The 262,558-nt window shown below is 40.0% G+C and overlaps 3 protein-coding genes across 4 annotated transcripts; all 3 read left to right on the forward strand.

The window, feature by feature from the left end:
* Nucleotides 1–31,754: 31,754 nt before the first annotated feature.
* ATP5MC3 (ATP synthase membrane subunit c locus 3) lies at nt 31,755–40,519 on the forward strand. The gene is made up of 5 exons (XM_058190161.1): nt 31,755–31,914; nt 32,046–32,175; nt 34,924–35,001; nt 35,743–35,939; nt 40,270–40,519. Exons 2-5 carry the CDS (start codon nt 32,134–32,136, stop codon nt 40,382–40,384), a joined length of 432 nt encoding a protein of 143 aa, XP_058046144.1. The 5' UTR covers nt 31,755–31,914; nt 32,046–32,133; the 3' UTR covers nt 40,385–40,519.
* A 2,882-nt stretch (nt 40,520–43,401) lies between these two features.
* Nucleotides 43,402–98,280, forward strand: ATF2 (activating transcription factor 2). The gene is made up of 13 exons (XM_058190173.1): nt 43,402–43,661; nt 46,684–46,786; nt 52,367–52,436; nt 56,071–56,167; nt 58,386–58,504; nt 58,898–59,026; nt 60,148–60,326; nt 61,282–61,396; nt 62,882–62,968; nt 78,317–78,466; nt 79,194–79,400; nt 93,304–93,409; nt 95,435–98,280. The coding sequence occupies exons 3-13, from the start codon at nt 52,389–52,391 to the stop codon at nt 95,659–95,661; spliced, it is 1,464 nt and encodes a 487-aa protein (XP_058046156.1). The 5' UTR covers nt 43,402–43,661; nt 46,684–46,786; nt 52,367–52,388; the 3' UTR covers nt 95,662–98,280.
* Nucleotides 98,281–116,860: 18,580 nt separating this feature from the next.
* On the forward strand, nt 116,861–240,754 carry CHN1 (chimerin 1). Of its 2 annotated transcripts, XM_058190187.1 has the most exons (13): nt 116,861–117,286; nt 153,320–153,358; nt 161,022–161,077; nt 170,585–170,616; nt 173,620–173,733; nt 195,731–196,019; nt 208,641–208,718; nt 221,576–221,660; nt 230,258–230,431; nt 231,931–232,008; nt 233,391–233,528; nt 234,257–234,362; nt 239,883–240,754. In XM_058190187.1, exons 1-13 carry the CDS (start codon nt 117,268–117,270, stop codon nt 240,052–240,054), a joined length of 1,380 nt encoding a protein of 459 aa, XP_058046170.1. In that variant the 5' UTR covers nt 116,861–117,267; the 3' UTR covers nt 240,055–240,754. The 2 variants fall into 2 exon arrangements, with proteins under 2 accessions (XP_058046170.1, XP_058046179.1); XM_058190196.1 differs by lacking the exons at nt 116,861–117,286; nt 153,320–153,358; nt 161,022–161,077; nt 170,585–170,616 and adding an exon at nt 172,289–172,602.
* The last annotated feature ends 21,804 nt before the right edge of the window (nt 240,755–262,558 follow it).

A 262,558-nucleotide genomic window follows, 5' to 3' on the forward strand; every position in this document is an offset into this window, starting at 1 on the left:
AAAAGCCAAATTATCATAAAGCTTGTAGCATTGATATCTGAAATTGTAATTAAAGTTGATAGAGTATCTACTTATCTATATACATTATCCTGAAGCACTTGAACTATGGAATATTAAAAATCTATAATATAAATACCATTGTACGGAAATAATATATTGTATTAAAACTGAGCAGATGGCGTAATACAGTAGATGGCCCATATGGCTAGATTTAATAATGCTAAAAGTTAAAAGTTGAGCTTTATCTATCTATCTAGCCATCCATCCCAGGCAAAGTTATCAATATATACATTTAAGGGCATCTGTTCTTTTTCAAATGGCCTTCAATTTAGAACAGTGGAAGGAGCTATGTTTCCCATAAAAAGCATGCATTGAAACCTGGTTGTGAAGTCTTTCTTCAGGTCCCTCTAGAGCTGTGATGGTGAACCTATGGCACACGTGCCAGAGGTGGCATGCAGCACCCTCTCTGTGAGCATGCGAGCCGTCACCCCAGTTCAGCTCCACCGCACATGCACGCGCACCTCCTGCTGACTAGCTGGTCTTCGGTTCTCTGCAGTGCAGGGCATCTGGTGGCTCAGGCTGCTAAGACAGTCTGTTATTAACACAGCTGCTTGCAATTAGTGCAGGTTCAAGTCCCACCAGGCCCAAGGTTGACTCAGCCTTCCATCCTTTATAAGGTAGGTAAAATGAGGACCCAGATTGTTGGGGGCAATAAGTTGACTTTGTATATAATATACAAATGGATGAAGACTATTGCTTGACATAGTGTAAGCCGCCCTGAGTCTTCGGAGAAGGGCGGGATATAAATGCAAATAAAAAAAAAAACAAGGGGCGTGCGAGGGGCATGTACGGGAGGCCACACACGCATGCACAAAGGCCAGGGCAGGGGCGCATGCGGGGGACTACGTGTGCACACACGGGGGGCTGGGGCGTGGGGGGACATGTGCGTATTGGCGGGGTCAGGGCTCATGTGCAGAGGCCACATGCACATTGCATTTGGGGGGCTCAGGCACACGTGCATGCGTGCACACATGCGCACGTGCGCTTTCGACACAATCCGGAAAACGTTAGCCATCACTGCTCTAGAATCTGAAGTGCAGCGGGCTGCATATCAGGGGAGAAAATGCAATGTTTATTTATTTTATTTATTTATTTTATTTGATTTTTATACCGCCCTTCTCCCGAAGGACTCAGGGCGGTGTACAGGCATAATAAAAACCGACAATACAATATACAGGTTTAAAATACGATTTAAAAAACTTATTAAATTAGCCCAGCAATTAAAATTTACCATACTAAAAAACCCCGTTTAAAATTAATAAATTCAACATTTAAAAACCCAATTTAAGCCAGCCCCGCGCGAATAAAAAGATGAGTCTTGAGTTCGCGACGAAATGTCCGAAGGTCAGGTATTTGGCGTAGGCCCGGGGGAAGCTCGTTCCAGAGTGTGGGGGCCCCCACAGAGAAGGCCCTTCCCCTGGGGGCCGCCAGCCGACATTGTTTGGCGGACGGCACCCTGAGAAGTCCCTCTCTATGGGAGCGTACGGGTCGGTGGGAGGCGTGTGGTAACAGCAGGCGGTCCCGTAAGTACCCAGGTCCTAAGCCATGGAGCGCTTTAAAGGTCATAACCAACACCTTAAAGTGCACCCGGAAGGCCACAGGCAGCCAGTGCAGTCTGCGCAGGAGGCGGTGTTACATGGGAGCTACGCGTAGCTCCTCTATAACCAGCGCAGCTGCATTCTGGACTAACTGAAGCCTCCGGCGCACTTCAAGGGAGCCCCATGTAGAGAGCATTACAGTAATCCAAGCGAGAGGTAGCAGGCGCGCGAGTGACTGTGCATAAGGCATCCCGATCAAGGAAGGGGCGCAACTGCCGAACCAGGCGAACCTGGTGGAAGGCCCTCCTGGAGGCGGCCGTCAAATGGTCTTCAAACGACAGCCGGTCATCCAGGAGGACACCCAAGTTGCGCACCCTATCCTTTGGGGCCAGTAACTCGCCTCCAACAGCCAGCCGCAGCTGCAGCTGACTGAATCGGGGTGCCGGCATCCACAGCCACTCCGTCTTGGAGGGATTAAGCTTGAGCCTGTTTCTCCCCATCCAGACCCGTACAGCTTCCAAACACCGGGACAGCACTTCAACAACTTCATTGGGGTGGTCCGGGGTGGAAAAGTACAGCTGAGTATCGTCAGCGTACTGCTGGTATCTCACCCCGAAACCACTGATGATCTCACCCAACGGCTTCATGTAGATGTTGAACAGCAGGGCGAGAGAATCGACCCTGTGGGACCCCACAAGTGAGGCCCTCGCGGTCGACCTCTGCCCCCTGTCAACACCGTCTGCGACCGGTCGGAGAGATAGGAGGAGAACCACCGATATACGGTGCCTCCACTCCCAATCCTCCAACCGCGCAGCAGGATACCATGATCGATGGTATCGAGCCGCTGAGAGGTCTAATAGGACCAGGGCAGAGGAATATCCCCTGTCCCTGGCCCTCCAGAGATCATCCACCAATGCGACCAAAGCTGTCTCCGTGCTGTATCCGGGTCGGAAACCGGACTGGAACGGGTCTAGATAGACGTCTTCATCCAGGTGTTGGGGCAGCTGTCGCGCCACGGCACTCTCTACAACCTTCGCAACAAAGCGAAGGTTGGAGACTGGACGATAATTACCCAAAATAGCTGGGTCCAATGAGGGCTTCTTAAGGAGGGGTCTCACCACCGCCTCTTTCAAGGCGGCAGGGAAAACCCCTTCCAACAAAGAAGCGTTGATAATCCTCTGGAGCCAGCCTCGTGTCACCGCCTGAGTGGCCAGTACCAGCCAGGAAGGGCACGGGTCCAGTAAACATGTCGTGCCGTGAAGCCTCCCCAACAACCTGTCCACGTCCTCGGGAGCCACAGGGTCAAACTCATCCCAAACGTGTTCAACAAGACGTGCCTCCTCTCCCTCGCTTGGATCATCCCACATTCGGTCCAGACCGTCCCTCAGCTGAGCGATTTTATCGTATAGATAACCACTAAACTCCTCGGCTCGTCCCTGCAAAGGGTCATCCCGCACCTCCTGATGTAGGAGAGAGCGGGTCACCCGAAACAGGGCGGCCGGGCGGTTATCTGCCGATGCAATGAGGGTGGGCGTGGGCGCCTCGCTTCCCTCATTGCCACTAGGTAGGTCCTAGAATAGGTCCTAACTAGTGTCCGATCAACCGGGCGACTGGACCTCCAGGTGCTCTCTAGGCGTCTTCTCCGGCGTTTCATCTCCCTCAGCCCCTCGGAGAACCAAGGGGCCGGACGAGATCTGCGCCGGGTCAGAGGCCGCAAAGGCGCGACACGGTCCAGGGCCCCGGCCGCGGCCTGCTCCCAGGCCACGACCAGTTCCTCAGTCGTGCCGTGGGCCAGATCCTCAGGGAATGGCCCAAGCTTCGTCTGGAACCTCTCAGGGTCCATCAGGCGCCTGGGGCGGGACCACCGTATAGGGTCCGTCTCCCTGCGGTGGTGAATGGCGGTTCGGAAGTCTAGGCGAAGGAGAAAATGATCCGACCATGACATTGGTTCTGTTACTAAATCATCTAATACCAGATCATTTAACCACTGTCCAGAGATATAAATCAGATCCAGCATGCCTCCCCCCATGTGCGTAGGGCCATCATTTACTCGAATCAGGTTCAAGGCCGCCATGGAAGCCTGGACCCCCCGAGCTGCCGTCGATGACAAGCCAACTGATGGCAAGTTGAAATCCCCCATGACTATAAGTTTGGGGGTCTCAACCGCCATAGCAGCCAGTACCTCCAACAGCTCGGGCAGGGCTGTGGTCACGCAGCAAGGAGCCAGGTATGCGATCACCAAGCCCAACTGATTCCTATAGCCCCACGCACACAGAGGGATTCAGCCGGCAATCTGAGGAACAGTGGTCTCCTCGGCTCTAGATCTTCCTTAATAACAACCGCCACCCCCACCCCTACCTTGGACCTCGGCTGATGAAATGCTCGGAAGCCTGGAGGCACATCTCCACCAGGGGACCCCCTCAGGGCCCAACCAGGTCTCCGTAATGCCCATGAGGTCCATGGACCCCCTGAATAAGATCACAAATCAGGGGCCTTATTAACCACGGACCGGGCATTACATAACATCAGCCAAGATCCAAGCTCTGAGGATCATGGCCACCGAGGCAGGTGGGGACTGAGGCGGAGCACGTGATCGCTCTCAGACATCGAACACGTGCCCCATAACTCGATACGGCCCCTCCCCGCCATATCTGCCTCTCCCACTTACCGCACAGATCGAACAACCCTCTAAACCTGAACGCCTCCCCTGCCTTCAGACAGGATGGCGAAAGTCGCGAACTAGCACAGGGCTGGATCCCTCCCGACGAGTCCTCCCCCACCCGTCGAATCCCTCCCCTTAAAAACCCTTATTTAAAAAACTATTTAAAAAACCCCACAAATTCTTCTTGGCCGCATGCCACCTCTCTGGGTCCCAAGACCCTTCGTTAAGGTAAGCCCTCGATAGCTTGGAGGGCCATTCCTGCGAGGCGGGGGAACCTCGCAGTCGTAATAGTTCGGCGAATGAATATCTCATGGAGAAGTTGTCCATACAATTGCGGAAAAGTGCAATGTTTTGGATGAAGGCACAAAGGAAGTGATTATTCTGCTTGGATAATGGAAACACTCTTGTAAGCAAAGAAGTACAAATCCCAGCATCAAAGTGACAGAATATAAAATTTTTGGTTATGGATGTGACCTCAGGTTTTACTTAGCTTTTCTCTTCCTTTCTCTTCCCGATGGATAGGTGGGATAGCCATCTATTCTGTAGATGTTTGCTTTTCAGTAAAAAATCTGAATTGCCATTTTCTTCAGAAGCTGCTCTTTAGGATGACAGCAGCTTCATTTAGAGTTTTATAATGTGAATTCCTGATGTCTCCTATCAGCTGTATGCCTGTGAATATAAAAAGCTCTCTTTTTCCCTGAGCATCAGCCAATTTTAGTCTGAAATGTGACAAATGATACCTCCTGATTTTTCTCTCCCCTTTTAAGAAAACAAGAGGAAAACATTTTGAAAAAAATGTATCTTGGCAAAACAATCATATATATCATAGTTGCATGGGTAATTTCATATGTATGACAGACTATTCCCAGAAACAGTTTAACTTTGGCTGTATAGCACAGTATTATGAATATAAATTTCACAGCTAAAACCGGCAGCTCTTAGTGTTTCATTAAACTTTAAAACCAAAAGTGATCAGGAATATTGTAAATGACATACTTAGCATTACTTTCATTCTCAGAGATTTTACCTTAATTCCTAAAGTTGTTTTGCTAATATCTCTCTGAGTCTGTAGAAAATTGTAAGCATGGAAACCAAAAAAGCAACAGCAGAGGGTACCACATGTTGAGCATAGTGTTTCTCAAAATATCTGGAGAATATCAAGTTGGAGAAAGTGATCAAGATCCTCCAGGTCAAAACCTCCAGGATTTTCTCAATTCTTTATATTTAAGTGGGGGGTTGCCCTTTTAACATTTTTATGAGCATGTCTTGCAAAGAATTAATAAATATTATGGATAAATTATTGCTTCTCTTCCTGCCTGTGACTTTGCTATGCTTAATCAATAAGTGTCAGTTGAGTCATAATTTAAAGAAAAATAGCTGAGATGAGTCCAACTGTTGGTAGAAGGCATTCCAGGAAGAAAAATTCCAGGAATTTTCAAGGATTATATTCAGTGGTGAAATGCAAATTTTTTTGCTACCGATTCTGTGGGCGTGGCTTGGTGGGCATGGCTTGGTGGGGGTCATGTGACTGGGTGGGCATGGCCAGCTTAAAAAAAAACTTTTTAAAGCATTTTTAGTACCTATTCGCCCGAACCTGTAGTACAAAAAAATGCTTTTAAAAAGTTTAAAAAAGGTTCCAATGATCGCGCGACACAGCTGATTGACAATGTAAGTGTTAAGCCTGTAAGTGTTAAGAAACATAAGTGTGCCCAAATAAAACACATTCCATTATGGCTGACTATAATAGCCTGACGATTCAGTAAGATGAACTACAAATTACCTATTCCTATTTTAAGCAGGATTAAAATGAGTAAACCCGGCCACTGATGTTCAAAGTCCTATTCAGTTAGGAAATTTGCTGGAAGTTCCAGACTTGTGGTTAGCAGGGATTCAGACATTCATGTATGCTATTATTTAGCACAATGCAAGCAAGACTTAGCAGTTTCATGGTTTACTCAACCTAATTTTCTGGGTTCACATGGCACTGGCTGATAAACTACATGGGCTGTATTCACACTGGAAGCTACGTTAAGCCATGTTTGGCTTGTTTCTTGATAAGTGGGTGGTAAAAGTCAATTTACTGCTGTCTCATGTCTTTCATAGCAAAGCTGTTTATTAATTGGTTTGAAGCTATCAATCCAAAATCCTAATCTCACTTTGCTTAGGTTTTCAAGATATTTGAAACCACAAACTACTTGATCCTAGTTTAGTCAACTATATTGTGTGATTTCATCCCTGTGGTTAGTTAATGGATGTGTGCGAAAGTAGACACAGAAAATACATTAACCATGGGGAGGCTTGTGATCGCAGACTTCTCCCGTTGCTTTTATACGTGCGATTGGGTTTGGGCAGTGGAGTATCTTTTAAGTTTGAGACCAAGTAGTTTGCAATGGAAGGAACGCAAAGAAATGCATTTTTTTTACCACACAGTGTTTTAGCCTTCTCTGGATAACTTTTTATTTATTTATAATAATAACAACAGAGTTGGAAGGGACCTTGAAGGCCTTCTAGTCCAACCCCCTGCTCAGGCAGGAAACCCTACACCATCTCAGACAGATGGTTATCCAACATTTTCTTAAAAATTTCCAGTGTTGGAGCATTCACAACTTCTGCAGGCAAGTCGTTCCACTGATTAATTGTTCTAACTGTCAGGAAATTTCTCCTTAGTTCTAAGTTGTTTCTTTCCTTGATCAGTTTCCACCCATTGCTTCTTGTTCTACCCTCAGGTGCTTTGGAGAACAGCCCGACTCCCTCTTCTTTGTGGCAACCCCTGAGATATTGGAACACTGCTATCATGTCTCCCCTAGTCCTTCTTTTTATTAAACTAGGCATACCCAGTTCCTGCAACTGTTCTTCATATGTTCTAGCCTCCAGTCCCCTAATCATCTTTGTTGCTCTTCTCTGCACTCTTTCTAGAGTTTTTCTAGAGAACAAATAAATTTATTTATTTATTTGTCACAACAGTATATATAAGCATGAAATAACTATACTATATAAAGCATATATATAATCATAAGTATGTAATAACTATATGAAATTGGATACTATCAAAGGGAACATTAGGATAGGAACGGTAGGCACGCTGGTGCTCTTATGCACGCCCCTTACAGACCTCTTAGGAATGGGGTGAGGTCAACAGAAAAACAAAGAGAAAAAGTTCAGCATGTTTTAGTAGAAAAGTGGGGAAATGCGTCACTACACAGCAAAATGTATCGGATGTTACAGGCTTCAAAATGGAGCAAATCCCTGTTCCTGCATAGACCTCTAAGTGCCTCCACGAACCAATGTCACCCGTCTGCATTATCTTCTCTCCTGACAGATGGAGCCATGACAGACCATCCAGTTTTTTGTTCAGCTGACTGGGCTGTCACCTTCGGTCGCCAAAAACGGCGGCCTTCAGCCTCCTCCTGCCCATGGTCCACCTCCAGGAAGTGGGCAGTGATAGAAATTGTCGCCTCCCCGCACCACCTTTACCCTGTCACCTCTCACCTGGGGGCCGCCCTGATTGGCAAGCACTTTAGCATCTGCGGCTGATGGCCTGGAGTAGCACGTGAAGGAGTCACATCTGCGGCCACATTTGCTCACCCACGCAGCAGGCGAGAGAAGCGGGCAGCAGCTGGCGGGAGCCATCGCCGGGCGGCCAGGTGGCATGAAAACGAAGTCTCGCACCGAGGGTGAGAACTGCTGGTGGGAATCCTATCGCTCCCAGCGCATGGCAACGGTCTCTGAGCACAGGCAAAGTGCGCCTTGGTTGAGCAAGGACTGCATGGTGGAGGAGTTCCTTCTTGGGTGCAAGTTGAGAGGAATGCACAGTTTTCTGTGGAGAATTAGATAAGTCTCTCAAGCGGGCTTCTTCCTGCTGGGAAAAGAAAAAGTCTGAATTGCCTCTGAGATGGCAGCATTCTCCTGTGCACACACACCCCAAAATACCTGTCAGTGCGTCCTGAGGGTGCTGGAGCCTCTCATTTCCCCTTTTGTCCCAAACGGGCTGCTTGCAGGCCTGAGGGAAACACTACCAAGAGGCTATTGAGCTGGTGAGGTGACATCCCCAAGTCCTCTTTAGGACCCTCTCTGGGACCACCCCCACTGTGCCCTTCTCACGCGCCTGTTGGCACCATTATCCTTGGGGAGTTTTCTTTTGCAGGCAGGCAAGACAAGGAAGGGGGAAGTCAATGGACAATCAGCTGTGCCACAGGATCGTCAGAACCTTTTTTTTTTACTTTTTAAAGCATTTTTTTTACTACCAGTTCGCCGAACCGGTAGTTTTTATCATTACCAGTTCGCCCGAATCGGAGCAAACTGGTAGCATTTCACCCCTGATTATATTCCATGCAATGCAATGAACTTCCATCAGAAAGAGAAAGGAGAACTGTCGATATACAGTCCCTTCTCATACATGTCCAAATTAATTTGGCAGTTTTAGCTCCTGCAAAGCAAAATAAGACCTGGTTAGTACTTGGATGGACTCCATCTGACAATCCTAAACTTTAGAGTAGATTAGGAAATTGAAAAACATCCTGGACGAAGGAAATGCAAGCATCATTGCCAAAAGCAAAAAGAAAGCCCAGCAGGAGTCAAGCTCAAGCTGAAAAAGAAATTACCTTTAATTTGCTAATTCAATATAACAGAAGAATTACGTTTATCATTCATAATAGAGACAATTTATACAGGATGGATCTCACCTGTACATACTGTATATTTCTATTTGATATTTTATTGTTAAAATAATGACATGCAAAAGAGAACAGGAAAAAGAGAGAGACTTCTCAGGGTGCCGTCCGCCAAACAATGTCGGCTGGCGGCCCCCAGGGGAAGGGCCTTCTCTGTGGGGGCTCCCACACTCTGGAACGAACTTCCCCCGGGTTTACGCCAAATACCTGACCTTCGGACATTTCGTCGCGAACTCAAGACTCATCTTTTTATCCGCGCGGGGCTGGCTTAAATTGGGATTTTAATGTTAAATTTATTAATTTTAAACGGGGTTTTTTAGTATGGTAAATTTTAATCACTGGGCTAATTTAAATAAGTTTTTTAAATCGTATTTTAAACATGTATATTGTATTGTCGGTTTTATTATGCCTGTACACCGCCCTGAGTCCTTCGGGAGAAGGGCGGTATAAAAATCAAATAAAATAAATAAATAAATAAATAAAAAGAATAAGATAAAAATGAAAGAATAACTACTACGTAACAGCTAACAGCATTGTGAAAAGACTTTCTAGTAACACATCTCCCCTTCCCTTCGGTTTGCGTCCCTAACCGCAAACCACAATTTAGATATCTGACTTTTTATTAAACATTAGACATTATTACTGGTTTTTTTAAAATCCTAGAAGCCATATTCCAGATGTCTGAATTTGCCTTGCTCTGTAATGTGTCATATATACATGAGCTATTTCTGCTTGAATTTGGTTAAACTTCTATTATGAATAGGCACACTGTCAATTTTGCTACTGCAGCATATTCTCCAATTTTAGTCTCTTAATCTGATACCATCAACAAGGTTTCTCTTGTCTAGATTTATTCATGCAGCTGCCAGCATGTATCTTAGTAAATTGTGGTATTTTTTATTTATGTTTTCTGGAATTATGTCCAATTAAAGCATCTGTGGTTTCAGTTCAAATTTTATTTTTAAGGCTTTTTGAATATTTTGATGCATTTCTTTCCAGCACTTTTGAGCTTTTTACATAACCCCACATGTGGTAGGGTGTCTTTTCTTTGTTGTGGCATTTTCAACATTTGCTGTATGTTTTATCTATCTTGGCAATCATTGACAGAGTTATGTACCATCTGTAAAACATTTTATACCAATTTTTCCTTTAATTATAACTTTGGGTAAATTTTATTGATGTTTTTCCATAATTCTTCCTATTGCACAACTGTGATAGCATCTTTAAAATGGATCTCACATTATAATGTGCCATCTCAGTTGCTACCCACTCAAACCTTACGATATTTATTCCTGTAACATCTTGCCCAATAAATTTTCCAATGCACAAATTTGTATCAGGCAGTGAATTTATGGTGGGGGTATCTGGCAATAGGACAGCATGCAATTATTCAAAGTCTCATGAGGCATGGGATTTAACCGCACTGCACAAAGTCAGTTTAAAATTTTGTCTTATAATAGTGTGAAGCATTTTGCAGGCTCATCACATACATTAGAGTTTCCCAACCTTTCTGGCTTTTCAGACCAGTTGGGGTGGGGAGAGGGGATGGCTCTGCGGGAGCAGCAGACAAGGCTGCTTATGCACGTTGCTCCATTTGCACAAGCAACAGGCAAGCACACACGCCGCTTGTGCAAATGGAGCGTGCACACACATCCTTGCCTGCTGCTAACGCAAGTAGGGAGCCACACATGCTCACCTACAACTTCTGCAGGGCCCAATTCCAAAGGGCTCAAGGCCTGGTAGTGGCTGCGGCCCAGGGTTGGTGTTGTGCCTGCGCCCCTCCGAGCCGGGCCCCCTGCCAGAAAGTGACTCGGAAAGTGAGGGGGAAGGGCCATCAGGACTTACCTCTGGAGCACCGGTTTCCCTGGCTCAGCTCCAGGAACCAGAGGCAGGCCAGGTGGAGGAGATAACGAGGCCTCCATCCCCTGACTCTTACCCCCCAGGCCACGCCTCCAGACCCGGCTGATGGCAATCAGGCCTGGCTGGACCCTAGGTTTCGTAGGCAGGAGAGGTGGGAAAAACAGAAGCAGGGGTGGGGCAGGCCTAGGGAGTGCTGAGTCACGGAGCCACACCCCACAGAGTATAAAAGCAGTCCTGGCTGCTCTTCTGCTCTGTGACGAGCAAAAATTGAGCTGAACTCTTTGACTCAGAGAAGTGAGCTGAATGCTCGGCCTGGACTGCTGACTTCCTGGTTGCCTGGCAACCCCAAGATAAAAGGGAGACTTTGGCAGGAAGCTGCAGATTCCCTGCCAGGACTGATAGCAGCTATGAACTCAGTTACTGGCTCATTTAGCCAGCTCGCATGGCTGAGGCCGGGAGGGAACAGAACAGTTGGGGACCCCTGACATATATGATCCTGGCAACAATCTCTAAGATAAATTAGTATTATTTTGGTATTACAAATTAAATATGTGAATAGTTAAGGCTAAGCAATCACTTTTTCAAGACACTGGACACTAAGATAGAGGTTGAAAAAAGGAATATCTAGATCTCTGAGGGAAGAGCAGTAGATCAGCCTAGAGTTGTGGCACGGGTGAAATGCTCCCGGTTCTGAACGGATCTCGCGATCTGGTAGCCATTGTGGCCAATGGTTCGGCGATATGGTAGCAATGGCAGAGCAAAACTCCACCCACCCATCCAGGCATCATTATTTCCTGGTTTTAACCAGGAAGTAATGTGTTTTTTACCTTCTGCGAATGTGCAGAAGGTTTTGCAGCGTATGCACTTCCGAACCGGTAAGGAAAGTAGATTTCACCCAAGTTGTGGTACTCATTATTTTAACATCAGCAACAAAATGCTTAACAACGTTTACACAAGGCCTCAAAACAGGTTTTGAATTGAAAGTTTCTAAGCTTTGTTTCTGTTCTGACCTAGGCTCCCTTAAAAAGCAGGAAGCAGGAATTGATCCTGTAAAAGCCTCTTTTATTTACACGACTGTGAATTACTTTCATTCACAGTCAACAAGGTTTGTCCAAATAGTTTTTCAAAGGAATATTTCTAAACACACCTTATCTCGCTTGGTAAGCTGCCACGTAACTTGTTTCCAAACGCAGAGTAAGGCAAAACTTGGCACAGAGTCTCTTAGTCACAAATAGAACTTTTCACTCTTGAAACTAACGAATGAACGAATTGTTTCCTGCAAAAGCCCCCTCCCCGTTCGCTCCTCTTTTGTTTCCTATGGGAGGGGCCAATCATCTCCAAAGTGTAGCTTTACTCCCAAGTCGACCCTGCTTTCTGAGTTGTTCTTGTCTTCTGGCAGCTCTGAGCATGCACACACTGGGAACGGGCTCCAGCTGTTCCTCTGCTTCACTGCTGCCTATCTCCCTCTCTGCCTCTGAGGCAGAGCCCTCATCCGAGCTTTCCCCAGCCCCCAGGACTGGCCCATGTTTTTGTTTTTATTTTATTTGAATTTATATCCCGCCCTTCTCCAAAGACTCAGGGCGGCTTACATTGTGTAAGGCAATAGTCTCATTCATTTGTATATTATATACAAAGTCAACTTGTATTGCCCCCCCAACAATCTGGGTCCTCATTTTACCTACCTTATAAAGGATGAAAGGCTGAGTCAAGCTTGGGCCTGGTGGGATTTGAACCTGCAGTAATTGCAAGCAGCTGTGTTAATAACAGACAGACTTAGTCCGTTGAGCCACCACATGTAAAAACTTTACATGTGAGATGGAATTTTTCCTTAAAAAAATAATCAAGCTTATGGATTATCTCATAATCAGATCAACCTTGGGCCTGGTGGGACTTGAGCCTGCAGCAATTGTAATTGCAGGCAGCTATGTGTTAATAACAGACTGCATTAGCCTGTTGAGCCACTTCCCAGCCCAGCCATGTTCCTCCCCAACCTCCTCACTGTCTGACTCTGTTGCCAGTTTCACTGGCCACCAGCGGGCCACAACAGTTTCATTCATAAAACACATCTGCACTCTTCAAGTTTTAATTTTAAGTGTATGTCTTCTGCCCAAGGATGTAGTTTCAGGATCTTGGAAAAACTAATAAAAGAAAACAAGTAAACACTGTGAGGCAAGAGCCCACTTAGCCTTGCTTTGTAAAGGAAACTTTTCAACTAAGAATATGAAAAGGTTCTAGCTTATTTTCTAATCATGGTTCCAACCAGTTTTCCTGCCTCTAATTAATGTGGCTCAGACTGGTAAGACAGTCTGTTATTAACACAGCTGCCTGCAATTAACAGCAGCTGCTTGCAATTACTGCAGGTTCAAGTCCCAGCAGGCCCAAGGTTGACTCAGCCTTCCATCCTTTATAAGGTAGGTAAAATGAGGACCCAGATTGTTGGGGGGGCAATAAGTTGACTTTGTAATATAATATACAAATGGATGAAGACTATTGCTTAACACAGTGTAAGCCGCCCTGAGTCTTCGGAGAAGGGCGCGATATAAATGCAAATAAAAAAGAAAAAGATTGTGCCCATTAGGCAAAAAAAAAAAGATATGGAGAATCTGGATTTGGAAACCGAGAGTTGGGTGACAGTGGTCCAAATCAACAGGAGGTCACTGGGATGCCACTCTTTCAAGTTATACTTTCCCCAATTGTTTTATCAATTCTCCTACTTGCTTCAAAGAGCAAAAAAAAACAGCAAAGAAGCACAAAGCACACATTGTGATGTTTGCTTTCGTCCCATCACAGATCTTGTCTGATTACTGGAGTCACTATAGAAATTCTCCGCTCCCTTGAAACATTTCACTCATGGGTTCATATATGACATTGACAATGTTTATTAAATTTCCTGTTGACTCTTTTTTTTTTCATAAAAAAGTTTTATTTTTACAATCATATCAAACAGCTCATCCAATGTACAGTTATATACAATTAGTCGGGCTTGCCCAGTCACCACCCCCTTTTTAACACTCTTCCCTCTTCTACCTTCTTCTACTTTCCAGACCTTCCTCTCCTTCTCTTATCTACATCCTCTCCTCCCTCCACCCTCCACCTTCCTTCTCCCTCTTCTACCCCTCTTCCTTCCTCTTCTCCTCTTTCCTACCTCCTACTTTCTCCTCTTTTCTCCCTCCCCACCATTCTAAAATGGTAACTGGGCAGACCCGACCCTACATTAATTATATTTATACATCTTCAATAATCCCTGTACATTAACCATCACTCCATCCTCTACCCTCAACCCCCCAATTCCCCTCCCCCTTACCCCCCACCCCGACTTCCCAGAACAAAATGCAGGGTATCAAAACTAACAATCATAATCCAAAATAATTCCTAAATTATAATCTCTAGTCACTCCACACATAATCACACTCTCAATTCCCCTCTCCTTCAGAAATAAATCTAATACAAAATATTTCCTAAATTTACTCATATGCTATTCGATATTTTTTTATCTGATACTTATTTTGAATATAATCAATCCACATTTTCCATTCTAAAATATATTTTTCTTGTGTATAGTCTTTCAAGTAAGCAGAAATTTTTGCCATTTCTGCCAAATTTGATACTTCTTTCTTCCAATATTGAGCAATCAAAAGCCTTGCGGCTGTTATTAAGTTCAAAATCAATTTAGTCTCTATAGCTGTACAATCCATAATTATTCCTTATTTTCTGTTGACTCTTGTCTCTTCGCAAGCACAGGAAGGAATGTAGAAATTTGCTTCTAGATTTCATTAACCACACTTACGTCTTAACAGACGCAGTTAAATGTGGTTAATTTTTAAGGTAAGTTTTAAATAAACAAACTTAATATGTTACCGAGCCAATTTGTTTCCTCTAAGAAAGAAATCCATAACTGACAAGAATCATCCACAATATCTTGCAGCATTTTGAATCTTCTACTCAGACGTTACCAAAATTCAATAGCTATTTTGTTTAGATTAACAATTCTTTAATTAACTCTTTGGAAACACTAGAGTTTACTTACATTTAAATTTTGATAAAGTTAGAACACACTAAAAAATAAACAGCATATTGCTTATTTGTTGACTTAAAGTTGTTGGTTTCTGGTTTCAACTATTCATAGGAGTAAAATTAACTTCAGTTTAAGTTTCAGATGGCACAACAAGATACGCTATTAATCAGAATAGCTTTCCAACTCCTGTTTCTGGGCAAGTAGGAGAAGGCTAGGATTTGCTAAATCAGAATTTAATAAAACATTCAATCGTAGCCCAGGTTTGTGAAATCAAATGAGTTTTAAAATCAACTGTCAGCCACACATTGCTGGATCACTTGATAAATTGATTTTGCAGTCTTGATCTTAACCATGGGGATGCTAAATTTTTATATCTGTGTGCATGGAGTCCTTCATTAGAATAAGATACTATGGGTAACATTAGCAAAAAAATGAAGGTTATATACATACAGTATAAAATTAGAATATGGAGGGAAGGAAAAACATTGTGGAAGTAATATAGGCCCATAAGATCATCAGCAATATAAGCACTTAGACTTATATCCCACTTCACAGTGCTTTTCAGCCCTCTCTAAGTAGTTTAGAGTCAGCACATTGCTCCCAACAATCTGGGTCCTCATTTTACCGACCTTGGAAGGAGGGAAGGCTGAGTCAACCTGGAAAGACTCGAACTGTCAAATTGCTGGTAATTGGGTCAACAGGATTAGCCTGCAATACTGAATTCTAACCACTGAGCTATCATGGCAACAATGCCATTAGGGGAAGGTAAAAGAAGAATACAATGTTTTCTCTTTTTTACAGTGGAAAAAGCATCCAGAGAAGATTGCCTAATAATAAATAACAACTTTGGTAAGGACTGTGTCTTCCTAGTACTTTATTTGCACTGTTATTGTGTTGAACCATCTAGCATGCTTACTACATTCATTCCTCATATCTGATTTTTTTTTAATTTGCATTTATATCCCGCCCTTCTCCGAAGTCTTTGATTGCGTGAAATAACTTGCAATTTAATTTTCTCATACAGTTTATGTTTTCTGTAAAAAATGTATTATGAGGGACACAGGCACATTATCTCTAATTTTTTTTTAATTTGCATTTATATCCCGCCCTTCTCCGAAGACTCAGGGCGGCTTACACTGTGTTAAGCAATAGTCTTCATCCATTTGTATATTATATACAAAGTCAACTTATTGCCCCCAACAATCTGGGTCCACATTTTACTTACCTTATAAAGGATGGAAGGCTGAGTCAACCTTGGGCCTGCTGGGACTTGAATAATTATGGATTGTACAGCTATAGAGACTAAATTGATTTTGAACTTAATAACAGCCGCAAGGCTTTTGATTGCTCAATATTGGATTGCTCAAATTTGGCAGAAATGGCAAAAATTTCTGCTTACTTGAAAGTATACACAAGAAAAATGTGTTAATAACAGACTACATTAGTCTGTTGAGCCATCATGTTTGACTACTCCTGTCAACGCCTCAATGCCTCAAACAATAATTTATCTGGGTATTCTTTACTCTGGAATGAACAAATTCAAAATATCATATACTGAATGAAAGTTCATTTTTAAAGTTGGGACACAAACTATGTACAAAATATTGGGATTTTTTTTTACACGCAGCAAAAACAAAATCACCAATCTCAGCAAAATGACTGGTCAACCAGCTACAAGTTTTCTAACCCACTTTTGTTTGCTGTCATGTTTTATCTCCTCTCTGCAGTCACTTTTCTCATGCTTGGCTCATTGAATCAACAGTTACCTTTAAAAACAGTATTAATAAACCATGCACTAAAGGATAAGATAGTTGCCTTGAAGGAGACTTCAGGAACACTACCTTACACATTCCTTTTACTGAAATAGCCCTATACACCTTACATTATGTTAGGCCCTCTATTCAAAACAGCTGATAATGTTCAACACTGTTCCATATGAATAGAGCCTACTCTGATGGAGTAACATAGATGTAACAAACAAAATGGAGTTAGCACAGTGCACACCCTTCCTCCCTGTCTTTTGATGAACCAGGGTCCAACCTATCTCCTCTCTTTGCTTAATCTTGTCAATTCTTCTGAATTTTCCATGATATACCCTACAAAAGCTGGTGCCAAAACCAAAGGTGCAAAGTATTTCAAAATGTTTCTTAGTAGTATCAGGAAAATGTGAGCCAGGCCTCTATGAGTGACTTGGAAAAATAAAGGACAAGTCTAAGAAAAGGGGTATCTAAAAGAGGTTCATAAGGATAAGGAATAATTGTTTATAACTTTGCTTTACAAAAGAAAATTCAAGAGCAAAACAAAGATCTTTTTGCAAAAACGCATACAGTATTCTACTACAGGACAGCTTTTGAAATAAAAAAACTATCCTTTATAATAAAGGATATATAGTCACTGCACATATAGTATTAAAACTGAAACCTATATTTAAAATAAGGTTTGAGTCCACCTGTTATGGGATACTATTATGCAAGAACCAGGTTTTCTGTGAGTTATTCATGATTGAATGTGACTCTGTCTCCAACCAAACTTGGCTTGAAATACCAGTGCAATATTTGGTGATGGAGGGAGCGTTATTTCTAAACCCATAACAGCTTATGAGGCTTAACAAAGTCTTTATAGCTTATATGTACAACTATTAAACTTAATTTCCAATCTGCTGGCTTTCTGAAGTACCAATAGAAATAGGAATAAATTTAAACTGAGAGTTTCTTAATTATAAAATCTGTATGTTATGACTATACTCCTAACACTTATCCTGTTTTAAATATTTACTTTTTGTAGTTGGATTACTCTTCCATTTAATTTTGTTTTTAATATAAAATTATTATTACTTTTTGCTTTCCTCTGCAATAAAAAAGGGGAAAAACAACATCAGTGAAATAAGACATCATTGGACTTAAAATGCGGAACCTGTGGAAAATTCTTAACATCAAAGTTTGTAAGACATAAATTTTAAATAAATGTCACAGCTATATAGAAACCAATCAACCCCCACCCCCACCCCAATACTGCAATCAGAATCAGGCTAATATCGCTAGGATGAAATGAATATCACTGGAGATAGCACTTTGGAGCATTACAAGAATATCATTTTCCACATATTCTTTGAAAAAATCCTAACTATGACAAGTCAGTGCACCTAATAAGCTAGCACACATATGAATTTTCTCTATGTCATACTTTAAGCCATACTCAATTCAATCACTTGCTTTAGCTATCATTATGAGCCATAAAGAATTGTAAATCATATGTGTTGAATTTAAAGAAAACGTTACGAGAACCAAATAAGATGGTCAGCTTAATGTATGAACCCAGGGAATTTTGCTTGCTAGTGTAATATCACCTAAATTTATTAATCTTCATATACCTAAATCAAAAGCAGACAAGCCCTAACCCCATTCACACATTTGCAGCACTGCATTTAAAGGGATACGTGTCCAACATGTAGTTAGCAATAGCATACTTCACACGAACAGAAACCGAAGCTGACTTTTCTCCTAAAACCACCTCATTCATTCATCACATGCCACTGAAATCAAAAATATGCAGGTGAACTTTGAAATAATTATTTTAGGTAGTCCTTTCATGATATGTGAGTAGTTAACACTTCTAAACAAATGCACATGATAGTTTAAAAGAAAAAGAAAGAAGGGGTTTATTTTTACAGGGAACAATAAACTTTAACTGCCATCTGGCAAGGAATGATTAGAGGAGATGAAAATTAAGGTAGTCAACACAAATACTTGAATGCATTCCTCCAGGAATTGAAGATAATTAGCTTGGTGCTCTGTTAAGAGTGAAGTCTATGAGAAACCAGGGAACACCTTCATTATGGCTCCTGCCCACCTTAATGGTCAGACTCATAGCTGAAAGAGCAGGAGGGAGCAGAAACATCTGGGAATCATCAGATACTTGCCCTGGCATTAAAATATTAATAAAAATAAGGAAAGTTACAGCACTCTAAAGAGCATATCTCTGTTTCTTCTATATAGTTGTAGTGTGTTAATCATGGACTGCAGCTAATGTTAAATCAACTTACTATTCTTGGAGGTTGGAAGGTCTTTAAACAGGAACTTTTTTTTTATTTGTCACACAGTATATATAAGCATAAGTATGAAATTACTATACAATATATAAGCATATATATAAGTATGAGTATGTAATAACTATATTAATTGGATATAACAAAAGGAAACAATAGGACAGGAACGGTAGGCATGCTTGTGCTCTTATGCATGCCCCTTACAGACCTCTTAGAAATGGGTTAAGGTCAGTGGTGGGATTAAAATAATTTAATAACCGGTTCTCTGCCCTACTGATTTCTTCCAACAACCAGTTCACCAAACTGCTCAGAAAGTTAACAACCGGTTCTCCCGAAGTGGTGCGAACTGGCTGAATCCCACCACTGGTTAAGGTCAATAGTAGACAGTTTTTGGTTGAAGCTTTGGGGATTTTGGGAAGAGACCACAGAATCAGGTAGTGTATTCCAAGCATTAACAACTCTGTTACTGAAGTCATATTTTCTGCAATCAAGATTGGAGGGTTAACATTAAGCTTAAATCTATTGTGTGCTCGTGTATTGTTGCAATTGAAGCTGAAGTAGTCTTCGACAGGAAGGACATTGCAATAGATAATTTTATGAGTTAAACTCAGATCATTTCAAAGGCAGCATAGTTCTAAATTTTCTAATCCCAGGATTTCAAGTCTGGTGGTATAAGATATCTTGTTGTATTCAGAGAAGTGGAGAACTCTTCTTGTAAAATATTTCTGGACATGTTCAATTATCAGAATTCAATTGAATTGAATTGAATTGAATTCAATTCAATTCTATTCAATATTCAATTGTCAGAAATGTGGTATGGGTTCCAGAGAGTCGAGCTGTATTCAAGAATTGGTCTAGCAAATGTTTTATATGCTCTGGTTAGTAGTAACACACAAAGCTGGAATTAATTGAATACCACCCAAACATGATTCTAGGAAAAGCAAGGTGAAGACAACCTAAATCTATTTTCTTTCTGAACTAAAACAGATGTGATTCTGTATAATCCATCCTTTTTTCCTCCTTTTCCAAACAGAAGTTCTTAGGGATTATTTCCTGTCATACTGTAGCTCATTTTGTGACCCAATTTTCTGATTTCCCCTTATCTTGCAACATTTGCTACTCTGATAAAGTGGATCTTGCCTTTAATTATAACTTTAAAAAATAAGCTAATCAAAGTTGAAGGATAAGATTTGAGACATGGTTGGCTTTAACTAAATTCTTATTTAATCATTTTTACCTGCAGTTTATTTTTCTAGCCATCCTTTTTAATCTAATTTTTTTCCCATAAATATAAGCAAATTTTATAGGATAAAAACTATGAAAGAACACAGGCTTGACAAGCTTCTACCCTACTGAATAATTGCAGCATATAATAATAGTAATAATCAGCACTAAGTGCAAGGGCCTCTGTGGCTCAGACTGGTAAGACAGTCTGTTATTAACAGCAGCTGCTTGCAATTACTGCAGGTCCAAGCCCCAAGGTTGACTCAGCCTTCCATCCTTTATAAGGTAGGTAAAATGAGGAACCAGATTGTTGGGGGCAATAAGTTGACTTTGTATATAATATATAAATGGATGAAGACTATTGCTTGACATAGTGTAAGCCGCCCTGAGTCTTTGGAGAAGGGCGAGATATAAATGCAAATTTAAAAAAAATTAGAGATAATGTGCCTGTGTAAGGTCCCTCATAATACATTTTTTACAGAAAACATAAACTGTATGAGAAAATTAAATTGCAAGTTATTTCATGCAATCAAAGACAAAACATAAGATTTTTCATCATTGCTTAAAGCCTAACAAGTGTCTTTGTAAATAATGCCTCTGATCCAGCTTTCATTAGGATGGAGGCAATTCTAAGCTTTTCATATACGCAAGGCACACTGCTCTAACAGAAGCTTAGACTCAGCAAGACAGGTGGCCTACACATGGGCTCAGTTAGTCTTGGTTTGGCCCTGGTCCCAGACAGCATTTTATATTGTGGCCTGGAGTCATTTTTATAGTAAAAAAACTTGTTTTCAAATTCCAGGAAATTATAGCTTTAACAAGGTATGCTGTACACACTGGTATTTAAAAATAGATGTGTGCTACAATATTCTTTCTTTACATGTTCTTGGTTGAAAGCAATTTTTTTCCACATTAGACATATGCTAATCTGAGGTATTGAGTAACAAAGTAATAAAGAATCTAAGCCAGCAGTGTAGGACTGCCCTCAGAAATTTGACCAGAATATATTTTCCTGTTACACTACTATATGAAGACAGACATATTTTTTTCCTGCAATCATTATGCAAAACTTGTATAAGAACTATATAATGCTACCATATACTTCCCTACTATACATTATGAAAGTTTTTTATAAGAATAAAGTACTCGGGATGACCTTTAAAGGAAAATAGATCATTTAAGTTTGGTCCTTGGTAATCATATCTATACAATCTTACTTATGTTACTGAAATAATTGCCAGTGCCTTCTAAATAGTTTTTTCTTTTTCAATTCTCTATCCAGCCAATAGCCCTAAGATTTTCAGGTAGATCCCATCCAACTACGACACAAGGGCTACCCTACTTATCTTTCCAGATCAGTCAAGCCTCTCCTAAACATCACTAGCTGAAATTCTTTAGCCAGCAGGGTCCCTAATATGCTCTACTTGCCAGACTGGGAGGGATGGGTCAACTTAATAAAGACAAGATGGTTTCTCAGATAACCTGGACCCATGCCTTGAAGGACTTTCAAGATCATAACCAACACCTTGAATTGGACCCAGAAGGAAACTGGCCACCCAATGCAGGTCATGTGGCAGAAGTGTTACATTGGCAGCCCCAGAGATGCCAGTAATTGCCCACACTGCTATATTCAGCACCAACTGCAGCTTCCAGATACTTTTCAAGGGTAGCCCCAAGTAGAGCAGGTTGCAACCGTCTATAATACAGATGCATGCTTAACTCCTGTATGAGAAATAAAACCATGAGATGGGAGGCAAATAAATTTGTTATAAATAAATGCCAATAAATAAATAAATAAGCTTTTTTTTCTTAAGCAGATATTCACAAAGTTACCATTCTCACTGTTCTCCAAACAGCCTAATCTTTTGTTCTGTATTCTGTTCCCACACTTCCATGAATATCACTTAGGAAAATATTTTTCCTCCTTAATTGCACACATTTAGATAGTTGCACAATTCTTAAAACTCCTATGTGGTTCTTCAGTAATCACCATTACCTGGAGCATAATATGTATTTCTCAGTTCTCTATGGGTTTCTACTTTTGTATGTACTCATAACAACCTTAATAACAGCAATTTATAACTTCTGGCATATATTTTAGACCTTTCATACCTAATTAAATCTACATTTTCCCTTTATTTCATGTATTCATCCACTCTATTCCACAAGATCAAGACTCTTTCATTTAGATCTATTTCATCATTCTGCTTCTTATTCTGATACAGATAATGTACCTATTTTTTCTATTGCCAGCATCATTTTGGATATAGCAAATGCTATTTACAATATATTTATTTTAGCTTCCACTCAGTTTAATAATCAACTCAAATAATTATCAAACTTCCTAAATGCACCATTTTTTTTTGTTTGAACTCAAGATCCAAACTGAATTTTGATATTACGATGATTCTTTTTGTTCTTTGAAAACTCAGTGTACTACAGATACTACAAATATTGTCAGTTTATAAATATAGACAATCAAGAGAAATAACGTCTAGGTCATACATGTGTTATTACTTGGTGCCAGTTCTGCTCAAAGGTTATATTAGTTCTACCTCTTGAGTCAAGATGCAGCATTAGGAATATGTCATATATTTCCCTTCTTTCCAACAGTTTATAAGGCTACATGGCCAATTAAAATCCACTGAGCCATGTTGATTCCAAGGGTTTCCCAAGTTGAAGGAGGAATCTTTCAGAATGTTTGAATGTATAAAAACCTCCTGCCTCCGGGACATTTTCCCACACAACATTCCAAATGTTCAGGCTAGAATGAAAGAGTTCTCCAGTACATGTGTATGGCTTTTATGATGCCTACAGGCATCTACAAATGGGATCTCCTGCCATGAAGCATGTGGCCCTAAGCTGGAGCTATTTGCACACAGCAGGATCTGCTGGCAGTAGAACTGGTGCTTGCTGTGTTATAAAGGCCCCCCTCTAAAATCATGTTTAGTTAACACCTATGCCCTGCTGAAGGGGCACTACACATTTTCAGTGGGAACCATGCCAAACAAACAGATGGAAATGAATCTAGCCATGCCAGAGAACACGAATGTTCATCAAATGTGAACGTTAGGGACAAGTTCCTTTCCAGGAAAGTAAAAATTGCAGGCAGACATGAAGCTTTAAAATAAATTGTGGGTTAAACGATTGTGTTAGATCTTTGAATGAAAAATTTGTATGTTGTGTGGGGGGATGCTATCATTCACATTATGAATCTTATGATGGAAATATTTGGCTGGAGCCTGAAGGTATGCCACTGCAAAAGATTGTGCTTTCATGATTTTTAAAGTGATATTAAAAATACCTGTGCAAAGTATCTTCAATCTAACTGATTTTCAGACACCTCAATGTCAGAAGTTTTTAATTATTAATTTATGTTACCTTTCCCATCAAAAAAGAAATCACTCAGAGTGCAGCACAAAAAGCATAAGAAGTAATTATTTAACACATTTAAGATAAACTAAAAGGAACAACAAAACAGAAATTGTCAGACTGATCACCAAAATAATACAATAAACAATATGCAAAAAGAAATATTTTATTGTCACTAAAGAGCACAGATGGAGGAAGATAATTTAAATCATCTTTCCTCAGCCTGATGTCCTACAGACATTTATTTGTCAAACGTACATGATAACAAGTGTAGATATGAACATAAACATAAACAAAGGAAGTAAATACAAGTAAATGGGGATAGTAAGACAGGGACCATAGGCACACTGGTGATGCACGCCCCCTTTACAGACCTCTTAAGAAGGGAGTGAGGTCCACGTAAACAGTTTGAAGTTGAAACCATGAGGGTTTGAGACTGTAACAATGGAATCGGGTAGAGCATTCCAGGCATTGACCACTCTGCTGTTGAAACCGTTACTTCCTGCAATCGAGTTTGAACCGGTTTACCTTGAGTTTGTCTCGATTGCTTTCCCATGTACTATTGTGGTTAAAACTGAAGAAGTCATTGACAGGCAAGATGTTGTAGCAGACAATTTTGTGTACCATACTTAAATTGGACTGCAGGCAGTGCAATTCCAGATTGTCCAAACCCAAAACTTTAAGTCTGGTGGTAAAGGAATTCTATTGCGAGTAGAGGAGTGGAGTACCGTTCTCGTGAAATACCTCTGAACCCCCTCAATCATGTTAATATCTGAAATACAGTGTGGGTTCCAGGTGGATGAGCTGTATTCAAGAACTGGTCTGGCAAAAGTTTTATATGCCTTAGTTAGTAACACAATATTACCAGAGAAGAAACTTCACAAAATTAGGTTAACAACTCTTACTGCCTTTTTGGTAATGCTGTTACAGTTAGCTCTGGGGCTTAGATCGTTTGAGATGAGTACTCCTAAGTCGTTGACAGAGTGAGGGTCATCTACAAGATCGTTTCCACCCAACTTGTAATTGGTGTTCTGATTTTTATTGTCAATGTGTAGGACAGAACATTTATTAGTAGAAATTTGGAGTTGCCAATTGCGCGACCATTCTGACACGTAGTCAAGGTCACTTTGTAGGGCAGCAGCATTGTCAGTGGTGTTAAATTTTACATCGGTGATTAAAAGGATGCAGCTGCTTATGATTGCATAGATCGTTGATGTAAAGCAGAAAGAGTGTGGGTCCTAAAACACTGCCTTGGGGGGACTCTGCTGTTAATTGATGCTGGATTTGATAGGGCCCTCCCTGTTTTGACTATTCGTTGCCCATTTGACAGGAAAAAGGCTATCCACTTGCGCAGGGATTCGGAGATGCCATAAGAATTTAATTTCAACAGTAGTTTGTCGTGCACCTCTGAATCAAAGGCTTTACAAAAATCTATGTAAATTGTGTCAATTGCTTTACCTTGGTCAAGATGTGTGGTCCAAATGTTTCTGCAGTGTAGGAGTTGCAGATTGCAGGACAATTTTCTGAAATCAAACTGCTTCTTGGAAAGCAGGTTGTTTATTTCTAAGTGGAGGGTAATGGATTGATTTAGAATAGAATAGAATAGAATAGAATAGAATAGAATAGAATAGAATAGAATAGAATAGAATAGAATAGAATAGAATAGAATAGAATAGAATTTTTTATTGGCCAAGTGTGACTGGACACAAGGAATTTGTCTTGGTACATATGCTCTCAGTGTACATAAAAAAAAAGTTACCTTCATCAAGGTGCAATATTTACAACACTTAATGATAGTCATAGGCTACAAATAAGCAATCAGGAAACAATATCATAAGGATACAAGCAACAGTCATAAGTGGAAGGAGATGGGTGATGGGAACGATGAGAAGATTTAATAGTAGTGCAGATTTAGTAAATAGTTTGACAGTGTTGGGGGGATTATTTGTTTAGCAGAGTGATGGCATTCGGGAAAAAACTGTTCTTGTGTCTACTTGTTCTGGTGTGCAATGCTCTATAGCATCGTTTTGAGGGTAGGAGCTGAAACAGTTTATGTCCAGGATGTGAGGGGTCTGTAAGTATTTTCGCAGCCCTCTTTTTGACTCATGCAGTGTACAGGTCCTCAATGGAAGGCAGGTTGGTAGCAATTATTATTATTATTATTATTATTATTATTATTTATTATATTTGTATACTGCCCATCTCCCGAAGGACTCAGGGCGGTTCACAGCCAAAAAACAATAGAAAAACATATAATACATATAAACAGCTAAAAGAATAGACAGTTAAATTCAATTGATGCTCTAAAACTATAAGTATAAATTTTAAAACCTCATTTAAACCCCTTTTTTTAAAAATCCCAATTTAAAAACTACGTTCAAGCTAGTCCTGCTCTTCAAAATAGTAACGTCTTCAGCTCGCGGCGGAAGGACCTGAGATCGGGGAGTTGACGAAGCCCCAGAGGGAGCTCGTTCCAGAGGGTAGGGGCCCCCAGAGAAGGCCCTCCCCCTAGAGGTCGCTAGCCGACATTGTTTAGCTGACGGTATCCGGAGGAGGCCCTCTCTCTGAGAGCGCACTGGTCGGTGAGAGGCTAATGGTGGCAGTAGGCGGTCCCGTAAATATCCCGGCCCTAGGCCATGGAGCGTTTTAAAGGTGATAACAAGTACCTTGAAGTGAATCCGGAAGACCACCGGGAGCCAGTGCAGACTACGCAGGAGGGGTGTTACATGGGAGCCACAAGGTGCTCCCTCTATCACCCGCGCAGTCGCATTCTGGACCAGTTGGAATCTCCGGGTACTCTTCAAGGGGAGCCCCATGTAGAGAGCATTACAGTAGTCCAGACGGGATGTAACAAGGGCATGAGCGACCGTGCATAAGGAAGCCCGATCCAGAAAGGGGCGTAACTGGCGTATCAGGCGAACCTGATGAAAAGCTCCCCTGGTGACGGCTATCATATGATCTTCTAAAGACAGCCGTGCATCCAGGAGGACGCCCAGATTACGAGCCCTCTCCGTGGGGCCAATAGTTCGCCCCCAATGGTCAGTGATGGAATTAGCTGACTGTACCGGGCCGCCGGCATCCACAGCCACTCGGTCTTGGTGGGATTGAGTCTCAGTCTGTTCCTCCCCATCCAGACCCGTACGGCCCCCAGGCACTGGGACATCACTTCAACAGTCTCGTTGGAGTGGTTAGGGGTGGAAATATAGAGCTGAGTATCATCAGCGTATAGATGACAACTCACCCCAAAACCACGGATGATCTCACCCAGCGGCTTCATATAGATGTTGAACAGAAGGGGCGAGAGAACCGACCCCTGCGGCACCCCACATAAGAGGCGCCTTGGGGTCGAACTCTGTCCCCCCGTCAACACCGTCTGCGACTGGTCGGAGAGGTAGGAGGAGAACCACCATGAACAGTGCCCCTCACTCCAAGTCCCTCAAGTCGGCGCAGCAGGATACCATGATCGATGGTATCAAAAGCCGCTGAGAGATCTAATAGGACCAAGACAGAGGAACAACCTCTGTCCCGAGCCCTCAAGAGATCATCAACCAGCGCGACCAAGGCTGTTTCCGTGCTGTGACCAGGCCGGAAACCTGACTGGAATGGATCAAGATAGACAGGTACTGGGGCAACTGTCGTGCAACCACGCTCTCGACAACCTTTGCCACAAAGCGAAGGTTGGAGACCGGACGATAATTTGCTAAACTAGCTGGGTCAAGGGAAGGCTTCTTGAGGAGGGGCCTCACCACCGCCTCTTTCAAGGTGGCAGGGAAAACATCCTCCATCAAAGAAGCGTTCACAATTTTCTGGAGCCAGCCTTGTGTCACCTCCCGGGTGGCCAATACCAACCAGGAGGGACACAGGTCCAATAAACATGTGGTCGCATTCAATCTCCCCATTAACCTGTCCATGTCCTCAGGAGCCACAGGATCAAACTCATCCCAGATAATAACATCAAGACCTGCCTCCCCCACCCCGTCCGGATCCACCCAGTCTGTGTCCAACCCTTCCCGAATTTGAGCGATTTTATTGTTTTTTCTGCAGTTCTAATTATCCTCTGAAGTCTGTGTCTGTCTTGTTGGGTTGCAGAATCAAACCAGTTAGTTATAGAGGTGCAGATGACAGACTCAATAATTCCTCTGTAGAACTGGATCAGCAGGTCCTTGGGCAGTTTGAGCTTTCTGAGTTGATGCAAAAAGAATATTCTTTGTTGTCCTTTTTTGATGATGTTTTTGATGTTAGCTGTCCATTTTAGATCTTGCGTAATGGTAGAATCTAGAAATTTGAAGGTTTCTACTGTTGATACTGTGTTGTCTAGTATTGTGAGAGGGTTTCTCCTAAAGTCTACCACCATTTATACGGTTTTGAGTGTGTTGTTCTAGATTGTTCCGGTCGCATCACGAGGCTAGTCGTTCAACCTCCCGTCTGTATGCGGATTCATCATTGTCTCAAATGAGACAGATCACTGTTGTGTCATCTGAGAATTTCAGTAGTTTAACAGATAGATCGTTAGAGATGCAGTCATTGGTATACAGAGAGAAGTGGGGAGAGCACACAGCCTTGGAGGGGCCCTGTGCTAATTGTACAGGTATCTGATGTGATTTTGCTTAGCTTCACCTGTTGCTTCCTGTTTGTTAGGAAGCTTGTGATCAACTTACAAGTCTGTTCAGGTACCTGTAGCTGGTTTAGCTTAGTTAGAAGATTGTCTGGAATGATGGTATTGAATGCTGAACTAAAATCTACAAAGAGGACCCTTGCATATGTCTTTGGAGATTCAAGATGTTGTAAGATGCCATATTAACAGCATCAACTGTTGATCTATTTGCTTAGTATGCAAATTTCAAGGGGTCTAATAGCAGATCTGTGATGGTTTTCAAGTGGGACAGCACTAGCCTTTCAAAGATTTTTATGTCTTCAGATGTTAGAGCAACTGGTCTGTAGTCATTCAGTTCCTTCTTCGGCATTGGGATGACAGTAGAGCGTTTGAAGCAAGAAGGAACATAGCACATCTCTAGTGATTTATTGAAGATATGAGTGAAGATGGGGGCTAATTGGTCAGCACAGACTTTTAAGCAAGGAGGAGCTATCTTGTCTGGGCCTGGAACTTTTCCTGGCTTTTGTCTGTGAAATAGGTCTTGCACTTCCTTTTCTGTGATCACTAGGGGTTGTGAACCCAATGGGATGGGGTCAGTTGTAGGAGGCTTGGCTGTTGTTTGTGTGTCTGAGATGGGGGTTGGGAGATAGGTGGCTGTAGTTTCCTTTCAAACCTGCAGTAAAGCATGTTCAGGTCATCTGACAGTTGTTGATTTATAACTGATTCCATAACTTTACAGGTGATGCAACACAGTGAGATTGGTCTATAATTTTCTACTAGACTAGGTCTCCCTTTTTAGATTAATTTTATAATTTATAACTCATACTTATGTCCAACAGTTTAGTGACTATCTCTGCTAGCTAAAAGTGATGGGAACTGTGGTTCAACACAAAAGGATACCTCATTATGGAAGGCTATTCTAATTGCTTAAGGCAGAGTTTAACACTACATACAAGCAAAATACTGGTATTTGGTCCTTGTTTAGTGACAATTGAGACCAGCAGCTCCATCACTAAGCAAAATGGTTGCTAAGAGGTAATCCTGTAACTGCAACTATGTTTTTCTTTCCCTACTCCGGTATCTTTTGGACTGCTCACCCAGCAGCACTTAGGATAGCCAGCTTGAAACTAACAAAACTACTCAGTTTCACATCTTTGGCTTTTGTTTGCCTTCTAATCATTCCCCCAACCTAAGGAATGCTCACCTTGGTTTTGAGATAATTAAAAATGGAATTGTTATTTGTATTTACATTCACTGGAAATATTTCAAGAGAGCAAATAGACACCCAATGGGGAATACACATTGAAAGTAATGTACTGGTGCCAGCACCTCAGAGCACACTACATAAACAACCCAGCATATTTCCCATTGTGCCTGATTACTCTGTAAACCCTTCCTCTCTAATTTTTCAGGGGGGTAAGGGGATAATAGAAGCAATTTTTGTAAGCAATCTTTTCTGTCTGATCCATCCCCACCTCCCCAGCAGAGCAGAAAGATTGGAAAGGAATTACAAGATGCAGGCTAACACACAATGATAACATGCCATGCTGTTTGCATAGCATGTTTCGACTCTGATGCCATTGCGTTACTTTCAATATTTATTCCCAATTGTGTACCTACTTACTTTCCTGTTAATTCCTTCCTTTCCAACCTGTTGTGCCTTGCTTGCCCGCCCCCCCCCCCCCGCCGCCGCCGCAGCCGAGCCCCTCTCATCTCCTGCTATCTCAGCCAGAGACTGATAGTACAGAAGAATGTCCTGGCATGCCTCCAGCCCCCAGCCCTGGCACCATGCCCGGACAAACCGAGCAAACAAACCTCCCTCCGATAGCATGTGCGCCCCGGCAGCTGGGGACGAAAAGATGCAATGGATAGATCCACGCTTCCAGAGAATGGAGAGGCGACGTCAGCAAAAGGAAGGGAGAGGGGCAGGCCTGGATAAGTGCTGAGTCATGGAACCACACCCCATGGCCTATATAAAGGATCTGCTTTCTGGCATTCTTTGAGTCAGGCAAAATCTAATTTGGATTGCTGAAGTCACATCCTGGTCTCCTGCCTGCCCTGAGAACTCTGACAGAACTTTGGCAAAGCTGCAGAGGCTTTGCAGCCACGCTTGATACGGACTTCCCCGACCCGGCCATCAGAGGAGGAGTGGGACACGACACAACCTCTCTGATCCACAAGGAAGGGAACAGGTCAGGCACAGGACAGTCAGTCCCATACTGACTGTAATGTAATTAGGGACTGAGGCAGTGGTGAAATGTAAAATTTGTTGCTACCAGTTTTGTGGGCTTGGCTTGGTGGGGGTGGGGGGTAATGTGACTGGGTGGGTGTGGCCAACTTTTTTTTTACTTTTAAAAGCATTTTTTCTACAACCTCTTCGGCTGAAGAGGTTGTAGAAAAAATGCTTTTAAAAGGTTCTGACGATCCCAGCTGAGCCATATGATCATCAGACGCTTTTTTTTTTTACTTTTAAAAGCATTTTTTCGGCTGAAGTAAAAAAAAACCTCTGATGATCGCGCAGCTCAGCTGGTCATGGGCAGGGGGGACAAGGATTTTTGCTACTGGTTCTCCGAACCACCCGTTGCCACCGCTATTGGATTGGGCAATCCAGTCCAAACCGGGAGCATTTCAACCCTGGACTGAGGGACACTGCGAATATCTTAAATTTAGTCATTGTTCGTATTTTCTCAGCACTGTCATTACTTTGATTCCTAAATGAGGCTGGTAATTTCAAAAGGTGGCCTGTTTTGTTTTGTTTTTCTTTTGGGTCTCAGAGATGTATACTTACAATTTTGGCCACCTAACACTTTTTTTTTTCATTTTTTATAAATTTTCACTCCATTTACACAGTAATTATTTTTACTTTCATCAACACCCATTGTCCTCATATGGCAACAATTGAAGTTTTGGGCGGACATGCCAAACAGAGTGCGCCATGACTGCTTTTCACTGTTTTCTCGTGTTTCCTCTGAAGTCGTTTCAATTTTGGTGCCTCCTTCCCCAAAACAGTCAAAACCCTTGGGTTGGTGCCTTAATCTGCCTTAGCCTTAGATCCAGCCCAAGACATCACTAGCTTCCTAACACTTTGCCCTGTCAGCATTAATTGCGCCTTTAAAAAGAGCCTGTTTTGAGGAGCAACTATCCAGGAATAGCCAACTGTGCCAACTGTGCCGGTCAGCATTAAGAGAAGAGAGTTTCCTCTGCCAAATTATCACTCCAGTAAACTCTGGGATTTACTTAATTTTTGCCTTTCCTACCAGAATCCCAGAAAAGGGAGAAAGCAGTTGTAAGTGAACCTTTCGCCTCCAAATAGCAAGCAGTCTCTCCTTAGCAGCTGAAATAAACCAAAGGTCAAGTATGCCCACTGACAGCTTTCAGAGGCAGTTAACTGAAAAGCAATCAGGGAAAACTGGTTCTTGCAGCGTCTCCCCCTCCCGGCCCCCACCCCGAAGACCTTGAGCTAGTCCCACTAGGCCCCACGGACTTGCTTCTCTCTCTCGCTCTCTCTCTGCCTTCTCCCTCACGGTCAAAATGGACGTCGTCTTATTTACAGCCATTCCCCAGTTCCCTTTCCACCCGTCACGGCAGCTCCCGAGCCGCCCTTCCGCCCCACGCCCCAATATTAACGGCGACGCGCGTGCCGCAAAGTGACCTTCCTCAGCTGTGCACGCGCTTCTCCTCCTCCTCCTCCTCCTCCCTCCCTCCCTCCCTTCCTCGCCCCCGCGGTTTTTTTTTTTTTTAATGTTTCTCCTCCCCACAACCCCGTCCTCCGGCTACTGCGGCTGCGCAAAGAGCTTGCGGTCCTTTCGACCTCTACCAGCCGTACTTCGCTTAGGCGGAAAGCAGCCGGCGCCGCTGCTGCTGCTACCATCCCGTGAGTGATCCGGAGGAGAAGGGAGGAGTCCGCGGATCCGTCTCCATCGGGGGCGCCATCGTCCCCAGCCCGCCGTGGAAGCGCTCTCTACCGGCTCCTAAAGTTCTCTTTTCTTCTCCTTCCCTTCCTAGCGAGCTACCAGGCCCCCCGGATCCTTAAGAGCTGCAGAGCCCCCGTGGCCCCCCCGGCTCTCCCAGCAGCGCAGCGTTAGCAGCAACCATGTTCGCGTGCATCAAGCTCGCCGCCGGCTCCCCCGCCTTGGTGAGTTGCAGCAGGGCGAGGCTGAAGCCTTGCAGCCTGCGTGGCCCTCCTCGGGTGGCTGAGGGTCGTTGCCCTTCGGACCCGGCCCCCCGGAAACGGGGACGCCTTGAAAGGGTTTTTGCGGGCGAGGATCGGAGAAGGGAGGCAAGGGCGGGTTAGAGGCCCAGCCGCCGCTTTTGCCCCTTTCCACCTCCCCACTGCCATGCATGCACCCAGCCACCCACCCACCCGGCGCCTATTGCGGGGGACGGATCCAAGGCCGTGCGGGGATAAATCCCGTCTTGCGAGATCCCCGAACTGATTTTGGGAAGAAGCCGACGTGGAAATCCGCCTGACCTTAAGAGGCCCAAGGACACCAAGCAGGCCGAGGCGGCCGGGCCCGCTTGGTTCCCATTCATTCATTCATTGTTAGGCCTTCCCTCAAATTGACAGGCCGCTTGTCGGAAGGGAACTTGGGGGCTGTTATGGGAAATCGGGGGGGTGGGTGGGAGGGGGCGAAAACCTGCCTGGGGAGAGAAAACGTGTGGGGGGTGTTTGCCCTGCAAGGATGGGGCTGGTTTTTTTTTAAATAATCGGAATGTCTTTGCTTGGATCCAAGTGTGACAGAGCTCCAGAAAGAGGAGACCCGGAGCTGTCTTTTATGCAAATTGTTTTAGGATTGGGTAATCCGAAGAACGTTTGAAGGTCATCCCCTGTAGTAATCTTGTAGTAGTCTTCCTACAGAAGGTTTCTCCAATTTGGGTGCCTTTTCGATGGATTAGTTAACCGGTTTTTTTTTTTGTTTTTTTAATTCTCAGCCAGTAGTGAGGTGACAATGTAGGGGATAGATTATTTGTAAACCAACACACCTCAAGGGCGCCATATGGGGAAGACTGTTCAGATTGAATATTAGACAGGAGGAGGCAGTCGGCAATCCAGAAATAATGGATTTTGGTGTTTTTTCAAACCTGATCAACTGAAAGCCTAAACACACACAACTTGCTCTGACATTTTAGAGAGGAAGTTAAGATGAACGAAACCCTTCAAGGAAGGCACAGAGCATTCTGGCACAGGGAACAAACATTTTTGTGGGGTTCATTTATGAACTTATCTAGGCAGAAGTGGTCTGAGAGGAGAGAATGGGGGAAAAAACAAGCAGCTGAACAAGTAAGGAAAGGAAGGCACAAAGGTCATTGCAAGGGTTTAAGGCAACAGACACTAGCTGTGTTCTACTTGCTCTGTTAGACACTGCAATTTGTTTCAGGCAAAACCTAGAATAACCAAAGTATTTTGGAGTTTAGTCTGCTTGAAATTCTGGTAGAGCTTTTGAAGCACGAAGCATATTTTGACACACAGCTCAAATTGTTTCTCATTCTGTTCTGACTAAAATCTATATTTTCCCAAGGGTGATTTTTTTTTTTAAAGAGATAAGTTATGCAGAAAGATACTTCAACAAGCAATTAGACGTCTCACACACTGGAGAGAAGTCAGTGCTAATGTATCTTCAAAGACAAACAATAGTTCAGGTTGCTGATCTTGGTTGAAAAAGTTGAGTGGAGTCCAACAGGTTTAGTATGTGGATGGGAGACCAACAGGAAATCATAGGGATGGGGTGTCATCTAGAAAGAGAAGTTAAATGTTCCTTAAAGTGTAAATTACTTTTCTGCTGCTAAGAAAATTATATGAACCCATATAATTGTGTGTGTGTGCATAAAACATTAAGATAAAAACTATCCCAAACTAATATAAAGAAGAAAAGAAAAAGGTCGTAGAAAAATAAATGCAAGAAGAGGAATTGAAGACAAGTAGAAAAGTTATAAAAATGGGTTCTGCTATTCTTCATAGAAGTCATAAATATAAATATATTTTAATCTCTCCATAAAATTACATCGTATTGTATAAGCCAATCTGTCTTATCAAAACCATAAATCACAAGTTCATTTTTTTCAAGTCCATAAGTTGCTTCCAATTACCAACAAATTTAGATAATGTCTTATAGAAGAAGTCAATTTATCCATTTCAGCAAAATCTGTCAACTTCCAGTAACAATTCCTCCATGGTGGATAAAGTTGAATCTTTCCATCTCTGTGTATGTAATAATCTCATTACAGTAATTGTATATTTAAATAACCTTCCATTGTTTTTCCCTAACTTTATTCAATAATCCTAAAAAGAAAAATTCTGGCTTCAGCTGAATATTAATCTTTAAAATCCTCTCAAAGTATAAATCCATATTTTTTTAGCTTTTTTGTAGGTCCATCAAAGTATGAAGAAAAATATCCTGAAATGTTCACATTTTCAACATACATTTGAAATTCCTTTATACATTCTATACATTTTCTCTGGTGTCATGTACCAATGATACATTATTTTATAAAAAATTCTTTTGAGATCATAACAATGTAAATTTCAATCCTTTTCACCATATAGTTTCCCATTCATCCATCTGAATATTATAAACGGGACATGTCCATGTGATCAACAATTGTACTTTATGGACAGAGTGGCAATATTTCTTGAATAAAACCCTTTTTTATATATTTATTGTAACATCTTTTGGCAATTAGCTCCTTTTTCAGCAATTAAAACACGTTAGGAATTGGTTAAAGGTTAAATATGTTACAAGATTTGGTGCTAGAATGAATTTTTCCTTATAGATACTCTGAAGTCCCAAATAGAATTAATTCTAAAAGTCCTGAAGACTTTTGAGTGTAAGATGTTTGAGATTTGTTGTGATGCTTGATTATGTTAATCTTCTCTGATTTTTAGATGCGTACTGGATCAAGGATCCTATACAGACCAATTTCTGCATCGATGTTGTCTAGGCCGGAAGTCAGGACTGGAGAGGTACCTTAAACAATTCTGTAGCTTCCTAAGTTATCTGGTGAGCCCATGTGTTCTTGTGCTAGTAATCATAATTCACAGTAAAGTACCAATCTGTAAATTTGACCTTGCCTTTACATGCCACCTTCTCTGCCCACCTCAGTTTCTTCCCTTAAACAGTACATTTTATTTGCTTTGAGCAAGTTAGTTTCATTAATGAACATGGAATAGAATATAAATGAAGCAGCACTAACCAATTTATGTTTTATGTTAAGATTGGTACCGTATTTCTCTCTTAATAGCCCTGCTGGTCTCCATGTCACCACTATTCTGAGCCATATTCTTCAAACTTTATGGATGCTTTCTGGTTGCTCAGCATTGTATCTACTTCTAAAACTGCACATTGAGTAGCAGAATCTGATTTATTGGTTCCCAATAGCAAAAGGGAAAATAGAAGACAAATGCTGAAATACAGCGTTCTCTTACTAGTTATCCATTCTAGATACCTTGCTATCAATATACTAATCTGGGCAGAAATAATGGTCATCAGAGGTGTGATGGTGACTGTTTTTAATAATACCAATTGTACTTTAAGTAGGGCTTTGGGGCTAAATACAGAAAGAGTAAAAACACTTCCTAAATTGGATTACCTCAAAAAAACATTGCTGCCTTCCTTCTAGAATGCTTTTTTAAAAATTTTATAATACAAATATTGGGCTACTATGCTGAAATTAATCCTTGGAGTTTCTCTTTGTTTTTTTGTAGGGCAATACTACTTTCCTTACAGGTTTTCAGAATGCTGGCAATCAACTAGCACTAAGGGAGTTCCAAACTAGTGCTCTCAACAGGGACATTGACACCGCTGCCAAATTTATTGGTGCAGGTGCGGCCACAGTAGGAGTGGCTGGTTCTGGTGCTGGTATTGGAACTGTCTTTGGGAGTCTAATCATTGGTTATGCCAGGTAACCTACCCTTTATCTGATATTCAAGTAATTCTGGGCTATATGTTGGGGAGCAATAGCGAATGATGAAATGTGTGGATGAAATGTCCCATACATACTCTTCCCCTTTGCAGTTGCACTGCTGCTTCACAAATGTGTGTGGAGCTAAGCTTGCATCCCAACATCTTAATGCACACTTTGTCAATTTGATGAAATTATGGCTTGCTGTAGAAGCTACTATTTTACATTAACCTGCATGCAGAAATGGAAGATACAGGTAGTCCTCGACTTAAAACAATTCATTTAGTGACCGTTCGAAGTTAACAATAGTACTAAAAGCAACAGTTTTTTTTTACAGTTATGACCTTTACAGCATCCCCATGATCATATGATCAAAATTCAGATGCTTAACAGCTGGTTCATACTTACCACAGTTGCTATGTCCCAAGGTCATGTGTTCACCTTTTGTGACCTGACAAAGCCAACAGAGAAGCCAGATTCTCTTAAGAAATGGGTTACTAACTTATCAACTGAAGTGATTCACTTAACAACTCTGGCAAGAAAGGTTGTAAAATGGGGCAAAACTGACTTAAATATTTCACTTAACAACAGAAATCTTGGATTCAATTATGGTTGTAAGTCGAGGACTACCTGTAATGTAATATCTTTCAGGCATTCATATATATCACACTTTTTAAAAAGCCTACATGGCCTACATAGCTTGGCCTTGTTTGAATCATAACGGAGCAAGCTGAAAATAAAACACCTATGCAAGGATCTAGCAGTTCTGGTTCCTTGCATTTTCTGGTTATTTTTTAAACTGAATGTTTTAGGCAATGTGTGGAAGGTGAAAATTTCCTTTTTATTATCTGTTTGTGCCAGGCATATGGGAGGTAGCAAATGATTATCGTCAGTGTCAAAATCTTGCATAAAATAATAGATCATCACCATATCATTTATCAATTTACATATATTTCTGTATCTGTGGTTTTACTTTGATTTTTAAAAAGGAAAGCATGAAAATGACAAGCAAAATCATAATTAGCTCTGAAACTAAACTAAACTAGCTCCCATATTTGGCACTAAGGCCTTTTTAAATTAACATTTTTATTAGCCTTGTGAAGAAGGCTATTGGCCTGATTTCCTTTTTCAGAGAGTTCCAAAGGGTATAAACATTTTGGTCACGTTTATGAAACATACCTCTGAAGTAAAAAGAAAAATCTACACCAAGGACAAGGAAAGCTTGTAAAGAAGAACATGATATCTCAGCTAAGACTCAAATAAGTATTTAAATTTTAATGTACTTGACTGAAAAAGAGTGACCCTTAAAATTCAGAAAAAGCTCCATACTTTCATACAGAGTATAGGATATCTTAATCAGGAAATGTAAGTATTCGTAGCATACTAATGTAAACTACAATGGAAGATAAAAATGGATAGTTAACAAACATACATTTTCTTAAGTTGTAAAGTTAGAATTCAGTTAACTGAAAAAAATCAGTTTGCAATTATTTAGAGATAATTCCTAAATTAAATAATTCCTAAATGAAAATTCCTATATAATTGATTAATTTGTCATCCATGTCCCTTCTTTTTACTTACCGGTAGATCCAATAATCACTAAAATACGTTGTTTCTCCCTTTCCCATAAAAACAGATATGAAGGAATAACGTCTCCTAAATGCCAACCAAAAGTTTTTCATGTTTAAATACTATTGTGATAACATGGCTACGATTTAGAAAATAAAGTAGTAAATTAACCATAAAACCCATGTCAGAGGATTTTGAAATAATGAGAAATACAGCTAGTCCTTATTAACTGACCATAATTGGGACTAGCATCTCCAACATCAAGCAACACCATCATAAAGTGAAATGTCATATGACCATCCTGGCATCATATGGTATATAACATCAGTTCCAGCTGCCATTGTTAAGAAGATCACTGTTATTACATTATCACCTAATAGATTATGAGATTATGATGTTACTTGTGACTTCCTGCTGACTTCCCCCTTAACTTCGCATGTCAGAAGCCGACTGTGAAGATCAAATGGTGATCATGTGACTGCAGGAACTGCAACTATTGTAAATGCACGTAGTACCCAAATCATGATCATAACACCATAGGAATGTTGTGATGGCCGTAACTTTAAAGACCGGTCACCTTAAGTCATCTTTTTTAACACCAGGGTAATTTGGGCCATGGTCACTGAAAAGTGATCAGAAAGTTAGAGCTACCTATAATATTCAGTAACTGGAGAAATAGAGGACTCCCATCTTCTTTGCAGCTAAGAATAAGTTTTTCACCATAAGATTTATGGGCCTCAAGGATATTAACAGACTGCTTGAGAAAAAGCAGCTGTGTCAGGTCCAAAAACCAAGTGGCATGTGGTGATTGTTTCACACATATAGACAAACCTTATCCGATTGAAAACTACTATCTGCATCTACAATATACTCTGAACTATTAGTGAGGGGCTATTTATTTATTATTATTTGTTTATTTATTATTTCAATTTTTATACTGCCCTTCTCCCAAAGGACTCAGGGCGGTTTACAGCCAAGTAAAAAGTAATACAAAAATTAAGAACAATTTTAAAAAACTAATTTAAATTGGCCGAAATGCTAAAACCCCATTAAAAACTAATTAAAGCTGTTAAAAAACTATTAGGCCAGTCCTGCCCGGTGAAATAAAAGAGTCTTCAGCTCACGCCGGAAGGCCCAGAGGTCAGGGAGTTGGCGCAACGTTGGAGGTAGTTCGTTCCAGAGGGCTGGGGCCCCCACAGAGGGCTATCTTCTCCCTCTTCCTCTCATGCATAATATTTGGACTGAGTTTCCTCTCCTTCTTCTAGAATCTACACCCTCCTTCCTACTATATTACATCCAGTTACAGAATCAATGTCATGGTCCTTTCAGCAAGTCAAGGGTGCTTTTGAAGTCGTGCATTGATAGCCAACCTTTAAAACATACATTACGGAAAAGTATAATACCAAACTGGATCTTCAGGACTGGGACAAGTCTATTCTTAGTATTTTAATTCCATAATCTCAACCAATGTGCCAATATTCAGAGATGTTGGAAGGCATCAGGTTGCCTAGCCCTACTTAGCAGAAGGGTATGAAATTGGTGCCGTTATGAGACTGATTCTTACACTTAAGAATAGAAAGCAATCTCTTAAAAATGGTTGATTTCACTAAACTAGGATTAGGATTCTTTTCATCATAATATGTAGATTTTGAGAAACTGATTTCTTAATCAGAAATATAAGCCTTAAAGAAATTCCCAAGTTTTCCAGTTTCCTGAACTATGTAATGCAGTGGCTCACCACCTCCAGTAGAGCTAAGATCTCAAATTGACTGATGTGTCTTGAAATACGGGTGGCTGTAATTGCATGTGGAAGGGTAGCCATACCTACAGCAAGCAAATCCCACCATCTGTTTTTAAGATGTGAATGAGTTTAATGGTAATCAGCTGTACTAGAAAAAGTGCACTATCTCCTTCAACAGTAGGCAGCAATCAAACACTACCCTTTGGGCTGCCAATGGCGCTCATTTCCAGAGGTATCATATCAGAAGACTCTTGAAGGCTGGAAAAAGAGTTTCAATGTTGTGGGCCCGTGATGGCGAACCTGTGGCGCGCAGAGCCATGTTACCTGGCATGCGTGGCATTGCCTGTTCCTGTTCTGGGTTTCTGCCATGCATGCGCGCATGACAGCTGATAGGCACGTGCACATGCACACCAGAAAACCAGAAGAGTAGCTGGCTGAAACCGGAAGTTCATTTTCGGGGGGGGGGAGGGCGCATGTGCCCTGGGCAGCTCCACTTCCTGTTTGTGGCCCAGACGTGCACGCGCTCCCTTTTTGACACTCGGTGCCGAAAAGGTTCACCATCACTGTTGTAGGCTATATTGTTACCCAGATTTGTGTTGGTTAGCACATGCATGTGTCACCCCCTCATTAAATGAACTGCATCTTTTTTATTAGCTTTAAGGTGTCATTAGCATTGGCTATGTGATCACCCCACAACTATCCTCTCTTTGGCCTGCCAGAGCCCCACCCATGTTATACCCTGATCAGCTAATAGGCAAGGAAGAGATTGTTACTTCTTCCATTACTTTTCTAGGAACTTGAAATGAAAATTAAATGAAATATCCTCCTTTGTGGCCATCCCTAACAATTTGGGAGACAGGTGTTGAAATACATTATTGATGTTCCTATTACTCTTGATTACCTATGAGGTCTCTAAAGATCAGAAGGGGCATATGTCCTAAAAGGATGCCTGCCCTGCAAGATTAAAATTGCTTTCTACTATTTGTACAAATGTGACTTTTATCTTGTATTTCTGTTTAGGAATCCTTCTCTGAAACAGCAGCTATTCTCCTATGCTATTCTGGGATTTGCCCTGTCCGAAGCTATGGGTCTCTTCTGTCTCATGGTTGCATTCTTAATTCTGTTTGCCATGTGAAGAGATTTGTTTCCAGTGTTGGCACTAATGAACTACAAAGTGATTCTGTGAACGTGAGCTTGGAAAATGTTTATCATGGAAATGTATGCTACTTCCAAAGCAGCTTAATTAAAGATGGTAACAAGTTTAAACTTACCATTGTTTGTTCTTTAATTACCTGACTTTTTCAAAGTCTATTGAGAGACCAGAGGTTGACATTTATCTTTTGGGAGCTCATGCCAAGAAAATTGGTATTAAACCTCAGTGGAATAATATTGTGAATGTGATCTGTTCAGATTACGTATATGACTTTGCTTTCTTTTACATGGGCATAAATTATATCCACAATAGGAAATAATGCCCTTTGGCGAACGGCTGTCAGCTGTGTGGGTAGCACCAGTAGAGTCATCATCATTTGGGGGAGGATTAATTAAATCTGTGTGACACTTTAAAGAAATACAAAAATGGACCACTGGGAATTCGTATTCATATGGAAATTGCTTTTCAGATTATAAATGAATCTACCTGAAATATTTAATAAAGGTGTAACCTAACACATGTCTTTTATACAACATTTGGTAGATTTATCTTACCATAGCTCTTGAATAATGAAATAGAAAATCAGAGTGTTATTTAAAGGAGAACGTACTGGAGTAAAAAATATCAGTTCATACATTACTTACAAGCCAGACAAATGCATACTTGCAACAAACAAAATATCTCATATTCAAAATAAAGTATCAGTATATTGCCAAGCAAATCCAATTGCATATATGTTAAAACAAGACTAGTGAAATAAATTTTAAATGGGAAAGTTGGGAGGATCATGCATGCAAATTACATTTGTTGCATGCTCAAAAAGCTTCTTGAAGTTGGATTAGTCAAAACAGATGTAAACATGAAGGACTACTATCTTTTTTGTTTGTTGAAAAAAAAAATTTAAAATAAAAAATAATTTACATTCTTGCATGGATCAAAAAAAAATAAAAATAGAATGACATGTCCTGTGGTTTCAGCTGCTCACTTCTGATCTTATTTCCTTAGATATTGATATATGGCAGATAATTCTCAATTCGCATAACATGCTGGGTTAGAACGCTTGAACATTACTGAAAACCACAACTGGAACATGGGTGGGATTTTTTTTTTTAATTCGCATTTATATCCCACCCTTCTCCTAAGACTCAGGGCGGCTTACACTATGTCAAGCAATAGTCTTCATCCATTTGTATATTATATACAAAGTCAACTTATTGCCCCCAACAATCTGGGTCCTCATTTTACCTACCTTATAAAGGATGGAAGGCTGAGTCAACCTTGGGCCTGGTGGGGCTTGAACCTGCAGTAATTGCAGGCAGCTGCTGTTAATAACAGACTGTCTTACCAGTCTGAGCCACAGAGGCCTAATTTGCAGTTGCCTAATTTGTCTGCACTCTTTAACTAACTGGTTTTATAATTGGGAAAAAAAGCAAGAATTGACTATGACAATGCTAATAAAATTAAATTGATAGAAGACTTGCAGATTATATCCAAAAATATTAAAAGTTTGTGCAATCTACAAAATGGGCATCAATATTTAAGACTCATGTTATATCACAAGCATTAATTTAGCTTTCCTCAAAGCAGTACAGGTAGCCCTTGGGCATTGCCTACTCAGTTCAAGTGTATAAATTGCTGAACAAGGAAGGCTTATGACTGGTCCTTGGAGTCCTAGCCACTGCAGCATCCTCAGTCACACAATGGTAGTTGCCAATATTCCTTGCTGCTTTTCCGCAAAATCAGTGGGGAAGCTGGCAAGAAGATGGAAGTCATGCTCATGTGAAGTCCTTACTTAATACAATTGTTTAATGATAACAACTAGGACTGCCACAATAGCCATAACCAGGTCTGCCATCTGCAGTCATGTGATAACATGCTTTGTGATTATGACATTTAACAATGGCAATTACTGTTCCAAGTACCATTGTTAATTGCCTGTATTCTGGAACTGCTGAATTTCTAACATCCATAATTCCTATCAGAGAAAGGAGTATTTCATGTAAGTCCTTGACTTACAACAATTCATTTAATGACTTCAAAGTTACATCACTGAAAAATATAACTTACATCCATTTTTCATTCTTGCGACCATTGCAGCATCCCCCATAGCCAAGTGATCAAAATTTGAAAGCTCAGCAATTGACCCATCATGGTTGCAGTGTTTTTTTGCGACCTGCCAGGGTCAAAGGGGAAGCAAGATTCACTTAGCAACCACATTACTAACTTAACTGCAATGATTTACCAGTACTAAACAACTGTGGCAAGAAATATCAAAAAGGGGCCAAATTTACTGTCTCACTTAAGCAACAGAAAATGTTGGGCTCAATTGTCATAAGTTGAGGATTGCCTGTACATATTTATTCAGAAGTTAAAATTGTATTGCTTTCCACTTTAGGTAAATATGCAGAAATTAGAGGCTCAACATACCCTTTCCTGTGTAATTGATTTAGCAGTTAAACCTCCATGTGCAGAAATCCATTTTATCCTAAATACATAGTTGTGTGTATGTATATACGTGTGTGTGTGTGTTTTTATTTATTTATTTTTATTTGCATTTATATTCTGCCCTTCTCCGAAGACTCAGGGCGGCTTACACTACACACACACACATCTAAACGGTTCATAAGGATATTATTTTTAATTATTTATAGCTTTGCTTTACCAAAAAAAAAATTCAGGAGGAAAATCAAGAAAAACGTTATTCCACTGCCCTGTGGCTGGCGAGACTATCAACATCCAGTGATTTTTGCGTCCAGCTAACACGCCTCCGTGAACTTCAAATCCAACAGTCCTGCCCCGCCCCTCCCCTCCAGCACTTGGGAAAACCCAGGCTCCCCTCGAAAGGCCAGCTTCCTCTTCTGCGCGCAGGCGCGAAAAGGAGGAGCGCAGGAAGGAAGGACGGGGCTGCTTCCGGCCACCCAGGCACCGGCGGAATGGCACTGGCCCCGCCTCCGCGGAGCCCACAACCACGCGGTCTCTCCCTTCTGCGGTTGTGCGTGCCACCTTCCTTCCTCTTCCGTTCCGTTTGTGCTGCACCCGCCTCCCCACGTCTCCAAGCGGCACGTGACCCCGTTTTCTCCTGACCCAGCTACCCTCCCCAGAGAGGGGAGGGTGGGGGGGGGAAAGGGAAGGAAGGCAACGCGAAAGAGAGAGGGAAACCGCTATGTCGCGGAGTTCCCGCGAGATGTGACGAGAACCGGGTGGGAGGGGGGAAGAAAACCCCGGGCTTTAATGTGCGGCTCGGCCGGCGGTCTGAGGGGTGAGTTAGCTCTGTGTGTGTGTGTGTGTATATATGCATGCGCGCGCGGCGGTCTTGTTTTGTTTTAATGGAGGCGCAGAGGAAGGCCCTGCCTCGCCTTGACGTTGTAGGTTAGGATAACGGCTCGGGGTGTGGCTGTAGCCCTAGCCGGGGGTAAATTGAGGGGAAAGAGCCGGGCCCTGGTGCCTCAGGATAGGAGAAGGGAGCCTGGGGGAAAGTATAACATGGCGCCGCCGCTCCGTGGTTCCCCCCCCCTCCTTCGACTCGTCCTTTGCTCCCGGCTGCCGGTTTTGGCCGCCCCCGACGCCAGTCCGGCTTCTCCTGTCGTTCCCGGTTGGCCTTGGCCCGGACGCCTCCGTCTTCTCCCGTTTTTCCTGGAGTCCTGGAGGAGGAAAGAAGGGGGCTGGAGCCACGGAAGGCCCGGGCCTCCTTCTCTTGTGCAGATATTATATATATATATATATATCTGGATCCTGTAGCTTTCGCATCTTCCCTCCCCGCGGTCCCTGATGGAGAAGGCCAAAAAACGTTGGCTTTTGATGGTCAAGTGTCGCTTTTGAGGAGCAATGGGCAGGTATCTTCTCCACCCTGTTTCCTGCAAGGAAAGGGATCTACACAGCTGGAGTTGAATGAAATCGAAAACAAAATAAAGCTCTCGGCCCAGAAGGCTTTTCCTTTTTTCAGTTGTTAAAAGGAGGTGTGAGTTAAGTGTAGCAGAGGCTGTTGGTGTTTTATTGTCACTATTAATTCTTATTGTAGGACAGTCTGTCCAATCAACATTTTCTCATTTGACTCCAATCGTGGCAGTCAACCTTTTCCTTTTGACATTGCCTTCACCCGATCTCTACCTTATACCTGCAGCAAGTGTTAGTTGTCCTTGGCCATTTCATTTCTTAAGCACTTTTTTCTCTTTTCTGCTGGCATAATTCTGGTTAATAGGAACTGGCACATTTCACTGGCCGTTTGGTTACCATTACAATGAGGCAGTGACCATTTTGATTTGGGGTGTAGAAAATATTGGACCTTCAACAAAGGTTATCTGCCCAAATCTTTGTTTTGTAAAATGCATTTTTAGATCTTGCACCCAGGCTTTTTTACATTCAGTTTTAGCGCTTAAAAAAAAATACAAGCGCTAACCCTGTGTTCTAAACATAAATTTAGGATAGTTTTGAGAGACCAGTAATCCTATGCTGCACAGAGGGTTGGTTTTAACAGGGAAAGTGAACAGTTTGTTTGCTCAGTAATGATTGAGACCTGCCAGTTATTTCATCAGACAGCCTAACTGGAGTAATTTAATATTCTAAACTCTGTTTGTACCAACTCTACTTTGATTGCCTTTGGAAACCAGAGTAGCCACCAATCTGATTTCCGTGGGGAAGTGCTTACCATTTATTATTAGAACAATTGTCAGGTAGCTAAATCTATCATGCTAAGCATCTTAATCATGATGGAGTCAAGTGTCCTACAAATCCAATAAATCTGTCTAGATGTCTTCCTCTCCACAGTAAGAAGAATTTTTTTCCTGCTTGGAGTTGATGCTGTGTCGGAGAAGAAACAAATCCGGAGGAGTTTACCAACTACAATTTTTAAACTTGACCTGTAATAACTAAGTTTGCCTAGCACCATTCTAAGGCCTTGTTACAGTATGAGATTAAGGATCAGCAATCAGGGCAGCACAGTTTATGTGACATGCTTTTCTGCTGGCTGAAATACTCATGGATAGCACTTTTAATTTGGCCATCTGAAAGAAGCCTAAATTTTACTTCGGTAATGTTTGAGCTGGAATGAAATGTCCTGTTTAAAGTTATTCTTCATAGAGGACCTTTAGTGGAAGGTGAAGAATCTGTCTGCTTAATTATTTATTTATAAAGAATATGTTTATATATGCTTATGAAATTTATCTCATCAGTCATGTCAAGTTTTAAGCTTGTAATTTAGTCTGAAGTGAATCAAGATGTTTAGTGCATAGACTCTTACTGTATACAGATAGTTCTCAATTTATGACAATTGTGATCAGAATTTCTGTTGCTGAGCAAGATGGTTAAGTACGTCACACCTGATTTTATGACCTTTTTGCCACAATTATTAGGTAAATTACTGCAGTTTTAAGGGGAATTGCATCATTAAGCAAATCCAGTTTCCCCCATTAACTTTGGCCTGTCAGAAGCTGGTTGGGAAGGTTGCAAAATGATAATCGCATGACCTTGGGATGCTGCAACTGTTGTAAATACATGCCAGTTGCTAAGATTCTGAATTTTGATCATGACCGTGAGGTTGCTGTAATACTCATAAGCATGAAGACTACCTGTATTCCATTGTTACCATGGTTTTGTTCATTTCCTATTTTAGAATGATTACAGGTAGTCAGTCCATGGGTGATGGTAGTTGGGTCTGGGATTGGCATCACTAAGTAATATCATAAAATGCAATGTCCATATTGTTCAACAATAGCAATCCAGACACTCATGGTTACCATTGTAACTCCAAGACGTGTGGGTCATTAAGCAGAAAGCAGCAGAAGCCCCATGTAGGGAGAGCAGGGGTATATGATAAGCACAGGCCATAGACAAATTGGGGAGGGAGATGCTGTGGTGTAGTGCAAGTATAGGGAAGCTGAGGGAAGGAGGGAATGGGTCACCAGCAGGGAGCCAGTGGAGGGGGTGCAGTGCAAAAAGGGGGGCAGGTTTGCCAGAGCCACTTTTGACCTTTGCCATCTTCCCCATTGATTTTGCTTGCTGGTAGGGAAAGTTGCAAATGGCAAGCTCATGATCACAGGATGCTGCAACTGTCATAAATGTGAGTGGTTGCCAAGCACCAGAATCACAATCACATGACCATGAGAGCAGCGTGATAGCTGCAACTTTGAGGACTGTTGCAACTTCAAATGGTCGCTGAATGAGTGGTCAGTAAGGTTGACTACATGTGTGTATTTTACTAAGTTACTATTGTGACACTTTTCTCTCAAGATGTATTGCGGCTTGCGAAACTTTTTTTTATTTTAAAATTTTTTCATCTATTTCAGATAATTTCTAAAGCCGACCTTGAGTAGTTTCGGGATGTTTGTAAACTAAGATTGCCAAGTCAAGAAGAAAGATTTTGATACGTTCTTTTGAAATGATGTTCAGGTAATCCTCACTCATTAAGCAACCATTTGAAGTTCCAGGGGTGCTGAAAATAGCTTTACAATTGGTTGTTGCATTTATAACCTTTGCAGTGTTCCATAATCACTTGATCTCCATTTTTATACTTCATAGCCAGCTTCCAACCAGCAGAGTGAGTGAATTAAACTGCAGTAAAATTCCTAAGTCTTGCCAATGTGATGTCTCACTTAATGACTGTGTTGCTTAATGGTAAAGTTGCAAGTCTCAATTGTGGTTAAGTGAGAACTACCTGTAGTTTAAAATACTTACTTTAAAAAGAATTATGTTACTCTGTACACATAATTTTGAAATATGGAAATACATTCTTCTAGTTCAGCTCAGTTTTCAATTTTTCTATTAAAAGAATTTTGAATGTGTTCCTATTGATCCCATGGATATATATATGGTCATAGGAATTTGGATTAAAACTTTGGAAATAGACTATTAAATAGGCTATTAAATATCATAAAATTAACATTTCCCCTCTGTACATGTTTATCAACACCTTGTTTAGATAATTCCATAATTATTGAATGTCCTTGTGTTGTAAATCTGCTTATTCATGAAATACCATATATTTGGCAGAATATCTAGTTTTGCAGGTTGGAGTTGTTGCCCAAAAAACAATGAAAATGTATGTGTTCTAAGGAAGAATTCTAAAATCCTGAAACAAGCACATATTAATGCATTTACCTCTGTCTTCAAAGAATAAATAAAATCTATTTCTCATCATCTCAGAAATACTTGTTTCCAGGCTATGTATATAATAATATATTCTCCAAGTTTTTGTTTTTTTTAGGTTTTTTTTGTTTATACCCCGCCCTTCTCCGAAGACTCAGGGCGGCTTACAGTGTGTAAGGCAATAGTCTCATTCTATTTGTATATTTTTTACAAAGTCAACTTATTGCCCCCCCAACAATCTGGGTCCTCATTTTACCTACCTTATAAAGGATGGAAGGCTGAGTCAACCTTGGGCCGGGCTCGAACCTGCAGTAATTGCAGGCTTTGTGTTCTTAATAACAGGCTGTTCTTAATAACAGGCCTTACCAGCCTGCGCCATTCACCGGCCATGGTCATGTGTCATGTGACAATAAAAGTTTCTATTCGCATTCATTTCTCAAATGGACCAATTAGGGCAGTGGATGCAATTAATTTTCCCAAGGGGCCACATGAGAAACTGAAACTGTTGCAGAGGGCTGAACCAATAGGCTGAACTTAATTCCGCTGAACATTTATTTTACCACTTTATAAAAAGCAGTAAATTTCATGGTTTTGATTAGTTGCTACTAGTAAAAATACAAATTACATCTTATTTACATTTGATTTTTAATTTCCAATTGACTTCACATGGGCTGGATAGGGACAGCCAAAGGGCTGGATGTGGCTTGGGCACCATAAAATGCCCAAGTCTAAATTAGGATGTGATAGCAACAATTTGAAATTACCCACATGCTGAATGAATGGACTTAACGACCTGTAGTCAAAATTATAAACATGCAAAGCTACGCAGTCACATGATGAAAATTCAAACACTTGGCATTCAGTTCGTTCTTACGACGGACTTCAGGCTGCTGTAATTGCCCCCCCACACACACCTATATCTATCCCAGTCTCAGCCGCCCTTTGGCCCACCAATGTGCACAATGCTGCCATGGCTGTGGAGGCCCAGGCCTATTCTCCACCCTCCATGCCCCAGGAGTTCATGTAACTGGCAGTAGTAATCTGCCAGTTACAGAGTCCAGCAGCACACACACATTTCTCCACTTGTCTTTGCCTTTTTTGCAGCTGCTGACAAGCGTGCTCAGCCAATGCAAGGCATGACCTTATAGAGGCTACCTTGGGATGTTCTACAAACAGGAGCCATTCTCATGATCATTTGGAAGGCTCCTTTTCCAAATTGTCCCAATTTCAGACACTTGCAAGAAAAGTTCTACCTGTCATGATTGTTTAGAAGCCTAGAAAGCTAATGAATGTGATCATTCAGTTGTTCGTTGCATTTATTGCAACAATGGGTGACAGTATTTTATTGTATACTATTGGACCAAAAAGAAGACTCTCGAGATGTCTTTTAAATTATTATATGCCTTGTCTTGAGATATAATTTGTTTCAATAAAAAGAGCACGATATATGTTTTCATTAACAAACATAGCTTTAAAAAAATCACATAATCTCTTGCTGAGGAAGCAGTGGTTTATAAAAAATACTTTTTAGGATTTTGTGTCTGAATCCAAATACATATTGATTTGATGAAACAAGTAGCAGCATGGGATTCTTTTCCCTTGTGCACTTCAATTATTCTATCTGGTGGAAGCAGAAAACAACTACATTTATGTGGAAGTAGTGATCTAGTGATGCTGACTTGTCTTCAGGCCAGAAGTTTTCTCAGCTACCCTGATGGATGGTTGCAGAGAAAAAGGAAATTGGGACTTAATGGGTTCTTGATTTTTTGGCAGCTTAATGATAGCACTGATTGCATGAAAGTAGTAATTGTCTGGATGAAAGCTCATAAAGCTCTTCAACCATTTCTAGATGGGATTAGACTTTTTCTTAATAAATTGGAGGGAGTTGAGGTGTGCTCACTAGCTCAGAAGGCATGAAACCAATTATGGTTGGTTCATAAACTCTGGCACTTTTCGATATTGTTATTTAGCTATGTTGTGGTCAGTGTTCCAATAATGAAATTGGATTGCCCCTTACTTTTATTTTTAAGGGCCTCATATAACGGTAGCATGTTGAGAAGGATAAATTCATACACTGATTATCCCCATATCATCTTGGTATACAAGGGTCCAGATTTTTCTTCCTTGTGTATAATGTCCATCTGGGCAATACTGTTTGGAGGACCAGAGTGCAATTTTGATGGAAATTGTGGGTAATCCTCAACTTACAACTGGTCCCTAGGGCTATTTACATCCTGGATTCAAAGTTCCAACAGCTATTGCCCCACCCCATCCCCACTGTGGTTATAGGATTCCATTTTGGGTGCTCAGCCTGCATTTACAGCCATTTGCAGTATCCCACAATCATGTGAACATGTTTTACTATATTTTTTGCTGGAAACTTCTGGTTTCCAGCAAAAAACCACCCACTGATAGTTTTTAATGACTACCACAAAAGTCATAAAACCAGATGCAGTCATACATTGAACCACTTACCAACCAGGACAATTTACAGCTGTAATTCTGAGCTGAATTGCAGTTGTAGGTCAAGGACTACCTGTAATATTCTCTGACATTGTTCACATTGTATGTGTGTACATGTGTGTATACAAGTGCTACCTACACAGAAGGCCACTTTGAATTACCAATATCTGGACTTCTGTGTGTTTTATGTGGAATTGCCATCAAAAACTCCAAGGCAGTTCAGTTTGGCTAGTTAGCTTAATTTGAATCATAATATCAGTTAGAAGAACTTAGTCTTACCCATCTAGAGCTTTGGTTTGGTTTCAAGTCATGACATGGTTTAATTTTGGAAAGAAAACAGCTAAAGATATAAATGTGATGTTGAACTATATTCCTAAAATATGGAAGTTAACATTTCATGAAAAGAATTGACTCCACCAAGTCAGAGTAAAAAGAGTATCTTTCATAAATGGAAATAAGCTTACCCACCTGAAATTAAACAGAGATTCACTTCACTGAATCTAAACACTTTTCATTGGAATCCATTAGAATTTAAAATTGGTTAGAACATTTTAAAATTTAAACTTATTTAAAAAGCGTCCCATTTGTATGCATTAATATATAAATTTAGTCTACTGGTTGTCAGACTTAATTATAATAAACCTGTTTTAGTAGAGTAAAAATTACTCAAGACCCATCTTATCTAATTAAAGATTCCACTGACACATTTTGTGATAATATTTTATACATTCCTCATTTCCATTGTTAAGTTTAAGAACCTCTGAATTAATGGTATCTAATCCACTCTGAGTTTATTTTTCCATTAAGCTTTATAACTTTCCATAGCAATTAGGTTTCACTACTGTTAGACACCACTTAGTAATGTCTTTGTTTATATATTTATCTTGCTTCCATCACAAGTGATTCTGAACACCTTATACACCTGAGCATAGTAATGGAAGTAAAAATACGAATAACAGAATATTACTACAATCATATATTCTAAGCACCAAGGAACAAATGTAAACTCCTCAAGGAACAAACTCCTCAGGTCCCAGAAGGTTATTGTCAAGGCCAGTTCTGGATCATTTTTTGAAAGGCCAAGAGATTCAAGCCAAATCTGACCTCCAGGTTCCAGAGAAGGGAGAATAGATTATACTTTCTAGCAGTAGAGTTCCAAAAGGTACCAACTGTTCAATATTGTAATGAACTAGAAGGAACCACTTTTAAGTAGAATATTACAAAGATGCTCAGGTTCTGGATCATATAGAATTTTAAAGATGACAACTAGCACCTTGAATTGCCTCTGAAGCAAACTCATATCCCACGAACTGGCTTAAATAGCAATGTTACGTGTGCAGATAGACTAGTACCCATAAACTCAAGCTGCTGATAACACACAGGCTGTGTGGACCATCCGAAGTTTCTCAGTAACTTTCCAAGTCAGTCCCATGCCTACATCCCACAAATAAGTTATCAAGATATGAGTGATTTGAGCAAGGTTTTTTTATCCAGGAAAGGCCATGCAGCTGTGAAAGGCTCTTCTACCTACAGGTAGCACCCGTTCTTCAGGGACTCCCAGATTACAAATTAACTCTAAATGGGAAAAAGCAACTCATTCAAAACCAGAAAAAGAATATAGCAACTCTGGAATAAGAGATCTTTCTCACTCAGTAAATTGTTCACCTTACCCCTTTGGCATACAGGTAGTCCTTGATTTACGACCACAATTGAGCCCAACATTTCTGTTGCTAAGCAAGACTATAGTCTTGTTAACTCAATTTTGCCCCATTTATAAAAATTAAAATATATTATTATTATTTATTTATTTATTTATTTATTATTATATTATTATTTTACAATCTTTCTTGCCACAGTTGTTACTGCAGTTGATAAATTAGTAAGACGGTTATTAAGTGAATCTGGCTTCCCTATTGACTTTGCTTATCAGAAGGTTGCAAAACCTGACCCTGGAACACTGCAACCATCATAAATATGAGTCAGTTGCCAAGCTGATCACATGACCATGGGGATGCTGCAATGGTGGTAAGTGTGAAAAATGGTCATAAGTCACTTTTTTCAGTGTCGTAACTTTAAACAGTCACTGAACAAACTCTTATAAGTCAAGGACTACCTGTATAGGTGTGGAATCTACCAAAGGGAGACGTAGTGACACATTTATGTCCTGTTAAAAACTAGTTTCTGTACTTCATAAAAATGTTTCCAAGCTTGACTGATAATTGTGTGTTTAAGTTTCAATTACATTTTGACAAATAATGTCCCAGATTATTTGGGATTTTTTTATTACTTTTTTTAGAAATATACTTGAAATAATTAAGTGTATTGAGATACTGTTTTTTATTTGAGGCTTTGTCATGTAAATCAATGCAAGATAAATTCTTGGCACAATCTTAACTAATTATGTTTGCTATTCCAATGTAGGTAACATAAGAACCTGTAGAATATGAGTGATGACAAACCCTTTCTATGTACTGCCCCTGGATGTGGACAGGTAATATATGTATTTTTGATTTGTTCATCTAAGTCAACAGAGAAACATCTGTTACATCAGAAGTTGTTTATTTCTGATCCTAATAACATCTGTATCCTTCTTTTAAACAAGAAGCAATTGTCCCAGTCTAATAATGCACTTCTTGCTGCATGTTCAGTTTCTGGTTCTTGGACTGGGATGAGCAGCAGGTTTAGCTTCCCTTCACTTTCAAGATACATTATGAGCCTTAGTACTGCTATCTTGAACGGCAATATAAGGTCTGCAGTGGATCTGCATGAAGCCTCAATCCAAGTGCATTTGTTTGTTTGTTTGTTCATTGGTAATTGTTCCTGATCAGTGGGTAATTTAGGAGTGGAAAGTTAAATAGATTAGAAAAAACATATTAAAATTATTTCTGTTAACAGTTGTTTCATTTTTCAAATTATTTTTTGAATTACTTCATAATCAGAAAACAGTGTTATTAAATTGTTTATCTTAATTTTGAAAGATATTCTATAGCCATGCTGATTATTACAAAGGAGGGGGGGAAAGAAATTAACGTTGAGTTTCTTTTAATATAAAGAATATTTTAATGTTTTCCCATATCGAGTGATGTTTTCAATTATATGAAGTCATGATTTCACCATTCTTGTATTCTTTTTGAGTATGTATAAATACTTTTACAATATGCTTGAGGAGTTAATTTTGCGGTACATGTGTGTTCTGAAAAGGAGTAGTTTTCTTAAAGAATTATTTTGAAAATAATCATAAATAATAAATAGGCCTAAGCAAAATGATGGCTTGGAATAGGGTTAATAACTGTCACTCAGTACAGAAAAAGCAAACTTCCTGTAAATGGGCTATCTGTTTGATTAATTGTGTTCATCTAATTGAGGAAAGACTTGTATTTCCACTAGAGTTCAAAGGTATGGTTTTGGTAATATTTTTGGACCCAGCATTATCATTTGAAAGCCTGAGTGACTTCAGGAACTTAGGATACCTTTTATCATCCTGGGCTGATAACAACAGCTATGACCTTGCCAGGAGAAAAATAGCCTAACAGCATCATCATTTCACTCCAGGTAGGATTATGGATTATATATGTCCCTTTGAAAATAGTCCAGAAAGTTTGATTTGAAAATAGAGCAGCTAGGGCCTGTTACCTGAGAATGGCTGACACAACTACGTTATATCAGCGCTTTCTAATCTGTCTGCATATCAATCCATTTTTCTTGCGCCAGTTCAAAAAAATGGTAGTAGTAGCCTATAATTCCCCAAAGGACTTAAGGTCAGGCTTGGAATCCCTGATGCTCTCTGAGCTTGGTTGTTGGCTTGCAGGGGTTTCATTAACAACTACATAACATCATCAATTCCTTTAATTTAATCATCAGTTAAGGTTAGTCTGCCAGAAGCAGTATCTCCCTCTATGATTACTTATCAGGACATTACTTTCTGCAGAGATGCTAGCCTGATGCTTCAATTTTGGTGCCAGATGAAGATTTGTTTTATTTTATTTTTGCTTTAATGTTTCAAAATGTATGTAATATGTTAGTTTTAACATTGTAATATTTGTATAATTTTTAATTTTATTGTATAATGTGTTTTAATTGATTATATAACACCCAGAAAATTTCTGATGTGGGTGTAATATAACAGTACAGTAAACACTAAGAGGGTAGGGAGATGAAAAAATTCAGTACGATCTAACTTCTGATACCCGGAAGTAATTTAAGAAAATGCAATTCTTAAAACAGTTTTTCAATTTAAATTATGTGATTTGTTTTCTTTGGATTCTACATTTACAAACGTGACCTAATGTGTTACAGATAGCTAAATTGTAGCTATGCTATTTAGTGGATTAATATATTTAGAAATATTGACATGGAATATTCTATTTTCACACGTGTGCCCTTTTTTGCATAATGTTTAAATGATTGCTGAACACATCTAAAGCACATGTAGCATTCACATACTACAATTATATTTTACGCTAGTCAAAAGCTGCTATTTCCATCCCCAACATAATATTAAAATGGCTGAATGGTTGACAGCCAGTGCGTGCTGTTACACTTCTGAGTTTGCAAAGCATCGTTGCTATCTCATTTTTCAAACAAATGACCAGAAACAAATGACCATCTCCCTTTTAAAAATAATATAGGTTAGTGATCCCATATCATAAATATCTTATTTCTATCCAATATCGTAGAAAGAGACAAGGAAGAGAAAATGTTCAGGACTCTTAGAATGGAAATTCAGAAATAGTCATGGCTTATTAAAAAGTTTCCCCATCCAGTCATATCTGTCTCTAGGAGACAGTGCTCATTTCTGTTTCTTGGCCAAGGAACCAGAGTTGTCCGAAGACAATTTCAATGGTCATATGGACAGCATCACTGTACGCCAAAGCACACAGACTATACGCTGTTACCTTCCCACCAAAGTGGTACCTATTTATCCAATCACATTTGCATGCTTTTGAACCGCTAGGTGGGCAGGAACATGGCTCATACTTATGCAATTAGATAAATATAATAATCTAATGATCCAGGAGCGTTTAACTAATACTTTCAGTATATTAAATGAAGGAGACTATATCCTGATGTGTGATCTATAACATTGAATTTTAGTTTTGAATAATTTCAAAGTCTTATTCTAAGAAATGCCAGTATGTGCTAGAAGCATATACACCATCCAGAAGAACACACACTAGAATGCATGTTAAGCTAAGTCTTATATGCGAACAGCAGTTGGGGAATTTGCACAGAAATTATCTATTCCTTGTAATTTTCATTTAATTGTGCCCCACAATTACTGAGCATTGGATAGAATGTAATGGCAAAGCTGTGTCAAGGAAAACAGCACAGAGAAATAAGGCATTTTTTTATATGTATTCTCAACCTATCTTTTAAAATTCCTGATTTTTATGGAATAAAACTAGAGCAGGGGTGTCAAACTCAAGGCCCGCGGGCCAGATCTGGCCCGCGGGGTGCTTAAATCTGGCCCGCGGTGCCTCTGGCAGCTAAAACAGGCTGTGTGTGGGGCGGTGCCTTGTTTTCACCCTCCATGGTCTCCTGCAGCAATCTGCCGACTGAAAATGGGCCCAAAAATGGCACAAAAACAGCCGGCAGAGTGCTGCAGGAGGCCATGGCAGCACCCCGCATCCCGTTTTGGCTGGCAGGGTGCTGCAGAAGGCATCCGTCCCATCCCCCTACCGCTGCCCCCCACTGGCCCCGGAGGAGAACTACAATGCTCATCCGGCCCTCAAAGAAATCCAGCTTGACACCCCTGAACTAGAGGATTCTTAGGTGAATGGCTTATAGAATAAGGGCTTTCTGCCTGTTGCAGGTCCTTCATAGTTGCAATTTATCTTGGTTAAAACTCTGAATTATTGTGTGTCAAAATTTGTATTTAAGTAGAGTGAAAAACCATTAAAATTGATATGTGTCATTTGTTACTTATGATGATGCTACTTAAATATTCAAGAGAATGGTCAATAAAAAAAACAAATTTAGAAGTACGTAATTGTATCAACCTTTTAATTAAACAAAAATCAACCAGCCTTTTCATTGCAAGTGGTTTGTAACCCATTCAGAAAATTATTCCCACTGTTTAGTCATAATTCAAATTTATAACTGTATTTTAAAACTTCTTGTCACAGCGTTTTACCAACGAGGATCATTTGGCTGTCCATAAACATAAACATGAGATGACATTGAAATTCGGTCCAGCTCGTAATGACAGTGTCATTGTAGCTGGTTAGTATATCTTTTATTAATCCAACTCTTGGAATGTGCCCAGATTTTGTCTATTTTCTGTATATGCTTGAGATCCTGACAGAGTTGTTGTTGTTTTTTACAAATAAAATGCAGTTATGTCATGTATTGTCGTTTTCCTTAACACTGATTGGTTGATAAATTAATAATCTACTGGCTATATATGCTTCAGCCTTAGTAATTAAGAGCAGTCTAATATACAGAACTTCATAAAATTGTTGTAAGAAGAAATATCTAGCAATTTATTGTAGATACAAAGAATGCATATCCACACAATATATTTTTATCGAAGTCATTTGTACATGTTGCTATGAGATAACTTCTTATGGTTTCTTACATTTTTACTGATCATAATTATGTCTTATAAAGAAGCTTTAAAAATAAAATTTAATTGATTCAATATACTCTTGCTTAATCTCTTTATATCTTTGATGGTCTTTTCCCTTATGTTAATAACTTCTTTTAAATCTTTCCATTTTTACTTTTGAACAAAAAGGTTTATAGAAAAAAATTGAAAAGGGTCTGAAAGGCAATATTAGTATAACACAGTAAACAGAATTAGGGTTTTTTTTTAAAAAATATTTTGTAATCAAAACCATGCTCACATTCTAGAATGATGCATTGACTGTGTTCACATTGCACTAAGCCAGAATATGGTTTGTTTGTTTGGATTTGGATTGTCATGTTATATGATTTGTTCCATAGGGGTTATAAATCATGATTAATGTATGGGTCAATGTAATGTGTAATCCAAGTTATTATGTTATTTGGAAATTATTGTTTGTATAGACCTGATTCAAATGTATTTTATGTCATTGTCTGTATAAAATACAGTGGAATTACGGTACATGTAATATTATCTTCCAAAGGTAATTTTAATAAATGCATACAAATCCTTTATGAAAGGTAGACTATAGTTTTTACACCAAAATAATTTTGTAATGTTATAATTTAGCTATTATGTGGATTATTTTCTTCTTTTGCCCCTATGAAGATATCTAATTGCGATTGCATGAACTATCTACTAATGAAATACTAACATAGCTTCCTAAATATGTTATCGTCCTGTCACTAAGCCTCAATCATTATATTATAACTGTCAGATATGAGATTCAAAGAACAAAATTAGATTTGGATGATGTGTGCACACATATATCTTGGGAATGCTTTAAACACTTGTGTTCGAAGGATTGTGTGCTGCTGACTGCAACTGATATACAATTTGGAGAACTATACATTTTAAGGTATCCTAATGAGTGCCCCTCCACCCTCTGATTATTTTGTTCTTCAAATCTGAGTCTCGCCAATATCCCATGTTATTATCATCGATACAAAATTAATTGTGGGTTTTAAGGTATTTATATTCTGCAGTGGTGCTGGAAATTAAAATTTGTACTGATTGTGTTTCTTAAAAGTTTCTATCATTGTCTCCCTTTTTATTTATTTTGAACAGAAACATACTATTTTTCAACAATAGGTGAAGTTGTGTCAGGCACAAAAGATCAGGACCACACATGAAGTTCCAATTAAAGTGATTTATTACTAATCACACTTATGCCCAGGAAACTGCTCCACTAACCATTAGCCTTGGCTTGGCTTTAAATAAGGATCAATGGAATTCAAGAGATATATAGGATTTAGTCAGTTTGTGCCTACATAGAGACTTTAGAATGACTTCTCTTTTGACTCCGCATCCATGTTCTGCCACTCCTTCTCATACAAGAAATATTTTTTCTTAATACCTGACTTTTTCACTTCTGCTCAGTTATAATTTTTAAGATGAAAGGCTATTTTCAAATGAATTGAATTTTATGATATTTTGGAGAAGCAAACATTTAATTTTGAGATTCCAATGTAGTATTTGCTTTTTCTAAAGCCCATGAGCAAAGTAATGGATAAAGCACATCTTCAAATACAAAAATGTATCTCTATTCTTCCTTACATAGAGTATCCTGAATTTCTACAAATCAAATGTTCATATTTTTAAAGTCCTTTTAACTATGATGTTTGAATTTTCAATGATGTTGTTAAAACAAAAATATGGTGACATGAAGATGTTCAACTTTGTTCTTACTGTGCTCTTGCTTGAACATATTAATTTTATAAAGTGCACATGATGTTAATAATATTGATTTTGATTGTCAAACATATATGCCTTTATATTAGCAGGTGAAATCATATATTTCCCTTTTAATCTCAGATCAAACTCCAACACCAACTCGATTTTTGAAGAATTGTGAAGAAGTGGGTTTATTCAATGAACTAGCAAGTCCTTTTGAAAATGAATTCAAAAAAGCTTCTGAAGATGATATTAAAAAAGTATGTAAATGTAGCAAATCAAAACTATATCAATTTTATAGAGTATTGATTACTTGAATTCTGTTTGCAACTAGAAATTTTGCATTAACAAAATGAGGATGAGCATAAAAATGTTATTTTAATTCAGTATTACTTTGCTTGAAAGACAAAGCTCTTAATAGGCTTTTTGTAGTTCTACATTCTATTTATAAATGGACACTGTTGTTTTTTCTAAGATTGAACTTCAAGGATAACACTTTATATTAAGTTAATATTAGCAGTAGATACCTTCTAATTAACTGAAGAAATCATATTTTTGGCTACTATATTGACATTATTGTGAATTCCCTGTTCTTTAAAGAGACATTTATACTTTGCAGGTTTTAAAATTTATCTCACCATTAATTATTACAGATGCCTCTAGATTTATCACCTCTTGCAACTCCAATTATAAGAAATAAAATTGAAGAGCCTTCAGTGGTTGAAACAACTCACCAAGATAGTCCCTTACCTCATCCAGAATCTACGACCAGTGACGAGAAGGTCAGAGATTTTTGATACTTCAAATATACAGTATTTCTGTAGATATTACCAGTAAATCTAAGATAATCGTAAGATCATAAATATTCTGCTAAACTTAATCTGCAAATCTGTATTTCCTCATATAGGACAAATTAAACCCACATTAATGTAAACATTACATTAAAATTAAATTTCTAAATGTTACATTTTTGAAGCACTGAAATGCAGTTTTATTACCCTGTATAGTTATTAAAAGTCAGTATAGCAATGTTTGTGATGCAAACACAATCTTTACTGCTATGTATCTCAAACGGACTAGGCACGCAAACCTGTCCATATCAAGAATCCACACTGGTATTAAGCATTTAAGTGATATACTTACATACTTTGCTTTATTGATTAGCCCTTGGGCCATATCAAAGTGCAGAGTTCCAGACACAAATTATTAAAATCTGATAAAAACAATTTAAATTTAAGTGATGTGGAGACACTTATCAAATGTGAGGAAAAAAACTTCTTAAACGTTGATACCAACATGTTTGCAGAATATTGTCTTTGCCTGTAATCCCGACCAGACAATCTGCTGGAATGGGTGATCTATTTTGGGACATGAAAATGACATATATTTAGTTGTAATGTTTTGGGAATTTCATTGGCATTGACAGTGATAGGTGAGGCAGAACCAGGTCATGGAGAGAACCAGAGCAAAAGTGAATTGATTGACCCATTTAATCTCTTTCTAGAATTCCTCTTTTTTTCTCATACTTTTTCTTTCATAATCTCTTTCTGACAATTTTTTTTCCTTTCTCTCTTTTCTCACAGCAGTCTGCTGGGGAAGGGACAGATCATTCTTGCCAGGGGTCTGAACTGATCAGTTGTGAAGAACTTTTGAAATTAGGCTGAGGGTTGCATGAAATCGGGCCAAGGGTTGCATGTGGCCTTAGGACTGCAGGTTGCCTATTCCAGATCCATGTGGTAGTTCTTAATGTAAGAAATGGTAGTAAGTTGCAACTAAAAGAATTCAAGGGATTTTAACATTTTTGAGAAAAAGTTAAAAGAAATCTAAATATAATTAAATAATTCTGATTATCTTTGATTCTAATGAGGCTTGGGAAATTGAGAAGCTTTCATGTTTCTTGCAGGAAGTGTGTCTGCAGCAAACTGCCCAGCCTACTTCCACAATTGTACGCCCAGCTTCTCTACAGGTTCCTAATGTGTTGCTTGCAAGTTCTGACTCAAGTGTCATTATTCAGCAAGCCATACCTTCGCCAACATCTAGCACTGTCATAACACAAGCTCCATCTTCCAATAGGCCAATAGTGTAAGTGTTGTAAATAGATACTAAAATGTTCTTATCTCTTGTAAATATATACTCACAACTGCTGGTATAAGCTTCAAACAATTCAATAAAATGGCAAGGACTAGTTGGGGTTTTGAAAATAACCCACATTTTCTAATAAAAACTGTCAGTTTTATTTAGTTTTGTGCTTTATATATGACTAAAGGAGGAAATTTGGTGGAAACAAATATTGATGTTTGTTTTGTAAGTCATAATAGCTCTGGCTTAACTCCAGAGTTCCTCTCTTAAAATATTTTTGCTGAAAGGAAAGTAGTGTATTCATTGATTCCTCCATCTTTTTGTGGGTACCATCTGGAAATTTGATGTGTTAGTTGTATTTTGATGGAAGAGAGGAATTGATAAAAACATTTCTTCTTCCATTAGTGGTTTTTGGTCTTTTTTGCAAACCGAAGGACTAATTCAGATTGCAGAACTTTGTATCAGATTGTTTCTTCCTCTTCTTCTCCTTCTGCTTTAATGACATTCCAGATCTGAAAGGCGCCACTAACCTCACCATCTAGAAAACCATCAGATAATGTTACAGTGTTCCATAAACTATTTCTAATTTATGATCAATAGCATTGATCCCCAAACAAATCTCATAGTGCTGAAATGGTGAAACCCATTAGATGAGTATATCTCTGATTTTTTTTTAAAAAAAACCCTAAGTATGTTAATAATTTTTCTAATTGGATAGGATTGTTGCAAATATTTATGAAATAAAAAGAATATCTGTGGCCAAAAATTAAAAAAATAAACTTCATGATAATTTTCTCTGGTGGTAGAAAAGAGAATCAAAACTACAAATTAAAATTAATCTAACAAGGGAGATAGAGTAGAAAATGTTTCAGCACCCTAGACCTTTTTCAAGGACTATTGAAATTTACAATATTCTTTCTACTATACGTGCTATAATTATTTTTTCTTCTTTTCTTAGACCGGTGCCAGGCCCTTTCCCCCTTTTGTTGCATCTTCCTAATGGACAAACCATGCCTGTTGCTATTCCTGCTTCAATCACAAATTCTAATGTGCATGTACCAACTGCAGTTCCAGTAAGTCTATTGTATGATGTAATACCTTCCTTCAAAGTTTGGACAAGTCCCTCTCACTGAATCCTTATATTGGGAACATCTGTGTCTCCGGCAAAACCAATGAGAATGATGGGAGAGGAGCATATAATTAGACAGTACTAATACTGGGAAACAAATTAGATCTAAATCAGGATCCTGTGGAGAAAAAGGCTGAAAGACATTCTTCAGTAGGAGTAAGGGGAGAATTTTCATATAAACTAATTTGGGCAAGGAGGGATGAAGCATATCTGCTCTAACTATCAAGAGTATTACAGGCATCCCTAATGCATACCCTGTTTGTAGTATTCTGACTCGGGCTTGGTATTTTTTCAGCATTTTTAATCATCCTTATGTATAATTGGTCATAGCCAAAGGCCTGGATACAGGTTTATTTATTATTTATAAATAATATATAGAAGAATATCTAGCTCTTCAGAAGCCATGAATAAAAGTGAAAAGTAGCAGTGCATATTATTGAGATATGTTTGATAGCATAACTCATGATAGGTGGAGGCCAGCTGCATAAGGGAGGAGAAAGATTATGGAATAGACTGTCCCTTAAACTGTAGGAGGTTAGTTTTCAATTAACCAGTAAGAGGTGCACAAAATGTTCAAGGGGCAGGCTTCTCTGTATTGATGGATGTGAAACCAAAATCTAGGTAGCCATCTGTTGAGAAAGAATTCTGGATTTTTTGTGCCGAAGAGTGGATTGAACTAGATGGACCCAATAAGTTCAATTCCTCCTTTAGTTCTGAAAGCCAACTGGGGGACTTCAGGCTAATCATTCTCAGCCACATCCACCTCACAGGGTTGTTATTGTGGATTAGAATATAGGAAGCAGGGCATTGTGTAAACTGCCTTGAGTTGTAGAAAATAAAAAGTGAGTTGTAAATCTGATGGTAATAAAAGTGATCATAGTAATAATAAATTAAATAATATTTCAACAGATAAAAGCCTTATTGTGAACTAACAAAACAAGCTCTGTTTTTCAGAGCTGGCCCTGGCCCTGGAAGGAACTCCCATTGGATATTTGTCCATTTCCCACATTGTCTGCTTTCCATAAAAAGCTGATGGTTGGCTTTTCACGGGGATCTTTGAACAGTATTTATTTTACCGTTACATTTTTTTATACCATACTTGATTGTATTTTTGCAATCTCATTAGCCACCACAAGACATCAGCACACACATTTGATTAATAAATAAACATGTCTGGAAAGGTTATTTCCCAAACAGACTGCTGCTCTTGGTAGGGGTTCTTCTTCCTGGGTACCACCTACGTAATATCAGCAGATAGGATTAAAGATCCTCCGAGTCAAATCTTAATAATCTCATTGAGGTAGAGCAGTGTTGTGCTGTAGTTTACTTTAGTAAGGGATGTTCATTCATTCACACAGGTAGAAAATCCTAATTGCTTATGAAGTAGAGTTTCTTTGTATTTGGTCTTAACTCAAACTCTCTTGGACAGCTTGTCAGACCTGTCACCATGGTGCCTAGTATCCCAGGAATTCCAGGACCCTCATCTCCACAACCGGTGCAGTCAGAGGCAAAATTGGTAGGTGCTGCATCATTTTCCCAGATGTAAAATTGTATGTGAATACTAGTAATCAGTACAAAGCTGATCATGTTTTGATTTGAAGTCATTTGGTACTTTCTGATTCTCAGATCATTCACAGGTCTGTTTTTACTTCCAATGAAATGAGAGTTCTGAGGGAGCCTTTATGTTATGCAGGGTTGTTTTTTTTAAGTTTCAGAAAATGAGACATTTAAAACAATTACCAACTCGATTCTCCTTCACATCTTCTTTTCCTTCATTAATTTCAGCCCATAGCAGAAGGGACAGAACCTCTATTGGCTGTTTTATTAGCTAATGCATTCTCGTAAGTCCCCATAGGTAGAAGATGTCTATAGAGATTCTCAGTCATACAGGTCATGGTTGTCCCAAAGAAGCTTTTTCAAGAGGCAACTGGAGTTTCTGGTTTTTCTTTGAAGACATTTCGCTTCTTAATCCAGAGCTGAAGAAGCTTCTTGGATAAGAAGCAAAATGTCTTCAAAGAAAAACGAGCAAATCCAGTTGCCTCTTGTAAAAGCACTTTGGGACATAGGTAGAAGATTTAAAGAAAAAATCCAGGACATTAAAACACATTAGTCACACACAGAACAAACTGACCTGTTGTCTGATGAATTAACATTCCCCCCCCCCCACAAAGTTGAGAGTTATTTTGTCCAAACACTGAATCCTGCTCAAATTATTTTCCACATTTTGTTGATGGAAGCATGAAAACTGGATCACAATTTACATATTTAAATATAATGTTGTATTGTAATTTATTTCATTTGAAGAAAATTAATGTAGCCCCATCAAAATCCCTGGTAAAAATAACAATTTTATCAACCACTGTGGCTGAAAAATTCTTAGTTTAAAAATTAAAATTACAGTTGAGGCAATTGTTCTGTTACATGTTTCTGATTTAGTAATCCATTGTTCTGAGTTCATTTTATTGTTATTTGTTTTTAGTGTAGAAAGTGTTAATTCTTATCTATTTTTGTTAGTGTGCATTGGTGAGTGACTGCAATAAATTCAAATTCAACTCAAATAATTCCATGACCAGCTCAACATTTGTATAACTTGAGGTAAAATATATTGTAGTTTCTGTTTTTTCTCAGCTGCATGAATATATATAGTTGAAACGTAAGTGCCTGCTAGGTTAAAGTTGTGTGTGCATAGATGCAGTCAGGAAATCGACAAATATGGACTGGAGGGCAATACACTTTTCTTTGCTGTTATTGCTTTGCTGTAGCTGGTATTTAAGGCATTCTGAATCTTTAAGACTTGTGGTCATTGACAGCACGATTTTCCTTTTAAAAAGTTTGAAAGTAGTGGCTATCATCACCCTTGATAGCATTGAATTCCATAGTTTGTTATGTTTTGAAACATAGTTTGTAGAATAATTGATTCTTTCCTAAACTTAGATGTTCTTTGTTACTTTTAGAGATTGAATGAACTGATCATTTGATTATAATACCGCAGGTATTATATTTGGAAATGATCAAGGTGGATGGGATTCCTGCAAAATTTAATGGTAGCCATATAATTTCAGAGTAGCTAATGTGACAACAGTTAGTAGCCTATTGTACTTACAAAAATGAAAATATTCATGAGAAACTAGAAAGTCCTTTGAAGTTATACATTCAGACCTTTGTTACTTAATTTTGCATAGTGCATAAATTACTTTATTGTAATCTTTAATTGTCTGTATTGCATGTATAATGATAAGCAATTATAGTTCTTTGTTTCTTGTAGCCAAATCAACACAGTCCATACACCAGAGGAAAGATAATCAGCAGGTTTGAAAATAAGTATGCAGATTTATATTTAAAAATGCTAAGAGTGAAGGAGATGAATATTAAAAACATAGCCTACAGAATATTAAAAAGTGGGAAGCAGGAGAATAAAATGTCTTGACCAGGAGTACTGTTTACCAGCGCATTTTTTTCATCTCCTACTTACCTATAATAGTAACAATAGTAGGCGTGTTGTCTTATATAACAGGACTAATTACACACACAAACAGCAGAGAGGCCATGTTTCTAGATTTTGCCTGATTTGAAAAAGTAACGCACACCCACACAAACCAAGAAACTTAGGCGAGAAGTACGTTCAGAAGGGGCTAAAAGAATTTAAAATAGTATGTTGAGGACTCAGCTTCTAAGTAAGCTCAATATATACCGGTAGATAGTCATTGCCTTATAATCATTCTTTTAGTGACCATTCAAAGTTACAACGGCACTGAAAAAGAGCCTTATGACCATTTCTCACATTTATGACGGTTGCAACATCTCCATAATCATGTGATCAAAATTTTGACGCTTGGCAACTGACTCATATTTATGACAGCTGCAGTGTTCTGGGGACATGTGACCACCTTTTGTGACCCTCAGATAAGGAAAGTCATTGGGGAAGCCAGAGTACCTAAGAACAGTTTTACTAACTTAATAACTGAAGTGATTCACTTAGCAAGAAAGGTAATAAAATACAATGAGGCAGAACTCACTTAGCAATTGTCTCACGTAACAACAGAAATGTTGGGTTCAGCTGTGGTCATACATCAAGGACTATGTATTATTTTTCAAACTTTAAATGAATGCTTGTCAATACATGTGCCTATATATTTATTATAATCATCATTCACACATCCAAATATATACAAACAGTGATATTTCCTGAAAGAAAATCTAAAGTAAATGGTTTTTAATCCTGGTACTCAAAAAATAACCTAATTCTAGTATGCTTCCTTATTAAAATAGTATTATTCACTGTTCTTTCTCAAAAAGCTGCTCTTGGAAAGAGTAAATACTCAGTAATGACTGAACTTATAGCTTGTGATTATTCCAACTGTACTTAGTCAAAACAAAACAAGGTGTTGAATCTTATTTGCTGTCCTGGTTTCTTAACTAGAATTTCATGAACTTGAATTTTGTATATTATTTAGAACTGACTAATTAATTAATGGCAATTAATTACCATATGTAATAAAGAATGCTTGAATAAATATATATACATATAGTTTCCTATATTTGAATTGAGCATTTTGGTGTAAACGAAGTGTACAGGGAATACTTTTAGAAATGTAGATTGTATAATTGACCTGATTCAGAATAATTTGCTATTAAATCTTCAAAATATTTTTGTATTCTATGTAACAGTTCTCAGATGTATAAATATCCATCAGAATGCTGTTTTTTAAAAAAGAAATGTTACAGCAATTTATATCTTGAAGCTTGAAGTATACAGAATTAAAAACACAAATAAACCATGATGTCACATCCAAAAAGGCTGCTAGAGCAGTCCTGCCTACCAGTTGAAGCACTTTTTCAAATCCCAGCTTACTGTTTTTTTCCCCATTCTTCTCCCAAGCTGGTCTAAATTTCTGCTAAAGTTTAAAGAACTTTTATCAAAGGCATGAATTGATCAAATCTATGACTGCTAGGATGATATTCTAAAGATTATTCATTGCAGCCTAAATATCTCTATTTTTTCCCTTTTTGATTTAGTTAAGGTTGGGGGGATTAAAATGTTGATACTAAAGCTTTATTATTATACATGAAGGCATCTGCAGAGACTGTAAATAATGAGTTGAATTGGGAATCCCCCTGAATCCAGTCTTTTTGTTAAATGCTCAGCCGTCAATTTTGGCCAAGAATGTTGTTGCCCAGCTGTGATGCATCTGGTTCTGCTGTGGTCAGACTTCAGCATTAACACACTGGTCTTAATTGGTAGGGATGTGCAAACCATTTGAAAGTATGACTCTGAGTGCATGCCTACTTTAAGCTCCTGCTCTTAGTGCTCAGAAGATAGTTTTGCTGTCAACATTGTCAAAGCTAAAAATGGCTAGGCTTCCATTGTAATTCCAGCACAAGTGTCTTCAGTGAAGAAGACTGGGAAAAGCCTTGCACTGAATTTTTCACAGATGCAGCTTTATGAAAGCTTCACATAATGGTGAAAGACTAATACTGGTTCTCACTTGTTTTTCAAATACAAAAAGCTGCTCTTGTTTCCTACCAGTTTATAATCTGATTATTGAAAATAAGGCTTGTTATTACATCAAGGTTATCTGGATTATAAAATGTATAACTGAGGCCACGTTAAGGATGGCTATCTATAAGTGTACATGGGAGAAAATCTTCTCCTGCATTATTACAAAAATTGAGATCCCACTTTGCTTCCCATTTTCTCCAATTTAAGGAATTAAGACACATTTTATCAGTGAATTTTTTTGATTTTTTTAAAACTAATAAAATACAGGCCGAGACAGTTTTGTCCTTTTGAACTGTTCAAGGTTTATTTTGCTTCAGTATAATGCTATATTGTATGTTTAAGTATTTTAAGTGTTATTTTTATTCTGCCCCTTCCTGTTTAACATTTTTACTTTATTTATTTTATTGTTTTATTTATTGTTTATATTTATATACCACCCTATCTCCCAAAGGACTCAGGGCGGTTTACAGGCATTTAAAAGCAAAAAATACAATAAATACAATTCTAAAAACAATTAAAAAACTTATTCAAAAGCCTTAATTAAAAATATAAAAATTAAAACCCAAGATAAAACCCACAAACTAAAATCTAACTCAGTCCTGCGCAGTTAAATAGATATGTTTTAAGCTCGCGGAAGGTCCAAGGTCCGGAAGCTGACGAAGTCCTGGGGCAGTTCATTCCAGAGGGTGGGAGCCCCACAGAGAAGGCCCTTCCCCTGGGCGTCGCCAGACGACATTGCCTCGCTGACGGCACCCTGAGGAGTCCCTCTCTGTGAGAGCGCACGGGTCGGTGAGAGGTATTCGGTAGCAGCAGGCGGTCCCGTAGATAACCCGGCCCTATGCCATGGAGCGCTTTAAAGGTGGTCACCAAAACCTTGAAGCGCACCCGGAAGGCCACAGGCAGCCAGTGCAGTCTGCGCAGGATGGGTGTTATACGGGAGCCACGAGGGGCTCGCTCTATCACCCGCGCAGCCGCATTCTGGACTAACTGCAGCCTCCGGATGCCCTTCAAGGGGAGCCCCATGTAGAGAGCATTGCAGTAATCCAGGCGAGACGTCACGAGTGCGTGGGTCTCTGTCTTGGAGGGATTGAGCTTGAGCCTGTTTCTCCCCATCCAGACCCGTACAGCCTCCAGACACCGGGACAGCACTTCGATAGCTTTGTTGGGGTGGTCCGGCGTGGAAAGGTACAGCTGGGTGTCATCCGCATACAGCTGGTACCTCACGCCGAAACCACTGATGATCTCACCCAGCGGCTTCATGTAGATGTTAAACAGAAGGGGCGAGAGGATCGACCCCTGCGGCACCCCACAAGTGAGGCGCCTCGGGGCCGACCTCTGCCCCCCTGTCAACACCGACTGCGACCGGTCGGAGAGATAGGAGGAGAACCACCGATAAACGGTGCCTCCCACTCCCAATCCCTCCAGCCGGCGCAGCAGGATACCATGGTCGATGGTATCGAAAGCCGCTGAGAGGTCTAATAGGACCAGGGCAGAGGAACAACCCCTATCCCTGGCCCTCCAGAGATCATCCACCAACGCGACCAAAGCCGTCTCTGTGCTGTAACCGGGCCGGAAACCGGACTGGAACGGGTCTAGATAGACGGTTTCATCCAGGTGCAGGGGAAACTGATATGCCACCATACTCTCTACAACCTTAGCATGAGCGGGTTGGAGACTGGACGATAATTACCTAAAACAGCGGGTCCAGGAAGGCTTCTTAAGGAGGGGTCTCACCACCGCCTCTTTCAAGGCGGCCGGAAAGACACCCTCCACCAAAGAAGCGATCGTAATCGCCTGGAGCCAGCCTCGTGTCACCTCCTGAGTGGCCAGCACCAGCCAGGAGGGGCACGGGTCCAGTAAACACGTGGTGGCATTCAGTCTACCCAACAACCTGTCCATGTCCTCGGGAGCCACAGGGTCAAACTCATCCCAGACAATGTCACCAAGACCACCCTCGGGCGCCTCACCTGAGTCACCGCAATCTTGGTCCAACCCGTCCCGAAGCTGAATGATTTTATCGTATAGATAACCGTTAAACTCCTCAGCACGTCCCTGCAGCGGGTCATCCCGCTCCCCCTGGTGAAGAAGGGAACGAGTCACCCGGAACAGGGCGGCTGGGCGGTTATCTGCCGACGCAATGAGGGAGGAGGCGTAGCAACGCCTCGCTTCCCTCAATGCCACTAGGTAAGTCCTTGTATAGGACTTCACTAGTGTCCGATCAGCCTCTGAACGGCTAGACCTCCAGGAACTCTCTAGGCGTCTTCTCCGGCGCTTCATCCCCCTCAGCTCCTCGGAGAACCAGGGAGCCGGTTGGGACCTGCGCCGGGTCAGAGGCCGCAAAGGCACGACACGATCTAAGGCCCCCGCCGCGGCCCGTTCCCAGGCCGCAACAAGTTCCTCAGACGTGCCGTGAGCCAGACCCTCAGGCAATGGCCCAAGCTCCGTCCGGAACCTCTCCGGGTCCATCAGGCGCCTGGGACGGAACCAACGCATCGGCTCCGTCTCCCTGCGGTGTTGGGTGGCGGTCAGAAAGTCTAGGCGAAGGAGAGAGTGATCTGACCATGACAAAGGTTCGGTGACTATTTCCTTTAAGTCCAGATCTCTCGACCACTGACCAGAGACAAAAATCAAATCGAGTGTACCACCCCCGGTGTGGGTAGGGCCATCAACTACTTGCGTCAGGTCTAAGGCCGTCATGGAAGCCATGAACTCCCGAGCTGCTGTCGATGACGAGCCGGAAGAAGGCAAGTTAAAGTCCCCCATGACTAAAAGTCTGGGGGTTTCAACTGCCACCCCAGCAAGCACCTCCAGGAGCTCGGGCAGGGCAGCTGTCACGTAGCAAGGAGCCAGGTACGCGACCAGCAAGCCCATCTGACATCTATGGCCCCACTTCACAAGGAGGATTCACACCGACAATCTGAGGTACAGTGGTCTCCCCCGGCACCAGACTCTCTAATCACACCCGCCACCCCCCCACCCCTACCCTGGGCTCTCGGCTGATGAAATGCACGGAAACCTGGTGGGCACATCTGCACCAGGGGCACGCCCCCTTCTGCGCCCAACCAGGTTTCCGTAATGCCTATAAAGTCCGCGGCACCCCCCTGAATAAGATCGTAAATTAGGGGGGCCTTATTGGCCACGGACCGTGCATTACATAACATCAGCCGAAGGCCCAGGCTCTGAGGGTCTTGGCTATCCGGGGAACGGGAGAAGTCTGGGGGCTCGGGGCGCGCGATCGCCTGCAAATATGGAGCGCGCGCCCCCTTAACACAATCCGAGCCCCCGCTTCCGCCAAATCTGCCCCTCCCCCAAACCGTGCAAATAACGCCATCCTCCACCAATGGAACCTGAACTCCCCCCATAACCTTCGGACCTATTAGCTCACCGCCACGAGCATGCGCAGGAACTGATACCCCACCCGGCGGGTTTCCCCCAACACCCGCCCTACCCCTCCCACCCCTTAAAAATGCCCTATCTAAAAACCCCCAAAGGCTCTTCCTCTTCGCATGCCACCTCTGTGGATCCCAAGATCCGTCATTGAGGCCGGCCCTTGGTAATAAAACGGGCCATTCCTGCGAGGCGGGGGCACCTCGCAGGCGCAAGAGTTCCTGTACCGAATAACATAGGCGAATCGTGAAAATAATACTACTTCGCTAGGGGAAAACAGTCGCCGGGAGATGATCATTGTCCAGGATGGCAGAATATTAGTCCATAGTGCTTCACACGGATACCCATCGTCCGATGGTGGCTGATAATGATGATAAATAGGCTAAAGATGGAAAGATGGAAAAAATAGCCCAGTCCAAAAATCCATGGGGGGAAAACGAGGTGGGTGGGTAGATCTTCTACCACCCTCAGCAATGTCTACAGCTGTTCCTGGGTATGTCCACCGCTAGATCTCAAATCGGTCTCCAAGTCTCTTCCACAATAATTCCAAAGAGCAATCCTGGCCAAAGGTCCCAAAAGGCCAGATAAGTGCAGATGACAGTGCACAAATAATAGTGGGAGAAACGGGCCTCAAATGGCCGGGACACCTCCCATAGTCACCACGCCAATTCCCTTCATTAAGATGGTTCCCTTCGTTAAGATGGTTAAGATGGTTCAAAGATAAAATCCTCAGGCAAGCCCCAGGCAAGCCCCACATTCCAAAGGCCTGGCCACTCCTCAGATCCAGGGCCTTTCCCAGAAACCGGGCCAGGCACCTCTGAGGAAGGCCGGTCAGATGTAATAGGCCGTAAATCCCAGGTACGGCATAAGTGGGGTAAAAACGTCCTCAGAGCCCCTCCCTGCAGGGAAGGCAGTGGGAAAGCCGGCAACGGAAAAGCCGGCAATGGAAAAGCCGGTGAAGTCATAACCCCCTTCGTCCCGAAATAACCAGGCTGGGGGGAGAAAACGTACCCAAAGTAGCCAGCGCTCAGCAATCACAGTCCACAGGCCATGATGGGCTGACAGGCCTACGATCCGCGGCTGTGGCCTCGCCCCGCACCACGGCCCAGGAAATGGCCGCCGTTTGCCGCTCTCCCTCACCCGGCCTCGCTCTCGGCAGCCGTGTCACCGAAAAGGCCCACAGACCTCTCCCACGGCTGCCGAGAAGCTGGCAAAGCGGGCCGGGGGGTACAGGCGGCTCGGCTAACCGTCTGGGTGATGCCATCCCGCGTCGATCATCCCGTCGGCGGCTCCGTTCACCTAGCGAGCCGCCACCTTGCGCATGCGCAGAGCCTTTTTTAGCTTGATCCTATTAGCTTAACCCTATTTAGGATGCAAGAGGAAACATATAAATCAGATGTGTAATGTTAAATTAGGTTTCAACATTGGGGAGAACTTTAGGAAACTAGAATATTAGTTTTAATAATAAACTTGTAGCAGTTTTTGATTTTTAGTTTAGCAGCCCTTGCTACTTGAAAATTTAATATTAATATTACAGTAAAAACTTGATGCAAAAAATTGCCACTAAAACATTTGTGCCACTTTAGAATTGTCACTTGAATTTAGAAAAGATTAATTTTTCAAAATATTTTTATTTAATAAAATCTGTTACGAATAAAGCTTCTAGAAACCTGTTTACATTTATATAATTGTGCACTGGAAGATCCTGTGAGCAAATTAGTGTTAGGGATAAATCTATATTTTTAATTAAATAGAAAGACATAAAATTAGCAACCATGCTGAATATTGTAACTAAGCCTGGACAAATAAAAGCTTTTTAAACTTTAGACTGTAAACTCCTTGAGACACTGTGCATTATAGTTTTTAAAATTGCCACATAAAATGATGGTGCTTTAGAAGTAATATACAAATGTCCTCAAATGAGTTATAAAGCATAATCATGGTTTCTGAAATGCCAGAACTGTAGCAAATAAAGAGTTAACATTTATTGTGGGAAAGAAAGAGGTAACAAATAAGGTATCTTAATTAGAATTATTGTGATAGAAAAACATTTTTCTTCTTAAGTGGCATTCCCCAGAACTCTGCAATGGCTTGTGGCAAACTGAGAGATACCTGGCGTATAGTGGGTAGCCTGTAGGTTTTCTGCAGGGGTTACTATAGAGAATTGACAGAGGGTAGCTTGGCAAATGTTCAGAAACTCACATTAACTTGGTTAAGCTCCACATGGGACCTTATATTCAGTGGAATTCTTCTGACCTGGCTCTCTGCATGCCAAGCTAATCAGCAAACACCTAATGAGCCTGCTGTAAAGAAACAGACCCTTTCTTAAGTTCATTTTTATACATTCTCAGAGGGGGAAGGGGAGAAAAGACTTCATGAGGACTGATGATGCTGCAAAGACCACAATAATGATAATTAACTTGCTGAATTTAGAAGATTATGCTGTTAATTAGTTGCAAAATAAAGATAAGTAATAGAGTAGCAGATGGTAAGATAACACCCAGGAGAAGGAAGGTTATTACTCTGATGAGGTTTTGTGGCAGATATGAAATATGGATCTGAATTTTTCATAAATTGTTTTTACAATAATACTGTTTCTGTAAACTCATGATGGAGTGATCTAGTGCAACCAATTCTGGCAGATGTAATAGGGATTCATTTTCAACGATAGAGGCATTTTTTTTGCAAACACCTTTATTGTTTACTATTAAATAGCAGTTAATATTTCAGATGTATATATTTTATTTGTTTGTGCAGTTGTTTATTTTCTTTCTTTCTTTTTATTCAAAAGGTTTTACAAACATTTTTACCCATACTTCCCCTCCTCCTCCCCCCAACCCTCACCCTACCTCCTGCCCCACCCACCTTCACCTACTCCCCCCACCCACCCCAAGCTTCCCAGAGCAAAATATAGGATATAACGCCTAACAAGCATAAACTAAAATAAGCAAACAATCCATAAATTTCCATCCCCTAATACCTTAACTCCCCTCATCCTAAAGAAAAAGAAGAATAAAAAAAAAGAATAAAAATATTCTATCCATTCATAAAATATTTTCAGTCCCTCTTCTCCATTCCAATACTCTTCCATAAACAGTCTTTTAAGTACAGCATTCCATCTTCCAATATTTCAATGGCAAAAGTCCAACTATTAATATTAAATTTAGAGTCAATTTACTCCCTGTTATTCTTTAAAATAATATCTTGTATAGTCCACCAGATTTGTAAATCCATCATGCACTCAATAAGCTTAAACTGCCCAAGGAGCTGCTGATTCAGTTCTACAGAGGAATTATTGAGTCTGTCATTTGCACCTCTATAACTGTCTGGTTTGGTTCTGCAACCCAACAAGAAAGACACAGACTTCAGAGGATATTAGAACTGCAGAAAAAATAATTGCAACCAACCTGCCTTCCATTGAGGACCTGTATACTGCACGAATCAAGAAGAGGGCCGTGAAAATATTTACAGATCCCTCACATCCTGGACATAAACTGTTTCAACTATTACCCTCAAAACGATGCTATAGAGCACTGCAGAACAGAACAACTAGACACAAGAACAGTTTTTTCCCGAAGGCCATCACTCTGCTAAACAAATAATTCCCTCAACACTGTAAAACTATTTACTAAATCTGCACTACTATTAATCTTCTCATCGTTCCCGTCACCAATCTCTTTCCACTTATGATTGTATGGCTGTAATTTTGTTACTGGTAATCCTTATGATTTATATTGATATATTGACCATCATTTGTGTTGTAAATGTTGTACCTTGATGAACCTATCTTTTCTTTTATGTATACTGAGAGCATATGCACCAAGACAAATTCCTTGTGTGTCTAATCACACTTGGCCAATAAAAATTCTATTCTATTCTATTCTATTCTATTCTATTCTATTCTATTCTATAATAGTAAGTAATATTACGCTGTTTTCAGTCCTTCTTCTCCATTCCAATCTTCTTTCGTAGATAGTCTTTTAAGTACACTAAAGTTTCATATCAAAAATCCATCTGATAATATTCGATTTAAAGTCAATTTACTCCCTATTATTCTTCAAAATAATGTCTTGTATAGTCCACCAAATTTGTAATCCATCATACATAATAATAAATAATATTGTTTTTATATAAATAATTCTCCATCACTTATTCTATTATCATTACCTTATTTAACCCCAAACCTTAAATAATCAGAAAGCATTACTACAGTCACTCCAACATTTAGATTATAAATTCAGACAGTACCATTTACATTTACATTTAATCCTTTTTCCCCATCCATCATTATAAATTACCAAATATTTTAATTCAATTATTAACAATTCAACCATATGTAATCAAATCTCCAACATTTAAATTATAAATTCAAACAAATACAGATAATTTTTTTAAAAACTCCAAATAACATTTTTACAGAAAGCATATATAAATTGACCTTTCTTCTTATATTATATTCAAAAATTTCAGTTATAATTTATCCTTTCCCATAAAAAGAAGACACTTTTCACTTAAAACTATTTCTTCTTTCTGCCCAACTCAGTCTTTGCTCCTCTGCATCCCCTAGTTTTCCCAATGTGTCTTCTTCAATAATTGGACTCCCAACATTATCTTGTATATGTTTTACTTCCTTCTCCCACCTTTTTTCCCTCTCCACTCCTGTTCTCATCTTAACCTCTAACAGTGGGGGATTTAATACATTAGTATAAAAATCTCTTGCTTTAACAACTGTATTAAGACGAAACTTTCTTGCTTTATAATATACTGTTAAACCAGCTGGAACATCCCACCTATAGTGTATCTGATGTTTCCTAAGTTCTTCCACCAAAAAAGCAAACTCCTTTCTATTTCTTAGCATTTTAGAAGGAATTTCTTTCATCACTAACACATCTTGTCCTACTATTTGAATTTTATTTTTATAAAATGCTTGTAAAATTCCATTTCTAATCTTCTTGGTTGTGAAATAAATCACAACATCTCTTGGTAGCTGCCTTTGTCTGGCAAACCAAGAATTAACCCGATAATTTTTTTCAATATGGACTTCAAAATCTGCTGACTGCTCTCCAGTTATCTGTGCAAAAGCCTGTGAAAAAATCTTTTTCAAATTCTCCTGCTTATTTTCCTTCAAACCTCTCACTCTCAAAGCATACACCATCAGATTATATTGCAATATAACCATTTCTTCATCCGCCTTATCCACCTTAGTCTGAACTTCCTCTATTTTATTTTTGCCGTACACTCTCATAGAGAGGGTCTCCTCAGGGTGCCGTCCGCCAAACAATGTCGGCTGGCGGCCCCCAGGAGTAGGGCCTTCTCTGTGGGAGCATCGACGCTCTGGAATGAACTCCCCCCGGTCTACGTCAAGTGCCTGATCTTCGGACCTTCCGTCGTGAGCTAAAAACATATTTATTCATCCAAGCGGGACTGGCATAAAAGGATAGATTTTAAATTGGGTTTTAGTAGTATTTTAAATTTTAAATTCATTTTAATTCTGAGTCATTTAGTAATTTTATATTTTAAATTCGTTTTAATTGTATATATTTTGTATTTTATTCTGGCTGTACACCGCCCTGAGTCCTCCGGGAGAAGGGCGGTATAAAAATTTAATTAAATAAATAAATAAATAAATAAAAATAAATAAATAAATAAATTTTCCAAATTCAAATTAACTTGAATATTCTGACCTTCCTCTATTTTATTTTCCAAATTCAAATTAGCTTGATTATTCTGAACCTCCTCTATTTTCTTTTCCAAATTCAAATTAATTTGATTAATTTCTTCCATTCTTTCGCCCAACTGGATGATATTTTGTGAAAAACATTGACATGCTGCCACCACACTTTCCATATCCTTATTCCAGACTTCCACCATATTTTTTAGTTCCAATATTTATTTTTCAATTTCACTAAATTTTTGGTCCATCAAGCCTTTTAAATATTCCTTCAGATCTTCTTTTAGTTTGTGTATTTGAGCTAGCGAGATTTCAAAGTCCTTAGAAACACTTAGCTTCATTTGCTTAAAAGCCATTTCTTATTAAACTTCATACTCTACAAAAAGGAAAAAAAAATTCAATGAATCTTCTTCAGCTCTTCTCTTCAACACAGTAATTAAATTAAATAGATCAGTTCTTATTCACTCCTTGGGCTTAACCTCTTCATATAACATCAGCGCCGGCAGCTGTAACAAGCACTTCCTTAACTTTCTCTTTCACGCCTTATTGCAACAAGGACACCATTTCCTTTCCTCTTTTTAGGTCATTTCAAAAGAAAAAATATACTTTAACTAAAAAAAATTAAAATTTATTATTTGCAATCTTTTGATTCAGTCTCTTTGTGTAACATCAGTGCCGACAACTTTAACAGGCATTTCCTTAAGTTTCACTTTCATGCCTTGTTACAACAACGCCATTCCCTTTATTCTTCTTAGATCATTTCAGAAAAATTATACTGTAGCTGAGGAGTTAAACTTTGTTACTTGCCACTGCAGTACTCCTGATTTTGCTCCGTCTGGTAACAGAAAATCCATTCCAACTTCAATATTGGTCACAGACGTGGTCACGGCATTTTGTTCTGCCCAAGGCAGAGGCAGCCCAGATCCGGAGCTTGTCGAGCTTATGTGGGAGCTCTCACCCTCAAGCCTCCAGAATCATTCCTGGGGCTTTCCAGGGAGCTCTACCTCAGCTCGATTGCTCACCATTCCCTCTTTGCCCGAGGGAAAGGTTTCCGAGCCGCCAGACAGCTGATTTGCGCTGTCTGAGTGGCTCTACGCAATCACGGGGCTGGCGGTCTGAAAAAAGACCGCCATCAACGACATGCGGTGCCACCAGAAGCTGCAGTTGTTTATTTTCTATAGCCGTCCATCCCAACCAGTGATACTGGGCAATGTACATCATAAGAAACGGGACCCTTAACACTTTTGGGGTCCAAACCTAAGCAGATCTTCACATCTTTACAAAAGGCTAGTAGGGTTGGGGTCATCCTGATTTCTGAAGGAAGGATGTTCCAGGGGGCAGGAGCTATGGCAGAGACAACACGTCTCCTAATCTCCACCAGTCAACATTCCTTGGCTGATACTACCCATAAATGCCCTACTGAATTAGATGGGTAGAAACAACTGGGAGAAGATAGTCCCTAAAGTAATCTGGTTGTGAAGGACTTTAAAGGTGACAACCAGCACCTTGAATTGTATCCAGAAATACTCTGCCCACCAATACAACTCACATAATATTGATGTTACGTGTCAAACATCTGACACAGCCATATTTTTCACAGGTTGATACTTTCAAATATTTTCCAAAGGCAGCCCTATATAGAGTACATTGCAGTAATCCAGTTAAGAGGTCACAAGGCCATGAGTGACTTCACAACACCTCCTATTGCAGGAATGTTTTCAGTGGATACACAACCCAGAGGTGTGTGCAAAGACCCTTCTAGCCGCAGCTGCTACCTACTCTTCTAGCAGGAGCTATAAGTCCATTTTCAGTAAATATCTGTGCACTTTAGCCTTACTAATTCTGTGTTTGATTTTGCTCTGTCAATATATTTCTATATCTCTAGTGCAATATAGTGATGGAGACTTCTGTTAAGTTTACTAAATTTAGTAAGAGGTCTCAAGTAAGCCACTGTAACATAATTTGTAATATGATTATGGGTATGTGTATATTGTCTAAAGGTTAAGATACCAGTGGCAGAATGGTTGATAGGAGGCAGTTTATGGATTGTATGCAATGTTGAGTGAAAAGAATTCTGTTTGCATCTGAGGGCTTTTTAATAAAACTCTTAGAAAAGCCCATTTTGGGAATTCGGTGATCTCATGAAATTCTCTGGAATGTGGCAGCAAGTTATAATAGAATTGGATAAAAATGTGGGTACACATAACATTATTATTTTTTTACTGCTGATTACACCTTCTGTTGCAGGGCATCATTCATCATTGAGTAAACGGAATGTGTTTGGGTTTTTGTCTCCCTCTCTTTAGAGATTAAAAGCTGCTTTGACCCAGCAGCATTCTCAGGTAACAAATGGAGATACTGCTAAGGGACAAACAAGTGGACTAGTTCGAACTCAGTCAGAGGAAGCACGACCACAATCACTACAACAGCCCGCCACATCTACTACTGAAACACCGGTAGGAAACCTAGTTTCTGACTGAGTACTAACATAAAAAAATTCTTAACAATTCTTTTATGCTGTATGTCTTAAACATATGGAGAGGAGACATATTCATCTTGGTATAATTAGATAAAAGAAGAGGACAGACGCTGGGAGTATATGGCAACTAAATTACAAGCAAGTAAGATAGTTGAATATGTTTATTGTACTCGTGCAGAAATGAAGATGGACTTAGTGATTTAATTTAAATTTACCTGCTTTTCATTGCATTTATCACAATTGTAAGTGCAACATTGTTGCATTTATTATTGTTAAACATTTATTATTGTACCTCTGTTCGTCTTTTGTATTGTTCAAATTATTAAAAGGGACTAACTGTTTTAAATTTATTGTCTGGGGCGAAGATGATAATGAATGAAAATTAATTCCACTGTGACTTTGTGTAACTATATTAGGTTGGAAAACAGTTTTATATATTAGACAATAATTGTTTTCTCACTTTGGGTAGACAACTTTTAAATTTTCTGTGACTTCATTAATTTCACACATTGTCCAATATCTTTAGTGTTTTAGGCATGCTCATTCTTAAGTTTCAGTTATTTTACATGATATTCAAATAAAAAGAGTGACTAATAACAATCCTGGAATCCTTTACAAAATAAATGTTAAAATTTATAGTGGATATATCAAAAAGCATGCAGCATTTGCCCTAACTACAAACTGTGATATTCTGGTACCTCTAGGCCTCTCCTGCTCAGCCTGCACCACAAACGCCAAATACAGGAGGCCGGCGAAGAAGAGCAGCAAATGAAGATCCTGACGAAAAAAGACGGAAATTCTTAGAGCGGAACAGAGCAGCTGCTTCAAGGTGTAGACAAAAAAGAAAAGTTTGGGTCCAGTCTTTGGAGAAAAAAGCAGAAGACCTGAGCTCACTAAATGGTCAATTACAGGTATTTTGATTTTTTTGCCTTTCAATTTTACATTTTCTTATTAAGAAGTTTAGTCAGTCAAAAATTGTAATTATTTTTAACAATAAACATAAAATTTTAGAAATGGCCCACTCTGTTGCTTATCTGTCTTAATGATCTGAACTGACAGTGATCTCAATGGATCCATTCTAATGTATTAAGCGTAGTAAAATCTGCATCCAGCCTAATATTTTTATTTCAGTACAACTTGAAATTGTGGCAATGAAACCTTTGACTAATAAAAAGTATATGTCCTGAATCTAATAAAACACCCAGTTCTTGTTCAGTAACAACCTCAATTAGTGACTATTTGCAAATACGATTGTAATAAAAAAAAATAATTTTCAGACCAATGTGCACATTTACAACCAAATTTCGCATGCCTGACAAAAACTCATGCCAGAATGATAATGCTGGTGTAGATGTACAAGAATTTTATTTGAATAAGACAGAAGCAACCAGTAATCTTCACAGCCTCTTTCTCTCTGTCTGTCACATGTTCGTTTGGTAGCGAACATGTGACAGACATTTTGGTTGATGACCTGCTTGTTGGAACAGAACTCAGTTGATAAGAAAGGAGTTGGATGTAAAGTAGCTGAGCATGATTTTACAGACACACAAGACAACTATGAGCAACTGGTGTCCTGCTCAGTTTGGACAACCATTGCCAACTTCCTTTTTTCCGTAACAAAGGCAAGTAGAAGAAGACAAGATGGAAAATGGCAGTTACAGTAGTGATCCCATCTACTTTGTTCAGAAGATTATTATTCTAGTTCTCATTAATTAATAAACTAGGCTGTAATAAGTTGATTTATACTTCTAGCATAGTTTTTTTTCTGGTGTTTTCTACTGTGAGATTTTAATGTAATCATTTTCGTAAGGTCCAGAAGAAAATATTTCTTGAAATATTCACTCAATATAATTTCTTGGAGTCCATTTCTTTGGGTATTATGAAAGTGATATTATCAGTTGGACTACTGAAAAAAGTTTGTCAGGCCTTTTAAATCAATCATTGATGTTGAGAAATTTCTGAATATTAATGCACAATAATAATAGTACTATAATAGCAACAGTGACCATTGTTAAGAGCACTCTTGTTCAAGCAACTTGAATAGGTAGTCCTCAACTTCCAACCACAATTGAGCCCCAAATTTCCATTGCTAAGCAAGACAGTTAAGTGAGCTTTGCCCCATTTTATGATCTTTTTGCCACAGTTAAGAGAATCACTGCAGTTAAGTTAGTAACACAGTTGTTAAATGAATCAACTACCGTATTTTTCGGTCTATAAGACACACTTCCCCCCCCCCCAAGTGGATGGAAATATCTGTGCGTCTTATACAGCGAATGTTGCTGAAGCCCCACCCACCCACTGGCCCCCACCCTTCAGCCTCTGCCTCCCAGCAATTTGCCTCCTTGCAGCAAACAGCCTGGTCACCTTCAGTACAGCCTGATTTAGCACGAGCAGCTGATTGGTGATTGGATCTGTCTCCAAGAATACTGCCAATTAGCTGTTCCAGGCTGTGGAGATCACCGCCACAGCCTATCGCCGCCTGTGTATACCCCGTTTTTGGCCTCTGTGCATCCCGTTTTTGGCCCATTCCAGGTAGCAGGAAAAGGCAGTGGCAGTGGTAGTGATGGATGGCGATCCTCGCAGCCTGGAACAGTTGATCAGCAGTATTCCAGGAGGCCAATCCAACAGCCAATCAACTACCCATGTTAAATCAGGCTATGCTGAAGCTGACCAGACTGTTTGCTGTTTGCTGCAAGGAGGCAAATTGCTGGGAGGCAGAGGCAGGTTTTTTTTCCCCTTGTTTTCCCCTCCAAAAGCTAGCTGTGTCTTATAGTATGGAGCGTCTTATGGTCTGAAAAATACGGTAGTTTGTCCAGCAAATACAATCAGTGGAGAGTATCATCTAGGTCAGGGTCAGCAGTACAATATGCCTACAATAACTTCAAATACCAGAATCCTACAAAATTTTCAAATTTTAGGAAATTTCAAAACTCCTTCAGTATTACAAAATTTTGTTTATTGTTTCATGGTTCTTTTAGCAATTAAAAATAAATACACCTCCGAAATGGTAATATATAGATTTATAATGAAAACAGTCTCTTTCACTTTTGCCCAGAAAGTTACCTAAGACAATTTGAAGGTGAGTGATATATCCCAATAGGCCACACCTATCTAGAATAAATGTGACCTAATAGGGGTTTCTGATTGTGTTAATAACTTTTCCTACTTAGAACTGCAGTTAGGAGAAACTATTTTTTTTCACATTCTCAGAAATTACCTTCATATTAATAGAGATAAACAAAATAATATAATTTACATTCTGCTGTCAGCAAAACTGGTCATTGTGAAGGCCTGAATAGTCAAGAAAATTAAATGTCAAAGAAATAATTAAACCATGCTTTATACAGAAACATTAATCTTGAATTTCTATAATTCTTCACTTGACAAGTTTGGAGAGCTGATCAGGGTGAGCAATGATAATCTGCAGTTACTTACATTCAGTGTCAAATATAATAAATTTGATCTTCTACAGTATGCTGACTCTGAAATAATGCAAAGGTTCAATATTTTTTTAGCTTCATCAATTCTACAGAATAAATAGATTCAGGAATATAATTAAAACCCTGTAATTGCAAAATACAAATATTACTATACATAGATTTTTATTGTTTTGAAAGCTTAAAGATGTTAATTGTAATATTAATGTCAACTTGGAAACGGATTGGGCCTGTTGCAGCCGTCTTCTGCATTTCTCATCTTGACACACTTTGGGAGAGGGGGGGGGACTCTGCAATGTCAGTCCAGACATCAACAACTTACTATCTCATGAGAACCAAGGTCATCCCAACAGGTACTGGCCTGAGACTGGAAGAGGTTACCAAGGAGATACCAGAACACCTGATTGGACAGTATGACCTGTGACGAGGGAAGGAGCTGTCTAATCTTTAATTATACTGAAAGCGCGAGAAATAGCCAGAGCTGGTTTGTTTTTCAAGCGTGCTGAAATGATGTACTCAATAAGGCAGTTCTTTAGGAAAGCTAAAAGTCTCAGAGTGCTGATTAGATGGGTTCATTACTCAGAACCTTGACAATTAATTGATTTGATTAATTCTGGGTTCTATTTCAGAATAAGAAATACTGGTCAAAACATAAAACAATGGGACTGGGACATCATAAAATTACATAATTTTGGAAGTGAAATGTTTAAAATATCAAATAGATACTTTGATTAAAGGGTATTAACATTTTGGTTTACTTGGATTACAAACATACTGTAGATAATTATTTCTGCCTTTGAGGCTGAGACCTCCAGCACTGCATTCATAAGCATGCAAATACAGTCATACCTTGGTACTCCAGTGCTTTGAAACTCATTGAATTTGATACTCAACATATTTTGATGAGAAAATTTTATCCTGGTACTCATTTGTTTGGTACTTAATGTGCAAGCTAGAACTTGTCGTCGGTTGCCTCATGACTCCGTACCCTTTCCAGCCAAAACAAAGGGTCATACGTTAGTCACACGGTAGCTCTTGCCCTTTGCACATCCCCTTGCAGTCTTACCTTCGTTTCTGTAGTTATTTTCTGCATTTTTTTCCTCATCGGCACAGTTAAAGTGAAGTTTTAATTTTATTTATTCTAAGTATTTATTCATTTTTAGGTTTGTTTCTCATATAATGAAATACAACCCTATCATTTTAAATATTGCCTTAAAATGTGCATTGACTTTGGTTTGGAAACACATTAAATTTATTTACGTTATTCCTTATGGGAAAAATTAGGTACCTGTCATTTTTAGTACTCGTCACACCTCCCGGAACTAATTAACAATGAATACCAACTACTACTATATTGATGAACACCTCTCTTGACCTTTGAAAATATCAACTATATAGTCCAGTGATGGCGAACCTTTTTTCCCTCGGGTGCTGAAAGCCGCGCATATGCCAACACCCATAATGCAATGCCCCTGCGCCCCTCTGCACTCCCCCACGCATGCACACACAATCCCTGTTTTGGTGCTAGCAGGCCTCCCTGAAGCCTCCTGGAACCAAAAACGGGGCACGAAGGGGCGCCACACCCACCCACACATGCACATGCAACCCACCCCCGTGCATGCACTCACATCTCCTGGCAGAGACCTGAAAATCAGCTGGCCAGCAGGAGGCACACGAACATGCGTGGTGGAGCTGACCTGGATGTTGGCTCGTGTGCCCGCAGAGATGGCTCCGTGTGCCACCTGAGGCATGCTTGCCATAGGTTTGCCATCATGGATATAGTCTATCCAAATGCATATTTAGAAGCAAAAGTAGGAAAATATTGGTTAACTGCACTCTCCAGTTCTGTTTAAAGTTTGTTATTAATACCTGCCACTGTTTTGTTTTGTGTTTCAAACTAACACAAACAGTTGCTAGGTGAAAACAGTGATTTACTTAAGGCTGAGTAGATAAACAGCTCAGAAGGAAAGGAATGTAAATCGGAACAGAATCTCTGAGAAAGACAATTGTCCTGAATAGTTTTCTTCCAGCAGGAAGAAGAAGAGTCAAAATGTAGTTCAAAGTTCAGAAAACCAGATTTGTTATCCAGTCTAAAGGTCAAAGTTTCACGGATTGGTTTACACAAGCAGAATTCACAGAACACACAGGAGCAGCAGACCAGATGGTTACTTCCAACAGAGAACTTGTTTCAAGTGCTGCTTTTTAATTGGGGCTGCAACTAGCTATCTTTAATTAGGATCGTTCTCTCTTGCTTGGCTAGGCATTTCATTGAGCATTTTTCCTCTGCTTTCCACTCTACTCAACAGTCTAAGGGAATGGCGAGCATATCTCATCAATTGATTGCTTCAGATGTTCTGATAGGGCCTGTGTGTGATCAGCTTCGGGTGATCCCTGGCTTGGTGTCTCCTGAGGTTGACATTCCATTGATTCATCTTTAGCAGCTTCTTCAGAGACAACAATCCTGGACCATTATAGCCACTATGAAAAATAATAACTAAATTAATGGGAAGAATATATTTTTTAACAAATCTCCTTCAGTTTTGTTTTGCTTCCAGGCTGAAATGAACAGCCAGGTGAATTGACTAGGGTTTATTGTGGAAAAAAAATTGAATAAGCAGTTATGGCAATTTGAGGTGAAATCACCTGATGACCATATGTGGTGTGGCAGCTGGTTTGGTGAATGGGCTTACCACAGTCAATCTGTGCTTGTGCCCATGACACCCTAAATTGCAAATTCATTCACATAATTTAAAGCTGAAAAATGCTGCCCTTTTTATTTATTTATTTATTTATTAGATTTTTATACCGCCCTTCTCCCGAAGGACTCAGGGCAGTTTACAGCTAATATAAAACAATAACAGTGTACAATTAAAACAAAGATTTAAAAACTTATTATATAATTGGCCGAAATTTAAAACGTTTAAACCTAAAAACCCTTAAAATTCATATAAATTAATTCAACCCCAGTTAAGATTGATATTTAAAATTTAAAAATTTAAGGCAGTCCCGCTCGAATAAATAAATACGTTTTCAGCTCGCGGCGGAAGGTCCGAAGGTCAGGCAATTGCCCTTGTGTTAATTTATGTATTATATGTGGAATAGCCCTACAGGAACCTTCAGCCTCAGGTGTTATTCCTATTTTTCCTTACTGCCCGCTAATTGATATATTCAAATAGCTGTTTAATATGGGAGAAACCACTACCTTGAAAAAACTACTTTTCCCTATCTGCAACTCAACAATTAAGTTGCAGTAGGGAGCCAACTGTTTTTCTGCCTCTTTTCTTCATTTAATGTATATTCTTGAATCTATCACACTTAGCCTAGCCTGCCAACTGGCTATTTACATAGCTAAGAGCAAGAAAAGAGTAGGGGGTGGGGGGAGATTCTGCCATTTCCCAACCGGCAGGTAGAGATTATTCTGCTTGGGAATCTTTTAGTCTGTAGAGGACATTCTGCAGTCCAAGACATTTTCTTGGAATATACTCAGGATATTTGGTTGGCTAGGTGTCTGATACTTCCCCCCACTCCCGGTACAATTCATAAAATTTAGAATATTCAGTTCTGTTCTATAGCAATTGCAATGAAGGAAAGATTATAATCTATTCTTCCTATTGAATTTAAAAGGCTATCCTATGAATTCAGGCAACATTGAGAAGACTATAGATTTTGGAATTTATTATCTAGGTATTTTAGGTGTTGGCTCTGAAAAGTTTGTTGAGATAGTATATTTGTTTTAAATGATTTAATTTGCCTTTTGGGACAAAGTAGCTTATATAATATAATAAAAATTACATATAATTTAAATGTAAAAATACAAATTTCGGTTATTTCAGGATAGTTGATAATGATACCTAGACTTAAACTAATTTTTTCAACTCAACATATTGCAAGGATACATATCCTGAAACCCTAAAGCTTCCAAAACTTCCTAAAAGTTCTCATCAAATTATACTTTCTAATTTCTAGAAGGAGATATTAAATGCATATGGAAAAATGATTTTGGTTATTCTAAATTAATTTAGTTCTTAATTTTAATTATACAGAAATGAAATTATTTTTTTTCAAACATATCTTAAATGTAGAGTTTCTTATCTAACATACATATTTTCTTTTAACTTTCATACTAATACAATCTTCATCCTAAACAATTTAACTATATTCGAGGTTGCTCTTCTACCATTTCCATTACCCACCATTACCCAACAAGAAAAACACAGACTTCAGAGGATAATTAGAACTGCAGAAAAAATAATTGCTACCAACTTGCCTTCCATTGAGGACCTGTATACTGCACGAATCAAGAAGAGGGCCGTGAAAATATTTGCAGATCCCTCGCATCCTGGACATAAACTGTTTCAACTCCTACCCTCAAAACGACGCTATAGAGCATTGCACACCAGAACAACTAGACACAAGAACAGTTTTTTCCCGAAGGCCATCACTCTGCTAAACAAATAATTCCCTCAACACTGTCAGACTATTTACTGAATCTGCACTACTATTAATCGTTTCATAGTTCCCATCACCAATCTCTTTCCACTTATGACTGTATGACTATAACTTGTTGCTGGCAATCCTTATGATTTATATTGATATATTGATCATCAATTGTGTTGTAAATGTTGTACCTTGATGAACGTATCTTTTCTTTTATGTACACTGAGAGCATATGCACCAAGACAAATTCCTTGTGTGTCCAATCACACTTGGCCAATAAAATTCTATTCTATTCTATTCTCTTCTACCATTTCATCTCCCTTGTTTTACAACAATCCCTCTTCTCTCTCTCCTCTTTCCTTTCCCTCGCTTCTTCAATCTATTCTTCTACTTTCTTCTTTCCTCCTCTCCTCCTTCTCTCCTTCCCCTTCCTTTCCTCCATACCTCCCTTCTTCCTCCCTTCTAACCTTCTCTCCTACTCATTTCCCCTCTCTTTCTTCCTCTTCTTTTCCCTTTCTTCTTTCCCTCTCTCCTTCCTCTCTTCTCTCCTCTATCCCTCTCCATTCTCTCTCTAGTGTTGTATTCATTTCCAATTTAGTATTCTCCAAAGTGATATTTGAGCAATCCCGATTTTTACTTTCTTTTCAATTACTTTTTTATTTCACTAAATTCACACATATCATCATAAATGTACATTTATATAATAACATTTTCTTTCTCTCCCCCCTTTCCCCTTTTCCATTTATACAGGTGTCTTCTGGGTTTCTATTTCTTTTTTGTCTTCTCTCTCATTTACTTATACCTTATCTAATCTCACCACATGTTTATTGGACCCGTGTCCCTCCTGGATGGTACTGGCCACACGGGAGGTTACACGAGGCTGGCTCCTGGGAGTTACCAACGCTTCCTTGTTGGGGGGCATTTTCCCCGCCGCCTTGAAAGAGGCGGTGGTGAGGCCCCTCCTCAAGAAGCCCTCCCTGGACCCAGCTGTATTAGCGAACTACCATCCAGTCTCCAACCTTCGCTTCTTGGCAAAGGTTGTTGAGAGTGTGGTGGCATATCAGCTTCCTCAATACCTGGAGGAAACTGTCTATCTGGACCAGTTCCAGTCCGGTTTCAGACCCGGGTATAGCACCGAGACGGCTTTGGTCGCGTTGGTGGATGACCTCTGGAGGGTTTAGGACAGGGGATGTTCCTCTGTCCTGGTCCTGTTAGATCTCTCGGCGGCTTTTGATACCATCGACCATGGTATCCTGCTGCGGCGGTTGGAGGGACTGGGGGTGGGAGGCACCGTTTATCGGTGGTTCTCCTCCTATCTCTCTGACCGTTCGCAGACGGTGTTGGTAGGGGGGCAGAGATAGACCCTGAGGCGCCTCACTTGCGGGGTGCCTCAGGGGTCTGTTCTCTCGCCTCGCCTCTCCTGTTCAACATCTACATGAAGCCGCTGGGTGAGGTTATCCGTGGTTTCGGGGTGGATTATCATCTGTACACTGATGATACGCAGCTGTACATTTCCACCCCGAACCACCCCAACGAAGCCGTTGAGGTGATGGGCCGGTGTCTTGAGGCCGTGCGGGTCTGGATGGGGAGGAACAGGCTCCAGCTCTACCCCTCCAAGACTGAGTGACTGTGGGTTCCGGCGTCCCGGTACAGTCAGCTTACGCCATCCCTGACTGTTGGGGGGGAAGTACTGACCCCCAGGGGAAGAGTGCGCAACTTAGGTGTTCTCCTGGACGATCGGCTTTCTTTAGAAGAACACTTGACGGCCGTCGCCAGGGGAGCATTTTATCAGGTTCACCTGATTCGCCAGTTGCACCCTTTCCTTTATCGGGACTCCTTACGCATGGTCACTCATGCCCTCGTCACTTCCCGCCTGGACTATTGCAATGCTCTCTACATGGGGCTCCCCTTGAAGAGCACCAGGAGGCTCCAGCTAGTCCAGAATGCGGCCGTGCGGGTGATAGAGGGGGCACCGCGTTGCTCCCATATAACACCCATCCTGCGCGGCCTGCACTGGCTGCCGGTAGCCTTCTGGGTGCAATTCAAGGTGCTGGTTACCACCTTTAAAGCGCTCCATGGCTTAGGACCGGGGTATTTGTGAGACCGCCTTCTGCCACCGATTCCCTCCCAACGACCTGTGCGCTCCCACAGAGCAGGCCTCCTCAGGGTGCTGTTGACCAAACAATGTAGGTTGGCAGCCCCCAGGGGGAGGGCCTTCTCTGTGGCGGCACCAGCCCTATGGAACGAGCTACCTCCGGGATTACGCCAACTTCCCGACCTCCGGACCTTCAAACGTGAACTGAAGACTTTACTATTTCACCAAGCGGGACTAGCCTAAGGCATTTTAGCGAAATTTTAAGGGGTTTTAATCGGTCTTTGACCGTTTTAGTGATTCGGCCAGTAAATATTTGTTCTTAATTGTTTTTAAATATTCTTATTTATTATATTTAAATTGTATTGGTGTGGGTATTTTAATAATTGGCTGTAAACCGCCCTGAGTCCTCCGGGAGATGGTGCGGTATAGAAATGTAATTAATTAATTAATTAATTAATTATAAATAAATAAATAAATAAATAAATAAATAAATAAATAAATAAATAAATAAATAAATAAATAAATAAATAATTTCTCTATAATTTTTTATTCATATTTCTTTTCTAACCATACATAAAATCGTCCCCATGTCTTGAAATACACCAATTCCTCTTTATCTTTTATTCTCAATGTTAACCTATTCATTTCTGCACATTCTAAAATCATCTTTATTACCTCTCCTTCTGATGGGATTTTTTCTGTCTTCCACTTTTGTGCAAATATAATTCTCACTGCTGTTATTATATGAATAATCAAATACGTATCTTCTATGCTATATTTCTCCGGTAATATACCCAATAAAAATGCCTCTGGTTTTAACTCTATACGTTGGTGCAACATTTCCTCTAACCATGCCTATATTCTAACCCAATAATTTTTTGCTTCTGTACCTGTCTACCACATATGATAATATAATCCCGGCAATTGAAAACATTTCCAACATTTAGCTGATTTATCGTTAAACATTTTTGCTAATCTTTCTCGTGACATATGCCACCTATAAAACATTTTATATAAATTTTCTTTATATGCAGTTGCCATTGTTAATTTATAATTCCTTTCCCATAGTTGTTGCCATCTCTCTTCTTCTTTCATATAACCAAAGTTTTTTGCCCATGCTATCATTGCCTCTTTTACTTCTTCCTCTTCTAATCTGATTTGCAATAAGTAATTATACAATTTTCTAATCATTTTTTCATCTGCAAATACAATCAAGATATGATAAAGATTTGAAACAGTATGGTTTTAATTTGGAAAAATCAGAATTGGATGAGATATGGACTGGGACAGAAGAAATGAAATTAAAATTCTGCTTTTGTCCTAGCATTACTATCTCTTGCGATATTGAAGTAATATGTTCTGAAAATCTGTGCAGTGGAATTAATTTTTTATTTATGGCTACAACAAAAAAGAGCCAGCTATGTATAACTTATAAAGGCTGAGATATATATTGATATCTATTGATAGATAAATATTGGTGGTAATTTAAGTAATTTGACCATGAAGTCATAGGTCAAAACCACCTTTTTACTTTCTCAAGTGGTGTTCATTTTATTGCATAATTAGGTCTACCTCTGGTCTGGACTGCAAAAATCCAGACAATCACCAATGGTAGCAAATATTGCATGCTGAAAGTATGTTTAGTAACAAAGACGTTGCAACTTGGAAGCACAACTAAATCAAAACCTGTAACTTTTTAGTTGTTTGGAGTTTCAGCTGAGGCAAAATCCAGAAGGGTATAATAGGATCAGTGGGTCAATGGTGGTATTGTTCTCCTTTCTCTGTTCCTCCATGGCCATCCTCTATAGCCATTGTGCTTGTCCTGCTACCAAATTCAGCACTTTATTTTTCTTACTCCCATGACACGTTTACATTCAAGTACCCACCCACCTGCTCATCCTGTAATCTTCTCGGTGCCTTTCTTCTTTCTTCCCCATAGATCGCCACATTTGAATTCAGCCAGCCTTCCCATTCCTCTCACAACATATGTTTCCATTACCTCCCTTAGCTGACACCACATGTGCTGCCACTGAAGGCCTTTTTTTTCCCTTGCTGTTCCTATTCCAGAACAGGTCCTGCCTGAAGTGTGTTTCAGGTTCATGCTCAGACAAAATATGTGTGTTTTGATCTGAGTTGCCAGTTCCTTACACTATATTGTCTATGCAGAGAACGTTTTGCACATCCCTACTTTGCTGCCATCTAGGGGTCATTTGGATTTTGCAGCCTGAATCTGTAGCTTTAGTTGGACACCATTAAAAATTTGAGTAATATGGAGTAGGAATATAGTATTCTTTAATAGTTTCAGATTATTTTTAATTAAATGGGAAAATGTATTCTGAATATATCCTTCTTGTCTCCCATTTAGATATTGTTGGAGGTGGGGGTGGTTGTACCAGTAGTTGCATGCATATACATACATATATATATATATCCATCCATCCTCTGGTTGTGTCACTTCACTGAATATACTTGTTAATTGGTGGGATTCAGGCGATCATATGTAGGCTCACAAGGCAGTATGTGGATTACAAATCCTAACTTACATAAATTAGCACAAATATGAGGTAATAAAATAAGGTTTCTGTTGTCTTGTGGTATACAGTCCAAAATATAGTGTGAGCAAGGAGTGCTGCATGTGGCATGAGTGCAACTAGTCTACATCTTTCCTATTTTACTGTCTTACTAAAAAGTTATGTGTAAGCTTCAGTTAAGGTCATGATGAACAGCAGACATCAATATGGGGTTCATCAGATGATGATCATGAAACATTATAACTTGAAATTAAGAGGAATGTGAACAAATAAATGAAAATTTTGCCTCTCTGAAATCTGAGAGAAAATTGAAAGATGTAAGAGATGCAAATAATGTTTTTGATCCTTGTAGAATGAAGTTCATTAAAAGATGTAGGAAAGTGATGGGATCTGTTTAATTATGAATGAAAGAAAGGTTCTGGATTACTATTAAGGTAGGAATCATAGCTTGGCGATATATTATACTCCAATGGATGGTGATATTGTGATGGAAGAACAAAGGACAGATTTTAAGAGAGGAAAAACCAAAAAAAGTCAATGAAATAAAAGTGAACATAAGACAAAAATGAATGCTATAAATGTAATATCAAGGCAAAATGATGAAAAGTGAGACACCAATGCTATGACAATGCTGAAAAATCATCGAAGTTCAAGTTGTAGGATTTGTAACTGGAGAAATCTTAAAATATGGTGTGGTTTCTTTATGAAAGGTTTCATAAAATTGTGTGTTTGATGTGCATAAAGACTGTATTTGTATCTTTGTTGGTTTGGAAAGTGAATGTGTATTTTATACGCAGACAATGCCAATTTGTTTGAGAAGTTAAATGATTTGCACTGAATATTAGATTTTATTTTGCCAAAAGGAGCATGGAAAGATACCATTTCCTCATGCCAAAAGAAAATGGAGTGATCAGTTTCAATTTATATATAAATGACAAAACACTAGAGCAATTAGTGCAACTTGTAACTTGATAAAATATTTAATAAAATAGATGAGGAAATTTTAAGAGATAAACATTGTGTTGGAAAGGTAGTGGATACCATATGGTCTGTTACAAGGAATGTTTATTCCTACTTTGTTTTGTGAAATGAGAGTAGGCATATCAAGAAGAAGCATAAGTAAAGTAGATGTAGTGGGATTGTATACTACACAATACTACTACTGTGTAATACGGGCCTCTGTGGCTCAGACTGGTAGGACAGTCTGTTATTAACAGCAGCTGCTTGCAATTACTGCAGGTTCAAGCCCCACCAGGCCCAAGGTTGACTCAGCCTTCCATCCTTTATAAGGTAGGTAAAATGAGGACCCAGATTGTTGGGGGCAATAAGTTGACTTTGTATATAATATACAAATGGATGAAGACTATTGCTTGACATAGTGTAAGCCGCCCTAAGTCTTCGGAGAAGGGCAGGATATAAATGCAAATAAAAAAAACTACACAGCAAATATGAAGGAAGAGGAAGAACAGGAAATCCATACTTGAATGCAGATGATAAAATCTTCAAGAAGATAGGAGTGAGGATTTTAAATAACAAAAGGCAATGTACAAGGTATTGTACAGCTATAAAGGTTAGAGGAAATAGATAAAACAAAGAAAACATAATAATTCAATTAGAAAATATGAATAATACTATAAGGGAAGAAAGAATTTATTTATTTATTTATTAAATTTCTTTGCTGTCCATCTCATTTCGAAATGACTTTGGGTGGCTTTGTGTAACAAAGGAATGGAAATGAAGTTATCTGGCCACAAGCTTCAATTATTTGTTCAATTTATATCCCACTTTTCATAAATACTAACTTTTTTGCTATTAATATGTACTGGAAGTGTGTGCTGTGTCTGTCAACTCTAAATCTGGCTGAAGCCATCTTGTGCTGCCTCATAATTGCCACGAAGCCTGAGAGAGGAAAGGGAGGGGGGAAGTAGCTAGCCCAGCTAACAGTCAAAACAAAAAGTTTTCCTGTGAGAAGCAAGGTCATTGTAACAGGTGGCTGGTGAAGGAGGAGAGGAGCTTGCCAGCTATATTCATTAGGCAATGTGACTGGTGACCCATGGGAGGGGAGGTTTACTCTTAATTAGGTGAAAACCGCGGGAACCTTTAGAGTTGGTTTCCACCGGCTGTGCCGATATGATGTATCCAATAAACATATTCTTTGAGGAATCTACCTGCCTCAGAGTTCTGCTTTCAATGGGTTCATTACTCAGAACCCTGACAGTGTCTTTTACTTGTCTTTTCGGGATCTTGTAAACCTCAGACTGAAATGCATATAATTTAATACAGCTAAAATGCAACTTGCTTTTTTTTCATTTAGAATGAAGTCACCCTGCTGAGAAATGAAGTGGCACAGCTGAAACAGCTACTTCTGGCTCATAAAGATTGTCCTGTTACAGCTATGCAGAAGAAATCTGGCTATCATAGTAAGTAATACTCCCATTTCCCATGGCACTAAGATTTTACCAGTGAAATACCAAGAAGTACCAAACCAAGAAAACATTAATACCGAAAAATGATGCTGAAATTTAACAGATTAACAGAGTTGGAAGGGACTTTATAGGTCATCTAGTCCAACCCCCTGCTCAAGCAGGAGACCCTATACCATTTCTGACAAATGGCAGTCCAATCTTTTCTTTAAAGTCTCAAGTGATGAAGCTCCCACAACTTCCGAAGGCAAGCTGTTCCATTGGTTGATTATTCTCACTGACAGAAAGTTCCTCCTGATTTCTAGGTTGAATCTCTCTGTGGCAGCCCTTCAAGTATTGGAAGACAGCTATCATGTCTCCCCTGGTCCTTCTCTTCACCAGACTAGCCATGCCCAGTTCCTGCAACTGTTCTTTGTATGTTTTAGCCTCCAGTCTCTAATCATCTTAGTTGCTCTCCTCTGCACTTTTTCTAGAGTCTCTACATCTTTTTTATACTGTGGTGACCAAAACTGGATGCAGTATTCTAGGTGTGATCTTACTAGGGCTTTATAGAGTGATATTAGTACCTCACTTGATCTTGATTGTATCCCTTTGTTAATGCAATTTAAGATTGCATTGGCTTTTTTAGCTGCCACTGCACACTGTTCCACATGTTTTTGGCAAAATATGTTCAGGGACATGGTAATTCTTAGAATTCTTTTTAAAAAAAATATTTTCATAAATCTTCTTGATGATGTTATATATTTATATTAAATAGCTGTTAGATGAATTGAAATTAATTTTCATCCAAAAGAATAATATATTGTATTGTTGAAGGGAAAAAAATAAACATTAATATTTATGGATAAAACAATGTAAAAGTAAAATGTAAGAAACTAAATTGTTGGCTTTCTGATTTTTTCAGCACTTCAAAGGTTAATTGTGTATGTTTTATTTGGGGATATAATAAAAAGTCCAGAAAGCAGTCGCTGCAGTAGAATAAATGGGCAATTTTGTCCATTGTACACAAATTTATAACAAATAACTGAGCTGGGAATGCATTAGGCAACATTCATAATATATAACCCACAGCTTTCGTTTTTATGATTTAGTGATATTTCAGGGTATTTGTAAATGTGAAGATTGTTTCTGCCATATGTAGCCACTTCATTTTAATTTGCCAGTGTCAGTAATTTAGGAGAATAAAAGAACATTTTGTATTGCATGTGAACAGTTCCTCAGGTGCTTGCGATAAAGCTTAATGGCCACCATCTTTACTTGTAGCCATTGTAAGCAATTTCATCAGAATGGGCAATATTTTTTAATTTAAAAAATTCTGGAGATTTAGCAACTCTCTCTGACTGTATATATTTAGCACATTGATTTTGTCAGTTTTGAGGTTATAAATCTCAGTCCTTTTGATCTCCAGTCATTTTGACAAGATAGAAAGTGGCATCTTGGAGCAAATTGAAACCATACAAAATATATTTTGAATTTATATTAACAATGATTGTTGCAGGGATGAGGCTATTATAGCTCCCATCTGACAAAACTATATTATTTCATATATTTAGGCTGCTATAGGATAGCTTCCTGTATGTCTAGTTTGCTGAATGAGCTTAGGTGTCTAGAATATTAATGTAAAAATAACTTTCCCCCCCTCTGGCATATTTAACTATCTCAGAGATATTAGTATATGCTATTTTTATTCTGTATGGAAGTCAGCAATGAAAGTAGCATTAAACTAGCATTATCACTCAAAAGAAATAGTTATCAGACTATAAGCACAATATACAAATGCAAATAGAAGTAAAAATTTGGCATATGCCATTAAAATGTAATACAATAATGTATTGTTGAAGGGAAAAAAATACACATTGTTTCATGAAATAGCTTTAAGTGCGTGAGGATCTGCACCGCCTGTTAAAACCTGTAAAACATTGTTTGTGTCAGAATTTTCAACCCATAGTTCTTTGGATATAACACGATGGTTGGTGGGTGTTTCATGAACAAGGAATAGAAATGCTGTTCTTCTCTTTTCAGCAACAGATAAAGATGACAGTTCCGAAGACATTTCCGTGCCAAGTAGTCCTCACACCGAAGCTATTCAGCATAGTTCCGTCAGCACTTCTAATGGAGTAAGCTCCACCTCCAAGGCAGAAGCAGTGGCTACGTCAGTTCTCAGCCAGATGCCTGACCAGAGTACAGAGCCAGTGCTGTCACAGATTGTCATGGCTCCTCCGTCCCAATCACAGCCTTCAGGAAGTTGATCAAAAACTTAACTTTTTAGATATTCCTTAGCAGCTTCAAAGGGAAACCAAGGAAATAGCCTTCATCTAGGAAACATCTGTAGCTTAATAATTACTCCTCTATAAAATACAAACTTGAATTTGGCTTTGGAAGTTGGCAAACAGGAATTGCACAGCCAGTTTTAGTCTCTTTGTAGTCACTTTGGTTCCTAACTAGGATGGCTTGTTATTTTCAGTGCTTGTCATGTAAAAGTGTTGGTACAGTTGAAATGTACTCCTCTTTCATTTGATGGTATTCCAAAAATAATAATTAAGACCAGTCACTTAATACTCATCCCAAAACTGTGATCATAATATTATAATATTTTATACCAAAGTTCTACATAAACTTTGTAAAGTTGACAAGATCATAAAGCACTAGGCAAGGGGGAAAAAGACCGGAACGGTAAATTTGCTTTTAGTCTTTTTGCCTTTGTATTGTTTTGCACATTATGAGAAGAAAACATTGGGAGAATATGTTTGATTATATTGTGTAGCATTATTATTATTTTTTTTGGCTTTTTAACTTTGGATGTTTTTTTAAAGAATTTTGTTCAACAGGGCCAGTACAGTATATGATATACAGTACTTTTATGCACATACATAATCTTGATCAGGGTCATTTTAGCTAGATTTTCTTTTTAATTGATACCAGTTTTGCTAACACTTCCATTTTAAAATCAGGACTTTCATTTCTGACATGGAAATAAATTCTGCAGCTGTCCATTTACAAAAATCAAAAAAGACAATGGACAGATGTTAACAGGGTTGAAAAATGGAACTGTTTTTCAAAATCAACATAACTTGATATTTTGTGGTTTCTTGACTCTTAAAGTGAAAAGCTTTTGCGCGTTCTACTATGGTATGGGTGCCAGCAAAGCTTAAATTCCTTCATCAAACAACTCAAGATTTCTTTCTTTTTTGGTTATTGTCTTGTAGTTGCAAGGTAACTTGACTTTATTCTTGTGTAAGCACTGTCATGTTTTAGTAGAGAAATTTTGATACCTGGATGCGGGGAAGTTAATGATTTACCATACCTTGGAAACAATTACAGTATGTGAGTGTGCGTGGGTGTGCAGTATGCATTTGTGAGTATGCATGTAGATACATGAGTGAAAACAAGAATGATTCAATACTTTATGCCGGCAATCTGTGCTTGAATGTTTAAAGATGCCTTCAATGTGATGCTGGCTTGAATAGGTGTTTGCAATTTTGAATTGTAATTTACTGTGTGAACTTGGATAATTAACATTCCATGATGTAGTTTCTGATGAGATGGTGTAGGTACAGTTCATCTCATTATCCAATCATCTGTAGGATATGAAGTTTTTTTTTAATGTGCCATTATCTATATTAATTCTGAATTTACATTAAAAACAACAGCAGTATATCATTTTATTAAATTGTAAAATTTCAAAATATAGGTCTGTGCATTCACATCAGTAAACCTTTGTAGAATAATGAAGTAAATTACACAATGCAATATCTGGCAGTAAAAACAAAACAAAACAGAAGAAACCCATTATGTATATAACAAGCATTTATTGCATTTATTGTGGGTTGTGTGACTTGTTTCACCTATGCTTTGTTTTAACCTGGGGTGCCATCAAGCTATGAAGTCACAATTTTAAGTGGTGGCAATGACAGAAAACAACTTTATGGTGTACAACCAAACTTGAACAGAAATTGGATGCAGTCATTAAATTATGTATATATCATTTCATTGCTTTTAAGTCTGAAAATAAGAATTTCAATATTTTGGGTATTAAAACTACAAGGAACAGGTTTTTGCATAGTTTGCAAAGAAGTACTCTTAATTGCCTTTGCTTTATCAGGTTGTTTTAAAAGAACTGTAATACTGAAAGCAAGCTTACAGAACAAAAACGAGAGTCCATCAGCAAATACAAATCCTGAAAGAAACCTCCACAGAAGATTGCTTTGATCTAATTCTATCCATGCCAAGGTGGGGATGTGCCCCCAGTTGAAAGCAATGCATCGTTGATAGGTGGCATTTATGTTCTTGTGAACACCTGATGTACGCACCTGCTTTGTGCTCCCTCCAATTTAGGCACAATGTAAAAAGCAAGGGATCTGGACTCATATCCCTATCTGAATTGGAGTGATTACTCTCTCATTGTGAATTCCATGAACTAGGTAAGAATAATTTGGTTGTGTTTGCTCTGCTAAATATGATGGGCTGTGCTGTACTCTACTATCTTCATTTCTGTTCTGAAGCAGATCACTGAATTAAATAGTGATGCCTCAGTAACAGTGCCTGGAGCAATATAAGCCAATCTTATTTTAAAACCTTCTTTAATGTAACACGGTGTTTTTAGTAACAAAAGTGTTGCTGTTGTAAATCTAAGTATGTGTGAGGAGATACGTAAAATGATTTTAATGGAGGGGTTAGTGAAAATCCTATCTATGTTCAACAAAACAGTTGTACAACCATAGATTCCGTTTTAAACTGTATGTCACTACTTCTGTACTTTGCATTTGCGTTCCTTGAATTTGACATGTTTCACAAACTGTACTATTTTCTTCACTGTGCAGTTTGCATGAGTAAATCATCAAGAGAATAAAATTTATCTTTAAATTGTATCTGCTGTCTTGCATTTATGATATGAGATTTCCTTACCAAGTCCTGCTGTTTCTCTACAACACGGCATAGTGCCAGAGAATAGGATTCATTTCCTGCATAATTTTGACTGAAGCCATCCTGCTGTTAACATACCGAGATATCACTCAAATTCTGAGTGGGCGTGTCTATGAGATTGTGCTAATAGGATATTGGTACTGAAAACAGCAGTACTGAAATTGCAACTGTTCCCATCATTCAGAACCTGGAGAAAGGTTTATGGAAGTGACCATACTAATTTTTTAAATAGCCATGATTCCATTCAGACTAAAAGAATTATAGGGATATAAACTTTTGCATATTAGATACCCTCTCCCAAATAATGTTGTGCTAAGTAAGAAGAGATATACACAGATACAAAGAGATTAATTTTATTTTTGTAAATAGAAATTAAAAATCTTGAAATGCAAAGAGTACTATAATATCTACCATTGATACATTTAAGCTCTTGCAAATAATAAATTCTCTTTAAGCATAACAATTTTTTCTAAGAATGTTTGAAGAAATTTAATGTTTTCTTCCACTGAAATGATTTCTGCTATTGGATCCCTATTAATGAAATAATTTTATTGTACAATCTTTTATCTGTTTCTGAGTCATAATTATGACTTATGATTATGAGTTCACCAGCTGTCTATAAATTTGGCCCAACGTATCTTTGAGTTGCCTATTTTTAAGATTTTCAATTTCAATCTAATATCTTATTGCTTATTTCTGCAATTCTTTTAATACTGTGCTACATATTTGAAAATATTGAATATTTTGTCTTATTAATAATTAAATCTAGCAATCAGAGCAAATTGATAATTATCTACTGAACAAATTTTGAGAGTAAGAAGGGTTTTTTTTTGGCTGAACCATGCCTGTATAGTTTTTATTTGCTGGGGTTTGTAGTACATGTAGTTCCATTCCACTCCTGCCCTGTTCCTGTTATTAAACACTTCACCTAAGCATTTCTTTCAAAAATTGAATTGTTTCCAGATAACCTTTCTTCAGCTACAGAAAGAGATTTCTTTCCCTTTATTGTTAATCATCTGGCAGGCAACTTTTTTAAATGTCTTAATTTTAGAGTGACAACCAAAGTGCCTGAAGAATGAATAAACAAAGTATTCACCGTATCAGACTTCCTATTTAAGAAACATTACATAAACTAGACATAAATGGTGCTTTCGGGTTTAAAAAGAGGTGGTTTTCAAGTATGCATTTGTAATATTGGTCAATTTAACTAAATGAGAGGAACCACAGAGTTTCCCATTATAGATAAGCAATCTTGTGTGTTAGTATGAGAAAATTGTTACATTTCTCATTTAGCAATAGATGTGATGGTAGTCTCTTGAGAAAATGTTAGTTAAATGACTCTGAAAACTTAAATATTTTGTATGGTTTGTTAGTCTTCAATTTTCCCCTGAGAAAGTCAGATGATTGCTTTGGTTTCTACTCAATAATACGAATTGTGATTGCAGTATGTTTAAAATAAGAGCAAATTGTATTATTTAATTCTAGTTAAATCAGTGAGATGTAATGTTGCTTTTGTACATTGCCTAATGTCAATTTGAGGCTTTACACAAAATTGGTAAAAAAAAAAATCAAAGATGATGAAACACAAGATATGAAGGAAGCCAAAGAATATAAAGTCTTGCAAATTTTGTGAGCAATAATAGCAGCTTTAAAAATAATGTTTCTAATAAAAATAAATATGTTTAAGTGGCCTTAGAAGAAACTTTTGATGATTAAATATTAAAGCCGCCCAGAGTCCTTTGATAGTGAAATGACAGCATTAGAAATGTAATAAACAAAAATAAATTTTAAATAACATTCCTTTTTAGCACTACTTTCTCATTTACATGCAAGTATGAACTTGAATTAAAATAAAAAAGATCAATATTTGTACCACTTGAAAAAAATGATTATCTTATGATATATAGCTGGATTTGAGCAATAATTATTTCTAGTCAAAGTAGTTTATCATTCAGAGTGGCTCAATTCTATCCTGAGGTTCAGTCTTCATTTTTTTGTCATCACAAATAGATTCGCACCATGCAAAAGCTCTTATGAGACAGAGCTCTTGGTCATCTAGAAAAAAAATCAATCCCAGACTTCTGATTTCGGGCGATGACTTTAGAATGACAGGAGATGTTACCAACTGTTTTCTTTATCTGCTCTATACTTTCAATCCTGTTTGCTACCCAGTGTCACAGGGGCAGATAGGTAGCTGTGTAAATCAATAAAATAAATTAAAACTTTACAGACAGCACCTTTTACCAGCCTAATTCCCGAGACCAGATAGGGTTCAGTGGATGGGGCAGCACCATTAATGCTGGCATGCTTTTCCGCCAGCTCAAGGGCTAAAGGAATGTGTGTTGATAAGTCCTAAATTTGAGCTAATGACTAAACTACATGACACATTCCATAAATCTCCCCAAGCTCCTTAGTATAACATACGGTAAAGGTAAATCTCTTGAGGATCTTTCACAATATCAACAATACTGATGATATATAGGAGAAACATTTCACTGCGAGTCTAGTTTTAGACCGATACTAATATTGCTACAAATTACAGCAGCATAGATATAATATCACTGCTTAAATAAGGGAAATCACCCTGGGAAGGGATCAAATAGCAGAGTCTTAAACTCATTGTGTTAATGGATGTTATTAAGCATGGAAGAAACGTATCTATTTTTATGATTATGGTCTTGGTGCTCTACACTGGTGATGGTAAACCTATGACACACGTGTCATTTTTGGCGACACACCTAGAGGCCATACAGTATTTGAAAATTGTTAATTAGGCAGTGTGTTCTGCCCTTTAAAACAGGCATAGTACCGTGATGGCAAACCTATACCACAGGTGGCAATCAAAGCCCTTCAGGCATGCCAGCCATCGGCCCAGCCCAACTCCACTGCGTATGTTCATGGACCTTCCGCTGGCCAGCTGGCCTTTGGGTCTCTGCCATGCATGTGGGGGCTGCATGCCGCGCATGTTCATGGACCTCCTGCCGGCCAGCTGGTCTTTGGGTCTCTGCCGTGCATGCGGGGGCTGCATGCGCAAGGGCACTTGCATTGCATTGCATTTTGGGGGTTCACGTGCAGGCATGTCCCCCAAGGGCCCTCGCACCATGCGAGGGTCCCCTGTGCATGTTCCAGGTTGGTGCAGGAGGCTTTCCAGGCTCAAAACAGGGCACGTGGGGGCCTCGCACCGCCAAAGAGGCTGCAACACCAAGCCGTTCGCACCAGCAAAGAGGCTGCGGCGGCAGGCCAGTGTCTCAGGGAGAAGTCTCCCCCCCCCCCGGCATCCCATTTTGGGCCTGGAAAGCCTTCTGCACCAACCTGGAAGCCAAAACGGGGCGTGGGAGGGGCCGGGACACGTGTGGGGTGTGTGCTCACATTGCATTTTGGGGGTTCAGGCACACACATGTGCATTCACGTGCGCGCACATGCTTTGGTACTCTGCACCAAAACATTTACCCATCACTGGCATAGTATGTATTACACTGCTTGAATGATCCTGTAAAAAATTAAGACTTCTGCCCCAATAAGTTTGCAAGTTAAAAACTTAAGAATTTAAATCTTCAAGCCAAGTACATGTTCTGATGACTTCATGGTCACATTCGTGTTTACAACAATATAGAAATGCCAGTGTCTTCTTCCAAAACTTTTTTTGGAAGTTTGGTGATACACTTAGAGGCTACACAGGTCCTGGAGACCCTCTGGAAGTTACATGAGTGGTTCCTGGAGCCTCTGGAAATCAAGCAAGAGTGTTCTTGCCTGCTTTTTGGAGTTTCCAGAGGCTGCACAAGAGCAGGACCCTTTTGCACAACTTCCAGAGGGTTCACAAGAGCACACCACTTTCACATGCAACCTCTGCAGCCTCCAAAAAAGCACCAGAGCCTCCAGAGGCCACACAAGAAAGTGATATGCTATCACACGGCCTCTGCACCCCCTGCAAGTCATGCCTGCTCTTATGTGCTTTATGGACCAGAGACGGGTTTCAAAACCCGTTGCTACCGTTTTGCTCGTGAATGGGTGCACACATGCATGCGTGAACAAAGCTTCTGCGCATGCACAGAAGGGTCTGGGCGGGTGGGTGGAGCACCCCCCGCCACTGCCGCTACTGGTTCGCCCAATCCAGGGCAAACTGGTAGCAACCCACAACTGTTATGGACCTCCAGACAATGGGATGCAATTTCCCATTCTTTTGGAGATTGCAGAGACCATGCAAGAGCATTCTCTGAAATTTCCAGGCCTCTGGCGGCCCAGAGCTGCCTTGGATAGACATCCTTTTTTTGAGCGACAGAGGCAAATAGAAAAATATTTACAAATACATAAGTAATAAATTTATATGCCACCCATCTCACTATCTAAATGCATGTGGCCCAGGACAACTACTAATGCAGCCCCACAAGGCCATACACTTTTAATACGTCATTTATGTACATTAACTATATTATATATTTTATATACAGACCAAGATAATTCCTCTTTGCTGAATGTGGTTCGGGCAAGCCAAGAGGTTGGACACCCATGATCTACAGCGACTGTTATAAATTGCTTCTCTTTTGTCTGTGTATGTGTGTGTGAAAGACATGCCAGCAGAGTCAAAGAGTTAGGCATTTTCTGAATTTTTGGACACACTGAATCCAAAAGGTTCACCATCGCTGCTCTACACATGGGTATCTTTTTGAATGGCGTCAGAGAGGAGTTTTCCCTTCCACCAGTAGCTAAGAAAGTCTAAGTAGACTAAGTAGACTTTCTTTAGCTACTGGTAGGATGTCAGATAAAATGGTAAGAAATGGTTCCTGTGCCTGTTAAAGGTTGTAAATCTTTTTTCCCCTCCCAAACCATAAAGCAGTCTTCCAAGATATTTGACATTGTATTTGATGCAGTATAATCTATCCTCTGAGAGTGTACCTTTTGAAGAAAATACAGTGAGATCGTGCGTGAGAGCTTGTGAATTTGCTAGTTAAAAGCTTCCCTAAATAGCTCTCGTTTAGAGCAAGGGGATCAATACTGCCAGCCAGACCCACAGCCAAATTGTTTGAACAGAAGCCAGTTTAATAGGAGCAAAACGGGACTAAATTTGTCTTCAATTTTTAAATACTTCGTGTCAGCAAAGTTCCTGTGCTCAGCTGAAAGTTCTTTTGGGCTTGTCTGCAAAGAAGTTTACAACAAATTGAAGCTTAATTTTATCCCGCAAAACACAGGGCTGCCTGTGCTTTTTTTTATTTATCTAAGTAATCTCTTTAAAGATTATAGCCTAAGCTCTTATGATTAGACCATTTCATCAACTGTCATCCTAAATTAGTTAGTATGGATTTAGAAAAGAAGGAAAGCGTGCATTTGGGAAACTTGGCAAATGAGTAATCGCAGGTTGGATTTTTTATTATGCCGCACACATTATCACGCAAAAGACGGTATTTACATAACTTGCTTTGCTGTGGGCTCAGATATGGAGAGCTTCCAGAAAGAAAAAGACGCTACTGGAGAAACCAACCCTCAGCACACACGGCTTTGAAATTGGAGCTTACATCCAGCTCCATAGTCCCCTTTAAAGCTGGTAAATAAGTGATGAAAGCAGCTATTATTCCCAGTGTTTTTAATAAGACAAGACATTCTTCATGTTTTCATCCCGGTTCAAACATAGGAAACAAAACAGCTTTATAAATTTTAAAATTTTAAAGTGGCTCTAATTCCTGACAAAATTTATCCACCAATGAATCCATATAACATCAGATGAATGTTTCAAAAGATGACGAATTTAAAAGTTAAAATTCTCCTAAAGTAGGTTTTCTTAGTTTAAGATGGTTGTGTTTAAAGCATGTTTCGTGAGGCAGTAGAAAACGGCACCGAATTAAAGTAGTTGCAGGGATTGAGGATGCCCTTCGAGACCGCAGTTTGGTTTAAAGTGACCCTGAGGAAGGGAGCGCAAGCCAGATAAGGCGGCCACAGAAATGTCAGGCGGCCATTTTATAATACAACAGTAAAGGAATGTAGATCAGAGGTGAAAGTAATACTATGAGTGTCAGCCCCAAGGTCTGAATTCAGGCGAATTCTTATTATTGATATAGAGGAGGATGGGTTGTTGTCTATGCAAATATAATTAATTATTCATTATTATTGATGCAACTTTTTAAAATCTCCTATATAATCCTTTGCCTATCTACTGTCAGGGATCTCAATCAATTTGACTGAGAACCCAGTGAATACACTCTTAGGTAGTTTAATGAATTGCTTCTGAACTCCATGCTTTGGTTCGTATTATAATGGATTGAGGGGTTTCCAAGTGATCTCACGTCATAGAATTCACAGGGTCTTCTGAGTTTACTTCACCCATCCTTGAGATTAAACATGGTGACCAAGTATTTACCTGGTCCTGAAGCCTAATCATCTGACCATACTTACGGGCAACCAGAGAGTCTCACAAGAGAAAAGATTATTGGGTTTTAAGTCCATACTGTTCATCATTCCCAGTTGCAGGAAGCAACTAAACTCTCTACTTGTTTTGTGACTGCAATCCATTCCTTAAATCGGAAGTGAAATGGTCACTAAACCAGACAGACAGACAGACACTGAGAAAATCACTGTTTGCTCGCCTTCTCGTTTAATAAAATTCTCTCATATAGCTACTCCAGCTTTACTCTCACTCTGGCATGTTATCAGGTGCACAACATTTTATCATTATTGCAGATATTGCATGGGAAATTGTTGTTTTTAAAATTATCACTGTACTCCCAGTCACCAAACATGGTAGCCACTAAACTAGGAGTGGCTATGTGCAACATTGAACATGTAGTATTCCTATAGTAACAGCCAAAACCTCTTGCCAAGGAAGTTTGGAAATAAGTGAGCTATCAGTCAGTTCTGCACCATCCAAAATGAAACTATCATTTGGGTCTAAATTTGGGCCTAAAATCAAATTTTATGCCTAAAGGTTAATTTGTTCCACTGCAGGCTTAAATTAATCCCCATGATTTAAAATGGTACAACTACAAGCCAGATATTCTATTCAGATCTATCTGAAAAGGGGAAAAAATCATCTACAGACTTCCAAAAGCCTTTCAACCCTTTCACCTGGGTCATTAAAAATTCCCTGGCCACAGGGAATTGTGGCCCATTCAACTAAAAACGCAATCACATCTGTCATCTTCTACACTAATAACCATTTTGGAGACGTATATAAGGCTGCTGTGTGATCCTCTATGTACCCTATTTATTAAACCCTACAAAATTGTCATAGTTTGGCAACAGCTTCCGTCATTAGATGTTGCAGAAAAAAATGTTCCTAGAAAGGATCACATGCTCCAATTTAAGTCATCCCGTCCCACCCGCCAGGATCACCCATGTCCCTCTGTGAAATGCCCTGGCTCCATTATAGGGAAATGGTTACATGGAGATCTTTTTTTTTTTAGCACTAGAAGAAAGACATCCAGCCCACATAGGTATTTAAAAGTAGAAAACAAGAAGGCCTTTATCCCTGGAATGAGTGGAAGGAAGATATCTCATTGTGGTATGCAGAGCTGGGTTTCAGCAGGTTCTGACCAGTTCTGGAGAACCGGTAGCAGAAATTTTAAGTAGTTCGGAGAACCTGTAAATACCACCTCTGACTGGCCCCGCCCCCATCTATTCTCTGCCTCCCAAGTCCCAGCTGATCGGGAGGAAATGGGGATTTTGCAGTAACCTTCCCCTGGATTGGGGAGCGAATGGAGATTTTACAGTATCGTTTCCCTGCCATGCCCACCAAGCCACATCCACAGAACTGGTAGTAAAAAAATTTGAAACCCACCACTGGTGGTATGCCATAACAAATCCAAAGTACTATTTTTCTTTAAAGAGTTGTCTTCCTTTGAAAACTGGATATTTCCTACTTTGCCATGTTTTGAAATGAAGCACCATCTAGTGGCAAGTAAAAAATATTCCACAGAAATGCATCTTTGTTTGAAATTTCTAGATGTTTTCCAGGATTAGGAATTTCTTCAATTCCTCATAAAGCCAGTAAGACATTTTAGCTTTGCTTGTGAGCAATCTGATTAACAAGATGCTTCCATTCTGAAGGGCCCTGAACAAGATAATCTTAGTGGAGTCCCTAAATCTAGCAACAATATCATGGACCATATCTGAGTAAATTTCATCTTGCTGTCGAATAAACTCATAAGATTTAAGATGGTAATTTAATCTGCCTCTGACTAGTTTTGTGAAATCTCCAAATGCCTCAGTATACAAGATGCTGATACCACCAAACCAATGTATCATTGTATAGTGGCTATTACAGTTGTTGCCATTATAGTCAAGTTGCCATTCATCGGAGGAAAACTAGATTTTGCTTCCTTATTGTGCAGATGAAATATTGCATTTGTAATCTTTCCCCGAATAGAACTTTATCTATTTCAAAACAATACATTCTGGGGAGAAGCCACCAAAGTTTTGCTCTTGAACATTAGACTTGGCACAATTTGTATATGCAATTTATTTATTAACTACATTTCTAACCCACCATAGTCCAGAATGAGAACAAGACATTCTGTGTTTGTGCAGTCTCTCTTATGAATCAATTGCACCAGTGGTGGGTTTCAAAAATTTTTACTACCGGTTCTGTGGGTGTGGCTTGGTGGGTGTGGCGTGGCGTGGCTTGGCTTGGTGGGTGTGGCATGGCTTGGTGGGCGTGGCTTGGTGGGCATGGCTTGGTGGGCATAACAGGAAAGATACTGAAAAATCCCACTTCAGGAGAAGGATACTGTAAAATCTCCATTCCCTCCCCAATCCAGGGGAAGGTTACTGCAAAATCCCCATTTCCTCCCGATCAGCTGGAACTCGGGAGGCAGAGACTAGATGGGGCGGGGCCAGTCAGATTTTTTACTACTGGTTCTCTGAACTACTCAAAATTTCCGCTACCGGTTCTCCCGAACTGGTCAGAACCTGCTGAAACCCACCTCTGAATTGTACCAAACTGTAATTAGGATTTCAGGGTGGCTTGCATAGCACACCAGTTTTTCTCTACACTACAGTAATAACTCTATGAGATTAATAATTTAGGCACAAAATCACCAAGTGAGTTTCCTTCTGGATGTCACAGGTTCTTTTACGTATATCCAAGTCAATGGACACCAAAATCTAGGAGAGCCAACACAACCACACAGGTCCTTAAGTAACACACATACAAACATTCAGAGGCTAGTACTCACTGCTCATTACTCCACTTTTTCCCATTTCTACTCCTCCTCCTCTTGTTCCTCCAACTATTAATCCTTGTGAGCCCTACTGCTGGAGAACAGCATTTTTTTCCCTATCTCTTTGTGTTACTTTACTTCCACAGACAAACACACATTCTCTTCCCCAACACTAACACTCCCAGCGGCCTCTCTGCTCAGCTTTTATAGCCAGTAGTTCAGGGGTGCTAGTCAGCAGGTTCTGGAGAACTGGTAGCGGAAATTTTGAGTAGTTTGGAGAACCAGTAAATACCACCTCTGGCTGGCCCCAGAGTGGGGAGAGAATGGAGATTTTGCAGTATCCTTCCACTGCCACGGCCATCAAGCCACACCCACCAAGCCACACCAAGCCCACCAAGCCACACCCACAGAACTGGTAGTAAAAAAATTTGAATTCCACCACTGCAGTAGTTGCTGTGCTGGCTAAGGAGAGGTCTTAAAGGGACAGAACAGCAGCACAGCTGCTGGCCATTTTGTAGGCAGTCTGTTCTCTCATATGGACTTAGATGAAGTTTTTGTGTTACTGCACCAGGGATGGGTTCTACTTATCTTTACTACTGGTTCATAACAGGATCGCGCACACTTGCTTTGCCCATGTATGTGCAGAGCTTCTGCGCATGCGCATATCGTCTATGACAGAAGTCTCCAACCTTAGCCACTTTAAGACTCGTGGATTTCAACTCCCAGAGTTCCTCAGCCAGCTTTGCTGGCTAAGGAATTCTGGGAGCTGAAGTCCACGAGACTTAAAGTGACCAAGGTTGGAGACCCCTGGTCTATGATGATATCCAGATGGGGGGGCAGAGGCTGCCCCCAGTTTTACTTCTGGTTCGTAAGAATCGGACCGAATTAGGGGCAACCCACCACTGTCCTGCACCAATATCTACACCATCTGTAATAACACATTGGAATTGGCTATGTCCATGAGTGTCCAAAATGCTACAGCTAGCAGAACATTATGAGTAAAGTTCCACACATTTCTAATGTGCACTTAAATCATACCCTGCAAATATCTCTCTGAGAATTCAGAAAAAACTAATACAATGTTACTATATCTGTTCTTTTCCATTCACAAATGTTCTCGCTATTTTGGAGTCCAAATTAATATATTTAGCAAAATATAAAATATTCTGCTTTTGAATGGAAACTCTCTTCCTCTCGTAAATGGTATGCTGATTTAATTCAGTGTTTGAGTTTTAAGAGTTAATATCTATTAAGTCAATATTGTATTTAAAATTCACGTTTGAAAAATCCATTCATGTATGGCCACAAGGTTCTCATATTGCACTAAGCCACCGTTTTATTGAATTAACAATTATCAAGTCCTAGAACCTTTGTTTACATATCACACTGGGTAGGTTTACCCAACACAAAGAAGCAAAGCAAAGATACTATTTCTTAATGTACTGTGTATTCATTGTGTATTTTCCTTGCTGATCATCTCCTCAAAGGAGCAGTTTTAGGTGGCTTAGGCCTGACTGCTTTGTATTTCTTACAGTTCCTGGTGTTCTCAGTCACCATAATTTGAAGGTGTTAAATGTTGCCTAATTTTGTCATTGCTTTCCTCCCTAGTGGTCAACAGATTTCAGAAAGATATCTTTAAAACTAATCTGAAGTAAGAAGGTAAAAAAGGATTCTGTGGCTTTTACTCTGCTAATCGTTGCCGACTATATGGAGTGGTGCTACTCTCCATTTCAAAGCCATTGAGCCAGTGCTGTCCGAAAACATTTCCGCGGTCATGTGGCCAACATGATGTCACAGAGCGCTGTTACCTTCCCACCAAAGTGATGCCCATTTATCTACTTGCATTTGCATTTTTTCGAACTGCTAGTGTTGTGTCTGCGCCCCCCGAGCCGAGCCCCCTGCCAGAAAGTGACTCGGAAAGTGAGGGGGAAGGGCCATCAGGACTTACCTCTGGAGCACCGGCTTCCCTGGTTCAGCTCCAGGAGCCAGAGGCAGGCCAGGTGGAGGAGATAACGAGGCCTCCATCCCCTGACTCTTCCCCCCCAGGCCACGCCTCCAGTCCTGGCTGATGGCAATCAGGCCTGGCTGGACCCTAGGTTTCGTAGGCAGGAGAGGCGGGAACAACAGAAGCAGGGGTGGAGTAGGCCTAGGAAGTGCTGAGTCATGGAGCCACACCCCACATGATATAAAAGCAGCAAGGGCTGCTATACCACTTCGTGGCGAGCAAATCAACTGCTTACAGGGAGAATTAGAGCTGAAGTCCTGTTTGTTCCTGGTTTCCTGGCTGACTCATCAGCATCAAGAGAGATAACAGAGACACTTGGCATACGCTCACTAGTTTGCTGCCAGAGCTGATAGTTGCCGGCTAATTAAGTCATCGCTCGTGTCTCCCGGACTGCGGAGAGGAACAGAACAGCTAGTTTGGAAAAAGCACTAATGCATTACTGATAATTTTCAGGACTAAATACGGTCCTAGCTCATATCCTGTGGGTAGATTCATTTCCCCTACTTAGTCAACCAGAAGTTTAATTTTAAAATGGGAAATGGATGCAATATCTCTACTGCCAAAAAGCAGTAGTACAGCATTGTGCCAGGCATTATATACAAGCACTGGTAGACTACTGTATGATACTGTGCTGCTCAGTGAATTTTTCAACAGGCTAAGATAACCATCACCATCCTATTGCTTTTTAAATTATCCATGGACAAGTTAGTGCTGAAAGAAAGAAATACAGAGCACAAAAAATGTAATATGGATAGCAACAGAAGAGTGTGGGGTTGTCTCATCGGGCAGTAACCTTTGGAAGGAGAGTCCATTGATACAAGATTAGAATATCTACCAATGTGTTAAGATTGTGCACTTTTTTACAGGAATATCTACTTTTTTTTTTTTACTGCAACATGGTTTTCAGGAATAATGAAGAGGCATTAAGTCATAGCGGAGTTTCTCCTGGTTCAATGTGTCTTGCAAAAATAGCTCCTCGGGTTCACTCAAGCATTATCTGCTTTAAAAAAGTCAATTGCAAATCAAGAACACTTGCAAGCATATAACCACACTGGTAGCTGAAAACCCCAACAGGGTCTTGGTAATAAGTATCTGGTGGGGCTAAGTGACTAACACTATACTACACAAGGAAATTGCAGAAAGCCTTGAAAAGTGCAGGTTACTTCTATACAAATGTATCTGGTTTTCTTTAGTTTTAAATATTATGAAATCCCTTCTCATATGAATGTATTAACATAACATTCACTGAAGGCAGAGCATGCTTATTGTGATTTATTGGACATTTGGGGCCCAGTTTAAGAGGAAAAGTAAATAAGAGCAAAAACCTTTTCTGGGACATTTACGGCTAGTCCTCCCTCCTGTCCACCCATCCCCACCCCACATTGATTTGTCATTGTTTTTCTTTTCTATGCTCTTAGCAGATCATCTTCAAGATATGTGTAATATAACTGTATACCTTTCTGAAATTGGAATGTGAAGCAACAAGATCAGCCTGTTTGTTCAGACTGGCGTTTCAGGGATTGAAAACATCTCCCTCCCTCCCTCCCTTTCTCTCCTCTCTCTCCCCCTCTCTCTATCCCCTCTCTCTCCTCTCTCCTCCCTCTCTCTCTCTCTCTCTCCCTCCCTCTTTCCTCCCTCTCTCTCCTCTCTCCTGTATTTCATTTTCTTTTTTCATTATTTACTATTTTTATTATCTTTATTTTGTTTTACTTTGCTAAAAAATTCTTCAGTGAAAATGATATACTTATAAAAAGAAAAGAAAAGCTAACAACTTTGTTAACAGTGTAAGCCACCCAGAGTTGCCTTGTGGAAAAATGGGCAGCCAATAATTTTAATAAGTAAAAATAAACTTCAGGAATAATTGGATTTCCAGGAGGCTATTGCATCGAACGAGCATAGTCACAGAGAAACACTGTACCATCCCCCCACTCCCCAAGTCTGCAAGAATGGGGAACCAATAGTAGTTTCCCTTAGGATTTTCAAATTGGATGAGTAAAATCTAACTGGAGAATTTGGTCCTGTAGCTACCTTTTCAACTCTGTCCCAAAGGTGTGTTTTTTTCCAAAAGGCAACTGGACTTTCTGGTTTTTCTTTGAGACATTTCACTTCTCCTCCAAGAAACTTTTTCAGTTCTGACTGGATGGTGGGGAATGGAAGGGTTTATACTCCTTTTAGACAGCTGGTCATTTGCATTCTTTCAGAGAGTCATTGAGGCCACTTGGAGGTTTAACTGTGTTGTCACAGTCACTTGAGTAGTGCAAATTGAACAGCCCTCTCTGTTGAGGGATACGACATCATCTATCTCCAGTCTACAACACAGTCCTTTCAGCAGTCCCAGGAAGGGTCCATACCCATTTGCACTACTCAGGTGACCCTGATGACACAGATAAACCTCCGGGTGACCTTAACTGGCTAAAAGAATGCAAATGACCAGCTGTCTAAAAGGAGTATAAATCCTTCCATTCCCCACCATCCAGTCTGAGCTGAAGAAGCTTCTTGGATGAGAAGCAAAACGGCTTCAAAGAAAAACCAGAAGGTCCAATTGCCTCTTGAGAAAGCACCTGTGGGACAACCATGACCTGGATGGCCGAGAATCTCCTTAGTCTTTTAAACTCTGAAGCACACATATGACTTCTGAGTTTAAACCCCAACACTCAAATTTTAAACAGCGCCAGTTCAAAGCCTGTAGTACTAGTGTAATATGTTTTTGATGATATATACTCGCTAATATCTAATGTGCTACATTTTGGACTAACCATACCTTTGTTAAAATATTTAAATTTCGTAGTTGGAGCAATGGGGTTGTGCAGAGAGCCAGAACACACAGTTGTAGTTGATTGCTTGAAGAATGCTAGTCTTGCGTGAGGCAATCTGTGCTGTGATCGGTTGCTGTGGGTGTGGAGGGGGAGTTTTCTTTCCCCCCCCCCTGCCTTTTTCTTTATGCTCTGTGATTTACCTCCTGATGCTCCTGTTTGTCTGACTATCTAGCTTGCTATATCTATATAGTTGTAAAATATATGTATTTATATAAAACTACAAGTCCGTGTCAGCATCTCTGACTACATTTGAACAGCTGCTGCGCAACTCCCTGACAACCTTTTTGGTACTCTTCAGAGGCAGCTCCATGTAAGACACATTGCACTAGTCCAGAGAAGTGGTGATGAGGGTATGAATCACCATTCTGAGGTCCTTCTATTCCATTTAGGCTCACAACTAGTGCACCGGCTGCTGGTAAGCAAAGACCCATTAACCATGGCCTCTATTTGCCCATTCAGCAAGAAGGAACTTGCTGTCTCATGAGTAGTGCCACCCTATCAAGAAACAATTACCAAAGCTGTCAGAGCATCCTGATGAATGTACAATTTCCATCTTACTTGGGTTCAGCTTCATTTTGTTTCATTCCTATCCAAACTCTTATAGCCTTCAGACATTGGGTGGAGACATCGACAGCATTGCCTGTATAGTCTGAGGTAATAATGTGCAACTGGGTATCATCAGTATACCAAAGTACAGTATAGAAATATACTATACTCCCACCTCCATTCTGCAGTTTCATGTAAATGTTATACAGGATAGGAGAAAGGTCTGACCTCTGCAGCTCTTCAGAGTAACGGCCATTGAGCTAGATAATCTCTCTTCTCTTCCCCATTCCCCAGGAGTTTGAACCACTCTAAAACAGTGCCTTCAATCCCCAAACTCTGCAGGATGCCCAAAATAACATCATGATGAATAGGACTGAAGGCTGCCTACAATATTTACAGTACGAGGATGTATAACACTAGCCTAATCCAGGTGCCAGCAAAATTCATTCACAGGAATAACCAATATTATCTCTATCCCGTGTCTAGAGTCTTAAACTCTGTCTGAAAAGGGACCAGAGAATCTAGTTATTCCAGAGTATAAGTGTATCTGAAGCCATATGGAAAAAAATGACACCTAAAATAGAATTGCTGCTCAATACTGACTACAGACCAGTTGCTTTAACATCTGTAGTCATGAAAACCTTTGAAAGGCTAGTGCTTTCCTACCTGAAAACCATCACGGATCTGCTTTAACATCTGTAGTCATGAAAACCTTTGAAAGGCTAGTGCTTTCCTACCTGAAAACCATCACGGATCTGCTTTAACATCTGTAGTCATGAAAACTTTTGAAAGGCTAGTGCTTTCCTACCTGAAAACCATCACGGATCCGCTGTTAGACCCCTTGCAATTTGCATACCGAGCAAATAGATCAACAGAAGATACTGTTAATATGGCTCTGCACTACATCCTACAACATCTTGAGCCTCCAAAGACCTATGCAAGGGTCCTTTTTGTAGACTTTAGTTCAGCATTCAATACCATCATTCCAGACATTCTCCCAACTAAGCTAAACCAGCTACAGGTACCGGAACAGGCTTGTAAGTAGATCACAAGCTTCCTAACAAACAGGAAGCAGCAGGTAAAGCTAAGCAAGATCACATCAAATACCTGTACAATTAGCACAGGGCCCCCCCAAGGCTGTGTGCTCTCCCCACTTCTCTTCTCTCTGTATACCAATGACTGCATCTCCAATGATCCATCTGTTAAGCTACTGAAGTTCGCAGATGACACAACAGTGATTGGTCTCATTCGAGACAATGACGAATCCGCATATAGACGAGAGGTCGAACGACTAGCCTTGTGGTGCAACCAAAACAATCTGGAACTGAACACACTCAAAACCGTAGAAATGGTGGTAGACTTTAGGAAAAACCCTTCCATACTTCCACCTCTCACAATACTTGACAACACAGTATCAACAGTAGAAACCTTCAAATTTCTGGGTTCTATCATATCGCAAGATCTCAAATGGACAGCTAACATCAAAACATCATTAAAAAGGACAACAAAGAATGTTCTTTCTGCGCCAACTCAGTAAGCTCAAACTGCCCAAGGAGCTGCTGATCCAATTCTACAGAGGAATTATTGAGTCTGTCATTTGCACCTCTATAACTGTCTGGTTCGGTTCTGCAACCCAACAAGAAAAACACAGACTTCAGAGGATAATTAGAACTGCAGAAAAAATAATTGCTACCAACTTGCCTTCCATTGAGGACCTGTATACTGCACGAATCAAGAAGAGGGCCGTGAAAATATTTGCAGATCCCTCGCATCCTGGACATAAACTGTTTCAACTCCTACCCTCAAAACGACGCTATAGAGCACTGCACACCAGAACAACTAGACACAAGAACAGTTTTTTCCCGAAGGCCATCACTCTGCTAAACAAATAATTCCCTCAACACTGTCAGACTATTTACTGAATCTGCACTACTATTAATCGTTTCATAGTTCCCATCACCAATCTCTCTCCACTTATGACTGTATGATTATAACTTGTTGCTGGCAATCCTTATAATTTATATTGATATATTGATATCAATTGTGTTGTAAATGTTGTACCTTGATGAACGTATCTTTTCTTTTATGTACACTGAGAGCATATGCACCAAGACAAATTCCTTGTGTGTCCAATCACACTTGGCCAATAAAATTCTATTCTATTCTATTCTATTCTATTCTATTCTATTCTATTCTATTCTATTCTATTCTATACTATCCATATATGAATATTGTAATGGAATCTGGACTGAGTAAATGTGCCACTTTTACCATTAAAAGGGTAAATGTAGTGAAAACTGAAGGAAACAAATCTAAACATCTGGCTGAGTGTGCAACCAACAACACCAATACTAATGTCACTGCAGTTCCTGGAGAAACCAAAATAGAAGAAAAAGAACTGGGGGGGGGAAATCAGAAAATATAAAGGTCTGCAAATAGTGGTAGAACTACTATAGCAAAAAAAAGTAAAAATAGCACCAATAGCAACAGGCACCTTGGGTATAATTCCAAAAATCTAGAGCACCTCTTGAACAACATCAGCAATGGCAAAATCACCTTCAGTCAATTGCAAAAGATAGGCTTACTATCAGACCTAACCCATGAACCACGTAAACAATCAAGCTAAAGTACAGTTCTTTATTTGAGTGCACCATATAAACAGAATCTTGCTAGACTAAATCTATATTACCCTAACCCAGGGGTCTGCAAACTTGGCTCTTTTAAGACTTGTGGACTTCAACTCCCAGAGTGGCTGAGGAACTCTGGGAGTTGAAGTCCACAAGTCTTAAAAGAGCCAAGTTTGCAGACCCCTGCCCTAACCTAAAGGATTTATCCTGGCAGATTTTTTGAGTGGCTATCCTAAATCACTTCCTCTTCCACAATCCAGTTCTGGACAATTGCTGTGTCTTGTCTCGTTCCTTGCCTTGAAATATGCTTCCTCCTTCCTATAAGCCTTCTGCATAACCCTAATCAATCACATTTACTTGGAACAACTTACATCCTGTGACATTGCCTTTAACATTATTAAACAATCTCTTCCGGTCCTACATCCTTGGGAAGGACTCGATCTGTGGACAAAAATGCTAAATCCAGCCTCAACAGCTGTCTGACTGTACAACCAACCATAATAATAAAAACAAGGAAAAGCCAGACAATATTTTATTTTAGGGTTATGATGGAGGGCACAAGACAAAAAAAAATGGCAACAGTGGACCACTGATGACCCTATACATATAGAAATAGGATGTAGGCACTGAAGTTTTATCACAGCCTTTAAACTGTGGGTAAACTGAGCACTGATTATGTACCTAAAACCACAAGTGTCTGGGGGATTTTGTGGGGGTAAATGCTATCATTCAAGACCAGGAGAGGGGTAATTGGGCCAACATTTAAGAATGACTGGTTCTAATATGTATTCAAATTTACCTTCCCAAGTTTTGTTAATTCTCATCTGGTACGTAGTTGCATTGTCACTTAGGGTAATGATCCCCCCTCCACCTTTCCAATGTATTCTTCGTGTTACAGGTAAAGCAAGATGTTTCAATCTACGCCACCAAATGTGCTGATGCAAGAAGTGAGTCTTTTTACATATAAGGAGAACTAAAAGAGGCTAAATAAAAAACGATAAGTAGGGGGGGAGGCAGTTTCCTACAGCCAGAGCTTGCAACTAACTCATCCCTCCGCTATCTGGAGGAAGTGTAGTTCAGAGAGCAGCGGGAGGCAAGAGACCTCCGCTCCCGTCTTTGCATTCTTTCAAACGATCAAAAACAAAACCGCTCAAAGGCTGCAATCCCAACCGAGAGGCCTTGACCCCCCCCTCGTCCGTACGCTCCCGTCTTTCTTAGCCGACAGCGCCTGCCTCTCCGAAGGGTGATGGAGGGGTTAGGGTTGATGGAGGAAGGTGGCGGCCCACGGATCCCCCGTTGCCATGGGAACCCATTCAGGGAACTCTGCAAGCGGCGAAGACAGGAGGGGAGGAGAAGCCGGTCATGTGGCGAAGCAAGATGGCTACCAGAGCTTGAAGGCTGCAGCCGGAGTGGGTGGCTGGCTGGCTGGGTGGGTGGAGTGGGAGCAGCGCCGTCCGAAAGGGAGCAAACGCGCCTTTTGCCGAGGCAACAGCTGTCCGCTGCTCTTGAAGTTTTCTTCCCTCCAGGGCCTCCCGGGACCAGGCGCAGCCTCTCTCTCTCTCCTCTCTCTCTCCGCCCCGACCTTCCCCGAACCCTTTCCCTCCACTCCCCCCTCGGCCAGCAGGCAAAGGCGATCGCGGCGATAACTTTTATTGCAAGCGGCTGCTTCGGCTCTTTTGTTGCTTTGCTGCGCGCCGCTGATGGGAGCGCCGCAGAGCTCCGCTCCGTCCGCCGCTCCGGCTCAGTAAAACCTCCGAGGCGATCCCGCTCGTATCGTAGCGGAGCCGAGACGATGGCTCTCACCTTGTTCGGTGAGTAAGCGCTGCCTTTCTCACACACACACTACACACACACACCCTTCTTCCCTCCCTCCCTCCTTCCACAGGTAGATAAATAGAAAGGGAGGCAGCCCCGAAGGGAGGATGGAAGCGGCTGGAGGGAGCGCTCGCCCTGTCCCTCTCTCTTTCTCTTTCTCTTTCTTTTTATTTTGCTGGATTTCCCGGATTCTTTTTTGGGTTGGCCATTAGCAAGATAAAGACATCCTTCCTTCCTTCCTTTCTTCTTTCTTTTCCTCACCCATTGTTTCTACTCCAAGCAGTGCCTGTGGGTGTGTACTTGCTTCTTCAGTCACTGTCGGGGTTTGGTGGTTGATTGGCATTTGCAGCATGAAGTACTAGAGTTTATTATCTCTTTCATCTCTTCCATACAGTCTCTGTCCCACCCACCCCCCACAACCCACCCCACCAATCTAGCTTGCAAGGCGCCCATTCTCTTTCTCAAAGCAATAGTGAAACACACCAGCTAGCTTAGTTCATTCTCTATCCTTTCTGGGAAGTCAGAGAGAAGTTGCCCCTGCAGCAAAAAAGCTGCCTTTTTTAAAAAAAAAAAATGTGTTTCTTCCGGAACGAATGATAATTGATGTGATAAATGGCAAGCGAAGATGCAAATATAATTTATTTAAAAAAAATATTTAAAAAGCGTTTCTCAAAAACTAATGGTAAAAACACACTTGTTTATTTTTGTGTGTGCACATACCCAGAGGATGTGTGTTTTGTATCATTTGTTTTTGATTATGTGTGTTTTGAGCAGCACGAAAATGTTCCCTATAAATAAAATATTAATTTGGGCAAGTTTTATATATTGGCATATTAATTTATTTAAACTAATTATTAAGCTTAATGACACACATTTCTAACTTAGTACAGTAATTAAAAAGCACTTTGTAACAGTAAAGAGAAGCAAAATAATCTTGACACTAACAGATCATTTGGGGAAGCAAATTTCATTACATAAATAACTCACGGTATTCTTAACTTGGGGTTGCTTTCCACTGATTTATTTTATGTAATTATAATTTATACTAAATGTGTCTTTATATAAATCTGTAAAAATACTACTTGTTATGCTTTAAAAAATGGATGTGATCAGTTTGATACCATAGTAATGAAGAATTTATTAACAATTGAAGTATTTTGTTAATCTTTTATTTTCAAACTCTTTAACTGCTGCAATAGTTTTTATACCTGTACATTAGTTCCTTACAAGAGTGTCTAGCCTTTTAATTTCACTGTTTACAGAATGTTTCCAGCAAGCATCTGGGAGATTCCAAATATAACCATGGAAATATATTTAAAAATCGTTAACATGTTTGGAAATAATTTAGGCTAGGGCTAAAATGGTTATATTAAATTTATTTCATCAGGCCTGTATTATTAATTGATTCTTCAGAGTGTAAATTAATGACCCTGGGTAAGTTTTTCTGGGACTGTAGTAGAAGTTTTGTAATAGGTTTATATTGTTACCGTAGTAAAGATATTTGTGACACCTTTTTATTGTGGAGTAGTGTCTATTTCATCTAACAACTGGCAAGGACTATATTTTCTGGACAAAGATGCAGTTGAAAAGGAGAGGAATAGAGGTGAGTTACAAAAAGAATTGTTTATAGATAGTGATTATTAATAAAACAATGCAGGTGACTTCTTCCAATCAAGTTTGGCATATTCATGCAATTTTCTTGGCAACAGTACCAATAGATTGTCACTGTTTTCACCCATTGTGTTTTTTAATTTTTTTAGTCTAACATATATGGGCCTGGTATTCCCTGGTGGTTCTTACACTCTCAAGTATAACCAGGGGTCACCTTGCTTAGATTCCAGCCAGGTGCTGCTGCCTGTTGAGGCAACAAAATAATGTTGCTTTAATGATGGTCACTAAAGCTTTGAATATTACTCAAAAGATGTGCTTTGAAATATATGGGAGAACATTTTGAAGTGTTTACATCACTTCAAATTGTCCCTGGTTAATTCTCAGTGTGACTTCTGACTATAAAAGCTTAAGTATTATAAATGTGGTGATATATTATGGTGCCACAGTGTTATGCATTGTTATCTTTGCTGGAAGAGACTTCATATGATTACTGGAAATCTCATTGCTAGTGAAAGACCAAGGGCTTCTTTTCTTTTCTTTTTTTCTTCTCCATTCCAGTCAGTGGTTTCTTACTGCCTCATAAATCCTGATTGACAATTCTCTCTTGTAAGTGGTGCAAAAAGACAAGGATTGAGATTCAAGCACTATGCTCAATTCAGTTTTTTTATTAGAGTCATAGACTACCATTTACTATGCTCAATTTTTATATCTTGGTTAGTTCCCACCTGTTGCACAAATGGAAAGAGCCAAGCAGAAATGAACCAATAGAATATTTCAACACATACTGAGAATTTCTTTCTTCTGGCCTGAAAATTATATATACAGTATTTTTACAGGATCCCTGTTATTCTTTTAAATAGTAATCTGTTTAATAACTAAGAAAACTAAAGTCATATACTCCATCTTTGAGAGTCAGACATGAATTCTTAATAATCTTCCAGGGCTTTATTATTTCTGGCCTTCATTCTTGAATTTACAGTTCTGTTACTAAAAATCCTGTAAACTTTACTGCTGTTCTCTGCTGGGTGTGTTATATAAAGCTCTGGGGAGCAATAAATATATTAAAAGAAGCAATCAGTAACAAAATGTCAGGATTTTTTTTTTCTGGTGGCCAAAATATTTAGGCATTACCAAATATATTCAATTGCACTTCGACATATATTTATATATTGCCTCATAATGCTTTACAGCACTCTCTAGCTATTTGCAATGTCAGCATATTGCCCCCAACAATCTGGGTCATCATTTTATTGACCTCTGAAAGATGGAAGGCTGAGTCAACCTTGAGCCGCATCAGAATCAAACTCCAAGCTGTGATCAGAGTTTGCCTGCAATACTGCATTTTAACTCCTGCGCCACCACAGCTCAATACATTCTTAAAACTATTAGATAGCATTTCTGCCATAGAATATGACAGTGTTTCTGCTATGGAATATGTTGTTCAGAGACACATAAAAGAAAACATGAACAGATATTGCGCAGCATGGATACCAGAATAACAAAGAATTTTTCATACTTTTTTACTTTCAGATGGTCTGTTAGGAAAGGGTTCAGTGTTTTCAAATTGGAATCCCAGACAATTTGGGAAATATTGATGAACATTCTGTAGAAAGTCAAGAGTCTGAATTTCTTTTGCAGTGGGGATGAGGAGAAATGGATATACAGTAGCTGGTTGCCTGATGGAGTTCATTTTACTTTTATATGGTTAGATCACATACTTCTTTCCCATCAGCTAATGTAACAAACCTAGATATTACCTTTATACCTGTGGCTATCATTCCAGGAAGTGTTATTCTTAATAAAGTGTCTGATATCAGTTATAAATTGGATGATAGAAAACAAACACTAGATAAGAGTGGTGGTCTTGGTCAGTTAAAAACAGGTCAAAGAATTGCTGGTTCTCTTAAATCCAGTTTGGAGGGAAAATGAAGATATAGATTTTTATAATTCAATTTTATCCAAACATATAGAAGCTATCCTTAGCTTATGTCATTCAATGATCGATGGTGCTGTAAAAATTTGAAATTCTGACTGTTGCAACACCTCCACAATCAAGTGATTTGTGACAGGCGCTTGGACGCCAAGCTCATGCAGTGAGCCATGATTATGTGATTGCCATTTGTGACTTTCCCTACCGCCTTCCTACAAAACAAAGTCATTGGGGAAGCTGGCAGGGAAGGTTGCAAGTCACTCCCAACAAGTCGCTCCTGCTGCTTTTTCTCCTGAGGAGTCTGCTAAAGAGTACGAGAACCCAGGATGATGATGATTATCTTAGTGCTTGAAGAGCTGTGAAAGTATTCTTTCCTAGAACTTGATCATTAATGAAAAGCAATAATGGCAGGACTATTGCACTGTGAGCAAAGACTCGTGGTGAAGGTAATGGGATGGGAAAATTGGTTCTTTATTCTAGAATTCTGGAAAGTGTAGTCCCAGTATATTCAAAAAGGTTACATTGCAGAAGGCTATCCTAGAAGGTTTGGTTTGGGATGATTGTGCAATGGGACAGTGGTTATGGACACTGTATAGAACAGAAAACGGGTATGAACTTCAGCTGTACATCAAGAGAAGGTTATAGCTTAGAAGAAAAGACAATATTTCAGTGCTTCTTTTCAGTTGCCCAGTGCTATAATTGACAGGCCCTTTAAACATCTTCACCAAATGCTAACAGAAAGGGCTGAATCTGATACTGCTGCTTTTTTTGGCAACATAGTCTTGCATTAGAATTGTTTGTTGAATACAGTTAGTTCTCACCTTACAAATGTAATGGACCCTGCCAATTACATTGGTAACACGAGGATTCATTGGAGTGAATCACGTAAATGCTCTGTGTTTTTGCCCACACATTCACTGACTAATTGAATGCTCAGGTCATTAAGTGCACATGAAGTATCTCAAGGTGGGGAAGGCAATGCGGGGGGGGGGCTAGTGATGGAGCAGGCCACCTGCTTGAGACCACCCAAGGCTTCCTCCAACCCATTGAGATATCTCATGCAATTGTTTCCACCCTGCCATGCTGGGTCACTTACCTTGCAAAGATCTAGAGAGCTGTCTCCTCTCCAGCCTCTTTGCCACACAGGATCATGGCCCCCAGACGCTTCCAGTCTCCATGCAAAACATTTGCAAGTCAACAGGACGCTTTGATGGAGCGAAATCACACTGCCTCAAAGTATCCCATCGGCTTGCAAACATTGTGCACGGAGATTGGAAGCTTCTGGGGGCCGTGATCTCATGGCTTGAAGGCCTGCAAGATCATGGTACCCAGAAGCTTCCAGTCTCTGCTCAAAATGTTTGCAAGCTGATGGAACACTATGAGGCAGTGAGATTTCTCAAAAAATGCGGCAAAGAGGAGACAGATCTTTGCATGGTAAGTGAGTCCAGCACAGCAGGATAGGAGGGGGGAAGCAATTGTGGGGAGCGGGTGGGCATAGGCAGGATGAACATTGCATTGCCTCTGCAGTCATTCGTAAGGATGAAGGACTGCTGTGGTGCTGCAACATTCGTAATTTAAGGACTATGTCGTAAATACATACACTAAGTGAACTGTTGTAACTCAAGCATTACCTGTAGATTAGAAGGAGCATCCAAATTCTGCATCCTTCCTTCAATAAAGCTTTGTTGTTTTGGACTAAAGTTCTCATGTATGCAGGTAGGCAACTTGATAGCTAAATGGTAATTCCCAGCATTGTTAATGGGCATATTGAAATTATGTTCTAAAGACTCATATCCCTTCAGCCATGAATTATAAGCATAGGACCATTCTTTAATAGAACAGGAAATGTTACATTTTGCATTAAGTTGCCAAGTATTTATTTTTCAATAGATGTTAGGAATGAGTACCAAAAAGCAGTAACATTGGCAGTCACTGTCTAAATTCAATGGTTGAAATGTTATACCTATGTTAAATATTCTGTACTTAATCCTATTATTTTTCTGGTTTGAAACTTTTTTCATGAGAGTAGTTTTTATTTTTTTAAAGAATAAAAATAATGGTATCGGTGCTTCTTTTAATCACAAGCACAGAACTAGAAATGTTTTTAGGACTAACAAGTTTAAATGTTCATATTTTAAAAAAATTGAAATGAGGCTGCTGAAAAAGTATTTATCTCACCAATTATCTCCTTAGAGGAAAAGATTATTTACAGTTATGTTCAGGTAATAATTATGGGCATTTTCTTTTCAATTTTGTTTAAAACGTGTAATATTGACACATATGGAATTTTGTTTACAAGTTGGAGTAAATTTCCCTTGTCCTGTCGGGATGAACTGTTATCATCTTTAAAAGCAATTTTGGAAAGATGTTCAGAGATCTTCAGTTAATGTTGTCAAACAGTCATCGGTTGTCCAGAGGGTATAGTTTATAATTTAGTTTAATAATTATTATGTACTGTGAGCATACTGAAGTCAATCAAGAGCTCTATCTTCTATTGTAAACAGTGTATCTGTAGCACTTTAACTATCTGTGTAACCTTGAGAGCTGAATTTGATTTTCACTTGGTGCAGTGAAATATTTATCTAATTTGAAAAACCTAATGAAGCAAATAAAGAGAGTAACCCTGAACGGCTTTGTTTTGTTAACAGTGCATTTTCTTGACCAAATTTGAAAGGAAAGTCTTCTTGGTATTGAATACCAAGATCATCCCCACCCACAAAACTGTTTCCTTTGTGGTGTGGAGTAGAAATGGGATCACCTTTGTCCTACTTTCCACTTCTATTCTGCTGCTATTGTGTACATTAAAGGGTTAAAGCTGAAATATCAGAAGACCTCTCTCTTTTGTACTGGTCATACTAATTACTCACTATTGTTTCCTGTGGCTCTGGAAAGTGTTGAGATATATACATAATATATATGTATAATCGGTGCATCTCTTTATATTAGTTATAAGAGATAAGAGGCCTGTTATTCAGGTCTCTTTCCCTTCTCTTGCGTGCTTTTTATCTTTTTTTTGCCTGTTAACTGTTGTGAAGTTTGCTGTTGTTTAATAAACATCAAGGGGTGTTGCATTTTTGCTAGCTGAACTAAGTAGTACATGTAAAGTAGAAAATTCAGACGTGCAGAACACGGCACTGAGGAAAAGGAACCATGTTCATTGGAATATTGGATGCCTGCTTTAAAGACAGAGGGAACCATGGCAAAGGAAATATTTGGGCTATAAGGCAGGAAATCCTAGGGATGTGATTGGCTGGCCAGTTTGGGAAAGCTATGCAGGTCTTTGTCCCTATAGCTGAGGATGAGTTCTGTTGTTAAGTCAAAAGGCTACTTCAGAAGGGGCAACAGAGCTGGGAAAGTCCACTGTGAAGGAGAAAGAATCTCAAGACCATCCACTGATGGTGGATGGAAATTTTTTTTAAAATTTCCAGTGTTGGAACATTTATAACTTCTGGAGGCAAGTTGTTCCACTTATTAATTGTTCTAACTGTCAGGAAATTTCTCCTTAGTTCTAAGTGGCTTCTCTCCGTGATTAGTTTCCACCCATTGCTTCTTGTCCTGCCCTCAGGTGCTTTGGAGAATAGCTTGACTCCCTCTTCTTTGTGGTAGCCCCTGAGATATTGGAATACTGCTATCATGTCTCCCCAGTACTTCTTTTCATAAGACTAGACATATCCAGTTCCAGCAACCGTTCTTTATATGTTTTAGTCTCCAGTCCCCTAATCATCTTTGTTGGAAGGTTGGCGCTTCTCTATATTTCAGTTCCCTTGTAAGGGAATTGGGCTAGGCTGTGAACTTCTATCCTTTGCTTTAGATGGGTTTACAGAGGGGCTTTGTCTGGGGCAGGAAGGGTCAATTTGGGTTTGATGGAATTGGGTAAAGAGAGGAATTGGGTTTGACTCTGATCATGTCTAAAAGACAGGGGAAGATAAAGAGTGCTGCCTCCATTTTGGTTACTGTTTTATCTATGACAATAGGCAAATGCATGCTCAAGAATGAATGATAACATTCAAATATTCTAAAATTCATGAACCATAAATTATCAGAGAATGGAAGTTTAATGGAACATATGTAGGAGTATCTCTTCCATTCAGAAGATGCTAAAACAAACATGAACTTTTCTGAAACTTTTATTAGTTTAATCATCAGAAAACTATAAATATATATTAGAGCAGTGGTTTTCAACCTTTTCTTCACCATGGACCACCCTTTAAATACCTTTTGTGGCCACGGACCTTGGCCAGAGACCCCCCTCCCAAGACTTAACTCAAGATTTAAGTCATAGCATTTCTTCTAGTCTTTGTGTACCCTCTGTGATAATATCACACTGCCCCAGGGTCTGCAAACCACAGGTTGAGAACAACTGTACTAGATCAAATCTCAACTGTACTAATCAAATCTCATGAAAATACAATTATCATACTACAGACATACAAGAATGATTTGAATGCCGCAACTGAAGGGAATTCTCTAAACAAGAAAAAGGAGAGAAATCTAATGTGTTATATTCCAAGAAGCATATCATGTATCTAAATTGGATGCACATTTCCTAAGTCTATGCCATCTTATCACAACAAATCACAACAAATTGTCACAACAAATTATCACAACAAATTGTGATCACAACAAATTGGATCACAACAAATTGTGGCAAGTTCTTAAAGAGATGGGAGTACCAGACCATCTTATTTGTCTCTTGAGAAACCTGTATGCGGGTCAAGAAGCCACAGTGAGAACTGGACACGGAACCACTGACTGGTTCAAAATTGGAAAAGGAGTCCGGCAAGGCTGTATACTATCACCCTGCCTATTTAACTTATATGCAGAACACATCATGAGAAAGGTGGGGCTAGATGAATCAAAAACTGGAATTAAGATTGCTGGAAGAAATATCAACAACCTCAGATATGCAGATGATACCACTCTAATGGCAGAAAGGAAAGAGGAACTAAAGAGTCTCTTGATGCGGGTGAAGGAGGAGAGTGCAAAAGTTGGCTTGAAATTCAACATTAAGAAAACTAAAATCATGGCATTTGTCCCTTTCAATTCCTGGCAGATAGATGGTGAAGAAATGGAGGTAGTGACAGATTTTATTTTCCTGGGCTCCAAGATCACCGCAGATGGGGACTGCAGCCAAGAAATTTAAAAGACGCTTGCTCCTGGGGAGGAAAGCTATGGCAAATCTAGACAGCGTACTAAAAAGCAGAGACATCACCCTGCCAACAAAAGTGCGTATAGTCAAAGCTATGGTTTTCCCAGTTGCAATGTATGACTGTGAAGGTTGGACCATAAGAAAGGCTGAGCGCCAAAGAATTGAGGCCTTTGAACTCTGGTGCTGGAGAAGACTCGTGCGAGTCCCTTGGACTGCAAGGCGAACAAACAAGTCAGTCCTAGAGGAGATCAACCCTGACTGCTCTTTAGAAGGCCAGATCCTGAAGATGAAACTGAAATACTTTGGTCACCTAATGAGAAAGAAGGACTCACTGGAGAAGAGCCTAATGCTGGGAAAGATTGAGGGCAAAAGAAGAAGGGGACGACAGAGAACGAGGTGGCTAGATGGAGTCACTGAAACAGTAGGCATGAGTTTAAATGGACTCCAGAGGATGGTAGAGGACAGGAAGATCTGGAGGAATGTTGTCCATGGGGTCGCGATGGGTCGGACACGACTTCGCAACTAACAACAACAACAATGCCATCTTATGCAGTACTTCTGTAAAATTGTGCTTAAAATGGATTTTTCATTGTTACAAACTACCACTTAATTACATTAAACAGTTTGCCAAAAATTAATTTCAAACAAACCAATTATGAGGTTTATGGTTATTCAGAATAAATAGTGGGAAAACCAAATTTGTTACCTTCATAGGCTGTGAAGTATTTGAGAAATTCAAAATTTACTAAATGTACATATAAAACACGTTCAACAGAAAAATTAAGAGGTTGATAATGGAGGAGAACAGTGCAACTGAGAATTTGAAAAATACTTGACCAAGAAAAGAAGAGAACATGAAGCTAAGAAAAATATTAAGGTTGTAGTCCTGAGCAAAACAGGATTGTAGAAAGAAAAAAAATATGTAAATTATCTTATGCTTGATGCAAGATTACCTGACTATTTTTAGGGAAATCTTTCACCTAGTTTGTATATGTGTGTTTGTCTATGCCTTTGAATCAGTGTTGACTCCTGGGAGTGCCTGGATTGGTCCCTGCGGTTTTCTTGGCAAGAGGAGGAGATTCACATAAACCATCCACCATGTTTTGAAGAACCAATGAAAGAAAAACAGCTGGATAAATTGTAAAATATTACATATGGGTTAAAGCTAATCATTTGATATGGCAAAAATCCCAAAACACGATAGCCCTGTCATTTACTGATGAGGAAAAAGCATGCAGGAAACTTACCTGGTTGCAGTCTAGACCCGATATGAAACATAGGTAAAGCACATGCATGATGGACTAGTAAAACTGAAGTATACCCAACTAATAATATGGCAAATCCCTCATCAAGCCACTGCCCTGGGATAACAGACTACAGACTAAGAGCAGCATTGGCACCCACAGCACGAACCAATGCACTGTGGCACAATGTAAAATGAGGACCCAGATTGTTGGGGGCAATAAGTTGACCTTGTATATAATATACAAATGGATGAAGACTATTGCTTAACATAGTCTAAGCCGCCCTGAGTCTTCGGAGAAGGGCGGGATATAAATGCAAAAAAAAAAATGTATTACAGTGCATACATACCGTAGTTTGAGGCTTGGAGCATAGTTGCATCCCTCCATCCATGAAATTGTTTCTTCAATGGTGCAGAATAATGGGGAGATCAGCTGAAGTCCCACTTTTCTTTTTTTGTTATATTTTTTTATTTAAAAAATAATAACATAAAAACAGTTCAAATTTTAGAAAGAAAGTAAAGAAAAACAGTGAAGAAAAAAGAAAATAGAAAAAAGGTTTATGAAGAAGTGGCTTCTGATCTTAACAGTGATTATAAGTACATTTATATTTTGCCCTCTTAATCCAAGATTACAAATCAATTTCCTTCGTCCCATAGTCTACCCTTTTTAATAATCAAACCTATAACTTACAAGTTTGTTTTTTTCTTTCTTGAGCAAAAAAAAAAAAAAAAAGCATTAAGGCAGAAGTAGGCAAAAACCCTTTCAGAAGTGTCCATATTAATTACCCATAGTAGAATTTCCAGTGGCTACAGAAAATTCTCTGCCTTTTGATATAAATAAATACAGCTAAAATAAATTCTTGCCTGTTGGTACTGCTTTCACTCGATTTTTTGGGTCCCATTTTGCCAAGTAACTGTTTTTTTGATGTTTGCCAATCTTTGCTGATGTTTGGTAATTTGGTTACGACAGATAAATGATTAGGGACTTGAAGACTGATGCCCACATGTGATGATAAAAAATTCAGTAAGGACTGATCAATGTAGCGTTGTGCAAAAGTAGTAAATACAGCTGCTGAGGTCAGGGTAATGCAGCACTGAGAACATTGGAGGGTATGCTAACCTTGTCAGCAATTTACCTCTCAAAATTATCTTCCTATGGTATTACTTTTTCTTCATATAAATGTTGATGCTTCTAATAAACCTGCTGTGAGAGGAGAGGGGAGATTTTTCAAGGGTTGGGGGAGGGAAACAGCAGGTATGAGAAGAGTTCATCACCCTTATATCTCTTGTGCAGTTTAAAAAAGTATCTTGACCTTGCATAGGAATCTAAATTTAAAAAGACAAGACTGTTCCATATAGCTCTCTTAATTACTTCGATAACATAAACTTTACAATGTAGTTCTTTACAAAATGGTAGGACTTGTGAAGACAACACAGATCTATTTTCCTAATCCCCTTGATCATGGGCTTACAGAATGTCTCTCCTTCCCTTTGAAGCAGTTGCAGAAATTTAGCTACATCAGCTACAGGACCTGAATTAGGTACACTTCAAGGAAAAGAATGGGTTTTAACTCCAAGATCACAAATAACCAGGCTGCTGTTTGTAGAGCATCTATCCAGATATAAACTCTGCCCCCCGCCCTTCTCCACCTTAGGTAGACCTTTCAAGGTCTCCCTCACCCGGAGGCACCCCATGCTCTGCTTAACGACCCATGTGGTTGTTAATGACCATATCAGGGAAACTAGGTGGTTAAATGGGATGATCGGGTGGATGAGTCTCTTAACAACCATCATGGCTTGCAACACTAATGGGCAAACTCCATTACAGTTATAAATCAAGGACTATCTGTAGTGGGGCTACTCCCTTCACTTTAACCTTTAATTCTTTCTGGTTGCCTGTAGTAGCCAGTCTTCAAGGTCTCCTCAGTGGTTACTGCAGGCTAACTCTGCTGGCTGCCAGAGGTTCAGCCCTCACCAGCTCAAGGCTGACTCAGCCTTCCATCCTTCCGAGGTCGGTAAAATGAGGACCGAGATTGTTGGGGGCAATATACTGATTCTGTAAACTGATTGGGGCTGTAAAGCACTATGAAGCTATATATAAGTCTAAGTACTATTTCTATTGCTATCATGTTTTTCTCTCATCCAGGACATTTTCCAAGAAAAATATTATAACATGTAAACTCAAAATCTTTGTATGTTTTAATAAGACTTTAAGCAAATCACAGGAAATATAATTATTTCAAAATCTTATTTCCAATTTATTTGACCTCTTATTCTGCTTAAAAGCTTTCCAAAATAAACATTCGAACCACCCTTTTGCTACTTACTTCCAGATAAAAAAGGTTTTTTTAAGTTTTAAACTTAAAGCTTGTTTTGCTGCAGATTGAAAGAAAATCATTCAGCATAATAAAATTTGTCCTTCTGAAGGTTCTTGATATCCAAAAAGCAGTCCACAAGCATTTGTGGACACCCCTCCACTATTTACCATCTTTATAACATCTCTACCATCGTCCCTCTCCCCTTCTTCCTTAGCCCACCCCAGGTCGTTTGTCTGGGGTGGTGAATTGACTGAGTCAGCGGTTTATCATCTACCGCACATGGATTACCTCGAACTGTTTCCCATCAGGACAGACTGGTCATGGTCACTTTACCATCTGTTCTGACCTTTGCTGCCAACTTGACCAGCCCAGGATGGCCTTGGCCGGACCGTCTCAGTGATGCGAACATTTACCGCGGCTGACCTACTTGCCCTGCGAGATGCCCCTCTCTCGCGGGTTTGGCCCTCCAGATTATCGAGGGCCCACCTTGAGGACGGGCTTTGGAGTCCCGAGAGGTGGCATGCGAAAAATAGGAGGCTTAGGGGTTTTTTAATTGGCTGTTTTAATAGACTTTTTAAGGGGAGTTTTAAAGGGGATTTTAAGGGGTGGGGGAGGGAAACCGACGGGCTTGGGTTGGGGGGTGGGAGGAATGGGTGGGTGTTGGGGAAACCCGTCGGGGAGTCCAGTTCCTCGCATGCTCGTGGCGGGGTTGGCGGGTCCGAGGGTCATGGGGAGTCGGTGTTCCATTGGTTGAGGTGGTGCTATTTCCACGGTAAGGGGAGGCAGATATGGCGGAAGTGGGGCTCATATCGTGTTAGGGGTGCGCGCCGATGTTTGCAGGCGGTTGCGCGCCCGAGCCCCAAACTTCTCCCGTTCCCGGATGGTCAGGATCCTCAGGGCCCTGGCCTTGGCTGATGTTATGCAACGCACGGTCCGTGGCCAATAAGGCCCCTAATTCACGATCTTATTCAGGGGGTGCTGCGGACCTTATGGGCGCATGGAGACCTGGTTGGGCCCAGAAGGGGCGTGCCCTTGTTCAGATGTGCCCACCGGGTTTCGAGCATTTCATCAGCCGAGGGCCAGGGTAGGGGTGGTGGGGTGGCGGTTGTGATCAGAGAGAGTCTAGAGCTGAGGAGACCACTGTACCTCAGATTGCCGGGCGAATCCATCTTTGTGAGATGGGGTCATAGATGTCAGATGGGCTTGCTGGTCGCGTACCTGGCTCCTTGCTACGTGACAGCTGCCCTGCCCGAGCTCCTGGAGGTGCTTGCTGGGGTGGCAGTTGAGACCCCCAGACTTTTAGTCATGGGGGATTTTAACTTGCCATCTTCCGGCTCGTCATCGACAGTTGCTCGGGAGTTCATGGCTTCCATGACGGCCTTGGACCTGACTCAAGTAGTTGATGGCCCTACTCACATTGGGGGTGGCACTCTGGATCTGATTTTTATCTCTGGTCAGTGGTTGAGAGATCTGGATTTGAAGGAATTAGCTATTGAACCTTTGTCATGGTCAGATCACTCTCTTCTTCGCCTGGACTTTCTGACCGCCATTCAACACCGCAGGGAGACGGAGCCATTACGTTGGTTCCGTCCCAGGCGCCTGATGGACCCGGAGAGGTTCCGGACGGAGCTTGGGCCACTTCCTGAAGGTCTGGCCCACGACACGGCTGAGGAACTGGTTGCGGCCTGGGAATGGGCCGCGGGGGGGCCTTTAGATCGTGCCGTCCCTTTGCGGCCTCTGACCCGGCGCAGGCCCCAAACGGCCCCTTGGTTCTCCGAGGAGCTGAGGGGGATGAAGCGCCAGAGAAGACGCCTGGAGAGTTCTTGGAGGTCTAGCCGTTCCGAGGCTGATCGGACACTAGTGAAGTCCTATACTAGGACTTACCTAGTGGCATTGAGGGATGCGGCGTTGCTCGCCTCCTCCCTCATTGCGTCGGCAGATAACCGCCCAGCCGCCCTGTTTGGGTGACTCGTTCCCTCCTTCACCAGGGGAGCGGATGACCCGATGCAGGGACGTGCTGAGGAGTTTAACGGTTATCTATACGATAAAATCGTTCAGCTTCGGGACGGTCTGGACCAAAATTGCAGTGACTCAGGGGAGGTGTCCGAGGGTGGTCTTGGTGATATTTTATGGGATGAGTTTGACCCTGTGGCTCCCGAGGACATGGACAGGTTGTTGGGTAGGCTGAATGCCACCACATGTTTACTGGACCCGTGCCCCTCCTGGTTGGTGCTGGCCACCCAGGAGGTGACACGAGGCTGGCTCCAGGCAATTACGAGTGCTTCCTTGGTGGAGGGAGTCTTCCCGGCCGCCTTGAAAGAGGCGGTGGTGAGACCCCTCCTCAAGAAGCCTGCCTTGGACCCGGCTGTTTTAAGTAATTATCGTCCGGTCTCCAACCTTCGCTTTACGGCGAAGGTTGTAGAGAGTATGGTGGCATATCAGTTTCCCTTGCACCTGGATGAAACTGTCTATCTAGACCCGTTCCAGTCCGGTTTCCGGCCCGGTTACAGCACTGAGACGGCTTTGGTCGCGTTGGTGGATGATCTCTGGAGGGCCAGGGATAGGGGTTGTTCCTCTGCCCTGGTCCTATTAGACCTCTCAGCGGCTTTTGATACCATCGACCATGGTATCCTGCTGCGCCGGTTGGAGGGATTGGGAGTGGGAGGCACCGTTTATCGGTGGTTCTCCTCCTATCTCTCCGACCGGTCGCAGACGGTGTTGACGGGGGGGCAGAGGTCGGCTCCGAGGCACCTCACTTGTGGGGTGCCGCAGGGGTCGATTCTCTCACCCCTCTTGTTCAACATCTATATGAAGCCGCTGGGTGAGATCATCAGTGGCTTTGGTGTGAGGTACCAGCTGTACGCTGATGACACCCAGCTGTACTTTTCCACACCGGGCCACCCCAATGAAGCTATCGAAGTGCTGTCCCGGTGTCTGGAAGCCGTACGGGTCTGGATGGGGAGAAACAGGCTCAGGCTCAATCCCTCCAAGACAGAGTGGCTGTGGATGCCGGCATCCCGGTACAGCCAGCTGCAGCCGCAGCTGACTGTTGGGGGCGAGTCATTGGCCCCAATGGAGAGGGTGCGCAACTTGGGCATCCTCCTGGATGAACGGCTGTCCTTTGAAGATCATTTGGCGGCCGTCTCCAGGAGAGCTTTTTACCAGGTTCGCCTGGTGCGCCAGTTGCGCCCCTTTCTAGACCGGGATGCCCTATGCACGGTCACTCACGCCCTCGTGACATCTCGCCTAGATTACTGCAATGCTCTCTACATGGGGCTCCCCTTGAAGGGCATCCGGAGACTGCAGTTAGTCCAGAATGCGGCTGCGCGGGTGATAGAAGGAGCCCCTCGTGGCTCCCGGGTGACTCCTATCCTGCGCAGGCTGCACTGGCTACCTGTGGCCTTCCGGGTGCGCTTCAAGGTGTTGGTGATCACCTTTAAAGCGCTCCATGGCATAGGGCCGGGCTATTTACGGGACCGCCTTCTGCTACCGAATACCTCTCACCGACCCGTGCGCTCTCACAGAGAGGGACTCCTCAGGGTGCCGTCAGCTAGGCAGTGTCGTCTGGCGACACCCAGGGGAAGGGCCTTCTCTGCGGGGGCTCCCGCCCTCTGGAACGAGCTCCCCCCAGGACTTCGCCAACTCTCGGACCTTAGAACCTTCCGTCGTGAACTTAAAACACACTTATTCAGGTGCGCAGGACTGGATTAGATTTTTTAGCTTTTAAATTTTAAATTTTAAATTTTGTACTGATTTTAATTGGTTTTGTTATTTTTAGTTCAATTGGCCGGTTAAATATTTCATTTTAAAATTTATTTTAAATTCATTGTCTATCTATGTATTTTAATATGGCTGTACACCGCCCTGAGTCCTTCGGGAGAAGGGCGGTCTAGAAATTTGATTAATAAATAAATAAATAAATAATAAAATTTCCAATTAATGGTTGAGAAAGGAAATGGGTGAACCCTTTGAACGCTTCAAACCAGAACTTTGAAATTCAATTGAGAACATTATTTTTCAGGCTCATCATAGGGAGCATCTGTATGGAGCCCTGTGGGCAATCCCAGATCCACTCCTTCATCCAGAGAGGAAGTCAGGAAGGCAATTTATACACCAGCTCCTCTTTCCCCCATTTTCATCAGCTCTTCTTAACATAGATCATCTTTAGTTCGCCATTGTTTCCACAAAATTAAAACATTAAAATTCAGGACCGGCCAGTTGAAAGCAAACACTTGAACTAGAAATAATTCACCATGACCAGGCAGCCCTCTCTAGAATATGTAAGGTATTGGTCTCCTCCAGTCAATGCATGTAAACGCAGGAGATTTCTAGCAGTCGTGTTGAGAAAATCCTCACTGACCATTCTTTCTGGGAAGATCAAGTGGGAAAATTCTGGAGTTACCTTTCCAGTGGAGAAGGGTTTAGGGATGGGATAACTTCCCCAAATATGAGCTGCATGCCAAGGCAATCTGGATGTTTCATACTCATCTCTGCCAGTGTCTTCTTACTCTGGAAGGAGATGATAAGGAACAGACTTGGAGGAAAGGTATGAAAGAGAAACCCAATACATGGATATAACAGCTTTTGGAGTGTATAGCAAACCTAAAGGGTAATGGATATGGGAGAAGAAATCCTATGCCTTGATTTGGCTGTTTTTCATCCTTCCATGTTTTTTTCCTGTAGAATTACATCTGTAAAACAGGACAAATGCATGTACGTTCAGTAAAGTAACTGAATGAGAAGGTTAAATAAACTTGGAAATATTCTTACCTGTCTCTGCATGGCGTTAATGTAGCCAAGAGATTTCAGTATACCTCTCCTAGATTATTGTAGTTTATCTTCATTATGTGATCTGTCCTGGAAGCTCAACTGCAGCCTTGATGCTCAGCATTTTAGATTAATCCATGTGCCCTGGGCTCTGCTTGTTTAAATCTGCTTGTTTAAAATAAGGACATGCAGTATTGAACCCCACAGATGTTTTGGATAATATGTCCAGTGATCTCTGCTCCTTGGCAATGCTGCTTGCTGCTATTATTCACTGTACTCCATTATATCTGGAGACCATTGAGTTACCTACCGCTGAGAATGGAGGATATGTTCCCTACAGGCATCCCAAATATTCCATGTTATTTCTGGTCAATGCTGGTCAGAAACCAACAGTTTGTTTTGCTATTTACAAAGAAACATTCTTTATTTGTTTCTATATCTTGCAGAGACACTAATTGGAATTTGAAATCACAATTCTAATCAAACAAAACCTTAAAACTGAAAAAGTTTGGGCTGAACAGCTTGTAGCGTGTCATATCTTGAAGGATTTTCCTGAGAAGTGCAATAAAGACACGACTAATTTTTTATCTTCCATGCTTTACATATTTTATGTATTACTATTCTTCTTCTCATCCTTCCTATTACCTATCTCCTCCCACTTATATCTATAACCTTGCTGCTTGTATCATTACGATTTATATTGTTTTATTTAGTTTCCTAGTATGATTTGATTGCTTATTTAGTATCCTATGACTATCACTAAGTGTTGTATCTTATGATTCTTGTTGAATGTGGTTTTTTTTAAATGTACACTGAGAGCATATGCACCAAAGACAAATTCCTTGTGTGTCCAATCGCACTTGGCCAATAAAGAATTATATTGTTTTTTTAAGGGGGAAATCCTTTTCTCCACACTTGTGATGCTTAGGTGGGGAAATTCCAAACATCCAGGATTTTCCATCCCTTAAGCCAGGGGTGTCAAATTCAATTTCATTGAGGGCTGCATCAGGGTTGTATTTGACCTTGGGGTGTGTGGCCAGGGTGGGTATGGCCAGCTTGACGTCACTCGTGTCAGGGGCGCCTGTGGCAGCTCAAGCACTCTGCCAGTAAAAACGGGCCCCCACTTTCCATTTTCGGCTGGGACAGTCTCCTGCAACCCTCTTCCAGCGAAAATGGAGCTCAGGAGGCACGACGGGCCGGTCCTTCATTGTTTTCAGGATGGCCCCGCAGGCCAGGTCTAAGCACCCTGCAGGCCAGATCCGGCCCATAGGCCTTGAGTTTGACACCCCTGCCTTAAGCCATCACCATCCAGCAAACAATCTTCCATTCTTCCAGGCAGGAATCTGTACAGTGAAATGAGACGTTACTAAATATTATTGTAGCAAGAGAGGCATTGTTTTTCTTAACTCCCCACCGTTGGAATTAAGCAACTACTTATTTTATTTATTTATTTATTTATTTAATTAAACTTTTATACCGCCCTTCTCCCGAAGGACTCAGGGCGGTGTACAGCCTACATTAAAACAATTAATATACACACTAAAATAACAATTAAAAAAACTTATTCAATAAAAGGCCGAAATTAAAACCGTCCAATTGACCATATAAAATACCCAATACAATTACAATTGAAAAATTTAAAATTTAAAATTTAGAATTTAAAAATCAGGCCAGTCCCGCTTGAATGAATAAATAAGTTTTCAGTTCCCAGCGAAAGGTCCGAAGGTCAGGCAATTGGCGTAAACCGGGGTGAAGTTCGTTCCAGAGAGTAGGTGCTCCCACAGAGAAGGCCCTTCCCCTGGGGGCCGCCAGCCGACACTGTTTGGCAGACAGCACCCTGAGAAGACCCTCTCTGTGAGAGCGCACGGGTCGGTGGGAGGCATGTGGTAACAACAGGCGGTCCCGTAAGTACCCAGGCCCTAAGCCATGGAGCGCTTTGAAGGTGGTAACCAAAACCTTGAAGCGCACCCTGAAGACCACAGGTAGCCAGTGCAGGCTGCGCAGGAGTGGTGTTACCCGGGAGCAACGTGGTGCTCCCTCAATCACCCGCGCAGCTGCATTCTGGACTAGCTGAAGCCTCCGAGTGCACTTCAGGGGTAGCCCCATGTAGAGAGCATTGCAATAATCCAGACGAGAAGTGACGAGAGCATGAGTGACCGTGCATAAGGCATCCCGGTCAAGAAAGGTGTCTTACAGACCACTGGAGGGGAGCAGACTTTATCATCCGCTTCTGGCAGGAGGAAACCTTAGGTGTTGCTTGCCTTGAGTCTCTGTGCATGGTTTTTTACCCAAAGGCCATGAGGCCTACTATGCTTTTTTACTGTGAAAACCTTTTTACTACCTTATTTAATTGGACATTATACCTGCTCACATTTGTTGCTGGAGTAAAAGGTATTCTCTACCCCCAAGCTGCTGTCCACTACCGGGCCATGGCCTGTTTGGAACTGGGCCCACATTAGGCCTCCTACGCCCTCCCCCACTTCTGAGGCACCCCTTGCTCCTCTGAATAACCTCTGTGGTTATTTAACAGCTGCAACGCGGAGAGCAGGGATTGTAGTTATTAAGTGAAGCAATTATGTCGGCACTTCGCTTAACAACTCCACAGCTGAACTGTAACGGGCAGGCTCCATTACTATCATAAGTTCCTGTAACTTCCACAAGTTAGCAGGAAAGCTCTGCTCTCTACAACTTCTCTGTGATGTTTTGATTTGAGGGCATACAACTTTTTAAAGTTTGTGTGTGAGAGAGACATCTTTCCCCTTTACCTTCCACTAGTAGGTCATCAGAAAAATAAACATGTCTGCATTTTTCATTTTTTCTTTAGCAAGTAGAAGAAATAAAATAAATTTGACTGTCAGAAAATATTTGGCAGCTTTCCATATAGGTGGGCTGACGATAATACCAACAGTGCATCTAACAAGTCAGCAGAAAAGTAAATAGCTAATGTAATCATGCTCTTCAGTAAAGCATGGCTTTGTAAAAAAAAAATTGAAAAATCTCAAAACAGAACATTAATAGTCTGTATCTTTTCTAATCTGAAAGTAGAGGCGTTTTTTTTGGTTCTCAGTAAATCCAGTAAATTTTGAAACATTAGGCAGCTACTCCATCTTGTGGCCACGAATCTTATAGTGATTCTCTTAAACTGAGAAAACCTGGCAGCTTTGACTTATTGGGAGATGACAGCTTTTATATTCTTCAGCAAATCACGGTACAATATAATGTTCAAAAGATGTGCTCCAAATAGATGTGTGCTTTCTGAATAGTCTACGTGTAGCTTTTAAAATCTCTTCTAAGACGGGTGACTGTCGCCTAATGGATGTACCAGTTTTGGTATCAAAAAAATGCACCTATCCCAGCATAATTTAACTTGCAGGGGTATGTAATTGTCCACCTCTTAAGGAATAGAAGCAATTAAATAAAAGAAGAGAGAGAGCCCTTTCCATGCAGAAAGCATCACATCCAGTTCCTGGTATCTCCAGGTAAGGCTCAGAAGGATCTCTGCCTCTGTTGGAAAGCTACTGCCTTACCATTGGGAATAATGTTGAGCTAGGTGCACCCAAACCAGGTGGTTTCTTTTTCTTCTGTTTATATGAAGAACAAAAGTATGAACAAATAAATACATAAATAAATAAATAAATAAATCTGTGGATTGGAGACTAAATGAGGTTTTTGTGTTTCCTTAGGATCAATACTGCTTTTCATGGATTTAATTCCTTCTTCCATCGAGGTAGTTTAAACTTTGGTTCTTAATTCCTAACATGTTGCACCGTTACATATACAACACTGACCACATGACACCTGGGCTTCTTTTGGGGAATTATGAAGTATCTAACATTAGGAAACGGGGAGTTGTATGAGTTTGAAAAATGAGGGGATAATCAAGGGTCTGTGCTATGTTTCTTTTAAATTTGTGGATACTATACGCAAACTTGCCCACAAATGTTGAACCATAAATCCAGACAGGTATTTGTGATAGTTTGTAAAGATTTTAGGGGGAATTTCTGAAAATACTATTAAAATACTATCACAGCAGAAGATTTCAATATCCTTACTGCCTTAAGCATGTTTTTGATCCATTTGGCTTTTGGAATTTTTCATATACACAGGCTACTTTGCATAATTACATTTATACAGTATTGGCTTGCATTTGTTTTAGCGTAGCCAGCAGAGAGATGCAGAGATCTTTAAAAATTGTTGTTTTATACTTTAAAAAAAAAACCCTGAATCTAAGAAAGGAACTGCCAGAGTGCACTCATCCTTATCTAGACTAATGAACACACATTCTGGGGTAGCCACTTAAGGCTTAGTTCCCAGTGTGGCATTGTTCAGCCAGACCACCAGATACTGCTCATTCCTTTGTATTAATAACCTGGCTTGTTATATAGCAAAGCAAGCAAACTGCAGCAGAATAATAAGCGAACAGAAACTTTAAGCGAGAAACAGCGAGGAAACTTTATAAACAAAGGGAAGAGTTACATTTTTTGTATACTGTATACTGTAAATATTGCTGGAGAGGGCAGTTATTTATATTTAAAGTTTAGCTCCTGTCTTTAGGGTGAATTGTTCCCCTGTGAAGCAGTATCAGCACTATTGTTCAAAAGGCATTTAGTGGTTTGTGTTTTTTGGGAAGAAAAAAGATGTAAGATACGTTAGAAAAATAAGAGTGGGTTACGAATGGAAGAAGATCTAAGCTTTCTCCCATTATTTGCCTCTCATAATTGTGGGCAGTTAGATTACATGATAAAAGCTTTGCTTAGAATTTCCCATGTTTTTTACAGCTTGTGCTGCCCCAAATTAAAGGTACCATTGGAGGGTCTTTTGAGGATTTTTGAGGATCTTTACTGTAGCCTCTTTTCTATTCTTGTCAAAATTCTAGTCCTGGTCATTGCTCAGATGTAATCTCTCCACTTGAGCTGATGAAGCAAGACAGTGAAGCAGAGAAACATAATTAACTAAGCATTTTCAAAGTAGTACTTCTAACTAGTATTATACAGGACAAGGTCATTGAACAGCATGGAATGCAGTATCATCAGTACACTAACAATACACATCTCCACCGTTGGCTGGAAAGGTGATGCTGTTACAGTGCTGGCTGAGTGCCTGGAAGCTGTGAGGATATGGATGGAGAGGAACCAAACAAATTTGACTCAACCTTGGAAAATGGAGTGGCTTTGGGTTTTGTTCCACTACCACCACCACACACGCACACACATTTCCAAATCTGGTAATATGACATCTTTCACTCTGGATAGGGTTGTACTTTCCCAGATTGAATTGATGCACAATTTTGGGGGGTCTCCTTGGACTCATAGTTCCTGTTCAATGAGTGTGCATCACCATGGCTTAAGGAGATCCTTTCCATAGATTCATCTGCATAAATTTTATCCTTTCCTTTACTGGGAGGCCTTGCTCACGGTTGCTCATGCCTTAGCCTCTTGCCATTCCAATTACTGCAATGTGCTTTGCATGGTCCTTTGAGGACCATCTGAAAGCGCAACTGATCCAGAATGCAGTAGTGCGCACAAGGAGACTTCTAGATTTACCCACATTACACCTCTTCTGTGCAAGCTGTACTAATCCCAGTTTTCTTCTGGGTGCAATTCACGGTGGGCCAATGATCACATTTAAAGCCCTACATGGCACAGGACCTTATCAGATAGGGTAAATAGGCTCCAAGACACTTTCCCAAAATGTTGCCATCTGTAGTGAGACTTCAGAAGTGTGCTTTTTCCTATGACTATTCCTAGTTATTGAACATCCTTCTTCTGTCAAGACCCAGCTCTTTATCCAGGTGCTGGGATAGAGTAAGAGGAGTTGATTTGGAATTGATTGTTGGGGCAGATAGATGACTAAGGCACTAAGGATTTGGTTGTGTTTTACAGTTTTATGGCTTTTATAGTTTGAAGTTTTTACTGTTGTACTGAGCCTCGCAGCTGTGTTTTAAAAGATGGGCAGCCATACAATTCCTTTAAATAAAACAAACAAATAAGTACTCCATTCATGCATAGTAAATTAAAAGGGGCTGCCTTGAAGCAAAATCAACAGTTGTGATAAGTTAACATTTTAATGCAGCTGTTCATTATTATTGCTTTTAAAATCAACACAGATGGATGATTTACAGTATTTAAAAAAATCTAAATAAATGGATCACAAAATAACAGGATGTTGTGTTGCCACAGGGATTAGTGAAAGGATGAAAGGGTTGCTTGTAATTTCCCAGTTTAGAAAAGTTCTCTTCTGTCGGAGTTGTATAATTTTCAAGAGGCAAAATTATATATACCCAGAAATTATGAAACAACATTCAAGTGAAAAAATGGAATTGGCCAGACATCTTGTTTTTTTAACCAAGAATGTTACAGATGGTGCCTAAATATAGTATTTATCTAGAATTTTTGTTTATTAATTACATTTCTCTGTCGCCCTTCTCACTCTCAAGGGAAATGATAAATATTCACAATTTTATAACCTATGGACTAGTCGTGTATGAATCCTTTGGGTCTAAAAGAGCTTTTCTGTCTAGATCGATTTAAAGAAGTAGATCTTGAATTCGTATCCTAGAAATGGAAATGTCTTCTGATCCAACTGCACTTTTGGCAAAACGTGCAAAAAGGGGAAATTGAATTAATTATTCCTTTCCTTTGCAGTTTTCTTTGCAATCAAATCAATCTGGCTGGAGGATCCCCTGTAATAGCACAAGAGGGATGTTGGAATAGCAAATGGGAGAAAGAATCAGCTTTCGTACGGCTGTATTCTAATGGCTGGCCAGGCGCTGTGGTCAGGAAGTAGTTCTGCTAATGCAGCAAAATGATAGTCTGCTCCAAATATTTTAGAATGCTAAAGAAAGTTTAAGTAAAAGAAAAAAGAAAAAGAAAAAGCCATGCACAATTAGCATGCTGACCAGTTAAATTTCCCATTCCAAAAATGTTAGTTAACTATTGGATGACTGTGAAGAAGGAGACGTATTAAGGTATTAAGATCTGCAAAAATTGCTAAAGTTAAACATTAATTAATTAATTAATTAATTCATTATTTCATTCATTCACCAGTCATCTTATCATAGAGTAACTCTTGGCAGCTTGCAGTTACATATACAGTTAAAACATAAAAAGTTCAAATCAGACATTAAAACCAAGGACACATGGGGGGAGGGGGGGCGGAGTGGGGGGGAGGAGGGATATGTTATTCAATCAGCCACCTCCATTGCGCTGTTCTCCCACTGGGGCCCCAAGCCAAATATAGCTAAAACCAGCACAGCAACTGCATCAAATTGCACTAGAAAGTTATAGAAGCACCAACTTAGCCCAAATCTTGGATGAACAGGAGAAAACTCAGGTGTCACGAAAGCTTAAAAGAGTCATTGACTAACTTAGAAGGGTATAACCAAGCCTGGATGGAATGGCATGCCTCTTTTTGAATTCCCACACAGCATATCCCTGACAGATGTAGCATCCATTAAGTCTTAGTTGACAGTGTGGTACATAAGGGAGGAGTCACTTTGTCAGATATTAAAATCCTAAAATTATATGCTGTAAATAAGAGCCTGTTAGGTGTAGTGGTTAAAGCATCAGGGTAGAAAGTGGGAGTCCTAGCTCCTCCCTGGTCATAATGTCATCTGGGTGACCTTGGGCCGGTCATTCTCTGTCAGCCCTACGAAGGAAGCAATGGCAAACCACTTCTGACAATCGTGCCAAGAGAACTGCAGAGACTTGTCTGAGCAGTCGCAAGGAGTCAACATTGAATTTTAGGGCACACACACACATTTATGTTGACTTCCTCTCTGACGCAAACTGGCAAATCAAACAAGTACCTTTGGAGGCGTACCTACACACACACACACACACACACACACACACATAGACACACAATACAGGCATATATATATATATATATATATGTATATACACAAACACAGAGTATGTGTTGCATGTGTGTTAATCCTTTCTGCTGCAAGACAAGTCCGGATACAGGCCATGGGCTTCATGCAAAACATAGCAAAGAACATTTTTTTTACCCAATTCCTTTCAAAGTCCTGGGGCAACAGGTAGCTTAGTTTAAGAATGACTTAACCAAAATCCCAAAGTGATCTTTCTGGCAACTGAACCCAGTTTTCCCCAGTCAACACTTTCCCATTTATACCTTATTGGAGAACTATAATGAAAGACATAAAATTACTCATATTTTGAGTAATTTAATTGTCTCTCTTTGGGTGACAGATGAGAGGAGATCTCAGTGCTCATTTTTACTTATGCTCAGTGAGTTTTCTGCTGTCTCCTGATAACAACTCCAGATAATTTCCTTAAGTGAAAAGAAGAATATAAGAAATGCTGAATTTCCATACAAAAAGCTAGTTATCACTCAGACATCACTGTAGATTTAAAGTTCCACAAGATGGCGCTTTTCATCTTCCAAGTTTATGAATTTTTACCAGAAATATTCCATTCAAAACAGATTAACACATATGTGAATAAGATTGGCTAATCATATATTCACAATGCAAACATACACACCTATGTACATTACATACACACTTACATATATTGCATATAGACACAAACACAGAGCTAAATGAAACAAATGATCCTGCTTAATATTTTTTATTTTTTTCTAACAAGTCATGAGAATATAAGAGTATTATATGCTAATGATATTGTATTGTTTATTTCTGAACTATTAACTTTAATATTGAGCTTGATGCATTTTTTAAATGTGTTTGGATAAATTGCAAGACTCTGTTAATCGGTCTATATCAGAATTGATGACAATCAATACTCATTTATTTATTATTTTTATATTAAGGATCATGTTTCTATATCTGTTGAAAGCATTACACATTTAGCTACCCTGTTTCCTCCAAAATAAGTCATCCCCTGATAATAAGCCAAATCAGGCTTTTGAGCAAAAAATATAAGACAGGATCTTTTTTGGGGGGAAACACAGTATTTTAATCTATGTAATATTTCCCAAATAATTAAATATGAATTAAATATTGATACCTTGTTACATATATTTATAGGTGCAAAATTTTAAACTTCAGCTCCTGAGGTAAGGTAAAATATCCATAAAATGCATGTTATTTCCAAAGTACTTTAATTTTTAAATGGAATTCCCATCCATACTTAAATGACAGATATTTTCAAAAATTATGTAAATTTCTATGGGCTACTTCATATTACTGATCAAGATTTAAGCGTCAATTAAGACAAGAATGGGGTTTTGTTTTTTTAAAAAAATTGAATTATACAGTTCTAATTTTGGTACTTCTACTAATACCAAATTTTGGATTGCTTCATTCATTAAAAATTCTCTGTCCTAGGCCCTTTTGGAAGAATCATTCCAATGCATATTTAGTTAACTGGTCTATTTATGTTCAGGATATAATAGATTACATATAATTCATTTCATAATTAAACTAATTTGAATTTTCTATTATACTATTTTTGGAAAACCATTTCAATCCTTTTTTTTCCTTGCTAAATTGAAGTTATGGGATAATAATAGACCTGTAAAAAAGCAGTTATATGCAAGATTTTGATGGATGCTGACATTTTTTAGTTTTTACTAATTACTGAAGGGCAATGATAACTATTTATTAAAGGTCAAATATATTTGTCCTTTTGCTGCTTACAGGTAATTTACAACATCTATTGACATCTTGATTTACTCAGTGGGATTTTTTTAGATTCAGAGGTACTTAAAATTATTAGAAATATTATCTTATGAGACTAAACATCTCACAATGTTTATATACTTGATATCAATAAATCAATCTGATTTGCAGTTTCAAAGACTGGGTGGATTAAGTAATTGAAGTTCTCCATTATGTCTAGACAATGGGATACTTTTTAAAATTCTGAATCACAAACTTCAATTGTTCTTGGTCTATGGCTTTTTCTTATAAAAATACTGTTTTGGACTTACTGAATTCCATTGCATTTGTACAAAGAAGAAATGATTAAATTACACTATTGAAAATGCCATGCGAATAATACGTCATTCAAATTCATGATTTTTATAAGACACTCTGAGAAGAAGTCATATGTATTAATTTGATATATTCAGATATCTACTGTCTGAAAATTCTTAGTTGGACAAAGGATTGTCTGCACTCTTCTTGCTGTTTTTTAACATTGAAAATATGTATTTATGGCCTCAGTGATATTGCTTTATTTGCAACTTATGAATAACTTGCTGATACATAGACTACGAATGAAAACCATTAAATTTTACTGGTTATCAGCTTAGAATGTGCGTGTGTATTTGCATGTGTCTGCATGTGTGCCTGCATGCATGAGTTATGAAACTGTTGTGCCTCGCTTGCTCCCCCCGCCACAGCCAGGCCCCTCTTATCTCCTGCCGGACGCTGATAGTACAGGAGAATGTCCTGGCATGCCTCCAGCCCCCAGCCCTGGCACCATGCCTGGACAGGCCGAGCAAGACGAATGGCCTGACGTGCCTCCAGCCCCCAGTCCTGGCACCATGCCCAGACAAACGGAGCAACTAGACCCCTCCCTCACAGCATCTGAGCCTGAAGAATGTGAAGCCAGTCATGAGCTAAGATTACCAACAGCTGGAGGCTGGAGAGATCCTCGCTTCTGGAGAATAGAGAGGCGACGTCAGCAAAAGGAAGGGAGGGGCAGGCCTGGATAAGTGCTGAGTTATGGAGCCACACCCCATGGCCTATATAAAGGATCTGCTTTCTGGCATTCTCTGAGTCAGGCAAAGTCTAACTTGGATTGCTGAAGTCACATCCTGGTCTCCTGCCTGCCCTGAGGACTCTGATAGGACTTTGGCAAAGCTGCAGAGGCTTTGCAGCCGCGCTTGATACAGACTTCCCCGACCCGGCCGTCAGAGGAGGAGTGGGACACGACAGAAACCTTTCGTTATTCAAGCCATACAATTTGTTCTTCTTAGTGTAATTAATCATTTGGATAATCTCCAATGTGCAAAAGTGATAGAGACATTTTAGTAGGTCTGATTAGATCGCTTTTTGTGGCCTGGGACCTGGCCACAAGTGAGCGAGTGACCTGATTTTATTATTTTCCAAGCTAACTACTGTAGTTGGAATTTATAATAATTGGACTATAATAGTAATTGGATGGGAAGCTCCTGAGAAATCCTAGGGCCATAGCCTAGACGAGGAAATTGAAAATATATCTTAGAAGAAGGTGTCCCAAGAAAAGGGCATGGATATGACATCACCAAGACTAGGGTTCCATTTGCAGTAGTATTTACTTGTTATTAGGTAGAGTGCAAAATCGTTTTAATTTTTTTTTAAAAAAGAAACTTGTTCCTTGGAGTCAGTATTGACCTTCAGGTGACTGCCTAGATAAGTCCTTGAACTTTTCATGACAAGAACTCAGAAGTGGTTTGCCATTTCCTCCTTCCTAGGACTGAGAGAGTGGCTGACTCAAGGTCACTCAATTGGCTTCACATCCAAGGAAGGAGTAAACTCATGGTCTCGCGGTTCTAGGTTGGTGTCTTAACCAGCATACTGAACTGGCTGTTTATGGGGACGATAGAACATTACATGGCTTTGCTACAAAATTATTTTGTATATTTGACAAGAAATAATCTCATTCTTTCATTTACAATAAATTTGGTATTATGTAAAATCTAGTCTAGAGCCTTTTGTTGTACCTTTTAAAATAATTAGCTTGCACTCCTAAATCCGGTTTGCACTCCTAATGTAAATAGAATCCCCCGAGTTTTAAATCTGTGTTCAATACAGATTAATTTTGGTTTCAATTACTATTTAGTTGGAATTGCATTTTAATTGTTAGATGCCTTAAGAGAGGGTTCAGTTCTGATGGATAAAATATAGGAGAAAATATTTGATACTAAATTTCAGTGTCTTAAAATTTTGTCCCCCCCAAGTTGCTTTTTTCTGTAATTAGAATGTATTATTGTTTTAAATTAAAGTATATTCTAAAGAGACATGTTTATTTTTAATCACTTTGGAAAAAATTGAAGAGATTATGGGTCTATTTTATACTCTAGCCAATAATAGTATAGCAAAGCCTTTACAGTCTTTACAGTTTAAATGCTAATGCTGTATGACATTGCATGAGTTTATTAGCATAGAACTTTCAAATATTGTAGCCCTCACTACAAAAAAAATATTATGCCTTAAGACAGGGGTCCCCAACCCTCGGGCCGCGACCTATTATATGACCGCAGCCTGTTTAAAACTGAGCTGTGGGAGAAATGAGCAATTGTAAGGCTCCATTTGTTCGAGCGGCAGGCAAGCGCACACACATGCATGAAGCTTCACTCATGCGAAAGAGGGTGCTTGCACTCGTGCGTGAAGCTCCTTTTAGAATAGAATAACAGAATTGGAAGGGACTTTGGACATCTTCTAGTCCAACCCCCTGCTTAGGCAGGAAACCCTACACCACTTCAGACAAATGGTTATCTAATCTCTTCTTTAAAACTTCCAGTATTGAAGCATTGACAACTTCTGGAGGCAAGTCGTTCCACTTATTGATTGTCAGGAACTGTCAGGAAATTTCTCCTTAGTTCTAAGTTGCTTCTCTCTGTGATTAGTTTCCACTCATTGCTTCTTGTCCTGCCCTCAGGTGCTTTGGAGAATAGCTTGATTCCCTCTTCTTTGTGGTAGCCCCTGAGATATTGGAACACTGCTATCATGTCTTCCCTAGTCCTTCTTTTCATAAGACTAGACATATCCAGTTCCAGCAACCGTTCTTTATATGTTTTATCCTCGAGTCCCCTAATCATCTTTGTTGCCCTTCTCTGCACTCTTTCTAGAGTCTCAACATCTTTTTTAAATCGTGGCGACCAAAATTGGATTCAGTATTCCAAGTGTGGCCTTCCCAAGGCATTATAACGGGGTATTAACACTTCACGTGATCTAGATTCTATCCCTCTGTTTATGCAGCCTAGAACTGTATTGGCTTTTTTGGCAGAAGCAGCACACTGCTGGCTCATATTTAAGTGATTGTCCAATAAGACTCCAAGATCCCACTCACAGTCACCACTATTGAGCAAGGTACCACATATACGGTACCTGTGCATTTTGTTTTTCTTGCCTTAATGCAGAACCTTACTTTTTTCACCATTGAATTTCATTTTGTTAGATAGCGCCCAATGTTCAAGTCTGTCAAGATCCTTCTGTATTTTAAGCCTATCTTCCAGAGCAGTGGTCACCAACCACAGGTGAAATTTTGGTGGTCCACAGAAAAATTATTTGCATTTTTTTATATTGCACTGAATCAGGGGTCCTCAAACTATGGCCCCTGGGCCGGATATGTGCAATGAACGTTTGTATTGCTGCAGAGAGTCTCCCCCTTCTGGGTCATTTTGTGCGGGTCGGAGGGGGGCAGAAATTCCAACTTGGGGTCTGCTTCAACCTCCTGGTGTGGGGCTTTGGGCAAAGGCGAGCAGTGGCTGGGAGGGGAGTGGTGAGTAGAGGCCGGCGAGGCACCCCTCGACATGAGTGACATCAACTTGGCCATGCCCACCCAGTCACATGACCACCTAGCCACACCCACCCAGTTGGTCATTAAGCAGATCATATTAGTGGTCTGCGAGATTTTAAATTATGAATTTAGTGGTCCCTGAGATCCGAAAGGTTGGTGACCCCTGAACTACAGTATCTTATGATTTACAGCAGGGGTGTCAAACTCGTGGTGTCATGTTGTTGTCAGGTGATGTATCACAACTTCCCCCACTTCACTAAAACGGGGGTGGGCGTGGCCAGCGCATAACTCATCTGGCCCATGGGCCATGAGTTTGACATCCCTGATTTACAGTGTTTCATGATGAGCAAATGGTCTTGTCTCCTTTGCTGTTTTCATTACTACCACACAAGAAGTAACACTGTTTCTTCAGATCTAGTACAATAGGTTTTCTTTCTCCATACTTTTGCTGGAGCTTCATTGTTTTTAGCTAAGAGGGGGGGAAATGGGCCAGGAACAGGGGCCTGGCACCCAATCTTACCTTTTAGCTTTTGCTTTGCATCAGAATATAAAATCAGAGTATAACACTAAAATAAAATTCAAAAATTGTATTGTTATCCTCTGTAAACAATAATCCTTTAGAAGACAGTGTAAAGGCAATACAGTGCAGGTTTTTCATTTAGCTGTCATTGATATATCTTTACTAGATAATGTTTGGTATTTTGCTCCCTAATGTGAATGGCCCAAGGTTGCATATACAACAGTAAGGCAGTAAAGAATACAGGCAGTATTATAAAACAAAACATTTCTGAACACCTGCATAGCATAAATCATGGCTTCCAGCAGCTGAATTTTAAATATTACATTATATGCAAAGTTTCCACATTTCTTTGTTGAGATTTAATCAAGACATTTTGACTTTAGTGAAAAATAGTCTTATTTTGCAGCCAAGTCATCTTCATTTCTTTTAATGAAGAGGCATCTATAGTGTTACCAGTCCAGTCAAAAACTATTTGTAATTTTACTGTATATTTATTTAGATGAACGCATGGCTCTCCACCTATCATAATTTACCTGAAAATGAATTTCAGTATACATATGTTACTGGTAAAGAGGAAAACTTTTATCTATGGAAGCTTAATTAGTGACCATTCAAATTTCATTAGATATAAAGCTTGGTTGATATGTACATACATTTTTCTTGATGATCTTTGGGTTAGGTTGCACACATTGTATAAAATAATGGTTAGTTTAACCATGATTAGAATGTCCCAGATAGCAAAAATTACAGTAATTCATCATTTATCAACTACACTAGCTGAATTCATATAACACACTAAACTGAAACTTTTTAAACTGTATCAATAAAGGAGAATATTTGTAGCTCAGGGTTGAAATGAGTTGTCCTTAGTGCTCTCTGAGTTTGGTTGTTTTCTTGCAGATGTTTCATTACCCAAACTAGGTAACATCATCAATGCTAGTCAAGTATTGTGTAAATCCAACAGTAGAATGAAGAGTATCCTATTGAAAAATATTGCATCCAATATCAAATGAATATGCCAATCAAAATATCTGCAGTGGTACTTTCTACAGATTAAACAACATACATCACTGCATTTAGTGAATGGTGACTAGTGTGTGTGATCTGATCCTGGGACCAACAGGTATTTCCCTTGAAATAAGGGAATACATATCAAAGATGAACAGCATCCTGTTTTAGGCTGAATTATGGATTAAAACAGCAAAAAGACAGATAGAGCATTTAACATTTAATTGTGTTTATGGCCAAAGAAATACATAGAGAAGTAAATGACAAGTTGCTCCAGATGTTGAGTTTCTAGAGAGTAAATGTCACAGGCCAAGCAAGGAAGGGTCAGTCTACTAGGGACATCTATCAGGTAGTCAGCACTTAAGATCCACTAACACCCAGTGACATGGATAGGTTAGATTAGGGATGTCAAACTGGATTTCTTTGAGGGCTGGATCAGCATTGTAGTTCTTTTCCATGGGCTGGCCAGAGCGGGGGTGGGTGGGCAGGATGGATGCCATTTGCAACACCCTGCCAGCCAAAATGGGGCAAAGGAGGCTTTAAGACAAGAACCAATGAGTGGAAGCCTTAAAAAGGCTTCTGTAAAACATCTCAAAATATAGAGGAATTTCCTAACTACCGGTATGACAGCTATTAAGCAACGGAGTAGCTTGCTTCCTGAGGTTTGAGGTATTTCATCACCGAAACACCCACTGGAGGTTTCCAAGCAAAGACTGGAAATAGGCCCTGGCTGTTTGGAACATCTTGCCTGTCGAAATGTGATTGGCTCTCATTCTCCTAACTTTCCATAAGAGCCTAAAGAGTCTGCCAGTTTGCTTGGGGTCTCTGTGGGGGACTTTGACCCTTGAGGTGGTGGATTGACTAATAGCAATTCTCCCCTCTCCCTCCCCTATGTATATTCTCCTCCCTTCCTCCCCATCTTTAGTTTTTAACTCCTGTCTTATTGTAATTTAAATGGGATTGTATATATTCATTTATATTTTTATGGTTTTATTTTAATGTTGTAAGGCCAGGGAGGGAGGGAGATGGATGGATGGATGGATGGATGGATGGATGGATGGATGGATGGATAGGATAGAATAGAATAAGTATTCCTGCCTGGACAAGCATTAAAAGACCTCCAAGATCCCTTTAAATCTTATGATTCCAGACTAGCCAGAAATTTGCCTCTCAAAGGAACTTTCTGTTGGGGAAGAGAAGGCATTTTGGCACTACCTTTCAGTCCAGTACCAGCACCATTTATGCACTGGTAAATCTGAATCAGAATCTGGGCAGTGCATCCTAGGCTAGAAGAAGCTATAGTAAGTTTTGTAGTAAGGCCCAGTAGGCTCAATAGGTTAAAAGGACTCCGTCATCTTTCAATAACAGGTATATTTATACAGTTCGTAACATACATTGTGGACACCATAGTTGTGCTGTAAAAATCCGCATGATTGCCGGAAGACAGTAAGATGGTTCCGGAAACTTCTAACACTTTGCTGCCATCTATGCATCGTCTATGCCATTCTACTACTGGGAGGCAGAGACCAAGAAAGCATAATGAAACAAAATTTATTTTGCTCAATGTAAATGATATTACATACTTATAATTTCTTATGGGGAAATTTTTAAAAGTCCCAGATTAAAGTAAAACAAACAATAATTGAGAAGTCAATGGACGGATGGGAATGAACTATAATAGTATTGTGTGTGTGTGTGTGTGTGTGTGTGTGTGTGTGTGTGTGTGTGTATGTAAAATGCTCCCGGATCGGACCGGCTCGTGCGATCTGGTAGCGATGGCGGCTGCTCGTTCGGAGGACCGGTAGCAAAAATCCCTGGCCCCGCCCACCCCTGCCTCTGCTGAGCCCCACCATCAACAGAGGCTTTTTTTTTTACTTTTAAAAGAAGGTTTTGCTTCAGCCGAAACATGCCTTTAAAAGTAAAAAAAAGCCTTTGAGGATCCCACCCCTCAGCTGAGATTGGCAGAGCCTTTAAACTTAAAAAAAAAATGTAAAGGCTACTTGGGGGATCTCACCTGAGTTCCTCATCAGCAGAACCTTAAAAAACATGTTTTCTACAGAAAACCTCCTTTTAAGAGAGTCTAAGGCACTTACCTGATTACTGATCGACCTCATAGCTTTTTTCCCAGCCGGAAAGCCCAAGTTTCATTTTCAGCACCAGACAGAACTAATCTAATTTAGTTAATCTATTTCATCACTGAGTGATTAATGCTGGCTGGCTTTGCTGGCTGAGGAACTCTGGGAATTGAAGTCTACAAACCTTAATAATAAAATAAAATATTTGTGCAGCTTTCTGAGTTTTAGTGTGTTTCTGTAGTGTTTCACTCTAACTACACAAATACACAAAATCTCAAAAAGCTGTATGTGGTATTTTGTGTGTGTGTGTGTGTGTGAGAGAGAGAGAGAGAGAGAGAGTGTTGTGTTGTGTGTGTGTAAAGTGTGAAAGTTGGTTTTTGAGCTTTTTGTGGCTGTGTGAAGTGTGAAGTGCAGCGGCTTTTACATTGTGTGTGAGTCGGTTGTGTTGTGTGTGTGTAAAGTGTGAAAGTTGGTTTTTGGTATCTCTTATTGTTTTTTTATACTTTGTTTATTATTTTTATTATTTATTGTTATTGGCCACGCCCACCAAGCTATTTGACCACCAAGCCACGCCCACCAATTAAGCCACGCCCACAGAACCGGTAGGGAAAATTTTTAGATTTCACCCCTGTATGTGTGTGTATATATATATATATATATATATATATAAGTTTGAATTGGTGAGGGCCTGCATCTGATCAAGGGACTTTTAATCACCTTCATAAAAGAAGCTATAGGTAGGGCCATAGTTGAAGGGACAGGTATTCCTCAGTTAATGTTGGAAATTGGGACAGAATTTCTAAAGCTGAGCAAAGTGGTTGTAAAATGCAACACTATATGACTGCTTTGCTTAACATCAGTTTTGCATTTATTACCATTGTTTAGCAAGTCTTGGGCTGTTGTTAAGTGCACCGTGACATGGTCACCATTTGCCACCTCTTATCAATGGCTTATCCATTGACTTTGCTTGTTGGAAACTGTCAATGAAGATCACAAATAGTGATCAGACGATCGCGGGATGCTCCAGTGTCGTAATTGGAAGCTGGTTACCAAGCATTCAGGTTGCAGTCTCGTGATTATGAGGATGCTAAGGTGGCCGCAACTTCAAACACTGGTCATAAGTATTACTTGTTCAGTGCTGCCGTAAGTTTAAATGGTTGCTGAACGGGTGGTTGTGAAGCAGCAGCCCCCAACCTTTTGGGCACCAGGGATTGGTTCTGTGGAGAGAGGTTTTTCTGCTGACCATTGGCGGGGGTGGGGCGTGGTTTCGTGTGCTGCCTGCATCCCGTGGACGGGGGCTTCACTTGTTTGCGCGGACTGGTTTCTGGCATGCCATGGAGCGGGGATTGGGGACCCCCATTGTAAAGGACTGATTGCATCAGTAAGTAATGTCACTTGTAAAGGTAACTCTGGCAAAGCAACCGCCCAAAATCTGTTACAATTCCATTCAGTAAAACATTTTGCATTTTTGCATTTTATGCTATAGTTCAATAAAATGTTGAGAAACACACAAACACACAAACGGTAAAACATTTTGTAATAGCATGTAAGATAATGTTTCTGAATCAGGTGTGAAAGAAACATTCAAGTTGTCTAACGTTACATTTATTTCAGCCAATGTATATCTGAATAAGGTAAATGCTGCATGTTTTTAATTTTTCTTTAATTTTTAAATTTATTTTTGTGCCTTCGAGTATATGTTGACTCCTGGCGACTCCCTGGAAAAGTCTCTGCCCTAGTGCTGTCATAATGATAGTTTCCCTTTTTTTCTTTTCCCCCGTTTGAAGTCTTAGATTTAGGATTTTCTTTAAATGGGCAAAATGGATGACTTTACATAATCAGTTTTAAAAATGAAGCTGTGAAATGAATCTAAATATTTATTCTACATCTAAATCTGCTGAATGTTAATTTTCATTCTGTTTCGTATTTTATACAAACTGTCTGCTTTCCTGCTGTGTTTTTTTCTCCCCAGATACTGATGAATACAGGCCACCAGTTTGGAAATCTTATTGTGAGTATTTGATTAGATATTGTCACTGTCTGTCCCATTCATAAATCTACCACCCATGATATGGAGAATGAGGGATGGGTGGGTTAGCGTTTTTTTAAAAACTCCATTTCTCACATATCAAACCTAAATTTGTTTCATCCAGTTTCCACCTGAACTTGTAACACTTTTTCAAGCCTCGCTCAATTGTTTTATGTGCATTTCTCTGACTATATAGGTAATCCTCAACTTACAACCACAATTGAACCCAAAATTTATGTCGCTAAGTGAGAAATTTGTTAAGTGAGTTTTGCTCCATATTACGACTTTTCTTGCCTCATTTGTTAAGTTAGTAGCACAGTTGTTAAGTGAATCTAGTTTTCCCCATTGACTTTGTTTGTCAGAAGATTGAAAAAGGTGATCACATGACCCTGGGACACTGCAGCGGTCATAAATGTGAATCAATTGTCAAGCATCTGAATGTACATCATGTGACCATGGGGATGCTGCAATGGTCGTAAGTGTGAAAAGTGGTCATAAGTCACTTTTTTCAATGCAATTTCAAATGGTCAGTAAATGAACTGTTGCTACAGTTAAGGACTACCTGTAATACATTTTTGCACATATAGTTCTAGGAAAATAATATTTGGAATTTTTGGCTTTCCTTAATTTTTGCATTTCTTTGCCACCAGATATTACTGCAGCTTCCTATAGGTCCTAGTGATAGATACGGGGTCAGTGTGGACAAATATCATCAAATTTTAATGCATTTTTCATTTATTTCATAATGTAATTCATCTAACATGATATGAACTAATGTGACTGCATTTTTTTTGAAGAGGGAGAGAAAAGAGCCTGGGAAATATGTTATAAACTAAGCAATTCAAAAAGTGACCTACATTGTTTGAAAATCTTTTTCCTTGCCATTTATAAAAAAAATGGATAATCAACGATATTAATAATTCATTGCTGCAAAACAAGGATAGATAGAGTTTTCTTTATTGTATAATAAGTATTAGTCAGTCCTGTCAGTCCTGTGGTCAGACAACTGACCTTTGATAAGTTCTGCGTAGTGGGTACATAGGTCACCAAAACCATATCAAGAAACTAGTTGACCTCGTCTCCAAATGCAATTATAGAACATTAAATGCAGTTTAGACCACATGTGGGTTCTTGATTAATTCCTGAATTACATATCTAACAGTAGAGTTGTTCTAAATAACTGAATTATCTCTGAGGTGTGTACAAAAAAAATATTTTGTGTTTGTATTAACCTTACTTTAAGAGGATCGGTTTGCAGCTGTTTAATTCTCCCTTGATTTACCAAAACAGGATCTTTAAACTCATTACCATGGTCATGTAGGTAATTTGAGGGATTATTTCAACAACTAAGCTACTGGCTAAGGAGCCATTGATAATTCTTTCAGAAATTCTTTGTGGAACCTCAGAAGCAGCAGTTGCATCTGGACCAAAAAATCAAAATAACAAAAGTGTAGATTGAATATACTGTTGATAAAGCCTCTGGGGTAAATCAATTTCCATTTTGCACAAGTTTTAGCTCCCTTAGAACAACGCTGATGCAAAACTTGTGAGAAACTCAGTTTACCCCATATCACATATTTAGATATATGGATTGAGATTGCTGAAAAAATCTGAGTTGTGTTTACTGTCCCACGAAGGCCCTATATTAACCCTACCTCTCCTTGCTCTATAAGTCTTGCTTCTTGGTGGAACTTGTAGGGAAGAATGATACTAAGTATGCATCTTTTTTAATATAGTGCTATTATTTGTTTTATGTGAATATTAGCCCAAACTAATTTTGGATTAGTTCCTGGCCCTATTTCTTTGCCTGAGGTAATAGAAATAAAAAGAAAATTGAGGGGGGGGGGCTTGAAGAGGAAGACTATGATCTGATAACATCAAGACAACTGTGTGGAAAAAAGAAAAGCCTCAGAAACTGTGCTTACAACCCAGGTTTTTATAGTTACATGAAGGCAAAACTCAGCACAATTAAAAATGAAAGCACAGTCATTCTTATTAACTGACAAATGGTAGTTATATAACAAAGGATGCATCTATTCTGTTTTAAGAAGTAGATGTGGTGGTTTTTTCATTCTAAGGTATTTGTTTCAACCCAGTACCAAAAGCCTAAGATTGATCTATCATCATCACAGTTGAATTAAACTCGAGTTATGCCGATTGTGCACCGACATTTATGCAGTGCCAACCTTCATTTTATTTCATTTGTACCCGGTTTCCTTTTGCTGGAGTCTCAAAGGAACAGCCATACCTTTAAGAATCTTCTGCCCACAGCTGCTCTTTTATAATTGCTATTGTCAGAACCTTTGTCTGATTCAGAGCTTAAGGGCCCCAGTGTGCAGGTTTTAAGTCATAACTTACTCGATCAGTCACTTGTCATATGCCAAGCCAGTTATTTAATATAAAACCATTAACACACAAAGTGACTCAACGCAGGCTTTTGTCTTCAAAATGATGATTAAAGGATAAAAATTGGCACTCATTGTGTCGCTTATATTAAAGCCCATTAATCACAACAGTCACACATCCTGCAGTTGTCACCTAGAAATGCATGCCTGCTGTCTCCAGTTGCAAATAAGAATAATAAATGGCTGAAAAATAACCTTTTGCAAAGGAAGTGCATATATGTTCATATTAGGCTATATACCACCTATACTCTAAGGATGTTCGGTTTTTATTATCATGACATCTTGCTGGCAACTAAAAGATACTATTCCTTTGGGTGTGACTATTTCCAGTTCTCTTACATTTGTAAAGATTTGTGGTTATGCAACTAATCTGTTCAGAGCAGGTTCTAAGGGGTGAATGAGAACCAAGGAATGAATTTTCTTTCCTCGTTTGTAGAGAACACAGTCATATTAAATCAAATCAAATCAAATCAAATCAAATCAAATCAATTATTATAGTCAAAGTCCAGCCTAAGGAAGATGGGTACAGTCAATTATAAAGCATCAGAATACACACACACACACACACACACACAGAGGAATAATGAACTAGATGCTCATTAAAGTTAGTTTACGGCCCAGGCCTTCATCTGATGGATTTTAAGCCTGTTGTGCAGAACCTGGCAACACTGTATGTTGTACCAGGATTGGTATCTGAAAGCAGCAGGGAAGTATATAATTGTCCTGTGTGCTCTGGATATTTACGTAATAATGGTGAGATGAGCCTAGTATGAATGTCTCTTAATGCGGGTGCTGGAGAAACACATGTTCTGTTGTTTCTATCTAGAGTCGCATGGGCATTGTTCAAGGATACCTGAAGGGAGTGCATGGAGATTATGCCAAAATAAAGGTCCTTCTGTGATTAGATACCTTGAGTTTGTCATAGGGGAGGCAGAATACCTGTTGGATTCAGTGGCAATAAAGATAGGGGACTATTTGTTAGAGCCTGGTAGCACTGCGTGCTGCCCGCTGTTAAATGAGAGTTTTGGCCTAGTCATATATCATGCTGAGTAGAAGACCTGGAGAGAAGCCCAAGGATGAGATGTCGCTACTGTCTTTTTATATGCAGCCTGAAAACCATCCCTCATAGTTTGTGGGACAAAGCTAAAGGGGTGAAAAGGATAGTTGAACCAATAGTTGAGTATGATCACCCATACTCTAGCCTCAATTTTAATGAGGCCTATATCTAGTCCCTGGGTGGCATGAAAGACACATTTCGGGATTTCAAGGGTCAATTTTAGACATTTGGATTGAAAAAGTTTAATGGTGCAAAATTAGAGAAGGGGCCCAGTGGGCACCATAAAGAAGTTGTATTATTGGCTTGGTTTAGAATAATTTCAGTGCTACGAGTATACAGTGGCCACCTCTTATCAAGGAATTTAAGGATGCCAGATTATTTCCTCTGTGTATTTTCAGCAACGTAGTCCCCATTGGGTTCCCTACTGCTGGCAGAATGGAGGACTACCAGAGGTGAAATCCTACCGGTTTGGACCGGTTCAGGCGAACCGCTAGGGATTATGGGCATCAGGTCACCGAACCTGATTACCCCTCCTTGGCCCCACCCACGCCCAGCTGGTTGCTGCTCACCTCTTCTGGGCGCTCGATATTCCAGAGAATTCAATGCTAAATGCAGCAGAGAGAATGCTAACTTTTCTCCCTCCATTCACAACGGAGCTGCTGCAGCCTGTCCCTTTTAAGGTAGTCCCCTGGAGGGAGGGGGACGGGGGGGGAGCAACTGGAATGGAGCCATTTTTGTGAAAGGCAGGAAAATGGGGAATGGAGCACAAACTGAAGGAAGGATGGTAGGCAGGAATATTCCCCTCCTCATTTTCCTGCCATTCACGACAAGGAGTGGCTGGGAGGGGAGGGGCCAGTGAGGAGAGGAGCCCCTTGATGTGAGTGATGTTGAGTTGGCCATGCCCACCCAGTCACATGACCTCCCCCCCCAAACAAGCCATGCCCACAGAACCAGTAGGGGAAAATTTTTAATTTCACCCCTGAGGACTCCCAGTTATTTGAAACAGGAGACTTGCTCAATCTTAAGAGTGTCTATGATGTATGCCCTTGGGTCTTTTGGCAAATTCCGTGATTGTAGTTTTCTGAGTTCTAGCTGGTCTTTCTCCCAATATATTTAGTGCTTTTACTGCTCTTTTAGGATCTATAGGTGTTCTTGAAAGAATTGCTGCATTGTTGTCTGCATAGAGTAGAACATAAATGTGTCTCCCAGCAAGTTTTGGACAGTAAAAGTTCATATTGAGGAGATTGCCTACCATGGAGTTGATATAGAAGTTGAATGAGAGTGAGGCCAATATGCAGCTTTGTTTGATGCCTTTCTCAGTTCCAGTAGCACTGGTGAAATGGCCTGAAGGTTACATCCTACTTTGAGTGAGGTTCCTTCATGACCTAGGTATTAGATGAAATAAATGTTGATCAATCAAGCAGGTCTCCAGTTTTTCCCATAGTTTAGCTTGAGATATGGAATTAAAAGCTGCTTTGAATCTATGAAGGCAACAGAAAGGGAGGTTGTGTTGCAGAAGGAGCGTTTTTCAATGAGTTGATAGAATACTAGACACTGATCGTGGCCTTTCCTAAAGCCAACTTGCTTTCCAGCCAGTTCTGAAATTTCCATTGTAGCTGTCTTGCATAGAATTTGCTGATTGTATTAAGGAGGCTGATATTTCTATAATTAGTCCCCAGTCCTTGGGGACTCGGTTATAGAGGTCAATGCAGGTAAAGAGTGAGGCCAGTGAGTGTCCAGAAGCCCAAGTTGTTTTGTTTTCAATGGTCTCTGGAGAAATTAGATATTCTCCTATTTATTTTTATTTATTTATTTGATTTTTATACCGCCCTTCTCCCGAAGGACTCAGGGCGGTGTACAGGCAAAAATAAAACAGATAATACAATATACAATTTAAAAAGCAGATTAAAAAACTTATTTTAAAATTAGCCTGATAGGTTAAAATATACTAGACTAAAAAACCCCATTTAAAATTAATTAATAAAAATTTAAAATTTAAAATTAATAAAATTCAATTCAAGCCAGCCCCACGCGAATGAAAAGATGTGTCTTCAGTTCGCGACGGAAAGTCCGAAGGTCAGGTAGCTCGTTCCAGAGTGTGGGAGCCCCCACAGAGAAGGCCCTTCCCCTGGGGGCCGCCAGCTGACATTGTTTGGCGGACGGCACCGTGAGAAGTCCCTCTCTGTGAGAGCGTACGGGTCGGTGGGAGGCATGTGGTAACAGCAGGCGGTCCCGTAAGTACCCAGGCCCTAAGCCATGGAGCGCTTTAAAGGTCATAACCAACACTTTAAAGTGCACTCAAAAGGCCACAGGTAGCCAGTGCAGTCTGCGCAGTCCTAGGACTTTCCATGGTCATACAGATATTGTAGGATGGTACAGCTTTTTCTGTTATATTTTATTATTTAATAAACTGATAAGATGTATGTTTATTACAAAATATGTATCTTAGCTCAGTCTCGGATTGTATGTATCCCTCACCTTCTCCTTTCTATAGCAGTATCCAAAATATAGAGCAAATTGCTCAGAGGCCTCATTTTCTCCTCATCTAGTGAAAAAAAGACAACTTCTCAGGCAATCATCAACAGAAAGCACCATCATCCAAAATGAAATGTACGATTGTGGAGTCATCTGACAGAATATCAGAGCCATTTTAAAGTGTGTTAACAGCAGTTAATATTTATTTAGACAAGACAAGATTCTTATCTTCCCTAAATAAGATTCTTATTTTCCCTAAAACAACAATAATGTGAGGTTGATTGGCCCAAATGTAAGTGTTATGAATTGGGATAATAAGACACCTTGCCCAGGCCAACCTGGAAGTTGTGGGGTGGTCCTCGGGTGTTCTTTTTCAATGTTTGCTAAATTGGTTTCCAAAAGTGTGGAAACTGTGGCTTTGTTACATGTTTAACTGTAATATATTATGGTCCCATTGATGGTATTCAATTTTTTCCAAAATGTTAGTCATTTTTTTTTCTAAATTGAACTTATCTTCCCTCATCCTCAGTTTGGAAATGAATTTAAGCCTCTGATATTTCATATTATTCACTTAATACCATGAAAAATAGCATTTGTATTTGCTATTGAGGATAGGAAACTTTGTTCTCTAATGATTATAGGCTCTCTCAGAAAGGGAATATTATGAGGTGTGAAAGATGAGGTCCACATATGAAAGTCCAATTAAACTGACTTATTGCTAATCCTGCCTAGCCACAAGAATAGCCTGCTTGGAGTTAGATAAGGGCTAATGGAATTTAAGGGAGGCGGGACTTAGTTCGCTTGTGGCTACGTAGGAATTCTAGGTTGATCTCGCTTTTGACTCCACCCCAGGTTTTGCCACTCCTCCTCCTACAAATATTATTTGATGTCCAGGTTTTATGCTTTCATGTAAAGAGGTCTGTTTATCCAGTGTGTTAGGATGTGTGTGGAGGGCTTTAACATTTTACTTGAAAAGAACAGAAAGATATTATTTGTATGTCGTGATAGACCAAAGAAAGAGAGGCCTGTTCCCAACATTTGTCAGTTGGTGATATCTATTATCCAGGTGGGATATGAAATACTTTTTCACAAATTTGAAGCCATACTATCATCGCATAGGTGACATTTGCTGCAGCCCTAAGAGGGGAACTCTATAAAGCTCCAGCATGGTCATTAAGTTTGTTTTATTTGAAAGTGTACTCTGTCTCTAGTCATCTCTTAAAAATAAGCTGCCACATGCTAGGAAATGTTTTACTCTCCCATTAGTGTGAGGAAAAGCTGTTTGCTTATTACTAAGTTTCTCTGAAATTTTTTTTAGTGCACTTGTGCTATGCTTCCCTGCTAAATATGAGCAGACCTCTGTGTTGCGATGTCCAAAGTGTTAGTCTCAGGAAAACTAAGAGGAATGCGTGCTGTACAGTAGGCAATAGGGATTCAATTCTGGGAAAGGTTCCCAACAAAATGTTCGGCTCTAAAAAGTTGCAGCAAAGGTACTGCACAGATGCAGAATTCCATCTGTTCATTACAGATATCACTTGAAGAATCTCATGGTAAGGAACAACTTCTTTGGTTATTGTGTCTCTTATACAGAGAGACTCTTCTTCATTAAATAAAGAAAAAAAAAGAAACCTACCCTGAAACAAGTCCTTGATTTAAGTTTGTATCTGTATTAAGACGTAAAGTGACATCTCTGTTTACCTTTTCTTAGTGTATCAGCTGCAGCAAGAAGCTCCACATCCTAGAAGAATTACCTGCACGTCTGAGGTGGGTACGAAGAAAATAAGATACTGCAGGCTCATTGCTGTGATACTTATTATCGTTTGTTTGTTTGTAGTCATAGATCTACCAGATCTTACAAAAACTGAATCCTTTTTCTCCCCAATTTTTCCCTGTACCCATTTTAATTTTTGCAATTTTTCACGGCAACACTATGTTGGTCATATTGTGAGAAATAGAAAGAGTGATTGCCCAGTGTAATTTGGAAAGGTACCAGCGGTACCACAGCTAGATAAACGCGCCATCCTGGAGTACAGGTAGCCCTCGACTTATGACCATAATTGAGCCCAACATTTTTGTTGCTAAGCAAAATATTTGTTAAGTGAATTTGCCCCATTTTCATGACCTTTGTTGCCACAGTTGTTAAGTGAATCACTGCAGTTGTTGAGTTAATAATATAGTTGTTAAGTGAATCTGGTTTTCCCCATTGACTCTGCATATAAGAAGGTTGCAAAAGGGGAATCACCTGACCCCAGGACCCTGAAACCGTCATAAAGATGAGGCAGTTGCCAAGGGTCTGAATTTTGATCACATGATCATTCAACAGTCATAAATGTGAAAAATGGTCATAAGTCACTTTTTTCAAATGCTGTTGTAACTTTGAGTAGTCACTAAATAAACTGTTGTAAGTCGAGGACTACCATCCTTAAGGATCTGATGCATGTAAGATGGCTGTAAGAGAAGCAGCAAATGATCCTTCTTTTAATCCTGACTGCTTGTTTTCGGAAACCAGTCCTTTTTCTCTGATATCTTCAATATATATGGAAAAGTGAATAAGAATGATGCTTCTTATTGTGTTGATGTTTTAAAATTCTCATATAAGTATTTTATTAATTTTGTGGGGTTTTTTTGTTATGTTTGTTTAATCGTTGTTAGCTGCCTAGAGTCACTTGTTTGAGATGGGCTGCTTTATACAATGAATGAATGAATATAATATTTTTCCTCTCATCTCCTTAGATCTAAATTTACTGCAGCAAAAGTTAATTATAAATCTGCTTGTTGGTTTATGCCAACAGCCTCCTTTACTGTTTAATATTATCACTTTACCTTTTGTCAGATGTCATACACCAGTTTCGACCAGTGGTGGGATTCAAATAATTTAACAACTGGTTCTCTGCCCTAATGATTTCTTCCAACAACCAGTTCATCAAACTGCTTAGAAAGTTAACAACTGGTTCTCCCGAAGTGGTGCGAACTGGCTGAATCCCACCACTGGTTTTGACCCACAAATTTGTTACATAGTAAGCAGCTTAATCAGAAAGTAACATCAATTTTGATTTTCAGCATGTTACAAGGCAGGTTTGGACTTGTTATAATGCAGCTCCTGTTCATATTAATAGGTATTGAAAATGATTAAAGTTTTAATTTTATTGCAATGCCTCCATCATACACCCAAGATAAGAGGAAATTAATCTTTGAACTGTGACTTAAATCCTGGGTGCAGAGTACTGTTGTGGTTTTAATAGCTTATATCACTTAGATACCAAACAGGATTAATTTATTGAATTAAATAGGAGCTTGTTTGTGCAGTTCTTCCAAATATACTTTAAGCCTTTAGAATGACAAATAAAACACAAGTAAATATGAAATAGTCCCATGGTTTTAAAGAAAGCCCAGGTTGCTGGCAGCATTGCCAGCATTTTTTTTAATATTTATATTTTTTATATTTCTCCAGCAAACATTTATTCCCATCCATAAAGGATGTATGATGTTGCATGTATGTCTTTTTTTTTTTTTTTATATAAAAAGTTTTTATTGGTCAAAAAAGATTTATGCAAATACATATCAGGTATGGTAAATTTTCATTTTTCTTATACATGATAAGAATTTTGCTCAAAATTTTAAACACATACAACAGCCATATGGCAAGCAGGTGATACGAAGTAGCTAAGTTTCAATCTTACATACACAATAAGGAAGGGTCAAGAATAATCAGAATATCATACGAAAGAGAATAAGGAAAACCAACACAATACCAAATATCTTTGTCACTTCCTAGTTTTGGATCTCAGAACTCTGGGCTCAGCCTGACCCAATTCCAGGGCCGCAACAGCGGCAGCCGCCTCCGCCCCATGGTCTATAACCTCCCCTTCTTCAATTCCTGGGTCATCTAAATCCAGGAGGGCTTTGTGTTCCTCCACGTGAGGCCGCAGCCTCCATAATTGTACTAATTTTTTCGTAATGCCTCCCGGAAAATCATCAATCCCTCTGGCATCAGCCATCTGAAGCCCACTCCTTCTGGTACAATTTGCTTGATAAAAAGTAATATTTCTTTCTCATTTCACGTACCTGTCTGGGAATCTGCCTCAGAATGGCTATCTCCCTGCCCCTATAAGTCAGTGCCCCACTCCTATGTTTTCTAAGAATTTCATCTCTCGTCTCTCTTTTCACAAATTTGACATGAACCTCTCTAGGAACTGCATGCGTGCGTGCATATTGTGAATTAACTCTATAAACTCGATCCACATCCCAATTCATAAAATCAACACCTCTCCCAAGAAATTCTCCCAACAGTTTAGTCACAACATCTCTCAAGTCTTCTTGGTCCACTTCTTCCAAATTTTGAAACCTAAGGAAATAAGACATTTTATCCATCTGTAGTCCAAGCACAGCATTGCTTGTCGTCTCCCCTCTTTTCTGCACTGCCCGCATCTCACCCTCAGACCTTCCACTTTCTGCTTATTTTCTGCTGAGACTTGTTGAGTATCCTTTAAATCCTTTTGGATAGTCACAATTTCTGCTCTTATTTCATCCAGTTTCTTGTCCATATTAGATAACTTTTCCAGAATTCTCTCCATTTCTCCAGCAGTTGGTCTCTGACCTTTTGCCATTTAAAAAAATTTTTTCAAAATCCTCAGGCAAGCACAGTATCCTTATAATTTCCTCCGGATCCACCAGGGGGCACTCACAGGAGCAACGAGTCCAGAGTACAGTTAATCAACCAGGAAGCCGAAGGGAAGTGATGTCATCAAGATTCTCATAGTGAAGGCGGAAGCTGGACGCCACCATTGTTCCCCAGAGGGAGGGGGGGCCTCAAACCCTCCCTCCTAAATTTCTCCATCACCTCTTCTCTCCAGAGCTCCACAAAACCGGTAATCTTGTTATTTTAAGTTCTCCTCTCTCCAAAGTGATTCGTACTCCTTCCAGTCGCAGGGGAGAAAAAAACCCCCCGCACTCCGGAATACTCCACTCACGTTTGCCGATATTCCCTTCCCTTCTTCATTCCTCAATTCTTCTCCGTTCCCTGTTCACCACCAGGCTGCTGCAATTATAAATCCAAAGCCCCGGTGTCACCGGGCACAGCGGCCCAGGCGACGACCAAAGTAATGGCCGCGGTGGCAACGGACGTCTGGAAGGCTTCTCCTGCCTCCAGTGTCCGAATCCGGCCGCCGCCGAGGCCCTTAGGGGCCAGGTGTTCCGAAAAGGACACCTGCCGCACGGACGGCTCGCCAGGGGTCTCCCAGCCGATACAGGACTGGGGGGACCGATGCTGGCGCGTCCTAGGCTCGGCGGGGTTCGGAGGCTACAGATGTTGCATGTATGTCTTATGTCCTGTTAGCTCTTCAGTGGCTAGGAATTTCAATCATCTTATGATCCATTATGGTTGCCAAGGCCTCTGTCCATAACTAAGATGTAGTATCTATAAATATTTAACCAGAGAGAGAAAGAGAAATGTGGGAATGCAGCAAAAGCACAGGTATATTGCTCGTATATAATAGAAAGCTTTGATAATAGTGTTTGTGATGATGTTCTCATGGAGAATAGAGATGGAATCAAAAGTTTAGCTTTTCAATCAGTATAGGAATGTTTACTTTTTCTCTCTCGTCTATCTGCCATTTTCCTTTGGAGTATTCCAAACATCTTTGCTGTTATCCTCCCTGTTTCAACATCAGTTTTTACTTATCTTTTGTAGAGACTTTCTGGGATCATTTTCTTTGTGTCTTCTGGTATCTTTTTTATCAATAGTGATAACAGACATCTAACATGGAAACACGAAGACCAGTAATTATTTGATTTTTGTTTTAAATGCTAGGACTAATTTTAAAAACACTTGAAGTTCGTAGGGGTGGAAGCTGATCACCATTCATAATATATCTCAGAGACACAGTATCAATTGCACTGAAATTACAAGGTTGTTTTATGATGTTTTGACAGTGTGTGTGACATTTGCTGATGCCTTGAAGTAAAATGAAACAAAATCAGTTCTTATTTGGGTATTTACCAGTGGATTTAATGTTCATTCCTATTATAGTGTAAAGTAATACAGGCAATACACTTTTCAAATATCCTGAACAACTTGAGGTGCCACTACGTTGTGGACCTTGATTGTAACAATGTCTACTATAGTTATTTATTATTATTTATTATTTAATTAAACTTTTATACCGCCCTTCTCCCGAAGGACTCAGGGCGGTGTACAGCCTTCATTTAAAACAATTAATATACATACTAAAATAACAATTAAAAAGCTTATTCAATAAAAGGCCGAAATTAAAACCGTCCAATTTACCGTATAAAATACCCAATAAAATTACAATTAAAAAATTTAAAATTTAAAATTTAGAATTTAAAAATCAGGCCAATCCCGCTTGGATAAATAAATAAGTTTTCAGTTCCCGGCGAAAGGTCCGAAGGTCAGGCAATTGGCGTAAACCGGGGGGGAAGTTCGTTCCAGAGGGTAGGTGCTCCCACAGAGAAGGACCTTCCCCTGGGGGCCGCCAGCCGACATTGCTTGGCGGACGGCACCCTGAGAAGACCCTCTCTGTGAGAGCGTACGGGTCGGTGGGAGGCATGTGGAAACAGCAGGCAGTCCCGTAAGTACCCGGGCCCTAAGCCATGGAGCGCTTTGAAGGTGGTAACCAAAACCTTGAAGCGCACCCGGAAGACCACAGGTAGCCAGTGCAGACTGCGCAGGAGTGGTGTTACCCGGGAGCAACGTGGTGCTCCCTCAATCACCCGCGCAGCTGCATTCTGGACTAACTGAAATCTCCGAGTGCACTTCAGGGGTAGCCCCATGTAGAGAGCATTGCAATAATCCAGGCAAGAAGTGACGAGAGCATGAGTGACCGTGCATAAGGCATCCCGGTCAAGAAAGGGGCGCAACTGGCGGACCAGGTGAACCTGGTAAAAAGCTCTCCTGGAGACGGCTGTCAAGTGATCTTCAAATCACTTGACGGCCGTCAAGTGTAGGAAAAGATACAAGGAGGATGTCCAAAACATGTTACAGATGCAGATTAGAGTAGCTTCAAAAACCAGGGCTTCATTTTATTTCTGGTTCATGTACGGTCAGTCCCATAGGATTGAAATCAGGAAAGCAATTAAATGCATGCTTATTCAGAAATTGGATTTCTGTAAGCATTAATCTGGAGCGGCCTCTAAATGTTCTCAAAAGCTTAGCAAAGCAAATTTGGAAAAATACCACTTGTTTTTGACATGTAACCTCTAAATGTTAAATATTGGGGTGGTCTCATAAATAACAGTTCAGAATGCTTCCTGTTTTCTGCTTTTAAAACATCAGATTGTCACAAATGAAAGAAAGCCATTTTAAAACACCAATTCCATAGCTGTCAATATATCCCGGTATATATTTTCATTGATATTATACTTGTTGGAATATTTCAGGAGCTTTAGTGCTGTGAGACTAAATATTCTAATTTAATCCAATAGTTCCCCTGAAATGAGCTTTTATGTTCAGTATGTAAGGCTAAAAACATATCCTAGTCTTTTTTACAACAGACATTTGTAATACAAATCAATATCTAGAATATTTTGCATTAAATAATTTGCATTAAACTATACTCCAGGAAGGAAATAGAATTTGTATACGTACACTTGAATTTGACTGTCTTTTTTTTTTTATAAACAACTTTATAATCCTGGGTCATTCTGGGCAAACATAAAACAATAAGAAGCTTTCTTCAGTTTCTGTTGCAAACACATTTGGCCTTTATGCTTAGCTTTTTTGACCCTTTGCCTGGCAATTAGCATTCTTCTTAGAGAGAGGCGAGTTAGTACTGTCTTCTCAAAGAAATTGAATAGTTCCACTGTATAAAATATATTGGACTAATAATTGAACCCAGCTCGGAATAAAAACAACCCTGGCACCTTTTCATCCAGAATGAAATCTGTTAATGTGGTGTTAGTTGGGGCTAGGCAAAGCTGTGCTTCCCAAATGACTAAGGTACCTTTCCTCCAGGAAGGTTCTTCATGCCAGATCATCTCTGCATTCACCTGCAGGGACAGCTGCTTCTCTGACAGGGAAGTGTTCACTATGCATGGATACACACACACATGCAAATGACCTGTTAAAGCCCTCAGAGCTGCTGTGGTACTTCCACTGAATGCTAACCTCAGAGAAACTTGTGTGCTGTTTCCAGTTCTGAGAATTCAAAAGGAACATTTGTTGGGCCTGGAGAGACAAGAGAAAAAAAAACCACGACTACGGTTTTAGGGATTAAGTGTATGTCGTGATTGACTACAGAGGTGTGAGTAGAATTTAATCTCTGGCATAAAAAACTATTACAGCAAAGGAGACCTATAAGAGGTGAAACTGTTGATTAAAGAGAGATAACAGCAAATTTGGGGGTGAATTATATAATCTTCAAAGTAGCGAGGATGGTTTTGTCTTTGAGGGGGATGGGCGGTTCAGAAATGTGAAAAAATAAATAAATAAATTTTTAGGTTATTTCCATCTTGTCATTTGGGAGAATGAGGTTATTTTCTGATCAAGATAATTAGGCTATGAACATCCTTTTGCACAATGCCCAAGGCGTTAAATCAGATCACTGGGTAGCTCCAGAACATTGGTAAACTGCTGAGTTTTAATCCAATTATGCTGTTTCGTTATCAAACAGAGCAATGAAAACTGGACTTTAGTGATCATCTGGATTTTTCTTTTTTTTTTTTTTTAAAGAAGTTTTTATTTAAAATACAAATTAAAAACGGTGGACATAGCGTGACATCTCCAGTTTAAACATTTTCATCAAATTTTGTCATATAATTGATACACTTCCTTATCTCTATACATATTTACGCTAATTATCACATTTCAAATATAAATATTCTTTCATTCATATAGGTTACATCGATATCTAATTCAGTCATTTCTATCATAACAAATTAACATAAAAACTTCTGAACATTTTACTCATCAATGCTCCTTTATCCCAGCATTCTTCCTCCTTTCCAGCCAATAGTAAAATTTGTTGCAGATTTCATAATACTCTGATTCGTTCTTATCTTTAAGTTCCAAAGTCAGTCTGTCCATTTCTGCACAAATTAATATTTTGCTAACACTTCTTCTGTGGGAGTCTCTGTTTTTTGTGCAAAAGCCAGTCTTGCTGCTGTTAGAATATGTAACATTAGATAAATTATGCTCTTGTTGTATTTGCCCTCTATAATACCCAATAGAAAGAATTCCAGTTTTGCTTCTATATTTTGCGTTAGTATCTCTTCTATCCATTGTCTTATCTGGTGCCAAAATTTTGTGGCTTTGGGGCCCACCACATGTGATAAAAGGTCCCTGGAACTGCCTCACACTTCCAACACATCGACAAATGTTTTTTGCTTATTTTTGCTAATCTTGTGGGTGGGAGATGCCACCTATAGAACATCTTGTATAAATTTTCTTTGTATGTAGTAGCTAAGGTAATTTTTATGTTTCTTTCCCAAAGTAAGCCATGCCTTCCCTTTGCCTCAGCTTATTTGTCTTTATCCGAAATTTTGTCTCCTTTTGATAGTTTCTTTAAGTTTCCAAAAATTAGAGGATAGAGGATTTGAGATGTTCCATTAAAGTCAGTACAATATTCTCTTTAACTCTTTTCTCATTATTTATTTTATTTCCTAAATAGTACATTAAAACTTCCAAGGATCTCAAAACCATTGCTTAATTAAAAGGTTTCTTTTCTTTTCTTATTTAATTAGGGCTCTTGACTTCCATTCCAAGTCCCATCCAAATTCATTCACTTTCCAGAATGTGTATTCTTTAAATTGATTCCTTCCAGTTTCATTTCCCATACAATTTAGCCGCCAGTCTTAAGGTTTTTTTTCCCCAAGCCTTGTGCCGAATTTAAAATAGATAATAACTCACCCGACTTCAACAATCTGTTGCTTTGGTGCTTAATCCTCCTGCCCAAACTTGTGGCCGTGGCGGCTTTGTTGCAGCTAATGAAGGCAGCTGCATTCCTCCCCGCTGGGTCAGGGGAAAGAAATCCAGAGCTGCGGGGATTTTGCAATCTCCCCGTTCACTCCAGCGGCTCCCCCATTCTTCGCTGCCCCTTCAAGGCAGCTATGGTCCGATCCTGGGAATGAACAGACCCCCATATTGGGGGGGATTTCAGTGCATACCCCGGAGACACTGGGGTTTGTGACCATCTCGCCTGCGACGCTGGCCATGCCTCCTTACTCTTCTATTTATATATAAAAACTATTGGCCACCCATCCTGCCACAGGGTAACTCTGGGTGGCCCAGGGATGAAATCCAGCAGATTCTGACAGGTTCTGGAGAACCGGTAGTGGAAATTTTGTGTAGTTTGGAGAACCAACAAATACCACCTCTGGCTGGCCGCAAAGTAGGCTGGGAATGGAGATTTTGCAATATCCTTCCCCTAGGAGTGGGGAGGAATGGAGATTTTGCAGCATCCTTCCCGTGGAGTGGAGTGGGAATGGAGATTTTGCAGTATCCTTCCCCTGCCATGCCCACCAAGCCACACCCACCAAGCCACAGCACGCCTACCAAGCCACGCCCACAGAACCGGTAATAAAAAAAATTGAATTTCACCACTGGGGTGGCCTACAGTCATAAAAATGTATTTATACACTATATTCAAACATAAATTAAAATCAAATATTAAAATATAATGATACATGGGGAGAAATATAATGATACATGGGGATGGAATGGAGGGAGGTGGGATCTGTTCTTACTTGATCAACCATCTCCATTACACTCTTGCTCCCTTGGAGCCCCAGCCAACTGATAGAGTCAGATCTTCAGGCTCATATGAGGGTTGAGGTCCAACTAGGTTACTAGTTTGATTCCTACCCCCCATCTTTTTTCATCTATTGTCCTATCGTATCCCACCAGGAAATTGTGATAATTCATATTTACTGTATAATGCATACAAATGAATATAGTGTTATATGGTGGTAGAATGTTGCTTCTACAGAACTTTCTAAGCACAAATCAGATATGAAATTGTTCTTTAATATTGGTATACTTTTGTGAATGAAGTTGCATCATCCAGCTTTATTCGAAGCTTTAATGAAATAGAAATTATCCTACATTTGTCTTTACAGTTGAAATTAATAGCATTAAATGTAACAAGAATTCTTAATATTAATGGTTGGAGAAATTCAGCAAATGTCCTAATACACTAGCAATTGGAGAAAATACAAAGTCTTAATTCTTTATCAAATCACATAATAAATAGAGCTGGGTTTTTTAAAAGACCTGTATATTCAAGTAAAATATTTCTTTCCTTTCTTTTTCAATAGGTGGAGAACAGACCTAAATACTATGGGCGGGAGTAAGTAGTATGATTCTCTCAATTCTTTGTCTTTAACTGCAAAGCAAATATTAAAAATATGCCCAATGGCTACTTTTTTCACTTGTTCCTAATGTCTCAATTTATCTTAGGCTACTGAGAGAGAGATGGGATTATTTTATAATTTATTTATGGTTTCAGCATAGGCAGTCTTGTTCAACCATCAGTAGCTCACAGGATGAAATGCTGACACGTACAATCTCATTAATCAAATCAGATTTCTTTCCAGTCTGGCTGAAATGTTCCCTGTTTTGGACTTGGAACATTTTTTTTACTGAACCCATTTAACTGCCTCCATAAAAAATGAATGTGCTATTTTTAAGAACAAAAGAGTGGAGGAAAGCTATCATTTTTGTTTATATTTATATTTTTGTTTATATTAGCAAAGTATATAGCAAGCTTGTTGTCACACTTACTTCGTTCAGCAAGTTTGGAGACAAGGCTTCAATTTTCCTATCATCCTGACGTTAACTCTTCTTAATTTTTTATTATTAAAATATAAAGAAGGTAATGTTTTTTTTTAAAAAATAATAGCTTGTGGTTCTATATATAAATTGAATAGCAAATTAAATGTATATTGGTGTTATATATAATGCACTGCAGTTTTATATCTAACCTGCTATTGTAAGAAAGCTATGTAGAAAATTGAAAAAGAAAAAAAGAAAAATTCTACACTGCCAGAGAAAGAAATAATAGCCATAGAAGGGGAAGGGAGAAAACTTTTCATTTTTCTCTCTTTTCTAGTTTTTCTTTAAAGTCTTGAATTACCACAAGAAAGCAAGAACGCTCCTAATTTAGATATATTTTCAGCAATAAAAATCAGTGATTAAAAAAATTAAAAGCTTCTTGAATGAGAAAATGAGGTTCCTCCAAAAACCTATTTAGTGTGCTTTGTTCCTAGCTTTTTTGTTTACTACCCGTATATTTTTAACTCAGATCATTTATTTATCTGATTTATTTATATACAGCTCTTTTTTAAAAATAAATGTATTTTATGAATGCAATGAAATATTAATTACCAATCTTTAAGCCAATGTATATGTTCCGTTTCTATTTATTTTGTGGCTGTTTTTATTGTTTCAATGTTTTTAATTGTTTTATATTTTTGGAATTGTAAGCTGCCCAGAGTCACTTGGTTGAGTTGGGCAGCTATAGAAAATGAAGGAAGGACGGAAGTCAGTCAGTCAAGTCAGTCGGTCAAGGTGGCAAACAAACTTAATACTTTTTCTATTTTCCCACAAAAACAGTCATGTGAGGTGAATTGAGCCGAGAGAAAATGACTGGCCAGAGATCACCCAGCTGGCTTTCATGGCTATGGCTGAACTAGAAACTCCCGGTTTCTAGGACAGCACCTAGTAATTCTTGATTTTTGTATGTGAATTTTCACATTTGCAATATGATATTTCTTGCCTTGGCATTTCTTATAGCGGTCTTTATAAACTTATAAATATGCTACAAGATTAATTTGCTTTTATGAGTTAAATGGTATCAAACATAACAGAAGAAATTGTTCATGGATAAAACAAAAAATCTTATTTGTGTGAAAGGGACTATCTAAACCAGGAGTGTTAAACTGGCAGTGTCACATGACGTATCACAACTTTTTTCCCCCTTCGCTAAAACAGGGTGGGTGTGGCCAGCGTGTGATGCATCCAGCCCACAGCCCGCAAGTTTGACACCCCTAATCTAAACTAAGGATCTGTGAAGTATTTGAAGGAGGTGCTTTGCAATATGTAGCAGTACAGGCAAAGTACTCCTTTTCAAAGCATCTGCATCTTTCACAAGAGTCGAACAGCTGTTTGGAGGGCACTCTTTAGTCTCTGCATGCATATACAAGACTGTTCATCTGCTGGGACTCACAGCAAAGTGGCTTTGCCTCCACATATGTGTAGAATCTGCGGACGACAGCTTTTGAAGCAGCAGGCAAGCCTTGCAAAAGTTGCAGCTGCTTTAAGAATTCAAAGATAGGTGCTTCATTCCTCTCCTGAAACACATTTTCAGTGATTTTGCATATTACTGGAAATATACAGTGTGTGTGTGTGTGTGTGTATGTGTGTGTGTAAATTATGATACTGAGATGATTTTTGGATTGTACACTTGCCCTTAGGATCCATCCAGGGATTCTTAAATTTTCACTGTTGAGAAATATATGCAGCCTTGATGTTGGTGTTAATGTTGATGACAATCAAAGAGAAAATGGGCAAGTATAAATCAAGATGATCAGAAGTACCTGATATAAACAGAATTTACTTAGTCTGTTGGGTGAAAATAAGCAACACATTTTCAGGCTAAGTAGAGAAATTAACATGATTTTGAAAGAATTTTAGTTTTTTTAATGCATTTTTTAAAAAACAACAACAATCAAGTCCTCAACTTACAACCACAATTGAACCTAAAATCTCTGTTAATTGAGATGTTTGCTTTGTGACTTTTGCCCCTTTTTACCACTTTTCTTGCCACGGTTGTTAAGTGAATCACTGCAGTAGGTAAGTTAGTAACCCGGTTGTTAAGTGAATCCGGTTTCCCCATTGACTTTGTTTGTGAGAAGGTGGCAAAAGGGGATCATATGACCCCCCGGACACCGCAACCGTCATAAATATGAATCAGTTGCCAAACGTCTGAATTTTGACCACGTGACCATGGGGATGCTGCAAAGGTCATATAACTGTGAAAAATAAGTCACATTTTTCAGTGCCGTTGTAACTTTGAACAGTCACTGAACGAACTGTTGTAAGTCGAAGACTATCTATAACAGGGGTCTCCAACCTTGGTCCCTTTAAGACTTGTGGACTTCAACTCCCAGAGTTCCTCTGGCTGAGGGACTCTGGGAGTTGAAGTCCACAAGTCTTAAAGGGACCAAGGTTGGAGACCCCTGAACTATAAAGGTGTTTTTTAATGAAAAAATAGGACTTTACTTTTTTTTAATGTGGTTTTCTTACAGAAACATTCTCTTGTATTATGCTGATATAGACTTTTTTTTTTCAGATTTCATGGGATGATATCGAGAGAAGAAGCAGATCAATTATTGAGCGTAGCAGAGGGAAGTTATCTTATTCGTGAAAGCCAACGACAACCGGGAACGTATACTTTGGCTTTAAGGTTGGTAATTAATATTTCATTTCTGCAGTATAAGAATATTTATGAAATTCATCTGCAGGGGATAAAATTAAAATTACTGCTTTCTCATTTTATTTATGGAACTTTTTGAAAGAGTCAAGATTTAACCAAATTCATTTATTAATATTTAATTCTAATGCATGTTTTAAGTGTTTTGAACTTAATCGGCAGTTGAAACACTGGTGTATTAATAGTCAAGAGGTTAATTTACATCAGACTTTCCCAGCTTGGTGCTCTCCAGATGTGTTTGAGAAATCTGAGAAGAAGAGTCACCCAAACTTCTGGAAAGCATCTGTTTGGAAAGCTGCTTTAAATCTTCCTGTCATTTAAAAATAACAAAGAGAATTTAACGGCTGAAAAATTAATGTGTTAGTCTTCAAGGTGCTGCAAGATTCTTTCTTGTGCTTTTTTGCTGGAAAAAGACTAACATGGCTACCCCTTTGAAAAAAATCTGATTCAATTTCCTCCTCTAATGCGGCTGTTTTTTCTGCTCCTGACTTTCATCTCTTAAGCTCATATTGATGCAGGCGCCCTTCTTTTTTTCTTCTTGTGTTTATTTATTTATTTATTTATTTATTTTATTAGATTTTTATACCTCCCCTTCTCCCGAAGGACTCAGGGCGGTGTACAGCCAAAATAGTAAAAACCCCACAATATACACATTAAAACAAAACTTAAAACCAAGCATATAACTTAAATTGATTAAATTTAAAACAATTTAAAACCCTAAGATACATAAAAACCCCAATTAAAAAATTTAATAAAACTTTTAAGCCAGTCCCGCTTGAATAAATAAATGCATTTTCAGCTCACGGCGAAAGGTCCGAAGATCAGGCAATTGGCGTAAACCAGGGGGAAGTTCGTTCCAGAGAGTAGGAGCTCCAACAGAGAAGGCCCTACCCCCGGGGGCCGCCAGCCGACATTGTTTGGTGGACGGCACCCTGAGAAGACCCTCTCTGTGTGAGCGTACGGGTCGGTGGGAGGCATACGGTAACAGCAGGCGGTCCCGTAAGTACCCGGGCCCTAAGCCATGGAGCGCTTTAAAGATGGTAACCAAAATCTTAAAGCGCACCCGAAAGACCACAGGAAGCCAGTGCAGACTGCGCAGGATTGGTGTTACATGGGAGCAACGGGTGGCTCCCACTATTACCCGCGCAGCTGCATTCAATTGTATCTTTGAATAATCATTAAATGAATTGTTGTAAGTCCAGGACTACCTGTTTTTGAATATTTACATAGAAGACCATCAATGACTAAAAGGATATTTTAAAGAAAAATCCCGGAAGGTGGGGGTGGCACACCATTTTTTTATTGTTGCCGCAAGACTTTATATTTTTTGTTTGTTTTAAATAACTAGTTCAATTTTCCATGGGTGAAAGCCAGAAATCTTAATTATGCCCACTTCTTTTAGAATATCCATGTGTGAAGCTTAATGTTTTCTTATGTATGCTAAAGAGTCTTGAATAGGTCATTCATCTGTGTTCAAGCTACATGCTTTTGGCTTTAGAATTCTTTTCATTCATCCTTGTTTTGTTTTGTTTTAAACTTGCTTGTTACTGAAACTCAGGAGACTCTTGTTTACTGATAGAACTACCATCTTAAATGAGTCTCAACTTGCTGCATAATCCTGTAATACATTATTTTTCTTAATTTACTGTAATTACCTTTGTGCACAATCTGCCAGGCAATATAGTATTTTTATTTCATTGGCAATATCATATTATTTATGACACCAAGAGCTGAAAGGCAGATCTGGAAAAAAAATTCTATTTGCATTTACAGTAGTGGCCAAAATTGTGGAAACTTTTTGGGAAAAGTGTATTTTTGAAATTTGATGGCTAATAATGCTACTTTTTTTTTTTTTTTTGGAGTTTCACAATAATCATATTCCACTGCTGGAATGGCCTGGGAATAGCCCAGACCTTAACCCAACTGAAAACCTATGGAGCCGACTGAAGAAACTTGCTAGTCAGAAGCGATCCAGCGATAAAATCCAGTTAATAGAAGCAAACATTCAATCTTGGTTTTACATTATAACAGCTGCAGAACTAAAAGACTTGGTTCACTCCATGGGAAGACATTGTAAGGCCATAATTCATGCTAAAGGTTACTCAACTATGTATTAACTGATGTGATAATTTTTGTATGTCTAGTTTTTTCTATGGTGATAATTTTTGTATATCTAGTTTTTTCTACGTGTTTCACTTTTCTTCTTTATATTGTAATTGCTATTCTAATAGCAAATCCTTCATAAAAGTTATTGCATTATATTCTTGATTACCGTATATACTCGAATATAAGCCGATCCGAGTATAAGCCGAGGTCCCCAATTTTACCCCAAAAACTGGGGTAAACTGGGGACTCGAGTATAAGCCGAGGGTGGGAAATGAGGCACCTACCGGTTGGGGAACCCCTCCCTCCCTCAGCTGAGAAGGCTGGCGGCTCCCCCGCCCCGCCCTCTCACTGCACCGGCAGGGCTTCAGTCCGGTAAAATGTGAAAAAAAGAAGAAAAAAAAACTCGAGTATAAGCCGTATATACTCGAGTATAAGCCGAGGGGCTTAAAAAAAAAAAAAACTTGAGTATAAGCCGTATAGACCCGAGTATAAGCCGAGGGGACGTTTTTCAGCACAAAAAATGTGCTGAAAAACTCGGCTTATACTCGAGTATATACGGTAAACTATCTTTCCATTAGTATATTTTATGGTACTACTAAAAAAAAAGGGGTGTTATTAGCTAGTTTTAGAAAATACACTTTTCTTAAAAGGTTTCCACAATTTTAGCCACTACTGTATCTGAATTCAGTTAAAAGTTTTCACGTGATTACCTAATTACACTAATAAAACAATATTCCTAACTGTTATAAAATATTTACTCTCACTTGAGTGATCATAAGTAGGAAATGCATTTTAAACTTGACAAGGGCAAGAACAGTGAAAGAACAGACAGACTTGTATTCCCCTGCCCCTTGTACTTATTTCTCTATCCTGCCCAGTCCTACTTTCAAACTGGTCTCTGAGGATAAATTTGTTTGATCATTACCCTGTTTGTTTTCCTGTCTTTCTAAGGTTGTGGGAAAATGATCTTCACAAAAGAGCTTTCTGAATTTCAGTTATTTGTCCTGGTATCTTGTCATATTATAAATAATTCAACACATAGGTAAATGAACTTACCGTATATACTCGAGTATAAGCCGAGTTTTTCAGCACGTTTTTTGTGCTGAAAAACGTCCCCTCGGCTTATACTCGGGTCTATACGGCTTATACTCGAGTTTTTTTTTTTTAAGCCCCTCGGCTTATACTCGAGTATATACGGCTTATACTCGAGTTTTTTTTTCTTTTTTTCACATTTTACCGGACGGAAGCCCTGCCGGTGCAGTGAGAGGGCGGGGCGGGGGGGCCGCCAGCCTTCTCAGCTGAGGGAGGAGGGTTTCAACCGGTAGGTGCCTCATTTCCCACCCTCGGCTTATACTCGAGTCCCCAGTTTACCCCAGTTTTTGGGGTAAAATTGGGGACCTCGGCTTATACTCGGATCGGCTTATATTCGAGTATATACAGTATTCAGAATGATCTGTCTACAAGACAAAAGATGAGGGGCTAACTTGAAATATACAGGCAGTCTTCCATTAATTACTACCCTGTATAGCAAGGGTGGGCAATTATAGCCCATTTACAACCTGTGGACTTCAACTCCCAGAATTTCTGAGCCACGATGGAATTCTGGGAGTTAAAGTCCACAGTTCGTAAAGGGGCCATAGTTGCCCAGCCCTGTTGTATTGTGATTAGTCAGAGTTCCCATAGTGTTGAAAAAGTAACTTTAAAGCCAGTCCTTTTACTTTTGACGGTTGCAGAATCCCCACAATCAACATGATTGAGATTCCGCAACCAGCGGATATTGCAACTGTTGCAGTGTCCCATCATTACATGATCACCCTTTCTGCGTTTCATAGCTGACTCCCCCCAAGCAGAATCAATGGAAAAGCTGGCAGTAAAATTCTGAGTTGTGGTCACATGGTGTCTCTCTTTATGACTATGGGTCATTCAGAAGTAAAGTTGTAAATCCATCGCAATCATCTTGATGAAGGTATCTTTTCTTTTATGTACACTGAGAGCATATGCACCAAGACAAATTCCTTGTGTGTCCAATCACACTTGGCCAATAAAAAATTCTATTCTATTCTATTCTATTCTATCTACTATCTTGCCAATCCCAGTTGTGGTTATTAAGGACAAAACTGAAAATTATGCCTATCTGCCACCTTTAATTTTCTCGAAGACATTCTGGATCTCTGTTAGGATAAAAAGAATGTGATTCATTTTGGAAAGAGCTATGTATAGGAGAACTTAATGCTCTTTTTTTATATTAGGAGAGCTTAATGCTGGATAAGACTTGCTAGCCAAGTCTTCCCGTTCCTGAATTGATTCTTTAGAAATTGAAAGGCTGCTCTAAGACAATTAGGCAATCATTTCCCCCTAAGGGCTGCCTGCTTTAAAATTCAGGACATTAGTTATATAAGTAGATTGGCAAGCACATTTCTCTCTTCCTTTGGCTCGACCAAACAAAGAAGGACTCAAACTCATGTGTTAATATTTTATGATACTTAACTGCCTTGGGCAGTCTGGGCTCAGTATAGATTTGATGAGAACAGCTCTTCTGGATTTTCTCAAGAAAGAAGAATCATCTGAACATCACTTTGCTAGCTAACCGTGAAACATGACTCATTTCAAGCATGTGTATATATTATTGTGTACAAATAAACAATTGGCTACCCCAATGTGACTGATGACCACAATTGGAACCAGAATTTCCATTAATAAGCAAGGCAGTTGTTAATGAATCGTGTCCCATTTTATGGCCTTTACCATGGTTGTTAAGCAAATACAGGTAGTTCACAACTTACAACCACAATTGAGTCCAAAATGTATGTTGCTAAGTGAAAAATTAAGTGAGTTTTGCCCCATTTTATGACTATTCCTGCCACAGTTGTTAAGTGAATCATTGCAGTTATTAAGATAGTAACCTGGTTGTTAAGTAAATCTGGTTTCCCCATTGACTTTGCTTGTCAGAAGGTTGCAAAGGATGATCACATGACCCAGGAACACTGCGACCATCATAAATGTGAGTCAGTTGTCAAGCATCCGAATGTAAATCATGTGACCATGGGGATGCTGAAACTGTCAGTGCGGTTGTAACTTCGAATGACCACTAAGTGAACTCTTGTAAGTTGAGGACTACCAGTATTGACTTTGCTTGTCAGAAGCCAGCTGGGAAAGTTGAAAATGGTGATCACAAGACACCCCCCCCCACGGATGCTGGAACTTTCATAAATACATGCCAATCATATCAATGTTAATCACGTAACTGTGGGGATGCCTCAATGGTCATAAATGTGAGGAATGGACGAGTCACTTTTTCAGTGCCTTGTAACTTCAAGCAGTCACTAAATGACCATCCCAAAGATGCTTTTTCAAGAGGGAACAGGACTTTCTGGGTTTTCTTTGAAGATGTTTAGCTTCTCGTCCAAGAAGCTTCTTCAGCTCTGGCTGGATGATGGGTAATGGAAGGATGTATTTATTTTATTTTATTTATTTATTTATCAAACTTATATACCGCACCATCTCCCGTAGGACTCAGGGCGGTTCACAGGCATATTAAAAACAATATAAAACAATATAATAAATAAACATTAAAACCCAGTTAAAACTAAATATTATCATAGCCTGATCACTAAAAAGTAAAAACCAGTAAAACCCCCATTAAAATTTAAACTAAAACATTTTGTTCTTAGGCTAGTCCCGCACGCTGAAATAATAGGGTCTTCAGTTCACGTCTGAAGGTCCGGAGGTCGGGGAGTTGTTGTAATCCCGGAGGAAGCTCATTCCACAGGGCTGGTGCCGCCACAGAGAAGGCCCTCCCCCTGGGGGTCGCCAACCTACATTGTTTGGTCGACGGCACCCTGAAGAGGCCCACTCTGTGGGAGCGCACGGGTCGTTGGGAGGCAATCGGCAGCAGAAGGCGGTCTCGAAGGTATCCCGGTCCTAAGCCATGGAGCGCTTTAAAGATGGTAACCAAAACCTTGAATTGCACCCGGAAGACTACCGGTAGCCAGTGTAGGCCGCGCAGGATAGGTGTTATATGGGAGCAGCGCGGTGCTCCCTCTATCACCCGCGCGGCCGCATTCTGGACTAACTGGAGCCTCCGGGTGCTCTTCAAGGGGAGCCCCATTTATACTCCTTGCAGACAGCTGGTCATTTGCATCCTTTTAGCAGGTCATTAAGGTCACCTCAAGGTTTATTTTTCTCATCAGGGTCACTATTATCTATCTCCAGTCTACAACACAGTCCTTTCAACAGTTCCAAGAAGGCTCCACACCCATTTGCACTATTCAGGTGACCCTGAGGACACAGATAAACCTCCAGGTGACCTTAACAACCAGCTAAAACAATGCAAATGACCAGCTGTCTGCAAGGAGTATAAATCCTTCCAGTACCCATCATCCAGTCAGAGCTGAAGAAGCTTCTTGGATGAGAAGTGAAATGTCTTCAAAGAAAAACCAGAAAGTCCAGTTGCCTCTTGAGAAAACACCTCTGGGACAACTATGACGTGGATGATTGAGAATCTCCATAGGCGGTCACTAAATGAATGTTTATAAGTCAAGGACTACTATACCTGTAACATAATTAGATTATACAGGCAACAGAGATCAGATTGGCCCCACCCTGTTGGCCTTCCATAAGGCCTTAAAAACCTGGTCCTGATGGGAGGTGGGGTTGAGCCATACATTGGTTACATTGTCACTAATACCTCAGCTGCTGTTTTATGTGGGGAAGGGGTTGGTTGTGAGGGAGCTTTCTCTAGCTGCCCAGAGTCCTTAATTTTTTTTTAAATTTTTTTTTTGTTTACATTTATACCCCGCCCTTCTCCGAAGACTCAGGGCGGCTTACAATGTATAAGGCAATTTGAGATAGACAGCCGTATAACTTGACCTAAATAAATAACAATTTGCTTTATCAAATGTGGGCCGTCTTATCTGACATCAGTTTAATTCAAATTATTGAAGAACTAAACTCTTGTATTGTTGCAGCTGACGGGCTTACCTACGCTGACTAAGCGGCTACTATTCTTTTATTTTTTATCTTTCTTATATGCATTAGTGAATTACAAATAGGTTTGATCTCTTCGGCAGCTGGAATGTCCATCTTTTCAAATCTGTGTTTCCCTCCCAGAAGGAAGGAAACAGAAAGCATCTGCTTTCTTTCACTATGGAGCACTTCCCTTCTACCACTTCCCTACTTCATTCTCTTCATTTTGGAGTCTTGTGTTTCCTTTCCTTCCTTCGTAAGACTGTGCCATTCAATTATTTCACTAATAATATTGGAAATTGTATTAATAAAATGTACTTAAAACCTGGTAATGCAATCTTATATAGTTTAAATAATTTATAGCAACAGGAACATGTTACGGTACTAGGCATTTAGACTGTAATATTATGTGAAAATACATGTATGTAATGTGAATATATGAATATATATTATGAATAAATACTCTGTTCACATACTCATATAAATATGTCTATTATATTTTGATATAAGCAGGTAGATATTCTATAGTACTTTTCTTTCTTTATCCTACTGAATTCCAAACTTGCTTTTCCCCTTATTTCATAAATGTAGGCCAATTTCATCATAACTTTAGCTCCCATGTCTTTTGAGTCGTTCAGATTTGCTAGTAATATTTTTAGTGCTGTTTAAGACTGAATTTTGAAATACGGTTTTATGAAGAGTATGTTTTTATGTTTTTTAGTTCAGAACTGTCAAGCTTCGTCAAGAACTGGAGTAAAAATGCTTAAATAAATTCAGGTTTCTGCCTATAAAGCCAAATGCTGATTTTAGTTCTATGTACATAAGGCAGCACTGTATCCTCTTTATCCCCAGCCTGTTTTTTAATATTACATCTTTGTGCTCAGTCCATAGATTAAGTGCTTATTCCACTCCCATAACCAGTAGTTTTGAAATGCCAGCATAGTGTTTTAAGTTATTTATTTTGAGAGATGGATTTTAGTGACTAGTGTGAGGTAGCTTTCACAGACAGTAGCTTTTGATAATAAAGTACTTTTCTATTTCAGTTTTATGTGCTCTCATATTACAGCAATGCTGTGTTCAAATATGTACTGTATGTCCAAGCAACTGAGTTTAAGCAGATCAGATGGATATAGTGACCATTTGAAAATAACCAAAGAAGAGAAACCAAATCCACTTGTAGTTGAAAGAAAAACAAGATTGTATTTCAAGTAACAGGTTTTATTAGACTAGGTGAGCAAAGCTAGTAAGCCTCTTTTGTAGAGAATAGGGTCAGCAGATATGAATATTTGCTGCAAAGTGCATAAATCTCAACATTGCTATAACAGGCTGGATTCAAAGCGAATATAATTTTTATGAGATCAGATTTCCCCCCTCCCAAAGATGATTGAACCAAGAAGGAGTAAAGTATCTTTTTAGCTTTTAAAAAGAGCCACATTTATTATTAAATATTAATATTAAATAAGAATATTGCAAGTTAGTGACTGCATCCCAGAAGCAAGGTTTAATAAAAGGGTTTTTTTTAAGACAAAAGAAAATATAGCCCAAGCTCATTATTGCACAGGTATCCATGCTAGAAGTGAGAATAAAGGTATAAGAGAAAACATTTTTATGTAAATCAGAAATTCCTTACAGCTAAAAGGGACAGGAAATTTCTAATTAATTCCAGAGGGTATTAAATCTGCCTTTAAAGTCAACTAAACAGCTTAATGCTTAATGCCAAGGCCTATAACAGATGATAACAACAATAGTGCATCATCTCCAGTGTCGATTTTGTGGTTGGAAACTTGTTTAATTAGGGAGAAGATAAAAAGGAAAGCCAAGAGAAATAGAAGTGGGAGGCGTTGAAGGGCAGCAGCACCCTCTGTTCTTTGGAAATGATGGCTGCTGCTGCCGCTGCTGCCACTTCAACTCAACAGTGTTTAGCTGGTTACCATGGTTGCTTTCCCTTCAAGGCCTATGGTTGCATTACGGGGAGGGGGGGGAGAAACACTGCAATGTGACATGGGAAAACTCACTTGATTGGAAACTTCATTTGAATTTTTTAATATAAGGAGTACCCTGACACTCAAGACTTATTTGTAAAGAGATTAAAGGCAAGGTGCTTTTATGCTGATTAATTTTTGCTGCAAATGATTCCTCTCAGCTGTTCCCAAAGTGACAGGGAATATTAGCAAACAGTAACTGCTGAGGATAATGATGCAGAGATAGGCTACCGCTGAGTTAAGTAACAGGGCTTGGGCTGGGGAGGAATCCTTTCACATGAAGAGTTTTAACTGTGTCCTTACAAGGCCATGAAAGAAAGGCAGAAGTGCCGATACGGATTTGCTAGATAGCTGGAGAAATGAGTCCAGGAAAATAACTGAAGGAGCGGGAATAGAGATTACTTATAAAAGGAAGCTTGGTTTGAAGGCCATCATAGAAGTAAACTCATTGAGCTCTATGATTTGGAGTGGGGGAGGGAGGGTGAAGGCAGGGGAACATAACATTAAGATGCAGCAGCCATGAACAGAAGTGGCTGTTTGCTGGGATACGGTGGGGGGAATAAAAGAATATTGATCTTTGGGCCTGGATAATAAAGTAGGAACCCTAAAGCATAGATCCATCTTCTTCTTGTGCCATATCCGTCATCAGACGCTGGCAATCATGTTGGTGATCCTAGTTTTATCAACAGCTGCACGAAAAAGTTCCTTAGATTTTGAAGCCATAATGTTCTTCTTCTTAAATCCTAATCCATATCAAATGTATTTTCCTAAAGCAGTTACTGCTTAATCTAGGAAGATTACAGGCAACTACAGTGTTTGGCCATAGAAGTCCAAAAAAAATGTATTGATATTTCTAGTTGATGTGTCAAATTAAAAAAACACAAAAATCAGAATTATATGTCCAGGCCTAAATTCTTTCTCCTGTATTTGGTAGTTGGATGATATAAGATTCAGAAATAAAAGAATGGCCCTCTGGATGTACTTCAACAGTATTCTTTCTCACAATATCCAATCCATTCTTGCTTAAGAACTCACAAAAATATATTACCCCACTTATTTCTTGGGGGCTTCATAAAGCCTAAGTGGTCTACTATGTAAATCAAATTGTATTTTTTTTTCCCCTGAAGGGAACCCAGGAAATTGAGGGTTTATAATTGTAATTTGGCAGAAAAGAACTTGATATATGTTTTGGATTGTTATTGCTGCAGTGTTCCATTTGTGTTATATCTCTGGCATATCCCTTACAATCTTCCATTTTGGATTCAATTTTGTTATATTCCAACCCTCCAAAAAGTGCAGACATGTTCCTTGTATGCAGGAGAGACTGATGGCTGTTATAGCTCATATGGTAACAGCTAATGCTGTAGCTGATAGCGGCTATTGCTGATAGGGTAACCCTTCTTGCCTGATGTTCTCAGAGGTTATTCTGGGTCCTCATCCCACATCCTTGGGAGTTTCTTTCTCTTTTCTCTCAATTTTCTCTTATCTTTTTCCTCTACAAGATAGCAGAGCCCTAAGATTACCTTATATACCCGAAGGTAGCTTTGAGGACACTTTAGAACTTAAGCATGTTCTAAGTATTGTGCTGGCATAGAACAATGTACATTGTTCTATGCCAGCACAATACTTCACTAATCAACCGCATAACAAATTCAATATGTAATAAAATTATATTTCGAAATGCTTAATGAATTTTAGGGTGCATTTCCTTAAAAAAGTGCAAATTTGTGGTGGTCTCAACTTTGCTACTCTGTGATCTATGAAAAGGCCTTTGAAAGTTCTGTGTGCCTTCCATGCTGCAATATAGAGCTTTAATACTATAGCTAGTGTGTTAGCCTGCTTTTGTAAAGATTTTCTAAAGTTAATGAAGAATGAATTACCGGTACCTGTCCAGTTATCTCCCTCTTACTACTTTTTCTCTTTTTCTTCACATGTGATTCTTGCTACATTTGTGTTCTTCTTTCCATTGCTGCTGACACCCACTTCAGTCTGTCATTTATTATAATTTCTGCCTTGTTTCGGCCAGAACTCCTACATTATCCTTTGCTGTTGTGTTAGCAACATACTTCCACCTGCCCCCACATCTTTAGCAATTACTAGCAAGAGATTCAGAGGCTGAATAATATATTTCAGCAAGGCTCATTCCTGCTGAGTTTTTTTTTCTTCTTCTATTTGCAGAAAAGGGAATGTTTCAAAGAAGAAAAGGGCCTCAATCTCTATCTCAGTAAGCATTTAGTAAGCATTTTGACAGTCTTTCCCTTCCTGCTCCTCTCTAGCTCTGCTGAGAATGTGCATTGGGGGTGGGGTTTCTTTTGTTTTATATAGGGCAAGCTACCTGGCTTCCTTACAAATATCCATAACATTTAGGACATATTTTATCCAGTTGTCCATTCCAGCAAAACAAGTATCTATCTGCCCACTTCAGCTGCAGTCAAGAGAATTGTATAGCTCAGAGAAAGCTCAAATGGTGGGGTTGCTATGAGGTTTTGGCAACATCACTTTCCTCTAGTAAGTATTTTTGCCAGGAAATACTGTAGTTAGTACCCACAAATGAAAAGAATAGGACTGTAAGGCACCAAGGGATTCAAACCAAAGAATACCCTGGCAACAGAGCCCCAATTTCACCTTATGCCTGCTAAGGAAGCCCTCAAGCAGAAGGACCAATTGGCTTGATACTTGTTTTGCAGCTGTGACAAACCACAACGGAAGATTGGATAGAACGCATCAAAGCTGAGCCAGAGCATGTGATTAGGGCTACTGACAGGAAACTGACTGCCATCATATACTTGTGGGTTCAGGCTTGGTTCTTCAGCCTGGTTAAGTTATTTGCAAGAGTAGCTATACAGAGTTTTGTGACATCCTTCATTCTGTTCTTCTCCCCTAGGTTGCCAACTTTTGGAACCTATCTAATTTACTCATCTACAAGTCTGCCTCTGGTCTCTCTGACTTTGATCTAACTTGGTCTAGGCACTTGCTTCTTGCTCTTCCAACTGACTGTGTATGAGGCCTTGACGTGGTACTAATTGATATTACAAAATGATTATTTTTAGTGGGAGCAACTTTAGAGTGTTCCACTGTTCTTTTTCCCTGTGCCAAGTAAGAACTCAGGGTCTGTATAGCAGCAATTTTAAACGCAGAATTCATTTATAGCTAGCAAAAAAAAAAGCAGCCCACATTTTTCAGTTTTTCAGTAAAATTTCTTTACTTTTGTTTTGTGCATTGAGTATAATTAATAGATAATTATCAGATATCTAATAAATGCCATTCAAGTGAAATGTTTTATTTCAGATTAATGAACATAATAGGACAAATTTATGATATATTGCTATCCTTTATTCCTCCCACTTTATTCCTTCCAAATGCTTTCTTATAATTTGTAAAGGAAGCATGTAATTAAAAAAAATTAACACTGTTCTCAGCCACTAAAGTATGAAAGAGTAGAGAAGCTTGTCCTAATAAGCACTTTGGTTATCAGTATTACAAGTCTATCAGGGGGATAAAAGTAAAGTCTCTTGTTGCAGATGAAGTAGCAACTGCTGAAGTTTGTTGTTTTTGGCCAAAAGAACCAAATAAATTGCTGATTGTAGGGATAGCTCAGAAAATAAAACTGAAGAGACATCATAAAAATACCACAATTTTTGTGCAATGAATCTTCTTGTTTTTTCCCCATTCTTAACTATTTTGCTTCAATCATACAAAATGTGGAAAAATATAGTACATAACTCTGTCTCATTATCATGTTGATTTATTCAGTCTTCAATTTTAGTTTTCACCAGATTGTCAAACTGACAAATCAACAAATAAGTTTCATAAAATTTGTATTTTATGATCAACTGAAAGTAAACTAGTACATAAAATACTGTCTAAATTTTACTTTTATATATATTAGACATGAAGAATGAGATAATTATGTGAATAAACCCAAGTATACAAAATGCAGCTTATATTTTTAAAATAGCAAAGTGAAGTTAAATCTGAAAAGAATGTACACTTATAAGTACTTCATGTGTTTCTATTTTTCCTACAACTTTCGTCTTCGTTTTTTTAAAAGAAAAATCAGAAAAGGTTCTCCCAACTCCTCACCCATGGCTTTAAAATCTCCAAAAATATTTATATGTCTGTACCTCTCATTTAAGATACCCAACAGTATTTAAAAATTAATACATGAAAACTTATGCCTCGTGTCACAAATCATTAAGCGCATATGTAGAAGCAAAAGCAGTTTTGGAATTAAGTTCATACAAAGAAGACTACTCAGTAGCATGTGTATCTTATGGGCCTCCTGCAGAATCAGAAGAACTTAGTGTGAGAGTCAGTTTGGTGTATGGTGAAGGCATCAAGCTATGAATTCTAATCCCACCTTAGGCACAAAGCCATCTGGGCAATCTTGTGCCAGTCACTCTCTCTCAGCTTTAGGAAGGAAGGAATGGCAAACCACTTCTGAAATACCTTGCCAAGAAAACTGCAAGGACTTGTCCAATTGAACAGATAAGGAGGAGGGAAAATCAGTCACTACCCCAGCCAGGTGCAAATGCAAATTTAGAGATTTCAAACTTCAAAAAGTTCCTTTCAATTGAACTAGAACTCTAGAACTCTTTCATTAGTCAAATTCATCCCTCCCTAGTGGATTTTCTCCCCCCCCCCACACACAGTTGGTTGGCAGAATCCATGAGAAATTGAAATCCCGCCATCTCCCCCTTTTGCTCTGGATGTTGCAGGATATGCTTACACAATATTTATAAGTCAGAGAATGAATTCTTTCTTGAACTGTGTTTAGTAGGAAATCTTGGGAAGACCAATAGTGCAGGTTAGGATGGGCAAGTCCTATTTCCATTGAGACTAATTGGATACTGACTGAATTTCATATTTTTTTAACAATTTTTTATTTTTTTACAAACACATCAATGTTTGTGTGGCACCTGGGTGTCATACATTCTAATACAAATAAAACTAGTAGAATTAATCATAGTTATTACATTCAATCAACTTATATTTTTCTAATAATGATACACATTTATATTAAATTGCAGTTTGTCATTATTCAATTATTCCAGAGTTTCTCAATTGTGACAACTTGAGGTGTGGACTTCAACTCCCAGAATTCCCCAGCCAGCACAGCTGGCTGGGGAATTCTGGGAGTTGAAGTCCACACCTCTTCAAGTTGTCACAATTGAGAAACACTGAATTATTCCATGTTTTCTCTTGTTATTGCTTTTATTTTATTATATATAAAGGTGTATACACTAATATTCCCCCTTCTCTTATTTCTATTTCTTATTCTAACTTTTAATCGTGTCACCCTTTACTAAAAACATTTTCTTTCTATCCTACCTAATTTCTAGTCATGTCACCTACCTAAAAAAAAGAAAGAGAGAGAAAAGGAAAAGCAAATCAGAACAACAACAACAAAAAGAAATCATCTATCCATCGTTTCTTGCTATGCATTTTTTGGCTTGCCTCCCATATTCCTCTCTTGAATCTTTATCTCTGTCTGCATCGGCTTCTTGTCTGCTCAATCTAGGTATTTCTCCCACCTCTACCCCCTTCCACTGCCTAGTTTCCAAAATTTCTGCCCAGGCCTCTATCTCCCTTTCAAAAGTATCTTCCAACTCTCTTAATATATTAATTTATCAGTCACTGTTATTTTTATTGTTGTCTCCTCTTTGTCTTCTTCTTCCTCCATTTCTTCTGTTGACTCCTCCCTTTCTGTTGACTCCTCCCAATTGCACAGGCTAGGATGGGCAAGTCCTGTTTTCATTGAGATTAATTGGATACTGACTGAATTTCATATTGAAACAAACACAAAACAAAAAGTTGAAATTATTCTAAAATAATTTTCAAATTATTCTAATTAAGTGGGCATATTCTGAACAATTATTCGGTGTGAAGTATCAGCTGTATGCGGATGACACCCAGCTGTACTTTTCTACACCGGACCACCCCAACGAAGCTATCGAAGTGCTGTCCCGGTGTCTGGAGGCCGTACGGGTCTGGATGGGGAGAAACAGGCTCAAGCTCAATCCCGCCAAGACAGAGTGGTTGTGGATGCCGGCATCCCGGTACAGTCAGCTTAATCCGCGGCTGACCATCGGTGGCGAGTCATTGGCCCCGATGGAAAGGGTCCGCAACTTAGGCGTCCTCCTGGATGAACGGCTGTCTCTAGAAGACCATTTGACGGCCGTCTCCAGGAGAGCGTTCTACCAGGTTCGCCTGGTACGCCAGTTGCGCCCCTTTCTGGACCGAGATGCCCTATGCACGGTCACTCACGCACTCGTGACGTCTCGCCTGGATTACTGCAATGCTCTCTACATGGGGCTCCCTTGAAGGGCATCCGAGGCTGCAGTTAGTCCAGAACGCGGCTGCGGGTGATAGATGGAGCCCTCGTGGCTCCGTATAACACCCATCCTGCGCAGACTGCACTGGCTACCTGTGGCTTTCGGTGCGCTTCAAGGTCTTGGTGACCACCTTTAAAGCGCCCATGGCATTGGGCCGGGTTACTTACGGGACCGCCTACTGCTACCGAATACCTCTCACCGACCCGTGCGCTCTCACAGAGAGGGTCTCCTCAGGGTGCCGTCAGCAAGGCAATGTCGTCTGGCGACGCCCAGGGCAAGGGCCTTCTCTGTGGGGGCTCCCACCCTTTGGAACGAACTTCCCCCCGGACTCCGCCAGCTTCCGGACCTTCGGACCTTCCGCCGCGGGCTTAAAACATATTTATTTAATTGTGCAGGACTGAGCTAGGTTTTAAATTCATGGGTTTTAATTGGGTTTTATTTGTATATTTTAATTAACGGGCTTTCAAATAAGTTTCTTAATTGTTTTTATTCTGTATTTATATTTATATGTTTTTAAATGCCTGTGAACCGCCCTGAGTCCTTCGGGAGATAGGGCGGTATATAAATACGATTAATAAATAAATAAATAAAAATAAATAAATAAATAAACAACAAATTCATTAGCAAGACTGCAGGAGCGTCAGACTATGGGAGAAGGCTGGCTTCTGCCTTTGCTGGAAAAACCAAGACTGCTTAGCAACTCAGTTTCCCTTCAGTACCTTCATAGTTCACATAGTTTATATACGGTACTTAAAAGTCTGTGAACCCTTTTTGGATTATTTTCCTTGACACATGAATGAATAATGTTTTTTGATTTATTTGTTTCACTGGGTTCTCTTCATCTAGTTGTAGGACTTGAGTGGATTACGTTATGTTTTAGGTCATATGCAGCAGTATTGAAAATTCAAAACTGTTCACAAATGTTTAACCACCAATATAATGCTTTGAGGGCAGGTAATAAACATAACTAAAACAGATTATTGAAAAACCAGAGTTTAATTTTAAATCTAGTGTAATATATTCGTAATTAGAACAGTTGATAAAGACATTCTAGAATTCATTTACATCTTCACATTTGGGGAATGGATGGTTGGGTTGGACCTTATGCAAGTCTCACAAAAATGAGGGGGAAAAAGCAACATCTAAAGCACAGTTTTTATTTCTATATTAATTCATTTTGGAGCATGCAAAAATACATAGCATTCAAACAGATATTGTCCTTGACATGTGATGGGACAGTAACTTTAATCACTTGTTCAACTAATAAAGACACACCAATTTCTTTTAAAATGGAGTAGGGTGGGGAAGGGAACAAGGGAATATTTTAATTAACATGCACCTGCTCTTGCAATTGGTTCCTGGCCTGATTTTTGCATTATTCCCTGTGGTAGCTTAATATTTGATTGCAAAGTTGAAGACCTTCAGATATGATCATCCGTGTTTTGCCAATAGTTGAGTTTCAAAATTACTGTGCTTTAAAATCTGTATAAAAATAGATGAAGACAGATGTTGTGTTCCTTGATTAACAATCAGATTTTATTAGATATTTCAAAAGCTGTAAAAATGTAAATTACTCCGTCCTAATGTTCCTGGAATAATGATTTCATGAATTGAACCAAGAATGAATGAATTTGGAAAGGTTGTACGAATTTGGAGAATGTAGAAGTCATACATAAGCATTTCATTCTTATGTTGTTGGAAATGTTACAGTGTAAAAAGAACACTACTTTAGCCATTTATGAAAATATGAATTATAATTATAGATATTCTGTCGATTTTTGTATGTCATATAATCCATGCCCATGTGCACCCCAATTAGTAATCATTGAATACATTCCAAGCCCTCTTGGTGCATCGGTATTAAAATGAGCAACAGTAACTCTTCCTTTTGTTGAAGGCACAACAAGTAATTATTCAGTATCTATACCTGGGGCAGCCAGAGTGGGTAAACTGTTTTGAGCCTGACTAAGCCATTCTGTTGATAGGTTGCTTGAAGTTTTGAGCTTTTTGTCATTAACAAAGTGACAGATCAGACCATAAAACTTCATCTTTTGAATCTCCCTCCCTCCCCCCCCCTCTCTGGTTTCAGATCATTATTGTGTTACAGGAAAACATGGTGAGGGGGAGGGGAATACTTCAAGGTCCCTACTTTTCCAGTCTTCATGGCATTTAGTAATACAAGTTACAGTCATATCTTACAGAAACAAAAATATTGCAGGAGAAATATGAAGCACTTTCTCTCTTTTATTCTCATCCTATGGCCAATTTTCTCCCCAGTTGGAATCACTGGTGGGAGGAGACCGTAACATTTCATTTCAGTTCTTCCTGCAGGCTTTTTCTGCTGTCATTTCACCCTACACTCTGCTCTTTTCCACTGAAATAAAAAGGAATTTGGCAATCACATTGTTTGTCTCTAAATCCTTTTGACTCCCACTGCTTGATCAGAAACTCAAGATGCAGTGACTCAATTTTTTTTAAAGCCAGAATGCCATTTCCCAACATATGGACCGTTGTCCATTCTTCTGATCAGCTGTAAAGGCCAGACAGCAATTGAAAGCAATTTTTAATACAGCTAAGATATTCATTTCAACTTGCAAATAAACACACAAGGTGTTCATTGAAAATGTCTTGAAGACAATGTCAGGGTCTTTGATGCATTTCTGTTCTGCTATTTTTAATAGTGTTTATTATATAAAGTACTAGCTGGATCCCCATGCTTCGCTACAAAACTATGTGATCACGCTTGATAAGTCGTTGTGTACAGCTTGAAAATTAATGAGTAGTTACAATCACCCTCTCCTCTCCTCTTCTCTCCCCAGCTTTGCTTCACAGATGCCTCCCCTATTCTATCCCTTTCTCTACCTAGCCTTGCCCCACAGAAGCCTCCCTTATCTTATCTCCTCTCCCTGAGGCTTGCCCCACAGAAGCCTTCCCTATCCTATCCTCTTCTCTGCCTAAGTCTTGTCCCACAGAAGCCTCCTCTATCCTATCCCCTTCTCTCTCTCAGCCTTGCCCCATAGAAGCCTCCCCTATGCTATTCCCTGGTTGCTGCTGTGAAAGTGAAACTGAAAGTGAAACTCCTCTCCTCTGCTTGTATTTTGCATTTGGAACAGATTTCTTTTCAGGTGGGGAGGGGGAATAGAACTCCTTAGCATCGGAGCATGTTAATCATAATATAGCAAATACTAATGCTCTGATGGTCATTTTGAAAAATCCTTTTCAGTGAGCACCTAGAAGGCAAGAGGAACATATGTGGCAAATTTCAAGTTTGTAGGCTTTACAGTTGTGGAGATTTCGTGATTATGGCATGAGTGGTTTTCATTTTTATATATATAGATAAGACAATTATATATACTTATGTTCCTGTTTAATAAACAGAACTGTCACAGAATTGAGGATGCTCTTATTCTTTACCATCTTCCAATTCAATAAGCCGGATCAAAGGTAAATTATCTGAGGGGAAATCTCTAATTTCTCTGCTGTATTTGCCAAACACTTTTTAAAAAAAGCTTCCACTTTCGTAGATAAAAGAGCAGGAATTATAGTTTGAAACTTGAATAGCATACAGAACAAATACTTTGGAGAAGAAACAGTTTTTTCACTAGATAGATAGATAGATAGATAGATAGATAGATAGATAGATAGATAGATAGATAGATAGATAGATAGATAGATAGATAGATAGATCGGTCTTGGCATTTTCGGGTCTTTTCCCGTGTAAGGTTGAGAGTATCTTGGCGACGTTTCGACGAGGTCTCACTCATCATCTTCAGGCTGGTGTCTTCGGCTTCATGCTTCTCGAGCAAAGAGTGGTCGGAGCTGCTGTCTCTCTATAAATACTGGTGGAGAGGTGGGGAGTGTTGCTGTGAGCAGGTTGGTTGGCTGTGTGGTTGCATCTTGATTGGTAGATGGAGTGGGTGTTTGCAGATTGGTCGAGGGGGGAGTGTTGCTGTGAGCGGGTTGGTTGGCTCTGTGGTTGCATCCTGATTGGTAGATGGAGTGGGTGTTTGCAGATTGGTCGGCTGCCTCCCAGGATCCTGTGTGGGTGTGGTCCTAGTCTTTTGTTCCTGAGCTTTGGTGTTGTGGCCTCTGAAGTTCTGTGATGTGATGTCTTGAGCAGATGGCTGTGATGCAGTATCCTGGGCCCTGGTTTGGCTCCGAGTCCGAGGTCTTGTCATGTGTTCCTGGTGTGTATCAGCCTGCTTTGTGTGGGGATCGGAGGGGGACACAGCAGTCAGTGGTGTCAGCATGGTCTGGCTTCTGGATGGTGGTTGTGTTTCGTCTGTGGGATAGGTTTGGGTTTGAATCTGGTGAGGATGATTGGTGGTGGCGTTGTGTGTGGTCCTGGGTCCGGGGTCAGTTTTCATGGCTGGGACTCGTTTGTTGACCAAGGCTGGTTTCCAGATGTCTGGTAGGCATCAGTTTTGGAGAACTGAACACTATAACAAGAGAATAACTATGGAAGCCATCGAAATAGAGAAACACCCCCACAACATGAACAAACGGGATGACACCTCCCGCCTACCAGACATCTGGAAACTGGCCTTAGTCAACAAATGAGTCCCAGCCACAAAAATTGACACCGGACCCAGAATAACACACAATGCCACCACCGATCATCCTCACCAGATTCAAACCCAAACCCATTCCACACATGAAACACAACCACCATCCAGAAGCCAGACAATGCTGGCACCACTGGCTGCTGCACCCCCCTACGATCCCCATGCAAAGCAAGCTGACACACTCCAGGAACACATGACAGGACCTCGGACTCGGAGCCAGGCCAGGGTCCAGGATGCTGCATCACAGCCATCTGCTCAAGACATCACATCACAGAATTCCAGAGGCCAAAACACCAAAGCTCAGGAACAAAAGACTAGGACCACACCCACACAGGATCCTGGGAGGCAGCCGACCAATCTGCAAACACCCACTCCATCTACCAATCAAGATGCAACCACACAGCCAGCCAACCCGCTCACAGCAACACTCCCCACCTCCCCATCAGTATTTATAGAGAGACGGCAGCTCCGACCACGCTTTGCTCACGGAAGCACGAAGCCGAAAGCACCAGCCTGAAGATGATGAGTGAGACCTCATCGAAACGTCGCCAAGATACTCTCAACCTTACATGGGAAAAGACTCGAATATGCCAAGACCTACATACCTATACCTGTGAAAACCTACAAAAACATATGCGTGTGTGTGTGTGCAAGCATAGGCTTGCAATGAAGTGAGATACTGTCATGTAATTGTCAGTCGAGAGTATGGTTTTTCCTTATCTGATTTTATTCCTCAGCTGTGAAAGTTCTTGCTTAATAGTGCCTCAAATCTGCCACTTTCGGAACATTGTTACAATCTTCATATACAATGTTAATAGATATATATAAAAAAAATAAAATGTTGCAAGGTAAAAAATATTACCATGATCATTGACCACAGATTATTCCAGTTCAGGTGATAAAATGAAGAATACCATGGCGGTATTTTCCTTATGTAATAGATCACTAAACTTGTGGTTAATATGTATCCCCAACCTCTGCTGTTAAAGGAACCTCTTAACAAGTATCAACAGCTGATGAAATTGTTCATTCATGACTTGAGATGTTGGCTACATTTACTGAGCTCAGGTTTAGAAATCCGTTTAAAAGCCTAAATTATTTTTGCCTTAGTATTACAAACAGAATTTAGAATTTAGATTCTTCTAAATTACAAATGAAAATCTGAATTAAGATTTCTTGATAGAGCTTCAAAAGCATATTATGTTCAAATGAAGAAATTTCTTCAATAAGCTTTCATGGGCCTAGACCATGATAGCGAACCTATGGCACGCGTGCCAGAGGTGGCACGCAGAGTCCTCTCTGCTGGCACATGCGCCGTTGCCCCAGGTCAGATCTCTGTGGCGTTTCTTTCGTGAGCTGCTGTTTCCCTGCAAACGATGAAACAGAAGCTCACAAAAGAAAAGGAACTGACCTGTTGCTGAGCTGCCAGTGTTGGGATGCCCCACCTCCCGCCGGCCAACTGGTCTTTGGGTCTCTGCTGCGCATGTCCACACATTTGTGCATGAATGTCTGCGTGTTCGCATGCGTCCACCCACCTTGCAGTTTGGACATGCATGCACAGTTTGGGCACTCGGTGTCTAAAAGGCTCACCATCACTGGCCTAGACTGTCCCATGAGCAGTCTGGTATGGCTTGTTGCTTTTGAACTTGACTCCATCTATATGACATTTTCCTACAAAAAGACAACAGGGTTAAAAATATAGATTTACATAAGATTTTAGCACTAATATTTTGCAAAAGAGAAATCTCTGTTATGGCAATGTTTCCTTTTACTGAAAAACAAAACACTTAAAAAAAAAAGTGCACGTCAATTTCTATTTGAGTAAATAATAAATCACGTCTTTTCAGAACCGAACATCTCTTTGACTTTAGGTCCATTGTTATAATGAGACTCTGATTTAGACAAAGTAGCAGAAGCTGATGAAGAGAACGTGCTAGCCTTAGTTTTTTAGAAAACAACGTGCCCAGAGTTGTCTATTTTTAATGTATATATGTATTGTTCTGTTCCATTGAGGCAGATTTGGAAATCAAACTAGAAACTTCAGACTCTACTATGATGGAAAACACTTTGTTGGAGAGAAACGTTTTGAGTCTATCCACGACCTGGTGACAGATGGATTGATCACCCTTTATATTGAAACCAAGGCAGCGGAATACATTGCCAAGATGACCATAAATCCAATTTATGAACACATAGGATATACAACTTTAAACAGAGAGCCAGCAAACAAGAAGCATCTTGTGGCTGTGAGAGATATGGTTGATGGCAAAGATTCTGCAGGAGACAATGACATAGTAGAAAAAAGAGTAAGTAATTCATTTAAAGTTATACTTTTCCACGTCTTAAAAATATTTCATCATTTAATTCATCTGCCTTGAAAGACAGTAAATTCTACTGCAGGTTACTGAGGATGAAAGATATACATATGTAATCAGATGATAAATAGAATGGGGGAAAAAATCATTCATTGTGACTGCTGCTTTTTTAATCACAAAAGCTACATTTTCCTTATTCTTCTTTCCCCTTTAATACTGTTTTATTAAAAGCATAGGATATTGACAGAAACTGACTTCAATAACACTACTTATTAAAAATAGTAGAAATAAAGGTGTCCAATATCGTGAAGGAAAACCAATACTACTATTCGTTTGCCATCAATGAACAGTAGATCCAATAGGATGGTATTTCAGAACAAGAATTTTTAGAAGCAAAATGCAAATAGAGGTAGTTTTTGACTTAACGACCATAACCGTATCTGCTCATTAGAGTAGTGAGTCGAGATGGTCATAAAGCAGGTCATCACATGACTGACCCAGTTTTATGACTGTTTTGCTGCAGTTGTTAAACAAATCACCGTCGTTATTAAATGAATTCTCAGCTGTTAAGCAAACCCATTGTGTCTGTTATGGGGCATTTTTGGCAAAAATGTCAGAAATTGTGATCATGTGATTGTGGGACACTGCAAACGGCTGTCATTACAGGCTGGTTGCTGAGCACGTGAAATGCTGTCGCACAACTGCAAGGAGGGTGGGGCAGAGCTTCAGAACCAGAGGGTAACCCGTTTTGTGCGTTCACCACTTCAAGTGAAAGGCCCACTTAAGGGCCTCTGGTGGCTCAACAGACTAAGCAGCCTGTTATTAACACAGCTGCTTGCAATTACTGCAAGTTCAAGTCCCACCAGGCCCAAGGTTGACTCAGCCTTCCATCCTTTATAAGGTAGGTAAAATGAGGACCCAGATTGTGGGGGGCAATAAAAGTTGACTTTGTATATAAATATACAAATAGGATGAAGACTATTGCTTAACACAATGTAAGCTGCCCTGAGTCTTCGGAGAAGGGCGGGATATAAATTCAAATTAAAAAAAAGTTATTTAAAAATTAAGAAAGGTGGGATAAAAATCAAATTAATAAATAAGTTCAGAGACCTGATTGACAAGTAGAGACCACTTTCCAGGCCAGACAAAAGATTAAGTTAAGTGCCAGTTTGCAGTTCAGCGCTTCTTTCTTTTCATTCTGCTTCCAATTTAGTGAAACACCCAGAGGTTGCCCACTGGATTTAAAACACAGCATACAGAATAAAAAGTGTTAGCCAGATATTAGAACTACAGTTAAACAATTAAAAGTCAAGTGAAAGTGAAGCATTTTGGCTACTCTACTAAAAAGGGGAACAGGACCAGAGCAGTTCCCCCTGAAAAAAAAATGGCTTACATCATGGACCAGGAAAAAGCTCTTGGGTGCCCAATATCTGGATACCTTCATAATTGGAAAGGTGATCCTTCAGAATCATGCAGATGTAATTAATCAGCTTTTTTAAAAAACATAAAAGGAGATAAGCTTAACTAGCAGATCTGTGGGAGTCGCCAAAATTTCCTTTCACATGGAATTTTGGGCTGCAGAGGTGGTGCTGACACAGTGTGCATCATTGAGATTATTTCTCTTCCTCTCCCTCTCTCACACACAGAGAGAGAGAGGGAGGGAAGGAGAGAGAGAGACAGACAGAGAGAGTCTTAGTTATTTCTCTGGTACTTCCAGGAACAAAGCAAATGCTTTGGAAACGTTGGAGCAGACTGTTTCTAGGAAGCTGTTGCAGGTCCTCCTTGTTGTAGAGATCTTGCCCTTTATTTTTCTTTTGATCTACCACCACCGCTAAGTTTCTTTGATGGTTTAGACGTCAAACTAATGAGGGAGATATAGATAACATGGAATCTTGACTAGCGTATTGACTTGTAGCAATTTCTCTTTTATTAAATAACTTTTAAAAATGTATTTTAAAGCAGGTTTGCTTATTTCCGCAAATTATCTACATTCTCTCAACACTTGCCTACTTTGGGCTTAAAAATATTGCTCCTTGACAAAGGGAAAAAAATATTGCTCCTTGACAAAGGCATAACTTGGGAGGGGAAGCCCAGGTGCTGCCTTCTTTTGACTAGCAGTTCCAGCATCCAAATATCACAAAAACAAAGCCACATAATATCTTTCCTTCAGTCTTTAGAAGCAGGAGGCATGTTGCTTTGCCAGCTGCTTCAAAGGGATGTCTCCGTCAAAGCCTTGCTGAAGTGAAGACTCCGTCAAAGCTCTGCCCAGCCCTGTTAGCTAATTACGAGGCACCCTTATCTTTGAAGCTACTTACATTCCAGCTCTGCAATACCTTGCAGTCTAATCAGTCTTGCCGCTGTTTGTCAGCTGCTTCAAGAGAAAATCTGTTTCATCAAACGGGGGGCTTTGGTAGGGAGGGGAGGATGAAGCTGATGATCTGATCAGGTGTTTTTCGTGTGTGTGTGTGTCCCTGTTTAGCATAGTGCTGAGTCCTAGGAAAACTCAGCCTTGGATCTGGATTCATGTAGAGTTTAATCTGGCTGCTTCTTATTCAGAGAAATAAGGACAAAAGGGATGCTGCCACTTAAGAAGGAAAAAAATAATTCAGCTGCCAATATCTTTCTGATATCACTTGTTTTGCAGGACTAAAGTCAGAATAGAGTGGGATGGAATGAGAAGCAGTTGTCCAAATCTGATTTGTTACAAAAGCATAGAGCATGGGTCCTCAAAGTACGGGCCGCGGGCCGCATACAGCCCATCAAAGCCATTAATTTGGCCTGCACAGGGCCAAGAGGCTGCCCCGCCCATATCGCCCTGCCCACCCTTCAGCCAAGTGCGGGACTTACCTTTGTTAGCCCGACTGGCTGGAACTGAAAGGTAAGACCAACAATTTTGGCCTGCAGAGGCATTCTGAAGGTGGGGGAGGTAAAAAACGGGGTGCACAAATCCCCAGGAGGCCAAAAAACGGGTGAAAACTACCTGTTTTTCACCTCCCCCACCTCCAGAAGTTAGATAAAGAGAGATAGAGCTAGAAAGAGAGAGAAAGAGAAAGAGAGAGACAGAGAGAGAGAGAGAGAGAGAGAGAGATTTCTCAAGCTCCTTGGGGCTGAGAAGAATTGCTGCAAAACTGAGTTTTCTGAAGTAGACCACTAGACTTCTAAACAACTAAAAAAATGATCTAGTAAAAGTCAACCAAAAGAGCAACATGCAAACAAAAGCAAATAAAACACCTCCATGAGCAAAACAAATTAAAACTTAATTTGTGTGCATTGTTTAATGGACTGTTAAATTGGGCACGCCCACCTAGTCACATGACCTAGCCATGCCCACCCAGCCGGTCCGGCCCACCAACAGTCTGAGGGACCATGAACTGGACCACTGTTTAAAAAGTTTGAGGACCCCTGACACAGAGCTTTCAAATAGAACCAGAGTGCTGGAGTAGAAAAGGCCAAATTCAATTCTTGTTCATGCTCTTTACTTTTAAAAGCAGTGCCCTATTGCATGACCCTTCAACAGGATACCTTCTGTACATACAAAGCTTCCCAATATAATTTCAAACTCTTTGGGACCAAAGTATTTGATCCATCAATTACCTATCAGACATCCGTAAGATCCAAATGTTTTCACTCCTCCATCAGGTCAGGGTATTTAACAGCCTATCAACATGTTACATGGGCTCTCACCTGGTCCCCTTGAAATTCTAGCATAGAGATAATTATTTCAGAGAAGGAAGTGGCCATTTTCATATTGATATCCCAATAGGCATGACGGTTTGTGCAGTTGCTTTTTGCACCGTGTATCTAGGCAACATATTATTGACATGAACTGCATCAGTTTCCCATATTACAGGAAGGGTTCTTTTCAGAGCATATGACCTTCTGCATTCCCACAAGGCAATAGAATCTGTCTATGGAAGGCAATCATTGACTCGCTGTTTGTAAAAAATAATAGGACATAATCAGGGGTGAAATGCTCCTGGTTCGGACTAGATCACATGATCCGGTAGCGATGGGGGCAGGTAGTTCGGAGAACCGATAACAAAAATCCCTGCCCTCCCCCGCCACTGTCGAAGCCTCGCTGTTCCTCTTCTCTGTTCCTGAAGCTCTCGATGGTGATATAGCTGCAAACGGCCTTAAATGACTGCCGCGGCACTTCAAAGGGCCGTACTACAGCTGATCAGCACTGTAGGCAGCTAGTAGACCAGTGCCCCTATTTTTAAAGAAGGTAGACTGGTACCTGCCCAAAAAAGGTACATGATAGACCGGGGCCTCTCAGTAAAAGGCAATTGGTAGACCTGGTCCTCTATGTTTAAAGAAGGTAGACCGGTGCCTCATAATAAAAGACAATTGGTAGACCGGTGCCTCTCAGTAAAAGGCAATTGGTAGCCTGGGGCCTCTCAGTAAAAGGCAATTAGTAGACTGGGGCCTCTATTTTTAAAGAAGGTAGACCGGTGCCTCACAATAAAAGGCAATTGGTAGACCGGGGCCTCTCAGTAAAAGGCAATTGGTAGACCTGGGCCTCTATGTTTAAAGAAGGTAGACCGGTGCCTCACAATAAAAGACAATTGGTAGACCGGTGCCTCTCAGTAAAAGGCAATTGGTAGACTGGGGCCTCTCAGTAAAAGGCAATTAGTAGACTGGGACCTCTATTTTTAAAGAAGGTAGACCGGTGCCTCCCAAGTTTTGTATACTTTATTATTTTTATTATTTATTATTATTGACCATGCCCATTCAGTCACCTGACCACCAAGCCACACCCACCAATTAAGCCACGCCCACAGAACCGGTAAGGAAAATTTTTAGATTTCACCCCTGGACATAATCCTTCAGCATGTTGGTTGGATATCTTTTAAAACAACTGTTGGCAAAACTAGGTCATTTCATTGCAGAATGAAGATGGCAGTGTAGCAACAATTTCATACAACACAGAATGGATAATTATATGCATTTATTTGGGGAAGACCAGCCACTCACTAACAAATTATAAATTGACAGACTAAATATAAAACATTCAAGAACAAAACAGATAATTTTACATAAACCATTTTAATTACAATACAAATATGTTATCCTAGTGAAGGTTATTTATATGCTTTTGAAAAACACTACAAAATTTTGATATGGGTGAAGCATCTTCACAGGAAAGGATGATCTTAGATTTGTTAAATTTCATGGCATTTTTTAATAATGAGTCCAATTCCCATGTTTAATTTGTTGCAGTTCACCTTGGTGGACATTACTGTGGATTTCTTGATTTCTGAACATTCAAGATGGTTGCGTTAAAACTGCCGTGTTATATATGTGTAATAAGGAACATTTTCAATTTGAATGAAATATTAATTTTTCAGAATTGCACCGAGTCTAGATTGAATTACGGGTCTAGGCATACATACATAAAGCACTAATTGCTGCGTTTCTATGTCTAAAATCCAAAAACCTTTCCCATCTCATATCATCTTCAATTTCTGAAATTATCAGAATAGAACAGAAACTGTTCACTTTTATTGTTTCAAACTAATGGCTTCACAAATACACAGCGAGGGAGAGGGAAAGGGAGAGGGAGAGAGATTCTCTCTATATCTCTTGCATGTATGCATGCATCCTCCCAGAATTTTCTTATAGCCTTTCTTGCTTATGGCTTTCTGCTATAAAGTCAAATTATTTCTGAATTATTTCTAAGCCTTGTTCACACCTTGTGGCTTACCCTCAGACATTTGGTGTAATCTCATTTCTTTTGAAGCAGATTTCAAGAGAGTTTATAAATAGAGATGATCATCTTGGGAGTAACTACTAAGAACCTATTATTGGCTCAAGGGCAAATAGTTTGAAAAATGGATCTGGAAAGGAAAAGTAACCCCATGAAGCAGTCACAGACACTTTAAATCTTGGGCAAAGATTTCACACTCTTTCACCAACACGTTGTTCTGGTTTCTAACTTGGTTTTCTCATGAGGTTGAGCCTATCATGGCATATTCAGCTTCAAGGTGGAACCAAATTTGAAGAGAGCCCCTACTAATTAAAAGAAGGGAAGAATATGACTTTTGTCAATTATCATTTGTCATGCAGATTCAATAGGCTCAGATGTTGTTTCATAGGAGCTGATTTTGCTATGGTGGAAGCACTAGGGGAAGTCTTGGTAACCGTGAGTTGCTTCATCTTAGAAAAATTCCGCTCAAAACCTGTATGTTTCTTGTGAGGAAGTGGAGCAAATTCTTGTTAGCTTTGGACCAATCCAGAGGTGGTATTCAGCCAGTTTGGACCGGTTCACCCAAACCGGAAGTGGCAATCATGGGTGGTGGAAATAGTGGGTGGACCTCCAAGGTCCCTTTCAACTCTCTTATTCTATTCTGTCTATATGATATTCTGTCTTCATCACATGCAATCCACAAATATGCTCTGTGCATATGCCAACTGCACTGAGCTGAAATGTATATTATTTATACAGATATTCAAGTTTTTAATATTTGCATTTTATTAATCAAGGATTCAGTTTTTTAAAAATCAATTCTGTGACTTTTAAGGCTTTAAAAAAGTTAGATAACAAACACCATTTGAAAAGAGACAGTGTCCCTTCTATTATGGTGGAGGTGTGAATTCTTCTGATTGCCCATGTATCATGTAAAAATAAAGGAGAAATTTTGTTGCAGTTCTGATTGGAGATTTCACAATTCACAGATATTAAATCATACAGACCTTTCAAACAATTGAGATTACGATGGATGTCCACAGAGCCATTTACAACTTGGTTTCAATGATCCCCTTGTGGTCATGTGATCACATTTTGAGATGGCCTGCATTTACAGCTGTTTGCTGTGTCCCATAGTCACATGACTCTGATTTGGGCCTATTTTTGCCAGAAACTGGCATTTGATTCCAGTTCCCAGCAAAAAATACCATTGGGGAAAACGGGCTTGCTTAAGGACCGCAGAATTCACTTAACAGACTCTGTAAAAATGTCATCAAATCAAGCATGGTCACATGGTGATAGCTTAGTGACCACCACAATTTACAACTATAATTCCAGACTTAATTACAGTCATAAGTCAAGGACTACCTGTATTGCCCATTTTTAAAAAATTGGTTTGCTCTGCTGTGCTTTACATACTATACCATATTAGTTGCAAATGGTCCAGAAATGCCTATAAGTATTTTCTTGGATATAGATGAAAAATTAATGAATGACAAACCCTTAGACTTCCACTTACAACTATTCTTGGAGACAAGGATTAATTTAGAGATAGGTATGCTATTCAAATGTGATCTAGATTGGGTACATTTTGTGTTTATGTGTGCACGAGTACAAAGCTTTGGTGTGTTGTTTTCTGTTTTGTAGTTTTGGAATGACGTCTTACAATGAGAAAAAAGTATCATCTGACAAAAGCAGATTAACTCAAAAGCATGATTAAAAACGTCTGACAATGATCAGCTTCTTCACATAAGAATCCTATTGGCAAGACAAAGCTTTGAAAAGCACAAGGGGATTTTTTTTTCATTTAGTGACTATGTTGTAACAAAAAGAACACATTTCTGTTTGCCCAGTTGATCTTTTGGATCTCTGCGTTACAGCTTCTATAACACTTCTTTATGAATATTATCATCTCATTTGTAGGTTATTTTAATTTTTTTTGCTTGCTTTCAAAATGAAGTATCATGAAGCTACCCTTTCTTCTTCAGCTCGTTGGAAATAGTGATGGCAAACCTTTTCAGAACTGCATCTGGGCCGCAACCCGGAAGAGGAGCTGCCCAGGGTGTATGTGCGCGCCTGAAAATGAACTTCTGGTTTTAGCCAGCTACTCTTCTGGGTTTCTGGCGCTCATGCGCATGTGACGATCAGCTGGCCGGTGCGCATGCTCACGCAGGAAAACAGAAGACCAGCTCTTCCGGTCCCCGACACTGCTGCATGCAAAAAGGCCAGCTGACCGTCACATGCACATGCACGCCAGAAATTTGGAAGAGGAACAGGCGCCGCTGCGCGTGCCAGATGACATGGCTCCGCTTACAACTTTTTATTATTATTTATTAAATTTATTATTATTTATTAAATTTTTATACCGCCCTTCTCCCGAAGGACTCAGGGCGGTGTACAGCTGGAGATAAAATACAAGATATGTACAATTAAAACAAATTAAAACATAGCAAAATTACAAAAACGGCTAATAATTAAAATTAAATTTAAAATATTTAAGAATATTAATAAAACCCCAATTTAAAATCAAACTATTATGCCAGTCCCGCTTGAGTAAATAATTATGTTTTTAGCTCACGACGGAAGGTCCGAAGATCAGGCACTTGACGTAGGCCAGGGGGGAGTTCATTCCAGAGCGTCGATGCTCCCACAGAGAAGGCCCTACCCCTGGGGGCCGCCAGCCGACACTGTTTGGTGGATGGCACCCTGAGGAGACCCTCTCTATGAGAGCGTACGGGTCGGTGGGAGGCATAGGGTAACAGCAGGCGGTCTCGTAAGTACCCGGGTCCTAAGCCATGGAGCGCTTTAAAGGTGGTAACCAAAATCTTGAAGCGCACCCGAAAGACCACAGGAAGCCAGTGCAGACTACGGAGCAGTGGTGTTACGTGGGAGCCACGAGCGGCTCCTATTACTACTCACGCAGCCGCATTCTGGACTAACTGCAGCCTCCGGGTGCACCTCAAGGGCAGCCCCATGTAGAGAGCATTGCAGTAATCCAACCGAGACGTAACCAGAGCGTGAGTGACTGTGCATAAGGCATCCCGGTCAAGGAAGGGACGCAACTGGCGGACCAAGCGGACTTGGTAAAAGGCCCTCCTAGAGACGGCCGCCAGATGTTCATCAAAGGACAGCCGTCCATCCAGGAGGACGCCCAAGTTGCGAACCACCTCCTTTGGGGCCACTAACTCGCCCCCAACAGTCAGCTGCGGATGCAGCTGACTGTACCGGGGTGCCGGCATCCACAGCCACTCCGTCTTGGAGGGATTGAGCTTGAGTCTGTTTCTCCCCATCCAGACCCGTACAGCTTCCAGGCACCGGGACAGCACTTCGACCGCTTCGTTGGGGTGGTCCGGGGTGGAAAACTACAGCTGAGTATCATCAGCGTACAGATGATAACTCACCCCGAAACCACTGATGACCTCACCCAGCGGCTTCATATAGATGTTGAACAGGGTAGGCGAGAGAATCGACCCCTGAGGCACCCCACAAGTGAGACACCTCGCGGACGACCTCTGCCCCCCCTGTCAACACCGTTTGCGACCGGTCGGAGAGATAGGAGGAGAACCACCGATAAACGGTGCCCCCCACTCCCAATCCCTCCAACCGGCGCAGCAGGATACCATGGTCGATGGTATCAAAAGCCGCTGAGAGATCTAATAGGACCAAGGCAGAGGAACAACCCCTGTCCCTGGCCCTCCAGAGGTCATCCACCAATGCGACCAAAGCCGTCTCCGTGCTGTAACCGGGTCGGAAGCCGGACTGGAACGGGTCTAGATAGACAGCTTCCTCCAGGTGCCGGGGGAGCTGCCACGCAACCACACTCTCTACAACCTTCACCACAAAGCGAAGGTTGGAGACTGGACGGTAGTTTCCCAAAATAGCTGGGTCCAGGGAAGGCTTCTTCAGGAGAGGTCTCACCACCGCCTCTTTCAAGGCGGCGGGGAAAACCCCTTCAACCAAAGAAGCATTTATAATCCCCTGGAGCCAGCCTCGTGTCACTTCCTGAGCAGCCAGCACTAGCCAGGAAGGACACGGGTCCAGTAAACATGTAGTTGCATGCAACCTCCCCAGCAACTTGTCCACGTCCTCGAGAGCCACAGAATCAAACTCATCCCAAATAACTTCAACAAGACGTGTCTCCGCTATCTCGGTTGGATCATCGCAATCTTGGTCCAAGCTATCCCGAAGCTGAACGATTTTATCGTATAGATAACTGTTAAACTCCTCAGCCCGTCCCTGTAGGGGGTCATCCTGTCCCTCCTGATGAAGGAGGGAACGGGTCACCCGAAACAGGGCGGCCGGGCAGTTATCTGCCGATGCAATGAGGGTGGAAACGTAGGAACGTTTCGCCTCCCTCATTGCCACTAGGTAGGTCTTAGTAAAAGATCTCACTAGTGTCCGATCAGCCTCGGAACGGCTAGACCTCCAGGTACTCTCTAGGCGTCTTCTCCGGCGTTTCATCTCTCTTAGCTCCTCGGAAAACCAGGGAGCCAATTGAGATCTATGCCAGGTCAGAGGCCGCAAAGGCACGACACGGTCCAAAGCCCCAGCCGCGGCCTGTTCCCAAGCCGCAACCAGTTCTTCAGTCGTGCCGTGGGCAAGATCCTCAGGAAACGGCCCAAGCTCCGTCAGGAACCTTTCCGGGTCCATCAGGCGCCTGGGACGGAACCAACGTGTTGGCTCCGTCTCCCTGCGGTGGTGAGCGACGGTCCGAAAGTCTAGGCGAAGAAGGAAATGATCTGACCATGACACCGGTTCTTTCACTACATCTCCTAAATCCAGATCATTAACCCACTGACCAGAGATAAAAATCAAGTCTAGCGCGCCTCCCCCAATGTGTGTAGGGCCATCAGTTACTTGAATCAGGTCCAAGGCCGTCATGGAGGCCTGGAACTCCTGAACCACCGTTGATGACAAGCTGGCCGATGGCAAGTTGAAATCCCCCAAGACTAGAAGTCTGGGAATCTCAACCGCCACGCCAGCAAGCACCTCTAGTAGCTCAGGTAGGACTGTAGTCACGCAGCAAGGAGCCAGGTATGTGATCAACAGCCCCATCTGATTCCGATGGCCCCACTTCACAAGGAGGGATTCACAGCCAGCTATCTGAGGAACAGTGGACTCCCTCGGCTCCAGACTTTCTTTGATCACAACCGCCACCCCCCCACCCCTACCTTGGGCCCTCGGCTGATGGAATGCACGGAAACCCGGAGGGCACAGTTCAACCAGGGGTACACCCCCTTCTGTGCCCAACCAGGTCTCCGTAATGCCCATAAAGTCCGCGGACTGCCTCTGAATAAGGTCACAAATCAGGGGAGCCTTGTTGACCACGGACCGGGCATTGCAGAGCATCAGCCGAAGACCCAAGCTCTGAGGGTCTTGACCATCCAGGGAACGAGTGAGGACTGGGGGGCCGGAGCACATGATCGCTTTTAAACATCGAACACGTGCTCCCAAAGGACGATACGGCCCCCTCCCTCCGCCATATCTGCCCCTCCCACTTACCGTACAGATGGAATAACACTCTCTGCTCTGTACAAACCCCTCCCCCCTGTCTTCGGACCAACTGAAATAGTGTCGTGAGCACGCGCTGGGACTGGACATACCCTTCAGGCACACGTGCCATAGTTTCGCTATGATGGGTATATAGCGTTCCTTTGAGCACCTGGGAACCTATTGACACGTCTGGGGAATTTGAGTCAAGAGTCATTTTTATATATTTAGTTTGGCTAAATATATACTAAGTAATGTTGGATTCCTTCTTTCCCATTCTTCTGAATGTATTAAGAATCATTATATAATGGCTCGGAAAACCACAGTGAAGTACTTTTTTTTATAACAAAAGGACTAAGGGAAGTGCAAGAAAGGGCTGTGAATATCACAAAACGGGCATACTGTAAACAAAGCAGAGGAGATGACTTCATGTGTGAAGCTATGAATAAGCTAAGAATTGTTCTATTACATTTCATTTAAATCATCCATATCATACAAAGCTTTTTCAGCTAGCTCTCTTGGTGTTAATGCCTAAAAAAAGTGTACTGCAATCTCCTTAGTCTTTTAAAGGCAGAGATGCCATTTTCTAATGATGTATGACTCATTTATTTCTCATAATCGTCCTGATGATTATTATTTTTTTTGTTCCTTCTCTTTTGAGCAAGCAAGATAGCCTTATGTGGGAGGGGGAATGAGAGAGTTGAGTGGCACGCTGCTTAAATTCTTCTTCTGCTTTTTCATTGGTTACATATTCTCCTAATCTAACCAATCCTGATAAATTGTTGCCAGCTTAAGCCCACCTCCCCCCCACCCACCCCCTTTGCTAGACGGAGGTTAGCAAGGACCTATTAACTGGAAACTGATTATATGCAGTATGAGAACATCTTTTGATACAAAATCACTATCAGGATGGTTGAATAGGAGAGAGGGGAGCCTAGTCCTTCTTATTTGACAATTGCTACATGAATTTGTAAATGGATGAAGACACTGTGGGCTGTCTTTTGTTAACAGTGACTCTTGCTATTCAGACCTACAAGTTTTCAGGCTTAAATTAGAAAGCTTTTTTTTTTTTAAGTCTACTGCAAATGAAAAGAAACCGTAGCCTCAACACTACAATACTCTCTACAATTTGACTTGGGGGTGATACTGCATTTCTTTTTGCTTTAGTTCTATTTGAAATAAGTACCAAGGGGGTTAGGGTTTTGTGTGGTGATTTTTTTTTTTTTCAGTGTGGGATATTCTTCTCTCCAGCTTCTTTTAAAATGCCCTCCAAAGAGTCCTGGTCAGGGCAAAAAGCTAATAGAGTTGCTGTTCACAACTTGAAACAGGAGAGCCGTCAAAGAGATTTATTGATAGCAGCCTTGGGAATGCGGCTAGGCTTGCAAAAGTCATCTGTGACAATCTGGCAACCTCTTAAACTCTTTGCTTATTCGCAGCTGACATCCCTTGTCAGAAGAGCAACTCTGAAAGAAAACGAACACATTCCAAAATATGAGAAGGTTCACAGTTTCAAGGTAAGATGCTCAACTGCATCATTAAGCTTCTAGCCAGCTGTATGTTGAAAGCTTGTTAAGAAATGTAATGGATTTGCATGTCTCTGTGTTGTCCTTATGCTGAACAAAAATATTCCAAGTCAGAAATTTACTGTCTTACACATAATATCAGGTAAAAGGCATCAAGTTTGATTTGCTACAGCTTAGATATTGCTCTGTTTTATATATGTGTGTGTGTGTGTGAGAGAGATTGTGTCTATGTACATACATATACACATGCTTATAAATGCAAACTATTCGGAAATATTTTGGCAGAGTTCCTGTAAGTGTTTTTATATTTTCCTCCTAATACTTAATCAAACATTTAGCCTTTATTACTGTAAAATAGTATTGAGTACTGAAAGATATAATCTGTACATTTCTTTCTTACTAATTATTTTTTCCTCTCTATTAATTAATCATCAATATTGAAATCGGCACATTGTTATAACCATTCTCTTAAATCTGGTAAAGTCTTAAGGAGTCATTCATCTCTCTGACTACAGGCTTTGCTTGTTTGGTTTCTACTTATTTTTCTGAGGTCTTTTGTTATTCTACTTCTGTTTTTTAAAAGTGACATTTTCCCCGTTATCGGGAAAAGATCTCTGAAAAAAACTATGCTTCTCAGTGTTTCTGATTGTATTGAGCTAATGGTGTTGTAAGCATTTGTTGTACCCAACTAATTAACTCTTAATTGAATGTGTTTCTGTTTAGCCTGCATAAGTTATTATAAATAGAACAATCAGTTATCACTGGAGAGGGAATACCACAGCAATCTAGTGTTCTAAAAATGCTGACCATAATGGTGAGGGTAATAATTTAGCCAACATCTTAAGTTAAATCAAATCTCTACTTTCCTTCTTTCTGAAAATACTCAGCACTCCATTTTGCAAGTCCAACTCCTGTTCTAGCCATGGGCCTTTCAATGTGTTTACAAGAACTCCCTCTTCTATAATGTAATATGAATTTATCAAAAGAGAACAAGATATATAAGTAAACACATACATTTACCTGAGGATACAGAGATCTACAAACAGGCCAAATTTAAAATTAGCACTAAAATAAACAGTCCTAAAACCCATCTTAAAATTCCCTCAAGCTAGCCCCGCACGGTGGAATAGAAAAGTCTTGAGCTCGCGTTTAAAAGACCGGAGGTCAGGGAGTTGACGCAGCCCCGGAGGCAACTCATTCCATAGGGCTGGAGCCGCCACAGAAAAGGCCCTCCCCCTGGGGGCCGCCAGTGGACATTGTTTGACTGATGGCACCCTGAGGAGGCCCTCCCTATGGGAGCGCATAGGTCGATGGGAGGCTATAGGCGACAGTAGGCGGTCCCGAAGGTAACCCGGTCCTGTGCCATGGAGCGCTTTAAAGGTGATAACCAGGACCTTGAATTGCACCTTGAAGACCACCGGTAATCAGTCAGGCTGCACTGTGGACAGTCTTCCCCAACCTGGCATCTTCCAGATGTATTGTGATTATAAATCACAGATTCCTAACCAATATAGGTTTGGTCTCCTAACGAACTTAAATGAGGAAGAGTGCCTCATTTGTATTAATGTCTGGATTAGGAATGTCCAACCTTGACAACTTTAAGACCTGTAGACTTCACAACTGTGGAGAATATTTGTAGCTCATTGTAGATTTTGGCACAAACATATCAAATTAGAACCAGCAGAGGAACCAATAAGAAAACGGATCATCCAACCTACCAGTCAATGACAGAACCAAACCACCCTCTCACCAGTTGAATTTCACATCTTGCAAACAACCAGTCATGTGACCTAACCACACCACCACACAGGACCTATATAAACATAGAACAAGACACTTCACCCTAAACCCCACTGAAGATGTTACCTAGTCTGGTAATGGAATGTCTGGGAATTAAACAGCAAGCTTGGAGAACAAACCGCTGCCAAAACCTATAGATTTCAATTCCCAGAATTCTCCAGCCAGCCTTGTTGGCTAGAGAATGCTGGGAGTTGAAGTCCACAAGCCTTAAAGTTGCCAAGGTTGGATACCCCTGGTCTAGAGGGCTTCCTGATTTCAATCTTCACTCCATCAGGAAGTTGCTCTGTAGCCTTAGGCAAGTCGCGCTTTCTTAGCTATCCCCCAATCATAATTGGTAACATGTAGACAATAATATTGTTTTAGTTTACAGGATTATTTTAAGGATTTATAATCTCATGTTGAATATAAAGTGCTTTAAACCTTGACAGAATTACACATGTTGTTGGTGTATTACCTTTTCAGCTAAAAGGTTGACTGCAAAAAAATAATAATAATTTGGGATTAATTTGCCCTTTGAATTTCTCCAGTGCTGTTCAAGAGATTTAATGCCAATGTGGCCTTTTCTGCTGTGAAACTCTCACCACACCTCATACCACCACCATCCTATAATCAGTTAAATCCAATCAGCATTAAGTTCCAAATTAAAGTAGGTGTAATGAAGATCAAATTGATACAATTTTTGAACAAAAATCTTGTTAGTTTAATGCTACAATTGTCAAAGCAGTCTCCTAATACAGTTAAATTTATGAAAACTATAAAAAGAATGGAAAAGAGAGTCTAAAAACATGGTATCATCACCTTCAATAATTGTCATGTTTTTCCCTCTTATAGCCCAATTTTCCCCAATCTGGTAATCTTCACACGTATTAGATTTATACCTCCTATATCCATCCAGTCTTCTGAAGCCCATCATATATTAAAGGCATTAGGTTTGTGAAAGCTATTTTAACCTCTTGGGCTGCTTTATAATATTTCAGAAAGTTTTGTTTTAAATGAATGCTAAAATTAGAGAGAAATACTGCAAGGGGTTTTTTTTAAATCTCCCTGGCAACCAAATAATCTGCTCCATTTATTTTTCATGGCAGTTTGAATAATGCTTCCTTTGGCAGATCTTCAAGGGAGTAGAGAATATCGCTCCACTGATACACAGGAGGCATTATCCCCCCCCCCAAAAATGCCCTAGGTTAACTGTACAAATTATGATCATTCATGGTGAAGAGTAAGCCTCTAAGATGTGAAGCTTGGGGACTTTATGACAGTACTCTTGGGAATATTGCAATCCACTTTTCTCTGGGGTAAAAAAGGCAAGAAATTAAAAGCAAATAGCAAGATGAATTTGAACCTAAATAAATAAAACCAGGTCAAAACTCATTTAAATACAGTAATGCACTTTTCTATAACCTGATCTTATAGTATAAACAGTTTATGTTAAATTAGGTTCCCTGGCACAAAGAGTTACGATAGAGTAATGTTTAAACACTTGGAAAGCATCAAATCATAGCCCTGCAAACGACTCCATAAAGATTTTGGCATGTGGTATTTGTTATATAACTGTGTGTGTATTTCCTGTGCAAACAATTCAGCCGGGCCTTTGTTGGTGAGCAAAGTATGTTTCTGCATCCTTGGAGCAGCTTGGAGCAGCTGTAAGTGGTTGGAAGCTTAACTGCTTGGTGGGTTTCCCAGGGTTTCAGGGCATGAAACATAGGCAATGCCTGTGCATGCATGAGTTTCTAGGGTAGCAGCAAAGCACAGAGGTCCTCATCGTGTGATTTTCACAAGCCTAGTAGTGGGTATGCAAGATACAGTCTACATAAAAGGATTAAAAGTCGGTTCTTTGCAAAGAAACTTGCAAAAGTGCTACACCACCACCCCCAACGTTGTTCAAATGGTATCAATTCCTCAACCCATTGGTTCTTCCATAAGCCAAACCTGTCATCAGCATTATCAGGGTCTTTGCTTATCAGGAAACTAAACAGAGGAGTTTCTGCAGGACGGACACCATTGGAGCAACACGGAGAAGTGGATTGATAACCCTTGAATGGAGGTCCAGGTACATACACACACACATTCTTTTGATTACCCAAAATGAAGCCACAAGATGTGCTTTAAAAAGTAAGGGTGGTTTTGAGGGGGGTATTTGACTTTTTAAACCATTTTTTGAGCCATTTCTCACCCAGAATTCCCTCCTGTTGGCTTAATTTATAGGACGTGGTCTCAACAATCTTTTCAGCCTCAATTGTTCATATAGAGCAAATGGTAATTATTACTCTCTGGAATGAGAGCACAATTCCACGTGTAATGGAATAATAGATTCCATGTGTAATGGCCCCTGTGAAAAGTGTGTGTGTGAGGGGGACAGACACTCCCACTGGAGCAAGCTCTGTGGTGACTTAATTTCCATTTTCTTTCACGCAGTAATGTTCTTCATCTGATTTTAGCTAGCTATTTCTTTCTGAATGTCAAGCTTCTTTTGGGCCCCAGCTCTTCAAGTGATCCAATCAATTGGGACAACCTTACATTTCAGTGATGAACCCATTAAAGGCGTCTTTGAGTTAGTCCAGATTCTTTTTAATCATTTTTCACAAGGGTAAATTGAATGCCAGATAGTTGGAATTACTTTTAAGGTGTTTATTGGCTGTAATTGTTTACATCTATACATTTTAATCTGCAAGGCTTTATTTTGGTCCCTTACAGTTTCAGTTCTTCAATTAATTAGTTAATTAAAGAACTCCTAGATAGAATCCTCAGATACAATCCTCTACAGCCCTTTATGAAATTTTGTAAAAGGATTCCTAAAAGATATTTTTATGCATATACTTATGCCTATGGAAGTGATTGTAAGGCAAAATGGCACTATTTACTGCTTCATTTCTTTATTTTCATGTATAACACAAAAGAAATATTCTCCACTGCTTTCCCTCTATTTCAAGATAGTCAAAACTGTGGAAATAGACTCCCCCTCCCCAATTAACTAAAACCTCTGTGTTTATCCATATTTTTCTTGGTAAACCTAGCTTTCTAGATTGATGCTTTCTAGTCTCTTGCCTTTGCATGCACACGGCTTCCCATGTGACAAAGTGTAGAAAGATTGCACTGAAGCAGCCAAAGCTCTTGCTTCAAGGACATGATATGGTGTGTCACAGCTTCTTATCTTCAGCGGGTTTTTTTTTCCAGATTAGCAAGAGCATCATAGCCAAGCTCATTCTATTCATATTCAACTTTGCAGCATCCTTTAGCTGTATATTTTGCTGCCAAAGTGGCTGCCACTTTTTTCTTGACTAAAATAATTTGCAGCCTATACAGATAGTCCTCGACTTACAACAGTTCATTTAGTAACCTTTTGAAGTTACAACAGCCGTGAAAAAAGTGACTTATGACCTTTTTCACACCTACATCTGTTGCAGCATCCCCATGATCATATCAAAATTCAGTTGCTTGGCAGCTGGTTCATACTTATGACCTTTGCTGTGTCCCAAGTGATCAAAATTCAGATGCTTGGGAAGTGACTCACATTTATGACCATTGTAGTGTCCCCGGGTCATGTGATCACCTTTTGCCACCTTCTGACAAGCAAAGTCAATGGAAAAACCAAGTTCACTTAACAACTCTGTTACTAATTTAACAACTACAGTGATTCACTGAACAACTGTGGCAAAATTCGCTTAACAAATGTCTAACTCAGCAGCAAAATATTTGGCCTCAATTGTGGCATAAGATGAGGACTACTTGTCTTGCTACGTGTATATTCTGCTTTAAGAAAACTCTTCAAGAGTGGCTAAAAAGTGCATCTGAAAACATTAGCATCATAAAAACCCAGCAAATTCAAGTGTCTCAGCTACGTTGTACATTACAGTTTCAACATTACATTGTAAAACACAATTTATCCTTAAAAAAACAGGAGAGAGACTCCTATTGTCTTCTAGTTCCTGTAGTAGTTTTTTGGTCACTTCAGTGAAATACAATTGCCGCTTGTTCCTATTCCTGCTGACACATTCAATACCTACAAGAAAGTCATTAAGAGCTTCTGGCCAGGAATGAGTTAGAGTTGCAAACAAACTTTGACTATTTGACATTCAGGTCTGCAACTCTCTTTTCTGATAATCATGCAGCAGTGAAGTCTGCCAGGTGCATAATGTCCTCAGTGTCCCCTGAACCAAGCAAGTTGTTTAGCCACGATTCTGGGCAACTTCAAGAGACAGGCAAGCTCAGTCTTGCCTGAAAGAGGCAACAGGAGCACAGAAGAGTCTTGCTGAACGTTTCCCCCCCCCCCCAGTTCTAACAGATTAAACAAAGTATTTACTATACTGCCAAATGCTGATTGTTTTAAAGCAGGAATGTGTATCTTTCTCTGAATCAAGAACTGCATTTAAGTTTTGAGCCGCATACCAGGGACTGCACTCCAAATGGGGGGGGGGGAATTGAAGCAAGAAGAAATACCAAAATTGACTGTATATCATTTCTGAATATTATTAAAAAAAACAGTTTACATTATTGTTGTCAATGATGCATATGATGCTTTACTGGTTCTATTCAGGAATGGGCTTCAAAAATTTCAGCAACGGGTTCTCTGCCCAGTTGCTGGGTGGGTGTGACCATGGTGGGCATGGCCTACTTGGCCTCCTGCACCAAGGCGGGGGGGGGCATTTTTCCTTTTCCCAGGCTCTGGAGGCTTTCCTCAAGCCTCTGGGAGGACAAAAACTGCCTCCCCTGGGCTCCAAGGCCCTCCGGAGCTTCCGGGGGGACTGCTTTTCCCCCTCTCCGAGCCTCCACGTGGGCCCTGCACTTACCTCGCATCCAAAATAAGCCAAGTGGAGACTCCTGGGAGGGGAGAGGTGGGGGGTGGGCGAGGCCATCCAGGAGTGGGATTAGGAGGTTCTCCAAACCAGCCATAACATTAGCTACAGGTTCTCCCGAACCCGGCTGAACCCATAGCAGCCCACCCCTGGTTCTATTATAATTTAACAGCATTGTTTAGAAGTTTCTGGATGTCATATCCAAAATTTATAAAGGCACACAGAACTCTGTTGTTTCAAGCTCAGCATTGGGTTTTAGATTGAGATCCCCTGAAAAATCAATTTTTGATATCCTGTTAGTTTTTTCCCGTGCACCTATTTTGACACTGCTAATCAAGTTTCTGCTTAATAAAAATCAATCTTTACATTTCTGCCAATCATTTGGGAAGTATTTTTCATCTTTTGTTCCTTACTTTTCTCATTCATGAGATGGGAGTAATGTTTTCTTCACAAAACGTTCACTTACACGTGTTCTATTTCTGCTTTAAACATTTCTAAAATATTTATGTGAGGAATGATAGCACTCCATTTTCAAAAGCATGAATGATGCATTTGGGATTTAGACAGAGGCTTCTGTGCTGGTTCATGGAAGAAAATAAGGCCAGGAGTTTGGTAGGAGCTTGGCTTTTTATTAAACATGGAAGAACATGGAAGAAAATGGATTGTTTTCCAGCATTTTGGCATGTTTTGAGCTGGCTGGAAAAAAATCTCACCCACTCAACTTATGTTCTGTATTGCATTACAGCTTATGCCGTGAATGTAACCCCACTCTGTGACGGTTTTGGGCAAAAGACAGCCCAAAGAGTAGCAGTGGCTGCTGAGTACCTCAGGAGATTTCAGCTTTTATTTAGCTACTGGCTCTTCCGAGCTTTCTCCTTCAACCTTCTTTATAATGCTCATTTGGCCTTGTTCTAATGCTACATAGCCAATGAATCTGACAAGGCTGCCACCAAACGACATCCAGGGCCACCCAGTGTTGTTTTAGATATAACTACAGATCATGTGAGAGTAATTTTTCATCTCTTGTCCTCATTATTTGTCCTTCCTTTACAACCCAGAAATTGTACGAAGGAGATTAAAGCTGCAAAGGCAGTGCAGTAATCTTATCTAAACAGCTGAAAGAAAAACTCGTACCTGGAAGCATTAATAAAATAGCTACCTTGGGGAGATGGAAATCTTGCGGTATTATCAGGAGGAACATGTTGTTGTTTACATCCACTGGGTGCAATGTGCTGACCAGGTTTATTCATTCTGTGCATAGTATATATATTTTAACAATGACTGTCTCTGTAAGTCATTTTCAGGAGTTGCAAATACATGTCAGAGCTGGCTGTGTTAAATCCGTATATCTGACTGGAAGGAGCAGGTTCAAGATATTTATTTGGTGAATATGAAAACATGAACTAGATAACTTTTTTAAGGAACCTAAAAGAGGATGAACCCTAAAAAAATTTTTTGACCCTCCATACAGTGTTGGACCTTTACTTCCATCAGCCCTAAACAGAATGGTTGTCAGTCAGGGGTGATGAAAGATGTAGGCCAAAATGATCTGTTAGCAGTTTTTAAGTTCCTCTAATACTATATGGGATGCTGGTCTTCCACCAGAGCTGGGTTTCAGCAGGTTCCGACCAGTTCTGGAGAACCGGTAGCAGAAATTTTGAGTAGTTTGGAGAACTGGTAATAAAAATTCTGACTGGCCCCACTTCCTTCTATTCTCTGGCTCCCAAGTCCCAGCTGATCAGGATAAAATGGGGATTTTGCAGTTACCTTCCCCTGGAGTGGGGTGGGAATGGAGATTTTGCAATATCCTTCCCCTGCCATGCCCACCAAGCCACGTCCACAGAACCGGTAGTAAAAAAAGCTTGAAACCCACCATTATCTTCCACCCTAAAGGGTTAGAGATTGGGGTGTGGGGAGGGAAGTCAGAATTTTTTCTCCCATCTCAGTTTCCCCTTTCATTTTCACTAGGGCTAAAACCAGAAAGAAATTGTGCCCTAGCCTATTTCCAATGTACAACATGCCAAAAATATCTGAGTATAGTTTCAGAAAAAGAATGCTTGATTTCTCTCATCTTTTGTTTTTCAAATGAAATACGAAATATTAACAGTAATCTCTCCCCCTCTCTTTTTTTTCAAGCCTAATTTGGCTTCTGTTCTTTTGTGCTATAATTAGTTCCTCACATGCAGGACAAAAAAACAAAAAAACACTCCATTTCCTTAGGTAACATAAGCACAAAGATAATCTCAAGTAGTTAACTATGCAGCACCCCTTACTCATAATCCTAGGTCAGAAAAGCAGGGAAGCATTGAGCAGAGTGAAACCTTTATCCACCATCTTGTTATGGAAGAACAAAGAGCCATTCCAACAATCCTACAGTCCTATTTCTAAAACATACAGAAAGTCAGGCAGGATGCTAAAACGAATACAGATATCTCTTCTGGCTTATAATGGTGGCATATATTTAATAATAAAAAGTCCTTTCCATCTGTACAGCAGTGATGCATGATAAAACCCATGTAATCTTGGGCTTTAGGGCTAGGGCTAGGAAAATTATTTAGACTGGCACAGGTGATTTGTGGAACTGCAGTAACAATATTGTACTCATTCTGTATGTATGTGTTGTCCTGTATTCATTACAAATAATTTATTATTAATCATAGGTTAGCATAAAGATTTGCCTCGGTGTATTCAGAAGGCTTCTGAATATGGGATTCTTTGCCAGAATGTTATGGATAGAATTTTTATCTTGGGAAAGTACTAGAGTAAAACAATACCGTTCTTTCATGTTAAGAATTTCAACTGGCGAAGCAGTACCACAAGAATGCAGTGCAATTCAGCCGCATGCTGAATATAATGCCAAATTTTCTTTTGGAAAAAAAAATGTCAGTTTTCTAAAAAGTAAAACTAACAGCATCCCAAGTACGTTGCTGAAACCTATGCCCGTGGGTTCATGAATTCAATTCCATATTTATAAATAATCAACCCCTTTGGGGTCTAATGACAAAAAAATATAGAACTGCCATCCTATTCATGCTATAAAAGCCCTTCTTATACTCTTATTCTGCCCTATTGTTACTTGACTAACTATAGCAAATGGAAGGACTGTGGCTTTCTGATAGTGTATACATTCTGTTAGCATAGATCTACAGTGCCTACTATCTTCCATGTGAAAGCACCCAGCAACAATAAGTCTTATCTTCCTATGTAGGGAGACTGGGATGTCACAATTGTCGGAGAGAAACATGTGGAATGGCTAGCTAGGCCAACAAGCTGCTACAAAGATCTATGTTTTTTAAAGCACAGAGTCACTTAACTCAAATTTAACAGTTTTTCCTTGTCAACCCTTTAGAATAACTATTTCAAACTCTTCTCCTCCCTCCCCCCCCCCTTCTCAGGTTCCAATAAACTTGCTTTGTTTAGGATGTAATTTTGTTTTGTAAGGCAATTACCATCAAGTAATAACAAAAAATTGGATTGTTTACTTATTCAAGTAACTATGTTAATTTTAATCAAGCAATCAACTAAATTTCTAAAAGATTTGTATTTGAACAAAATAGGCCTAAGGGAAGAGTATTCCCAACTACACCTTAATCTTTAGTAGAATAAACTGTAGCCTAAGAAAGATGATATGAATATTGATTTGAACAGCTTTTAGGATAGTAATGTAAGCAGATATACAGCATATATACTTTCCCCACCTAAAGCATGGATTGAAAATTTTGTAAAACAGAATAGCAGATGAAATGTGAAATGGCAATTTGGTTTAATTTTGAAGATGATTTAAATTAAGAGATAAAGTTGAAATGTTAAAAAGTGGGATGGGGATTTTGAGAAATATATTTCGTAATGGAGAAATAAGATAATTAATTTAAGTTATTGTAGGAGATTAGGAATTAAGGGGAGATAGTGATACTTTTTATGTATTAAGAAGTAATTAAGATAAGATAAAGAAATGTGAAAAAAGAATATTATGGCTGAAATTGGAAATATGTAAAATGGAGTGAAAAAAGAAAGAACAAGAACAATTCAACAGAAGCTGAAATAACAAGATATGGTGAAAAATGATTAATTAGAGATAAACAATTATATAAAAGAGATGAATATGGAAAAAATGGGAAGATTGAAATAGATTATAAAGATCAATACATATAAAATGTGACCCGGTCAACACTCTGTTCATAAAATATGTATGATAAAAGAAAAATTCTAATAAAACTTGTTTACAAAAAAAAAGAAAAAGAAATGTAGGATTTCTAAGTTTTGGCCAAATCATGACTATTGTTAACCTTGAACAGGAGTACTCCAGATTTCCTTTTGTTTTCTGCTGCAACATGTTAACCTGATTTGAATGTCAGAATGAATCAGTTGTTAATGTTATTTAGTAATTCAGCAGAGATAGAAGAAACTCAAGCTCAGCTTTAATTGTACAGACTGAAAGGCTACATACTAAATAGCCGAAGTAATGACTTTCCATGTTAAGAATATTGCCGTATCACAAGAAACTTGGCCTAATGAAATCCACCATTATTTAATTTTGGTTGGAACACAAATTTTAAGAATCCCATCTTAAAATGTTGCTTCCAGCAAGATTTCATTCCTTTTTTATTAGTCATGAATGCTTTGCTACACAGAGTTTTATTCGCCGGAGTGCAATTTTGTCCTGCAGAAAATATAAGATCAGGATCTAAGGAAGGACGATGGGCCTACCTTGGTCTGTCTTTTCTTCAGCAATCATTGTGGAGCATTAAAAAGTGTGAATTTCATATTTAAAAGTTCTTTTTTAAAATATGGGCCCTCATCCTTTAATCCACACTGTCTGAAGTTAAACCTTATATTTTCTCTGCAAGACCCATAATATATTTAGTGCCATAATCTTTTATTACATTAGGTATTTTTTTATTATTGCTGACTACATGGACTAACAAGTTTCATAAGAAAGCTAGGTATGCATGAAAAGATTTGTACTGTGTGTCGGAAGCCATAGTTAAGCCTGCAACTGAAATCCTATAGGCAGAGAAAAAGGGTCCACACCAGGGACCACCTGATAAAGCCTGCTTATCCTATCTGAAGGGCCTCCATCACTCCTTTTAAGAACGTAAGCTGGGGCAGACATAGCTTTATGCTATGTCTTACCACCTCTCTTTCTTTTGCTAATCAAATACGTGATGACAAATTGAAAACAAGCAAAAGCAAGCAAATTTATAAAATTTGGTTGGTCTAATAAAGAAAGATACTTCTTTCAAACGTTTTTATTCTTTTTTTTCCCTCATGGCCAACAGAGCTGGAAGCATTGCCTTTTAATCAAGAGTCTTGATTCTTTTCATGTAGTGAATAGTAAATGTATTTTTATTTATATCATCTAGATTTAAATAAGTGACCCTGGCCAGCTTGTAAGAATTAAACTCCAGGTGTCAAAGAGAACAATAACCCCACTCATAGGAAAATAACAACAAATTAACATCAATACAACAGAGACAGCAGTTCCCTTCAGATCAAATCATAATGACTTTCAATTAGCTGACCTTTTCCGCCCCAATGTAGAAATAACTTGGCTTATTTTCAACACAATCAAGAAAGCCCCATCTTTTCTCCAACAAACAGAAATGAGACACATTCTGGCTTTGGGTTCTTTTGATGGATTTCATATGCCTGCTTCCAGACTTCCCTTTCATACAGGGAGTTGGAAGTGGGGAATAATCACTATGCAGCTAACAGGGTGATCCCCAATGTTTCGGCTATTGGAGCTTGAAGCAATCTAACCAGAGGTGGGTTTCAGCAGGTTCTGACCAGTTCTGGAAAACCGGTAGCGAACATTTTGAGTAGTGTGGAGAACCGATAGTAAAAATTCTGACTGGCCCCGCCTCCATCAATTCTCTGCCTCCCGAGTCCCAACTGATGGGGAGGAAATGAGGATTTTGCAGTATCCTTCCCCTGCCACGCCCACCAAGTCATACCCACCAAGCCATGCCACGCCCACCAAGCCACATCCACAGAACCGGTAGTAAAAAAATTTGAAACCCACCACTGAATCTAATCTAATGCTCTCTCGCTTTAAATTGATATTTTGGCATATTTTCCTGTAACAGAAAAACACATGCCAGCAAGTTTAATTTGTTATAGTATTGCTATAGCTTAGAAAAGGAGAAGAAAGCTGGTGTGCTTTTGAAAAATTTCTCTCTCTCTCTCTCTCTCTCTCTCTCTCTCTCTCTCTCTCTCTCTCTCTCTCTCTTATTGTTTTCTACTTTTGTTTTTCAGGTTCATACCTTCAGAGGTCCACATTGGTGTGAATATTGTGCCAACTTCATGTGGGGCCTCATTGCTCAGGGAGTGAAATGTGCAGGTAACAATGACTCAGATTGGAGATGATGAGTTCTTTTCCATGTAGTAATAGAATTTGTTGCCTTAATCTTTAAATTTAATCTGAAGTGGCAGATATTAAAAACTGGATTAAAGATCCTGAAATCTAGAGCTTTCCCAGATAATGTATAATTGTCAGTTGCTAAAATGCAGGAGAGTTAGAACCGATAGAAGCTTCTGAATTTGCAACAGCAAAATAAAGATATAAGATATGGTGCAGTCAGATCAAACCTATCTATCTTCATCACATTCCATGTGTAACAAATGAATGTCTAGAACAGTGGTCCCCAACCTTTCTGGCACCAGGGACCAGTTTCGTGGAAAGCAATTTTTCCACAGACCAGAAGGGATGGTTTAACTCGCAACCTAGATCCCGCACATGCATAGAGATGAAGCTTCACTTGCTCGCTTGCTGCTTGCACAGATCGGTTCCTAACAGGCCACGGACCGGTACTGGTCCAGGGCCCAGGGGTTGGGGGACCTCTGGTCCAGAATAAGTATAGTTTTACATGAATGACCAAAACATTGAAAAAAGGTGCTTTGAAAGGAGAGACTTTAAAGACTGTTCCTTTTTATCTCTCCATATGTGTGCATGGAATGGAACAGCAGCCCTTCTGTAAGTGTCTATGTTCTGTCTGTGTGTCTCTTTGGACAGGTAAAGGAAACTTGGAGGGTGGGGCAAGCAGATCTCATTCTGCAAAACTAAAGACCCTTCAATTGTCTCAATAATTAAGACATTTTTAACTTGGCATGTAGAATCATTTGCTTGCAGAAATTGCCGTGTAACATAGCCATTAATTTCTGTTCATTTTGTCCCTTTCGATATTTTTTTGATTTCTTAAACCAATGTAATTGGTGCATGAATAATGTGCAGTGTAGTATTTAATAGAGCATAATATATTAAAAAGAGATCCAGTTTGTTGTACTGTAGTGGCTAAGACATCAGGCTGGAAACCGGGAAGTCTTTGAGTTCTAGGCCTGCCTTAAGCACAAAGTCAGCTGGATGACCTTGGGCCAGTTACTCTCCCTGTCAGTCCTAAGAAGGAAGGCCAGGGCAAATCACTTCTGAAAACTTGCCAAGAGAAAACAGCAGGACCTGTCCAGGCAGTCGCCAGGAGTCAATGCTGACTTGAAGCCAAACACATCTATGCATAATATATCAAAAAGAACTAAAAACAGTTCTTCTGAAATGTTAAATGTATTCAAGAGCATGAAACAATAGGCAAAGAAAGTATGAATAATAATAATAATTATTATTATTATTATTATTATTTTATTCATTAAACATGAAACTCAGTCAACTGAACATTTAAAAATGCATCATAAATATTATTGACTGGCGTTTGGGGTTGATACGGTTTGCTGTCAGCATCCTAGGTATCAACCAAGTATCTTCTTAAAATGTACGATGTTCCGAGTGACACAGTTTTCCACTGGTGTTATTGCAGGAAGCTGCAACTTCTTGATGTGTTTTGTAAAATTCTTGGACAATGGGTATCGCTGTTACATGTTTCATCCATAGCCGTGTAGTTTTGATGGCCAGGTCGCAATATTTTGTGATTTTTTTCCAGTTCTTTTTCTGGTATAGCGATATCAATAAACTGCGCTTCAGCCATCACCAACTATGATATCTGGGGTGTTATGTTCCAAATGACGATCTGCCTGTATTCAAAATATTATTATTATTATTATTATTATTATTATTATTATTATTATTATTATTATTATTATTATTATTATTATTATTATTATTATTATATTATTCAGTGTACCTGTTGCTTATTAATTTTGTTTTGCTGCAAATACCTTCCAGTTTCCCCGTACATCCATCATTGGGGAACTCATGTTAAATGAAACTCCAGCTAAATCAGAGAAGCTAAGGTGAAACTGTGGGTTATGAGACTGGCTTGTTCACATAGTGAAATTTAAACCGATCGGATGTTGATTATTGGATATTAACTGTGATTGTGGCTAGAATAAAATCAGGCATTTTCCTGACACACAACAAAGGAAGAAAGGGCATCTGCAAGACGAGTGTTCACCATATTTGCCCATGTAACACTCCACCACAATTTAGCCCATTTAATTATTTCAGATAACTTAGTCTACTAGTTCCTTCAGCAAAACATATTTCTGTAGAAAACAGTATATAAATGGAGTACTCTTGTCTTTTACATTTATCATACTCACTCAAGTTCACTACAATATTTTAAGTTATGACAGGAAGAAACGCAGGTGTTGAAATATCTTAATTAATTAAAACATTTTATTAAAAAGGACGGAATGCACTTAAAGGTCTTATATTTAGCGGGCTTTTCTTTTTTGAGCTTGTAGACCAGCAGTAATGATAAAAGTACAAAAGAGAATAAAACCTCTAGAGCCGGTTGGCAGATATCGGATGCAAAATAAACTAAATATGTTTAGTTAGCCTAAAATTTTCCAGCCTTAGGAAGCATACAATATAATAGGTCCGTCAAAACTAGGGTTCCTGGCTGAAACATAAACCTGCCCTATTCATGGTGCCTTAATGAGAGAATTTTAGTCAGATGCTGGTTTAAACCTGATAACTGTTTATTTGTGTTGTTGGTGTGCCCTGCATCTCCTGTGCAGGAATCAAATAAAGAAGACTATTGGACTACAGAATAAATCAGCAGAAAGCATTTCAAGGACTGTACACGAACAAGTATAGGCTAGTAGGTCTTCCTAGGGGTTGTTGAACCCTGCTTTACTCCTGCCCCAAAAGCTTATCTTGATTTATGTACGAGTCAGCCCAAAAGGTCAGAGTCAGCTGGAGGTGCATTTCACAACCAGAACAGGCTATTTCAGAAAGCAGTGGAAGCGTTGCTTCAGCCATTTCCTCTGAGAAGCCATTTTAGAATCAGGTCACCACCACTTTGTGATCCATGTCTGGAAGCCTGAAAAATGTGAAGGACAGTTCCCTCTCAAACCAATCTAAAATTAGAGAACTTCAAGGCTTCCTGTGGTCCTTTCTAGTTTGGCTTGAATGTCCCGTTTTAAAAACAAACTGTTGTTCTGTTTGCAAAAGTCTGATGGCATAGAAGTGAATATGAAGCACTGGCAACTTAAAAGCAGTGCTTGAAAGAAAGAGTAAGATCAAATCTGCATCATTTTCATCCAGCTATTGATGGTTCGAGAAGAGTATTTGAAGGAGCACTTTGTTTGAGTTTAGAATTAAGAATCTCTTAAGAAATAGAGAATGGCGGGGTGGGAGAGGAAATAATACCGGTAGTCCTCAAGTCGTGACCATTCATTCATCCACTGTTCAAAATCACAACAATATTGATGAAGAGAGACTTATCCCCAAAGTTGCAACCAGGGCAGCATCCCCACAATCGCATGATTGTGCTTTCCACTTTTCCCTGTCAGCTTCCCGCCAGCAAAGTCATTGGGAAAGGCAGCAGGAAATTGGAAGTCACTCCTGCTGCCACTGCTTTTTGGCCCAGCTGCGAATCTGGCCATGCTCAGCAGCACCTGCCTGTGGCACTCCCCCATGCCCCTGCAGTACCTGTGCCCCCGAGTGCCTGCTTGTGGCAACTTCTATGGCACATGCACATCTACCCATGCTCTGGAGTGCCTTGTCCCACATGCACCACCCTGCTTTCCTGGGATTCTGGCTTCTTCCCACTTAATGGCCAATATGGTTCTGGGGTTACAAAAGCCACCAGGACTGTGGGATTGTTGTTGCTAAGCAATGTGGTCATTTGACGTTGTGTTGCATGACCGCATTGCTTAGTGACAGAAGTTCCAATCCCAACTGCTAGTTCCAAGGACTACTTATAGGAAGATTTTCTTATAAGGTATAGGTAGATGTATAACACGAAAGGGCACTGGTCTTTTTAAAAAAAATTATATATAGCTAGTATAATAGGTATCTTTTCTACAGTGCATAACCTACCATGGTAACTAGCCTGCAATTTCTCTCCATCAAGGTATGTGGGTGGCTTGTCTTTTACTTAGTTAGGGTTTATATAATGTATTTTCATACTCTATGCATATAGGGGCAGATTTTTCTAAAGCTTTGAGTGGGAGGAAGAAAAATTGAAGGCCCGATACATTTTGAGTAAAAGAGAAAATAAACTTTAGAGCTCTTTTTTTTTCCTTTTTAAAAATTGTCTTTAACATTTTAGTGATTTGCTTTTGTGAGAAACTGTATTTTCTCAGCAAGTAGAAGAGAGACGAGAACAAAAACTCCATACTTATGCTCAAAGTTGCAAGACCTCTGTCACACATCTCCTCTAATGGAGCATAACAACGAGGTCACAGATTTTCTTTTCAGTAATACCAGAAAGCTAAGGAAAAGGAAGAAACTGATGGCTGTGAGCTACTTTGAAGTATGCACTTGTCCTCCTACATCACAATCTTAAATTTTCCAGGGTTGGGCCGAGTGCATTTAACTCTGCTAATTTTCATTTTATATCTCTGGGATATCAAGGTTTTTCTGTAGCTTAGTGCATTTCATGGATTTCCACATTCCTATGTTATCCTCCCAATGCATCTCTAATCGAATATTTAAGAGGAGAGGTTAGCAGCCATTTCCTGCCTTGGACTTGAGCTTCAGATTGGGATAATGGCTAACTTTTAGTAGGGACTCATTCACACCCACACTCATTCATGAGATTTATTCAATGGCTTGGGCAAATCACATTTCTTTTTTTTTTTTTCCAGAATAGTTGTGGCATCAAAACAGTGTCCTGGGTTTCTTGGAGAAAGGATACAAATGGCATAAATGCTTGCAAGACAGTATGGCTGCATTTAGGCTAACCTCTGATGGATAGAGCAAGGAAACAGGATTGCCAGAACAGCTGATATACACAAAGAGCTAAAGAGTTAGAAGTCTATGAAAAAAAGACAAAAAACAACCCTCACTGAAAAGATAGATTCATAGACAGCCTTTGTAACTGATCTGGAAGGAAGTTTAGCTACACGAAGGTCTTACAGTCCAAGTAGTTTATTTTACCACTAAAAGGCACAAATGCTCTCCTTTCACTCAGGAGAGATGAATGCTACAATGAATGGGCACAAGATTCTTTTGGTGTCCCCAAGATTGTAGGTCTTTTTCTAGGAGGAAACATCAAGATTGAGGTAAATGAGCACGAGAAATTGTGAGTACCTTCTACAAGTGCTGTTCCTTGTTCAGGGTATTCAAGTGTAGATTAAAATTGCCTGTGCCATAAAATCCACTCTTTTTTTCTCAGTTAAATGACTTGGTTATCTTCATTAAATAGCTTGGTTATCTTCATTAAATAGCTCCATCACAATACAATACAGCTTAATAATCTATTCGTGTTTTTACTATACTTAACATTCAGTCCAAATGATCCTGTAAGTCGCCAAAGAGAAACATGGCATATGGAATTGGGCACTGGGATTTGTCACACATCTTGGTGGGTCCATTGGTAAATAGAATAGAATTTTTATTGGCCAAGTGTGATTGGACACACAAGGAATTTGTCTTGGTGCATATGCTCTCAGTGTACATAAAAGAAAAGATACGTTCATCAAGGTACAACATTTACAACACAATTGATGGTCAATATATCAATATAAATCATAAGGATTGCCAGCAACAAGTTATAGTCAGTGGAAAGAGATTGGTGATGGGAACTATGAAACGAAAGTGCAGATTCAGTAAATAGTCTGACAGTGTTGATGGAGTTATTTGTTAGAGCAGAGTGATGGCCTTCGGGAAAAAACTGTTCTTGTGTCTAGTTGTTCTGGTGTGCAGTGCTCTATAGCGTCGTTTTGAGGGTAGGAGTTGAAACAGTTTATGTCCAGGATGCGAGGGGTCTGTAAATATTTTCACGGCCCTGTATAAACTATACATGTTTTGAGTTCCATAGTAAAATAAAAGGATGAGAATGTGGGGCAAACAAATGTTATGCTAGTATTTAAGTCTTAGGGTTAGGGTTAGGTTCATGTGATCAAATTCGGACATTTGGCAACTGGCTGATATAAATTTATGACAGTTGCAGTATCCCAGGGTTTCTGATAAACAAAGTCAATGGAAAAGGTAGATTCACTTTACAGCTGTGTTACTAACTTAGCACCTGCAGTGATTCACTTAACAACTGTGGGAAGAAAGGTCATAAAATGGGGCAAAACTCACCAATTCATTCAAGAATTGCGCAGTGGCGCAATGGTTAGAGTGCAGTACTGCAGGCTACTTCTGCTGATCGCCGGTTGTCAGCAGTTTGGCAGATCGAATCTGACCAGGCTCAAGGTTGACTCAGCCTTCCATCCTTCCGAGGTGGGTAAAACGAGGACCCAGATTGTTGGGGGCAATATGCTGACTCTGTACACCGCTTAGAGAGGGTTGTAAAGCACTGTGAAGCGGTATATAAGTCTAAGTGCTATTGTTATTCTCGCTTAGCAATGGAAGTTTTGGGTTGTAAGTCGATGACTACCTGTATATGTCCTCCCATCTTAAGCAACTCTGTTTAAAAATATCTACTTTTATATTTATATTTTTATAAGTGAATTGTTGGCCAGGCAGATTTCCTGAATTTCATTAATGATAGGTTGTCCTGTTATTTCCACATGGGAATGTAGAGGTTTCTTTTTAGAAACTCTTCTATAAGATGGCAATCTTAACACTGGGGTCTAGTTGAAAATCTGTGTTTTCAGTTATATCTACGGAAGAAACAAAATGTACCATCTTGATTATTCTCCTAGCGTTTTTTCTTGAATTGAGATAAGCTCATTTAAAGAACAGCAAATACATATTTTCCTGTATTCTGAGCAAGTATATGCATTCCCAGATCCTAAATTGCCCTTGAATTGGCCCCGAATGCAGCATATCTGAAATAGCTTCTTTCATACACTTAACCTCCAATCCAATTCTGGTTTCACAGCAATCCTAAAACTATTAGAACTCTCTAGTTGTCTTTTTGAATAGCATATAAGTTTCCCCCCCGCCCCCACCCATTTATGTTAGTTCTTAAACCTGACACAATACTTATTCTTCCCCAGTGTAACTTACAAATATGATGGTTCTGTATTTAACACACACTGATATTTCTATAATGCATACTTGGCAACTGTATATTTTCATGAATTATAAGCAGGTTGAAGGTTAGGGATGATAAAAATCAAATCAGCAGTAGAAGGGAAAGTGACAGCTCTGCTTATTGTACTCTCAGCAAATATTTGAAATAGATCCTCTTGGGGCAGCCTTAATACAGTGCTTATAGTTTTTGTGTTTGCTCATGCATTAATAAAAGCACATTATTTCACTTTCATTGGAAAATGTTAACGTCGATTTTTTTTTCCTGCTCCTAAATATAAAACCTTTTCTGTGCTGCTCTAGAAATAAAAGAAAAAGAGCAGCTCGTCTGAGAGGTTTTAGCTTAATGTATCTGAAAATCCACTTCGCAATGTTTTTGAAGCTTTTTGCCAGCTAATGAAATTAAATATGGCCTAATCTCCTCTGCCTCGGTGGTCTGAGAAAACTACAAAACATTTGGGTAACCTGATAATGAGATAAAGAGGATTGCTGGTTTTAGAGGCTTTGAAGGAAGGCAGCAATGAATTCAGATGATTCCTTTTCATAAATGATGTTTCTGCTTTGACTCACATGCACCGCACACACATATGGGGGGGAGGAGGAAGGAGGGATAAAGGTTGGTGATAAAACATACTCTTTGCATCAAAAAAGGACTGGGGGCTGTTTGCAAAATCTCAAAAGGAGTTCCAGTAGCAGGATTTGGAATGACCTCTCTTTGGGTGGGGCATTCCAGAATCAATATTGGATGACTTCAACATAAGGTGCCCTTGCAAAACCCACTCACTCATGCTTTATGGTAACTCTAGGTAAGCTCTGTCTTAAGCTACAGCAGGGGTATCAAACTCAAAACCCGGGGGCCGGATCTGGCCCTCAGGATCCTTAAATGTGGCCCGCAGGTCTTCCCTGGAAACAGTGAAGGCCCGTGGTGCCTCTGCAGCGAAAATGGAGCTCCATTTTCACTAGCAGAAGGTTGCAGGAAGCCGTTGGAGCTGAAAATGGAGCCCGGGAGCACGTTTTCGCTGGTAGCGCTCTCAGGCCACCGATATGAGTGATGCTGAGCTGGCCACGCCCACCTTGGCCACACACACCCCGGTCAAACACAATCCTTTTGCAGCCCTCAATGAAATCGAATTTGACACCCCTGAGCTAGAGGAGGTTCAGGCAGTTCACTGAGCATAGCTTCACACGTCTTTTGGATGTGTCCACAAAATTTATATTAGGTAGCTAGAAATGTAACCTATTTGTTCTGCTGCCAGGCTTTGAAATCTTCAAAGCTAAAAACATATTTTGCCACTGGATCTAGTGATGAATGACCCGGTTCCCTAATTTAGTGCACTAGAATTTTAAGAAATTAAACTGACCGGTATCTCACACCTGGTTATCTGCAAAGACTGATGTCTCGATTAAGTGAGAATGGATTCTGTGCTGTTCTGACATCCCGCATAAATCCACACAACTGTAGCCGCGTCTTTGGGTGCATTGCATAGTTTACGGATAGAGTTTCATTGCGCTAAATCCCACTCTAACGTTTCTTTTTTGTCTTCTTCTTTCATCAGATTGTGGCTTAAATGTTCATAAACAATGCTCCAAGATGGTCCCAAATGACTGCAAGCCGGACTTGAAGCATGTTAAGAAAGTGTACAGCTGTGATCTCACTACGCTAGTAAAAGTACACTTAACAAAGAGACCGATGGTTGTGGACATGTGCATTAGGGAAATTGAGTCGAGAGGTAAAGCATATTTCAGTGATTTGGTTTCCTTGCTAATCATCCTGTTAAATTGATCTCCCTCAGTTGGGGGCTAGCGCTAACTAGTTTTATCCAGGGTGGTCCTAAAATATCGGTGGCCTTGGAGAAAAATAAATCTAAATTCCATTCATTTAGAAAGTAGCATTATATAGCAAATCCCTACGTTACTGTCATTTCTTTGATAGGACCGAGATAGAAAAATATTGTTCCATTAGATTTGGATGATATTTATGCTACTGAGAACTAACATTCCTTTTTTTAAATCCTTTTTGTGAGAAATATATTTCCTCCTCCGAGTCTTTCTTCGCTATGCTTGTTTGTTACTTGCATAACTTTTTATGTAAACCAGTATAAATATCCAATGTGAGAGGGTTATTTTCAGATTCTTCCATCTGCTTTTCATTCATTCTATTTGACAAACAATCTCTGTGGTGTCCATGGTGAAGAAATTGTTAAGAACCACTCTTCTAATACTTCTTTATGCAGGACCCATCACTCTTTCTGTACTTCCCCCCCCACTTCTTGTGTTTCCTTCCATAACCTCTTTTTCCCACACCCCACTTTTGACACAACAGGGGTCTCTTCAGCACTCAGTCTTATATCCTTCACTCATTCTTTCACTTTTATCATAAATAATTAGACCAATCATCCTTTTTGATTGATTCTTTTACTGTGTGTACATACGAATTGCACATAAACACAATTCAAAACAGTGACATTTATTTCTCAGCAAATAACTCACAGTCAATATTCTCATTCATTTTGGGATTTTCAAATGGCCCAGTCAGTTTTTTTATGCTCTTTCATAATCTTTCTCTCTCTCTCTCTTTCTGTCTGTGTGTGTGTGTGTGTGTGTGTGTTCAGCAGCCTAAAAAACCTCCCTTTTTACAATCCTATAATTCCAACTGACATCAAATCATATTTTATGTACACTTTGCCTCTTTCATTCATGATTAAACCTACAATTTCACTATAAATGTATTTATCAGCTCCGTTTCACAAGAAGAGACTGCCTTCATCACATCCCTTTCTTTTCTCTCAGTTTTAAAGAGACATCAGATATCTACTTCGTTAGTTGGTTAATCCATTCTTTTTAACATCCCCTATCCTACATTGCATCACAGTCTTTTATATGTCATGGATGTCACCAGATGGGCCTGAACCCATCTTGGCTTCAATTGCACATAATTTCTTGGGCTTAATGTTTATTACTTCTTCTCTGTATTTCGTGTAAATCTGTTTACCTTCAAAGGAAAAGCATGATGAGTATGTACGTATGCATGTATGGCATCTTTTTTATGCTGGAAACGTTATCATAAATATGTTTGCACAGAATAATTGAAAGCTGATTATAAAATTATGCTGAGTAAGAAGGTTGCAGCTTTAAAAAATGAGCTCTGGTTTATGTACTGCTAACCGTAAAGTACATGTCTATCAGAAAACAATGACTGCTTAATCTAGTAATGATTTTAATTTAAAAGGACTCAATTCTGAAGGACTCTACCGAGTATCAGGATTCAGCGACCTAATTGAAGATGTCAAAATGGCTTTTGATCGAGGTATGTTCTTTACTCAGTGCTTACCTTTGTATTTGCTAGAATCCAATGAATGAATATTGCATGACTAGTAGGAAGTTGATTTGGTTCTCTGAAAGCAGTCCTCTCAGCTGTGCCAAATATGAAGCATTTTTTAACCTGCATGACCTTGGGATGCTGTGATATGATGTGCTGGGCAAGTTAGATCAGTGGTCCAGGGGAAAATAATTAAAAACAAACTAGTATTTGAACTATTGGGCATGCTTTAAATAGCTGCTTAGATCTCAGCCATTTCATAGCTCATTCTTCCCCCAAAAAAAGAATGGAGAATTAGGTCTGAATTCTAAGAGTGGCTTTAAAAAGCTTTCAAAGCGCCCTCTTTGTGATTACTTAGTACTACTATAACTTCCATGTTGGAAACCCCAAAGTGCTTCTATGATGAAAGTGTTTGCTACTAATATCACCTTGCCTGGGGGATGCCCAGTTGAGGGCTCCTTTCATGTCCCTATAAGGTTGCCCACCAAAGTTGTACCCATTTGTCTACTCACAGTCACCCGCTTTTGAGCTGCTGGGTCCGCAAGAGCTGGAGGGTGTGACGGGAGCTCACCCTGCCCCCCAGCAGCAACCAGGTCTCGAACATGAGCCTGCCCAACTTTCATCAGCCCAGCCTTCTATCCTCTTGAGCCACTGTGCTCTGATTATTATAGTCATCTGACTTACTGTAGCAATTATTCTTATTAATAATACTAGGAAGTGACTGTAATTAACTTTTTTCATCTGCGCTAATTTGCTAATGAGGCTAAAATTTGGATTTTATTAACTTTTAAAAGTTGAAGGTTGTCTTTGAATGTGATTTTGCGCAACCTTTCCTAATCTGACATTCTCAGTATATGTTAGACTATGCTTCTCACTATGTCTAATGGTTGGAGATTATGGATGCCACAGTGTCTCATTCTACCAATTCCATTCTAGGTGTAACAAAACAAGAAGAAATCTACTGCTTCATGTCTGACTTTCTATGTCATGGCACTTTTTATTTAAAAAATAATATTGCATTTGAAAGGCATACCACCACCCAAATCTCATTGAAATCAATTACAATTCTGTGAGAATATAAATTAAAATGGCCATGTAGTCTGCAGCGGAATCACAGAGCCCAGCTATTGTGACCACAGGCAATTTTTTCTATGTTCTATTTTATTCTTTGCACATAATTCTTGAAAAGTGCTGTTTATAGAACAGCGTCTTCATTTCAAAATGCATTTTACCTTGTTTCTTCTTTTATATTGTATGTACAACAGTGTATATGTATTGTCTTAAATATCATTGCAAATTACAAATTCCATTCGTTAACTATTATGTACATTTTATATTTTGGATCTCCCATCTTCTTTCTTTATGTACAGATGGGGAAAAAGCAGACATCTCCGTGAATATGTATGAAGATATCAACATTATCACTGGTGCACTTAAACTCTACTTCAGGGACTTGCCAATTCCATTAATCACATATGATGCCTACCCCAAATTCATAGAGTCTGCAAGTAAGCCTTAAATTGTATCATTTCTCAAATGGATACTTTTATTACCATGAAATTTGTCTAAATTGTTTTGTTTGAAACAAGGGATCTATGTATATTGCAGAGCCAGTTTTGCTTATCTTTAAAGAACTACGCCATATTGCAACTTTTGAAGAAATCAGCATTTCTTTTAGTAATAGAAAAATTATTATGAAATAGCAAATCGGTTACCAGTATGAACAGTATTACTGGACAATTGATTATCAGAGATTTTGTGGCAGCATTTTTTAAGGCGGTATGTTCAATTTATGAAGAACAGCTAGTCCTGTTATAGCTATATGCTTGTAGCTTTGGTATTTTTAATATCTAGTCCAGTCATTCAGATTTAGTTAGCAAGAGGATTAAACAAGGTTGCTCACGTATGTCAGCTTATTTAGGTAAATAATACCTCTAAAATACCAGAATGTGTTCAGATTGAGCATTTTTCTAGGCATGGGCATGTATGAGTCATTGCAAGCTTGAAATGGAAGCCAACCAAATGCTCCTAACAGACCTCTCAAGCCATCAGGACAGCCACCTTTTTTTTTGACATTGAATATGAAGCTTTCTACTTTTCCTTTCCTTGGTGCGTAATTCATTCAGATAACATTGAAAATGTGTTATATCAGGAAACATGGGTCTTGGAAGAGGCTCCTCTAACTTTATTTTGTGCGTCTTTGGGTTTAAAAGTTGATCACATGTTTCAATTTCAGAAACCACAGATCCTGATGAACAGCTGGAAATACTTCATGAAGCACTGAAGCTGTTGCCGCCTGCGCACTGCGAAACCTTACGCTATCTTATGGCACATTTAAAGAGGTATTAAGTGAAAGGATTTGTCCACATTTCAAGCCCACCAAGCAATTGTTCCAGGTTCTTGTGCTAACTGCTTCCATTTTTAAATCCTTTGGTCTCTACATATACGACCTCTTGCTGATAACTTCTGGCTGAGCCAGGATAGGTGCAATGCAACTATCCTAGACAATGGTGAAATCCATTTTATTTTACTACCGGTTCTGTGGATGTGACTTGGTGGGCGTGGTGTGGCTTGGTGGGCGTGGCTTGGTGGACGTGACAGGGGAAGGATACTGCAAAAGTTCCATTCCTTCCCCACTCTGGGGCCAGCCAGAGGTGGTATTTGCCGGTTCTCCAAACTACTCAAAATTTCCACTACCAGTTCTCCAGAACCTGTCAGAACCTGCTGGATTTCACCCCTGATCCTGATCCTTGATTTCTCAGCAACCCTAGATACCATTAATCACAGTATCCTTCAGGGAAAGGTCTGACACAAACCCCTGGTTTTCAGAGTGCTTGAAATTTTGATGTTCTCACCTCTCCCATCTACATATTGATGAAACTGTTGGGTAAAGACATCTATTGACCATCAGAACACCCATGATGCTCAACTATATGGTTTGGCCTCTGGTTGATCACGCCATGCTATTGAAGTCATATTCCAGTTCCTGGAGCTTCTTCAGGGATAGACTTGATGAGGAAAAATAGGCTCAAAATCAAACCTGATAAGACCAAATAACTGTGGATATTTAGCTGTCTTGGTTCTGGTGGTTCTTAATGGGATTGCACTCCCCCATTCAACGTGTGTGCAACTTAGGGTCCTCCTAGATCAGGGGTGTCAAACTCAATTTCATTGAGGACCGCATCAGGGTTGTGTTTGACCTCGGGGGGCATGGCCAAGATGGGCATGGACAGCTCAACCTCACTCTTGTCAGGAGTGCCTGTGGTGGCCCAAGTGCTCTGCCAGCAAAAAATGGGCTCCTGAGCTTTGGTTTTCAGCTGCAACGGCTTCCTGCAATGTTCTTGACAGTGAAAACTGAGTTCACGGCCCTCTCGAACTCTGTTTTTGGCTGCGACTGCCTCCTGCAACCCTCTGCCAATGAGTGAGGGTTATAACATGAGCTCCATTTTAGCTGGCAGAGGCACTGTGGGTGTCGTGTCCCACTCCCCCTCCGACGGCCGGGTCTGGGAAGTCTGTATCAAGCGTGGCCACGAAGCCTCTGCAGCTTTGCCAAATTCCTGTCAGAGTTCTCAGGGCAGGCAGGAATCCAAGGTGTGACTTCAGCAAACCAGATGAGACTTTGCTTGACTCAAGGAATGCCAAAAAGCAGATCCTTTATATAGGCCATGGAGTGTGGCTCCATGACTCAGCACTTATCCAGGCCTGCCCCTCCCTTCCTTTTGCTGACATCGCCTCTCCATTCTCCGGAAGCGGGGATCCGTCCACTGTGACTTTCCGTCCTCCTGATCTGCTGCCGGCAATTCTAGCACGTGGCTGGCTTCGTGCTCCTCTTCATTATCAGACTCTGACTCAGATAGCAGAAGATGGGAGCGGCCTGGCTGAGGAGAGGAGGGCGGGCGAGGCACAACACTGGGCTGGTCCTTTGCTGTTTCCAGGGCGGCCCTGTGGGCCACACCTAAGCACCCCGCAGACCGAATTCAGGCCCTGGACCTTGAGTTTGATACCCCTGTCCTAGACTTTCTGACCCAGACTCCTTTCCTGGTCACTTAGTGTGGTTGATTGCAAATGGTCTTCATGAAACTGTATTAGAAGACCAAAATTCACCCATATTATCAAATATCAATGGAGAACAAATGGGGGAGGGGGGGTTTCCATGCTGGAGGTGGCTGCTGGATTGATGGTAGACTCCGCCTCCCCACCCCCGGTCCACCCATCTATCTTTTTTTATATTATCATATTGATGTATTTATTCTCACGCTATCCTTTGTCATTATTTACTTTATTGGTCTATTATTTTACTTCTGTTCTGTTTGCACTTCTTTCATTTTCTTCTTTTTTACTATTGTAAGCTGCCTAGAGTAGCCCTACAGTGAGATAGGCAGCAAATAAATTCAGCAAATACATAAATATTACTTTCTGATGGTTCATGCAACATCTAACATCTCCAACAATCCACCTAGCTTGTTTCATAGAATAATCTGTCCCTGTATAGGTAGTCATCTACTTATTTCTACAGTTGAGTCCAAAATTTATGTTGTTAAGTGAAAACACTTAAAGTGAGTTTAGCACCATTTTACGACCTTTTTTGCCACAGTTGTTAAGTGAATCACTGCGGTGGATAATTTAATAACCTGGTTGTTAAATGAATCTGGCTTCCCAATTGAATTTGCTTGTCAGAAGATTGCAAAAGGTGATCACACAACCTTGGGACACTACAATGGTCATGAAGCTGAACCAGTTGCCAAGCAACTGAATTTCAATCATATATCATGGGGATGCTGCAAAGGTTGTAACTGAAAAATTGTCATAAGTCATATTTTTCAGTGCCGTTGTAACTTTGAATGGTCATTAAATGAACTGTTGTAAATTGAGGACTACGTGCACTAGCAATTTTTCTGCCTGGTCTTACTTCACCAACTCTATCTGCTCTATTCTTAAGCTGGGTGTGTTGGCCGAGTTCTCTAAACATGTCTGTGTGGCCTCTGCGTCATTGTTGGAAGCAACCTTGGCTTGGGACTTCCTCATTTTATTTAATTGGAGGCTTCTGAATTTGCATTGGAGGGACAGAACACAGCTCAGTTCTGACTCCGGCCCTTTAAAATACCAGCTTGAAGAGTCAATTCAGGGCAGAGTTGTCTAACTTCAGAACCCTTTGTTCCCAAACTTACAGCTCCTGTTTGTTGTTATAGGTGTCTGGCATGATTTAATTCCATATTAAACAGAGCCTCTGGGATGGTTTTTTTTTTTTAATGTTTTCTTTATAATTCATGAACTTTCCAATAATGGAAATTTAGTTATTTAATGACTAAATCCTTAATGGCACTTCTCTTGAGTTGTAAATCAGTAATATCCGTTAGGGCTTTTGTTTAGTCTGCTCAAAAACTAATTTACAAATGTGAGGGTTGTTTTTTCTGAAATAGGCAATTAGCCACCATAAAGCAAATCATAGCCTCTCAAGACAGCAGTTTGTATGTATGTTATGCCATTAAAACAGAAACAGGGAGGGGGCAGCTGTTCCTACTGTACCCATTAACTAGATGCAGAAGGTGCGCGGTCTGTGGCGCTCCGTCTTTCTGTAGTGGCTTTGGAAGTGGTTGGATTACATTTTACTGCTTTGTATCATGAGTGTAGAAGAGACAAGGGTAACCTTTTATAAAGGCACATGGTCTTACTCACTTCTAGACTTTTATCCTTTGTGGAATTCATAATGACACATGAATCTCAAAATAGCTTTTACTTGTTTATATATTGACTTTCCAAACATAAATCTTTTCAAACTTGTTTACAAGTAACAACCAAGTACGTGTTTCAAAACACAATAAACTAAACGATACCATCCCATAAAGAATCATCAAGATCCTTTCCAAAGTGTAGTGGGGAAAGTAGATAGCTCTGTGGAGGGAAGAATTCTCCAAGCAGAACAAGAGCAAAAATTGGAAATTTCTCTCCTTGACTCCCTCCCTCCCTCTTCTCCCTGCCTTGGTCATGGCTTTAAAGAGTCTAGTTGATCATATAGAAAATGGGGTATCTGTCTAATCCCTGCTGTGGTATCGGGGTGCAATTGACTGACCATTGCCTTATTTGGTGATTGTCAACCTCTCAGCCTAATTTTATTCTGTAAAATTCTTTTAATTTTCATAAATAGGAAGCTACCATGCTGCAAAGCATAGCATCGCTCATAAGAATAAAATATTTCTGGTAATATCTTGGGTATTAGACCCAAAAGCATTGTTAGGAATGTAGAAAGTTAACATTCACCCCTCTCCTAGAAAAATGAAATATTTTGGAAAATATTGAATAGGGCAGAGGATTTTGTTTCCCTGGATGAGAAATGGAGAAACATGTTTTAAGGACAAAGCAGCTCCCTGTAGCTTCCTGCCTCCCCCCCACCTTTATCAATGGGCCATTAAGGCCTCAGTCAAGCTCACTCATTCCCCCCACCTTTGTCAATGGACCATCATCTGCAACACAATAGGACTCATCTAGCAACAGAAACTCACCACATGGCAAGGCTCAAGCAAGCTTGAGAGACAACCTACAAAGTTAGCTAAGACCCCTAGACCACCTGGGAGTTTGACAACCAATCAGGGTACATTTCTTATACAGGAACAGGAAACACCAAGGTAAACTCAGGCACTCAACATCTTGTCTCTCTCTTCTCCTCTGCCCTTCTTCCTTTCTTCTTCTCTTCTTCTCCTTTCCTCTCTGGTTCTTCACCCAACACCTTGAAACATGTGATCACCTTTTCTGTTCAGGAACTCAAGCCATGTGATTCCTGTCCACCATTAAATCCTCTTTCCAAGCAGTCTCCATGTTTCCAGTGTCTTTTTCCCCACTTGGAACTGAACCCAGATGGACATTTCTTCCAACAGGAACTAAAATAGTGAGTGCTGAAGGCTAGCAGTTTGTTTGCCTGCTGGTATATGGATGCAACAGGTCTACCATTTTGTGGGAATGCCTGTACCGTGGTATAACTGGCACCAAAAAGTGAAGGAACCTTGCACAAGACGGATGGATTAAATAAATAAGAGTACTGTTGGATGAAAGGCCACCTAGCTCAGTCTCCTCTTTCTGCCAATAGCCAACCACAGAACAATAGCAATTTTCTGGTATTTTTACCAACATCTGATCTTCAGAGTTACTTTGCTACCAATCCCAGATAATGTTAGCGTTGCAAGTACACTAAAAACCTCAGCTGGCATGAATTTGCCCTATCTGTAATATAAGTAGATGCTGTATGAAATATTCCCTTGTATCATGAAATGTTTCATCGTTCATCTTTCTTCAGTGATCCTGAATTCTAAGAGTATTGTATGAGAGAAGGAGGAAAGATCTCCTCTACTAAGACAAGTCTACTTAGAACTTGTCCAAAGCAAATTAGTTCCTATTAGCTACAACTAGCTGAAGAAATCTCCTGCTATGTTGGCAGTGGTCTGTGATGTGCAAGGACTCAAACATTCTCAAGATAGGTGTGTGTGAGAAGGGGTGGGGTGGAGAGGAGAGAGAGAGGGAGGGAGGGAGGGAGAGAGAATGAGAGAATAAATGAATCACTCTTTGTTAGCTCCAGTACCTTACTCACAAGACATCTAATATTTTATTTTATTCTTCTTCCCTTCCATCTGCCTTATCATTGTTGCCTTATCCATCATTCTTTATCAGCCTTATTGGAGCATTTCCATAACTGTTAACTTGGAAACACTGAGAATTTTAGTTTTGCACAAAGGCTGCGGTTATGACTGTTCAAGCTACCTTTAATTTGTACTTCACGTGACCCTTTTCATTTCTGGGTCGACGAGATCACGATTACAGCTCGTTCAGGCTTTTGCTGGCTCGCATTTTAATCACATTCTGTCTTGTTCCAGGGTAACCCTCCATGAAAAAAAGAACCTCATGAATGCAGAAAACCTTGGCATTGTTTTCGGACCAACCCTTATGCGAGCGCCCGGGCTGGATGCAATGGCTGCCCTGAATGATATCCGTTATCAGAGACTGGTGGTGGAGATGCTTATAAAAAATGAAGATATTTTATTTTGAATTTGGGAGTACGTGTGCAAGTGTTTCTTAGTGGATGGCGAGAAAAATCGGAGGACTGTGAATAATTGAGCCAGCTCCTGCAGCTGAATTTTTATTGTGAGGTTGTGCTGTGTGAAAGGTGTTTATTATGTTGCTTTTGCCCATACAGAAAATATTGGGGAGAGGTGATTATATGCTCTACTTCCCAGGATTTATAGCTGTGTGGGCTGTTTCATCCTAGTCCAGCATTTCCGTTACCTTGGTCTGCTTCTTGCTCACCTCTTTTGTGAGGCTTCTCCTAAAAACGGGCGCAGGAGAAGGAGTCAGCATCTGAATTCTGAAATAGTCTGTGACTGTGATTTAGCATGTTTCTCAGTGTCAATCTGTGGTGGTTTCCTGCTCTGTTTTGTCATTGGTCTTTCAGAGGGGGAGGGGGGGAAGAAACTCCAGAGAACCAGAGCCTCTAAATGTTTATTGACATCTCCTGTCATTCTTTTCCTACTTGAAGGATAGCTTTTGTTGGGTTTCATAACATTTCCTTAACTGCTGGAAATACATGTTCACGTACCAGAAACATATCCTGATTGCCATTTTAAGTAAAGCCTTTTAGTGTAATTTCCAGTTAGAGATGGCAACACTGAATGAATGAAAATGGCTTTGTGGTTTTCAGTTGTCTTTTTGTACTTCTGCTGGGCATGCATATTAATTTATTAAAGTTTTGCTTTAGAACCTTATCAAGCTTTATTTATATATTTATTAAGGTGGTTTTTTTTATAAATAACTCATAGCGGCGAACATACATAATGCTTCTCCCTCCTCTTGTTTTCCCCACAACAACAACACCAAGGGTTTATTTATTTATATTTATTTATTTATTGGATTTTTATACCACCCTTCTCCCGAAGGACTCAGGGCGGTTTACAGCCAAGATAAAACGACAATAGTATACAAATAAAACAATAAATTAAAAAACTTATGAAACATATGGCCGAATTAAAACATTTAAAATCATAAAACCCCCATAAAATTTATAAAATGTATATCAAATATTAAAACTATTAAAAATCCTATGCCAGTCCTGCGCGAATAAACAAATAGGTCTTCAGCTCGCGGCGGGTTAGGGTCTCCACATTGTTGACTAATTTTCCAGCAGTGCCAAATTCTTTTCTATGTTATGAATACCCCCAGGAACGTCAAATCTATTACATGCTTTTGTGTCATCGGCAAGAATATAAACCTTATCTAGCAATCCTTCTGTTGTATCCATGAACTGTGGTGGTGTAGTGGTTAGAATGCAGTATTGCAGGCTATTTCTGCTGACTGCCAGGCAGTTCGATCCTCACCAGCTTGAGACTAACTCAGCCTTCCATCTTTCCAAGGTCAATAAAATGAGGACCCAGATTGTTAGGGACAATATGCTGATTCCATAAGCAGCTTAGAAAGAGCTATAAAGCACTGTGAAGTGGTATATAAGTCTAAGTGATGTATCACTTAACAAACACATTGAACAGAACAGGATCTAGGACTGATCCTTGCGCTACACCGTGTGTGATTGCTCTCTATTCAGACAGAGCCCCATTAACAATCACACACTAGGATTAATCCCTGAGCCAACTTCTATATAGCCTGTACAACTTTTTAATGAGCACATTACATGGAACTGTATCAAATGCTTTGCTAAAATCCAGATCGGCTATGTTTACAGTACTCTCCTCACCCAAAACGTTTGTGACACAGTTAAAAAAGTAAATCAGATTAGTATGATATAATCTGCACTCGGTAAAGCCATGCTACTTTGGGTCCATCAAGTTGTGCACTTTTAAATGTTCATTAATCCTTTTTTTTTTCCAGGAGTGATCCCATTAACTTCATTGCTACAGATGTTAAGCTCACTGGCCTATAATTTCCAGAAATATTATAAATAATGTAAATTTAAGGGACTCATTCAGATTACTTCAGATATAGTGGACTTGGTCCAGGGGGCCTCTGGATGCAGATTTTGTCTATAGGTAAACCCCAACTTCTGACCTTTGTTTAGCAATTGCTTGAAGTCACAGCAGTGCTGAAAAAAATGATTTATGATTTAAATGTTTAAATTTTTTTTAAAATACATTCAAAACATTATACTTGTTCATTGATGAACCAAACCAAACCAAATAAACCAAAACTAGAATAGAACAGAACAGAACAGAACGGAATGGAATTCTTTATTGGCCAGGCGTGATTGGACACACAAGGAAATTGTCTTGGTGCATACGCTCTCAATGTACATAAAAGAAAAGATACATTCATCAAGAATTATAAGGTACAACACTTAATGATAGTCATAGGGAAATGCTCAACAGTCTTAAGGATACCAGCAACAAGGTTACAGTCATACAGTCATAAGTGGGAGGAGATGGGTGATAGGAACGATGAGAAGATTAATAGTAATGCAGACTTAGTAAATAGTTTGACAGTGTTGAGAGAATTATTTGTTTAGCAGAGTGATGGTATTCAGGAAAAAACTGTTCTTGTGTCTAGTTGTTCTGGTGTGCAGTGCTCTGTAGCATCGTTTTGAGGGTAGGAGTTGAAACAGTTTATGTCCAGGATGTGAGGGGTCTGTAAATATTTTCACAGCCCTCTTTTTGACTCGTGCAGTATCCAGGTCCTCAATGGAAGGCAGGTTGGTAGCAATTATTTTTTCTGCAGTTCTAATTATCCTCTGAAGTCTGTGTCTGTTGTTGGGTTGCAGAACCAAAGCAGACAGTGACAGAGGTGCAGATGACAGACTCAGTAATTCCTCTGTAGAAGTACATATTTGTATGTGGCAAAAGGGGTTTTGTGTGTATGTAGAAATATTGAAAATTCAAATGTACAGTCTTTTTAAGTACCTCTGTAAGTGGACTTAAAGAGGCAGGGTTTCATCAAGTTTATTTATGGTTTATCTTGTCTTTATCTTGTCTTTATATAAGGGCCTCTTGTGGCTCAACAGACTAATGCAGTCTGTTATTAACACAGCTGCCTGCAATTACTGCAGGTTCTAGTCCCACCAGGCCCAAGGTTGACTCAGCCTTCCATCCTTTATAAGGTAGGTAAAATGAGGACCCAGATTGTTGGGGGCAATAAGTTGACTTTGTATATAAATATACAAATAGGATGAAGACTATTGCTAACATAGTGTAAGCCGCCCTGAGTCTTCGGAGAAGGGCGGGATATAAGTGCGAATAAAATAAATAAATAAATAAATAAATATTTTGTTAAGGCAGCATACATGCCAAAAGCTCCCACCTCCTATTTTTTTTCTACAGCAACAACCCTGTTAGGGCTGTTGGGTGGGTTGGGCTGAGAGAGTGACCGGCCCAAAATCACCCAGCTGGCTTTCATTTCCAAGGGAGAACTACTTAATCTAGACCAACACCTGTGTCACTTCACCAAACTGGCTCTTCAGCTGAGTAACACTTGACCCATGCGCAATTGAAGTGCTGCATAGTTCTATGAAATAATTAACTAGCTATAATAACAGAACTACTTAATTAAAGTTTGTCCTTCACCCACATTTTAAATCATTTCATGCCACTCTGCTCTCTTTTGTGACTCACTGCTCAGAGGCTGGAATGACCCGCTGAAAGTTACATGCCTAGAGGAAGATTTAACACTGGTCAAAATCCCAGAGGGGAGAAGTTGCATTATTTTAGCTAATCAAGTAAAGTAGCCCAGGTCCCAGTGGAAGATCTACTCCTTAGCAAGGACGCTCATTTTCCTCCCCTGCTAAGATGTTCACCAAGCTATCCTTCTGTGTCCTGATTGTTGTGTGCAGTCCAGAATTTTGTGGCCCACCAGAAGAAAAAAATCAATTAAAATAAACTTCATATGCACTTAAGCTACCAATTTATTTTCTTGATAAATGGATATAGAAAAAATGGTTTACTCTGATAGGCTCTGCATAAAAGGAACAGGAACTGAGAGAAGTATGTTCATGTGATTCCCATTTTCCCCCCTTTTTCTATGTCTTCTTCATTTTATGTTAAGAGTTTGTTGGCCTCGAAAGTACTCCAGGTGTATAGCACCTGCTACTTGAGTGCAGATATATTTCCAGAGCCGAAGATTTTCTCGCATTACAGGCAGTGGTAGGTTGCCCCCAGTTTGAACCGGTTCACGAGAACCGGTAGTAAAACTGGCGGGAGGCTCCGCCCACTGACCCGGATGTCATCAGGAAGCTTCGCGCGCGGCCCTGTTGTGAACCAGTAATAAAGGCAAGTAGAACCCACCCCTGGTTACAAGACATGGAAAGCAGGGGTGAAATGCTTCGGACCAGATCGCCCGATCCAGTAGCAATCTTGGTTGGCGGTTCGGAGAACCAGAAGCAATCATAGTGCGAGGCTCCGCCCACCTGCCCAGGTGGCTGTCATTACTTCTTGGTTTTAACCACGAAGCCATGTGTTTTGTACCCTCTGCGCATGTGCAGAAAAGTTTGGCGCATGCGCAGAGGGTGTGTGCACACATGTGACGCACAAACATGAGCGATGGGAGTGTGCACGCATTGCACGTAGACTTCCGAACCGGTAAGGAAGGTAAGTAGATTTCACTCCTGATGGAAAGTGACTATCCCAAAATTGCATGTGAACGCACTGAACAAAAATGCAAAAGTGTGCTACAGTGATATATTCTCTGCAGGAAAGTTCTAACAGCACATCACTAAATTTGCTTTTAAGTTCAGAGAGGCAGATTTTAGGTAAGAACTGGATCAGACTATGTTTTTTTCCCACAGGCCTTGTCAAGAAGGAAAAACCAGGAAAAATGTAATTGGGTGGCATCTTTCAGTGAGAATGTGTTAAATTGAAGGAAAATTAAACTTTCTTTCATCCAGTTTGACCTCAGCTCTCCCTGAACATGGAAAGGAAATTCTTCATCTGAGTATCTAAAACAAATAGCTTGGCACGTGCACAAGGGGAATCCTGTGCACAGAAAATTCCATTGGGCTAATGTAGATTTTCGTTGAGCCGAATATATTTCGGCTATTATTGAGTACAGGTTAATACTGGACCACGGGTCAATTATGTGTGCACCAGTGGTGGGTTTCAAAAAATTTTATTACCGATTCTGTGGATGTGGCTTGGTGGGCATGGCAGGGGAAGGGTACTGTAAAATCTCCATTCCCTCCCCACTCCAGGGGAAGGTTACTGTAAAATCCCCATTTCCTCCCGATCAGCTGGGACTTGGGAGACAGAGAATACATGGGGGCAGGGCCAGTCAGAATTTTTACTAGCAGTTCTCCGAACTACTCAAACTTTCCGCTACCAGTTCTCCAGAACTGGTCAGAACCTGCTGAAACCCACCTCTGACGTGCACAAGTCTTTCAATGACAGAGGCATTCTGACTTGCTTAAAGGAGGCAGTTTTAAAATATTTAGGGAGAAAGATTTCACTAAACCTTACTTTCGGCTGACCTCAAAGATTTCTCAATCGGTTGACAAGCCTCAGATTTTCCATTCTTGGGCAATGTGATTGAGAAAGCGATAGCCTCGCAGCTCTGGATGAAGTGGACGTTCTGGATTTGTTTTTGGATTTGTTCGGGATATACTGTTGGTATGCTTTTGTTTGCCTTGAGAGATGACTTATCCCTGGAAGGTAGATGCAGGGAGTATAGCCCAGCTAGTTTTCCTGGACTTTAACCATGTCCATAGTAGCCTACTGGTCAGCATGACAGGATTGTGGGTCAGAATTGTTCGCAGTTCTTGTCCATCTTGCCAGGATGAGGCCAGAAAGGTAATCCTATGGTGTCCCACTAGTTTCCGTCTTCTCCTGCTGTTAAACATCTATAGGAAATCGCCAGGGATCCAATTCAGAGGTTTGGAGTGGGATCCTATCGTACATTGATGAATCCCCAGTATTACTGCTCTCTAGTTTCTAATTCCATGGAAGCCGTCAACACCCCCTGAATTTAAGCTTCACTTTGCTTAAATAGTGCTGGAGAAAAGCGAACAAGCTGAAATTAAAATCAGATAAAATGTAGTTACTGTTGGCCAAGGACAATGGTGGACTTGACTGAAACGGTAAACCTTTTGGATGGGGCTGTACTACCCCAGAAGGAACAGTTGTCTAGTGAAAGCCATAATGAGAGACGTATTGCCTCAGTATACCAATTTGACTATCTCTTCTTGAGATAGTCAAACTCAGCCACAGGTAGCCATATCTTGCTGACATCCCTTGTTGTGTATCCTAACAACTTTTACATTGGACTATTCTTGGGACCTGCTTGGAAATTGCAGTTGGTACGAAATGCAACCGCAAGGCTGCGAAGTCAGTGGGACGTTCACGCTGAACAATGTGAAACTGTCGTGCTAATCATACTTTTCCAACAGACCCGGCAGCTGCTCAGAACCGTTTGCCCAAAGGGTGGGGTAGCTCTTGTTATCTACAACTTCAGCCAGTGATCAAACAAAGGTGCTTTGGGTTTTCATTTCGCCTTCTGGACTCTGGATCACGATCTGTTTTCCCTCAAGGGGATCGTAGGAGCTGTCTTGTTAATGAAATGGAACCACTGGGTGTGGGGAGAGAAGAGGGGTCATCTGGTAGTAAGAACAAAAGACAACCACCATCCATGGTCAGGAGAAACTCAAGCCTCTCAACCAGGGGTGAAATGCTCCTGGCTCAGCCCGGATTGGCTGATCCGGTAGCGATCATGGCGGGTGGTTTGGAGAACCGATAGCAATGGTGGCGCGAGGGTCTGCCCACCTGCCCGTTTGTCATTACTTCCTGGTTTTAACCAGGAAGTAATATATTTTTTACCCTCTGAGAATACGCAGAGGGTCTGCACACACATATGACGTGCACACACACTTCCAAACCGATAAGGAAGGTAAGTAGATTTCACCCCTGCTCTCAGCACTGAAACTGAGTAAGCTGGCCAAAGGTAGCACAGAAAGAAAATGTACTAGGATAGGGGTGTCAAACTCATGATAACACGACGTCACGTGATGTATTGCAACTTTTCTCCCCTTTGGTAAAATAGGGGTGGGGATGGCCGGTGCGTCAGGCATCCAGCCAGTGGGCCTCGAGTTTGACACCCCTGTACTAGGGGGAACCAGACTGAATTATTCCCTGGAAAGTTTATCTGTTCTGCCTGCTGCCCATTTACAGCCTTTCTTACAATTAATTAATTAGGAAAGAATTTGCTGTACATTCTTGTTGTTCCTTCCCGCCACCTCTTCCAGCCTTCTTCAGTAAGCTAATCATGATTACAAATAAAACATGTCAAGCATGATAAAATCTTCCAATTTATATTTAGCACAGGGTAATGGAAGATTAAAATACTACAAATGCCTTACAATATTAACTCCCCAGCACTTTTTTTTCATGTGTTGCAGTCAACCATCTGGTTCTCTGCACTATGGTAAACTAAATATTTAATTTCTTATAGGCCAGGCCAGCAGTTTCATGTTGAATTAAATCCTGGATTATTTTTTTTACACAAAATAGTATTGACAAACAAGTGTTTATGATAGAAGGCCTACTATTATTCTAATCCTGTGTTAATCTGGATTACAACTCCCAGAATTCTCCAGTCAACAAGCTTTTGGGAGTTCAAGTCCACTTAGCTTAAAGTTGCTGCAGTTAAGAGACACCCCTGTAACCAGTAGTGGGATTCAAGTAATTTAACAACCGGTTCTCTGTCCTAATGATTTCTTCCAACAACCAGTTTGCCAAACTGCTGAGAAAGTTAACAACCGGTTCTCCCGAAGTGGTGTGAATTGGCTGAATCCCACCACTGCCTGTAACTTAAACTTGGTTAGACTGTGGCTTCACAGGAAGAGAGGCCAGCCACCTACTTAATCTCCTTTCTATGCAATAGGCTCCTACTTTACAGGTAGTCCTCGATTTACAACAGTTCATTTAGTGACCATTCAAAATTACAACGGCCACCCAAAAAAAAGTAACTTATGAACATTTTTCACAATTTTTACGACATTGCAACATCCCCTTGGTCACACGATCAAAATTCAGACACTTGGTAACTGATTCATATTTATTATTATTATTATTTAGATTTTTATTATTTATGACGTTTACAGTGTCCCAGGGTCACACAATCCCCTTTTGCGACTTTCTGACAAGCAAAGTCAATGGGGAAGCCAAATCCACTTAACAACTGTGTTACTAATTTAACAATTGCAGTGATTCACTTAACAATGGTGGCAAGAAAAGTTTTAGAATGAAGCAAATTTCACGTAAAATCTTAGCAGCAGAAATTTTGGGCTCAATTGTGGTCAGAAATCGAGGACTGCCTGTATATCCCCCTACCAGTTATTACTTTAATGTTTGCTCCCCGATCAAACTCCATTCCTCCTTTTCTCACCATCTCCCTGACATCTGATAAAGCCTACCAACAATGAATAAGAACCGACAAAAAGTAACAGTGAAACTTCCAACTGTTCCAATTGTCCAAACACTCTCCCAATGTCCATTCTTCAGCCATAAGGGCCCACCACCCACAATCGGAATGATGAAATCCCAACGCAAAGATGTTTCACCTAGACAGGGGTGTCAAACTGGGGGCCCGCGGGTTGGGTGCGTCATCTGCAGGCTACGCCCACCAGCTCTGCGAATGGAAAAAATGTCATGAAACATCACATGATGGCAACGTGACGCCGTGAGTTTGACGCCCGTGACCGAGAAAGTTCTCCAATGACCTTGTCTTAAAAGGAAAGCTGGACGCCGATGTTATTTCGAGCAACTTCTTCTTGGTGGGTGCTGGGTTTATAATTAATCTTTTTAAGGATCAGACTGACTAGAACCAGAAACATTCCCAGCTGCCTCATAATCTTTAAAGAGGGAAGAAAGTCAGCTTTCTAGAGGAGTTGCTTTGGGCTGAGTGATCTTATATTCCCCGATGCAAAGGTTAACTTGGAAATTGCAGGAGAGCAAGTGGTTGAATAAAGTGCTGCATTTCTTTTCTTTTCTGGTGATCCTCAGCTTCTTTCTGTCTTTTCATCTCCGAACTGCAAGGGCCCAGCTGTTGTTTATGTTAAACAATATACTCCTCCAAATGATCATCCTTTTGATCCCCTAATGCAAGCATTTTAGAAGCTAGATTGCTGGGAACCTGGGCCCTCTCCATGGCCACGATAATACTCTCAGAAATACTACAATACTGAATGCTTCCTTTGAGAGTCTAATAGTGGGATCCTAATAGTTCATTGGGACTTACTCCCTAATAAGTGTGTAATGGTAATCGTGGGGCCTTTAAATGTATCTTGTATCTTCTTGTATATCTTAATTCTTTTTTGCCAGGACTATGTAAAGCTAATGAAATAGTTACTGATATTTGCCATTGCTGGTTATACAGTTCTATGCAACTCAAGTGATGATATCTTTCCCATGTTCATTTCTGAAAGAAGAAGTTATGAAAACCCTTGAATGCTCAGCAGTTGTGTTCATACTATGCTAAGCAATAATTTGTCACAGTTGGCTGAGGTCCCAAAATCCCATTTTGGTTTTGTATGATGCTAGAATGAGGTCATTAGGCTGCCAATTTAATAAAGGTGAATTCAGGGGAAAAATCACATCCTTTTTTATCTACAAGAGTTCCCATCCTCCCTCCCTCCCTCCATGTACTGTGTATCTATGTATCTACCGGTATGTATCTGTGTATGTATAAGTCAGTCAGTCAGTCAGTCAGTCTGTCTGTCTATTGTTGGAAAAAATATCCATCTGGTTCAGTTCCACGCTGGGATAAAGACACTGGAAACATGGAGGCTGATTGGAAAGAGGGTTTAATGGTGAACAGAACCACCAAGCACATGGTCCTGGTGCAGCTGACCACATGGAGTGGAGACTGAGAGTTATTTATACCCTCTCTTGAGCCTTACCTTTGAGCTTCCTGTTCCTGTGCAAGAACATGCATTCTATTGCCTGTTATAGGGATCATAGTTAACTTTGTCTGAGTTAAGTTTGGTTGAAGCCTGGAGGGTGTGGTGCAACTGAGATGATGCAGTGAAGAAGCTTGTGTTCTGAAAGGGTTTTGGGCAATTTCTATTATGGCTGAGAGCTAATCCTACCTTTGCTGGATCTTGGGGGAGGGTATTTGCTTATGAATAGAGCTAGCGATCTCTTTCTCTCTTAAGTGCTGACATCTGCTGTGGGCTATTGAGGAACATGGGGCTTAATAGTGAGTCTGCTTCTTGCCTCAAAAAAAAACATGTTTCTTCATTTCTCATCAAGGGAAATATAATATTCTGCCTTTTTAATATTTCCTAAAATATTTCATTCTTCTAGGAGCGGGGTGAGTGCTAACTTTCTATCATCTATCGATCGATCGATCGATCAATCATCTACCTATCTATCTTCTATCTATCGATCGATCGATCGATCTAATCATCGATCGATCTATTAATCTATCGATCTATCGATCATCTACCTATCTATCTTCTATCTATCTATCTATCTATCTATCTCTATCTATCTATCTCTATCTATCTATCATCTGTCTTTCTGTCTGTCCTCTACCTATCATTGATCTATCATTTCAAAAAGCTACAGTGGTTACTAAGGATTAACCCAGGCAAACCAGTCAACAGAAACCCCTCCAAGGGTCATTAAACCTTCCAGCTCCCAAGCTCCAAACTTAGTATACCCAAGTCTTTAATACTTTGGGGAAAGCCAGTTCTAATCTCAGGAAAGACGTTATTGTAGGCCCTGCAAAAGAAAAGACACATTTCCAAAGTTTCCTTAGACCAGGGGTCTCCAACCTTGGCAACTTTAAGACTTGTGGAGTTGAAGTCCACAAGTCTTAAAGTTGCCATGGTTGGAGACACCTGCCTTAGACAATATTCTTTAGTTGAGGGGACTCAGAGTATGCCCCTTTTGTCAGACTAGTCAATGGGACAGGTAGAAACAACTGTGGAGAGGCAATTTGATTATGAAAAGGGGTACTAAGTTTTGCAATTGATTAAAATATAAAGGTTTGATTCTTTTAAATTGCTACACTAGCTTTTGTAGGATGGTAAAAAAAATCCAATTTTTTTTTTTAATCTGGGTATAGTTTTTACGTCAGGAAAAAAAAAAGTCCTACCAATGAAGCTAGTAATTTGTGGTTTTAAGTCTTATATGTTTTGCTGCAATAGCCAAGAAATTACAACTTTCAAAAGTTAAACATAGCTGGAAAACTTGTGTAATAGAAGGGAATGAAGGAAACACAGTGGATCTTAGAATAATTATAAAGCTACAAGTGAATCCTTTCATTATTATTATTTTTTTTGGCAAATCAGTGTAGAGCAATTAGAGCAACTTGAAGAAACAATAAATGCGATCATTGAAGCTAACTGCACATCTGATCATTGATTTTACTGTAATTACTAAACAACTACTGTAATAGGAGCTAATGTATACAAAAAAATGTTCACAGTTAATGTAACTTACAAGTCACAGCATATTTGCTGCAATATTTTGTGCCTTTATATCGTAGTTGTTGTCTTTTCAATCCACTTTAATGAATGGCTTAAAACTGGCTGTGGTTTGCATTTGGTATTTAAGTCCATGTTCACCCTACTAAACCGCTGTAAAGACTATAGAATCCAGTTTGATTTGGGAGATCCAGGATAACTTAAAATTCTACAATTACATACGCTTTTAACTCGGGGGGGGGGGACACAAAGCTGTAGTAAGAAAAAATATATACCACTTAGACACTGGTGAAATTCAATTTTTTTTACTACCAGTTCTGTGGGCGTGGCTTGGTAGGCATAGTGTGGCTTGGTGGGCATAGCTTGTGCGTGGCAGGGGAAGGATACTGCAAACTCTCCCTTTCCACCCCACTCCAGGGAAAGCATATTGCAAACTCTCCATTCCCACCCCACTCTGGGACCAGCCAGAGGTGATATTTGCCAGTTCTCCAAACTACTCAAAATTTCCACCACTGGTTCTCCAGAACCTGTCAGAACCTGCTGGATTTCACCCCTGCACTTAGAGTCCTGCCCTCGGTGATATACAACAGGAGACCATTCAGCCTGCAATCTCCCCCACAAGTACACCTTTATATTTATATTTATCTTTATATTCCACATTGTAAACTGGGCATTGAAAAACAAACAAATGGATGTGGGGGGGAAGGGGGCACAGTACTGCTGTCTCCAAAAAAAAGATTGTCTGTAGACAATACCTCTCATTATCAGGTACATCTTAAAAATGAGAGCTGGCCTTTTGAGTCTCAGACCGGTAAGGAGTTAATTCCTCACTTTAAAATGTGCTTCTGTTTTTTAGATTGGACCATTTCCAGGTTAATTTCTAGGACATTATCAGGGAGCTGAATCTGAAAAGAAATTTTCAAGGAGAAGAAAGCATTTTAAAAAACTAAATACTTATTAAAGGTAAAGGTAAAGGTTCCCCTCGCACATACGTGCTCGTTGCCAACTCTAAGGGGTGGTACTCATCTCTGTTTCAAAGCTGAATAGCCAGGGCTGTCCAAAAACGTCTCTGTGGTCATGTGGCCGGCATGACTCAACGTCAAAGGCGCATGGAACGCTGTTACCTTCCCACCAAAGGTGGTCCCTATTTTTTCTACTTGCATTTTTACTTATAACTATCAAGTAAATAAAATGCACCAATTAGACTGAATCTTCATTAAAATGGAGAGAAAATTAGGTTGATAATTATGTGTAATTACAGCCCCTTTTAACAATCTTTGTAAAGTCTAGAATATTAACTGAATTATTTTAGTATATTTCAGGTTGTTTTTTTCTACTACATATGTTTGGAACTCAAAGGTTGTCTTTCATAGGTAGTCCTCACTTAATGACTGGGAACTTGGTGGCTGTTACAAGTTACGACACACATACTCTGAACTACTTGGGATCCCTTTTTAAAGTTCTGACAAAGGCACACCTCCCCATAGTCACGTAATCGCATTTTGGACACTTAGCAACCAGCCCACAATTGCAGCCATTTGCAGCTTCCCTGTGTCATGTGGTTGGGATTTTTTTGCCACTTTCCAGCATTTATTTCAGGTTTCTGGCAAAATAAAACCAACTCACCCATTAGGAGAAATGGATTCACTTAATGACCATCACATTTGCTCAAAGGTCACTGTGCTTGCTTAACAATTGCCACAAAAAAAAGGTTTTAAAATTGGACACATGACTTACAACCATAATTCTGGGCTCAATTATGGCCATATGTTGAGGACTACCTGTATATTTTATAATGCTTTCCTTTTTTTATTTCAAATATATATACTGCCTGGATATCTATTAAAACAACATTGGGAGACAATGATCCATTTTCTTAGAGTCCTATATTCATTATTGTTTTATCATATTTTCTAATATATGAAGCGTCTTCAAGGCCTTGTTATAATCCAGATTACCAAGGCAAGGCAGGCCTCTACAGTCCTTTATTGTTCTAAGTAAATATTCCAACAAACAGCCCTCCAACCAGTAAGGCTCCACCCCACGCTACCCACAGAGGTCCACAGAGTAGGAGCACACTCACAGGTAAGGTCCCAAGTCCAGTCCACCCGACTAAACGAGTGCATGAGGCAAAAGGCAGTTCGCAACATAAGGCAAGGCAAAAGGCACAAGTCATAGCCAGGGGGAGTGTAAGCCAAAGCAAAAAATTGTTCCTGGCAAAGACCAATTCCCCATGGCTTCTCCTTAAGTCAATCCACTCCAGGTGTTGTTCCTTGTGAGGAGGGGTGGGGCGATCTCCTCCCGTGTAGCCTTGCAGCCCTTCTCTGGGCTTGCCTACACTCTGCTCTCTGTGCCCTTGGATCAAGTGGGGCAGGCAGCAGAGGGAATCTCCTGCCTATCAGCAACCGATCCTCTCCTGTGTCTGTGAGGGCAGGCAGCTCTCCGTATCCGGTCAACCACCTCCCACAATGCCTGAGGGGCCTGGGACAGTATTATCCTCATCCCTTAGTCCCGTAATGGCGACCTATGGCACGCGGGCCACCAGTGGCACGCAGCATCCTCTCTGTGGGCACGCAAGCCGTTGCCCCAGTTCAGCTCTGGCGCACATGCGCACATACCTCCCACCAGCCAGCTGGTCATCCGGTGTCCGCCATGCAGGGGCAGGGGCAGGGTGTGTGCAGGGGGGCGAGGCGCTCATTGCATTTTGGGGGTTCAGGGGCACACACTTTGGGCACTCGGTCCAGAAAAGATTAGTCATCACTGCCCTAGCCTCTCCAAACATGCCAAGGGAGATGTGCCATCCCCATTGGATTGTCCCACTTCCAACTCCTCCTTCTCCGAACTGGACTCTGATGGGGCCATGACACAGGCCTTTTGAGTACCATTCTTGTTTATCCATTTAGTTTCATTTGAGTATCAGGCATCAAACCCAGAACATATTTATGGCTGGGTTCTTGCATTCTGCTTTTCCAATGTCCATTCATCCTGGAGGGATTCAGCCAATTCGGGTCAGTTCGGATGCAACTGGTAGTTAAATTGCTGGCTGGCTCCGCCCCTCCCTTCCCCTTCCAGGAATCCCCACATACCCCATTTTGGCTCCCAGTTAAGTGCAGGGAGGCCTACTAGCCCCAAAACAGGGGGGGGGTGCGATGCAGGGCCCCCATGGCCCATTTTTGCTCCTAGGAGGCTGCAGGAGACCGAGTGCTGCCTGTCACACCCCCTGGCCACACCCACCATGGCCACGCCCACCCAGCTGGTCATTAGGGTAGAGAGCTAGTTGTTAAATTATTTGAATCCCACCACTGTCTATACAAATATTCTGAATATACTAAAAATAAATCCAATTAATCTCATAAGGGGTTTAAACTGGATTCAGGAGTTTTGAAAAGCCGGTTGTCTAGAACTGCCTTTAAGATGAAAGAGCTGAGCTCAAGTTTCTATACAATCCTGAAGTCCATTGAGTTCATTTATGCGCTTCCTAACACTTACCCTACAAGGGCCTTATGATGACAAGCTGGGATAAATCTATACCGGTTAGAAGGTTTTTTTGGGAGAAAGAGAAGCATAAGTATGAAATAGCATTGTATTGTTGTAACTAAATCTTAACAAGGTCCTCACATTAACACTCAAGGTCCTTGAGTGGCTCAGACTGCTAAGACAGTCTGTTATTAACAGCAGCTGCTTGCAATTACTGCAGGTTCAAGTCCCACCAGGCCCAAGGTTGACTCAGCCTTCCATCCTTTATAAGGTAGGTAAAATGAGGACCCAGATTGTTGGGGGCAATAAAACGTTGACTTTGTATATAATATACAAATGGATGAAGACTATTGCTTGACATAGTGTAAGCCGCCCTGAGTCTTCGGAGAAGGGCGGGATATAAATGCAAATAATTTTTTTTAAAAAAAAATGCTTTTGAGGACTTGAGGTGTGACAATGGTGGTATATGGAGATGACCTTGATACATCTCTGAATGGTTTGGAATTTTCCTCCTGATCATTGAATATAAGGTATTTTTGTGGGAATTCCAAATGCACGGAGCCGCAGAACTTATGAATGAATGGAAGACCAGGATAGCTCTTAACCTCCTCTTACAGAATTTAAAAAACCCAACACACACAAAACCAGAACTATATTTATAGGTCATTTGATCATTCCCATTCTGTTCAGAGTTGAACTTGCACTTCACATAAACCCAGAAACAGGTGATGGATTCCAGACTCAAATATGTTCAGCATTCCTGTGCAGATGATTGGAATCAGTGGCACTTATCCATTTCAAGCAGAAGTAGTCGTTACTCTAGGTAACTTCATAACATGAATGCTGGCACAGCAATAAATAGGGAGCATGTAACTTAGACCAACCTAACACTGAGAGGAAGTCAGAGAAACTCTGGCTTGTTAAATATGGACAGTTCCTGTTTCAGATCTGATGTATTCGATTTCAGCTGTCATCTCTCACATTAAACATGTGCTGCTAAGCTTCCTTTATTCAAGAGTCGGATCTTGAACTTTTCTGCAAGCCCATATATATGTGAATGGAAGAAAAGGGTATAGAAGTTCATTACTGACACATATTTTCAACCAGTGGTTATGTAATATCTTTTAGACAAAGCAGGTACTCAATAATTTTTTTTTTGGTTTAAGATTAACCTAAAACGTAAAAAGTTGTAACCAGAAAAGAATTGTGAAGTAATATGCTCTCAAGAATAAAGAGTAAAAACACAGCATCACAGGAATTATGGTAGCTTGGAGAATGCTGTTTCTTGTCTTCTATATTTGCTTTTCCATTAAAAAATATTTAGACAAATCGGAATTGAAAAGTATTTCCTTTTGTTTGCATAGAACTCTTGTAAAGGAGCAGTACAGATTGACAACTGCAAATGTAGAAGAGGACTATTAATTCCAGTAAAACTGGTCATTACGTACTTTCTGAAATATGAAACCTATCCGGTTGGCTGAAGAAACAAGAGATGTTTCCTGTGAGTGAAATACTGAGATCTTTTAAAAGAAGCAACATTACTTATGAATGTGACCCCCGACTCGAAGACCATAGTAAATAACACAAACATGTTACGAATCAGCCTCCATTTAAAAAGGAAATTTAAACTATGCCTATAATTCTCCATTTGTTTACCTGTGAGTAATCTCCGTGAAACTGGTGAAACTCAAGGCTAAGTAAGCAGGGTAACCTTGATGTTTATATTGTATATATTAGGAGTCTGCGACCTTAAACACTCAAAGAGCCATCTGGACCTGTTTCCCACAGAAAAGAAAGCACCGGGAGCCACAAATCCCTTCCCGGGCCTATTTCTTGAGCAGCCGCAAAACTAGCATTCATAGTTGAATTAAATGTTCTGTTTTCTTCTGAAACTTTTCTTTTCTTGGATTTATCCATGATTGGCCTATCGGGGGTTGAAAAGCTCAATAAATCACATGCTGGTAGGTGTCGCACGTTGGCGGTTGTGATGCATATTTTGAGTGACAGGGAGCCACAGCAGAGGCGTTGAAAGACCCACATGCAGCTCCAGAGCCGTAGGTGGCTGACCCCTGGTATATGCTATTGTAATGCTTCCCCTATAAACTTTATGCCCAAATTTTTAAATATGCTTTGCGTTTGGAACAGAATGTCTGAATTTGCTGTGGTTTTTGTCATGGACAACGCTTAAGGCAATTCAAGTAATCCTATGGAAAACAACTCGAACTGTTTTGAGTGTACAAGCTATATAATGGCAGTTTGAACCAAGAGCATTTCCCTCCCTCCCTCCCTCCCTCCCTCCCTCCCTCTCTCTCTCTTTTTTTTAAACCCAAGACCAAAAAAATTAGATGGAACATATACATGCCATGGTCTCTTCTAAGAATCATTCAACTTGCAGGAAAATCGGCCAGTGTTTAAAATGTTTTTCATGAAGAACCTTTGAAATAGTAAAGCAAAGGGAAAATCACTCAAATCCCTTGAACAATGACACCTCTGTTTCCAATTCTCCAGAGACAGAGGTGGGTTTCAGCAGGTTCTGACCAGTTCTGGAGAACTGGTAGCGGAAATTTTGAGTAGTTCGAAGAATCGGTAGTAAAAATTCTGACTGGCCTCGCCCCTATCTATTCTCTGCCTCCCAAGTCCCAGCTGATCAGGAGGAAATGGGGATTTTGCAGTAACCTTCCCCTGGATTGGGGAGGGAATGGAGATTTTACAGTATCCTTTCCCTGCCACGCCACTAAGTCACGCCCACCAAGCCATGCCATGCCCACCAAGCCACGCCCACAGAACCAGTAGTAAAAAAAATTGAAACCCATCACTGTCCAGAGAGAATCAGGGGTTTACAGAAATTCAATGAAATCTTTCTGACGACAGATTTTTATTTTTATTTTTTTATTTATTTATTTATTTATTTGTCAAACACAACTATATATAAGTGTAAGCATGAAATAACCAAACAAATTGGATACAATAAAAGGGAACAATAGGACAGGAACGGTAGGCACGCTGATGCTGTTATGCACGCCCCTTACAGACCTCTTAGGAATGGGGTGAGGTCAATAGTAGACAGTCTTTGGTTAAAGCTTTGGGGATTTTGGGAAGAGACCATAGAGTCAGGTAGTGCATTCCAGGCATTAACAACTCTGTTGCTGAAGTCGTATTTTCTACAATCAAGATTGGAGATACTTCCTTACTAAAGAGGGAGGGAACCATTCATCTATTTTTGTAAAGAAAGAGCAGTTTACCTATTGATTATACCTATTCCTTAACAAACTCAATTGTTTATGTACTTTTCTACATAAACATACTATAAACAAAGTAGTATGTTTGGTGACCATAGTCTGTAAAAATTCCCAGTCATCCAGGTCATGGTTGTCCCAAAGGTGCCTTCTCAGGAGGCAACTGGACTTTTTTGTTTTTTCTTTTTAAGACGTTCTGCTTCTCATCCAAGAAGCTGACCTTTGGTGACCATAATTGAAACCAGGATCTTGGTCATTAAATGAAGTGATCACAGAGTGAAACCGCAACTGTGCTTATACTCTTCAGCTTTTCTTTGATTTACAGACCTGCAAGGGTTGGTTGTAAGGTTACTTTTTCATCATTATTGTAACTGTGAATGGTTGATATACAAGACAGTTGTTAAATGAGAATAGCTTGCATAGTCTTTTGGTTCTAGCTGTAAAGCAGTAAGTGTGCTTTTGTGTAATTTTTGCAAGTTTTCAAATTCATCCACATTCTGAATAGAATTACTGAAATCGTGTTCCACATGTGGACCTTTGAGTAGGAAATGTAGGCAAGATACGGTCTTTGGATAACAGATTGCCAAGATATGCTTTTTTTTTTTTTAGATGAGACTCCTGTGGAATAAATGTATTTTTTATCTCCCTCAGAAGCAATTCTGCTCTGGATTAAACTTGGAAAAATACAGGATTATGTTTATAGGCTGAGAACACCAGGTTCTTAGTTCTGTAGGTGCTTGATTGGGCATAGTAATGCTATTAGGAGCATTGTGGGGAGATAAAATAAATAAAATATACATAGATAAAAATATAAATAAATAAAATTCCAAACTGACTCTTCCTGTTCAGTCAATCAGAATTAGGAAGAATTGGAATGATTTCTTCTGTTGACAGAGCTCTATTTAATTGAAAAAAGTAAGGTTCTACATTTAGGCAAAAAAAAAACAAAATGCACCGGTACCGTATATGTGGTACCTTGCTCAATAGTAGTACCTGTGAAAGGGATCTTGGAGTCCTAGTGGATAACCATTTAGATATGAGCCAGCAGTGTGCAGCAGCTGCTAAAAAAGCCAACACAGTTCTGGGCTGCATAAACAGAGGGATAGAATCAAGATCACGTGAAGTGTTAGTACCACTTTATAATGCCTTGGTAAGGCCACACTTGGAATATTGCATCCAGTTTTGGTCGCCACGATGTAAAAAAGATGTTGAGACTCTAGAAAGAGTGCAGAGAAGAGCAACAAAGATTATTAGGGGACTGGAGGCTAAAACATATGAAGAACGATTGTAGGAACTGGGTATGTCTAGTTTAATAAAAAGAAGGACTAGGGGAGACATGATAGCTGTGTTCCAATATCTCAGGGGTTGCCACAAAGAAGAGGGAGTCGGGCTGTTCTCCAAAGCACCTGAGGGTAGAACAAGAAGCAATGGGTGGAAAGTGATCAAGGAAAGAAGCAACTTAGAACTAAGGAGAAATTTCCTGACAGTTTAATAAGTGGAACGACTTGCCTTCAGAAGTTGTGAATGCTCCAACACTGGAAATTTTTAAGAAAATGTTGGATAACCATCTGACTGGGCAGGGGGTTGGACTAGAAGGCCTCCAAGGTCCCTTCCAACTCTGTTGTTATGTTATGTTAATTGAAAGCACAGGATGTAAAATCCAAGTTATTGAATAGACAGAAAAGATAAATATATACAAATTAAAATAATAATAATTCATGCTGCCTCATGACAGATGCTTTATACAGGTAGTTCTCAATTTACAATTACTATTGAGCCCAAAATTTATGTTGCTGAGAAATTTGTTAATTAGCCAGTGGTGGGATTCAGGCAGTTCGCAGCACTTCGGGAGAACCGGTTGTTAACTCTCTGAGCAGTTTGGCGAACTGGTTATTGGAAGAAATCATTAGGGCAGAGAACCGGTTCTTAAATTATTTGAATCCCACCACTGGATTTAGCCTATTTTACGACTTTTCTTGCCACATTTGTTAAGTGAATCACTGCACTTGTCAAATGGGTAACACGGTTGTTAAGTGAATCTGGCTTCCCCATTGATTTTGCTTGCCAAAAGGTTACAAAAGGCGATCTCATGACTCCAGGGACACAGCAGCCGTCACAAATGTGAGTCAGTTCTCAAGTATCCGAATGTAAATCATGTGACTGCAGGGATGCTGCAATGGTCCTAAAATGTGAGAAATGGTCCTCAGTCACTTTTTTCAGTGCTGTTGTAACTGCGAACAGTCGCTAAGCAAACTGTTGTAAGTCGAGGGCCACCTTTACATAGTTCATTTTTATCTTATAGCAGTAACAGGCAAAAGATGGACCCACATACAGTGTGTTACTTTTGGGAGAATATTACACCTGTAGGACCTGGAATTCTACGGATCAAAAGGGAACCTGTCTCTGCTACAGAATCCTTCCCCAACCTGGTGCCCCCTCCCAAGGGTGGGTGTGATGGACACAGTGTGTGTGTGTGTGTGTGTGTGTGTGTGTGTGTGTGTGTGTGTGTATGTGTGATGCAAAGCCGTTGCCAAGAGTAATCTCTGAGCATCCATGGAAAATTGCTGCTCGTAATGAAGCCTGAAAGATTTAGATCAAGGAAGCCGTTTTTTTTCAGTGAAGAATTCATTCTGGCTTCCACCTATTAATGTTCATGACCTTGATTCAGCCCTGCTACAAATAACTCATTCTCAGGAAAGGACCGTACAGGTTTGGTGTGCTCCATTTTTAAGGGAGGGGGTTGAATTCTGAAGACAACAGGTAGTTTTGGGCTGCTTTGCAACAACCAGCCCTGGGGCGCTGCTCTGCTCCAGAGATGAGAGGAACCGAGCACCATCCATTGGACCAAAGGCAGCTTTCATTCTCGGTCTCTCACCTTCTGGGATGGAGAAATTACTCCTGTGTGCTCTGCATCTTGTCACCAACTTTCTTTTCAGCAAGCAAGCAATCCCTCGCTTTAACATTTCAAACAAATGGATCATATAAGCCCCAAATAACTGAAGTGGAAGAACTTGGTTCTCTGTTTCCATAGACTGGTTCTCAAACGTTTAATTGGAAGTGTGTAAAAAAACAAGGCTCGCTGCTGATCTGAAACCAGTGAAACGATTCCCTTCATTGCTTCTCATCTTGAGGCTTTTGCTTCTTGCTTCAATGACATCTCCGGTCTGCAAACATCTTCCTTAAGTTTAATAGCTTTCCATTTCTGTTCACTACCATAGTTTCAATAATGTATTTTTCTAAATCACTTTCAGTTCTATTTAAGGGAGTTCTTTCCAGTGCCAAGAATGCTGGCAGAGCGGTTGACCATTCTAGCATCATTTCTAGCCAAGAATAAAAGAAGCCGGCAAAGGAGGCTGTGGGTATTACATGCGTGCACAGGATAAACAAGCCAGCTGTCTCCACTGGCAATATTAAATGAAGCAATGACATCCTCTATCACCACCTTAACAAAGCTGATTTTTGCAGGACAGTCCTGTGCATGTCCACTCCTAAGAACCGAACACAGGGTTACTTTTTTCAGAAAGAAGAAGGAAAGGAGGGAGGGAGGGAGGAAGGGAAGGAAGGAAGGAAAGAAGGAAACTAAAGAGGGAGGGAGGGAAGGAAGAAGTGGGGGAGGAAGGAAGGAAGGAAGGAAAGAAGGAAAGAACTAAAGGGAGGGAGGGGGAGAAAAGGAAGGGAGGGAGGGAGGAAAGAAAAGTAAAGAGGGAGAGAGAGTGGGGGAGAAGGAAGGAAAGGAGAAAAGGAAAGAAGGAAAGAACTAAAGGAGGGAGGGGAGAGAAAGAAGGAAGGAAGGAAAGAAAAAGAAAGAAAGAAAGAAAGAAAGAAAGAAAGAAAGAAAGAAAGAAAGAAAGAAAGAAAGAAAGAAAGAAAGAAAGAAAAAAAACTAAGGAGGGAGGGAGAGGAGGGAGGAGGGGAGGAAGGGGGAAAGAAGGAGGAAAGGAAGGAAACTAAAGTGGGAGGGGAAGAGAAGGAAGGAAGGAAGGAAGGAAGGAGAGAGAATTTCAGCCGTGGTTGCTGTTTTGGGGTGTTTTGAGCATAGATAAGCAGTGTTGCATTTTTATACAAAAATCTGTTGTGATATTCATTTTTTAAAAAGTGAGCCCAAACCAGTAATGAAAAGCTGATCCTAAAGGGGTTTTTTGAGGCTTTTGGATCTGCAGATCAAATGCTCCCTCTTGTGGCTAAAATGCAATCTTTCCACCGTTGTGTCTCGTTTGCTTGGAATTGACTTTACGTAAATGGTCAGTTATGATGATAGTAAGAAACATAACTTCATTTTATAATGAGGTGAACAGATTCTCACTGCAGTCTAACCTAAGCAAAGACATTTCAATAATGTGGTTAAGAACAGATACGTTGAGTAGTTTGATTTCTTCCCCTTCTTTATTATCAGGAATTACCTATTCAATTAATTTGAGCATCCAAACTC

The sequence above is a fragment of the Ahaetulla prasina genome, chromosome 1 (genome assembly GCF_028640845.1).
Source record: "Ahaetulla prasina isolate Xishuangbanna chromosome 1, ASM2864084v1, whole genome shotgun sequence".
Classification (NCBI taxonomy): Eukaryota; Metazoa; Chordata; class Lepidosauria; order Squamata; family Colubridae; genus Ahaetulla; species Ahaetulla prasina.

Bases quoted from the DNA above. Each gene is read 5' to 3' on its own strand.
- ATP5MC3 (XM_058190161.1), top strand. From the start codon at position 32,134: ATGTTCGCGTGCATCAAGCTCGCCGCCGGCTCCCCCGCCTTG. The intron at 32,176-34,923 runs GTGAGTTGCAGC...TCTGATTTTTAG, and splicing joins CCGCCGGCTCCCCCGCCTTG to ATGCGTACTGGATCAAGGAT. The intron at 35,940-40,269 runs GTAACCTACCCT...ATTTCTGTTTAG, and splicing joins CTAATCATTGGTTATGCCAG to GAATCCTTCTCTGAAACAGC.
- CHN1 (XM_058190187.1), top strand. The intron at 173,734-195,730 runs GTTGGTAATTAA...CCATTGAGGCAG, and splicing joins ACGTATACTTTGGCTTTAAG to ATTTGGAAATCAAACTAGAA. The intron at 230,432-231,930 runs GTAAAGCATATT...TTAATTTAAAAG, and splicing joins TAGGGAAATTGAGTCGAGAG to GACTCAATTCTGAAGGACTC.
- ATF2 (XM_058190173.1), top strand. From the start codon at position 52,389: ATGAGTGATGACAAACCCTTTCTATGTACTGCCCCTGGATGTGGACAG. The intron at 56,168-58,385 runs GTTAGTATATCT...TTTTAATCTCAG, and splicing joins TGACAGTGTCATTGTAGCTG to ATCAAACTCCAACACCAACT. The intron at 61,397-62,881 runs GTAAGTCTATTG...TCTCTTGGACAG, and splicing joins ATGTACCAACTGCAGTTCCA to CTTGTCAGACCTGTCACCAT.